The 239652-nt window shown below is 40.6% G+C and overlaps 5 protein-coding genes across 10 annotated transcripts; 4 read left to right on the top strand and 1 right to left on the bottom strand.

Annotated features, from left to right (window-relative positions):
• Window positions 1-5375: 5375 nt before the first annotated feature.
• melk (maternal embryonic leucine zipper kinase) lies at window positions 5376-16134 on the top strand. Its single transcript, XM_086156261.1, has 17 exons — window positions 5376-5608; window positions 5683-5768; window positions 7263-7379; window positions 8133-8276; window positions 8385-8453; window positions 8742-8834; window positions 9480-9578; window positions 9857-9925; window positions 10212-10310; window positions 10556-10642; window positions 10740-10865; window positions 11066-11230; window positions 11366-11615; window positions 14208-14304; window positions 14910-15066; window positions 15264-15367; window positions 15454-16134. The coding sequence occupies exons 1-17, from the start codon at window positions 5530-5532 to the stop codon at window positions 15629-15631; spliced, it is 2019 nt and encodes a 672-aa protein (XP_086012387.1). The 5' UTR covers window positions 5376-5529; the 3' UTR covers window positions 15632-16134.
• A 20376-nt stretch (window positions 16135-36510) lies between these two features.
• pax5 (paired box 5) lies at window positions 36511-79140 on the bottom strand. 2 transcript variants are annotated; one of them, XM_086156892.1, is made up of 11 exons: window positions 78241-79140; window positions 71475-71640; window positions 68383-68580; window positions 67598-67662; window positions 64934-65059; window positions 55060-55244; window positions 46774-46906; window positions 43417-43518; window positions 40791-40877; window positions 39187-39273; window positions 36511-37360 (listed from the first exon to the last, which is right to left on the bottom strand). In XM_086156892.1, exons 1-11 carry the CDS (start codon window positions 78281-78283, stop codon window positions 37278-37280), a joined length of 1275 nt encoding a protein of 424 aa, XP_086013018.1. In that variant the 5' UTR covers window positions 78284-79140; the 3' UTR covers window positions 36511-37277. The 2 variants fall into 2 exon arrangements, with proteins under 2 accessions (XP_086013018.1, XP_086013019.1); XM_086156893.1 differs by having other exon boundaries at window positions 55144-55244.
• Window positions 79141-92982: 13842 nt separating this feature from the next.
• zcchc7 (zinc finger, CCHC domain containing 7) lies at window positions 92983-148641 on the top strand. 3 transcript variants are annotated; one of them, XM_086156889.1, is made up of 10 exons: window positions 92983-93077; window positions 97997-98602; window positions 99880-100102; window positions 122224-122273; window positions 122462-122599; window positions 122716-122886; window positions 127149-127184; window positions 141827-141922; window positions 143192-143309; window positions 146940-148641. In XM_086156889.1, the coding sequence occupies exons 2-10, from the start codon at window positions 98099-98101 to the stop codon at window positions 147527-147529; spliced, it is 1926 nt and encodes a 641-aa protein (XP_086013015.1). In that variant the 5' UTR covers window positions 92983-93077; window positions 97997-98098; the 3' UTR covers window positions 147530-148641. The 3 variants fall into 3 exon arrangements, with proteins under 3 accessions (XP_086013015.1, XP_086013017.1, XP_086013016.1); XM_086156891.1 differs by lacking the exon at window positions 92983-93077 and adding an exon at window positions 93292-93306; XM_086156890.1 differs by lacking the exon at window positions 92983-93077 and adding an exon at window positions 93321-93342.
• A 786-nt stretch (window positions 148642-149427) lies between these two features.
• pgm2 (phosphoglucomutase 2) lies at window positions 149428-162049 on the top strand. The gene is made up of 13 exons (XM_086156888.1): window positions 149428-149603; window positions 150905-151072; window positions 153194-153385; window positions 153725-153808; window positions 155875-156068; window positions 156203-156392; window positions 156478-156575; window positions 156734-156914; window positions 158275-158368; window positions 159223-159352; window positions 160219-160411; window positions 161267-161400; window positions 161507-162049. Exons 1-13 carry the CDS (start codon window positions 149529-149531, stop codon window positions 161607-161609), a joined length of 1836 nt encoding a protein of 611 aa, XP_086013014.1. The 5' UTR covers window positions 149428-149528; the 3' UTR covers window positions 161610-162049.
• Window positions 162050-162954: 905 nt separating this feature from the next.
• On the top strand, window positions 162955-219508 carry tbc1d1 (TBC1 (tre-2/USP6, BUB2, cdc16) domain family, member 1). 3 transcript variants are annotated; one of them, XM_086156885.1, is made up of 23 exons: window positions 162955-163097; window positions 164076-164616; window positions 183347-183946; window positions 185621-185710; window positions 185796-185900; window positions 186542-186674; window positions 191573-191664; window positions 193450-193566; window positions 193790-193912; window positions 194108-194256; window positions 196417-196680; window positions 197428-197544; window positions 197964-198077; window positions 198213-198346; window positions 205494-205694; window positions 208486-208647; window positions 209371-209529; window positions 211197-211297; window positions 211431-211574; window positions 212195-212354; window positions 213119-213288; window positions 215892-216068; window positions 216154-219508. In XM_086156885.1, exons 2-23 carry the CDS (start codon window positions 164101-164103, stop codon window positions 216454-216456), a joined length of 4131 nt encoding a protein of 1376 aa, XP_086013011.1. In that variant the 5' UTR covers window positions 162955-163097; window positions 164076-164100; the 3' UTR covers window positions 216457-219508. The 3 variants fall into 3 exon arrangements, with proteins under 3 accessions (XP_086013011.1, XP_086013012.1, XP_086013013.1); XM_086156887.1 differs by lacking the exons at window positions 162955-163097; window positions 164076-164616 and adding an exon at window positions 171612-171777; XM_086156886.1 differs by lacking the exons at window positions 197428-197544; window positions 197964-198077.
• The last annotated feature ends 20144 nt before the right edge of the window (window positions 219509-239652 follow it).

Genomic DNA, 239652 nt, shown 5'->3' with positions numbered 1-239652 from the left:
GTTTTGTCAAATACATTTATGATATGCTTTATTAAATGTTACATTTTTTTCTTTGTAAAGGGAATGAATCTTTCTGACATAAAACATGACTTGTGCTGATATCAAAATTTGTTTTCTTATTGACAGACTCAAATATCATCATTACATCTTTATGTAGGCGATTGCCCATCTTCAATTATGTTGCTTATAACCACAACGTTTTGTTAGCAACAGCTTACTTACCAGTAAAAATATAACGTTTAGAGGTTCCCAATCACTTTTTATAATAAATGGTGACTTTTTTTTCTTACTTATAACACATCAGTATTGAGTCAGTCAAATATCTCCATCTTTTTCTTACTTAACCTCATCCTCCTGTTCTCTTTCACTCCCTAATAGTCTTCAACTCAATTTCATGTCATTCATGTTCATTTATCTTTATCTCTTTGGTATTTTTTTATTATTCTTAACCCTCAACCCAAAGAAACGTTTTTTTCACATTAGTTTTTTTTTTTTTTTTACGAATGAATGATTAATGTTTGAAGGCAAGAGCCATTTTAGATGGCTTCTCCAATCAATGAGACATCACCATGACAATATATATCCCTTTTGTAAGATATATATCTTACCTCCAGAGAGCACAGACTGGCTTTGGTACTCCAGGGTAGAGCGCCTGATGTTGGTAAAAGAAGGCTGATTAGTAAGAGAGATAAACCCTGGCCAAGCCATAGGGAAAACAGCTGCTGCCACAATCCAGCCATGGAGAGACTGAAGGGGTACAATACTTTTCTCTCTCGCCCTCTCTTGCTCTCTCTCTCAGACACACACACACACACACACACACACACACACACGCAGGAGCTTGAGCATGTTAACAATAATAAGGGGGTGTGCATTCTAGTGTAATGGGGTTGGCTTGCACCTTGAAGGGGAAAAAAGATAAATTGAATGAAAGATCTGAGAAAAAGTATTTTAAATTATTGGCATATTTTAGAACTCGTGGGAAGATTAGGTGACACCCATCCTACACCACACAAGTGTTGTGACTGTATTAATGAGGGTGTGTGGTGTTAATATGGACTCGCTTATTATATCTTATGGCTACTTCAAACCAATTTACCTCTATGAGAATAGTCATGCAACATCAAGAAGAAATCTTTATGGTTATGAACTGGCTCTTCTTGTTTTTCACTTTTCAAACTGATTTTTTTTTCAACCTACTATGTATTCCTTCACCCATTTCCTTTGGAATAACAGGGACTGGATGCACACACATATTTGTATGTGTGTATGCGTGTAGGTGTGTGTGTGTGTGTGTGCGTGTGATATGTGTAAGGGATTTTCATTTTACAAAGATTCAGTTAAGTCACCATAACATGCTGGGGTGCAATCATATTAATTTAGAAATCCCTGTAAATTCAACAGAACCAAAACCCTGCGATGCTTCACACCAGGCTGTCATGACAATATTCGACTTAACTTACTGTACATCCTATGGGAATACACAATCTTGCAAAAGCACTATGCATTGATTTCCTTGCTCCTTATGTTTTCAATATCTTTGCGTTGGAGAATGGATCGAGAGCCTTGTATAGTTCACTGTGGCGTTTTGCAGTGTGAGAAGAAATCACAGAATATCCAGCAGAGATAATTTAATTTTCCTATAATTGTTTTACGGAAGTAATATAAAGAGAACTATGGTGTTTATGCCTAAAAGGCATTTCAGGATTCAGATTGCCTCTTGACCAGCACCACAGCTGTTCAGAACAAGTGTGTGAAATTGCCATCGTTGAGAATTTCACAACATCTCTGAGAATTCTGTATATTTGTGTGTGAACTCCGAAAGGATATAAAAGTCACATATGTGTGGCTAAAGAACAATGCGATTACAGCAGCAATGCAATTACATTGGAGACACGGTGCATTAATTTCCTGACTGCGAAAGCATGAATGAGACAAAGAGGCAGACTGTGACCCTGCAAAGTTTAGCCGTGCTCCATGAAGATACTGTCAAGAGACATGACACAACTGTATTATTTAATTTGCTTTTCTGTACTGTTGGATGCTGTCAGATCTCTGGAAGAGTGAAAATTGCGGAATTAATAACATACTGCTACATCAGCGTACGGCAAGAAAAAATATTATATCCTTATTATATCCTTGCATATATTTTTCTGTTTTGGTCCTTAACTGGGGCACAGTCAGATCGAAGACGTCACTCCCTCCTGTCATGGAGCTGTAACACAGCCATTCTGGGAACTACAAAGATCTTTTAAGGGAATAATAACAATTCTGTCCAAGACATTCACTCTCCTTAATCCATTTGTTTGTGTGTAACACACACACACACACACACACACACACACACACACACACACACAAACTCAGTCTTTAAACAGAGGTCAACAAGTGCAGGTCCAATTAGAAAGCAAAAAGCTGGCTAAACAAAGACAAAATTATGTTTTGTTAAAGGCCATTTTGCTATTCTGTTTTGTACCTGGAAATACATGGTTATAGGGCTGAGGAAACAGCGTGTGCATGAAGCTTACCGGCCCACAAATGAAAGCTTGCGATGGCCATAAAAGGGCTTGCATAGCCTATTAAACACGTGTACTGAAGCTGAAGCCTTCCTTCGAATTATTACAACCATTTACTCCTGCCAGATGAAAAAAAAATTGTATCAACATCATTGTATTACAAGGTCCAGAGGGGGAACACCCTCTGGTTTGTAGTATTTTGCAGAGAAATTGAAATAAACTGTGAGCTCATACTGATTATTGAAACCCGTATAGATAGACAAGTACTTAAATGAAGGGTTTGTGCTTTCCCTTCTTCGAAATTACCCATTTTTGACTGTTCATTCATTTCAAAATCATTTAAAAAAAGGTTTATTCATTAATTCCATATACCTTAAATAATGGCATCAGCATGCATGTATCTTTGGATATCCTTTCTCTTCTCACATTCTCCTACCTCTTTCTTTTTTTATTCTCCAGCTGTGGGTTGTTTGATGTACCTCCGTACAGCCCTGACCAGCTGCCTCACAAACAAAATATAGGGTTCTGTCATCTCACTGACACCTGGACATCAACTAACCACAGGTTACCTCCGGTACGGCTGTGAGAAACACAGCTCAACCCCCAATCAATCACTGAAAGTCTCCTCACACATTCTGTTAATGTTGGTTACTGTGTCAGCTTGGAGTTTTTTCTCTCACTGAAAACGTAGGTGAATTTTACAGGCTCATTGCACGACCGGTGAACTGTTGCCAGCTGTCTTGTTTCATATGAAGGACTTTTGTTCTGCCTGTCAAAATCAAGTGAATTATTGTGTTGAGATGCTTTTTGACGCCAGACAATAAACAAAAGGGGAATCTCATAACACTTCCGATCGGGGGGCGGCGTGGCACAGAGGGTTAGAGCGGTTGTCCATGGAAATAAACATTCCTGGTTTGACTCCTGGTTCTTGTCAAAGTGTTGTTGAGCAAGATACTGAACCCTTAGCTGCCTCCCATCCATGATGGGTTAAATGCAGTGGATATTTTTGCTGATGTTGTGCTCTATGTATAACTGTATACGGCAATAAAAGGCATTTCTTCTCTTAAGCTAGTGAGTGAGGGTGGTGTGGCGTTATTACAAAAGAATGACAGAGGTTGCTGTTGTCACTCTCACCTTTTACTAATTGCAGGGTTGAAACTTCTGCAGGTAAAGGCACACATGCTCCCTTTGACACCATAAATACACTTGCCTGGTCGACCTCTGCAAGCACATTCCTGTAGGGTCATGCGGAACTGTACACTTACAAATTGCAATACATGGAATACCTCTCATCCAACAGTTTGTGCATCAGCCTAAGAATAAACATCCAGGTGTAGTGATGATACGTTTCATAGCCACTTAACACCAATCATAACAGAATTGAACCCCAAAAATGTGGGCGAGAGACGGGCTCCACCCTGGACTGTCAATCGCAAGGCCTCTCATACAGACAGGCGACCATTCACTCCCTCATTCACACGTCTGTGTGAATTTTTGTAGTTTTTGCCGCTGATGTCCTGCAGCAAATGTGGTGATTTGCATTTCAATTGTCCAACAGTGTAATAGAGCTCTTAACATGACCAACAAATATTTAATCAGCTGCCATATTTAAACTTCTCTGTGCATAATGACAGGTAGAACAAGACACTTACTTACAGCGTGTTTGCATCATATCTGGCTCCATATTATTGAATCTTGATTTAAGGTGGAGTCCGATCTCAGGGGGATTGGGTAAAAATCAAATCTAAGCTAACATTAAAAAAAAATCATGGACCAACTATGACAGTTAAAGGTTTTTTTGAAGAAAAAAAAACAAACAAAAACAATAAAAAAAAACCACATAATTTTCTCCCTTTTTTATCATGGAGGTTGAGTGGGGTATTATACAACAATTTTTAACAAAATAAATAAATATCATCCGTCACTAATATCAAAAATTATTTTTTTCTATATTTTATAGCATATAAATTGAAATCTGTGAGTACAGAGATGTTGACCTTAAACCAGTATTACATTCTCACATTTTTCTGTACAGTGAAGCTTAAAGGAGGAGAGAGGAAATATGTAGTTCCTCCAAGTGGGGGGCAGGATGAAAATCCAGATATTCCATTTAAAATTAATAGATTTAACAAGTATAATGAAGTAATTTGTTTTTCAAACGCTCTTTGTTTTAATGCTTTTTTTCACATGAACTACCGAATAACATTTGATGTATTCTTACTGCTGAGAACTCAACAAAGTAATTTATGACATACATATTTCTGGCTGTATGAGACTCATGCTGTCTGTTGAGGTTATTTCAACCTTTTGAGTAAATATCATCATAAATTTCAATGTCCCTTTTATTTATTGTGATAATCCTGAATTTTCTAAATACCTGCAACGTTTAATAAGAAGTTGCCAATGTTTTTCTCCCACACACAACACCATTGAAATATATGCTCGTAATCCCCCGCCTTATTATAATTATTATTATTATTATTATTATTATTATTATTATTATTATTATTTTCAGTAGACGTAGCATGCAATCCCACTCTTCGCCGGTGCATAGTGGGGGCGCTCCAAACGGAAGCAGGATATGTAGTCAACGAGCGAAATTCAAACTTCTGGAACAAAACATCCAGAGACTGGGTGTCCGATATTCATGTGCCGTTTTTCTGCCTGCTGTATTCAATTTTCTTCCAATTCTTATTCAAATTTCGTTTGGTGGTTTTTCTTCCCGTGGGCGTTTTTTTTTAACTTATGTTAATTTACGTGCTTGTCTCAAGGATATATTTTAGTAGGAGGCATCGTGAGTTAATCGCACAGCTGATACTTGTGTAGAGTGTTAGCCGGTTAGCTACTGTCAGTGAATCAATTTTCAAGTTAAAGTCTACGTTTTAAAGTTAAGCTTAGTTAGACGTAAACCATAAACATTTTTTTTTACGTTTTTATTTTGAATTTCGGCAATTTAATAATTTTTTCCCCGTCGTAGGCGGGTTTGTGGACGTGGTGAAAAAGGGTCGGGGGGATGCCGGTGGAAAGGACGGAGCCCCGCGGGGCCGAAGACTTCCTCAAATGCTATGAGATATATGAAACTATTGGCTCAGGTAACGTATTTGCATTTATATCATATTTAATAGCTGTCCTCTTAAATATCTGACCCACTCGCTTTATTTTCCAGGGGGGTTTGCTAAGGTTAAGCTGGGTCGGCACATTCCAACTGGGGAGAAGGTGGCCATTAAGATAATGAGCAAGAAGGACCTTGGGGTGAGTCCAAAACCGATGTTTATGTACATATCACAGACAAAGATTGAAGATCTCTTAAGTTCTAGTATTAATCGGTTTGATTTTTTTTTTTTACTGAAACAGCGTTTATTTTGATTTGTAATGTTGATAATGATGACTTGTTTAGCCATACATTACTTGTGCTCATCCAAGTTTCATCAGGTCAAGAATTGCATGACCCCAATTAGAAGTATGTTTTATATAAATATATATATATATATGTATATATATATATATATATATATATACCTTCTATATAATTTCCTATATATACCCCCCTACTTACCCCTACTCCTTTAAGAATATTTCTTCTTGCTGATTATATATATATATATATATATATATATATATATATCAGCCACGGTGCGGCATGGCTCAGGATGTAAAAGTGGTTGCAACCGAACATTCTTGGTTCGATTGCTGCGCTCCTTCTTGGTTGTTGAAGTGTTGTTGAGTGTTGAGCAAGACACTGAACTCCTATCTGCTCCCATGGCCGCTGCTCAGTAGCTGCCTTCTGCTCATGATTCATCCATGATCAGTTAAATGCAGTGGTTGAATTTTGCTGATGTTCTGCTATGTGCATACTGTACTGAATGTGACAATATAGGTCTTTCTTTCTAGTGTTGTCACCTTGATTGGTGACATTCCTGCTATGTGCTATGGGAGTGTTTTGTGCACTTTCAAATATTTGTGTTCTATCAGCGTCCCTGCAAACCCACTACCTGTGGTCATCCAGTGAACCGAACATAGAAGTGAGGAAAACCCAATGTTCCTGATTCTGCCCAATTTACTATATGCAGGCTTGCCATATTGGTGTAAAGATTGGAATGAGCTGTGGTGTTATTTTCAGAATGGAGGGAGAGGGAGAGGAATTAGAGCAAAGCACAAGCTGCCTATGATTTAACCATGTACCAGTCTTAGTCACGGTGACCGCTTTACAAGTTTATTAAACACAAGATAGTTCAGGTCAAACTAACAAATACATTAACACGCATACTAACACGCATACATTATAGATAGTAAGAACAGTTGTGGAACATACATATTTGAGTTAGAAGATGACATTTTCTTGAGCATTTTCAGCTGTGTCACTGCATCACTGCGTCTTAGTACACTACATCTACACATCACCCCGTAACCTTGTACGTTTGGGAATATTAGATGTGCACTCTTACTATCCAGTTCCTTCCACGTCCACTATCCTGCCATTTTTTTGATTTGCTTGGATTTTTAATGTATTGAATGGGTTATATGTTTGGATTTTATCACAACAACTAAGTCATAAATGAACACCTTTTGACTGTTATCGAATGATGATTAGTCTCTGCCTTAATGCTTGCTTGGGCAGGCTTGTTCTCGTCAGATTATGAAATCATTAGAACAACTTTATTGTTTCTCTGTAGCAGCTGATTAACATATTTAAGAGAGAAGAAAATATGAAACCCAAGATAAAAACAACTTCATTGATTTGTTCAGGATGACCTGCCCCGTGTGAAGGTGGAGATAGATGCCATGAAGAACCTGAGCCATCAGCATGTCTGTCGTCTTTACCAAGTAATAGAAACCTCCACCCAGATCTTCATGATCCTGGAGGTAAGTATGAGTTGGGTTGTATATTTTATCATCATCCCACTATTGAGATGAATACATTATGCAATGACCAAGGTCTGATCAATCACAACTGTTTACCCTAAAAAAGGGAGATCTTGTAATTTAAGCAGTCCCATCTTTCTGTTTTCTCAATCTGTTTTTATTTGGAAAGATATATTACAAACATTCGTATGTAAACTACATTTCTGTTCAAAAAAATAATTGATATAATTTTGGGTTTTACCCTTTTAAATCACTAACTAAATGTTTAACAACTGATTGAAGTAAGCATACTCTTCCCCCTATTCTAACATTAAAATTTGATTGACTTTATATTACATTACATTTTTGCCGCATCATAGAGCTGTAAATTCACAAAGTTCCTTGTGGCAGCTTAGTTTTGTGACACAAAACTATAGTTATGTTTTTTAGGTAAACTTGTGTGTATGAGTGTATTTTCAGTTTCACATCCTTAGTGATGGTTCTAGTATTCCCACACATGCTTCTCTTTCACTTTTCTTTTCATTATGCAAATAAAAAACATATAAAAACACATCACACTGAAAGATAGCCTCAGGACCTCCGTTTTCCTTCTCAGCATGTTGAACCCAGATGGGAAGAACTCAGTACTTGAGGATCATTGACAGATTTTTGTTTTGGGGCGTGTATATGTATGTGTATTTGTGTGTATGTGTAACATATACATATATATATATATTAGTTATGTGAATCTATTTTATTCTTTGTTTGCCACAGTACTGTCCAGGAGGGGAGTTGTTTGATTATATCATAGCAAAGGACCGTCTGTCAGAGGAGGAGACAAGGGTGTTTTTCAGGCAGATTGTGTCTGCGATGGCCTACGTCCACAGCCAGGGCTATGCACACAGGGATCTGAAACCGGTAAAAACAGTCACAGATTAAATGAGAGTGACTGAAACAGCTCACAGTGGATGAGAAATCCTACATTTTTCTAATATGTGCCTCAACATTTCTCGGTCTGAACATCAGGAAAACTTGTTGATAGATGAAGACCACAACCTGAAGCTCATCGACTTTGGCTTGTGCGCCAAACCTAAGGTATCACAATGTTTATAGTGAAGCTGCATGTGAATTTAAATTGTAGCTCCCTAAAGTTGTTTGGTGAAGGTAATGTTTAAATGCAAGATAATACATTACATCCTCAACAAAAGTTTGGAGACAATAGCATTTGAATGTATACATGCACTGTATTAGATGCTTAAGTCTTATCAACATCTGACTTTTCACAAGTAATTTCTTGCAATCCTCAGAATTAAACTGACAGAAGCTGATAACTATCCACAACCATGTAGCACTGATGTTTTATTTGGGCTGTCTGTCTCCTAGGGAGGTCTCAGTTATGAACTGATGACATGTTGTGGTAGCCCTGCTTATGCTGCCCCTGAACTCATCCAGGGAAAAGCATACATTGGTTCAGAGGTAAGACTACTTGTTACTTAAGAGTTGCAATCCTACCCAAGATTAAATGGAAACATTGTCCAAGGGCTGGATGATGTGAGGGGTGGGGATGGGGGATAATTCCACAATACTCAGATGCTAATTTTTTCAAAATGAACTCCATTTGAATATAATGTTGCGTGTGCAAAATCAGATAGGGACCACATTAGCCGAGTTTGTCCGCATCATGACATTGTAGTTTATCTTGTGTTCAGAAGTCTTAAAGAAGAACTTTAAAAAACAAAATCTTTGACTTTTTTTAACTTAAGGTTATGCTTTGCGGATATACAACGGTGACATCTTGCTCATTTACTCATGACATTTTCTCCTGAATTTTGGAAAATATGAAGTCAATTCATTATTGAAAAACAAAAACTAATAAATGATCACAATCTTTTAGCAAAAAAGTACTACGACGTCTTCAGAGCCTAATAATCCAGATCATTATGAAATCTATTACCCGTTTTCACAGCTAAACTGTATTTATTGTACATGTCATTATTCTAAAGTATTACCCAGTGTTAGTCCTCATTTGAGCTTAATATATTTTCATTAAGACCATGATTACTGATCAACTGCCTCACTGAAATCAGGGCTGTAATTTTGTCATTGGATGTGTTACTTCAGGCTGATGTTTGGAGTATGGGAGTGCTGTTGTTCGCTCTGCTGTGTGGATACCTTCCCTTTGATGATGAGAACTGCATGGTCCTCTACAGGAAAATCACTGTAAGAGCACTGTTGTCTTTAGTAAATCCAAAACTGCCACTATGTCAAGGAAAAAATCTGAAAAAAATCAGTTTAGTCACTGATAAACAAAAGAATTATCTTGCACTACAAATCCCTAGATTCAAGATTTGAATATTTGTTGAGCTTCTAATAATCAATGGAAACTGCTTACATATTTAAACAGTCATGCATGCGAAAACCAGAAATGCTGAACTTGTCGTTTATCCCTAGTATCTAACTGTTGTGTTGTTGTGTACCTTTTTTTTGCTGTCCTCCAGAGAGGTAAATATGACAACCCCAGATGGCTCTCTCCCGGTAGCATTCTCCTCCTCAACCAAATGATGCAGGTATTAATTCAGTTATTTTCATTTCCCTCTTATTTCCTATTTTGCGTAGACGCCAAAATACTTACTCAGTGAGTCAGGATTTAGTTACTCTTCTTAAATCTGGTTGAGACCAGGTTAAGGTGGAAAAATATTGAATTACATTTATAGAACGGGAGGAATTATGCATGATTTTTTTCATCTCATCATAAAACAATAAAAAATGAAGATAAAATGAAACTTATTTGAAATTAAGCCGATGTTAGTTTTGGTCTCTTAATCAGCTGTAGTGTCGTCATGTGTCCTGTAGGTGGATCCCAAGCGTCGTCTCACCGTTCGACAGCTGTTGGACCATCCGTGGGTGATGAAAGACTACAACAGCCCTGTGGAGTGGTACAGCAGGCAGCCGGTACACAAGCAAACAGACATTATTATCCTTAACCCACGGGTGTTCCCAAGTAGTACCTTACGTACAATAATCATTTGTTATTCTGAGTTACTAAAGCCATACAAATTTTGAGTGGTTAACAGATTTGGCATCAATTTTCTTGGAAGAAATACATCGTCTTTTAATGTCGAGATTATAGAATAGTTGTTTTTTGTGCTTGTCCATTAACAATCATGAATGGAAGTATGTTTTGGTTGATTGTCTAGCTTAATCATATCGACGAGGATTGTATCACAGAGATAGCAGTCAACATGAAGCGCTCAAGAGAAAGCACAAGAGCCCTGGTCAGAGAGGTGGGTGCAAGTGTGGATGCACATTTGGTAACATTATCTACATATATACTTTTGTGCAGTGTTGAAAATGCTGTTTAATACATTTTACTTCCCTTAGTGGAGGTACGACCACATCACGGCCACCTACCTGTTGCTGCTGTCAAAGAAGCAGAGAGGAAAACCTGTGCGCCTGCATCCTGAACCCGCTGAGGACTCCTGTTCTCTGCTACACAGAGAAATACAGGTCGGATGTGAAACTGCAAAACCCACACTGCTTTGCTTTCTGCCCTTGGCTCCTTGTCTTCTTACCTGAATGTTGTGATAAAGCTGTTTCGACTGATAATTCAGTTGGATAGACTTTGCGAAAGAAATGCTGTTTCTAAGCCAACGTATCACTCGGGTGTGCTGATTTCCAGTTTTCATCCTTCCACTCTTGATTTTTAGAGTACAGAGGCGCTTCACTTCAGTGAAGACGAAGATGCTGTGATTTTGGGATCTTTGGACTTAGGCTCTGAATACATTGATGATTGCCCATGGATATCAGCCAGGAAAAACACACCCCGTGGGGTCGGAGAGCAGCCAGATAGAGCCGCAGATGGGAAATTAAAGGTATGTGAAAACTGGAAAAATGTAGGTTTTGTCATGCCTGTGAGTTTGAGCTGTTTAGGATTTTGCCGGACGAAAAGCTTTACCGTGGCTCCACTCGCAAAGTGTACTCATAGAACATTAATCTACTGTTTGCAGAGATATGCTCAAACCCCTACGCCGGAAAGGGGCCGAACAGCAACACAGGGAAGTAGAAAGAGAGAGCAAGATCAAGTCACTGAAAACAAGGAGAATGTTGCTGCACAGGATCAAGACATTGAAATATTTGCACTGCCTCCTCCTCGAACTCCCGTCTCCAGCAAGAAGAATGCACACCCCAACAAAAATGTGCTGACCACACCCAATCGCAGTGTCAATGGCACCAAAAACCAAGCTGTTACACCTAAAGGTAGGAACAGTCTCTTCAATATGTAATTGTAGGACAAATGCGGTTATGTTTTAGTTTTTTGCACGGAAATTATTCTCTGTAGAAAAGAAAGGCTTAAAGTGCTATTTCGCCCAGATTATTAGCCAACTGCCCCTTTCCATGTTTTCCCATCCATTCCTCTTCCATTTGTTTATCTTTTTCTCCCCCTGTCTCACACCGCTCTCATAATCACAAGTGCCACAGCCACATGGCACAAATTTGCAATTAAATTGTCTTCCAGTAATAAACAGACTATTTATCCTAAAGCCACTCATAATTCTATGATTTAGTTGTCATTGTGGCACTAAAATGGATACACACACACACACACACATACGCTTATCACTGTCAACTGAAAGGTGAGGTTATTGTCAAAAGCCTAATTCTATTCACTTATCTATAAATGAAGGACACTAATATGAATGGAGAATCATTTAAGTCTTAATTATTTGTAGTGGCCCACCTGACTCAGGATAATGAGTAGTGCCCGACACAGTCGACTAAGAATCTACACTTCAGGCCAGAGCGTTGTTTCAGTAGAAAATGTTGTTTATTATTTGTTTCTTTTGTTTTAATGCTCCCAGTTGTAGGTCTCAGCTTGTGATGGTGTTAAGAATGAAATAAGACTTCACTCAAGTCAACTGGGGCTCAGTATAACCCCTTATTTTTAGATATAGATACTCTTCTACTCTAAGCGAGTGTTGACATCCTCACTGTGTGTGTCCCCGGGCATGTTCTGTGGTGGGTGTACCTGTCACTTTCCTCTGCTCGCTGTCCCAAGTGGGCTGTAGTGACATGTGTTCTTTTGCCACTGAAGACGTGTGTGTGTGTGTGTGTGTGTGTGTGTGTGTGTGCTTGTGCACGCGTTTCAACCATTTTTCCAACAGCCTCAGTGTCCACGACTGCCACTTCTTTGCTGAGCACCAAAAACATTTGTGTTAAAAAGGCACTTTTCACCTTTTATTTGCTCAAGACATCCTGCTTTTCAGAGACAGTTTGAGTAAATCTGGTAGCATTTTTCTCTTATTACATGTTACTATTATACAAAGCGCACTTCTGCAGCAAATTATGAAATCTTCACATGATGCTCCAGTGTTTAGAATCTGTGGTATCTACAGGTGAACTTGGAGATTAGAACTCTGCATTAGCTCACAGAAGTAGTTCACTTGTGACCATTTATTCAGAGTTCTCACAATTTCGCAGAATACATTTCGCATGATCACCAGGGGCATAAACTTTCCCACCAATGATTTCCTCCACTAAGTCCTTGCCGATCAGCAGAGATGAAGACCGAATGCTTGGAGAAAGAGTTGCCAGTCGTGATGCTATCTCTCCCTAGTCCATGGATGGAGTTATTTTGCCTGCCTCCTTTCCTCAGCAACTATATCTTTAATAACCATTTTCCCAGTTTCCGGCAATTGTGTTCGAAGTCACTGATAGCTCTATATACTGACTTCACCACTTTCCTCAGAAACTGCCGCTTCAGATTGTGAATTGCTTTTGATAGCCATTATTTTACTCTGTTAATTGCAATCTTGCAATATTGCAGCGCTTGCATATTTAAAAAAAAGGCTAAGTCAGCTTTATTGTCAATTCCCCCTCATGTACTGAACATACAGAGGAATCAAAAAGACATTTCACACAATCCTGGACACTTCTCACAATCCCGTGATTATGTTCTGATCTGTTATGTCTGCAAGATTATTAAAAAACAACTGCATAGAAGGTTTCAAAAGCAGAAGCAGATTAAATATGTGGATGACATGTGTATGAATGTGTTGAAAAGAACATCAAAACTGGAAGATTGGCTGTAGAGGTTTAGTGGTTTTATTTCCTGCCAAGTGTCTTTGAGCAGGATGAATGCCTAACTTCTGTTGTGCAAAAAGTTTATAAATGTATGTGCGTGTTTTTACAGATGAATGAAACAGTATTTGTGTAGTCAGAGTACAAGAGTAGCTCAATGCTGTTCTATGACATTTCCTCAAAAATTTAAATTGGCACGTCACTGAATAAAAATGTTAAAAGAGTACAACTTTCAAGGTACTGTGACATGGCCCTAGCAGTGTGGATTAGCATGTGACATGTAACTTAAATAGATGTATGCCCAAACTGTCTAGTATCAATTTTTGAAGTTTTGGTGTTACTGCATTCTCGTACAAATTCAAATTTTTGAATAATTTTCGTCACCACAGCTTAAGGTCTTCAGTTTTCATTCGCGCCAACCAAGTGATGGGATGAAGGGATGAATGACTGACTGTCTAGCAAAACGCTTCACAGGGCACGGAAGCAAATACAGAATTAAATTAAATGGGATTCCCAATTTGACTTGTCCACTCTCAGTTTATAAAGTAGGCAACACTAATCTAATAATGTGAAACGACCAAGTTGTGCAATAAAGTAACAGACCCTCCCCCCTGCCAAAAATAAAAATAACCCAAAGCTTTGGAAATGCACTCAAACAGCTGAATTCTTCTGTTACACTTGACAGTGACAGCGGGACGTAGAAGACAACCTGCCCATTTGGCCTTTGTCCAGAGTTGTAACTTGTTTGTTGTTTGTCTATTTATTATATAGTTGGAGGCAGTGGTTCCAAAGAGCCCAGCAAAAAGCGAGCAGCTGACAGCCAAGAATGCGGAAGCAACGAGCTCTTGACCTTCAGTCCTGAGAGGAGGTGAATGCATAACCATCGGGAAGCCAGAACTTCCTATTTGTGTCTGAAATGTAGGCAGGAAAACAGAAGTATAAGAGGTTTTCTAAATGAAGGTTTTTATATTGATATTAATGAAAATCACAGTCTGATGCAGATAAAGCACATATTTAAATCTAAGAAAGAACCAAAATAAAAATTAGCAGAATATCAAATTTAGAATTTCAGAAAATATTACTAGGATGAATAGGATCAGAAACGAGTCCCATCAGAGGGACAGCACATAAGATGTTTTGGAGAGAATATATATGGTAGACGGATGCTGGAAATGGAGCTGCCAGGCAGGAGTTCTAGAGGAAGACCAAAGAGAAGATTTATGGATGTAGTGAGAGAGGATGTGAAGGTAGTTGGTGTAAGAGAGGAGGATACAGGGAATAGGGTTAGATGGAGAAGGTTGATTCACTGTGGCAACTCCTGAAAGGAAAAGCTAAAAGGAAAAAAAGAAGACGACGACGACAATATCACAATTAACAACCAGTTAATATAATAATGCTCAAAACATAATCAGCGGGAAAAGTGCTCTTCTACTATCAGAGCCAGGCATAAAGGATTTTATTTTTTCTCCTCAGGTCTCGGTCGCTGGATATGGCTGGAACCATAGACAGTGGGAAGAAGAAGAGAGGAGGAAAGGTGTTTGGTTCCTTGGAGAGAGGATTGGACAAGGTGATCACCATGCTCACTCCCAGCAAGAGGCGAGGCCAGCGCGAAGGCCCACGAAAGATCAAAGTGGGTGCACACGGGCCGACACATGGACTCACCTAGTCATTATCGTGCACTGTTTCTGATTAGTGTGTATGTGTGTGTGTGTGTGTGTGTGTGTGTGTGTGTGTGTGTGTGTGTGTGTGTGTGTGTGTGTGTGTGTGTGTGTGTGTGTGTGTGTGTGTGTGTGTGTGTGTGTGTGTGTGTGTGTGTGTGTGCTTTAGGCACAGTACAATGTGACACTAACGAGCCAGACCAATCCAGACCAGGTTCTTAATCAGATCCTTTCCATCCTGCCGGAAAAAAATGTCGATTTCACACAGAAGGGGTGAGAAAGAGATCCAACATCTCCAATCCAAATATGAATTCATTAAGTATATACACACTCGCGTCATTTCTCCGCCCTTCCCTCAGGTATACCTTGAAGTGCAGGACCTATGGCGACTTTGGAAAGGTGACCATGGCGTTTGACCTTGAGGTTTGCCTGCTGCAGAGGCCAGAGGTGGTCGGGATCCGCCGACAGCGACTAAAGGGAGATGCCTGGGTCTACAAGCACCTGGTGGAAGGCATCCTCGCCACGTGCAGCATCTGAGCACTTTTCAGGAGACGACTGTTGCCCTTTCAGTCTCTGCAAAATGAAATGCCTCCCAACTTTCATGAATAAACATTAACCGATAAGTGACTCAGGCATAGTCTTAGAATTAACATTATTATTACTGATTTTTATCAAATGTCCTAAAGCTTGCCTCAAAGCATCAAAATTATGAGCAGAATTATAAGCCATCAGTCTGCACAGGAAAATATTGTTTTATGTAGAATATTTTACTTCCCCCCCCTCATAAGTACAATTTGTTGATAGTTGATTTGTTCATGAAATGCTTTTTGCTGTTTATTGTCTACCTTCCAGCTGATTATTACAATATTTATGTCACAGAGTTGTTTTTCCTCCCCTGAAAGTGCTAAACGATTCATTAACATCAGCACGAACTGTATTTACTAATTTTTCTTTGTACATGGGTTTGCAGCTCTTTTCTCAATGTGTTGCAAACTCATATGAAGCATCTTTATTTGTAACTCGCTTGTTTTTTTTTGTATGTGTCAAGTGCGTAAAACGTCTGCTGATAATATGAATGAGCAAAATAAATTTTTTCTTGTTAAGTTAAACATGAGTATTAGTTAACTATGTGTGTGTAGAGACATTATCATGGTACATTTAAATACTTCTCAAATAGCAGTTATGCAGATTGGTGTTAACTGTAAGACACAACTGGGGGAAAAACAAACTGAAGGGGGTTGAGATGATAACACAGATAGAGGTTAAGGTTGGAGTTGGAAAGGTTAAAATAGAAAGTCAGCCCATTTTCTCTGTTCCTCTACAAGTAAAGACTCCTGCTGGGCCCGAACTGCCTGTGTGCCGTGGACGACAGCTGGACTGTAGCTGCTGTCACCAGACCTGTGAACTTTCCAGAGCACCCTCAACCCTTTCGCTTTTTTTTTTCCCCCCGAGCCCTGGAACGTTTCTGTTCCGGCTCCTTTCCCAAATTTGAGTTTTACTTCACTTTCTCAGTGTCACCTGATAGTCTCCATTTATGAGTTTTCAGGTATAACACCCCCCCCCCCCCCCCCCCCCCGCCTTTTAAAGGACCATCTTCAGGGTCACCATAGCACATCATCTGCCTCCATCCTCTTCACCCCCACCAACAAACTTCATGTCTTCTTTGAATCCATCCATCAATCTCTCTGTTTGGTCTTTAGGTGTCCTGCCTTGCGGTTCCAACCCCAGTATTTATTCTTCTACTCAGATCTTCACTATCCCTCCTCTGTACATGTTCAAAACATTCCTGTCTGAATTTATCTGTGCTTCATCAATACTGTCCCTCTGATGGACTCGTTCCTTAACCTGTCCACCTCATTTCTAAAAGAACCTCAAAGGGATGCTGCCAGAAAAGTGATCTAATTTTATCTCTCTCAGCGCTGAATGTCTATTAATCGCCCTGCATTTGTTCTGATGAACGAAGGGTTCAAAAAACTGGAATGAAGTTTGTAATTATTTATTGATAAAATCTTATTGTGGTAACTGCACTTGAATTTTTTCACTTGTACTTATCCCTCCAAACAGAAAGGGAGCGCTGCACCCCCAGATCACCAAATGTTTTGAAAATCCATGTGCTTAGATCACTTTTTCAAATGCTGGACTGGACAAATGAGATTGCAGCTGACAATTGTACTCTTTCTTCTCTCCCTAATGTGAGTTACAAGTCCCTGGAACTGCTATAATTCTTACACTGTTGTACAGTTTCACTTTCTTCATCACACTTTAATTAATTAAGTAATTAATTAATATGTCTATCCTGTGTGCTCAACCGTAGCCCCAGACCTCCTCCTATAGATGTCCAGCAGAGCCCGGCAGTGAAGTCCTTGGGAAGTAAGTTGATTAAAACTGATAGATTTTTGATTTTTTTTTTTTTAGCAAGATTTGTTTTTTATTTTTATTTTGAAAAATAGAGAAAGGAAACTGGTAAACTTGAATACCATTATTACTCTTGGACTCACAAAATTACTAAAAACTCAAATGATATGCAAAAAGAAAGGTTTTGAAAGGGGCTTCACAAAGTATTTCTGCTGTGCTATGAGATGGCGTGGAATTTTGTTTTGACATACAAATGTATATATATATATATATGTGTGTGTGTATATATATAACTGTGATACATAATTGTATATTTTTTCTTCCTGTCTTGGTTCTCTGGTCAAATCCAGAGGAACTGAACAAGAGAACAGAGCTGAGCAAAGAGAATTGTGCTGCTGAAATTCAAAATCAAAGTCAGAGATTGAATATTGGATTTGTGTTCATACCTCAGCAAAATACTTTACGGCAGTAGATCTAACGATGCAGTTTCTCTAATATTCTACTTATACAAATGAAAAAAAACTTTAACATCTGACTGCAGTGTAAATGTATTGAATCTGCAATCGTTCTAGGATATGGGTAACTTACCGAATCCCATCTGAAGTACAGTATTTTGGGGATTTAATTATTGGGTTTTTTTCTGTTCTGTCAATATAAGAATTTTCTTCAGACTGCATATGCATGGGTTGGGAGCCGTCTTGTGTCCAAAATTGCTCCACCACCCATGTCAGACCAGTGCAAATCAGAATAAATGGACAGATAGATCGGCCAGGTGACAAGGCTGGTGAAAAGCTGGAGAAGTAAGCTGGTGCCCGTTTTTCAAAACAAAGGAGATAGTGCATTGTGCTAACTTTAGGGCAGGGGTGTCAAAATCATTTTGGTCCGGGGGCCACATACGGCCTAATTTGATGTCAAAGGGGCCGGACCAGTAAAATCACTACCTAAAAGTAACACTAAGTACAAATTTTTCCTTTGTTTTAGTGTAAAGGAGGTTAACAGGTAAATCATAAAAAATCTTTTTACGTAATGAACTGTTCCTCCAAAAAAAAACATGACAAACTAATAAAAAAATGAATATTAAAAAAATAATGATGAAATTATACCCTAAAAATATTGTTGAGTTAAAAGAGAAAATCTTGTCACTGTGGGAAAATTTGCCACTGGAATTTATTCAAAAATTGATTGGTAGAATTTAAGAGGTTTATAAGGCTGATGGTGGCTATTCTGGTTATTAAGTCCGTCTTTTTAATTTTGCCTTTTTTTTTATTGTGATCATTTTTGTGGTTCTTATAGAAATAAGAAAAGAAAAGATCGTCTTAAAAATGTCACTAGACGTTTTCAATCAAAAAAATCATTTAGTTTTCAAATTTTGAAGCAAAAAATGCATTGCAAAGTTACTTTTTCATTTTTTCCTTGCTTGTTTTTTTTTTTTTTTGTGAAACCCACTGAATAAAAAACCCCAGACACACATGAGAAAAAACTCACATGCAAAACACAAATATTTGATTTCAGGCAGGGGGCCACAAAATATTGCTCCAGGGGCCGAAACTGGCCCGCGGGCCACGAGTCTAAGACCCCTGCTAAAGGGGAACAAAGTTTATGAGCCACACAATGAAGTTAGGGAAAAGAGTGGTGGAAACTAGTGGTGAACATTTGCCAAGAAAGAGCACTAAAGATACAGTTTTTACAGTTAGAATGTTGATAGAGAAGTACAGAGAAGGTCAGAGGAGCTACATTGTACCCTTTGTAGATCTAGAAAATATATGGTAGGGTGCATTTGGGAATGCATCAGGGATCAACTCTGAGTCCCTTCTTCTTTGCAGGGGTGATGGACAGGGCGACAGATAAGGTTAGACAGGAATCACCATCTGATGTTTGCAGATGACACTGGGATCCATAGAGAGAGCAGGGAGCAGGTGGAGGACAAGCAAGAGAGGAGGAGGTATGCTCTGAAAAGGAGAGAAATTAATGCGTTTTTGTGTGTGTGTGTTTGTGTGTGTGTGAATGAAAAGTAACCAGGTAGACTGGTGAAGATGCAAGTAGAAGAGGTGGGGAAGGTGCAAGACTTTAAATATTAAGAGGCAACCATTCAGAATCCTTTGGCGTGTGGACAAATGCTGAAAACATACTTCTTCACCAAGAACTACTGCACTAATCCCTCGGAAAAGAGAAAAAAAAAACAGAAATTAATGTATGTATGTATTTGGTTCTGAGATGGCTATTTGGTTGAGTGGTCACTTCTGACTTCCGACTACTGGTACTTCGGATCTTCGGTGACTGAGTTGCACTTTTTGTAAGTCGCTTTGGATAAAAGCGTCTGCCAAATGACTGGAATTCAATGTAATGTAAAAGGTGATGAAATGAGTGCAGGCAGGGTGAAGTGGATGGAGAAGAGTGTCCGGGGCAGTCAGAGTGAAGGGAAAGATTTATGAAACGCAGGTGAGACCAGGTGTCGGTGGTGTACGAACGGGAGACGGCGGAAATGACCAAAAGATAGGCGGCAGAGTTGAAGATGTCGGGATTATTTTTGAGATTGACGAGCGCGGACTGGATTAGAAACTACCACTTTGGAGGGACGGCCCGGGGTCAGATTGAGATGGTTCGTACACGTTTGGAGGAAAGAGAGCGAATATGTTGGTAAAAGGATGTTGGCGCAGCCACGCAGGAGGAAGAGGGAGGAACAAAGAGGAGATCTGTGGATATTACCAGGAAGAACCTGCAGTTAGTGGGTGTGACTATACAGGAGTGTCTCAGAAAATTGGAATATTGTGATAAAGTTCTTTATCTTCTGTAATGCATTGTATTGTCTTCCCAGGACTATACATAGAAATTAGCTATGAGCTACAATCTGGTACAAACATCTCTGCCTCTGTGCTTAATGTAATTGTACACTGTCCTAATAAACTTCTAAACAAACAAACAACTGCAAAAACAAAAATGTCATACATTCTGGATTCATTACAAATCAACTGAAATATTGCAAGCCTTTTATCATTTTAATATTGCTGATTATGGTTTACATCTTAAGAAAACTCAAAAATCCTATCTCAAAATATTAGAATATCATGAACAAGTTTTTTTTTTTTTTTAATTGCATCACAGAAGATAAAGATCTTTATTACAATATTCTAATTTTTCTGAGACAGTCCTGTATAAGCCCATCTGCTATTTTGTTTGAAAACTGGAAAGCTTCTGTAATTTCGGAATGAATTACCTCTCGTCTCTAAAATCAAAATTTGAAAGTCATGGGAAAGTCATCGGGTTTCACCATCGCACTCACGACCCTCCATCAATCCCTCCAACTGTTTCTTGCCGGACCTTTTTTAGCACCCAGGTCTCCATCTCCCTGCTTTTCGCTTTTCTCCATGTCCCCCTCTCATCGGTTTGGTGGTCACTCTGCCCCTCATGTGCCAAGGAATGTGCGACCAAGGGTTGCAGCAACAGGAGAGATGCATCGCGAAAACCAGACTAAGACTGTTTGATTGTACAGATGTTCAGCTATTCTGAGCTATTAGATCTTTGAATAAAAATCATCATCAACTTCATTTGTAGACCACTTTAAAAAGCAACAACACGCCAAAACAAGAATTCTGAAATACCAGTAAAAGTGAGGTCGGGCACAAACAATAAGTAAGATGGGAAAAAAGTAAAAACCATTCAATGAAATCCCTCTGGGTTCAAGGCTATGGATTAGAAGTACGTTTTAACAACGGACAGTGAAGGTACCTGTCTTAGATACCGAAGCAAATTATTACCAGTAGACGGGGTCGGAGCCTGAGACGAAAAAGCTCTTCTCTGTCTGAGCTTCTGGGTTGACCCAGGTACCTCTAGGACAGGGGTGGGCAGTTATTTTGGCCTGCGCGCCACATTTCTTATTTAATTTTTATGTGCGGCCCAACTAGGTATTATGTAAATTGAACAAAATGAAAATTGCAATTCAAATATTTACATTTTTTGGGGCATTTTATTTCAACTTTAAAATAATTGATTATCATATAAATGCATCAACATTATTTCGTATGTAATCATCCATACAAAATTTTGAAAGAGGAAAAAATAAGGAGTCTCTAAATTAAGTTGATAAATTGAAAATATTTTGGCAGTCCGGATAAAAAAAGCTGTAAAATGCCCAGGTCTGCTCTAGGAGCAGCTGGTTAGCTGATCTGAGAGACCAAGCAGGAGTGTTGGGGTGAAGGAGCTAAGGAAGGTAAAGCGGCAATAGACTGTTTAAAGATTTAAATATAAGTAAAATAACTGTCTTATGTGAACCGGTGAAAAGCCTCCCAGAGGATTGCGGGACTCCAACATCTTCACTGTTGTCTTCTTCATTTAACATTAAGAAGTTTAGGGCTGTCCATGCTTCAGTTTTATCAAATCCTGCCAGGAGTGCCTTTTCCTTAAAAAGCATTCTTCCATTTTGAGGGGAGATACTGTACATTTGACAGTTTTCAGCATGGAAATGAAAGGAAATGCTGTGTTTTCTAAAGATGGACTCTGGTGGGAGCAGTGACGTGCGGTGATGATCATGGCTGGTGAGGCACTGACTTCATTACAATAAGATTAGCAAACATATGAACCCTTCAGAGTAGCTTATTCACAATTTGATTGACAGCAGTTAAAATCTGTTTAAACAATGTTTAAAATCTATTATCACCTTTCTTCCCCTACCATGAGGCAGGAGAACTGCGTGCCTCACTTAGTGGCTGTTGGCAGCTGTTTAATGAGCGCTCGGCACAATAAAGTAGTAGTTGTTGACAAAAAAAAAACACTGTACATTGGAAATCAAGTTCATATATCAAAAGCATTTCAACATTTTAATAGTGACACACAGAGAGACAGCAATCCGGTCTTACTGCAGAGCATGCCAGCAGTCAGCCGTCATTGCGCAATCTACGTTGAGGCTCAACAGTCCGCTGCCTCACCACACGTCTCTTCTCAGTATTTGAACAGTAAATGTGAAAATCTGGGGGTTTGGATAAAAAACAATCTATAACTGTTGACGTCAAATGAGAATTACCTTTATAGTACAAATCACTGATAAATAGAACCATTTAATTCTGTTTTTCTGTCCCAGATTGGCAAGTGAGGCACGGCCTCTCCTGCCTCCCCTAACTGCACATCACTGAGTGGAGAATATATAATGAGAATAGAATTGACCCCTTCCGAACGTCACGAGGGAGGATACAAATCCCGAGAGGCTAACTCTAGAACGTCCTCCTGGAGGAGGGGACCTGAACCAGCCCAGGGCAGTGGCAGAAATGTCCATTAGATACTCCAGGCAGGAAATTAAAACATGGCGGTTCAGAGTATGGAAAGCTGCAATTGGGTCAAAGGGATGACGGACAACGTAGACCTTGATTCCTGCATCGCGAGGACGCCATTAAACACTCTCAGTCTTTGCCAGTTCAGTTACGGACAGACCTGCTTTTAATTGTAAAATGAACAGACTCGTGGATCAGTTATTTATTTTTATTCATACATTCTGTGCTCAAATTGGGTTTTGGACATTTTGCCGGAAAGCAACTAAGAAAAAAAAAGAACCACTGATTAGCGAGCATCCTCGGGACCTAAATGAGGGTGAAAATATTAACCGTCTCCCGCTTCAACAAACAGTCTGCCGTCATCTCTCTCTTTCATTTTTCCTTTTTTAAATGTGCACTCCCAATTATTTGCGGATTGTTGTACTGTTTTCTTCCCCATCAACAAATGTTATCATTAGACATGTCTGTCAAATGGAGATGAACATACAGGGCAGAGAGAAACAGCAATGGCGGTCCTCGCGTCCATTAAATGTTTTTGTGTTTATGCGGCGCCACGCAATGGGGAGATGTGCTAAACCATACGCAAAATGCTAATAAAGGAAGTTAACCAAGGTGGAAATTATCCCAGACGCTCAACACTTGGCCAGCCTTGAACACCAATATTCACTGAGACATCCATGACCTCTGGGCAGCATTACAAAATGAAATAATTTTATTGAAAACCGCAAACATTTCTGTCAAATGGGTGTGGCCATGAAAAGTAATGGCTTAACTTTGTGTGTGTGTGTGCGTGTGTGTGTGAAAGAGACAGACAGAAAGACAGAGGGGAAATGAGGCTGGATCATAGAGATTTATTACATGGCTGTGGCGTCCTAATTAGCATAAAGACTGGACCGGCCCACTCAAGCAGAGAATTAAAAACCTTAATTGTGCTGTCAGGCTTCTTCTCTTTCTCACTGTTGACTCTACTTCATTCCACTCGCATTCATCTCCATCCGCTGTGAAGTAGGCCTCAGTCCATGCTGTTTAATTGTTGGTGATAAATGGGAAGCAGGTTGTTTGTAATTGTCTTTGAGATGGGAAGACGACGATGGAGATGGTCCGGGGGGCGGGAGGGAAGGGGGGGGCGTTGGGCGGCGGGTTTGGGGGGGTTTGAGGGGGCGCCAGGCAGGCAGGCGATTGCCTATTTTCAAAGTTGAGAGTGCAGAGGCCATTAATCAATTGTTGGGTTTGAAGTAGGAAAATAAGCTTGGCTAGAAAACCGGTGGGGGAATCGTTTTTGGCAGTTTGATCCTCTGGATCGGCGGTCAAAACCGATGTGACAACGTCTCCTATTGGACGGACGGTCGAGCCAGGAGATGTGTCGTGACGTCTGAAAATTCTTTTTTGTCTCGCAGCTTAAAACAGAATCAAGGACTTTGTCATAAACACAGTTTCCCCAAAAGTTTCGGAAGTGGCACATGTCGATTAGCATCGATACTTTAATTGGGCGATTGATACTCAAATGAGCAGCCAGTGAGTATCAATTTATGAATACCACAGAATCGACATTCACATCGCTACCCGCTTCGGATGGTTTTATGAACTGAGGTCGTAGTTCTTGGTTCCTCTGTCCAAAAGCATCAAGAAACAGTTCCCTGAAAAGGTACTTTGAACTGCTAAAAGCCAAACAGCGCTACCGGTCCTGTCTAAACATTGAAACATTGAGGTCTTGGCTCCTCAGTGGTGGAACAAACTCCCGAAAAAGGTCAGAACAGCGGGGTCGCTGCCCATCTTTTGCCACGAACTGAAAACATACCTCTTCACCGACTAATCGCACTTAGCCCCCAACCCTCCGCTCAAAAAAAAAAAAGGGATGAAATGTACGTATGTATATGATTCTGAGATGGCTTTTTGGTTGAGTGGTCACTTCTGATTTCTGACTACTGGTACTTTGGATCTTTGGTGACTGAATTGCACTTCTTGTAAGTTGCTTTGGATAAAAGCGTCTTCCAACAGACTGTAATGCAATGTAATGTAAAGCCATTTTTGTATTATGCCACCAGTACCTTGTGGCTGTTTGCACCGCTGTTGTTCCTAAATCCTTACACCACACTCTTGCTTTCGATCTCTGCCCTTCTCTTTCGCTCTCTCTCTTTCTACCTCAACTGGTCGAGACAGAAGGTCGCCCTCATGACCTTGGATCCCGCACCAGTAAAAGGCAGTGTTTCCTTGCATTGTTCCCAAATACTCGCTCATGGGGGTTTGTTGGGTTTCTTTAAATCACAGACGCCCACACTTTTTCGCCTTGTGAGCTACTTTTCAAATAACCGTGTGAAAATGATCTACCTCCACTAAAAATACTGAATGTAAATGCTGAGTATAATTAACACAATAAATGTTTGTGGATCTTGCATAACTGCATGAACCTTTATGACACACTACAACATAGTACTTTTTTGGTAAATAGCTTATTCTGATAACTGCTGGGATTTTAGTTCCTTCACCTTTTCTCCTCCCTCACTTTTGGGAGGGAAGTCAGCGTCGTAGTTTTTATGAACAGTCTGAAAATGCTGCTCCACATTTCCCTTTTTCGGTATAGCAAACGCACTTTAAAAATGACATAGTAAAAAAAAAAGTCCACCCTTCATTCCGTATGGAAGTGATACGTTTTAGTCTTTTTACTTGGTGCATTTTTATACCCATAAGTTCAGGAGACATAAATTGGAGGCTAACTCGCTCGCTTGATAAAACGCGCCGTTATGTGACACCTGAGTCAGAAAAGGTCAGATTGGACAGACAGACAAATTTCATTGTGAGGACGATACGCTGACGTCTACATTTTAATGCAATGCGATCTATCCACGCTACCTTTGCGATCGACCTGCAGATCGCGATCGACATATTGGACACACTTGCTTTAAATCATTTTAAAGAGCTGGTCTGAACCTGCTTTTCACGGAAAGTGTCATGACACAACTAAGTTGCTATATCACCAAAATCTGACTTCACTTGACTACTGACACAGACCGGAAAGGTTTGATGCCTGGCCTTTTTTTTTTTAATCTAGAACATTACATTACATTACATTACATTTGGCAGATGCTTTTATCCAAAGCGACTTACAATAGAGGACATAGGGACTGCAAATAACACTTGCAAATACAAGATGCACAGCAAATATACAGAACAGTAAGCTTGTTTTTTTTTTTTTTGATAAAGACACACACAAACGTACACACACCGCATAGCCTCACCGCACACACACACGCACACACACACAGGGGGGCAGGAACCTTTTTGACTACTAAAAGCAAAATATTTCTATGAATATCTATAAACATATATATATATATATATATATATATATATATATATTCATACATTTAATAAATTTCATTGAGAGCCATATAGTATTTTTAATGTATAATGAATTAAATATGTCTTACTTTTAATGTTGTTGCATGGATTTGTTCCAAGTGCCGCTTTATATTTGATCGTTTCATCAATGCAATTTTATCATTGCATATTAAACATACCGCAGATCCAAATGTTAATTCCTCTGTCCATGCAGCCTGGAATGCAAAGTAATCATCGTCTTTTTTTCTTTTCGCCATCTTTTCCGTTACGAGGGTTGACACGGATAAACTAGTTGGCTATCTGATAAAATTAATTTCTTCGCCTTTATAATGACCTGCTCGGAAGCCATCGGATCCCGACCCGACCGACCGACGGGTGACCTGTGAAGTTTATCTCCAAAACTAATTTTTGTTTCTTTTAAAATCACACAGTATTATGAAGAAATATCACAAATAAACTGATTTTTTTTTTTTTTTTTTTTTCCAACTCAAAATTGTCTGGGAGCCACATGCCCTCGCCGAAAGAGCCATAGATCTAGAAGCATCCTTGATAATGGTCGCATAACCACAGATGAGCCGGAAAAGGTACCGCAGCGAAATTCCGGACGAAGCTTCTTAAACAGACCACAGGGAAACTCGGCACGAGAGTGAGACGATAGTGAGGTGCTGGGAGTTGGAGGGGGGGGAGACGCGAGGAACGCGTGGAATGAGAAGCAACGGCGGTGAAGGGTTTCTCAGGAGGAGGAGGAAGCGTTTTGTGAGGGTCAGTCATGTTTGTGTGTCTCTGCTGTCAAAGCCTCTCCAGCAGCAGCAGCAGATGAGGTTAAGTCTTAAGAACTCACATCGCTTCTTCCTCAGCACTGACAGCTCACCGCACGCACACACACACACACACAAATGCGCAGGCAACAGTAATCCCAACATGCATTACCTTAAACTTTCCACTTTACCCTAGTCTCCTCCTTTCTTTTAAACCTATCCGCCCTTTCTCTCCGTGTCTTGTTTCTCTCGCCGTCTCTCGGTCTCCCTTTGCTCCAGTTTCCCCCCTCATTGTTTTTCTGTTTTTATATTTCTTCTTCTCCCTCCCTCTAATTGGTCTCCGCTAGGTTAGCTGAGACAGGCCTATTCATCATAGGACTATCCTCGGAGACAAACCCTCAGGGAGCGAGGGCGAGATAGACGGAGTCAGACGGGAGGGCAGGAAGGTCTGCCGCTTGTCAACTTGCTCCTCTCCTTTTTTTTCTTTTTTTTTTTTTCCTCCCCCTCTTCTCCTTCCACTCTTTTTTTTTTTTTCCTCCCTCCTCCCAGTGATCAGTTCAGAGATGGCAGTTCGGCCGAGGAAAGATGAAGGAGAGAGGGATGAGGGAGTAGAGAGGGAATGTAGACACATTAGTTAGGCTATTAGTTCAACAAGCCGCTTCAATGTCAGCGCTCCAAGACACACACACACACACACACACACACGCAGACGTGTACACGCGCTTTCGTCAGTTCTGACATTTGTTACATGTAGTATCTGTGTGAAGGAGTGATTGTGAGTGATGGGCGGTGGCAGGGGGAGGCGTTAAGAGTAATCATTTGTGTCATCGTTTCTGGTGTCCTGAGGTAGCTAATAAAGGAAACACGTCAGTGTATCATACGGGATTCACGCATCTCTGCCAGTGTGTGTGTGTGTGTGTGTGTGTGTGTGTGTGTGTGTGTGTGTGTGTGTGTGTGTGTGTGTGTGTGTGTGTGTGTGTGTGTGTGTGTGTGTGTGTGTGTGTGTGTGTGTGTGTGTGTGTGTGTGTGAAAACATGGCCACTGATGTAAAGGGCAATGGGAGGCATGTAAAGGCTCATTCTGTGAGGTCCAAGTGTCTACTTTGAAAAGGTCAGAGTAGGTTTTTTCTTTTTTTTTTTTTTACAATGTGAGTTTCGCTTCATTTGATGAGTCAACAGGACTTGTCACTGTGGTCCTGACGTAAAACCATTATTTATCTTTTTTTTTTTAAATGAAAAAGTAATACAATTAATTGGAACTAGAACTAGAACCTTCTAACTTTAGCTTGTAATCCCTCATCACAGGTTGTAAAATGAACAGGGTGGTGGCCCACTAAACTAGAATAAACCCTTTATGGCTTTTGAAATAAAAGAATTTAGAAAATCAAACCCTCGTTCACCCCATTGCCTAAAAACGACAAACTTCAATTAATTAATTTAATATCTATACCGCTTATCTTACACTCTGTGTCGCAGGGAGGCTGGAGCCGTTCCCGGATGACAGTTGCGATAGTTTAGGATTCAGGCTGGACTGCATGTTGATTCCAGCGCCGCATATGGAGACATACAACTATTTACTCTCTCATTCACCAGTTATATAGAGAAATACAACTATTAATTCTACATAGAATCATCAGTTCTATGTGTGGAAACAGGAACAGTCAGATCTGCAGTCTGAACTGAATTTGATTCCTTACATCTGTAAGGATTATGGAGAGCTGTATTTTTATTCTTCCCTTAAATCCCTGAAATATCAGTTTTGTAGTGTTTTCCTTTTTAGCTGTGATCATTTTCTGTTTGCCCTTTAATATTCAAATCTCCTGCATCCCGGGGAAGTTTTTTTTCCCCGCAGCCTTTTACTGTAAAGAGGAAACCAAGATTTAGAACAACACAGTTTGTTGAAAAAGTAAAGACACGCTTCATAAATGTCAAAGTAATAGTTTTGTCATAACAATTTTGGTGCTGGAAACGTGAAAATTTTTCACGGCGGTGGATTTCACAGTGCTTTTCTAAGCAACTTCAGGTGTCAACATATTCCTCAGATGCTCTTTCATCGTAGGTGGCTGTGACGGATGATTATAAAATATAAAAATCCGGGAAATTAACCGCTTCTTCACAGGTAGAACTGAACTACGGGTAAATGAATGAACACTAAAAAGGGCTGTGGTTGAACAACAAAATAAAATAAAAAAATGAAAATAAAATTTGAGTGACAAATACATCTCTGTGAAATGTTATCGGTTTCAAAGTTTAACTTAAGAGCTTGAAACGACAGAGTGGTCATGAATATGCATCGCCCGCATCAGTTCGATACTTGCTCTTTGCTTTGTTCTTTTCTTTTTCCCCCCTTCTCTACACATTGTCAGCTTCTCCTCTCTTTCTTTTGCTGTTTCATCTAAAGGCCCTGCTCCCTCACCTCTAATATCTCCTCAGCATCTCTCCCTCTCATCTCGCCTCCCCTCCTGTATCAGCCCCTCTTCATTAATCAGCTAAGGCCCAATTATACACAGTTGGCCCCGCACCTCCTTTATACCGGGGCTCTGGAGGGCCAAAAAATACTGATGCTGAGTGACGTTAATTTGCATGACTTCTTGCCCTCCATAAGTACCAGTGTTGTCTGTCTTCTTCTCTTGTATAAGAAGCCGGAGGAGGAGGAGAGCAAGAAAGGAGTGGGCGCAACATGTCAGTATCTGGTCATCTTATGTAATCCGGAGCAATACGAGAAAACGAAGGGCAGAGGGTGCATCGCTGCTTTCTGACCCCCCACTTTCACACCGATATTTTTCGATATTCATTTAAAAGATCACTGATCGACTTTGTATTCATCCCTCAAATTGTTCATCCGTGTCTAAAGTGTTTTTTCTGCCCCTTTTAAAAATAAAACTGTAATATACATATATCGGTGCCCTGGATTGCAGTAGCTTGTATTTCATCAGGTCAGTGATTCTGAGCAAGTGTATTAGTTTTCTCAATGTGATAATAATCATTAAACACATTTTATATTGAATTCATGGTGTGTTTGGAGAGACAAATGAAATACTAGCGGCTGCAAAAGTTCATTAGCTGTGACGTGTGATGATGGGGTCACATCAGATGGGCTTGTGAGTCGGAGACGACAAAGTATTTTGAGGGCAAAGCGGCAGTGCGTCTACGTTTTTGCCATTCAGGGCCAATAGGAAGGAGATGCATAGTAACTAACACACTGGGAGTTTCTCAGTGGCGGTGATCCATTCAAGATGGCATCTACAGACGATGAGGCGGGACAGGTGTCAATAGATTGTTGCTCAAATGCTAATTATATCAGAATTTTTTGTCTCTCAAGATGCTAAATTCAGTGGAGCTTCTGTTACGATCTCAAGCTAACTGTCTGTTAACGGCATACAACCGAAGTCAGGGAGGTATGTTTATCGTTCATCTCTCATATGCCCCAAAAACAACTTGGCCAGTGAACTGCTCGATGAGACCGACACCATCACACATACTTGGGAATGTAAAAATCTATGACGTGTACTAAATTCAAGGTTTAATGCCTAAATATGTGATGCATTCAATCACTAACATAGGGGATTATTGTCAGTTGCAGAGAAGCCAAAACAGAAAAAAGGGCTAAAACACATGCAAGTGTACACATACACGTACACACACACACACACACACACACACACACACACAGATTTTGCTGTTGTGGTTTCTTGGGCAGATACCCAAGCTGTACACCGCCTGGTCTGTGTCTCAAGCTGGGTGTGGGCTGTTTTCTGCATGTGTGGCGTGTTGTCACCATGTCATGGCTTGTGTCCTATTATCACCCCTTTCCCCCTTCGTCTGCTTCACACACACACATAAACACACGCAAATACGGGGGGGGGCTGAGGTGTGTGCATGCGTGCGTGTGTGCGTGCATGCTCGGCCAGCAGCCAAAAACTGCAGCGATGGGACCCTCTATTCAGTCCGACTGTAGGGGGCGGGGGTGTTAGCTGCCTCCAGATGCCCCGAAATGCGATGAGCGTCCCCTGGACGAACGCGGCGCCGTGGAGTCACACTGAGACAAAAACAATTACCAAGTCTGGCTGTCCAGCTCGATGCTGAGGAATGTGACATTGACACCAGCTAGAGGTTCCCCTTGTGTGTATATTGTTGGTATGCGTGCATATAGACAGCTAAGCACTCACATAGAACCTTTCACTTCCAAAAAATTATTTTTTTTATTCTGAAGGACCAATAAAATTATGGCAAATATTTACAAATAATTACTTCTTAGCTTCACATTACAAGTACATAAATGGAATAATTCACCAACAACAGTCACTCGGGTGAACGGGTGGACATGTACACAGACTGAATATGAAGAGATGCATCAAGCAAACTGCAATTTAATAGTTCACAGTAAACTATCTCAAGAAATAAAATAATAAATTTAACAATAGAAATATAAAAAATAAGCATAATATCAAATTCACAATTTATTTCTAGTTTTCTGAACAGAAGGGATCACATTTCAGGAACCAAAAAACTAAACCAAAATATATAAGGGGTGAAATCAGTGATGTAATATCTTTGGCAAATTTGCACTGCAGTAAAATACATTCAAATATTAAGACAACACACAACACACAAAGAGAAAAAACACCAAGTTTTGTTTGCAACTACTAAAAAATTGAATAAAAAACATACACATTTTCTTAAAGAAGCTCTTCTTTTACTTTTTTAAATGATCCCCTCCAGGATATTTGAAGGCATTTCTTATTTTCATTTCATGTTTTTATCTGTTAGTCTTTTCTCATATTTCATATGTTATTTTGTATAAGAATCTATCTTTTAAAACAGGCATAACAGGCTTTGGTGAATGTTACAGATATGTTTACCTTTGTCACTTTGATTTGAGAGGAGCGGGTGAATTGCTGAAAAAATCGAATTTCATTTTCATGTCTGTCTCTGCTTTCTGATGTCTTTTGTTTGTTCTTTTTTTTTCCGTTTAAACAAAGTGTCACAGATGTAAATAGCTTTTTTTAAACACCCCGGATAGGAAGCAATGAACACAAAGAAACTCCAGATTGTTACACAAAAGGCCACAGTTAGGTGAAAAATCGTTTTTTTTTTCTTTTTTCTTTTTTTAAATCCTGCTTGAAAAGCATAGTCCATTTTTGTAGGCTGCGTCTTGTTTATTTCTCCTCTTCCACAGTTGAATAATATTAAGATGTACAGAATATTGTAACTCTTCAGCATGAGATCTGTCCAGAGCCTAGTTATATCAGCGAGCATGAAACAGATTGTGGCACTAATTGCTGTCAAGAAGTGATGCTGAAATCCCCCCAGGTTTTATAAAGGCAGCAGCCATCTTCATGGATACGTATTGAGATACACCCAGGCTCTACACACTGGGTGAGAAATCATCATATAGAAAACTAATTTGCATTTATTCAGTTCCCTATTCATTTACAGGAAACCCTAGCAATGCTGGAAATGAAACACCGCTGTTGATCTGAAACTAGCAATTTTTTTTGTGGTTCCAATACTGTCGAACGTGACAAAAGAGAGGAACGTTAGAGTTGTTAGATCTCAAGGAATATTGTTGACCAACAAAGATAACGGCAGCAATATTGCCATTGAAATGACCTCGCTTTGGCACAAACACCCCACTTCATTCCTATGCAGAATTACTGACAGGACAGTGAGTATTATGTCCGGATAGTCAGAAAGAAAAAGTAAGAAAGGTGAGAAAATGGATTAATATGGCTGTCTGAGGAAAGCGGAAGGACTTTTTGAGAAGGTCACGGGCCTAAACTCAACACTGTAGTTTAATATTCCTAATCCAGATAGTGTAGCACTCGAGGGGAGATGCGGGGGTGGGGGGGTGGATGAGATATGATAAAATAAGGTGTGTTGGAGAGGGGAAATGGATGGGACAAGATGTGCTTCTGATGGCACAGCAGGTTTGGCTGCCCTCGGGGGACACAAGAGGGGTGATCAATCTGCAAAGGATAAAGGGAGGGAGTGCATGTCACTTCCTTATCTTGGTGTGTGTGTGTGTGTGCGGGAGTGATGGTGGTGGGAGGTTGGCTGGGTGGGGAGGACTGCTCAACGCACGTCCCCTCAGTACCACCCACAATGACTGTCTCCTCTCATCACTGCTGTCAATATCACGGCTGTCAGTCAAACCCACAGTGGGCCAATCAGAAACCATTATCTCCCTACATGAACCAATAGACTCAAAGTGATGGCAAGGCAAGCTGTATCACTATGGGATGCATAGTTGACAAATAATCCTGTTAATGTATCAGGGATTCTTGGCCACTCGAAAGAACAGTGTATAATTCGGCCTGCTTGGTGTGGCAGCTTCCATAACTGAGAGCAGGGGGTGCAACTAGATTCACCTCCTCAAGGAGAATGGCAGTCAATCAATATTTTTCATGTTTACAGTAGTGTATGGGTGTGTGTGTGTGTGTGTGTGTGTGTGTGTATGTGTGGGTGTGGAGGCTGGGGATGCTTGAGGGGATAAAGTATAGTATAATTCACTGATGAGACGCTTAGGTTGGATTAAAAAAAATGTAAAAACATTATAAATGAGCAGACTTATTAATATGTCTGTCGCGCACTTGGCTTTTTTTCGTGTAGAATTTGTGCCATTTAAATGTTTACTGTTTGTCAAGCTAGTCAGTTGTTTTTTAACCCTGATAGAAATATATGCCGTGTGCTACGAAATATATACCTGTACTGCATACCATAGTCCTGCATGGACATTTCAGTCCCTTTTCATACCATTGAAGTTGGTATCTAAAGAAAAATATGAAAAAGTCACTAACTGGTGGGAAATATGATGGGTGACAAGGAAAATGGAAAAAAAAACATCTTAAAGTTACAAAATAAAGGTGATGTCTGAAATCATCTATGACCATTATAGCTAACAAAATACACTGCCTTATTTGAAAGGTGATTTATCTGTTGATTCGTTCACCTTTGCAAGAAATATAGGGTAATGCCTTTTGGTACTGGCCCAAAAACTCGTCATCTTGTTTTTAATACGTGAAATTTTCAAGTGGACTATTTTTTTATCAATAGTTTTCATTTCTGTAAAAAAACGAGGTTGTCTTTATGAATGTGGCCTGCATGACAGCAAAAGTACAGATTGATGTGTACTGTTGTCATTGATGGCGAAAGATTTGTATCTTAAGTTACCTGAAGAGCTAATTCTGGTCTCAGGTTAACTTGATAAATGGACCATATAAGTTGAAGCTAATAGTCCTTGAGTACTATGTTTGCTTTTCATTCATATAAAAAAGATGTAATGTCAGATGTTTATGATGTTAAATTAACAAATGTACCCGAGTATCCAATTGGCATGCAAACAACTAACTCTGAAATATGTTGCTCGTGTTAGTGAAATTCTTCAGCTAACGTATGCTTATTCGCGCTAATACATACAACGTATGCTAATACAAACAACATTCCCGCTAGAACTTTATGATGAACAAATCTGGATGAAGGTAGGCGGTTTTGAATGTCTATACCTAAATATCACCGCAATATACCAAATGTATCATGCTAGATAATGGCAAATGTATCATGGTAGATAATGGAGGAAAATGAATTAATTTTTTTTTTTGTGAAAATCAGAGCCAAATCATTTAACGGATCCGCTACTTCCCAGATGACCTGTTGGTGGCATGAGAAGAAATATCAAGTCTCCGCATCCGCATTTACTTTTGTATTTTCTGAGAAATGTGATTGTCTGTAGAGAACTTCATCCATTTAGCTATCTATCCGAGATATTGTAAGTCGGGACCTGCGGTTGAAATACACAGAGACTGTTTTCATCGTCCCTAAAGCGATGCGGCTATCATGACTAAAGGCATTTTCAGTAGATTCATCACAGAAGCATGGCAAGCAAGATCCCCCACTGTTCATTCAGTACTACTGAGCATTGTTGTGTGCTTGAACTGACTTCAGTGACTCTGTACAAGTGTTACCAAAGAGCTGCCTGACATTTTTTCTGAACTTTCCTGTTACAAATTATGTGAGTGAATGTGAGACTGAAATGTCCATATTATAGCAGAAAATCCAAACAGGCTCATCACACGCAGTAAACTACATTATGGAAATCGCCGTCTATTTCTGATTAGTGGAAATCTTAATATATGGTACCGCCATGTCTTGCAACATCATGTTTTTTGGGGATTTTTGTAAGAAGTTGCAGGTTAGGGCACTGAATCTTGTTTTAGTGACATGTGGTCAGTCAGGGCAAATGTTGACATATAAAACAAAGGCACTGTCCTTGTTTCAGCTGGTGTGGTTCAGGTTCAATAATGCCTCAGAAAGATCAAGAGAGAAAGACAGAAATAACAAAGGGCTCCTGCTGCGGTGCATGATGCCAGCACAACAAGAGAGCCGCCAAAAGAATCTTCTTTAGAGTTGTGAACACACAACTTTTAAGGTCTACAAATGCAAAAGGATCCACTCTATCACTACTTCCAAACCCAGGAAAGACAAAGACTGAGAAACTAACAATTTTGTTCGGTGTTCATATAACTATATTTTATCTCTCACGCTGCAGATTTGGTGCCTCCGATTTGTTTGCTATTAAAACTATACAGTAGCAATGAAGCACTATGGACAGCCACACATACCTGAAACAAAAAACAAAACAAAACAAAAGATATGTAATCACTTGCAAGAGATGGCTAAAACAACAGCATTAACATTTTAGTCTTTTTTTTATCGTAAAGAAAGCTCCATCACTAAAATCTAAATTCAAATGTGAATTATTGAAATTGCTATTGACAATGTGACGTTTCTCATCTTTCACTAATTACTGTACAAATTTAATGTGGATCAATGTAAGACAGGAAGCTATGTACATACAGGTATAGGAAGATCCTGCCCCTTAACACAGACCAGTATGGTGGGCCCGCCAACATGGAAGCAGGATAACGCACTGATTTTCGATCCGTAATGAAGGGCAAATCTGTCTTACTCTGTCTGTACATGGAATGGCTAAGGCCTCGACCCTGGTGTCATGCATTGTCAGAGCGCAGAACTGATGTAGGAGACAAACAACAACAAAAAAAAAAAACAGTTTAACTTGTTTTCACAAAAACAATGCTTTTATAGAAACAATTTCCAGATGTCAAACAGCACAAGGACAAGCACTCAAAAAGGGGAGGAGAGGAAGAAGAAGTACTTCATGGATCTAAAAGTAGTCGAAAAAGTAACTCGGCGCCTCTAAGTGATGATTGAGTCTCTTTGTGCTTTTGTAGTTAGTAAGCCGATCCACTAGGGGGGGCCATCTTTGGGGATTTTAAAGATAGAAATAGAAAGAGAGCAAGATAGAGAGAAATGGGGTGCCCCCCGCTTCCTGATTCTTCTTTTGAATATTCAGGAAGCAGATAAAAATGGCGTCTTATTCAACGGCACCTCTGTCAACTGATAAACAGGAAAATCTGTCAGATCACATTTCATAAACAAAGAATTCTTCTCATATTGAAAGATTCCATATTTCACTGCATCATCATTATTCACTATTCTAGCACAACAGCTTGACACATATAAATCATTACAGGCATTCACTCTCATCGTGGAGTGCAGCGCAGAAAAGCTTCTTAATATATTACTCTGTGTCTCCTCCATTATAAATAGCTCTAGATCAGGACTAAATCTTGACTGGGGAGGTTGGATAGCACCTTCCTTTACAATAGTACTCCTCGGTTGAGTTTGTTTTGGTCTGACGTGTATACGTACACTGTTCATTATACAGTAGAGGTCTGTGCTTTATCTGAAAGGCCTGTCCGCTGGGATCTGGCTGCAAACAAGTTATCGAAGAGAACATTTTGATCAAAAAATCTAGGTATCCCATTCTATGTGAACCATAAAGAAAAGGTTGGAATGACAATGTTATGGTAGCAATTTGGTCATTTGTTATACAAGTTGGATTGTCTTTATCATAAAATGACATAGAAAATTGATTGATTGCTTGATTGATGGCAGGTCACTAATAAGATCTTCCTCTGATAAGCTCATTCTTCGACCGCTCGTGCTAACTTTGAAACACAAAAGTAAACCCAGGATATCCATTTCAGATTTTTTTTATAATCACTTAGACCCATGCATGACTTGTTAATTTGTAAACAGTTTGAAAACAAAATGGCAAACAAGCTCGGGATACCAAATTTTTATGAGAGTGCTCGCATAATTTTTTAAAAAAAGGGCTTCTTACGCCTAATGCTGAAAAAGCGATATTTATCCTTGCAGCAATGTAACACTCCAAAACGTATGTTTTACTTGCTAGCAGTGTGCTGGTTGTCATAAATGTCAATCAAAGAAAACTTCACTGACGTTAAAAATTTGAAATCTGCTCCTCATTGTCATCCATGCGCAGGACAGTCTTGTACTGAGCAGTGCTGGTGCTATCCGTCCCTCCCTCCTCCTCAAGTCTTCCTCTTTTCCCATCCTCCTCTTCCTCCTCTCTCAGTAGGAGAGGTCAGTGGCGGTCGTAGGCAGAGGCTGTTGCAGTGGCAGTAGGGCCCGCCCCCCGCGATGTTGCACTGTAATAGTATGGCGACCCTGTGGAGAAACATTCATATGGGTTTCTTATTTAACGTTTCTTGAATGCAACTTCTAAATATTCATTATACATTTTATCCCCATTTCGTTTGGTGTCTTCCCATTGGATCTAACAAAATTGTGCCCACCGAATTACATAAGTGTTGGGATTTGCTGATACCACAGTCTTTTTCTATTTTTTTGTCTGCATTTTTTCCATCAGGAAAGGTGAAGCGGCTCTAGACGTATTTTTAGGCAACTGTCATTCTGCAAATGAGCAATAACAGATCAGAGGGCCCTGTGACCGAAACTACTTGTCGTTGGAGATGATGGTTTTCATTTTCATATTTAGAAAATGGAACAGCTACACCGAGTTATATGTTTAAGCAATCAATATACACTCACATAACTCCTGATTCTACCTCCTAGAGGGACTAGCTCCTCAAAACTGTTCTTAGTTCAAGCTTAGTTGGAGCTTGCGCATACAGAAAGACAGAAAGCACAAATTTAAACCATTTTCAGGTTTTCTTTCTGACTATTTATAGATACATATATAAAGGAATTTGATTTGGGGAAAAATGTCATCCATGTATGACCAGTGCTAGAGATCTGGGTTGGAGGAGCATGTAATATGGTGAAAAATCCTTCCAATATTGGTTGATATACTTCAGAAAAAGAAAAAAATGGGTCATTGGTGTTGGGTCTAGATATAGGATCACAACGTTACATACATCTATTTGTGTGTGGTATAGTCTGAAAGAGACCACATTCAGTGAAGCTAGAACCTTTTCCCGTCACAAAAGTTCAGGACAAGTGCACGACTACTACACAAGTTCTCTCCTCATCTGAATTTCTGGTTCCAGGCCTCAGTTGAGGAGCTCAATTTTAATCAGACCGGGATAGTTAAAGGAGAAAAAATAAATTATTACAATCTGGAATCATCCTTTAACAACCTTTCTGACTTGCAGGGTACATGTAAAATGAGCGGCTTTAATTTTCTCTCAAGATGATATTTTACTCTGAATGTGAGTCATGAAATACATGGATGAGATGACATGAGCTGATGAAGGTAATGACAGACAAAATTAGACTCCCTTTCCCCAACAACCAATGAAATGAACCCTCTCTACTTCCTGACAACCTTTTCATTGTCTCCCTCCTCCTTACTCCCCAGCTACCGTCAACCCCCCACACCATCCAAGTGACAGTCTTAGCTGACACAGTGAGTACAGCTCTACTACTACTGATCCCTTCAGTCTATTCTCTCCTTAGGGAGAGGTCAATTCAATACTGTAACCTGGCAGACATGCACAAACCTACTCTCACACACAAAATAACACACAAAGGGGAAAATCCTGCAGGAAGCAAGAAGCACACACACACACACACACACACACACACACACACACACACACACACTTGTCTCTGTCTCTTCTATCAATCAGCCTTGCTGTGTGTTGACAGGTTATGTCTGTCCACAGTCCAGGTAATCTCAGGAGGTGCTTTGGGGAAGTGAGGCATTAAGCTGGCCTGACAAACTATTTAGTCTCACTCAGGACCTCAGACACCCTCTCTCCCATCTTGACTCTTATTTTTAACTCACCTTTCTTTCATTTGTCACCTTAATTCTTTCCCTCATTTCCTCAGTATAGTAGCCATGCCATCAATCTTTTGCTTTGTAGTGTCTCTCACTGTGCGTCTTGTTCTGAAATGCTCATTGTCTCTTCTCTTTATCCTGTACTGTAGCTTATCTCCCCTCATCATTCGGCCCCACCTCCCGCATACACCTACATACAGCTACACTTCTCTGTGTACAGCTACACTTCATTTGCCCTCTCTCCACCTACCTTGCATCTGTCCTGTCTGGCTGGTGAAGAGACTGGAGGAACAGCCAATTTCCGTGCCCAGGAGAGAACCATAGTCCTGCTGAAACACTGGGGACAGAGGGATGGAAAGAAGGAGGGACAGGAGATATGAGGAAAGGTGGTGGGCACGCTTACTGGGTAGCATACCCTACTGACCTTTACACTCTTGCTTCTTGATGGTATAAACTTTAAACAAAGCAACTAAAAAGACTCCTCAGACAAGGAGTTTGACATTGAATGGTTTTGGCTCAGGGTTTATTGAATGACACATGGTACATTGTTTTTTTTTTTGTCATGAAGTGATTACTGAAGTGAGCAAGCATTACCTTATAAATCAAATTAAAAGTCAAAAATTCCAGAGAATTTAGAATATTAAAACATTAAAAAAAGACAAAGAACACTAAATAAATACATTAAAGGGAAAGAAATAACTTTATTTATTGTTAACTCTTTCTATGAACCGTATTTACCTCTCAATCAGTCATTTTTAACATTTTTAACACAATCGTTTTTACTGTAGAGTATAATTTAAATGACTAAGCATGCTACTCTGTGCAGCAACAGAGCTAAAAGTTATAGTTTCATCTTCATTTTGCCATTTGACACTTTGCCATCAATGATAAGAGTTTCCAGGATTTAATGACTAATGCTAAATTTAATAACTAATAACAGAACACTATAACAAAGAAAAATAAACAACAACTTTATGAATTGGGTCCAACCGATTACGGCTGATCACAGATCGGATCACAATAATGTAGTTTTGCTCTGTTGGTTTCTGAAATACACAAATCCCTTGAACAGAAGACGAGGATAACTTAGACACTGATCACGAAATCTGTACACTTACTTCACGCAATTTTATGAATAAATAATTTATCATTTATTAATCCCCGTGGGGAAATTGCTCACTGCAATTAACCCATCACGGATGAACCATGAGCAGTAGGCATGCCGTCAACCAGCACCAGGGGAGCAGTTAGGGGTTCAGTGTCTTGCCCAACAACAGTTCAACACACTAGGAAAACCTGGGAATCGAACCTGGAATGTTCGATTCCAAAGATAATTGCTCTACCTCCTTTTTCAATTCATTTTAGTGCTATAACCCAAAGAAGACAACAATGAGCTGAAAAGGTGCAAATATAGACATCAAGAATGGTACGCTGTCTTTCACTGTCATATTTTATGAGGTATTCAGAGATGGATGGTGAATGCATAGAAAATGCATCCAGCAGAGTGACTAAATAACATTAAAATCTGAAAACACAGATGAGCTGCAGATAAATGCTTTCTAATCTCCTCACTCGTCTCTCAGTCTTTGCCTTTCCTTTCCATCAAATCCATTCACATACTGAACAACCTTTTATTTGTACAACTCCTCTCACAAATCATATTTTCCTGTGCTAAACAGTACAGCAAGAAATGCAATGTAATGACAAGAGGGACATGAGAGAAACAGCATTACAGTTACAAGAGAACATAAGGATGATGGAAGCTGGGTTGAGTGATAGAGTGATATGAAATTCATTGATGCAATTATTGATCCGTTTTTTCCTGACCAGAGCCAAAATATAAGCAACACCTACCTAATAAACTTGGGTTGGGAAATCTCCATGATTCATTGTATGTGGAATACTGAGGATGGGAATATGGACTTCCGGAGAAATCTCCCCCTGAAAGTCACAAAAGGAAGCATACTGAAATTACAAATGTCACCTTATTATCATTATTTGCGACTTTTTCTTGTATATTATTGATTATTATTTCGGTTACTCAGTGCAGTGAGGCTGTAGGGAAATTATGTGTTAAGACAATTTTCAAGAAATGCAATACTGTGTGGTGGTGCGCGGGCTTTTTTAAAAATTTTAGTCTTCATTTTTTTAGGACTCTTTACAGTACCCAGGCGAGCGATGGTTGATCTGGTTGGTTGACAGGTCTTAAGCATGCCCACATCCAACCATAAAAATAGTATCTATACATGTTGAAGAAACAAGTAACTCTGCCTAATGGAAATTATTTTTTTTTTGCATTTCTTCATTTGAAGGACTTGTTAGCATTATCATTATCATTGTAGCACACCCACATGACCCTTATATATATTCAACCCAAATACCCTATCCAAATATTTAACCTTATCATCGCAGCTTGACATTGCATCATTAATTCCCATTTCCTAAGAATGCGAATAGAAATGTTAATCATAGTGGTCACAGATAAGAAAATGATCGTGTGCTTCATTTTTGAAATGGCAAGCATATTTTGTTTTGTTTCCTCACAACAGACAGTTAAGGGCAACTGAGCTGGAAAGCTCAGTAAGACTCTTGTGGTCTTGCCATACAGCGGATGATAGCGTAGCTTTTCTCCCTCATTTACTACCTACTGTCTGGGGTTTACTCTCTCTTATGTCTTCCACTACCTCGCTTCTTTTCACCCCTGCTCTCTATTTTTCTCCCTTGTCCTCGAGCCCACCTCAATCCAGCCCGCCCATCACCCCTCACATCAAAACAACATTCTTCCCCACTTCTTCTCTTCTTTTTCTCATCCCTCTGCTGACTTGCTTTTTTTTTTTTTACTCTTTTTCTCCTCCTTTCTTCTCTCCTGAACCTTCACTCCTCCCGGGGGATCCCTCTCCCATAGCTGACAGTCACAGACCCTGATGCCCCCCATTCCTCCTCTCTCCCTCTCGTTCTGTCGGTTCTGCCTCACTGCTCTTCTACACCCCCTCTGAGTGTCAGCCCCCCTGCTGTAGGGAGAGACAGAGGGAGAAGAACAGCAGAAGAGAGTTGCTTGCTTAATGAAGGTATGATATTAGACAGAGCGGACAAAAAGGAGGATAATTTGCCCGAGAAGTGCTGAGATAAAACAGAGAAGTAAAGTTCGGGGATTATCTCTTCTGCTCATTCTAGCCAGCTTGTGAATCTGACAGCCTGGAATATTTGCAAAGAAGAATCTCGATATTAGGATGGTTTGTTTGTGCTATTCACATTTCATTGAGCAATGAGTACGTGTGTGTGTGTGTGTGTGTGTGTGTGTGTGTGTTCAGTTGCATCTGTCAGGTGGGGTCGAGATATGGTCTCCTTGGCATCCCTGGGTGTGAACATCCTACCCTTGTCATCACCGTAGTGACGGCAACGTGTCAGGTTGTTTAGGAGACAGGGAGGGAGGGGGTTGAGGGAAGAGAAAAGAGGCTCGGGGGTCTCCCATGTGCATCTCAGTGTCAAGGTCGCACAATAACACACATTGTCAAAAACAAAAAAACACACAAACACATTGCAGCACACATAAACATACACTGACTGAAACACACACAAATATGCTGTCAAACCTTAGGACAGGCCGGGTGAGCACAAGGGGATGGGGTGACAGGGTTACCCATTTCTCGATGTCCTGTTGCTACATGTCCACCGAGACAGTGTGTGTATTTGAGTGCCTCTATATCTCACAAACTGAATAATTGGTAATACAAAAGAACAAGAACTTGTAAAATAAAAAAATAAAAAACATTGTTATGACTTTGTTTTTTTGGCCCGTGTTGCTTTCATCTCTGCTACGCGTGTTATACTGACCATGACCACCTCTGCAAATCTGAGAGTACGCATGAGATAGGGAGCGAGAGAGGAAGGGAGAGAGACGAGGAGGTAGAGAACAAGAATGGCAGTCCAGGATTGAAACACAAAAGCAGCGGAGAAGGCAGAGTGGAAGGGAATGAATGAATTAGTCGTGGGTCACTGGTGATTCTCATTAAAAACAAATTACTAATGTTGAGGAGGGACAGCTGTGCTACTGTGGCTGCCTTCTAATGATACACACACACGCAAACATACAGACACACAAACACATAGCCACACATATACAGATAGACACACACATGCCAGCCCCCCTGGGAGCACTGTCAGCTAGTGCATAGTCAGACAAGAAAGAGGAAGTGGCAAAGCGAGGTACGCCCGCTAAAAAGACACACACACATGCACACATTCATTGCTAACACTCGCATGGCCATGGATCCTGATCAAATTGAAACAGCCAACAGTTTCACCTTTACAAGACAACTACTGTTGTGTAAAGGGGAAAATAGTATTTTTGGTACTGAAGTAAGTTGAAACTACACGGCGGTTAGTATATATGAGTGTGTGTGTGTGTGTGTGTGTGTGTGTGTGTGTGTGTGTGTGTGTGTGTGTGTGTGTGTGTGTGTGTGCGTGCGTGCGCACTCACCTGGTACCATACCAGTGAGGGAGGGGGTGGAGTAGCTGCCCTGTCCAGTGGGAGGAACATGGGGAGGATACCCTGGCAGAGTAGTGCTGGCCAGGTCTCGACCTAAAATCATACACAGACCATCAAAGACTGACAGCTGTCATCATTGTCTACGAACATATTCTTTCTACAGTATCTTTCAATTGTACTTTTATCCTCCATTATCACCGTAATCAGTCAAAGGATTACAACCTTATAATTTGCTACAATGCTTTTGTGCAAAGATATTTAACTATCCTGTTCAAAACAATTCATATTCACTTGAGCTAATATTAGATTTTAAAAGATAATTACATACAGACCAATCAACACCCTTTCCATAGTTTTCACAGTCCAGGACTACCTCCTTAAAGGTGTTCCATTAGTCGTCCAAAATCTTGACCGGGTCAGTTTCAAGGTAAAGACAAATCTAAAATATTATGTCTATGATTTTAAAGCTAGTAAATTTTGTGCATCAACATTTTGAAATGCCTTCAACATTTGTTTAATTTTCACAGTTTGACCCTTGCTTTTGACACAATCGCATGACTTTTCCAATCATCTGATTTTCAATCATCCAAATAATCAAGTATGCCCCAAAAAAAATTAAAATGTGGCCTCCTTTTAATAGATTTCAGAATCACCATACTTTGCATCAAGAAAAAAAAATCAAGAACATTTGTTAATATTCACCACCAAGTAATTACATGAATGATTAAAAATGTCGGCTTTGATTTATACATGTACACAAGTAAAAAGTAACATTATACATCAAGCAGGGTCTTTATTGATAAAGTCATGCCAGAAACCATTCAAGTCATCCTTCTTTCTTTTGTTTCTTCATCCTTGTTTTCTTTTGACATCTATTAATTTGCAGATCCCCCTCCTTCCATTCCCCCTCCCTTCCTGTCCGTCACTTGCAGGATAGGATATATAACTGCATTAGACCACTTGACAGTGCGTCGTCCCGAATCATTTCTCTATGTTTGCACGCAGAAGACATTGGAAGTGCGTGGAGACATAGCCCTCCATTCATCATCATCATATACACACACATATACACACGTGCAGTGGCACCCTCCTTTTCCCTCTTGCACACACACATTTATCATCATCATAAACAGCTCAGATGGTAACACCATCAATCCCATTCACTTCCCCTCCACTTAACCACTGCTAACTGAAAGAGAGGAGGGGAGGGGCAGGGGGCGTTGTTAGATAAAGAGGAGAACTTGAAGAACGACAAGATTACAATGGTGTGTAACAAAATATGGCAAGAGGAAAAGAAGAAATGGTGACCGTTTAAAAGTGGAGGGATCCAAAATGTCAAAATGTCTACTATGGATTATTGATTTTAAGTGGGGAATATTTGAGATTCTGTTAAAAAATGTAACGGATTTACTTCTCTGTGGCACAAGTACTGAAAAACTACCTAATCAGTATCTTGAACAAAAACAGAAACTGAATGTAATTTGATCAATTGGACTGATGCCTATTTTGGCCTGTAATATCAATATATATGAATTGTGGGAAGCAAAGGGAATTAGGGCAAAGGGAAGGAACACTATTGTGCTAACCTAAAGAATTTCCTCTATGGGGATCAATAAATTATATCTTATCTAAGGGAGAAAATCTGTCATCCAACAATTATAATGAAAAACACCAATCCTTATTTTTCCTCTCACATAGCTCATTTATTCTTTAGCCTACCCTGTCCCTCGCCACCCCTCTCTTCCCGCTCCTTACGGTAAAGTTTTACACGACGCCTGATGTGACAGAGAAGCAATAGTGCAGGGGGGCTGCACATCCAATCAAGGTCAGTGCACAGGGCAAAGGAAGTGCAAGGAGTGCAAGGAAATGGTTAAAGAGAGGAGAGATTAAATTCTCCACAGCCCCAGAAAAGGTAGACAGGGGTGCATCCTCTGAGGAGTGTGTAGGTGTGTGTCTATGCTTATACATGTCAGTGATGTTGTATCTGCTATGTACTTCTTTGCTATGGAGGTCAGTCAAGTAACAGTCTCCTTTGTGTGCAGTTTCAGATGTAAACACCATCCTTGCCTTGAGGTCAACATTTCTGACACCCTATCTAACTCTTATCATGTCAGCACAAAAACCATCAGAACAACAAACGTCAAATATGGAAAGAATAGATGGCGGTGAGTGTGTCCCTGTGCATATGCACTTGAGGAGGAGGATGAAAAGGCCTCTGCAGATTCAGGGAGATGCCACAGAAACAGGATTGAGTGTATGAATAAATGTTACTCTTCAGCACGAGTCCCATGTATCAACACTCTAAGGATACAATAATACTATGTCAAACACACCGACATTTGATCCCCTAGAGGGAGCTCTATTGTGGGGGAAAAGATAGGCAAGGAACTGCATGCTTAATATTGAAGTTTCCTGTGTGAATATGAATGTGTGTTTGTATGCATGAACAGGAATGGAAATTTCTCCCTCTTCCTCTCTACCTCTGCAGGTAATATTCCTCAGTGGCTTCAGAGGGCAAAAAAGAGCCCTTTCCCAGATATCCCAAATTCCCAGCTCAATGATTCTCCTCATTACAGATGGAATCACTGAAGACGTGTCAAGGTTCTCCCTAGTTTAGTCTTAATTAACCACTGCTTGTCCCTGTGCCCCTAAATGGAGAAAATATGAGTAACAAGGTTTGAGTATTCCTCTATCCTTCCGCTTTTCTTTACATCCATCCTCTGGGCTCTTGCCCCTCAGGAGATCTATCTTTAAACAGCAGAAATCCCTTTTAGCTTAGCCCACTTCACAGCTCATGAAGCTGTTACAACTCATTTGGTTGGTATTTTTGTGCTGAAGAGCAATGTTCGCTTGTTGACCTGAACCTGATACGACCTCATTGAAAAATGCAGTTTGTTTCACTTTTAATTCACGTTCAAATCGGATTCTCCTTCTTGTTCTCACAAAGCTACAGAAGAGGTAGCATGAGTTTAAGTTAACAACACTGGGATACATTCACTTGGTGTACGCCTGCATTTCTTGAATGGTTTCACGGATTTTGTTTACTTTCACAATTGAGCGTATTGTCTAGTTCCTTTGAATAATCATTTTTGAAATAAATATTTAATTTATGAGTATCAGTGAAAGTGCATCACATGTCATATTTCATAAAAGGACTGTCACTGAGGAACATTTTTTTCCAACTGGATTTAACTTCATAGGCTTCTAAATGAGAAATAATGACCTTTAATTATGTTGTGAACAGTTTCATCAGAAATTTACTTTCAGAGCACAGTCTAAATCCCAATATTGTACCAGTTACATAAGACATAAAAAGGAAAGCAGTTATGACATGATAACAGTTCTTACCTGGAACTATCGAATAGGACTGTGGGCCAGAAACACTGGCTCCTAAGTCAGCCCCTGTACCAGTATTGGCCAAACTGTTCTTCATCTCATCCAGTCCCCCAGCTAGTGACGCCATAGAGGAATAATCTGATGTCTGGGTAAAGGCAAAAACACAAAGACATACCATTTCAAACTTCATAGCATTATATATTGAGCAAATATGAACATACAGTGGCATGTTGTTAACAGAGGTCCATTTTACATTTATGTCATCCCTTCGTTGCAGTGAGGAGAAAAGTATGACGTGCATACACACACTCACACACACACACACACACACACACACACACACACACACAAACACACACAAACACACACACACACACACAAACACACACACACTCACACCTACAGGAAAGTTTATTGATCTGTTTACAAAGATGGGGATTTACTGAACAAATGAGTCCAACAGTCTATAACCACAGGATCAACTTGCTTTTTCTCTTCATCTCTTGCTCTCTTACTCACCCTCCCTCTCTTTCAAACACACATACACACCAATATAAAGAATAGGGAAGCATCTACACAAAGACACAGTGGTATCACATACACCACAGCTAACACAAAGCCTCTTGTCTCCCTTGATACCAGCAACAATAAGAACTGTGATCATCTCAGCACAAGTACACAGTTGCTCAATGTCCTAAACCTATTGACTACACACACACACACACACACACACACACACTGCATAAGTTAAAAAAGAAAAGAGGAAACCAGGCTGACATATTTGTTTTACTTGAGTGCCTTGGTCACTACAAGAAAAACATCAGTGTACACCTACACTACCATGTAAATTTGCAAATATTTGCTATAGTTTTTTGGGGGTTTACTGGCAATCGGGATAGGTGCTTTTGTCTGAATATGATTATAAATGCTTTGACTTAAAATATAAAAAAAACATCTCTGTAGGAGAGTTCAAAAATCAACAAAAGATAAGACAAAAAAAAATTTAAAATTGTGGAATTTTGCAGTACATTCACTGAGGAGATGATACAATTAAAACAGCAAAAAAAGGCAAAAAAAAGCATACATATGACAGCATTTGTACTGACCCATATAAATGTTGTTCATATGTTTTGTTAAAGGTTGTCTTCATCATGAACTTTTATGCTGGAAACTATTTGTCACAGCAACTATCTCCCAAACTACAGCAATATTGATTAAATGTGATGTAACTTATGTGTGAGCTTACAACATGACCATTCATTCTCAGGTCTTTGCCAAGTCCAACTGTTGTTGTGAGTGACTGAATTGACAGCTGTGTGTAGATGGAGGCAAATCACCATCAGAAAAAATAAAATATTTGAATTAAAAAACATGTTACTATATTTGTGGCCTTTTTAAAATTAATTGATTAATTATCCAAACAAAAGGAAAAAAAAACATTCGCTGGTTAAAAGTGATGAACACAGGAAATAAACCATGACATGGGAATGGACAAATAACAACAGAAAGTGACTGACATCTCTGCTGTGTGTAGGTGGAGGCAAATCACCATCACCAAAAAAAAAAAAAGAGTATGAACAAATAAGAAACATGTTCCCATATTTGTGGTCTTTTTTAATGAAAAACTCCAACATCATCAGCCCAAAATGTTCTTCGAAATAAAAATCAAAAACGCAAACCTACATGCCAGGACCTATCAAAATCTTGAAGTGATGAACACAGGAAATGACTGTCAGGTTTTTACAGTTTTTTTTAGATGGATTGACATGGATCTGTGATGACATTCTGGACTGTCCACTCAAGTTCATGGTGCAAACTGAATGTTAAGACTTGGTTTTATGGTTGAGGTTTGCGAGACAGAGTGAATCAGCTGCCAAATGAACAAGCCCAACTTTTTTACTTTACATCACATTTGCAGGTGCTGCACATTTGCTGTCAAAACCAGGACAGCTTATATTGTAGCCATTGGAGGTGTGCCCACTGTGTGAGCCAAATCAGGTTCGACTGACCCCGGTGACCCTTGAGAAGGGGTGGTGGTAATGGAGGGCTGCCAATACAATTGAGTATGACTGCTTTAATGACAGACTTTGACTTAGTGTTGAGTGATTGCGCTGTCTGTTCTGTTAAAATGTTAAAATTAGGTTTAGATTGTATTGATATCATGGTCAGGGCTTGGAACTAACTGTGGTCAAGGTAAGCTTGAGTCAAGAAAAAGGAGAATAACTCCCTTAAAATAAAACAGTCAGACAGGCAGACTGAGAAGATGTTATAGAATACATTTAAGAGCAATGGATAATTGAGGTGTTTAAAATTACTTTTAACCTAAAAGCACACAATGAACAAAACAGCTTTTAAAATCCAGATGAAATCAATTTATCAACCAATTGCCAGAGAGCATTTAGAAAAACATGACATGAGTGTTTTAGCATTCGAGAACAGGCTACACCTTGTTAAATTAAATTACTTAAGTTTAATTCTGTGCATTGAAACATGATTCAAACCAGAATAGCTGTCTGAAAAACTTTCAATGTATCTAAATACATGACCAGTTTCCTTCTCCTTTCTTCTACTTGTTACTCCTGACCTGTGTGTGTGTGTGTGCACACACACCAATGTCAGCAATCAGAATTTCCTTTAGGTGATGAGGTGAACATTTTGCACTGACCCTTTTAATACCTCTGAATCTGTGAAGGTGTAAGTGTAGGCCTGTGTTGTGCTCACTGACCTCTTAAACACCCCTGTGCTCGTCAACACACAACACAACCACTGGACTGTGACCTGCCAAATAAGAGCTTACCCTGTACACCACACACGTTTCTCTCTCTCTCTCTCTCTCTCTCTCTCTCTCTCCCTTTAGACTTAAAACACATTTTCAAGCCGTCTTTTCTCTCTAAACGACTCTCCCCTCATCCTCTCTTGTACATCACACCTGTACTTTTTTATTAACCAATCATACATGCAATCCCACCCCACACCTCCCTCTCTTGGCTGCCGTGATTCTTATTATAATGGTGTCTAATGTGTCCATGTATCCATGTAGATGTGGGCCAGGAGGCAGCAGCAGCGCAGGAGAAGGGGTCTGTTGTGGTAATTGGCCATGATGAAGTTTGGCCAGTGGGGTGACAGGCCTGCTAAGGAAGATGGATCATTTTCATTCGCCCCCGTAAATGTTGTCAATTCTACCGCTCATACAGCACCATCAGCCCTCATCAAAGAAAAGGGACGCAGCTGCGGGGGCCATGAAGGGTTTTGGGGGGGTGGGGGGGGTGATGGGAAGGGGGAGGTTATATGGGGCACAATGGAGGGTTATGAGCAATAGTGGCAGGGTGAGCCAGATCTGGATAGAAAATCATTGCAAAGGAGTAGGATGACAGGGGATAGGTAGGAAAAAATTGACATTGATGGGAGAAGCAAGTTGTAGAAAGGAGTGACTGAAACAGATGTGCAGGCCATAACAAAAACTAAACTTAAAAGAAAGCGAACATTCTTTTAACATGCTCCTGGAGGAAAACAACTGGAGGGGATGACTTGGTTGTGTTTAGACCCATACTGAGCGTCAAGAATTGTAGACGTCTTTTGGATTTTAATGTAATAACTGAGGCGACAACATAATTGATCAAAGAAAAGTGGTAAACACAGTAAGAATATGTCAGTTGCAATGGCCCATGGTCGTATAACTTTCCAGATATTACAAAAGAAATATTTACTATCTTGAAATGGCTATCCCAAGTTTGTTTTTTTTTAATCTAAACTGAAATATACTTGATACATTACAAAAGTAAATTGTGAACTAGCTTTCTAACTGTTTTGTTTCCAGAACCAGACCTTTGATACCTTTGAATCTTTGATACTAAAGATTTTCCAGGTACCATTTGTTTATTATCAGATCAATTAGTTGTAATGTAATCCAAAGCTTTTGGCCCAATGTCAACTTTAAAAACATTGTTACTGCAAGTAGACAGTCTTATCTTTGCACAGTTTAAAGAAATTCACGGCAAATTACATCCCATATGAATTGCTTCACATATGAACACATAAGATTTGGTATTTTTGTCTTACTAGTGAATGTTTATTTTTTATCTCTCTCTAACCCACTCACTCCCTTACTTAGACACAGCAGGTTGGTCCACTGACTCAGATATTGGGAGAGTAATGGTTTGGTCCAAATCTCACATCAGTAACAGATGAGCCCTAATCGGCCCTCTGACACATACACACACACATGAAACCTGACCATGTTGGCTTACATCATTTGCATAATAGTATTTCCCACCTTCTCCATACCCCAAATAGCACCAGATTTCTCCTTTTCTGTCTCACTCCCCACATTGTTGTGAATCCCTGATGGAAAAAGGCTGGGCTATGAACAAATACAATTCCCTCAAGAGGCTCACAAACAGAGACAGGAATTGTGGGGAAGAAATTCATCTGCGCTTAAACCGAGCGTAGCAAAGTTGGGGAAGGATATTTATTTCCAAACCCACAAGATAGAGCTCAACTCTCTGGAAAACCAATAAAAAATCAGGACTGTCCACAGTTTGACTATGCAGCTGACTCACACCTAGCATTTAATGATAGGTCAGGAATTGATGAGTCATTAATTCAAATCTGAAAAGGGACGTTAATGGATAAATGAAAGTAACTTTGGGGATAGTAACATCCTGAAGCCACAGAACAGAAATGGTTACGGAAGCGCAAACCCAACAAAAAAATTAGACTTATCAGCAGATGGTGCCTATACAGCCGAAGTAAGATCCAGATTACTCCTCTGCCTGAAATTGCATTACTTTTGCTCAAAATACTCATAAACCACGTACTAGAAATGTTTTTACTGTCCCCTCTTATCACTAATTTACAGAAGAGATTAAATAATTGCCACATATGCTTAAGTCTGTAAAGTGTAATCATTTAGACACTTATCATTGTCATGTGTTGACCATGAAGTAAATATTGGCCCATGACTCAAGATATAAGCTGAATGCTTATATATTAGCTGGTTTTCAGTATAGTTATTTCAATATTATACATGTTTCAAATTTTGGTCTTTTTAAACATTCTTTGACCACCAGAAAGGTATGCAACAAAGGTTGTGACAGGGGTATTTATCTAGTTAAGTGGTTGTCTATTAAGTAGTCCAAGAGTTGACAAAAATATCCTATTTATAAGGTAGTTACATTAAACAACTACTATTTGTTATGATTCCGTTGGCCTCCTTTTGTTCTTTTTTCTCAACTTTGACCCCTTTGCCAATTTAAAAGTTTTAAAGATGATCAGAATAACAAGTAGAGTGGAAACAGTGATACTAGTCCCTTTATCTTTTTTAATAACAGTGTAGCCATGGTAGCCAATGGGATGGGCTTTTGGACCCAGAGTGGCATGGCTGGGTGGGGGTGCTGTCAGTGGAGCTGATTTATCACCTGAGTAATAGGAAGTGATTGAGGGGAAATTCAAATGAACTCTCTCTGACAGGCACACATGCAGACACACATACAGGCACACACACACACACAAACACACACACGCACACACACACACGCACACAAATTAATACTGGGACTTAATGGACTACCGTGAGAGTGAGTACAAGAGGAAAGATTAACAAAAGGTCTGAGACAAACAGGATAGAAGAGTAACTACTGGTGACAGATAAAATAAGATTTGCTCGTGAGGAACGTGAGCAATTTTATTTTTTATCTCAGCGTTGAAAGAAGAAGAAATAATGAATGAGGCTCATGTTTCAGTGTAAGAAAGCTATAAGATAATGAGGCACTGAAAATAACCACTTAAACTACAATAAATTGTACTTTTATAATATACAGTGGGCACCTGAAATTGATCCATTAGCACTGATGCTTCTCACATTCTTTGTATCCTTGACTTTAATTTTCTTTCGTATACATTTCTGTGCTTACGTTCTTGTGAGGACACTCACAGACATCACAAATTACCTGGATATACAACCAAACCATGTAAATTTAACACCTAAGCCTAATCTTTGGAAGAAACTTAACTGAAAGGGAACAAGTCAGACAAAAAAAAATACAGATAATGACCAATGTACTGAATTTAAACCAAAAGGGCCATTTGAAAACTGTTAAAAATCCCAACCTAAAAATGTTACTCAGTAACAAGCTGTTCTACATGCAAAGAGGTACTCACATTGATATGTGTATAATTATTTAAAAAAAATACTCAAAGGCACCTCTACACAACATCAACAGCAGATCCAAGTCTATGAGGTACCTTTTTGTCAGTCACAGCACAGAATGACCCTCCTTGGCCATAACCTCACCAGCACGCTCTCATACACACAGTCAAACACACACACACACACACGCACATAAAGACCACATACCAAAGAGGCTGAGCTGCTGCTGTCAGTGTGTCAGTGTTAAGCGTATGACTGTCAATCATCCCCTCTGGGAAATTCAGGCTGGGAAAAAAGGGGGTGGTTGACTAGACAGGATGATAGAAGGGAACAGAGGTAGAAAGACAGATAGTGATGTAGATGTGTGTGTGAGAGTGTGTGTGTGTGTGTGTGTGTGTGTGTGTGTGTGTGTGTGTGTGTGTGTGTGTGTGTGTTCTCGCACCTCTTTGTAATCACAATTCAGTGTCTAAAGCCATGGTGACCCCAGGGCGACCCAGGGTTTAATGCCCCTATCTTCAACCTGACCTCACTGGCTTGACTGGGCTCAGAGAGGACACTGACCTATGAATCATGGGTATTATAGTCTTGGGTCTCAGTCTATAGAGCTACTATAGCCAATCCCTATCGACCTCTCGCCCTGTGCCACTTCACCCTCCATGTCGGTCAGAGAAAAATGAATAGGCGAAAACGCAAAACTCTGCCCTTTTGGTCTTAGCTTGTACCCTATCTGTGTTTCCATATACTAGTCCTCCAGTTTGTTTGTCCTCTTGCCCTTGACATTGATCAAATAGATAATATGAATGCATACTTATGTGCTGAGGTGGTAGAAAAAAAGTGTCATTTTGAGACACTGGCAAATTTATTCCCCTAATATTGTACTCAGGGCTGTGTATTGGAAGACATCTGAGAGAATACAAATAGTATCCTGTTTGTATTTTGTTATTACACCCGTCCATTCCATTCAGACTTACATTAACATGCAGGAAAAGGGCAGGGGGTTGATTAAATGCAACATTAAGACAACCTTTCTTGATATATTTTTGTGTGTAAACAGTATACTTTTATGCGCCACAGTCCCAAGACACATCAGCATGCAAACAGCTCCATCACTTTCAACAAGCAGCAGGAAGTGATGTCATAATGAATGCTAGGTCAATATGATCATTAACCCCTGCAGTGGGTTTAGATTATGAGAATGTCAATAGCCCAGGCCTGACTGGGTCTAAGCTATCACACAGTCACAGAGCATAGAAACTGTTGTTTTTTAAGGCGAACAAGGAAAGGTTAACTTAAGGCTATCAATGACAGATAGAATAGTGAACAACTAACATTAAATAACTATAATTATGACTGCCATTTCTATGCCTGACAATCCATCCACACTTTGAGGTTTAGAACAGTCAGAAGAACCCATCCTGTATTTGAGAATGCATGCAGTTCAGGCTTGGGGGTTAGAGGGAGCTTTTATGCTACAAGATGGATTAAATGACACTTTTAGGCAACTTATTACATCATGATGCCACAATTGGTTGTCTAAGCAAGGAATGGACATTCTAGTAATTCACAAATTTTCTGATGTTTATTTGTGAAAAAAAAAATTGTTATACACTGTGTTGTGTGAATTTTTAAAAACAAATTGAGCCCAACCATTCACTGGCAAGGCCAGAGACTTTTGCCAATTAAAATAATTGTGTCTCCATTATGACATATGTATTGTGACAAAGCATGCTGTTGTTGAGCTAACCCAGTGTAATTACATTTTAAATCATATTATCTTTGGGCTGCTGTGCCAAAAACCAAATCGTAGAATATATCACTATGATATTTTTCTCTGCCCAGAAATGTACTTTCTTTGAAACTAAAAGTTCAAGGTCATGCGTCCATTTGCAGAGTCAAACAAATGTCAAAGGGAGTGGCCGGGCTGAGACTATCTATTCATTTTGAGGTGGCAAAGCAATCAATTGATTTCTGTTTAATAGTGACAACACTGGATTTACTTGAGGACAGATTGGTTGACTTGAATTATGAATGGTTATGAACAACTTTTCTTCTATGAGCATTGAATCAGTCCAGTCCTACAGTTTTATTGACCCTTAACCTGCCCCCAAAGTCAGCCTCAGCCCAGATTCTGTACCGTGCCACACCCTTACCTTGCCTGGGTCAGGGCTCACATAGAGGTCAGAGCTGGATTGGATTGGACAGGATGGTTGTCTTTCAAACAGGCGGTCCAGTACCTCGATCTGCTGCGGCGAGAACAGCTCCCCTCTCATCTGCTTCCGGAGGAAGTCCCGCCCACTATGGCTGTGCCCATTGGCCAGCGGTGACTCCTGCAAACCTACAGTAGGGCAACAGTGTGGTTAGTGGGCTTTTGGAGGGAGGATGTTAATGTGGAAGCGAATGGCAAAAAGAGAGAATTTAAACACGTATATGAATGGCGTGTTAAATGTTGTTTAGGACACATGTGAGGTGAAAATGGTTGGGTAGAACGCACAAAAAGTGGAGACAAGAAAGAAGTGGTGAAAAAGGCAGAGTGCACAAATGGGGCCGATTAGAAATAAATCAGCGAAGAAAAAAGTTAAATTACAGACTCAAATGGACCTCAATGGACTGATTTAAAACTCAGTTGCTTCATAGATTGTGGAGACTCGAAGAAAATGCTATACAAATGCAATCCATTACTGAGCATATGCTGTCTCTCTCTCTAGATCTCACAAAAGTATTCGCTCACACTTTTCCATCACTCCTGTCGTATCACCCATACACACACACAGACACACAAATATATATTACTGTGGTATCAGTATTAGACCGTGAGCTCTCGTATCCTACAGTTATTGCAAGGCTGAGGGACTGAACGAGACAATTATAAGAACTCTGAAAAGTCGCGGCCCACAAATGATTAGAAAGGAGAGAGCGAGAGAAATAGATAAAGAGAAAAAGGGGGATGAGGTTGAAAATCCCCCACTATAGAGTCAATTCATTGCTCCAAACCACTCCTGAGAACCTATTTTAGTCCTGGGGGTTCACAGTGTGTTTGTGTGTGATGAGCATCAGGGAGAGTGATATGACAGGATGACAGGTAGTGAGGATATACAGAATGTGTGCGTATGTGTATATATACGTATACACATACATCTATACATATATAAATACATGCATACATGCTTACAAACATACATACCCACATACATACAGTACAAACAACCACACACACACACACAGACACACACACACACACACACACATATACAGTAAGTATAGTGTACAGTAAGTATGGTGTAAATGCATGAATCTGAAGACTAATAGCATTACCAACAAGTCAAAAGGTGCAAAGAAAATACACAAACTGAACCACCAATATCCAAAATGTATTCAATTACAACCATCATGGGACATTGAGTGGTTGCAATCGGTGTCTTAGGAAATGCATTACAGTTTGAAGCCAATTGCGGCTAATTCCAAATTAGAATTATGGTCTCCTAGTGATGGAGATTGACCCTTTCCAAAAGGATCATGTCATGAACTTGAACTGCTGTGCACAATTTTTTGAACATCCCCAAATGTATTACAAACTTAACCATAAGACCTGCAAGATTAAATGACAATTTGCTTATTCAAGTCAGCTGTGATCGTACTGCAAGCTTCCAGTTTTTTTAGGCTGGAGGTTGGAAGGGAATGGGGGATTGGGATGGGCGTAAAAATCTCTTTTGTTTGTTCACGGCAACTATTCAAAATACTTTGGCTTGAGAGTTTGACTATATTTCGGCTAATACATGATAAAAAGAAAACTCATCTGGAGTATGGCCAATGAAGATGAACAATCTCAACAGTGTTAGAGAATATATAATCTGGCCAGCTATTTCATTGGGCAAAAAAAAATGGGTCGGTTTTCATTACTCGGGTAACCTACCAAAAAAACAGCTGTAGAGTTAAGCATTAGGATACCTCGTCTTTTTCCATTTGCCTTCATATCACCTCACCCTGTTACCCTAAGCTGTTACACTGGTTGCTTGCAACAGGTTTTGCTGTGCTCTCCCATTTACATAATACTACTATTTTTCCTTTAGTGCACTGCGTTTCACACCTCTCCTTTAGTAACAACCTAGCACGAGGAATGTTAGCTAGTCTTGGTAGAGAGTCAAGTAGCAAATTTGAGGAAAGGTTTCCTTGATTGCCAAATGTAACAAAAATAACAAGAACATATCACTGTGATTAACATGCACCTTTTTGTACATTGACTGAATTAGTTACTTATCTTGAAATCAAGAGATACATGTAAAACCTGATATAATACAGCGGGCAGATCATCAAAACTTGAATTTACTCCCCAAGCATTTTATACATATTTCTCCAAAAATCTGGGGAAATATTACTGCAATGACATCTGACAAATCCGTGTGCTTACTAAACTGTAGAATGCAGCATTAGATTTACAGAGGTCAAGGTTAGGTCAAATATTTCCTTTTTTTTAATACATCTCTGTAAGCTGTCTCCTATTATGCATTGTCACATTGTTTCATGTTATCGTCAGTTGTTGTCTCTATTGCTATCCATCTGGTGTCAAAGGGAGTGTACAAAGTAAGAATTTCATTGCATTGTCTGAATAACCATACTCTTACGTCCTATATGACAATAAAGGTCTTGAATCTACAATTCAAGGAGGATGAAAGGACCTTCTCTGGGTAGGGGTAGCAAACTGTTCTTGCAGATCCCAGGTAGCACTGTTGAACATGTCATTACAAGCTTTTGGGGAAAAAAAGAGGTCGGTTTCCCTGTAAATTTCACATTCCCCATTTAAAACAAACTTTTTTATGGGGAATAACGTGATCTGTCCGGTGGCCTTTTGTGTTGATTCAACACAGAAGTATGAATAGTGCTTTACACTATTGTTAACTGAGTGATTACATTTATGTCCTCTTCTTGGTGTGATTGTTCAAACCCCAATTTGAAAAACAGACTTCACAACATTACTCAATATGGCTCAACTTGTTTCTCAGTCCCTTTCAGATCAAACCCATGATCACGAGATAGTTTTTAGGTGATGGAGAAAGCAATCCCCACTCTCAAACTGTACTACATAGTCCCAAAACCCACACCATACCTTCTCAGTACACAAGGACCCTTTCAGCTACTTTTCCTTTGACAAACACAGTTCTTGATCATAATCTGTCCCCCTCCGAGATGCCCCCCCTCACACACACAAGCATACACACAAACACACATGCTAGCTGCAGTGTGAGTATATCTATAGCCCAAGTCTCTGGTGACAGAACAATCAGGTAGGAGATAAAACCAGTTTGATGCTTAGCTTGGTAACCCACGGCGACCCATTTAATCCTACTGGCCAGTCCCTATGATGGAATTCAATTGATCAATCATGTAGCTCTGATGGCACCATTTCAGTTGGCTTATTGCTTTCTGCTTTCTCTCTCTCTCTTTCTCTCTCACAGATATATACACACACACACACACATACACATGTACACAGAGTGATTGACCAAAGTCCGCTGTGACAGAGCAACCACAAAGAAGCAGACAAAGATGGAGGACAAGGGTAACAACACAAACTACTGCAATCAAACATTAAGAGAAACACTTTTGTTTATGATTACACTATTGTCCATTAATTCTTTGAAAGTGTGTAGGAGTGTCTTTTCTGGTGGGTGTTGTTGAGACTGGGTGGGTAGCTTGATATCCGGCTGGTCTCATTGTATCCATGGATGGGTAAAGAAACTCATTGCCGTGACGGGTTAAATCCTATTCACTGTTGGACACACACTAACAAAAACACACACACATGCTCGCAGCTGCCTCTATCTCTGTGAGTCAGTCTCAGAAGGGAAGCGCTTCTCTTCCCTCTTTTTCAGAGCAGAACAAAACAAACAATGAGCCCTTATTGTTCTCTTCTTTCTGCCTTTTTTCAGTCTTTTCCACCTTCTCTTTCTCTAATTCTTTCTTTCTTTCTTTCTCTCTCTCTCTCTCTCTCTCTCTCCCTCTCTCTCTCCTTCCTCCCCTATCTCCTTCTTACTTAGCCTACTGTTGCCATTTTTCAACAACCCAATTACAGATGACTTATTAAATCCAAATACCTCAAGAGGTTGATGGGTTGTCACCTGTTAGTGGATTTCAGTCCCTTCTGTGTGTGTGTGTGTGTGTGTGTGTGTGTGTGTGTGTGTGTGTGTGTGTGTGTGTGTGTGTGTGTGTGTGTGAGTGAGTGGCTGAGGTTTCTATTTACTTGTCTGCATATGCATGCGCTTGTGTTTTGCAGGGTTCACAGCACCTCTACTGTGCATCTTATTTCACTGGTTATAGGTTATTGTTCTTGGCCACACAGATCCAGTGCTTATGTGTGTGTGTGTGTGTGTGTGTGTGTGTGTGTGTCTGTGTGTGTGTGTGTGAGTGTGTGTCTTCCCCAGCACCACTATCAAGATTTTTCATAATACAGAGTAAACAACAAACAAAACACATCAAAATACAGATAAAAGTTAATCCAAGGGAAAAGCACATGAGCAACTCGTTTTACATGTTTTATTTTTTTCCATTGAGGTCATTTAAGGTACAGCGTGTACCCTTCATCCTAAATCCCTCCAGTGTCTGTAAAAGATAAATCATATTTTCATCATATGATAAATAAATGTGAGCTCAGGTAACTTACTCTTGAAATTAAACACTGTCTGACATTGCGATCAATTACTATTAAATTCCTCATATCAATAAGGAATTTAATAGTAATTGATCATGAGGTGATCAATTGTTGATTTGCAAATACTGTGCTTAACAAAACACTGGTATGAACACAATGTCTTTGCTTATGTAGAAGAAGGTGAATGCAAATCCCCTTTAATTGATACTTGATATCTAAAGACCACAAGAAAAGCCTGGTCATGTTGTTCCTCATCATCTTCTATACTGACAGGGGACATGCAATATAATCCACTTCTTAGATCCTCCTAGAAAAAAGGGAAATGAGGCAAACAATTTATGTGGCCATAATAACTGATGTATAATTACTGGGAAAAATCAGTTGTAGGGGGGGAAGAACTCTTTTAACCGAGTAAATAAGGCTAATTCATTTATTTTCAATACCACTTAACCAGCACACCGGGTCGAGGGAGGATAGCAGTTTATCCCAAAAGACACTGGGAGAGAGATGGAGTATAACTTGAACCATTCAACCACTGACCACATAGAGACATACAACCATCCACCATAACGTTACATGGTTTTGGACTGTGAGAGAAAACCAGGGAACATGGAGAAAACCCACTCAGGCATGGGAAGAACATGCAAACTCCCTCGTTGGAATGAAACCGGAAACCGTCTTGCCTGTGAGGGGGGAGTGCTATAACCGCTGCACCACCATGTTGCCCTAAGTGATTTCTAATTGCTTGTTAGACATCTTTCAAACTACTAATCGCTTTTAGCCTCCAGCCGTCAAGGATGCATCACAGTGACATGAAGAGAGCGTCTGGTTTCCAGAAACTGAAGCCTGAATGAAGGTCTCATCTTTTTATTTTCATGCAACTTGTTAATTCTTGCAGAAAAAAAATGAAGTACTGGCAGGCAGCTATTTTAACATCTCTTTTTCATCAACCACCAATGAAAAGTGTTTTATATAAATGTGTATTTTTTTTTCTTTTTTTTATTTTATTTCCAAAAAATAATGATAGTTTCCTTTGCTGCCAAGTAATAATGTCAGACACACAGCAGTCTGAATACGCCCACATTTCTCTTTGTCTCTGTAAATGTCTTTTTTGATATTCAATGAGCTTTGAAACCATAGATAAAGGACATTATCATTGACTTTGATGATGTGATTAAAATTTGTCAAACTGATGGAAAATGTCTATTTTTAAGAAAAGGCAGATTTTTTGAAAGTGGCATAACCTACTGAAGAAATAATTTTCTTCTATTCTTCGCAGAGAGAAAAAGCCCTCTTTGCAAAAACGCCCAATTTTTCGGATATTTTCGAGGAATTTCACCCAAAATAATGGGAACGAAATGTCTGGTGTCAAATCTGCTTCAAGCTATTTCAGTTTTACTGTAATTTTGAAATAGAGATTATGCAGCCGGTGGCATGAAATCACTTTTCTTCCAATTCTGTATCCTAAACACATCTCCAAAAATTTCAGTATAATGGACTGCTCACTCTGTAAAAGGAAGATAACAATGTCACTCATATAAAGAAGTGTAATCTATGCTCCCTAGTCAGATAAGTTCAATAGATGTGCAAACCCTCTCACAGATGGCAAGTGGCTCAGTGGCAAAGAGAAATGAGCTAAGGGAGCAGCTATGACCTGTCCTGGGATGATACACAAAAAGCACTGTTTGGTACTATGTTTGATTGAATGCCTTCCCTGTATCAGGTGAAAAGAACAGTCAGCTCTTTGCACTAATTGTGGATTACATTCATTAGACCTCATTAAAAAAATTTTTTACAACGGACGATTAACACGGTTGTAATACATTCGTTTGAAAAAGGCTGAGTTCAATAATGCAATAGGTCAATAAGAGTTAGAGGCAATCTCATGCTCACAATGTCTTCACAAAGTGAAAATGTAGCTCACAGTGTTCGAGGCACTTACTGATTTTATAGGAAGCATCATCCGAAAAAGAGGAGCCACACTCCCATATGCAATGGTTTTGTTATAGGGGAATGATTTTATAGCTTTCAAAAATTTGACATAAATGTTTATTGAATCAGATGAAGAGATTTGCCTTTCCTGGCAATTAGAAATGTCAGCATCTAGGTCTGACTTATATACATTTTCAATTATTTTATAAAAAAAATGGATAGGGATAAGAGGAGATCCAGGTGGAGGGTGGAGCAAGTACTGCTCCTTTGATTCAGCCTTCAGTCCTTGCCTCACCGTTTCTTGTTCATTCCCAATGCATTTTATCTGGCAAGCTGTGCATGTTAGAGTGGATACACAAAGAGGTTTTTAGGTCCATTTGGGCAGCTAAATGATACTGCTAATGAGATTCTGTATTTATCTTTTTTGGTAAAAAAAAAAAAAAAAAAGAGAAAAAACATTATCATGTTTCAGTCAACATTCCCTACTCACACACACACACACACACACACACACACACACGTCTCTGTGTGTTACTGAGTAGGTCAGGACACAATAGCCCACATTTGCCCCCACAAGTCAAGTTGTTCTATTCAATCCCATTATCTGCATTCTGCCCCGGTCATCCCCCACTTCCCATCTCTTTGGCTGAGGGCACAGGTCACCACAGGGCTGTACCCCCACACACACTCCCCCTTCACTTACACACTTTTGTTTTACCAAAGCTTGTGAAGACCCTTATTGACATAATGCATTCCATCCTTCTGCTCAGCTTTGAATATCGGTGCTAAAATGGCAATTTCAATTAATACAACGAGCTTCACACTGCCAAATTGTTCTCACTATCACATTTTCCAATCTTTCAGTGCATCACATAGGCTGGCTTATAATCATGATTTCTTTGTTCCTGCTGAGCTGCCATTTACACCTGCCATATGACGCAAATATATTTTACCATTATATAATTACAATACAAAGTGATACAATATGATATTTCACAAAAAATAATAGCCAGTCATATCAGAAACAACAATTAGAAACAATATTTGAAGATTTTTTTCTGTTTTTTTCTTGTCTTCAAATTGGGCTGTTGGCAAACATTGTATTTTTGTCTGTCATAAGAAAAATGAAAATTAAGCAAAAATTAATATGATCTAAACTGTAATTATGGGAGATCAGTAAATACTGGGCTTAGGGAACAAACAAAATCTCATCCATTTCAGCCAGAACGGCAGTTGTGAACTATGCTTTTTCCATTATGACATTTCATAATGTTCATAAGGTCTATTAATTGAAATATTGCTTCTGTCTCCATTCACATCCAGGAAAAGGCTCATTGCAAGATACAGGGCCCCTTACTTACTGTCTTATTATACAAAGATATTCACTTGTTCACAAGAGAGATTGTGTGACTGAAGACCTCTAAGAATGTGAGAGACCGGCATGTGTAACATACGGGTATGGATTGTCCCGAGGTATTATTGTGTGTTTGTGTATGTGTTTGTCTCTGTCAAGGAATGCTGTTCCTCCTGTCACCCCTTGCTGCGTGTGTGTGTCATTATCCAGCGGGGGTTGCTCTAATGGAAGTTGTGATTAGCAATGCTGTTAATTAGACCACCGAGCCAACCACAGACCTCTGTCACAGAAAGACAGAGGATAAAGCCCAAGCAAACATGACACGAGCAACACAAAGCTCAAATTAGGCTTTCTGAATGCTTCAGTGAAGTGATTCAGCATTGTTGAGCTGAAATTAAAACACAAAGTCCAGCCTCAGTGCAGCACATCACGAACATACAGAGCAAAGTGAAATGATAATGATCCTAATTAGATTACGGACCTCTTAGTGCTGCACATTAAGTTTTCGCCACAGGAAAGGAGCACAAATAATAGCAAGAGTAACATACACAGAATTTAATTGCTTATTATTCATGTTAAAGTAATGTTGCTAATAATTAAAAACAGGACCCTTTTCATTGAAGCCATTTGAAATTGTCACACTGGGAACAGCCTTACTAAAGCTGATACCACTGCTCAGCTATACTGAACATGCATATAATTCTGAAATCATTTTCATTTCACTGATATCATTGTGTAGTGTACTGTGTTTGTACAGTTGTGTAAACCTTGGAATTTACCGTTAGAATTAGAATCAGCAATGACAAGCATTCTGACTCCTACATTAGAGTGACAAGTAGGGTTTCTGACTGACAAATTGGTATGTTTATATGCAGGAAAAAAATAGTTTAGAATATAGATTATACAGCAAATGAATATTCATGAATTCCTATTCAATAGTTGTCATTACATAGTATGAAATGAAAAGCAGTCTTAAAATTACATCAAATGTTGAGCAGAGGGGTAGATAAACCTCATCCAAGTTTTGAAATCCTTGAAATCCTAACTTGAAGCACCCTTTTGTTTAGTTGGGGAGGGAAGGAGGTAGGGATTTAATATCTCTGAGATAGAACTTGGCAGTGCTGAATATCATGATAGCTGACAGGCTGAAATCATATAAATATTATGGGTCAATATTCTGCCAAGTTTGATAATGCACTTATACAGCTGGCATATTTCACAAAACACACTTATGAAGTCATGGAGGAAGCTGATGTCTGCAGAAGAGACATCATGATAGGTTTTGTTCTCTGCTGGCAGGTAAGTGGGCCACATCAGGATGTCTGAGGTGCACAGGGATTCATCCAGAATTCTGCTGGAATATTTGGGTAATTTATCTGCAGTGGGGAACAGCATGAAGGTGTGTATGTGAGGTAGGGAGAGAAAAAAGATTGTCCTTAACACACACACACACCGCACACCCCCACTACGACATCTGGTCCTGTCTCATTTACCGTAGGAAACTGTCTGTGTGATGGCTTTTTAATGCCACCGAAACGACTACCTACGGACTCACAAAACCATGCACTTTCACAAATATACAAATGCATACACAATACACGTCAGAACATTCTCATGTGTGTTCAAACACCTCTTTTAACATGCATGGAACATTGATCCAGGATGACAGCAGGTATGATCAATAGTGTATGCATAAACTTCCTCTCAGGTAGCTCTCAAGTGAAGAACATTTTTTTTTGAATGAAGATGTTTGGTTTTGAACACCCATACTGAATGCACGCTCGCACACGCGTGCACACACGTATGCACGCGCACACAGACAAACACACACACACACACACACATCTGTCATTGATCCTCAAGTGCTGAGTTCTTCCCATCTGGGCTCTCCATGCTGAGAAGGAAAACAGGGGGTCCTGAGGCTATCTATCAGTGTGATGTGTTTATATATGTTGTTTATTTGTATATGAAAACAGAAAAGTGTGAGCATGTGTGTGTGTGTGTGTGTAGCGCATGTGGGAATACTAGAAAAACACCAAGAATGCAAAACTGGAAATACACTCAGAAACACGAGAAATATACTCTTATTGCTCACCTTCATCCCTCTTCCTCTTTCCCACATCAGCAGCTGAACTGATACCTAGAATGCCACTGATGGAGTACGACGAGCCAGCGGAGTCACTGGTTACTGCTGAGACCTGTGTTGCAGCCACCGATGTTGCTGAAGACAGATCACAATGATGATTTGTTGTGAATGTTTCATTTTAGAAATAAGTAAAAAAGCTGCCATTGCTCTGACAGGCAGAGGTAAAAAAAAATATCTCTCAAAACATCCCAAGCAGTAGTACAATTCTCAAAATAAAACCAGAGTTCTGATGTAAATAAGAGCATTGACCCACTAGACCGTATCAGCTTCATTTGTCTGGGGTGATTTTGTGGATTATACACAATTACTCTTTCCATCAAGCATGTTTGCAGGGGGCTCATAATGGATATTCAAAGGTGGAGAATTTTCAAGAATGGTCATAATGTTGGCATGCATGACAGAGCCTAAAACAGAATGAATATACGAAATTTGGATGCAAATATTTTAGTTGAATAATTTAGCATCCTCCTGATTATGCTCTTTGTGGACATTTAAATGTAAAAAATGAGGAAAAGTAATGCGGCGTTTTCTTTAATCCAATCCTAGTTTCTTCTTTCTTAAAGCACTGGAGATGCGGTTTGATGTAACAACCGTAACTTGGCTGTGCAACTCAAGTAAAGCCAGCAAAAGACACAAAGGGCAGGAGTCTGTCATGTTTGTCTCCCTCTAATCTCGCCCCTGGAGGAGACAAGTTCCTCGCTGGGCGACACAGCGACATACTTGTCACCCCTTCAGACACACGCACACAAAAACACACACACAAATATGCGGCAAACTCCAAAAACACACACACACACACACACACACACAAACACAACATACAGTCACTTAGTCCTTGGTCCCTTATCTGTGCCCCACTAAGCAGACATGGGTCTGAGTGACAGTATGGTATCCCAGGAGGGACAGAAAGGTGTGGAGACAGACATCCTAATCCTCTCTCCCAGCAGACCCCCAACACAGAGAGACAAGACCAAAAAGGGAGTTAAAAAAAAAAACACACCAGAGGATCAAGGTCCCTTCCAGCAGTAACTCTTTCACTAACGACAAGGAGATTATAATGAATGCATATCCCTCGTTCTCCCATCACTTGATTTAGCACTTCAATTATCTGATTTTCCTTTCTCTTTCTTTTCGCTCTGTTTTTATCAGAACGTAATGCTTTTATTCTGCAAATCCAAATGTTCAATTTTCCGCCTGGGAGTGGGACCCATTTATCTGTATAATCTGCAAGCGTGTGCGAGTGTGTTTTGGTGCGTCTAAAAGGGTGTGTGTATGTGTATGTGTGTGTGTGTGTGTGTGTGTGTCAGTGCGCGTGCGGCAGCTGAATGTGTACTAAAGGCAGGAAACGGGGAGCGGTGTGTGTGAAATTAATTTAGATTAATAGACAAAGTGTGATTATGAAGATATGAAAGACACTGAAATGATCCACTGGGGGCAAGAAAGAGAGAGAGAGGGGGACAAAGATAGAGAGAGTGAGAGTGAAAGAATGGGGGGCCTCATAATATCATAATCTGAGATCTTCTTCAAATAAAAGGAGATGATATTGCTTTAGTCTATGACCTGATAATATTACAAACCTTTTTATTCTTTCATTTATTCAGATTTAGATTTGGAATTTTTCAATAAATAGAACAATGATGATGACATTTTGGTGGTGTCTTTCAAAAGGAAATTCATGTCTTCACAGATTTTAAAGTTTGGGATTCATTATGAATATTTCTCAAAACTGATGAAATCCAGCTTTGTAAACATAGGCAAAAGTATCATTTGTCCTTGGGCGGGTTCATATACCAAACTACCTTCATTGCTTATTAGCAGAAAGTCACGATTGGACAAAGAATAAATCATGCTGATTTTATCAAATAAAAGGCAAAAATAATTGTGAGCTCCTGTTTGTGGCGAACACAAATGCATTGATATGAAGCCCCGTGGAGAGGCTGGCACGGAGCCGATCTAGAGGGCAGCTTGATGAGACCGGAAATGTTGCAGCATATGCTCTAAAGACCTTATACTTTGGGCGAATTTCCCAAACAAATTTGCATTAATTGACTTACCAGTGACTGGTAATGATAATCCACCTTGCTGTTAACTGGGATTTTTCTGAATAAATAGTCTTGTATTCATTCCACATAACCACAGTGTTGTCAGTTTCATTCCAGTCACAGACTTCACAGATCTTAATGCCTCTCTGCTTATCTTTTAAGTCAAGATAAAGCTAAAGCCTCACTATCTTTATTAACAGCGCCATCATTTTCTTAATGTCTAAACTGTTTCATTCGTTTGTCATTGCTTCCCTTGGTCTTTCCATATTTAAGGAATAAAGAACCCTCAAATGCTCTGGTGACTTGTTAAAGAAAGATAAAAGTGGACAAAAAAAGTAAGTTATTCGAATGTTTGGTTAATCTGTTTGCAAGCTTTCAAGCAATGAGCTTAATGGTTATGCCACGTATTTCTCATGGGTCCACCGGATGCGCTGTTGTTTTCTGAATTTCAACATTTTTTTCTGTTTCCAAACACGGCCCACAAGGTCTACTCCTGAAATACAGATGAAAACCGTCCTGCTATAAAATACGCCTTGACATTTCAAAACAGGATTTCATAGTGGCGACATACCTAAATTGTGAGCCGACACTGAGCCTGTTTGGCCAGGCTGCTGCTGAACCTTAGTCCGAATGATCCTAAAGGAGGAAAGGAGAAACATTAGTGTGTGTGAAGTGGTCATTTGTGTGTGTATATGTGAAAAAGAGGATTCTGAGTGACGGAGAGAACATGACCATCGTGGGAGTGTGTGTGTGTGTGTGTGTGTGTGTGTGTGTGTGTGTGTATGTGTGTGTGTGTGTGTGTGTGTGAGAGAGAGAGAGAGGGAGAGAGAGAAGTGGCTGAGGTAGGCTGACATGGCAGAGGGGCCTCACACTTCCTGCTTGGCTGCTCATGCAAGCCCTTTCTTCCTCTTTCCTTCCCTTTCTTTTACTTCCCTCCCCTTTTCCTCTCCTACACTCTGCTCTTTCCTTCTCTTCCTCTCCCTTTCTTTCCTTTCCTTTTGTGTCAATTTCTTTCCTTACCCTTGTGCACCTTCCCTCCCTTTTGTCTGCATCTTTTGCTCACTCCTTCTCTCTCTTATTTCACTATCCCTCCCTCTCTCTGCCTCTATGCTCAGGGGAAAGGGTTGTCATTGTACCATCGTGTTGAACCACTGAGCTGCAGCCACTTCATACATATGGAGACTGGGGCCTCTTTGCTATTCTCCTTTTCCACTTCCAGACCCACACACACAGACACTCACACACTTATAAAACACAGTATTATATTGATCTCTGTTCTATCTTCAATCTATACCTGTTGCTATAAGTTAATTCTGAATCATACAAATCCACACACACATACATATAGCATAGTACCTGTTGATAGAGCTGACACTGGGGACGCTGTCGTTGTCACACACTCTCTCTGCCAGGAGCCTGTCCCGGATCTCCCAGGCAAACATGGTTGGGTTTTGGCGTTTGTAATCGGCAATCTTGTCGACCACTTTGGGTGTAGCAACCTTTGGTTTGGATCCCCCGATTACACCGGGACGGATACTACCTGTTTCGTAGTACCTGCCACCCAGTGGAAAGAAAGAAAATCATGTTTTTCTCATTGCTGGCAGGCCGAAGAAAATAAATGTTGAAATCCAGAAACTAAAATTGAAAATACAACACTAATTTTTAATGCAACAGCATATAAAAGCAGATCCTCATATATATTTTATATAACAACGTGCTTAAAATGTTGGTGCTCTTATTATGACAATATTAGCAATAGTGGCAGAAAACAGAATAAACTATATTGTTCTGGATTTGGTTAGATAATAAAATAGCTGAAAAAAAGAGGAGAATGTAAAAGATTTTTCTTCCAATTCATGAGCCCAGCAAGGAGAGTTTTGTCTTTGAAGGATTCTTCCTTGTTACCGCTCGAAATTCTGAAAACACGTGATCGCCGACAGATCGTTTCAGTGGTTGTCACAAAAGTGTGACATCATCAGGCTGGAGTTCTGCTTGACTGCTGAAAAGATTCATACTGGGCTGAAGACAGCTGCTGTGTTAAACATCCTTCTGTTGTTTCACAGCTCCTTTAGGTCTTTCCTCCTTGGGATAATTTAAAAATCATTCAGCCACTCAGCCTTGTCACTTTCCCTTTCTGGCCAACCAGAATGACCTCCTCACTGCAGTCACGACTGAAGAAAAAAAAAAAGAAAGAGAAAAAAAAAACTATATGGTTTGTCCCTTTTTCCCCACTTGTCCTGAAAATCTCACACAGTGTCACTGTCTTGATAATGATCAGTAGGTCATGAAGTCCAAATTTTCTATCCTTCGCTGCTTATTTACATTTAAGAAGACCACCATTTTCTTTACATCTGACGTAACCACTTGGCCAAGCTGAAACCCTGTTTGACTTTGGGTTTTCAGGAGGTTTTGCAAAGCTTAAAATCTCTGCAAACTACAAATCGCTGCATTTCTAATCAAATTTTATTTCCTTTTTAAACTGTTGCTGTTCTTCATGCTTCTTTGTAGCTAGGTAACTTCTCCTAGAGGGGTCTCCCACCTCACTGCGTGTCAGCAGGTGGATATTAATTCAGTATAGATACCGACACCAACTGAATTTATGTAAGCAAAAAATGTAGAAAAAAAAAATATACACCTCATCATAAGTATTTCTTAGACTCTAAGAAATACCTGCTTAATACTGGAAACAATAGACATTTTCAATTCCTCTAGAGGAATTGAAAATGTCTATCGTTTCCAGTAGTCCTTTCGCACCATCACAGAGACACAAGAAGAGGGTAGTGATGACAGATACACAGATGCAAAAGTAAATCAACAAGCAGATAAAAAGAGTCAGGCATTTCGTGTCCACTACGGCTATTTCATTTATGTATTTGCATGCAGAAGGGCCATTGGGGCAGGGGGTTGGGGTGAGGGGGGTGAAGGAGGGGGGGGGACAGCAAATGCGCTACACAGCTTGCAGAAAAGGGGGGATGCAGTGTGTGGATGCAAGCTGTCAGTCAGTCTTAAACGTGCTTCTCTCTCACTCCCTCCCTCTCTCTCTTCTCTCCCTCAACTGCTGTATGGACGAGAAATCCCTTCTGTGAAGATGTTTGTTCCTTTAAATGTGCAGTTCCTTGCTTGTCTTTCCACGTGTCTTTGGTGCATGTGTGTGTGTCAGTGTGCATACCTGTGACTGTGCAGGTGTGTGTGTGTGTGTGTGTGTGTGTGTGTGTGTATGTGTGTGTGTGTGTGCACGCACATGCACGCGCGCGCGTGTGTGTGTGTGTGTGTGTGTGTGTGTGTGTGTGTGTGTGTGTGTGTTTTACACATTTCCACTATAACGAGTATAAACACACCAACAGCAAAAACAATCTATTTTCAAATGAAAACTATTTAAATTATTCACAGGCGAATCATTGGTGAGTAAACGAGCATGGTTATTGATATCCGCAGTGATGAGCCAATACACAATACACAATACACACACACACACACACATACACACACACACACAGGGTGGTAGAGTTGGTGTTTTTGTTCTCCTGGCACCAGAGAGACAGAGAGAATAGGATAAAACAACCCTCCCTCCTTCCATCCCTCGATCCCTTCTCCTCCCCCTCACGGTAACGCTTCAGTGAGTTGAACGGCCAGGACAGGGGGGAGAGAGAGAGAAAGAGAGATTGGGAGAGTAAGAGAGAAGGAGGGAGAGAGAAAAAGGCAAGGGAGAACAATGAGCAACACATTTTTTGATATAGCTGAGGGTCGCTGTGGCTAATCCTTCCCCTCCATCCCCACAAATGGTCTCTCTGTCTCTTATTCATTTTTTTTCTCTTCCTCTCACATCTTTAACATGCCTTTTTCTTTTTGATTATGCTCCCTGTTCTTGTGTTTCTCCTATTCTCCATCACCCTTTGCCTTTTTTTGGGACAGAAATATGGTGCCACTTTCATTTTGATGCTAATTCCAAAAAGTGATGAATCTTTTTCCTTTTGTCCCTCTTTCTTCTCCAGGGGACGGAATGAGCAAGGATTTACTTTTGAATTTAGCTTTGAAAAGGGAGAAGAAGAGCGAGAGACAGACAGAGACTGAAGGGGAGTGAGAGAAGACACTGACATTTTAAGACTGACTGGATGAGAATTACAGTACATAGTGAGGGAGAGGAAAGTGAACAGTAAAAAAAAAAAATGTTGTGTAAAAATAAAAGAATACAAGGTCAAAGGGAGATTCTCCTGAAACTATAATGGGAAAGAAGAATGGAAAAGAAGAGCTAAACTGCTTAGGAATGAGTGTGCGTTGTCTGTTATAGATGAATGATTCAAAAACTGCATCAAGTCCATTTCATTAAATGCACCTCAAAAGTTGATATTATTTAAAAGAATATTTAAATCACATCGAACCAGCAGGCCAGCATTTCGTCTCTGCTGGCACAGCAGTGAATTCTGACCGCTGAAGTGTGCATTTATTACCTGCCCAGTATCTTGCTGACGCACCCATGGCTGACTCGTAACTGGCGTGAGATGTCGCAGGGACGAACCCCTTGATGGGCGAGTTCTACGATCCTCTGTCGCACTACATCTGGGAGCGGCCTGCCATTTACAAACACACCTCCAAGCTGGTTCACTCCACCATGTCCTGCAAGAGACAATGACACAGTTGGAGGTTAAAAAAAAAAAAAAAAAAAAGAGGGCGAGTGGGAGCTGGCGAAACTGAGAAATATGAGCTCGTGAACTGAAGTGAGAGTCTAATTTGAGTGACAATGTAAATAACAGAAGTAAATAAGAAACACACTTCTGAATTTCTGTCACAAAATTTGAACATAACCTTCATTTTTGACATGGACATTTTCCAGGGGAAGGAATCATAAAGGTTACACACGAGCACAGAGTAAACTGATTTTCAGACGCATATTAGGGGGCAGTGACATGCCCAAAACCACATATTAAAATTCGTCATCCTTGAGCACTCTGTCCTTTACTGCGTCACGGCTACATTAAAGTAAATTTTTTGAAAAAAGAAAAAAAAAGTTTTGCTGTGGAGTTGTCAGGACAAAATCTGTGTCAAACATTAGGAAAGCACCAGTGGACAAAGTAAAGCAAAAAAAGCTGTTCCCTAAATGTGTGCTCTACCTTCTGTCGGCTACTTGCACTACTGAGCATGTGAATGTGCCGGATCAACAGTAATCATGATAACTCACAGTTTAGTTGATAAATTCTGCCCAAACTTCAGCAGATCCCCACCTGCGGGGCATCGGCTCTCACTCTGCCCAACAATATTTTTCCTTGTCTGGCACGCTTGCTCCTCGACCGTCTCAAAGTGTAAACTTGGCCCATTTATAAACCACAAGAAGATTAAGCTAAGATCCAAGTAAATGAAGGGATTTCAATTAATTATTGACCAGAACCTGAATTATACCACTAATATTACCCCTGAGGGATGAAAGGGTGAGAGTGAAACACTGGGATAGAATGGAATCGACTGGGATAGTCTGTACTATATTAGAATAGAATAGAATAGACTAGAATAGAATAGAATAGAATAGAATAGAATATGAATCTGGATTGCTCAGCATTGGGTCACAGCAGACTGCCAAATATGCTCTCGCACCGTTTTTGAACCCCACACTGAAAAACGTCAGCTAGCTAAACCGGGTCAGCTCCTTCACCTACACATGTCGACCCTGACATCAGTCCCTCAAAGTCACACTGAGTCAAATACAGTACACCTGTGTGATGAAAAACGACGAAAAAAAGGATGTAGGGAGGACTATTTCGGCGATGCTGACACTCCATCTCCACGCCACTATTTGTATATATACTGTATATATCCCACCAAAGGCAAAGCAGCATATAAATCAACCAGCATTTCTGTAATCCATTGGCTTTTGTATTTCCATAATGATAATGTCTTTAGGGGAAACACAAACACACACATACACACACATACTAATCCTAGCTGAAGGGGTAATAGATTTTAAACACATTACCCCAGCAGGGATACCCCCTTAAACACAAAGCTCTCCCCTGAACCTGTCCCCCATTCTCTTCTTTTCTCCATCAGCATAAAATAAAGAAATACGCAGAGAGCCTCCTCCAGCCAAAATACAAATAGGTCTGCACATCAGGGATAAAAACAACAGTGTCAAGTCTAGAGTCTCATTCTGTGAACTCAACGCTATTTCAAAATGGATGTGAACGGTCACTCTTTGAGATAAAAGACAGGTCATTATGCAGATGCCTGCCGCCGACAGCAACATTTGAAAAGCAATCACTCTCGGTAAAAGACAGCAATATTTAGGCAGTCGTATCCGTTCGGCAGAGCACACGAGTGCTCACCATGTGCAACGTTTCACTGGTGTCAAATATAACGGTATGATCAGTTTAATTACCTTGTAAAAAAAAAAGAGAAAAACAGTAGCGTTTGTCAGGTGCGCCGATGCCAACAAACAGTTCGCTTTACATGCAGTAGAAATATGTCACATTTCCAAACGGACCGGATCTAATGCAGATATTATAATCTTTTATTTTAGAGGCTTGATCATAAAAAGCAGAGCAACTCAAAGTTTGTTTAGTGTGACCCAACTACCACTAGCTCTGGATACGAATACCCCTATGGTATCCCTGAAGTGAGGGTAATTCTTGAACGGAAATATTTTTGTATCATCAGTTTTTTTCACAATGATTCGATTCTTTTTCATTGGATATTTATTTCTGATTTTCGCTGGGTTTCTTACAGATATATTGTTGAGTTTTTAGGTAACTTTTTTTTTTATCGAATTCTTGCAAAATCAAATTCTGAGATTCGAAATAGGTAAATAAATAAATAATATGAGGTTGCTGAAGGGGAATCATAAGCATATTTTTCTCATTTATATCGTGTATCATTTATATTCAATGTTATGTTCTTGACTCTGGGGCTGTCTATCTAGAGAGAAGGGGTTTAGGGGTTAGAAATAACTAATTGGCATTTTTCGGCTCAACATGAGGGAACTGTGTGGGAGTTTTTGATCGAAATGGGACATTTGAGTCTATTCGCTCTCAAAATTCTTCGAAAAAAAAAATCACGAAGGCGGAATCTCAGAGACGAAACTTGCATTCTCAGATGTTTCTCAAGTCAAAAGAGCCGGGTGACCTACATGGGCAAATTCAGGATTTAAACGCTCGCTCCCTCCCTCTTTGTGGTGAAAGCTTTGTATAATTCCTGTGTAAAAGCATCCCCCACTCCCCCCTTACTTTATTGTTATTTCCTAAACCCCTTTGCCGCATAAAAACACAGTTTTTCCAAGAGGTGGTTTATAGAAACCTACTGTGCTCCGTCCTTCTCACCACAGGTATCTGCGGCGACGACTGCCTCAGCCGCTCTCGCTCCCCGCTTCCAAGATAAGAGTAAATGAAATGGTTCCTTTCACCTTTCCTATCTGGGCCAGGGCTTGAAATACGCCTTGCTTTGTAAAGAGATGGAGAGGAATGACTTGTGACCTACAAAAAAAAAAACGCCAGATAACTATTTATTCACTTATCTGTGTATTTACTGTTGGCATTAGACGTTCGGGCCCTCGCCGCTCTTGGAGTAGGCGATGGGGATTATGTGTTTAAAATTTATTTTCGAGGCTTATAAATACTGAAAAACTGCTCAAACCTACACATCCCATGAAAGCATTTGTTTATCTGTAGTATAGTTCTCTAAAAAAAGAGATGCACTCTCGTTTTTAGAGCGAAACTGAACTTAATCTTGTTATTTTCGCCACGTTTCCGAATGAGAAAGGCCGAAAAATGCACGGAAATTGTTTTTTTGTTATTTTGTTGTTTTTTTTGGTGAATATCCACATCTCCCGTGCATTAAAATAAATTATGATTAACTCAACCTTCGAGCTCTGCTGCTGCTGCTGCTGCTGCTTCTTCACAAGTTATGAGAGTTTGGTGAAAGAGGTCCAGTGATTCATCACACTGACCAAACAAATTAACCACTTGCTCTCACAAATTCAATCAACACTCGCTCGCTGGGGAGGGTTGGTTGCAAATTGGATACAAAGATTTTGCCAAATTAGGCATCTTGGCTTTACAAATGTGCCGCTCTAAACCTGGAACCTACAATCTCAAGAGGGCAGAGTTGGCAGAGGAAGCAGTTGCATTTTTAGAATCAGACAGGGACAGTCAGCGAAGGGAGCAGGGGGTCATTATTCACACTTCTTGTATTTTATTTATTTACCCTTTATAGGAGCCGACTTTTGAGCCAAGCATCTCCTTAAATGTTTGATTGATTCACTGTTTCCAGGAGGAAAAAGAGACAGAGATAAAGCAGAATACATTCAAGCTCCCCCATCCAGAAAATAAGGTCCATTAGGCTCTCTCTCCCCTCTACATTCCTGTGTCTCTCTCCCATCTCTCATCTGCCCCGTCACGGCCTGAAGACTCAAAAATCAAGCAAAAAGGGGAAAAAACGGCAACAAACATTCCTGCCTCTGTCTCTTTCTCTCTTGTAGAAATTACTTTTGACTGAAAACCTGAGCAGAAAGTTGCCACTGAGAATACAGATGAAGCACATTTCCTTGAACAAACAGACTATAGATCTGTGAGATGCGCCGGGCTGGCGGGCCAATGTTGTTCTCTGACTCTCTTTTTTCTCCATTATGACAAATAATAATTGGTTTTTGACACTTTACTGGGTTTTGTTATTTGGCATCTGTACGTTTAAAAGAAGAGAAGAGAAGAGAAGAGAAGAGAAGAGAAGAGAAGAGAAGAGAAGAGAAGAGAAGAGAAGAGAAGAGAAGAGAAGAGAAGAGAAGAGAAATGCTGTTTCTCTTGTGCTGCTATTGTGAAAATTAAGTTTTTTTTCCTTTCAGTCTTAAAAGATATTCTAATTTTTTCATACAAAACACGACTTCAGGAAACCACGTTCCCTGTTTTCCTTTTAGATTTCACCCCCCTCCCATTCTTTGGGGTAACTCATGAGTCAAGGTAGGCCACAGCCTCGCTTAACATTCAGTTTGGTTGCATTAACATCACAATGCGTGTTTATGAAATTCACCTCATTATCATCACAATTATCAGGAATATTTCTTGTCTTTTTGTTTAAACTTACATACATCGTTGTTCAGGATTTTATTTTTTAAGGATTTATTTTCTCGCCAGCAGCGATGATCTACTGCAAATAAGAAAAATTAATGAAAAAGAAAACACGATCAGAGGCCAAACCTCGGTTATACACCGAAATACCGCGTGTGAGACGTCATCGAGAAAGCAAAACAAAGTTGGCATTGAACTTTAACACACACACACACACGCGCGGACACACACTTGCGCAGCAGCATTTCCACGCGTCACAGTCGATTCATCCCAGTCTCTCTCTCTCTCTTTCTCGCTCTCTCTCTCTGTCTCTGACATTTTTCAGCTGTAATCGTTTTAAAGCGTTTCCCCAACTTTTGACCGGAGCCCAACAGCTACCGGCGGCACCGCGGATCACTGGCCCCGTAGAGAAGGTGCGCGATTCGTTATAGCTTGTGTGTGTGTGTGTGTGTGTGTGTGTGTGTGTGTGTGTGTGTGTGTGTGTGTGTGTGTGTGTGTGCGTGGGATTGTCCATCACTCGAGTGATCGTGGCCCAACTTGAAGTTGAGGAAAAAGTGAAACGTGTGTTATTTATAATCTTTATAATCTGATGATAAAGTGGATGTTTTAAACAAGTTACACTGTTCTGTTTTTAATGGGGTTAATTCAGGTGATACTGTATGTATTTTTTATTTTTGTCCCACCGGACTAAAAAAGCGCGGCAACTCACTTCCGTTTCTGCTTCTATTGCGAACCTTGCGCCATAATAACCAATTAATAGCCGGGGGAAACGATTTTACTGTCAAACACAAGACGCCATTTCTCAGCCATCAATTCATCGCATGTAAAAAATGTATCATCCACCTCTTCTCATGTCAACCACCAGGATTTGCGATGCTTTTACAATGTTAATAATTCGTTATTACAAAGTAAGATCTCTCTGTGACTGGACAATTTCTGTGCTTTTTGACGTGAAGCAAAAATTTCGGGCGTTTTTTCGCACTGGTTTGACTTTTATCAACTTCGTGGAGACGCGCTATTCTATGTAATGAGTATTTTGGTGCACCTGCTATTTCATTGGAAAGAACAGTCTATGAGGAGAGATGGGGAGTTAGGGGGCGGGTTGGGACCGGGAGGAAGACGAGGGCGAAGCCGGTTTTCTGCAAAAATGTCCTCAGGCAACGTGAGGGTGAGGCCGTGTCATGTGACCTGCCGGACAGGCGGAGAGGAGGTTCCCCCGCGGGGGGGCTGGAGCGCCTTGGTATTATTTTGGTATTATTATAAGGGGCGATCAGGACCGGCACCAGGACAGAGTAGGACCGTGAATGGAGCAGGAGTGGGAGCAGAAACAGGCTGATGTGAGGAAACACTAACGCTGTGGATCAAGTTCAGCTTTTAGTCATGCTTTGTTACCCCGATTTTTCTCCCTCCCTCCCTCTCTCTTTCTCTCTCTCTCTCTCTCTCTCACATATACACACTCTCTCCCTTTCTCTCTCTCACTTTCTTATCTCCGGCTTTCTCTCTCCTTCCCTGACCCCTGCGCCCCCTCTTCCCCCTCTAAAAAGGGGAGGTGCGACCAACCAGTACAACACAATGTAGGCCCGCGTTTCAAAGTCATGATACATGTAATTACAATTTCACGACACACTAAGGCACCTCAGCTTCTCGTCACACAGTATAGAATTTTTTTTTTCCAAGACCGGATTGATGTTTAAATTGATGAAAACAATTGCGATTCAATTAACACGTCGCTAATCCACGGAGCGGCTCTTTTTTTGACCAAGAAAACATTAACGCATTGCAGATTAAAAAGAAACAACATGAGAAGTGTCATAAATCCTCTGTTAAAGGAAAAAAAAAGATAATTCACATGACAGCTGGTTTCCAAAGCAACCTTAAAAAAAAACATAAACTATTATAAATCCGTAACACCTTGTTTGACATAAATTATATATATATATATATATATATATATATATATATATATATATATATATATATACATAAAGAGAGAGAGAAAGAGAGAGAGGGAGAAAGAGAGACGAAGAGGGTTTATTAAAGAATTTCCAATTCTCGGGGGTAATTAAATCGTGGAAACGCGAGATTTCTTTTTTTCGGTGGCGGACGGCGTTTACAGCAGAGGACATGAGGATGATCTCGGTTAAGTGATGAGAAAACGGCATAAACTTACGGTGCATAGCCGCGAAGGGGTCGTGCTTACAGTGAATCTCCATCGGTAAGGAGGGGCTGGTGACCCCCGGACGATGCGAGGGGTCTCACTCCACGGCCCGTCACCTCCAGTGAAAGAAATCAGAGGCAGTTCCCTTCAAAAACTGTCAACTTTTTTTTTTAAGCTCGATGAATCGAAAAAAAAAAAAAAACTTTAACCGAATTTAGCTTTCGAATTTTAAAAAAAAGTGGATGTTTCTACGGGGCAGAGAAGGAAAGATACGGTTTCTCCCCCCCCGAAAAATGAATGAACGCCAGGGTTCCTCATGAGGAAGAGGCGCCGGGTCGGGTGTGATGAAGGTTCCGGAGGAGACGATCGGTGACGGCGGATCTCATTCCCTCGGCTTCCCCCCCCCCTCTTCACCCGCAGCTTCACTCGGCGGGAGCAGACATGTCAAAGTTTATGCGAAATTCAAAATAAAGTATGGGATAGCGGGGGGGCGGACGCCGCCGTCCTCCCTCCTCTTCTTGTCTTCGGTTTTCCGCCCGTTGTGACCGCTCAACTTTCCCTCGTCAGTCTGCCGATAGGGGCAGTTCAGTTCTCCGTACAGATCCTCTGTCGTGATTTTTTTTTGTTTTGTTGTATATTTTTTGTTTGTTTTTGCTCTTTTTTGCTCTTCCGGGTTTATTGTCCGCTACAAGCTCCCGTCGAGAAGGCGAGTGAGCGCGCGCGGCGACTCACATCCTGACGTCTCATATCCAACAAACAGACGAAAAGTAGACGGGAAATGCGGAGGGTCGTTTTTTTTTTTAATGAAAAAAATGTAAAAAAAAACAAAAAACTGGACCCTCTCGATGAAGTTGTAAAAGAGCTCTGGCTGACGGGAGAGTTGTTATCCTGAAACGCGGGGTCTTCTGCTTCTGAATCACCGGGACGTTCAAGACGGTGGCTTTCGACCCTCGCTATTGAGAGTTGAGTGAGTGGAAAAAAAAAAAAAAAAAAAAACGCGTCCAATTTTCTGGTTTAGCTCTGTTTTAAGCGCTAAGCCAGACCACGTCGAGGGGAAAATAGGAAAGAAAGTTTAAAAAAAAAAAGGTAGAGGAACGTGGCTGATTCGCCTGCGCAGAGAGAGTCCGCACTGGCGCAGCCCGCGTTTCAGGACCAGCTCTCGTGCGGACAGCGCTCGCGCTCCACACCCCCTCCAACTGTAACCTCCACGCGCCGGCCAGCCGCCACGTCACTCACGGCGCCTCCAGCCAATCGCGACGCGAGTGGCCACGCCTACGTCATCGCCCGGCGTTGGAGAGCGTAGAGGGGGCGGAGTCGGTCGTTGATTGGCCGATGCAAATCCCGTGGGCCAATGGGGCCCCGCGCGAGTTCCCCGCCGACCAATAGAAACGACCCGGAGAAGCGACGGGTCTCAGGGAGGAGATCATATGTTTAATTTCAATTAACGAAGTAAAAATCCTAATGCCTTTATAGCCATTTATTCATGTCAATATTAAACGGCTAATTAATGAGGTATTACTAAAAACGAGGCTTAGTTGTGGCGACATTTCATAAATGAGTCCAGAAAGCCTCAGACAAATGTCCATCTTTACTGAAGGTGCACTGCAACAAATAAGGGCCTGAATGAACTGCCCCCTCTCTATTTTTAGGCCTGAGCGTGAGATTCGTGTTTTATTAAAAATACCCCCCCCCCCCACACACACACACACACACATATGCACACCTAACACAATGTTATAAATCTTTAGCTGGGGGGATAATCGAGAAAAAAAGGAAATATATGAGACACATACCCCCTCCCCTTCCTTCCCCCCAAACGTTACCTAATTGATTGCAGATCCAAACGGATGTTGTTTTTTTCTACTTCTTCTTCTTATCCTTCTTTTTAATAAAATTCAATTGGTGAGCTCCGCGTTCAAACTCCGAACTGAGCAGAGGAAGGGTGGGGGTGTTGGGAGGAGGAAGCGAAGGAGGAGGTGGGGTTCAATAGATATTCGTCCCACCTGATTTGAGAGGGCATATCTGAGCCTCGCCCTTGTAATATTAACCACACAAATAGCCTTAAGCATGAGCCAAATTAAAAAAAAAAACACACACACACACTCACATACTGTTATTTCCCCTTTCTTCTTGTTTCTAGACATTTAATCATTTCAGTTTTATCCGACTGTTTTTTTTTTCCTGCAGAAATTAGACGCGTTCAGAGCAACAGGACGAAATGGGAGCATCAGACTCGTGTTATTTCAAGTGAGTATTTGGTGTGTTAGGTCATCGCAAGGGGACACTATTTGCACGACATTGGAGACAACAATAACAGCGTTTATCAAACTACATATAATCCTCCAAAGACACGCAGACTTGATGTACCTCAAGGCAAAATATCATATCCTGAAAAGGTCAATGTATGATATATGTATGAGTTTCTTTAATGTATGAATTTGTATTTCTAACACTAGCTTATTCGCCTCATTTTTTTAACAGTTCTGTTTAACTGCCTCGCAATGAAAACACCTGCAAATCTGAATGCAGCGGGGACTTTTTAATAGTCTGTCATTTTAGAATATCAATATATTTATTTATTCAGGCTTTTTGTACCCTTGAATTTTGGTTTAGATTCAAATTTGGACATTTTGGAGGGGGTGCTCGGGGTGGGATCCTTGGGTTTGGTCGTTGGCCAGATGATCCACGAGGGGGCGTTGAACATTGTGCCACCATTCACGCACATGCGCGTACACGCAACTACCACGTACACGGGAACTTTACCATTAAAACAGGGGTGTGAAGCCAGTGGGCCGATATGAAGGTTATACGGGATATATGATGAGGATTTGTTGCATATTTTCCTGTTAAATAACACAATACTGATCTTCCTCACATGCAACCCTCGTCTTCAACATTAAAAATGACTTCATGAATCTTGATTGATTCCATGTTACCGCACTTTAATCCACTGCTGTCAGGAAACAAACACCAAACATTCTCACTAATCCTCATTTATATTTCACGTGTCTTTTTTTCTTCTTCTTCTCCGGGATCCATGAATTATAGGGTTTCATACGAAATCTGACAGGCAGCGAACCTCAGTTAAATTCCTCTCCTTTCTATTTATTTATTTATTTATTTATTTATTTACTTACTTATTTATGCCAACGACTTAGTTAAAATAATACAGAAGAAATTTGATAAATTCACAATCGGGCCATTAACTGGTGGTTCACAAATCGGGGACGCGGGCCTTCAGTCAGGCCCCATTTTTTCAAGAGGAGTGAGCCCAGAACCCCAAAACCAATCCGCTCGCCAGAAACATGGTTTCTAATTCCATGGTTTTATGTCTATATACATATATGTTTATGTGACAGATAATATAATACCACGGACATGAAAATCCTCATATTCTTGGTGCTTATTTTCTCCTTTGTAAAATCAATAGATAGATCCCTTTGGTCTGGCTGAGCTCAGACAATGGCTCTCTTGGTGTCATAAAGCAGCCTCTACAAAAAACAATTCATATATATAAACATATTTATATACATATATATTTATATGTGTGTGTCTATATAGGCATGTTTATTCATTTATAAATATATAGGGGAATATATGTGTTTGTGCTTGTGTGTTCGTGCGTAGTATTTTTTCTTTTGCCCGTATTCATTATACCGTCCTTCTCCTGCACCCAGGGTCTGCTGTTTAGTTTCTCTTTCTTTCCTTTGACTTTTAATTTTTTTTTTCGTTTCAAATCCGAGATATAGACACCCCACCCCCTCCCTCCTCTTCATCTTCCTCCACCTCCTCCTCCTCCAACAGAAGTAAATTGCAACCGTCGCCCTTGTCTCTCCGATTTGCAAATTAAATACATAAGCAATTAAAACATTCAAACACAATCAATCATGTATACAAATTGTTGTTGCTTTAGGGGTCGGAAATTTGGGGAAAACTTCCATCAGGGTGGGACGACTTTAATCCTGCGTCCAAATACATTACCATATTTCATTACCTCTCCAGTGCTGGAAATGGGAGGATGGGTGGGTTGATGGGAGGAGGAGGAGGAGGAGGAGGAGAAGGAGGGTGTATACTTTTTTAAACATTAGTACGAATGTGGTGGCGATAATCATTCGCAGGCAAATTGGGGGGAGATGTCGCAAGTGTTCCCTCTCTCTCTTTCTCTCTCTCTTCCTCCCCCCCCCCACCTTCTTCCCTTACCCTCCATCCACCGTGAAGGCTTTGGATGTTTTCGTTTTTTTTTGCGCCCTAGCCTCGAAACGGAGAAAAAAAAAAAGGCAATGAAAAATTAATAGCGCATGTTATAACTCCACCAGTTCGTTTATTACACGCCCGCTGACTGTAAACATAATGAGAAAGCTCATTCGCACAGTTCTTACATTTAAAGAAATGTATATGCGTGGACCGGATGGATGGAGAGGAGTGCGCTTCTTCCGGTTAAAGGGGCGCACCGGTCGTCATTGGACGCGGTGATAAAGAGCGCCAGGTTTTTTACGCGGCCCTGCTTGAGGGAGTAGGAGGAGGGGGGGGGGGACTTGAGGTCAAAACGAAAGCAGGCCATATGCCATACGAGGTCACCCACCCACCCACCCCTCCTTCCCCTCTTTCTCACTCTCCCTCCGTCTTAAGATCATACACAGGAGGAAGGCTTCAGTGTATCTATCCGAAAATATCCAAAAAGCCTAAAGCCATTATCAGCAGCGGGGGTGATTTCTGGCCTCTGCATCCAATGTGGAACAATATGTGGCGTGACCGTTTTATCCTTTTTTTTTTGCTTTTTGAACTTGTCAGTCGGCACACAACGGCACATGATGGTGAAACATGATCAGATATTAAGCCTTTAAGCACAAAAGTGCTCTCTTCTGTCATTCACGAAATCATCATCTGGTGACAGTAAGGATTGGAGGAAGCGCTCGGTCTCATGTTGGACCCCACATATGATCACCACAGCTTCTCTTTTGTGCCCCTCCACCCCCTGAGCTCACATTTTCAAGTGAAGGGAATGAGTAAAACCGAGGGCGGAGGCCTCAGGCCCTGAGGACTTGACACGTCAACCAAGTCGTGGGCCTCCCTTGAAGGTCTGCTTTCTTCGCGGTTTGTCCCGAACCCCCACCCACCTCCAACGCGAGTACTACTTGATAACACATCTGTAAATATGGCGGCTTTTTTTTTTTAAATACTTTGACTGCCAAATGCAGATTCCTCGCTGCGGCACCTTGAATATGAATATTGAAAAAGCCTTCGGCGACAAAATAAAATTCTAAAGCTTGAAGTCCACAACATAATGCAGGCTTTTTTTTTCTTCTCTTCTCCACCGAGCAGATTACCCTTTCAGATATGAGCTGATCACCTGCCTGCGGTTTCTTAACGACAAACGACGTTTTTATCAATGTAGGCGCAGCAGGCAGCAATATGAAATGATGGGAAATCCATTGGGCGCCACAAGGTCGATGGCCTGATCTATTGCTCTACCGAACCCCGCTGTTTTTATGAATAGTCCTATAGGGGATGAACCTGTTGAACAGTGGAGGCAGGAAGCAACTACCCCAGCTCGGATCCGGTGAATTGAATAATTTCACGGTGGGGAAGTTATTCTTATCATCATTTATATCACTTAAAAAAAAAAACGGGACAATCCAAAATCACCACTCAACTTATGACAATCACAAGTGGTGGAGTGTGTCCTGCAAACACACCAAACAACTACAATGAAGGCCAAACCAAACAGGCAGATCCAACCAAAGGTTATAAAATAAATAGTCAACTGTTCATATCTTAAGACTCACTAAATCCGAAAAAAACAAGCACAGAATTCTTGCACGCTGGGTTTTCTTTGACAAGACAAAACTTTTCCACAAGTCGACCCTACACATATAATGAAAACTGCGTGGAAAAAGTTATTAAAAAAGGAAGTTAAGGGTTCCTTTTTTTTTTTGTTTGTTTTTTTTTTTTTTAGAAAATCCATCTTAATCAGTAACACTGGTGGTAACAGCAAAGTCAAGAAACTCAACTGTGTGAGTCATGACAGGAAAAGCAATGAGTTCAAGATATTTTTTGGGGGGAAAAAGTTTAAAAGAAAAGAAGAAGAGGTGGGGTTGATGAAGCCCGGTGTGAGGCGGTGCGCTCCTACCTGCTCTCCCGAGCCGCAGTGCCGGACTCCTGGGGCCCTGGTCCATGGTGCCCGCTTAGAGACAGGGGGAGGCGATGGAGGGGATGAGAGCGAAGAACAAAAACTTTTTCCAGTGTCCCCCTCACACGCTTTTCCTCTCTCTCTCTCTCTCTCTCTCTCTCTCTTTCTCTCTCTCTTTCTCTCTCTCTTTCTCTTTCTCTCCCTCCGGCACTGCTCTCCCTCCCCTCCCTCTCTTACTCCCTCCTTCGTTTTACTGTACCTTTGGTGCTGGTGGGTGTGTGTGTGTGTGTGGGGGGGGGGGGTAGTAAGTTGAAATAATTCGACCCTTCCGCTCCCTATTGCACTCCCTGCAAGTGCTCAGTCAGCTGCAACTAAACGCTTTAGGTGGAAAGAGGGCTTCGGGGGGAGGCGTGAAATGATCACGCCGCGTAAAAAAAAAAAAAAAAAAGCCGCTCACTCAATGTGCGCTCATGTCTTGTCCCTTTTTTTTGTCACGCAAAAAACACCCCCGATGCGGTCAACACGCGCTCGCACACGCACGTACCCCGGACCGCGTCCCCCCTTTTTTTACGCGCATCTGTTACCAAAGTTTGGCAAAGTCCCCCTCCCTTCTTTCCCCCGCTTTTCTTTTCCCTCCCCCTTTCTTTTCATCCAGTTGTAGGTTCATTTCCGGTCCAATTGTTTGTTTTCATTTATTCACAAACACCTTACCCCCCATCCCACCCCGTGTTTTTTTTTTTTTTGTGCTCAGCGTCCCGTCCACGCGCAATTTTTCCACCCCAAACTTTTCCCCTCCGTCTGTCGGGATGCACCTGTTACCCACAGTAATGTGGAATAAGCGCGTAAAGCACAGTTTGAGAAAAACGTGTGTGTGAAAGAGAGAGAGCGTGGATACGTGCACATTTAGTTTAACTTCCGTGACTCACTGAGTGAAAGGTTGTTCTCGTCGTGACACCCGTGGGTTTTGCGTTCCTATCGCGGTCCAAAACGAGATTTCCTAATAGGGAGGTTTTCAGTCACCCCGGGCGAAACGCGGGCCCGTATTTATTTAACATATACATATATTTATCTATTCGTGCATTTATTTATTTACTGTGTAAAGACGAGTTTAGTTTAAAGACATCTACATTTCTTAAACGATTAGCTTCGATCTGAACGTGTGGAAAATTCTCATTTTTTGTCTCTCCATTATGCGCAGGCGGGGAAACCAATGGAGGTTGTTGTAGGTTTACGTTTAAAAAAAAAACACTTTTACCGATCAAGTAGAGGACTATTTCACGCTATTACATGGTTTAAACATGATTAGCACAGGTTATAGTAGATTTATTACAGCACTTATGTAACCCAGACTATTTTAGATTGAATTTCTTGATCAGAACAATACATGCGAGTAAATGTTCAGTTTTTTTGTTTGTTTGTTTTTTTTTTTCATTTTCCAGACTTGTTTTGCGCAACTCCAGTGTTTGTTTGTTTTTTTTACAGCCACGCCACTTGATGCAGAATAAATAAATACATCAAAAAGTTAGTGATTTGCGCATGGTAAGGCAATATTTGCAGGTTCGGGTGGGCGGGTCCACCCTAACTGAGAATATACGACATTGCTTCCTTGGTTCTCGTAAAACTCGGGATTCTCCCCCCTCGATCTTCCTCCCTTCCCACCCCCGCCGGCGGTGGTCTTCCTCCAGACAGCCGCGGGTCTCAGGGTTCACGCACGGCCCCCGCAGACAATTGAGTGCGGGAACAAAGCGCGAGACGGCGACCCTTTCTGCCCCCGCATGTAGCCTCGCGCTGCGACACCGCGACCCTGACCCCCCGGCTCACGCACGTCCCCGCCATTCCCCGATAGGTAGATTGATCGATTGGTGATCAGTGAAGTCGTTGTTTCTGGCTATTTTTTTTAATATTTGTAAAAAAAAAAAAAAAAACAGGGGGCTAAAACATAACGCGGTTGCAGTTAATCGGATTGTTCTGTTGTTGTCAAATATGAATAATGGCACGCTTTCGGGTGTGAATTAACCTTATTTCGAAAAAAAAGCTTTATTGATCTATTAATATCCCCCCACTGCAAACGTCACTGCTCGTCTTTTTTCTTTTTTTATGGCCCCAAAAGTTGAACGTTTACGCACGCCAAGTTGTGGACTCCTCAGTGCGGTTTCTCCAGACTGTATACGATTATCTGTTCTAAGGTTTTCAGCGCGGTTATTACAGGGTTACACACGTATAAAGGTCGCTATAGCGGGCCTCGATACAGAAGTTTACAGTTTAATATTCCCAAAAAGGTCACCGAGCTGTGCCAAATAAGCACAGATTCTTTTACACCACTTCTCCAGTAATATGCTATTATTGTTTTGTAGTAAGAGCAGTTCAGACGATAGAGCAAACATTTTATTTATTCTATATTTAACACGTTTAATTTATACTAATGCTATTTCTTTTTAGTCATTTGGATTGGATTTTTATTTATTTACTATTTTATTCCCCCCCCCAGGCGTCGCCTGCAGGATCCCTGTCTCCAAAGAAGTCACCACACACAGTCCAGATATTTAATCCTCTCCTCTGTTTGTATGTTTGGCATTATTGTTGTTTCCTCCCTCCCTGCGTTAATTAATGTAATTAATATTGTGGGGTGGGAGGGTTGGTGGGGGTGGGATGGGAGGTTGGTGAGGGGCAGGATCGCTGACCGAGCGGAACCGGAAAGAATCGCGTTAAAGAGGAAAGGGGAGGGGGTAGAGGGACGTCTAAAACAATAAGTAAACAACATCGACACGAGAGGAAGTGCTCTCAGTCTCCTCCAGGACATCATTTTATTTATTTATTTATGTATATATTTATTTACTTGCTTCCTTAGTTATTTTAGTTTATTTTTTAAACTTTCTGCAGACTGTTTAAGAGGAGTGTAAGAGTGAAAGTCTGAAAACGCACTTCTTTTTTTTTTACAGGCCTTGCTTCCAATTGAGGCGAGTGTGTGTGTGTGTGTGTGTGTGTGTGTGTGTGTGTGTGTGTGTGTGTGTGTGTGTGTGTGTGTGTGTGTGTGTGAGGAGAGGGTGCTGCAGACACTGGACAGACACACGTACACACACACACACACGCAAAGGGAGCTCACCTCAATAGTACGGATGTGGAGATTCATGTCGTTTTACCATTTCAGTGTGATTCAGACGCAGTGTCGAAATAAAATAGTAAAAATTAATATAATGCGTTCCCTTCACTGGAGATGCAGTAAAGAAAGGTCCAGTTTAGGCATTTTACAGATATGTGTATTTTATTTAATCTCTTTTAACCCCCCCCGGAAGATTCTGTAAACTTCTCCAGCTGTTTATCTCCATCTTATTTATGTATTGGTCACTAAGATTAAATAAAGGTTTGTGAAAAGAGACTCTTATGCTACATACGTCTTTTTTTAAAGACATATGTAACTGGCAGGTAACTAGATCTTCCCTTTTTTCGTTTGCTGCTTTAATTTAGAAGTAGTTTATAATTTCTTTATGAAAATAATACATACATATATATGTGTTTGCATATATGCATATGTATATATGTGTTTTTTTCAGTGTTGATATATTGCCCTCAAAGTCCATTGAAATAGGAACAATGACCCTTTTTGAGTGAGTCCCAATTTTAAATTTATTTATCTATCTATATATTTATTTATTTTGGTGTTTATCTATTTTTCTTATTTAATTTTACATCAGAAATTTGTGTAACCTGCCTTATGTGTTTAACTCTGAGTCATAGTGCTGATTGAGCTTTGCTCTATCCCCAGGATATAATTCAGAGTGGCACTTCTCTGTGGCAGCACAGGCGTCCCTTTTTGCAGCCAGTTGTCGCTGTTACTATAGAAGGGTAGGGCTGTGAGGGGGCTTAAGGGCTGCAGGGCGGATTGAGAAATGGGATACATTATTTGTCCATGAAACATTATGTGACACAACATGACACCAGGCCATTTGTATGTAAAGGTAAACATTTCAGCGTGACGATCCAACAAGAGCGAACAAGGCTCCTGTCAATGTGGTTTTATATTTGCCGTTGAGAAAAGAGGTGTCGTGGCATCGGGTGGTGATGGAGTATATAGGACTTTATGTGTCTTTCTGTGTGTGCGTGTGTGTGTGTGGGTTGGTGTGCGGTTGTATAGACCCTCTGTTCACAAATTTAATCCCCATAGACACAAATCATTTCCATTGCTCTAAAAAGGTGTTGTTAGGCTTGTTCTCGTGTTCTGGTCTTTTCCCACTGAAAGCAGGGACAGCCTGCTGCTCACAAAAGGGCTGCAGGGAAAAAAGTACACTAAAGTGTGTTTATGTGTAAATCTCACCCGTAAACACAGGTTTTCTTTTAATTGAGATGAGTGGACTGTCACGCAGGTGTGCAAAACATGCATCAGAATGGGTCATCAGAGAGTCAGCGGCACCCTGCCTTTCAGGCTTGTGATTAACTTTAAGTCATTTTATATGACTTCTCTTCACCAATGGAAGAAGCCTAAATGTAGACAGGGCAGTTTGTTACAAACCAGAAGTTAAATGTTTTGCTCTCTTTCAGATCGCTCGAGCTGACTCTTCAAGAATAAGTAATTGAGCACCATAAGACAACTTAAATTCCCTTCATCCATAACAATATTCAGCTTACATAGCATTCCATTGTTGCATTTTATCCATTAGTCCCAACCACCACCTAATTCTCCTTATTGTTTTGTACAGTTAGAGGGCTCTCAAAACAAAATACCATACTGCAACATGCAAAAATTCAACTATTGTCATTATGTATATTCAATTTCAAGTGTGGCTTGCATGTATATTTTTGGGATGCCCATGTTATCCACTGTTTGAAAGAAGAAACATGTCATAGAAAAATAAACAATTACCACATATGACATTTTTCTTTTTGGTCTGAAAAATTGTGGCCCAAAATCCCAGCATGGACGCAAGTAGGCTGAGAAACAGACCATCTGACTGAAATACCTATTTTAGCTACATATCTGACAAAGGCTAAAATTATTAAAAAAACAAACAAACAAAAACACCAACAGAAGCACTTGAATAGTTGAACACAGCTATTCTTTCATAAACTACAGGTGTGAGGCTGATAATCTTTCTTGGAGATATGTCTGAATATAAAAGTGCAATTCAGATGGATGAAAAATACAAGAAATACTATTCACAGTGGTACAGGACTGTATGATTACTTATCTTCCGAATAAATGTGTAGCTGTTGATCTTTTTGAAATAAATCCAATCTAGCACTTCGGTGTGTCCGGTTGAAAAGGTGATGTTTTGTTGTCAATGACACAACAGAGTTGGAGAGATGCTACTTTAAGGTTACCAATGATGTTGTACACCCAGCAAGTGAGAGTGTCTGCAGCAGAGAGGGCCCCACATGGGTGACGCATGGAAGCCATTTTTGTTCAGAAGCGCTGATCCAGGGCGAGTCCTTTTTTTTTTTTTTTGTTACAGGGAATTCCTCCTGACCGTCTGCTTCAATACAGGAAGTCAGTTTGTATTTACATACATACAGTAACAAGGAAGCCTGCAGTAAGAAAGAAAAAAAAGGAAGCAGGTCTTTGTTTTTCTCTTCAAACAGAACCCCTGTGACAGAACTGAAACAAGCTGGAGCAACTATCTCTGCCTCAGCTGGGGCTAAATGAGTTTTTTGAAAAGGAACTATTTATACATTTCAGACATGTTACACACTATGATTTGTAAGATAATTGTTTGTGGATGGATGACTTTTTTGGTTAAAACAATTTTATAATGCAGCAAATTGTTATTTAAACTTATGAAATTGACCTGTTTTAAAAAATATAGACACTTCCCAAACCTCAGGGCAACCAGGAAAAAAAATAATCATATTTGAATAATTTAAACCAGCTTGTACATTTAGAAATGTTCTTAATCAACCATTTGTATTTAACATTAGTTGACATTATAATCCACTCAGGGCAAAATATGGAAATATGAAAAGTTCAAGTCAGTATTTACCTGAGAGTACAATTTCTGTCAACAACAATTCATTCTACTGTATAAACGCAAGAACTGGTGTTGTTTGAGGACACAGTTGGGTCTTTTGTAGCCGGAGTCTGAAAACAAATAACCATCAGTTTCAGAATTTTGCCAATAAAATACTCGGTCGGACACGAGTGCTGCTTTATGAAACACACCAATGAGTGTTGACTGCAGCGACTGGTGCCAAATGACAGCGGGATTGACAATGGCCCATAAAAACACCATCATGTTGAAAGCAATGACATGCTTCTTTTAACTTCTTTTCTTCAATAAAGATCATTCATCAGGCAGAACCATCCCTCTGGAATTTATGATTGGATAACGAGGGACCTTAAAAGCACTTGCATTCGACACTCCATCCATTCTCAATGTACCGCTGGTCTGTACACTTGAAGATGAACTGTTGGACCAGATGCCTCCATTTAGACCGGCTGCTCTGCCTTTTTAAAAACAATAATGGTAAATAATAGCCAATGCATGAAACCGAAATCAGGCAGCCACATCACAATTTCACTGAGCCACTGAGGCATCCCGTCACTTCATCCAATTTAGGGAGATATGTGGAGCAGAGGATGCAGGAGAACCACCCCCTCCCCTACCTATAAGTACTTCCAAAAAACAAAACAGAAGCAGGATATCAACTCTATGCATATATGTGTGTACTCAATGTACACATGGACTGAAAAGAGATGACAGTGTTGAGACATGAAGTGGAGACTAACCTTTGGAGGGAAACAATCCAGCTCAGTGATGGCCTTTCCTCTGTTGACACGCATGGGGAATCCTTCGAAATCAGATGGCATTCACTCGCTGATTCTCTATTATAACACCATCCGCGCACTATTATTTTGATAGTGATGTCTACCCTTGGATTTCCAGAGTTCACCATTATTCTTTTGATATGGAAGGGAGGAAAGGCTGGATGTTAATGCTACACACGCTGCATGAAAGTCAAGGGAGCATAATTTTGCTGTATTCAACCTGTAATAAATATGACTGATGGCGATAGCTACTCAGTAGAATTACATTTACATATAGATTTACATTCCCATCAACATGTAATAATAGCACAAGTCTGAAGGTCCAATAGTGACTCAGACACACATGCACACACCCGGTGTCACAAATACGTACTCTGACATTTCGCAGAGGAATTTGTGCTTTATTTATGGAGGAGAAAACATTTTGATGATGGATTCTGTTAAATATGCAGAAAAGCAAGCGAGCAGACAATTCAAGATCAATTTTATAAATAAGTTTTTCTAAGTACAACATCTCACAGTTCAGTGGTGTTTAAGGGAGAGAACAGATATGTGCAGCTGTAAAATACGACTAAATTTGCAGGTTGTTAGTGCTAAATTAGCACTCTTATGGACACTTAATAAAAACATTTAGCTGCTATATCATTTTAGCATAGGTATGTGCTTTTGCAAATGAATGGTCTGTGTATTTGGTGTGTATCACATCAAATAGTATATGCCTATTTTCGTATGATGATAGAAGCATAAATGAGCAAGTTTTTTGTATGGGTTGGGAATGTATCCAATACAGTTAACATATTTATGTGCATTTAATATTCAACTCCAATGTAGAATGCTTTTACTTGCCTCCCTCTCAGATTGGGATTTTCTTCTCATTTTGACACTGCGGTGCATTTTGTTTGCATTAAATCTGACATTACAGAGCTGTTTCACATTAATGGATCCAAATTCGTATAAAATCAGCGCATACTAGAAATCTTGTGTAAGAAAAGTCTATTTATATGACATTTTTAAATGAACAAAGGCCTTATTCAGCATATAATCAGAAGAAATTAGTAGTTTGCAAACTTGGCCTTTCGGTCTCAAAGACAGAATACACTGAATGGCTGCGACTTATGAGATGATAAAATATCATATACACATTGTTTAATTCAGTTTTGTTACATTCACACAGAAGTGACTTGGTATCTTCATACAAAAGCAAAAGCAGAGAGGATTTCTTTAAAATCTCACAAAGGAAGGTGCAAGAACTTTGTGTATATACATATATATGTATGCATGTACTGCAACACTTCCGCAACAAGGCTTTCCTTCCAAATGTTGCAGCTTTATTCTCCACACTTCACTGATACACTCGTACTTGAAGCTGTGCCCCGCAACACTCCCTCTGGTCACTTCCCCAAACTTCCCGGCTCCTCACCCACATCGATCCCTTGCCGTCCAGTGATCAGCGAAGTGACAGCCTGTTGTTTTTATGTCGGGATCGCTACAGTACCTGTTCATATAACTAATAATCATGGTTCATCCATTATAATCATTAAATGCAGAGAGGAATTAAGGATTAATAAAGTACAATAAGAAAATAAATTAAAGAAAACGCACACACACACACACACACACACACACACACACACACACACACACACACACACACACACACACACACACACACCTATAAATATATAAAACAGGTTTTTTTTGCATTAAAGATAAACCGCTTTTGATAAATAATTATTCAACTTTTAACTAGTCTCCGATATTCAGTCATGAATGCATATTGCGTCTTATTTTAGTGCCTTGGCCTGGTAGCGTGAAACGTTTCGGTCGGCCAACCAATTTCCAACTCGCAAACCCGGAAGTGCATCGTCCGTCTCCTGCCGGCTCTAAGCGAGGCAACGTCGTCCTCAGTCATCTGAAGCAATTTCAGTTGGGTTTGTTTTGGTTTGTTTTTTTTGTATTGAGGTAAGAGCCTGGATATTTACTACAAACACAAGTCGTTGTCTCCTTGATGCGTAGCTTATGTAATCGTCGGTTATTTTTTTTCTATGCACGCGTGTTTGTAACAAAGCGCTGCATTGTTTACATCCTACGGTGTTTTCTGTTAACACGTGGACTGAAAGGAGGAACACATGCTAGCCAGGGAGCGACTTTATTTGGATATCAGCCCTCTGATTTAAGAAGTTAGTCTCCAGTAAGTCGAGGCGAGATACATTTCACTAATTCAACCGTAAGTGAGTTTCAATCCGTGTTTATTTGTGCCTCAATTGACCTTCTAGCTAGTAGGTTAGCATGTAGCTATCCGTTCCACACCTGGGTGAACTATGCAATTCTGAGATTGCAAATTTGTTAATCTTTTTTCTTTTATTGCATTGATAAGGCGTGATACATACTTCACATGCACATTATTGTTTTCTCTGGGTTTATTTGACATAGTCCGTTCGGTCCAATATCTTGTTAAATCTTAAGATTCAGGTGTTAACATTGATTTTGTTTCCCTTCTCAGCAACAGCAATTCAGCTACACATAATTTTATTTTTGTACACATCAAATACCCCTGGTAACCATAAATTACAGAGAACATACATTTATTCTGGTTAAAGACTATTGCAGTTTCAAAATATGTTACCTCACATGACTTGATGAAAAATTGCGTTGAAGTGCTTATGTCAGTGTTTGTATATCACTATACCACTACATTTACCTCCGTATGGTAAGAATTCTCAATTTCTTTTATCTTTTTTACATGAATGTGATTTTATTATGTTAAATGATAATCACACAAAGCTATTGAATAACTATTTACAGTTTTTACTATTTCCTATGTTCACTGTCAAATGGGAATTTCACCTTAACTTGCAGTGGTAAGCAGACCATTCTTTCATATACAGACACTCTTAGCTTTGTCCATCTTGAATTTCAACCAAAGTTTCTCCATTCCAGATTTGAATAAATGTACCGGTACTATGCTATTTATGCTAGAATGTAATGACCAAATCACTGTGTAGACCTTGTCGAAACCTTTTCGTGGCAACTGGACTAGAATTTCTTTACATGAAGATGTTTGACCCTCAACTCATATCTTGTGAAAGGTATGGGGGGCTCATTTAAATATATATATAAAATCAGCCCACACTGTGCGGAGGTGTCAAGTACATGTGAAGAACAGTGTTTTCATTGAAGTATTAGAATAGAAAAGAAAAGCTTTATCATCATTGTAAAGTGCAATGAGATGAAATGATGTCACATCTCAGGTCAATGTTGATAGCAGACAAGTTCACACACAGGACACACACAGTTCACTGTTGCACATACACGCACACACGCCGCACAGATAACTTGGATATAATAAGCTACACAGTGAATCAAATATGGCAGTAAGTCACAGTGAAATATTGTCTATCGCAGTGCGGAGGTGCAGTGGCTTTTTGCTCTCCCAGCTCTTGGTGTTTCTGGGATTTGAATTGTTCAAAGTCAAGGGGGCTCATGTTCCCAGCGGCATTTTAGTGTCATTTGAAAATCTCTCTCAAATCGTCTCTCTCTCTCGCACTCTCTGATTTACCTGCCATTTTTCCCATTTATCTACATGTGAAAGAAGTGTGGCGTTAATGACACCCAGCAGAAAAAGAAAGTACAATGAAATGTTTGTGCTTAAGTATCTGTGAGTACTCTCACATGATTCTCCACTGATATCACACTATCTAATGGCTGATTTGACAGATTGAATTGAGAAATATTCGAATTTAGCTCTTCCGGGTTGTTCACTAATCGGCCTGCATGATCCCACAGATAAATGAGAAGGCGTACGGTCCACCTAACAAACTCAAACACAGATTTTTTTCCCCAAACTGTTGATTATTTACATTTTAGTTACATCATTTCACTGAAGACACAGCCTCGTTTTAGGTTTGTCGTTCGCTTTCTTTGTCTTTTTTTTTTAAAGGTCTATGATTTGCCAAACTTTTCACCCTTTGTTGACAGCCTCCCTCAGCTGCTGGTAGGACTCTGTCCATTTTAATCCCTGGTGGGCTGCTTGTGACTGTCTAGTGTAGCATTTCTGCAGTGTGTGCGGTCTGAGAGCCAATCATCTTTAGCCATCATGGCACAGACACGCAGGACTGGGCAGAGCAATGGCCCAGTGCCATTGCTCTGCCCAGTGTGAGTGAAAGAGAGAAAGAAAGAAAGACATTTGGGGGAAAATTAGATGGTGTGTTTTATCAGTCCTTGCAAGTAGATATTCTCATGGCTTCAAGCATAATCATTCAAAGTAGGCATCAAATGGGAGCCCGTGAGTAGTAGCATTCGCCAGACAGGTGTTACAAACTTGGATCGAATTTTTTTCCCAGCAAAAACACTCTGATGGAACATTCTTGAGGTTGAAAAAAATATATCGACATCGGACCGTTATCTCCCTCAGCTTTGTTAACAAGCCCTTATGGGTTTCCGAGCAAGATCAAAGTCTGTGCCTTCCCTTTAGTTGATTTTTGCTTGTGACCACTTTTTCTTTTCTGCAGATAATGGCTCTAATATTGGTGATTCAAAAGCCTTAATTTTGACTGGGTGGGAATGTGGGATTTAAATTCTAACAACAGGGCAACAGGGCTGGGTGGCATCACCCCAAATTTCAATCTCAATTTTTTTTTTTTATTCTGCTAATTTCATGCTATGTCAAGGAATTTTTTTGATATGTTGATAAATAATTACTAAAATTAAGTTCTGTTTTCATCAAGCCTTTTAAATGGTTTAAAGTTACTCAGCCTCCAGCAGAACATAGATTATTTTGCATAAGCTCATGGTGTCGTTTAAAAAGGCTTTATAATCAGACCACGCAAACTATTTTTACGGTGGAGTCTGGGATGTATTAAAAAGTGAAATTCACCACCAACATCCAAGTAACACACTCTATGCATCTCGTGTTCAAGTCATTGCTCTGAAGTATCTCTCTCAGTCACTCCATTGTCTTTTCCTTGTCAAATGCAGTGTCAGTGGTCTGAAGCTACTGGTTGATGGCTTCAAACTGGTGAAATCATGTATGCGTTTTCCACAGAGGCGATAAAGTAAAATATTAGTGTTTCTAGTAACACCAGAGGCTTTGCAAACTTTTGTTCCACATGACCATTTTTAAATATGAGACAAAATTGTCCGTTTGGCCAACACAGCTTGCCGGCATATTTTTCTTCAGGTGTATCTCGGCTTATCTTTTCTTTCTCCTCTCACAGATTTCTGAATGTTGTTGTCCACAGCGGTCTCCCTGTCCCTGGCAGAATGATGATTAGCTAGTCATCGTTTTAGGGGAGATACAAATATTTTTTGTTACAAATTGTGTGCCACACTTTTTGCCAAATTTAAGCTAGGGGTAGACTATCAGTTAGTGTGTTATAAAGTTAAAACAGCCAGTAGGACACCATGGCAGTTCATATTCCCTCTTTACGAGCCTAAACCTGTTCTTAGAGCTTAGAAGATTTAAAAAGATTTTCAAAAGATTTGGAAAAGACTTATAAAACTATCATCTTCTACCTGCTCATATCAAAAGACTAGTTTTTAGCGTTTTCAGTCTCAGACAAGGCTGAGACTGAGATTTTACAAAGACTGTGACTAACAGGATCATTATTTACAAGACTACAACAGCAATTTTTTGCCCAACCATGCAGTGTTTTCACTGGATATCTGCAGAGCCTCTGCTATTATGGTCTATCGCTTTTCCTTCTACATGCGGTCAAGAAACGCTGGACAGTGACATCGTACAAGCTGGGCTATTCTGGCCACAGCTCAACCATCCACTCTTCTTTCTGGGCAGTCCATACTGATCAGGACGTCCTTCGCCATTCCTGTTCATCCATACTGCCAACAGATGCCATTTCTACAGCAAATACCCAACTGGTGATTGTTTGTCCACCAGATCTCAAATTCTGGAGCTTTTAATAAGAGCTCATCCATTGATAGTTGATTTGGGTTACGTCACTGTAAGGACTGAAAGACTTGCGATAATATCAAACACGTTTGATATTGTTGTAAGTCCAAGACTGATCAAAAACTGCTCAGAATGCACTGTCCTAAAATGTCCGTCCATCTTTTACGGAACCGTGAAAATCATTAGGTTTAAGGCAAGCAATAGACAGCTTCACTACTTCTCGGATATCAACACTGGTGCCCCCTTTGCAACTGATTCATTGTCAGACTCCTGTGTCTTATATTTACTTATTTATTATGAACTTCAGAACAAATATCGCTAATTAACTCAAGTTATCAGGGGTTATACAGTGTTTACAATGTGTGCTACATTTTTACAAGAACTAATTCTGTAAATAGTTTGAACTGGAGGAGGAACCAAGTGGACTAACTTGCGGAGTTGAAACACTATTGGTTGAATCCTTTGAAAAAATAAAAAGGGCGGGACATAGTCATAGCTTTTATAATCATTCTGCGGCTTCACTTTTGACTTTTCCAAAAGTGTGATTGCTGTTACTTGCTTGTTACTTGGCGGAATTTGTGTGTGTTGAAAATTGGATAAACATGGTTATAGAGATGCACCATTTTTAATTGAAAAGAAGATAGTCGGAGATTTCTCGTCTGTCTGGGATTTTCTTTTCGATGAAGTGAGAAAGATCTGAAAAGTTCTCTGCGTTTCTTGGATTGAGGCCCTGTACTGGTCTCTCGCTTACGTTGAAATCAGCCGGTCCTTTTATCGACCTGTTGAGCACTTGACAATGACATGTAGTTAGATGATCTAAATGCATTCAACATCAGTATCTGCAAAAAAAGAAGTACCCTTATTAATGAATTAAGCAGTATACACATTTGTTGTTTGAACTGAGTCAGTTTAATACAGAATGGCAATTGATAACTGTAATGATTTTTTCTTTCTTTTCCATCCCTGTCCTCAGATCGAACCACCGGGGTCACGGCCTCCCGAGGTATAAGTGTTGAGAGAGCTGTTTGCATGTGCGCGTGCATGTGTGAGCGTATGTTGGGATTGCCTTGCGGCCATGTACAGTAGTTACCAGGACAGGCAGGAGTTGGAAGATGACCTCTACAAGGAGGATGGAAGGGACTCCGAGGACTCAGAGGACAGCAGCGAGCTGGAGTTCCGCCTCTACAGTCAGCTCCACTACTCCGCCAATGCGGAAGAGATCGAGGAGCAAGATGGAGAGACCGAAGATGGACAGCCGCCAGCAGAGACAGCGAAAGAACTCGCTCATGATGGGGAGCTAGAGAGCGTCCCTGAAGCAGGGCTGCCGCCACAATCGACCTCCGTACAGAAGCAGCAGCCACGGACCGGGAAGGCGAAACCTGACAAACGGAAGAGGAGCAAATGCGGCACCAAAGGGCAGACGTCGCCGTTTTCGACGTTTGAGGAGGTCATCGTGATCGACTCCAGCCCCGAGGTCATTTCCCTCTCAGAGGAGGACAGCACCAACGATGACATCGGAGTTTGCACCCTGAAGGGGCGGGTGTCCAGCAGGCTGCAGCCGCCTTCCCAGGCCCACCAGGTAGAAGAAATATGTGTGATTTATACCATGAATCAATATTTTCCACCACCGTCCTCATCATAATCACCAGGAAATCTGTTGATGAATACAGGACTGTCTCAGAAAATTAGAATACTGTGATAAAGTTCTTTATCTTCTGTAATGCAATTTAAAAAAAAACAAAAATGACTTTTTCATGATATCCTGATATTTAAGGATAGGATATTTGAGTTTGCTTAAGATGTAAGCCATAATCAGCAATATTAGAATTATAAAAGGCTTGCAATATTTCAGTTGATTCGTAATGAATCCAGAATGTATGACATTTTTGTTTTTGTAATCGGATTACAGAAGAAAAAGAACTTCATCACAATATTTTAATTTTCTGAGACAGTCCTGTATAAGCAATGGGTATCGTTTTGTCCTGTTTTTTGAATGTTTGGATAATGAAGGCCCCTTTAACATTTTTTTTTCATCTTTAGTAACCCTGGCTCGATATTCTATTTGATGTTTTAAAAACAAGCTTTCTATTCTTTTTGTGTTGTGTTTTCAGTTTTATCATTTTAACTAATTTGCTTGTCATTTTCTTCTGAATAGTAGATTATATCCTGTTGATAACGTCATTAGTTGCTCAATTTTCACTAATTTCATGGTTAATTTTGGATAATTTCTTGCTAATTTAGCAGGAAATCGTTTTTGTTGAATAAGCAACTTTCGAGTACTGTGATATAAATTTCCTTCAGTGACATCCAGCCGAAGGCCCAAATATTCATTTCCATACAATCGGGTATCACAGAAACATGGCCTAAAAAGCCCTAATACACCGTTAAAGTCATCTTGAAGTCAGTTAAGCCTAATTTGCCTGTGGCTGTTGCTGAATATTTAATTTACGTATTCCCAAATATAGCTCAACAAGAGTGATCTATTTTAGAAACAATCTGGCTTAATCTTTTGGTATAATTAATTCATTTCATTGTAAGGTTTTATTTGAACCAGTCAAGAAAAATATATATATGTATAAACTAGATGCGTTGAATGCAAATGTCTTGTTTCTTTCTTTTTTTTTTATTTATTTTTTTTAATTAAATTCAGACTTTTTTTTTCCCATGTCACACTGCCATAATGAAAGGATCAAGAATCCTGGTGTTTTCTGTTGCATTAACCCGTGTAGGACAAATCTCGACACGAAGAGCTCCCCTATTGCGGTTTTTAAGTTCAAGTGATGTTGCACAAAAAAAGGGTGGGATTGCCCCAACATTTGGTTGACATTTTCTGACTTCTGCCTATTTGTCATTCAGGCAAAGGATCTCGTCTCATCGCCTGAAACCGTGAACATAAGCAGCTCTGAATCCGAAGGGTCGGAGTCCAAATCTGAGTCAGAGTCATCTGAGTCATCATCGGAGCTCTCCACATCCTCTGATTCGGACGGCCTTGAGAACTGGATGCTCCTGGGTCCGGGAAAGCAAGACGGAGACCAGTCGATTTCACTCAACCTGGAAGGCGGGTCTGACAGTAATGCAGGTACGTTCCTCCTGAGTGAAATGACCTCTATGCTCCTGTGCGACTTGGTGAATGGAAGTGCGAAGGAAATCTATTTTTGTGTGGCCCAGCTCATTCTGAACACTTAACCCACCTGCAGCATCCTGCCAAAAGGCGGGCCTTTGCAATGGATGTGCGTACATATGCAGCATCCGCGCCCGCATTTTTATAAATCTGAAAAGCTGTTAGCATTCCCGACACCGCCTGCCCAGTCCACCGCTCCTCCAATGCATCTTTAAATAAGTTTGCGTGCATTATGTATTGATATGTGCATGTCGGTGAATATTTGTGTTTCTAAGATATTCCGGCCCTAATCAGCATGCATGTGTACACGCGCGCACATACCAACAGTCATAACGCTAATGCCAAAAACAAACAAACTGAGACAACAGCGCCGGCTGAGAGGGGAGGGCGGGAGTAATCAGAAAATGAATAAAAATGTTCCCCTGCAAATCTCTTCAGATCAACACATTATCTTAACCTGCAGCCTCAGCAACCTCCTCAGCTTCTGCCCTGACCCCCGACCCCCACCCCCCCCCCACCCCCAACCCGTCCCTACCCCTCCACTGCTCACCCATCTCATTCTTTTATCCTATTTTCTCACTATTGTGCCCCCCCCTCGCACCCCAACCCCCCCATCTGTTTCTCCCTCTCTTACCATTTCTTTCTCATTTGAATTTCCCTGGGCTGATGTTTCTGCAAGAGTGCCCACTGACTCCTCTCTACACACAACTGGGCTAAAGGAGGGGGTCTGAAGCTGATGGGAAGGCTTTAGATTTTTGGCCTGGTTTTGGGAGGAAAGGAGGATTTGGGTCTCTCTCTGGCTCTCTCTCTCTTTCTCTCTCTCTCTGTCTCTTGTCTGGTTCCTCTGTGATCTTTGGAGCTTGACCTCATGTCTGCACATGGGGGTCATGGGTGTGGTATGAATGGGGTCTTAAAGTGAGAGAAATGCAGGGGGGGGGTTCGCCCCCCCACCACCACCCCCCCAAAAAAAGGAAATGAAGGTTAGGAAATTTGAGGGATAAGCCTCAATAGACCTTTTTCCGGTTTTCCAAAAATTCTAAGCCGGTTTTGAGAAAATTCGCCACACTAATGCAGGAAGCGGTGCGGATTCCATTTCTTGTTTTGTTAACATGTCCTATAAAAAGCCCTAAAGTAGCAAGGAGGTTTGTGCCTTATTGTTGTTGTTGTCATTGCTTCGTTGACAGATATTATATATTTTTCTTCTTCTTCTTTTTCTTCTTTCGGCTTTTCCCGTCAGGGGTCGCCACAGCGAGTCAACTTTCGCCATGATATATTTTTCAATATAAGAAAATTATACTGATATCATATTGATCCACTACTTTGAACTCAAATCTCAAACTAAATTTTATTTTTATTTTTTTTCCTGCAATGTGTCATATGAATGTTTTAAAAAATAGAATTGAACAAGCTTTTTTTTTGCCAGTTGAAGCATACTGAGCTCTGACAGCCACGGTAGTTAATAATGGCTAAAGTAACATTTGGTTACAGGGGTTGAAGTCAGAAATATATTTGGAGGCACGATGAGAGTTGGGAAGCGTCAAGCCGGTTTCATCTGAAGCGCATCTTAGACCTTCAGTTTTGCTTGCTGAAGCCGGCTGGTAAAAATAACTTTGTAGAAAGAAAATGCTGCTGTATAACGTGTTTCAGTTCCCAATGGGCAAAATAATGGTGCCAGTTGTAACGCCTGTAAAAGGATAATATCCTCCCATCTAAGAGTTTCAACTGTGAGCCTCATATCTGATATTATATGATCATGGAGCAGCTAGTCCAGTCCAATATTCAACTCTTCATCCATAAAAGCTTATCATTTCCAAATACTACAATGTCGAACAAGGCTTTTAGTCTTCATCTGCCATGTTGACAGTGGGAAAGTTAAATATGTTGGCACGGGTCTCCTATTGTGGTTGTATCAGAGACGTGGGACGGAGACGACATGCAGGAAAGTGAATAATAGATGTGCATCTGAAACAGCAACTGACCAAAATCCAAAAGGTCAAAAGTACCATTTCACACAGCAATGAGTATCTGAATAACATTGGTCAAACACCCATGCATGGATTTATACTGTACCTCAATGCCGCTTCCTGCATTGTAATAGAAAGACCTAAACAGATTGATGGGTCCAAAGGATTTAAAATAAAGCACTTTAAGGATGATTGTGAGAAAATCAGGTGCAGCACAAACAGTATCCTGAGAGGAGTCTGAGTCTGTGAGGTGCTGTTGAGATGCTACAATGAGTAATTGCTGAATATCACGCCTTCTAGGCCATTATTTTCTTTTGCTTTTCTTTTCTGAGCAAATAATAGTTCCTTAAAGGAACACAAAGTGGGGGAAATTACTTTAAAAAGGTAACTCAATAGGGATTTTCACAAAAAATATGTTGACTAATAGCATGGTTTTAGTTGATGTGAGAGAAGAGGATACAGAGAGCATGGTTTGATCGAGGAAGGTGATTGGCTGTGGCGACCCCTGAAGGGAGCAGCTGAAAGAAGAAGAGCTTATATGTGTATGTTGTCATCAAATTTTGATATAGAAAACAAGCTTGATTTTTTTTTTCCATCCCCTTTCTCTGTATTTGGACCGAAATAGTGTAATTGACATTCCGGATGATTTTTTTTTAAATTTATTTGTTATCCTTTATATTATTCACGTTATTTAATTTTTTTTTTTTTTACCTTTCTTTCACATGCCGTGTTCATCTCATGAAATTTGATCCTCCGATTTGACTCCGAATTTTTATTCCTACGACTACTCCGTACTGGCCGGCACGTTTATACCCCGTGGCTGTCGACTCGATTCTATGTAAGCCACGGTGTGAGTGTGCTTGTGTGTGTGTTTGAATCATGGAGTCTGGGAGCCTTGCTCGCGGTGTGTGTGTCTGTGTGTGTGTGTGCGCACAAATGTACAGAGTAACAGGTTTGCACAGGAGTGACTAATGGTATTTGTACGCCTAAACCCCTTCTCAGCATCCCCATCAAATCACATTCACTACACTTAGTGGCTCCCTCTCACCTACAGAAATTGAATCCTTTCATCCTCCTTCTCCGTCTCCTTCTTCCTTTTCGCTGCCACTTGTTCCCATGCTTTTGGAATCCAATCTTGCTTCTTCAAGTAAATTTTTTTAAAATGTTTGTTTATTTATTTTTCTCTCCCAAATCAAACGCACGAACGCGCAAGCACTCCGCCCAAGCGTCTATCTGTCACCTGGCCGTACGGGGGGGTGGTGGACGGGAAGGCGCGCAGTTTTTGCGGGCCGACGTGCCGGCACATCCGGCGAGTGTGAGAGAAAAGGAAAAAAAAAAAAAAAAACGTGGACGGGCGAAGGCCATCTGCTTGTCGTGCAGCCAGAAGGAACCAGAGAGAAAAAAGCAGGGCTTTCCAAAAATCCAGCTCAGTACCCCCCCCTCTGCCCCCCCTCCACCCCAACCTGGAGAGGTGTGTGTGCGCCTCTAAATGGATCCGGGGTGTAGGCTGGGTGTACTGAAGCTAAACTTGAATGGTAAGTGGTTAAAGTTCACTCCGTGATCATACTTTGTTCTCTCTCTCCTTTGCGCTCCTCCTGTGCCCTCACTTGCTCTTCTCTCACTCTCTCTCTTCGCTCTCTCTTTTTTTTTTTTTTTTTTCTCCTCCCGGTTGTAGTCATTGCACACCAAACTTTGTTTGAGGCTTAGAGACTCGGCTCCGGCTCACTATCGGGGTGGCCGATCACATCAGTGTGTATCTGAGTGTGTCTGTTTGTGCTTTGCTGAATGTCTAGGTGAATAAGAGATGGGAGTGTGTTCTTTTTTTTTTTTTTCCCGTTTGTACCCAAAGGTCAGCTCTCTGTCTGACAAGAGGAGGAAGGTAAGCTCCCCTCTCTTCTCTCCTCTCCCCTCCTCTCCTAACTTCCCTTCACCTCTGCTCCAATTAATTTTTATTACATAGGACTTTACGATTACTCTAAGTTTGCCAAGGTATTAACATTTCTAACACCTCCAATTCTGAACAGTTTGTTTTTACTGAGTCGAAGCCATATGAGGCCTTAAGCGTTTCTTCGGGCCTAAGGGACTCTCATTCAGCTTCTTCAGTCTGAAACCTTCATTTTTTTTTTTTTTTTTTTTATTTTTCTTTTTTCCCCCTCTGCATTTTGAGGTTTTTGACCAGGGACTTTCCATGCCAGGCTCCGGTGTCAGTGGATGCGGAGCAATATGGATTGTGTTCTGGCCATCATCACGAGTGCGAGTTTTTGATTATGCTCAGGACGTTGGTATTGCAAAACGAGATTACAGTAGCGCTGGGGTACCGTGTGTGTGTGTGTGTGTGTGTGCGTGCGTGTGTGCGTGCGTGTGTGTGTGCGTGTGTGTGTGTGTGTGTGTGTGTGTGTGTGTGTGTGTGGGCGGGCATGGGCTGCAGAAGGGAGGCATGGATAGGATCAGCTCTTATCTTGGCTGCCCAGTGCCACGTGAGGTGTAACGCCACACCCACGCTACACACAGTGTGTTTGAACAGGCTCTCTCTCTCACACACACACACACACACATACACACATACATGCACACACCATGAAATTTTGGAGCTTCAGTTTGATTTGTATTATCCAGTTTTACAGAGGATACGCAAATTATATTAGATTACTGGAATAAGCCTTATATTAGAGAATTCAAAACTGAATGGATAAAATTCAGATTTTTTCTTGGCATTTTTTCAACGCTCGTCAATGAATAATTGTTTGTCTCAGACAAAGCGCTGGATCCTAAAGATAAAAGTCATCTGTTATCTGATACGTTAAGCGTCAGATTTGGGGCGATAGTGTCACATCGCATTAAATTGAACCTTTGCGGCCAACATGTTTTTATGTATTTATTATTGAATTCATGCCCAGGAGGACCATGCAGAAAAATTTGAAGCATTTTGGTGTCAATCTTGGTTTTGGGTGTGTATCTAACTCCAGTGTACTTTGCTGAAATTCAAAAGAACTAGCTAACTACAATCATCGTACAGACCCCCCACAACACACACACACACACACACACACACACACACACAAACACAAAAGAATCCAGAGTCTTATCTGTCTTCTCTTTATGTGATGAGTACCCACTTCAAATTAGAAACATTCAGCATTTCAGCATGTACACGAACACACACATTAAAAAAAACAAGGTTAGCAAATGAAAACCCGTAAGCAAATCAAAATGCACGTGATACATCTTTAAGTTGTAAATCAGGAGACGTCTGGGCAGAGAGCGCTCAGCGTCAGTCCGAAGAGGAGAGAGAAAGAGACACAAAGTGGGCAAAACTAAAGTGATTGAGACAGGGCTTGAGAACAATCAGCCAAAGTGATGCAGTGGCTCAGGGCCGGTTTGTCTCCAGGCAAAGATCTCGAAGTGTCTCAAAACACCCTCGAGCTTCCTGTCCACATGTAGACAGTGTAGCGTTTTTCTTTATTTGGGTTAAGATAAAGTGCAAGGTTTGTTTGAGACGTTACACTCAGTTACCAGTTAGTGGGAGTCAGACTGGCTGCTTGACTCCTTATTCTACTGCTTTTAGCGAAGTAAAAAAAGAAATTAAAAAGAATTGTTTTAAGCAATGACGTAGACTTAACATTTGAGTTAAAAGATTTATTTCTTGTGTATGTTGCAGTGGGTTACTCCACTGTATTGCATCACATTGCCTTTACCAGCAGCGCACAGGGGTTTTGATTACAGGCCTTTTGTCATTACAGCTTCGATGCTGAATGTTTCTTTCTGTTTACGCTTTACGAAACCCTAACTGAAAGCACTAAGCCACCCTGTCTGAAAATCATTTTGGTCAAAATAATATATGAAAATTTCTGACTCTTTCTCTCTGTCTGTCTCTCTTCTTTTTTTTTTTTTTCCCTGGAAACTTTGACTAAAAACATCCACAGACATCTGTGGTTGTGGCTGCAGGTGCTCATTTGTATTAATGTGTGTGTGTGTGTGTGTGTGTGTGCGTGTGTGTGTGTGCACGCAGCAACATTTAAATACAATGTCTCTGAAATGTGTTTGGGTGACTTTGACACAAGTGTGTTTGTAGCCCAGCTGTGTTGAAACTGTCATTTGTCAAATTTTGGACGTTGAAATTTCTCTTTTTGTTTTTAAATGAAAATATCATGATTGATATGAAATGTCTAGTCATGGTAAATGAGAAAACATGTTGGTTTTACCAGCAATGTGGTTGTGCGCACACATTCGCCAATCTAAAAACAAAAGTGAGTGAGTTGATGTCATCCTCACGCCTGAGGTGAGCCCAATAACCGTGCACTCCTACACCAAACATCATGGTTTTTAGTTTTAAAAAATAACGTGGCGCTGGATGAAACCGTTTTAACAGCATGCGTAAATTTTTATATTACTCAGAATTTTACACATTAACAGGATTTTTAAAAAAAAATTTTTTTTTTATGAAGGCAAAAACACAGACAGCCTCCTGTCACCTGGAGGAATGAGGCGTATAGAGAGCAGGGAGTCCCCGCTGTAGTTAAAAACATGTGCCGGTCCTACTGTCAGGTGGGAGATACAGCAGGAAATCGCCTTCTTTAACCCTTGTTTAACCAGATCTGCCCCTTTGAGATAAAGAGACACGAAGCAGTCATTATAACCCGAAGCAACAGAGACATCTGGCCGACACACACATGCACACAAGCACACACAAGCATGTATGGTTAACTTATAAACCACTCCTGTAATCCCATATTGTACGTTGTTCTTGGACAGGATGGTCAGTTTAAACTGATGTTCGACACCAAACCAGTACTGCTATCTTCGTTATTTGGCCCCACCTTTCTCTGCAGGGGCAAACAAACAATCACTGCTGTAAATGAAATAAAATAAAAACGATGATCTTGGACTCTTTCGGCACAAATGCAATGATACAAATTTTTTTTTTTGCAGTAACCTGTTTAGTTTATATATTGCATCAACAAATACACATTTGCTGCCGCCATCTGCATTTACTTCCTTACATGACGGGTACATCATAATTTTCTTTTGTTTGCAAAGTTATTTTCTGTGTGCTAGAATATTAATCCCAGTACAAACATTATTTCTTCTCTACACCTCATGGACATTGTTTTTTTTTTTATCACTGGTCTTTGCACTCAGGAGGACTTGAAGAAATGGACGGGAGGGAAGGGACAGGCAAACTCAGCGGAAATTACAATTACCAATAATAATCATTTTAATTAAGCAATCACTTAATAGAAAATCAAATTATTGAGGGGTGGGGGGTGTGACAGTGGGACAGAAGCAAGTCCCGTGGGACTGTTATTAATTTCGGTTCTTTCGTTTTGGCTGGAGAACTTTCCCGTCATTGTCTCTCTGTGGTTTTCGGGGCTGGGAGGGGTCTTTGAGAGGGCTTGATTAACTGGTAGCCTAGGGTGGTGATATTTTTTCGGGGGGCCGAGGGGCCGATGGGGAAGGGGTTTGTGGGATTTGAATTAATATTAATATGTTTTCGGGATGAGGAACAGGAGGAAGAGGGGTGAAGCGGGGGGGAGGGGGAGCGCGGGGTGGGGAGGCAAAGGCAGTCATGGATCCACAAAATTACCCTTCTCTCCACGCATCATTCCTCTTCTCCTTTTTCCTTTGTTGCAGTTCTCTGCGACCATCACCATTAGCTGAGAGAGTCGAGCTGTTTTGGAAGCAAACGTTCAGTTTAACAGTCAACCGGACAAGAGGGAGAACTCCAAATGTGCACCCACACACACACACAAATATTTTAGGTTTTCGCGCGATTGTTCTGGTATGCAAAGAGTCACCTAATAATAGCCAGGCCAATGTTTTTCACAAGGTCCCTGAGGATGTGCGCGTACGCACGTGTGGTGTGTGTGTGTGGGAAGATTCTTCATGTGTATTTGTATGCACGGCTCTTGGCAGTGTACCCCACAGACGACGCGTGGTTGTCTGTTTAGCGGTTTCCTCTCCGGAGGCTCCTGGCAGTGTGCATGTGGCCATTCCAAGGCTTCTCCTCACGTCTCTTAATTAAGGCTCTCATCAGACAGAGACCAGCTGGGCCTGGTCTGGCCTCTCTGGCACTCACTTTAATTTCATTCTCGCCCTCCTCCTGTTCCATGTTTGCTTTCTGCACAGGTTTTTTTTACTTTTTTTTTTTTTTTTTTTTTTTAATCCTCGTCTTCATTTAGCAATACTATCTCTCTCGTGTCATTTTTACTGTTATCTGATTTGTTTTTGTTTTTTTTTCGTAATATTTGTTTTTTGTCAAATGCATAGCTTAACCCCGTTCACCCCACCTAATTGCGGTAATTGACTTATTTCTACGCATATAAGGGTGAAAAGGCCGTCAAAAAGAGCATGGTCTGTGTATTTGGTGAAACGTGCCAAAGGGGTTTTTTCCCGGGTGAACAAATGGGAACTCAAAAGGGATGAAATGCAAATTTGTCTTCTTTTTCTGTCCTGAAGTATCCGGCTATACGGACTTGTTTTCCCTTTTTGAATTTTTTTTCATTTCCAGACATTGTGATTAAGAATCAGGAAAAACATATTGACTCAGCATTACATCACACTATCCTGCAGTGCAGTATTTCATCGATAGATGCTTAGCATCAGCTTTATTACAACTACAGTCTGCCAACTTCTTTAATCTTCAAGAAGTAAACCTATTTGCTACTGTATTACAACTAGATGATAATATTAATTATAATAGTCACACTGCACATGGTTGAAATAATATACGTTTAATTTAGAATGAGGCTTTTTGGGGGCGTGAGTTCACGATGACAGGTCTTTATGACAGCATTGTCTATCCGTCTGCTTTAAAAGTTAATTTTTTTTTCAGCAGGGAATGTGAAAGAGAAATTCACACTGAGAAATTCATCTTGACAGATGTCGTCAGAGGTTTTTCCATGGGGAAACTTGAAAAAAAATTAAAGAAAAGCTAATCCCGCACATGTAGTATGGCAGTATGGCAACTGAAGAGGGGCTTTTAGTAATTGAATGATAAAAACAAAAGATCCTCACAGGATGACAAGTTAGATGGTCTTGTCTGTTGGATGTCAAATTGGCCTTATCTTTATAGACTTCAACCATTTTGACTTCCTACATAAAGCACTTTATTCTCAAATGCCAATATTTTCCCTCTATTTACAGGAGTTTCCTAATTCTAAACAAAATACATTGGTGTGGTTGTCGTGCATTGGATTTCAATGTGTGCCATGTGTTCTCTCTTAAACGCCTCCAAAGCAGGCCCGAGGTTCAGGTATCTCTAAAATTTAACATCCGGCTATGTCCATATTCACCCCCCACCTTCTTTCCCTCTCAGCTCCACCCCCTCCCACCATCGTAACATCTTCCCAGCTCTCCGCTCTCATTCCGAAACATCTTTCCGTACACCAAGACCAAGCCCCGGTTACGTGAGTGTTGCTATGCCGGGCAAATATGCTTGACATCCATAGCTGACAGTAAACATTATAGTAAACATTATAACCCTGTTCTTTCAGAATCCACTTCATGTGACAATCTGGTAAATTAATGATTATCAGAAAGCCACCCTTCCTTCGTATTGTCCTGTCTTGTTTTAAAAAACATATGGCGTGCCCACGAATGAAGTTAAATTCCTCGCTTGTAACGCATTTCCCCACGTGCACGCATGGCAGAGCATTAGCACACCCAGATCGCACGTTTATCGCAGCGTTGGTTGGATGGAGTGCTCAGATTCTGGCGAGCGACCGATAAAGTTGAATTTGACGCTTCGAAAATAAAATTAATTATTGGGGATAAAATCGGGGTGGAGGAGATAGCTGCAACCTGCCCGGGACTCTCGTCATTGATATTTCTGTGCCGGCTTCCATGCAACACAGTTCACCACAATGTTAATGGGAGACATGCATTGTGTGTCATGCAGCTGGAAAAGAAAAACTCTGTAAATGTTTGGTTCAGCATCATCAATTTGAAATGCATTGAAGGATTAGAAATTTTATTTTATTATTTGAGTGAGTGGAAATATTTCCTGCAACCCAAAGTCTTACTTTTTCTGTTAAATAGCAAGTGTTTTTGCTTGGTTTTATTTTTTGCATGTACTATGCAAAAGAGCATTTACATTTAAGTAATTCATTTTTTCAGTTAATTTTTGTGTCCAATTTAGTTTGGTGGGCACAATGCATTATTACATTTTTATCACTATGATATTTATGCTGATATTTTTTTGATAATTGTACACGAAAGAGGCAAAATTAGTTAACATAAAAACATGCACTAGTTGTTCTTTGTTTTGAAAGACAATTTTACATTGTACATTAAATTAATATAGTAACACCGTTAATGTGTATAATAGAGCTTTTTAAGCAGCTGTTGGCTTAAGATAATGTAGTAATACATTTATTAGAAATAGGAGTGTTTGTAGGTTAGGTAAGATGTCAACAACATGTATGGCTTTATTTTTGTTCTTTTTTACCTATTGCTGACATTATAGAATATGTACAAACAATGTCTCTTTCTATTTAAAAAAAAAATTAAATGAAAAAAACAACATAGATTTATACACATATGTAGGCAGCCTCAATTCCATTTGCATCTATCTTTTGGATGATGCTAAATTAAAACAAAATTCTTCAATTGACCCCTACCCTGTCTGCAGCTACCTAGTGTGATGATGTAACAATAATAAAAAAATGGACAAACTGTTCACCCACCGACACTTTCATCACAATTATTTGGTCACAGAACGCAGACTTCGAAAAGGTGCACTGTAAAATCTCAAGATGATTTTTCTTTTTTTTTTTTTTAAAAAAAAAAAAACAACAAAAAAAAAAACAACAAAACAGAGTCCTGTTGTCACGGTCAGAAATGACCAAATAGTTGTTTCTGACCTCAGTCTTTCTGCACGGGGATGGATTTCCCATCTGCGCAGACGGGGCCAAGCGACTGTGCCAATGTGTTTCTGTCCTCCGAGTGCAGACTGATCGATAGTAATTGGTTGGAATATCTCGGGCCGGTTTTGTCCTCTGCAACATTGGCCTTTTTAGTAGGCCGACACGACGCCAGACTGGAGGGGGAGAGAAAGGAACGGGGCTGGGGCGGGCGGCGGAGAGAAAATGGAGGATGTTTGCAAGTCCACGAGCATGACCGACTTCCTCAACCAAATCTCCGGATATTTATTCAGCATTACGCACTAATCTGAAAAAAATCTTCCTCCCCTTCTCTCTGGCCTCCAGCTCCCCCCCCACCCCCCAACCCTTTCACTTCAACACCACACTGGAGGGTTGAGGTGCGTGCATGTGTGTCCGTACACGGGCGACTTTTCCGTTGATGAGACACTACAGGATGATCTTAAGAGAAGTGCGATAAAACAGAGATAACTTGTTGTAAGGTGTATTATCGTGGCTTCCAGGGTCCTTCCTCTCCACCCATCCCCGTGTGAAAACATAAGCATATCGCTTCTTTCCTCCCTCGCTCTCCCGTACCTTTTTATGACTCATATAAAAGCGTTGTGCGCTGAGCGAGCGAGGGAGGCAGCCGCGAACGGTATTAGCAAGTAGGCATTAGGCATAAACTCTAAGGTATATTAAAGCAACGGCCCTGTTGTTCATATAAACACGCCAATTCAATTTAGCCTGCCCCACGGGGAATGGGATTTCAGCAGCTACCCGGAGAAGGGAGGGGGGGGGGTGGGCGAAGGTGGGAGGGGAGTTAAGGACGGATGGAGGGAGGGGTTGCAGGCAGTGGATGAGGGAAGGCAAAAAAAAAAAAAAAAAAAGGGGGGGGTTGGATGAATGAATCCCGGATTGTAAAGAGGGAGAAGGTGAAGATGGGTCCGTGATTGGCACGGGAGCGGCGCGGCGGCTAGTTGCAGGAATTTATTATTTTTGCATGACGCAAGCACCCGTGCAGGCATTAGGGGGTGGGGGGGGGGGGGGGGGGTCTTGCATGCTTGGACAGCGCATTTTCTGGGAAAAACCCTACAGTTGTATTATTCAATCCAAATTCAAATGGGCTTGTCAGGAAAGCGCCGGCTTTTTATTACCTGTCAGAAAAGCCAAGGGATGGATGGAGCAGAGGGGAAGCAAATTAAACGTCAGTAATAAGAAGCCCCCCCCCCCCCCCAACCCCCACCCCAATCTCTCTCTCTCTCTCTACTCTCTCTTGCCATTCCTTGCTGCGCTGAGTTTTGGAGATCAACACAAATACACGCACACACACACACACACACAGACACACTAAGCACATTTATAGATTTGACAGCATGTCGTCAGTTTATCTTTACCAGGCCTTATCAGTCAATCAGGCACAAGAAGAGCACATTATTCTGCTCATCGGCGAGGACGATCGACAGTCACGCAATCGTTTGAACCCGAAAGCTAGACCTCTTCGAGTCGACGCGTTTATTGAAATTAATGTGACGTACTTTAGTAAGAGGACAAGAGAAGTGGTCAGTTCTGTACGATGAGCTGTGTTGCCACCAGAGTGAAAACACACACACACACACACACAGACAGACATGCACACCGCCCTCCTCCGACTCAAGTCTTGCCCCTTTCAGTCAGGCATAACCTCTGCCATCTGTCCTTCTTCCCCTCTTCCTCCCATTTAAATCCACGCTCTTCCTCTGCCGTCCCCTCAACTGTAAATGCATTTTGCCTGCTTTGGCCGGCCGGAGACGAGCTGTGGCCGGTTCTCTGAAAACATGTTCTAATCATTCCTGTCGTCCGGGAGACCTGGATTAGAAGGGTGTATTTTTATGTTCGATTTCGTCAAGACACCCCAGAATGATCGTCATTTAGCCTGTCCATATCTGCACATCATATTTTCTTCATGGAAAGAAATAATGAAAAATGATTCCTGCTGATGTTTATATTGTTTTACATTTTTAATTTTTTTGTTTCAGCACTGGTCTGATGAAAGGACCAAAACCTTACGTACGGGTATATATGTATCTATCTATATCTATATCTATATCTATATCTATATAGATATAGATATAGATGTCTATATCTATATATCTATATATCTTTATATATATATATATAGATAGATATCATCTCTCTCTCTATATATATATATGTGTATATATGTTTGTGTATGTATATGTATATAGAGATACATATATATATATACACACACACACACATACACACACACACACATATATATATATACACACATACATACATACACGTGTGTGTGTGTGTGTGTGTGTGTGTGTGTGTGTGTCATATAGTTTAAGATAAAAAGACAAGTGAACAAAGTGAAGAGAAGACAAATTCTGGTCCCCCACATCTCTAGCGGGATACAAAACAGTGTAACACAACTTCTAACGTGAAGCTTTCCTTTTCGATGCCAGTGTGTTGGTCTTTCTGACATGTTGCGCGGTGACATCCTGCAATGCCTCACTCAGATGTGCTCCCAGGTACAGCTATAGCGCTCTGAGTGAGGTGAGTTGGTGTTGTTTTTTTTTTTTTCTCCCCACAGGAAGCAGTGAAGTTATTCGTTCTCCAATATTGGAAGTCCCTGTCACATTATTATTACTATTATCAAACAAACTATTTGTAGAGTGGGAACAATGAGGTGTTTAGGAATGAAAGAGATCATTGTTTCCACACCTCCCCATTTCCCTAAATCTTCCTGCTAGTTCCAACTTTGTGAGATGAAAAGGACAGCTGGATACATTTTTTTAAACTGTATCTGAATGAAGCAATAACAGAGCCATATTAGAGCTCCTCTTCTAATCCTCCATTGTTCTCCGTCTGTCCCGTCCCACAGAGGGACTGCTCTAATTAAAGACTAATAATTGTATTGTTTTTTTTTAAAGCCCACAGAGACAGAGCTTTTGCTTTTCAATCACACACACACTCTCCAGTGTATCCTGTCAATCGAGGGCTATCTCGCTGGATGAAGTTGAACACATTGGGACCCGGCGCGTGTCGGGCCGCGGCCGCGTTCAAGTTTTGTGCGGGAATACAGTAGGAGGGTGGAAAAAAGCTGGATCTAAATTAAAACTTTAAAGAACCGTTATTTAATTATCCCAAAGGCAGTGGATTTGAAGGATTGAAGGGGGGGGGGGGTGGGCACGTGTGTATGCTCAGGCAAATGTGTGGCGCTGTCCAGGATTATTTCAGTTTTTCAATTTGCTCTTCCTGTGCCTGCGTGCGTGTGTTTCCAAAAGTGCGCATAAGATTTCATATGTGTGTGCACACAAGTGTATTCTGATGTGCCTGTTAATAAAATGTGACCTCTTATTGGTTGCCCTCTTCATTTGCCCCTCCACTTCCACTCTGCACACACACACACACACACATATGCACGCACGGATGCGCGCATGCATGAATCGCCGGTAGATAAAAAGGCATTATGGTAAATTCCACTTAATGACAAATTTTTAATTTGGGGAACAGGGTCTTGTGAATGGAGCTTAATTACTGGGGCCAAAGATCCCTCAGAAAAATAACCCCCTCAATGTGCCCAACCTGGGTGATAATGGAGCGCTTCGCGAAATGCCTCTGATTAACCAGCGCCGTTTATCTACCCTTTGTCCCCTTTTCTCCCTCTGTATAATAACAAAAATAACAATCATGAAAATTCTATCTGCCTCCCAGCCCCCATCACCCCGCTTCCCCACTCCCTCTCCCTTCCTTTCCACCCTCCTGCGCGCTGCCTGGCTCACTCCCGCAGGAGGAAATTCATCAAAATGAAATTGAGGTTGCAACTCACTGGTTTTATTAAAATATATTTGCCCCTTACAGACATTGTGTGCTACCGTGTTTGTGCGCTTTGTTGCAGAAGTCGAAAAACACCAGCCCTGAATAAATTGGTCAGTTTTACAAGCCTTAATGTCACGTGTTTATGTCTGGGTCTCTGTCTTTAGTAATTTAAGGTATTTCAACACTTGTTGACTATTGAATGGCTGTGTCATTGCTCTGCATTAAGTCAAACTGGCCCTCCATTGAAAAGTTTAAATAAAATATGCAGTAACGTAAGGAGAGTAACAAAGAATGTTGTATCATACAATGCCCCGATTTTGTATGTTTGAAAACACATTTGAACCAAATTCACATATTTTGGTCACTTTGATTTTCTATTATTTTTTCAATTTGCAGTATCTTCAAATGACAATTTACTCAAAATGGTTGGCTTTGACTTTTTCTACTCTTTGTTAAATAACCATTCACTTTCAGTTAATGTATGTTTTGTTGTGTAGGTGAGAGGCAAGCTAACATTTAGCATGAAATAAAATTATCTTCAGCGGGAGAAATACTTGAGCGCAGAGTAATACATGTGTACAGCTTTAGAGAATTATTTAATGTTTTTGGTCCAAACAATTCAAGCAAATTTGGGACATTAAATTAAGCTGATATCGTTCTTTCTTTTCTTTTTTCCTTTTTTTTTTTTTAAAACCTTTGATGGATAGTGAAATTTGCCTGATTGTCAAAAAAAATGATGAAGAAAGACTATGCTCCAATCCATTGGGAAATGTTTTCCTAATAGACTGTTAGAGATATTAAAAAGATACAGTGACTACCTGGCTCCTGATGAAACTGCAGACGGAGATTGGGTGTGTTTTGGATTATTCAAACATGGTTCCTCCACGGTAACACACACACACACACACACACACACACACACACACACACACACACACACACACACACACACACACACACACACACAAACACAAACATACACACACTTTTCTTGGCCTTCTCTGGTCCCTGTTGTTGTGCACGCTGATTGGACCATGTGGTTGCCATGCGGTTGCCAGACCGCACCCCTGCTGTGTGGTAATTGGTGTCTATGGTGTTGCCACGTGGCGACTGTACTTTGACTGGCAGGTTTGGCCACCTGCCCTGCCCCGGCTGCCAACATGGTATGGAAGGGGGGCAAGGAGGACAGGAAGAGGTGGCACTCGCTGGCAGCGGGTGAGCACTCGGCATGTCAAAAGCATTGGGGAGGGGTGGATAATTAGAGATGGGCCGCACTGAAATATGTGATGGCCGCCCACAACATAGATTTAACGGAGATCTGGTTGATGGCATCCGCTTGATTTTAATTTTCCCCCCAACCGAGATGCAGTTAATGCGCTGGTTGCAACACTTATCATGAAAACATTACATGTCTGTCCATTTCATTGAGGCAATGGTTGATAAAGGCTGACTGAATTCGTAGCCGAGGCATCAGCTTCGTCAGAATGTAAGTTTCCACTACCCAAATTCAAGGTCTGGTCAGGTTTTCTAATTTTTTTTCTGTGACTTGTACTTTCCGAGCCGAGTAGAGGGAATCTTATTCTTAGTCGATTTTGTTGTTCTTCAAAATGGACAAGTATAGTGAAAGATAAAGAACACATCATCCCGATGTCTTTAGATGTAAGAAGGTTGTTAGAATTACCACGTAGATGCTCCTTTGTGCCCACAGCCATCAGACTATAACAGCAGTCTGGATGGCACACAACTCTGATCAGCCTCAATACCTCACGCATTCACACGTCATGCCCTAACGCTGTTGTCTCAGCCCATTCAAATCCTGCTTATTTTGGTTTATTTTATCACTACTATGGTCATTCTGTTTACATTCCTATCCCTGTCATTTTGGTTGTCTATTTTCACCCTTAGTGTCTTTTTTTTCCATTCTCACCCATGATGAGTGTTGTGCTCTGCTGTCTATTTATTTGTGGATGTCTTTTGCTATCTTCTAATTGTCTCTCTATTTATTTTCATATTTATTGACATTATAATTGTTACTCTGCTGTGACAAAAGAATTTCCCCAACGGGTATCAATAAAGTTTATCTTCTCTTGGACGATTTAACTCAAGGCATGTGTCAAGTAATCAGAGTGTTTGATTTCGGGGCAACTACAAGTTTTAGCACAATGCAAAAATGAAAGAAGGGATTCTAGTTCTGTGAGTGTCTGAAGATGCTGTTTGTATTGTATTTGGAATTTGTTTTTCACACAGGTTGATGTTATTTCCATCTGTACCTTTTCTTGGTCCATTGAAGACTTGGGAACTAACTGATCTGGTTAGCTATCATAACCTTAAGGAGGAATTCAGGATACCAGAGCCTTAAATAGCAGTTTACAAAGCACACAAAAATAAATAAAAACAATAATAATTATGATTCAACCAAGAAAGATTGGATTAAGTTCCTTTAGTCCACAAAACCCAACTGGAGCTCTACAAAGAAACCATAATACTGCTTTTACAGTACCGAAGTAAACAGTGATAGAAAGTGTTGACACCCCCTGTTTTGTTTTTATGGGACAAGAAAATTCACATTACCTTCCTTTGGCAGGTGAATGAATTGAGAATGAATGAATCTTCATTTGTGGTTGAACTGAGATAGAGATATTGTGGCAAATCGGTTTGGTAATTTCCTTTGTGTATGTTGTATTGCTTTTTTCCCCCCTCATTTTCGCTGATATCAATATAACTGATTTCTTTGCATGAAAGAATGGAGTTTGTGTCGCCCAAATTGCAATGCGTTTTTTCCTCACTGTCCATGACCTGGTAGCTTTACCCCGGTTGTGTCCGAGAATTTCTGTCTGAACGGCTGAACACTGAGTATGTTTGATATTGAAACTGGAACTCCTCCACCCCTTAGTAAAGTTGCCGCTGACTGTTGTTGCGCACAGACAGCAAAACTGGTTTGTGATCAAATGGATTTTAAATTCACAAAACACTCATAGTGATGAACAAGGCTGGGCAAATGGAGATGCTCTTCTATCTGAAACCCCTCACAAGTACTTATGCACAGAGAAGTTGCCTTTACTGTTAACAGCGAGAAAGTTTTTAAGCCGCAAGATGATGCCTTGTTCACTACCAGACAATTTTTTTTTGTCTCTGTGATCGAGGTGATACTTCCAAACCTTCATGTAATCCAAGTGCAAAAAAACATCAATAAATAGAAAATCTTGTTAAGCATCTCTCTGCTGATGGTCCCTCTCAGCAAGAGTGTGTTCGGTTTCAGCACGGAACAGAGCATGACAACTAAATTAAGCAACACAGAAGTTTGTTCCAAAAAAAAAAAAAAAAAAAAGCACCAATATAATAAAAAATGCATATTCTTAAAAGCTTACCTGAGGTCCAAAGTATGGTAGCCCATCTAGAGCTCCCATTCACAGGATTTTGCTTCGGACGGCAATGATGTTGCTCATTGGCTTCCTGTTGATGTGCCATATTGGCTGCCGCCACTGGCTTTCTGTGGGTTTCAAGATCTTCGAAAGTTTGGTTTTGTGAAATCATCCTGAGATCAGCCCACAGAGGCAGCGGGAGCATAGAATGACCTGGACCTTCTGCACGAGAAATCTGTGTGAGCAGCACCAAATCTCAAATGTGGGCATATATTTTCAGCATGAGCAGAGAAAATGAAGTCCAACCAAGGACTCTTTGAGTGTGGGGGGCTGGATTTTGCAGGAGAGAATCTCAGTATTTTAAAGTGAAACCTGAAATAATGCTAGAAAAAATGTTTCTATATGTTTTTTTTTTGTGTGTACATTTTGTAGATTCTTCCTCTTGTCCTTAGTAGAAAAATCTCCAAAATTAATTTCTAAATTAATCAAAACATATCATTGACTGTGAGAAGATGTCTGTTGACTTGCGGTTCTTTCACATTACCCAAATGTAATTCTTTTTTTTTTTTTTTCCCTCTCTGTCAAAGTCCAACAGAGAGATCAGGGGAGATGAGAAAGGAGAGCATGAAATTAAACAAAATGAAATCTGCTGCCTTAATCTATAATCGGCCTGTGCAGCTTGATCTTTCTCCCCTGCATTGCAAACATCCACCCACACTTGCAGACACACTCCTAACTCCTTGTTTCGCCGCATGTCATTCCATCTTCCCCGCTAATCCCATCCCTCCATTTTTGTTCGGTGAAAGAGGCTAAAACACTTGCCCTCCTCTACCTGGAAGCCACTCGCCGTCTGGCAGGCTGGATACTTGGCCGGCTCCCTTTTGTTGTGCTGCAATGTGTTCTGCAGCCCATACCCATACATTTTCATTCTCATTTCCTACCTCCTCCCTCCCCTTCTGCTTGTTCTCTCCCTGCCCTTGTTCATCTTGATTGTTCCCCGGCTTTCTTTGCCATTGTGTTTTACATCCTCGGCCAGACTTTTCCGTCGCACAATGGAATCGGAGGTGAACTATGTGTGTCCGTGTGCGTTTTCACTTGACCAACCTTTTGGTCAGTTAAACCTTGCAGAGGGCAACACTGGAGGGCATGGTGATGTCACAAAGAAAGCACTTTTTTTTTTGCACACACACACACACACACACACACACCAAGCCTTGCTATTGTCATGTATAGTGTTGCTAATTCAGCTCTGTCGTTTCAGTATCAAACATAACCTCCATTTGGGGGGCAAGGCCCTTCTTTTACTTTCGCTCCCATTTTGTGTGTGCGTGCGTGTGCATGTGTGTGTTAATGGGGCCAGTCAACAGTGTTGTTCAATGGGCGGGCTGGCTTGGGATGTCTGTTTAAGTGTAGGTTTAGGGAAAAAGGGATAGGGACAAGGGCTAATATAATATTTTGATGTTTCTGGAGTAGAGACATGGATACACACATGGGATGTCTCTCATTAAGAGCGATAGTTTCAAAGATTTTTGCACAAATGGCTGTGTGGCTTGCCATTTTTCGCTGCCATTTTATTCATTTGGATATTAGGCTTAAAACCATCCTGTCTGGACAACTTCCCTGGAGGACGGTCTACTAGAATTCCTACCGATGCAATTTTCCCGCGTGTCACCCCTGGAGAGCTGGGTGTTCATGGTTCATTAGCCACACGTACACTTCCGTTCTGTTCTCACTGGTAAAGGGACAGATTTGAGGAACACACACACACACACACATGCACTTTCTGTGTGCTGCCAGCTCTGATGAACTGGCACACAGCCTCCTCCCCTCTCCTCATCTTCTAGTAATCAGAGTACCTATGAGACAGACAGGTAGCATCTGTCGCCTTTTCTTCCCCTGATCCTCCCCTCCTTTGGTTTCAGTAACAACCCCCCCCCCCCCCTCCCACCCCTCCGCTCTTTGGCGCCATTGTGCTGAATTTCCCAAAACGGACGAGGAAGCTGTCCGGTAATATTTAAATCTGTAAGACCTCAATGGCCTAAGATAGATTTCCTCCGATTTCCAGACGGAGGCAAGCGATTCCGCATGGCAGACTCAAGACGCCCACGATTCTGCCACTAACAGCGATATTACTTTCAGCCCTCGTGTTTTCTGCTGGTTCTTTGGACTTGAACCTCCAAGATGGCCGTGAGGATAGATCTGGCATTAGCCGCGTTAAATGTGAACAGTTGCACCAGGATGCGGTGGGGGGAATCTCCCGAGTCTGTTTAGTTGCTCGGTGAAGCCGCTGCCATCTGCTTATTCAGCTCCAGACACCTTCAGATCTGTTGGGCTATGATAGAACAAGCAGCTCTGATCGTTTGGTTTTGAAAAGTGCCTTGAGGTTGATTAGCATATTTTAACCCAGTGTGCAGACAGCAGCCCCCCCCACCCACCCACTCCCCCCTTTTTTCCTCCTCCATCCTCTCCCGCTGCACACCGCCCCATCCACCCACCCATGTGTTTGATTCTTCGGCCGTGACAAAGCGCTTCACACTTTATCCGTTTGTGTGTTGGTGAGATGGGGGGCCCTTAGATTAAGGGAAAGCTTCCTGCTCTTTATTTTGGGAGTCCCCCCGGGAGACGCTTTGGGAATGACTTTCGTTGAGTCACTAACGCCCACTCACACAAATACGCACACACACACACACTGGCGCACGCACATGCACACCTATTCCCCCCCAATTGTTTTGAACTTTGAGACTGGTCGCTGGGTGTTACGAAATTTCAACTGTGCGTTCTGGCAACACACTTCTAAAGCTTGCCAACCCGTATGTTAATTAAAGATGAGCGCCACTATGGCTTCCAGTAAACCTATTTTTTTACATCTTTAAACATCAGCTACTATTCGTATTACGGCATGAAAGACCACATGGAGGGCTTTTTGCAATATATTTTTACGTCACTTTTTTTTTCCAAAAATTGAACTTTTCCCTAAACAACTAAAATCAGCATCGATCAAATATGTTTGGAAGAGTGCCGTGAGCGAGAGCACACAAAGAGAGAAGGACTGGAGGGAATAGTGATCACAGCGTGCATCGAAAAGTCAGCGTTATGTCTGATGATAGTCCAAGGTTGGGTGTTTGTCCAATGGTTTAATACCATTAGCCAGCTAATCGCGGAGGAAGATAATGTTGTGTGTTTTATGTTTGTAAAAGCATGCAAGCCTGTACTGGTCATTAGTGTCAAAATATAATTGTTGCTAAGTATGCATGTCTGTGTGTGTGTGTGTGTGTGTCTGAATGTGTGTTACAATCTCTAGATGTCAGTTACACAGTTGTAGGCCTGAGCAGAATACATACGTGTCCCTCAGGGCGCTGTTAGTGACACTCTAGTACATACGTGCTCAGTACTCGATTGTGAATACTTTGTCTTTTTTTTTATAAACAAAAACAACTGTGTGTTCTGTTGTTGCTTTATTTTGTCCTGTGGGCTTTCATTATGATTTGATGCTCGTTTTGTTTATATTGTATCTGTCAACCTGTCTGATAGCTTGCTTTCAAAAGCTGCAATATACGTTGTTAACATATTTATTTATCAGCTTTGAATCAGATGTAGTTTCTCTAATCCTTGTTCCGCTTTTTTTTTATATTGTTTAAAAAAAGAAATGGTTGAATGAAAGTAATTTATCATGTTTTCCTGGAGAATTTGTGTTTGTTTTATGGATCTTTTATTTCTGACATATTGCAAAAATAAGACACCCAGGTTGTAAAAAATACTGTTATACTGAAAATAGGACAGCATGTATTTGCAGTCAATAATTGTTTTTCCTGACCTTCATCAAAAGGTACAAACTAACTATATTAGAATTTAATTTACTAAAACATTGAGGACTCTAAGAAGGAAGTTTTTTTCTGTCCTTCATCTGGTTAGAATACATGAATATTAACATTAGGATCTTAGTTTTTCATTTCTTTTTCTTTATATTGTCAATGTATTACATCACAAGCATTATTTTTATGGAAATCTTTGTTTTGTCAACCACATCAAATTAAAACCGATGACTTTCTTCTCTGTTCTGACAGATCCAGATGAAGAGGATATCTCTTGGTTGGTGTCTGATAAGGACAAAGATGTCAGTATTCACACTGAGCTTTTGAATTTAGTTTAGTTCCCATTTCTGGCTTATTGACGATTTGTCTTATGTCACAATAAAAGTCCATTTAAAAATTTGTATTTTTTAATGACCGATAGATAATGTTACAATGCTCAGATTTCTCCCTGTGAACGTTATGGTATTGATATAACTTTTTCTTTATGTAGGCTCAGATCTTTAACAAAGACAAGGGTGCCAGGGTGGCTGTGCAGCGATTTTCAAACAGATACTACACCACCAAGAATGTCCAGTGTAGAAACTGCAACAGAACCGGTCACCTGTCCAAAAACTGCCCCGAGCCCAAGGTCAGTTCCAGTCAATCAGTGCTACCATATCGTGCTTCTACGTTCATGTTTTGCGAAACTCGTGTAATTTGTATGTGCATTTGATTGTGTTAAATTCCTTGTCCGTCTGTCTTCAGAGGCTGACTCCCTGCTATCTCTGTGGCACTCCAGGGCACCAGGTCATTGCATGTCCCAATAAACACTGCAATAACTGCGGCCTGCCCGGTCACCTGTATGATTCGTGCACTGAAAGGGCGTACTGGCACAAACAGTGCCGTCGCTGTAGCATGACAGGACACTTCTTTGATGTGAGTACTGCTTTGTTTACCTCTGCCCTTAACAAGGTTAAATAAAAAAATGCACTCGTGCTGGGTATTTACAAGAAACTCACATTATGCTATACATTGTATAGGACATGTTAACATTTTTTAGGATAAAATGCAGTCCCAGATCTCCCAAATTTTCTTTGTTTCTTGAAATCACTTTACTGTGCTTATCCAAACAATAAAGCATTTATTGGTCAACATTATTAAACAAAGGTGCTACTTTGAATATACTTTGCATCGTCTACTTCATATCTTCCTGCTTGAAATCTCTAGTTCTCAATACTAGAATATGGAGTAATTTGGGTAAGTAATGCAGACAAACATTTTTGCAGATGACACACGATGTTATTTCTAGTATTGTAGGATAAACCCATGTAGATTATGGGATACACTGATCTTGACTGTGGACTCTGCTGACAAAACTGCCTCCTCAAAGACTGCAAAGTACAATAAGTCTATGATTGTTAACTATATCTTTGTGTGAAGTGATGTCTTCTGTGCCAGAAATATTTTTCATTATATCAGTTATTGTTCACTTGGGTACAGATGACCTGATTTGTTGACCATCACTCAAACTATGTTAGTGTAACGAAGTCATCAAGAGCCCTGAATACCTGTTTTTTTGGGGGGGTTTAAGTAGACACTTTCTGTTTTGGTTGTGCCATCAATTACCAAATCGGTACTATTGGGTAGCTCATTTGTCCGCCAGTTCACTGACAACAGCTGCTCAAGCTCTCTTGGCTATCTTCATTTGCTGCCTATGAAGACCACTACCCCTGCCACTACACTATTGACAAAAGTATTTTAAATAGAACCAAAAAAAAAAAAAATGGATGTGTATAGCATTGTCTGAAACGGTTCTCCTCCCTCTGCAGCAGGGGCTGTTCAGTCTCAGCCCGCATTTTGTGTCTAACACAGTGCTCGTTTCCTGTGGTGTCCCACAGAGTCCCGTTCTGGCTCCTCTGTTGTTTCTTTAGTTGTTTTTGGTAGTGGCCAAAGTCAAAGATATTTGTTCTGGTTTTATTCGCTTTTTACCTGCCTGACTCAATTTATCCGGCCAGTTTGCAAGCCGCTCACATTGCATCTGCTCATACCTTTTATCAGAAACAACAGATCAGATATCTTGCTAATTTTTATCAGAGCGGCACTCGCTCCCCATTAAATCCAATATCCATATAAAAAACCTGGTTGTAAACTCTAATAACTGAGCATGTGAAGCACCCGAGTATATTACAGACTCTCCTCCCGCACACCTCTAATTGGCCTCTTGGGTCTTCTGAGTAAAAACGACTGTATTTTCCCATTACCTATTTCCACCTTGCCGTGGATTTTCACACCATTGCTCCCAATCTCAGGAATCCTCCTCCCTTGCTCTTGTCAACCTCATATTTTGTTGGTGCTTTCAAAAAGCTGCTGAAATAAAATTTTATTCAAATGAGTATTGGGTTAGTTAATCTAAACTACCTGTAGTTGTTCTGTACTGACTTTTAAAAAAATGTATTTCTATTGTCAGAACTTCATATATTTGTAGTTTATTTTATTGTAGCATGTCAGGTCTCTTTTTTTTTCGTTGCAAATTTAATAAAGCTTTTTAATTATGTATTTGGTCTTCATGTAAAACACTTTTTAAATTTCATATCTGTGAAAGGTCACCTAACGGGTAATGTTATGTTGCACACATACTCATGTATTAAATGTCAGTTGAAGATAGGGGGACATTCATTTAAATTACAATATCAGCCAGAGAACAACACAGCGTGAAGTAAACACTCACAAACTTAACTCACCACCCCATTGCAGATTTGTATTTCCCTAGTTTAAAAAACGCAGCAGTGATACGAACTCTAGACTGGATTGTAAACAATGGAATCAGACTACACTCTGCTGGACAAACTATCTATCTGCACTATTTTTAAGTTACTAATGTGTCTAGTTTTCATCATAATCAGTTCTAAATGTGCATTTTGACATCAGCGCAGATCGACAGCCATGTATCCCTCTTTGATACAACTACAAAAAAACAAAATCTACCAATATAACTGTTGATTAATTGGTTTGTTGTTCCAACACAGCTGAAAAAAACCCATCTGTAGCTAAATGCGCAGGCGAAAGCTGAAAGTTAATCTCTTACAAGAAGAATACACACAAAGTATTGCTCTGAAAATATGTTTTTAAACTTACACCAGCAAATCATCGATACTGTAAAAATGTGACTAGAGTAAAAAAAACAACAAAATACTTTTTTAAAAAGAAATCCTTGACATCACGCCTTTCCCCTCTTTCCCTCTCCCATCCCACATTTTCTGTTGGAGTAATAATGGGTGACCAGGGGTCAGCACACGCCGCTGTTCACATTAATAGATACACTTCAGTAATTACAGCTCAGTTATGTCTCTGCCATGCTGCATAATACAGCTGTGCGTGTGTGCGCGCGCGTGTGTGTGTGCACGTGTGTGTGCTTGTGTGCACACCAGCAAGCAAGAGTGACTCTAATGACCATCAATGACAATTACCCCACCGCATCGTTCATTACCCTGGCCATTTACGCCAGTGCCATAGAATGGAAAACCCTGTGCGTATGTAACATCCCACCTGTGTCTCCCCATCTCGATGTGCCTCACTCTATCTCTTGCACTCTGTCAGTCAGTCATGTACTGTGCTCTGGGTAATGGATGAGTAACCAGGTGAACACCAGAGGGAGAGGGGAGACCAGGGCACGCACAACCCATTCTCTTTCTCTCTTACACACATCCGTTTTTTTTTTCCTCATCTTCTCCATTTTTAGTGCATTCCTCCCCTCTTGTGCATATGATTTCCAGAAGCAAACACAGTAGTTGGATACGGTAGTTAATGTGTTCTTGAAAAACAAAAGTTTTTTTTTTCTTTTTTTTATCTTTTATTACTACGGACTTAAATTATTTGTGTGTCTTTGTGTGTGCAAGAAGGAAAATGAGAGTCAGGTCTCTGTCCCCTGGGCCTTTCTGTGTCTCTCATTAAAGACAGACGGTTGACGGAGCGCGAGTGTGTCGCTTGCCTCGCCTGTCGCCCTCGACAACAACACACTACCCCGGCGGTCTGGAGGGAGAGAAAAAAATGGGGGGTGGGGTGGAGTTGTTTTCTTTTTTTTTTTCTTCTTTTTTTTTTTTTTTTTTTTTTTTTTTGAAAGAAGTAAGCTAGATGAAACGTAGAGGAAGACGCAGCTGTCGAAATTCATTTTTATCCATTCCTGTATTCAAATCTTGACACACCAGGTTAAGCAAAAAGAAGCTTTTTTTTTTGATTACATACTTCTTTGAAAGTCCTGGCTGATTAAAAAAAAAAAAAAGAAAGAAAGAAAGAGAAAAATTCTAGCCAAAGATGCCTAAGGAAAAAAAAACAGAATACGTAACCCTCTTAACCTGCTTTATATCTTCTTTTTCTTTCTGCTCATTCCTCCAGTGTGTCTCTCACTCAGTAGGTGTGTAAGTAGATAAATCTTGTTGCCCGCGGCGACTGTGGCATGTTTAATGTCCCTGTGGGAAGTGGTGGCTGTTGAGAAAGGATGTTGGAATGCTTAAGGAACTGCGTGGAAAAGCCCCATAGATAATGCTTTCATATCCCCAAGACAAACCACTGACCATCTTATTTACTGACTGTTTTAAGTTACTTACTGCGGGGAGACACGTGGCGGCGAGGGGATATTATTATGGGGGCTGGTTATCCCAAAAATAGAAAAATGTACTAGGAGTTACCGATTTATTTTTCTATTTTTTTTTTTTTTGTTGAAGCTATCTGCTGTACAGATGTCTGCCGTGTTTTAAAAATTCAATAGAGCTGGCTGAAGTTTTTCCTCGAGGTGCTCTTGCACTACAACCTAATTACATTCTGAGAATCTCAAGACAAGAAACCTGTTCTCGGAAATCCACAGGCCAGTTTCTGTGTACACAATACCCTGAAACTTGCAAAGAGGTCTCGCAAAGACCTGCAAATAAGTTTGTTTTTCTTTCCGACCCTTTCTGCACAAATTTTCTGTTCCCCCGCTGTTTAAACCCCACACTTATAACATATAAATCCTAAAAGTATTCATATGTTAATTTCCACAGCATTTTTTTTTTTTTTTTTTTTTTTGCACAGCTTCAGTTTTGTAAAGATGTGCGTCTGTGAGATGCCTCACAGTCACCAGAGATTTTTTTTCCCCACAAAGCAGCCAAGGCTATGTGCTGACTTAAGTGTCTTATTGTTGTTTTTTTTTTTTTCTTTTTCAGGCTTGTCCGGAGATCTGGAGGCAGTACCATCTCACGGTGAGTAACATTTCATGAAATACAAATGAATGTTAAAATCCGCTGAAAAAAACATCCAACCCCAAAAGCTGACAGTGAACAATTTTTTAAAAAAATGTGCCAAACCTCGGATGGTCAACATTTCAGTCAATGCAGTTTGGATCCAAACATCATCTTTTAAGTTATTCACTACAAATTAAAGCTGGGCTCTTCATATTTTCAGCGAAAAAAACTGTTAGTGGCTGTTTCTTACCATTTTTATTGGGACTGCTGTCATACAAGTGTTGAGACTAATTCTTTTTTTTTTTTTTTTTTTTTTCGCAATACACATTTTAAGCGCATTTAATATGTCATGTTTCATAAAATCACAAGCATTGCCTGACACACATGATGATGGAGTTAAAGTGGTACTAGGAAATATTTACTGTGGCCCACCGTTTCATGATGTATATCATTACCCGGCCACGTCGTGCGCCTTCACCATGTTTCATGATCATCCATTTTTTGTGTAATTTTAGCAGACGGAAGAATTTCGGCACGCACAGATCTTCCTCGGGCTTTGCAATCCACGCTTTCATGGGTTCTTCATTTCAGTATCATGAGCCCAGTGACAACAAACTTCCCTGTCTTGCTCGGAAAAATAAAGCGTAATCTTTGCCCAGTTCTATACGGATACGGACAAACCTGCAGAAACCAATAGAGTTGTAAGGTGTTTGAGACACAGGATATGATAGTGATCTCAGAAATCGTATATGGTGCATGTACTATTTATAGTTTTCTTATTGACATGATAACTTTAAGTGTACATTTTAATCCAACAGTATACTCAATACTGTAGACACAAGTGGAAAACATGAAAACAGGAAAACGATACACTCCTTTGGATTCCAAAGTATCTGAATATCGCAATGATAAAATTGTTTGCATTCTAATGTAATGGTATGTTATGGTGTGTTATGTGTGTGAAATTTGCACAAATTCACATGTTTAGGAACTGGTTGTTGGATATTGGGAGGCAGTAACAACGGCACACCACTGGTTCAAATCGCTCCTTTTTATCCAGCAGGTTCTCTCTTGAATACTCATTATGAGTTGGTGTTGTTTCTCTCATCAAACATTTACTCTAATTTGTCTTCATTTTGGTTTTTTTTTTTTTAAATATCCTGCCTACCAACATCCTCATTCGCAATGTTCCCCAAGTTGTCTGGCAGCTGTTTTCCGAGCAGATTTTGTATGTTGTTTTTCAAACAAACAAACCATCCTCAACTTTAAATCTGATTAAAGCTGCAGGAAGAAGTGATTCACTGCAGATCGTTTGTCGTCATTTAATAAATGAAGAAAAAAACTATTACAGATCAATTAATGCAACTTTAAACACATTTGAAGATAATTATTCACAATATATTATACGTTATTGACATTGCCTGTGTCAAATTTGCATGCGTTTCCCTTGATATTATAGTCTTCCAATTATAATTTGGGTACATGGGAGGCGGGGATTATGAGAAGGAGGGGGGGGGGCAAAACCAACAGAACAACCCTGTGTTATAGATGGCATCACTCATCCGAAAGGGTTTTCGCCATAAATATCACATCTTGCACAGTAAAGGTGTGATAACAAAGGTCTTTTGGGATTAGCTATGTGTTTTGTTTTGTTTTAACTTGTAGCAATGAATGACAGAGGTTTTTAGAAAGCCCAAGAATAAGACGTAAAATGAATCTGCTGCAGTGGGGAGTCTGCGCAGTTGTGTGTATAATGTGCATTCATCAAAACAAAAGTGGAACTTTGGATGACAACGCCCCAGGCACTTGTTGCTCCTCATCGTTATATCTACCCGTTACATTCAAAATCCATCCCTATGGTTACCACAGTGTAATCGCTATGTCAAAAACCGGGTCATGTCAGGTGTGGTTCAGTGCAAAATCTGTTTAAAAAGAAAAAAAAAAAAAAAGCATTTCTAGCATTGTAGTCACGATCGCTGGAATCGATAAGTCAGTTGTGATTGGTATTGACCTTGCCCTGTAGCAAATGAATGAACCATGACGAAAAAACAGAAAAATATTAAAGATATGCCAGGAGTGATGGGAACTTTGCTCTTTTCTTCCTCCCTCTCATTTTCAACCCAAGTGCCCATATGACGTGTGTGTGTGTGCTTGTTTGAACCATGTGTCAAAACATAGAAAACTGCAGGACCGACATATAGGCCATACATCAATGGTGTGTCATTTTATTGTTTTTGCTTGTATATCATTTACTCGAAATATGAAAAGATCACAAATTTTCTGCGCGTGTCTGCATGTTTGCGTGTGTGGGTGCGCACAAGGATCTAGGCATGAGTGTGATATAGACCTCAGCCTAAGAGAAAAAGAGCAGCTTGTTTGTCAATTAAAAGACGTGATAAAGCATGAAATGGGCTGCCAACGCCAAGCGGGACGAGGGAGTGAGAGAGAGGAAAGAAGAGTGTGTGTTTGCATATATCTCGCCGTGCACTGTGTGTATGTGTTTGTTCGTGGAGGTCTGTCACTCTTCTCTTAGGAGATTAATTAGCAGGGGCTGTCTAATGAAAAGGCAGCATCGTTAGTGTCGGGGTAGCACGGCAGGAGAGATGGAGGCAGGAGGAGGAGGGAGCGGGACAGAAGTTCCAGTGGAGAGAAAATGGGAACCGACTTTAATTGTTGCTTATGTGTTTGTGCATGATCCCCCCCCCCCCCCCCCCCCCCCTGCACCCCCCATTCCATTTTTTTTTCAAGGGGTAGATTTCAACTTTAAAACCCACAAGCAATAGGAAAAGACAGCCACGAAAAAATTTCCAGTGGCCTTGCAGGGAGACGGGAGGATTTTTTTTTTTTTTTTTTTTTTCCCCCTTTGCGTGGGTGTTCATGTGAAATTGCATGCTTTAACGGGTGGTGGATTGTGACCCAGGTTTAATTGAAGTATTTAAGCCATTTAAGCACTGAGAACAGAAGGTCGTTACAGATCCAAACTAGCATGGGGTTTCGGGGCCCCGCATAGACAGGAACAATCCCCCCCTCCATCCCCGCACACCTACACACATGCATACACAAGGCTCCTTCTGTTTAAGACAGCCTCATTTTATTCATGATGCTGCTTATGACCCTGAACTCCCCAATGTGAGAAGGTGTGTGTGTGTTCGCTTTGGGAGATGTGACTCTGTCACCTTCCGCTGGGCTCAGCCAGGTGTGAAAAGGCATTCTGTCAGACCTCCCTGCTACTGGGTCCATTTATCCTTTGTGCGTGCGCGCGCGCGTGTGTGTGTGCATGCCTGTGTTTGTGTGTGTGCAAACCTCCTTGCGTGTACGCGCATCTGTGTGTGCACGCTTTGGTCCGTTTATCTTCCATGAGTGTATGTGTTGTCTGGCTGCACCTGGCCCCCAACTAACAAACTCCTCCAAACCACACAGTATAGACCACAAATCCCAGGGGTATTTACTGAGAAAGTGAGATACTGACACACATGGACACACACACGCGTGCGGACACACACACACCACAAATATATAGAGCGGTAAATTCAGTAAAAAAAAAAAAAAAAAAAAATCTGATTTTCCAACATGTCTGCCTTGATTCATTTTGAAGTCCTTCTTAAGACAAGAGTAATATTTACATATTTTCCTCGGTATCAAACAAGAAGTTCCCATCATTTACCGTTGCCCCCTCTGACTCACTCAGCCATGCACACACCCCAACCGAGAGGTTTTACTTCCATCTTTTGCTCGCGGCCTGAGGTCACTCCTCCCACGGACCAGCCCCGTCCTTCCTGTCCATCGACTTACTTCCATCTTAAACGTATTTCCGGCACACACACAAATTCCGACGTCATCAATAAGAAGTTATGTTCTACTGACGCCGAGGGGTGCCTTGCTTTTTTCATTTCAAGTCTAAAAAAAGGGACATTTGAGTGATTGCACACTTAACACACATTTCCCATTCAGCGACTTGACCCTTTGAAATCCTGATTTTAAAATTACATCATTATGACATTTGAACCATCATAGATTACATCGATTGTCTGCTCACAAGTTTTTCACCGGGTAAGACCTTCTTTCATTACCGATAGATCAGGTTGCTCATCTGTGTGAGCGAATTCACCACGATATTGATAGACAGTCCTCTCATACTGAAAGCGGTGATTGATAAACATGGTTAATCGATAACTGGATTAAAACCAGTCATCTTTGTCTCAGCCGGATGATGTTCATTTATTATTTTTTTCCAACGTCATGTTGCATGCCATGTGTTAAAAGTGATTTCAGGTGAAGTATATTGAAAACAGAAGAATTGTCGATACCAGGCAGGCGGGAAAAGACAGGCAAAGAAAAACTGAAGATACGGGGTATTTGGAAACAGGAAAGTAGAGGATGGAGAGGATTCAAAAAAAGGTCACGGTGCAAGTGGAATGACCTGATGTTTGTACAAAGGCTGGTTTAATACATGTAAAGATCATGCATAAATATGTGCATGCATGAATGCATGCAACACACGCAAGTGACTCAATTTCTCCCTCCACTTCATAATGTGTCTGCCTTAAGACCAGAGCGCCATCCCGTGGTTGGTGCGCAGTGTCCCGGCCGATCTCTCTGTTTTTTTTTTTTTTGTTTTTTTTTCTGGCATTTTTGAAACCATGAACCCGTCTCAAATAAATTTGTTTTGGCGCCTCCCCTGTGGTTTTTAAAAGTCACCTTCTGTTCAGCTCACAGCAGAAATACATTCGTACGAAACCAGAGGGGGGGTTTGACGGATCAAGGTAGGTTGGTGCTAAAAGTGTTGGGGGAAAAGTATGAATTAGACGGAAGAGTCAAGGTGTTTGTGTGTCCAGAGATGGTGGAGATAGAAGAGAGCTGGAGGGGGACTGTATCTAAATCCCAAGCTGTTGATTGGTGCAGGCATATCAGTGTATAAGGATTGATTGGTCCGCACTCAGTTAGCAGAGGTAACACGTGTACATGTGTGTTTATTGATCAATAACTCCTGCCCACGGTAGTGTGCACCTATATTGGGTGGATTCTGTCATCACAGAGATATCAGTGTGTGTATTGAGTTCTTCCCCGGGGACAGGGGTGTGTGTAAGGGAATCTGTAGAGGAAAAAAAAAATGCTTTGACCTTTTTGTTCGAGACAGAAATGAAGCTGTTTTAACTTCTCTGCTTCAACTCCATTTGCTACCACCACCTTCTCACCTGACTGCGTTTCTTCTGTGTTTTTTTTTAGGGGGCGCCTTTTTTTTGGGTCCTCGTTTCTGCAGAACGTTCTTATGGGTGTCTTTGTTTGCCCAAGGTTAAACACATTTTGTCCCGTTAAACCTCCTCTTTGCACATAATGAACATTTCCTAATGCGTCTTAGTTAAAAAGAGTGTAGTGGATATTTTACTTAACCTTTCAGCAACCTTGAAAATTATTAAAAAGGCCGGAGCAGATTCTTGCAATTTAGTGGAACTCATTCAAAGTAAGCCACTAGATTTGAAAACTCCAAATGCATTTGAAACTCCAAATGCAAACAAGTAATTTGACTGACTTATTTAGTTATGTTTGTTAATCTGATTTAGGGGTAAGTCAGGGTTGCGTGAAAAGTTGCAATAGGTTATATTTTTTCTTGTGTATTTTTTTTTTCCTTTAACAACTCCTTAAAAATACCTTTTGCACAGCGCTGTTGCTCTGCAGCACTGGGACTCTCCTTAAAAGGGCTTATAACAATAACAATGAAGAAAGATAGTCTTTTCTAAATATGTCGTCTCAAATGGCGAAGCTCAAATGTGGGTCATTTTGGAACATGTTCCCCTGCAGAGATGTGTGAATAGGATATAATTCCCCCTAAACCATGCTTTTATTTTAATGAAGACAACTATTTCAATGACTATTTCCCTCTGCATTCAACATACTATACTTACCAAAGCTGCCAAACCTGTGTTGACAGAGCGCCACTCAATGGCAAAACTAAGAATTGCAAATGCCTGTGAAGACTGTCAAAAGCTTTTTTTAAGAAAGCGTTGAGGAATTTGCCATGCAAATTTGTTGATTTTGGATTTGTGTTATAGTACAGCATCCCACCAACAGGCATGAAAACCATTTTGTTACATCTTTGTTCTAATTATTAATATAATTCATGCAAAACTTACAACATGAACCCATGAAAAAGAGACAAGTTTGAAAAAGGGCCAGTTTGTGCCAGTTTTCTAATTAAAGCACAATAGGTGACAGCCATAAGTCTTGAAAGAACTTGAAATTATGGGTTGTTAAGCTGTGACCTTTTTTTCTTCTTTGCCCTTTCTTTCTTTCATCCTGCCTATTTTAGGTTAGATTCAGTCATCGCTCGAGGAAAAAAAAAGTCCTTTAAATCCACATCTATTCAGTGGGCAGTTTCTGCTTTCTCATCATTGCACGGTGCACACGTCTGTGTACGCCATTTCTTCAAAGGGGCTTTCGCTCTCTCTGTTCTCCTTCGATGGCAGAGAGGACGAGGATACAGTTTTCCAACCTCCGAACCAGACGGAAAGCATTTGGGTGAAGAAAGTAAAAGAGACGCGCAGTGCAGAGTACGATTTGTTAAGAAAATAAACTAATTCAAGCTCTATGGAAGCTGGGCATTTTTTTTTTTAAATGTCAAAATCAATATTATGCAAATGACAACAGTTAATTTTCCACAAGATTTTAAACAGTTCTCTGCTCAAGCTGGGCATCATTAGTATACGGGGCAGATTACCAGACCCCCATTAAAATTGCGCTTGCTTTAGTTATTATTGTCCCCAAAGGGGACATGTACAGTTTATACTGTGGAACAAGAGCTTGTATTCCAGCCCTGGGAAACACATGTCAATAAACATTTTAACATTGAACAGTGGCTGGTAAAACGGATTTAACATTGAGCTTTAGAACGCCAAGCTGTTCGGCATTTCTCCTCGGTTATCCTTTTTTGCAAAACTCTCCCTGTGTGTACAAGACAGTGGTGACAGTGGAATTGAGGAAAAGGCAGGAAGCAGAGCTGCAGGTAGCAGGGATGAAGATGTTGAGGTGAAGGTGTCTCTTTGGAAGTGAGGAGAATCAGGAATGAGTCCATCAGAGGGACAGCAAATGTTGGATGTTTTGGAGATGAAGTCAGACTGAGATGGTCTGGATGAGGGATAGTGACTATATTGGTAAGAGGATGCTAAGGTTAGAATGAATGTTGGGAAAGAGCAGATAAAGTCAGTTTGTGTGTGAGAAGACAATACACAGAATAAGTTAGATGGAAGAAGGTGAGTCATTCCTGCCATCCATCCATTTCTTACATTCATTCATTCATTCAGAATCTAAACTCAGGGTTGCAGGAAAGCTGGAGCTTTTCCCAGTGGTCATTTGGTGAGAAGCAGGGTTCACCCTGGACTGGTTGCTTATCGATCACAGGATCCCATATAGAGACACAACCATTCACTCTCATTTATACGTCTGCTTGTTTTTGGATTTTGTGAGGAAAGCAATTCAAACTCCACACAAAAATAACACCCCCTGGCAGAATCGATCCAGGGACCTTCTCGCTGCGAGGTGGAAGTGCGAACCTCTACGCCAACGTTATGCCCTCAGTCTGTTCATTGAATGTATAACGCTCCTGCTATTTTGAGATTGTTCTCTTTTCTGTTAGCTCTGCTTAAGACCCATGTCAACTTTCTGTTTAAAGAAATGGTATGGATAAGTAAACAATTTATTGAGGAATACAGTAAGGAAAAGTGTAACATTATGCTTTTTATTTTTATTTTTTTATTTTGAAGTACATCAGACCCAAGGTAAAATGCAGGTCTCTTAAGACACAAGATATGAACATGAATAGTGATGATCCTGTACACTGACTTTGACCAGTTTATTTCACCCCCCATCAGACTTCCCACCTTTTTTACTTTAAGTATTATTTGGATTTTTATGTGTTGTGAGAATGAGTTTTGAAGTTTTACATATCAATCTATATATTGAAAATATTTTTTTGGCCTTTGAATGAAAATAGACGTATTCTACTTGGACAGTTTAAACCGTATAATGTAGAGATTTGTCAAAGCCTGATGCTTTAAACACATAACTTTATGAAACAATATTCATCATTATTTTTCAAAATAGCCGTCAGACCTGCATTATTATGTGGACTCACAACAGAATCACAACACAAATGTGAATGTAGTCTTCTGAGCTGAACTAATAAGTCCTTGAAATATCTGAATTTGTATTTTCTGCTTTGTTTCCTATTGTCACCAAGAAAATAGGATTCATTAAGATAATCACCAGGCACTTTAAAATTATGGGTCAGGGACATTTGTGTTCAACTCGACAGTTGATGTTGAGAAAACGACATTCATTGTTTTTGTGCAGAGCTGAAAAAAACATCATTTAAGTCTCTGCTGAAGCTCTCTTTTAGTATTTTTAACATCTGTGATCTGCCATCCGTGCTTAGAGTGTACACAATCAAAGATCAAGCTGGACAGTTTAGACAATGAGAGTATCGATTGATCATTGAAAACAAAATTTTTGTACATTTTTATTTGTGAAAATATATCAGATGGGCGAGCACTGGCATGCATAATCAAATTTACATATAATAATCAGATGTATTTGATCTTGGCCCTCAGCAGCCAGTGTATAGTGCCTCAGCCAATGGGGTGAAATAATAATCCGTTGCAAAAATAATTCACCCCCATTCATTAAAAATAAAGTGTGCTGTATCACATGAACGCTAGCATAGCATTACGGACACTGGATTAGATGTTTGTGGATCGCAACCATTGTCTTGCACTGGATGCTCCATCAGAACCATAGGAATGCGCCCAATCACTTGCATATTCATTCACACACACAGGTGCGGTGTTATCAGAGGTCTTGCAGGCTCCGCAGTTCTTTGTGCCTTTCCGCTTAGCTGGGTGATTTTGATTCATTTATTTATTTTTTGTTACAGTCTAGAGCCTTGTTGTTGTGTGAATAATTGGAAGGGATGTGGAAACGGGGTTTAACTTTCTGACCACAGCGTATGAGACTAAATCCTTCTCCCATGTCCACTCGACTTCTCCATGATTTCGGGAAATGAAGTGGGTATTTGTCTATAAAAGCGAGGCCCACCAGTTTTTTTTTTCCCCCAGAACACAAGCGTCTGAAACGTGATGAAACTGAATATATGGACATGTAGATTAAGTAATCCCTTAGATTTTAATTTGCCAAGAATTGTCCTGAATGTAAAGTTTGTGTTTCTGTTTCTGACAATTCTGGCGCTTTTTTTTTCCAGCTTTAAGCGGTTCAACTTTTGGATTACCTCTGAGTTCGTTGGTGTCCTTAAAACCTCTTTCACACTGCCAGCCCAATCCTGCCCAGCCCAGATTGCTGTTAAAATGTGTGTGTGTACGTTTTCCCACACCTACAGAGAACATACAAGGGTCATTTTGGATTCGAAACATTCTACAGATGTTCCTCACTCTGGACAATCTATGAGACCTAAATCGGCCTCACTGTATCACTTGCAATTCAACGTGCGCTGGTGTAACATCAAGCATACCGACGGATGAGAATTCACACCACCTTTGGCCCGGTTGCTATCAAAATGCCATCTGTATCACGGCCGCCTCCATTGTTTGAAGTGCCCGCTCCCACTGCTACAGATGGATTTATTTTGTTTGGCTGTTGACACATGAACGCTATCTACGTATGGGAAAACCTTCTTTCAAATGAAATAATCCATTCATAACCAAATCCTATGAAACTCCGGATCTCCGCGCTTATGTATAAACTCAGGCCGAGCCACAGTGCCAGACACACACACACACACACACACACACACACACACACCCAAACACAGGGATTTATGTGAAGCCATGCTCACTTTCTCACTTGTCTGTTCACATGCACTTTTTGTGTATGATTAACTAAAAAGATATGCACATGTAAATATAATAAAGTAGAAGCAATTTGTTGTTATATATTCATCAGGAATATGTCACACTACTCCTCGTGGAATTTCAGGTTATGATATTTGTTGCTTTGTACATCTTGACACAGGGATGGCGATTTCCCCCAAGCAACCAGGGCAGATCCGAGGGCACCGTGTCCGGCACTTAATGACTTGTTTGTTTTTTCTAAATAGTTTAAGAGCGGAAAAGCAGAAGTGGATGCAGACTTTTTATTCCAGCGTCACATTGTCATTATATTCCAGGGGCACTTTTTTTATCTCTCCCTTTCGCTGAGAGAAAATCGAGACCCCTACTGATTGCCTTCTCCACTGATTGAGTGACAGGCGCAGATAGGAAGAGCCTCGGGGAATAGGAATGTGAGTGCGCACAGGACAAGGGCCCAGGCATTCGATCTGAGTGATTGGTAGATACAAAGGCGCCAGGAATCAGATTCTCCTCCGTAGCCCGTATTCCCTAACGCACACCTTCACCTCCAAGGGTCTCGGGCGCTCATTGATTCCTTCCTGTTGATGAACGAGACGAATCATTTGTTTAATTTAGGAAATTGCAAAGTAAAAAAAAAAAAAAAAACACATGCCAGTAAGAGGATTATCCTCAGATTTACGCTTTTTTTTTTTTATTTTTTATTTTTTATAAACGATGTTCACCTTCTGTAGCCATCTCATGTCAGTGATTCACAACTGTTCAATTAACCCTCCATGTTAACCTAATATGTACACACTGTCATATTGCACTCACAGACACACACACACACACACACACACACACCACAAGGGTCTGTTTGTTTATGTAAGAGCCCAGTGGTCTTGTGCGGTGTTGTAAGGCTGTTCTCAGTGATAAAGCATACAGAGTTTTGTCCCCTGTGGCTCCTGTAACATATGCAAACCTCTCCCCATCGCTGCAATAATACATGCAAAACAGTGCTGATGGCCCCAGCCCCCTTGTTCCCAACACACACATACACGCACATGCAGTTATCAAACAAAATCCGAGAAGCAAACAGGCTTGTGTGTGTGTGTGTGTGTGTGTGTGTGTGTGTGTGTGTGTGTGTGTGTGTGTGTGTGTGTGTGTGTGTGTGTGTGTGTGTGTGTTCCTTCAGATTGTAGTCTGTAACAGTCTAAGCTTTGTGTTGGCCGAAGGATTATCACAGCTTTGCCACCAGCAGCAAAGCAAGGAGCAGCAGAGAGCAGGGCTTAGAGAGAGACAGAGTGCAAGTGTTGGGACAACTGTGTGAAAGTGTGCGTGCATGCGCACGCACGCATGTGTGCGTATGCATGTCTATGTGTGTTTCTGTTTGTGTCGGTGACATAGAGAGTGCTTATGTTTCTGTGTGTGCATGCATGAGAGGCCATGGATGGCTGGTTGTCCGTGTCCACATCATGTATACAGACAGACAGACACACAAACATATACACACACACACACACACACACACACAGAGGAAATCTTCAGTTCTCTTCTTCTCAAGGTCTTTACATCATATCTGCAAGTGAAGGATCAGACTGAGATCTATCCTGGTTTCTGTTATTCACTAACAATTTGGATTCACGTGCTCTCTCCACTGACTCCAGTTATCAATTTCAGTCATTAACAGCTAGTAGATAAACAGACAGGAGAGACAAGAGGTGTGAGGTTCCTTTTTGGGTTCCTGGTTGGGCTTTGTGCCTTTCAAAAGCCTTACTGTCTGGTAAACTCAAATGCAATGTTATATGATTGCTATAAGATGGTAATTAATATATCTGGCAGTAAAGGTGAATGGATATTATTTTGCCCTTTATAATTGTCTCTTTGCAAAAATGTCACAAAAGTCACTGAAGGACAAGTATGTAGGATCTAGCTCTGTAAACTGATCATTGAGGTCTCCAACTTCACCTCTTTGGAAAAAAAGAGGAGAGGTTGGAGAGGCATATATATATATGTGTGCGTGTGTGTGTGTGTGTGTGTGTGTGTGTATATATAGATATGTGAGTGTGTGTGTGTATATAATATTTTTAGGCTTGAAATCAATTGCAAATTGTCAGTCAGCCCCAGCACCCAGTCATTTAACAGGAGCTGAAAATGTCATATAAAGCAATTACATTGAAAAACTACATGGGGTGCTCACGTCACGATTAAAAGCATATCTGCAAAAGCAAGATTGGGAAGTTGCAATGTGATAACAGACCGGCTCACATCACACTCAGTAACCGGGAGATAATGAGGCTCGATTATTCACCTTCTTGTCTGGCAAATTAGAAACTAGCGGAGACTCAAATCCATGTAGATACATAAGGTATATTAATTGGTTCAGAAAAATATGAGTTACTCTGAGAGTTAAAGGGATACGGGACCTCTCAAATTGTCTGAAAGTCAAAATAGATGTCAAACTGCAGTTTCTTCTGAAGATGTATGTAAGATATGGTCCGTCTGGGTACATTTAGCACCTATGCAGTTATGTGAAGACAATGAACACCATGCTGAAAATCCTATAGAGAAAAAAAAAACAGGTTTAAACCTCCTCAACTCACAAGTTTTTTTGTTTGGTTTTTTTTAATAAAAATGCAAAGATTCAATAAAATGCAAACCTCCTATTTTGCAGATGGCTACAGTGCAACGCTATGGGTCTTTAGAATGCAACAGGCTCTCACTGTAGCTGTTGGACTAATTTTAAAAAGATAAAAACACAAAATGTGCTTAACTTTAGGTGATTGCACAGCCTGAATACAGTGTCTGCAGTCTCTTGACATTTTTACTACTGAAACTGAATGGTGACAATAAATGAATAAATAAAAGGTGTAACTGCTTTGCTCGTTGTGCTGCAGGCCTGAATTGGATCTAAGCTACAATTTTGAAAATTATGTGAAAAATGAATTATCTAGTCTCCATGTTGTCTGCAATCTCATGATTGGAGAAGAAATCTGTTTGTCCGCCTGCTTTTTTTAAGTTATTTGCATTTTGGGAGGCTCTTACCAACATTTCCTGATTTCACTCAAGAATTGCACACCAAAATTTACCCACCAAACCATTCATGGCCAAATAAGATCAACATATACAAAGACACCTATGGATCTTCAGTTCAAAATCCTTAGCAGTTGAGAGATTGATAAAAAAGTTATTGATTTATATAATAATTACACAATTCACAATAAGATCCACAAGCAACCCTCGGAGGATAGACTTTGTATTTATGTGTTGTGTTAAGCAACACACACACACATTTTATGACCTATCAAACAAAGGTTATTTTAGTTTTGCCACTTTTGGCAGTTTACTGAATGTCGTTTTCAGCTCCACTCCACCATAAATGCATGCTGCATCGGTTTGATTTTCTTGTCCGAAACAATTTCCATCCAAGTGAGGGCTGCTACCTATAAAACGGTCAACTTGGACTTGCAGTACACAGCCGAGCTCCACAGTACTACCTTCAACGATACGAGTCAACACAAGAGAGTCGTGATCGAACCCCTCAGCCCCCCTTGCTCTGTTTGCTATTTATATTTATATATCCCTGTTAGGATCACTGAGATGGGGACGGAATTAATTAATTTTCCTTATAACACACAGCCTCTCAGGCAAACGCACTCTCTCGACTTCAATCGGGAATCACAGGTGTGTTGTCCCCCCCCTCTCCGTGTACGTTCATTCATCCAATCTGTGCGCCAGATCCAAGCAGGATGAGATAACACGAGCCCAAGGTCAGAGAGGTAGACCTAAAGCTAATTTACATGAAAAATGAATGGAGAGAACGGCAGGAAGAGTGGAGGTCAGGGGCTTGTGACAGGAACTGTGATCTCCTTAGCGTGCGCACGTGTGTGTGTGTGTGTGTGTGTGTGTGTGTGTGTGTGTGTGTGTGTGTGTGTGTGTGTGTGTGTGTGTGTGTGTGTGTGTGTGTGTGCGTGCACGGTTGCAAGAAGTCTGTGATTTTCTGGCCTTTGTGATGGAGATGGGCCGGCCGGTCTTACCTGATAATGACGCGACGCTCTAATAGCATTCATCCTTTCTGCCACAAAACTACTCAAGCGGAAAAGAGAGGGGAAGTGTGGGCAGGGATAGAGGGGTGTGTTTGGAGGTGAGAGGAAGGCAGGATGAGGGGAGCTGAGGAGAAAAAAGAAGGCTAGCTAAGCTATGTTTAAGAAATGACGTTAGGCTCAAATCATTTGTAATCTCTGAATCAGGGGGAATAGGGGAGGGGGGGGCTTAGATGGAAGTGAAGGTGTGTGTGTGTGTGTGTGTGTGTGTGTGTGTGTGTGTGTGTGTGTGTGTGTGTGTGTGTGTGTGTGTGTGTGTGTGTGTGTGACATTAGCAGTAAATGCACTGCGCTTGTGTCTCCTCTCTCAGTCATTATCAGTGTATATTTGCTGTGGGCACTGAAGCATGGAAGGCTTTTAGAACACTGGCCCATAGGGGACGGGACCCCGTGTCCCATTCTCTTACACACGTACAAGAAAACACACATACACACTCACACACACACACACATACACACACACTGTTACTTATCATACAGGGTCATTACAGGCCTCTAACTAAAGCCCTAGTAATCACTGGTTTATATCGGCGCCCATATTCACCAGACAATGCACAGCAGCTGGTATCAATAGAGAGCATGGGAATGATTTGAGAGAAGTGAAAGATTAAACCGCAGCGTTTTATTCTGTTCAGCAGGCTTATAGGGTCGCAGACAGATTGTGAATTTTAACGCCGCCGTTGTCTCGTAACAATCTTTTAATTTTTGCCCCCCCGCATGCTCAGACGAACACCGGCCCTCCTGTGAAGCAGCAAGAGGAGGATAACGGTCGAAACCCAGCCTTCTGCTACAACTGTTCCAGGAAAGGACACTTTGGCCATGTATGTTTTTTTTTCGTTTGTTTTTTTCTACTATCAAAATTTCAGGGATATCCGCATTTTGAATTTCCCCTCACAGTGCGGAACTCCTGGTTTCGCATCCCAGTCAGGTACTTCTGCTGCCGTTGGTATGATCTCACCATGTGCAATTGGGTTTCACCATTAAAGGTGGAAGCAGTTTTAATTCATTCAATCCCTTTTGGTGTCCCTAACAAAAGCACAATTTAAAATCCTACATTTGGACTCCTATCTTAAGTTCAGCTTGGGAGGAAAATCAAAACTTATCCAGTAAGAACATATCCTGTGAGGTGATCATACAGAGTATTGATAATGCATAGGTGCGGACAATATTGAAAAGCAAAATTTAAAGGAATGCACAACCACCAAGATTTTTTTTCCATATATTAGCACAACTTGATATGATTGGTTTAACACAGGGCCACATGATTAAAGCTGGTGTAATGTTTTTATTTTAATTTAATGGGATGTGTAAAGGCCAGTGGTCAAATAACAACTGGTGATAATAGCTCCTGGTAATGCAATATTTTTTATGATTTAAAAGTCACAACTGGCGCACATTTCAATATTTCACTATATATTTCATATTCCTATTATATGTCATATTCCTTTTTTAACTTGGGGAAAGGAAAATAGGCAAATAATGTAATTATATATTAACATAACTTTATTTCTGATTTTATTTTGGTGCTGAATGGGCTTCTTAGGTCCGCATTCTAACTTGCTCCCCTTCCAACGTACAACATTGTATCAACCAGATAGTAGTACTTATTTATTATATATGAAATGGCTGTATATTATATGATTATTTATTGGTGTTTGAATTTCAAGACATTATTCTACTCTTGCCTCTTTCATGTCACATGGAAATCTACCATGATACCTTGTAAAGAGTATCAACTGTGGTTATTTTTAGTTCATTTTTACATTTGTTATTCATTATCATGCAACCCCCAATTATGCTGAATTAACTGCTTAAAATATCACCTTTCATTATAATATCACACTCTACATTTTCAAATTTTATGCTATTTGGGATGGGGAAAAGGTCCATGTTATTGCAGCTTATTCCAATAGCGGAGTTTTAAATGTATGATCTACTAAAAGTCCAAGTCTATTCGAACATGAGCTGTCCTTAACCTCAGTCTTACTGTGTTTAGAATGTCTCTGATTGCATATTGTTAATGTGATGCCACTTGTTGATTTAAAGCATGTTTTAATGATTATTTTGATTATATTGTTTGTTTCTTCCAGTCATGTACAAGGCAGAGGATGTTCAATGGAACTTATGCCAGCACGCCATTCATTAACTACTATGACACTGTTGTGGACATCAGGCGACGACAGCACAGGTTAAAGCTGAAGGTTAAGGGTAGGTCGGAAATATTGGTTGTTTTATAATCTTGCAGCCATGGTTTTTCTCAGTGTCTTTTTTGGGCATGATCAGGCACTGGTTGTCACATAACTGGTTGTTACGTGAAAGTCCATGAACATTGTGTGAAAAGTGGACTTCAACTACAGAAGTCAAAGTTCTAATCATGCAAAATAGTTCAGTTAAAGTGTTGGACGAGTAAAATAAAACCAGAAAGTTTTATTTTACTTTTTTTGACTTGTTTTTTCTCAAGTTTTAAAAAGCAAAACTAGAAACTAAAAATTTAATCAGATTTTTGTTCATCATTTCTTATTTTTAAATGTAACCTCAAAGCAATTTATTAAGACAATGCAGTTTGATAAAGTGTAATATATAGATCACCCAACTCTATTCACAGTCTTGCAATTGTCTTGTCAAATAGCCAGTTTCTAACAGGACATTATTCAGTATCTACTGAAAAACAATGACATTTTTTGATATTGGTGCATGAATACTTATTCAATTAATCAGCAAGAGTCTAATGTCAGCTGGCTTGGACCAAACCACACAATTACATTTAAACCGACTCATCCTTTTTGTTCAAATTGTTGAATTTGGGGAATTAGCTCTCGAAATAAAACACAAACAGATGGCAGTGTCTTTATTACCTCAAGTTAGCAGTAATTATACTTTGCTAATGATTTAAATCCTCTTCAAGAGCATATGGTCAACACTCCCGAAGCATTGTGGGTATGCATAATTTATCATTTTTGTTTTGGACATGTTGCATCACTGGACATGGATTGCTTATCCTTGCTTTTTCCATTTTCTCAATTACATATTCATTTTTAAATTCTTTTTTTTTTTCCTTTGTTATCATCAGTGTGGATTACATTGCACAGCAAACAGGTGAACCGGGACATGACATTGCATTACATAGTTTCAATTGCTTTGAATTACCAGTGGCGCACAAAGTATTTTTGTTTTTGTACCTATAAAAAAAAACGATAATCCATCCATCCATCCATCCATCTTCCCCTACTTATCCAGAGTCGGGTCCCGGGGGCAGCAGCCGGAGCACTGAGGCTCAGACCTCCCTCTCCCCCCGCCACATGGTCCAGCTCCTCTGAGATAACCCAGTGCGTTCCCAGGCCAGTCTGGAGATATTGTCTCTCCAGCGTGTCCTGGGTCTTCCCTGTGGTCTCCTCCCAGATGGACATGCCTGGGATACCTTTCCCCGGGAGGTGTCCAGGCATCCTGACCAAATGCCCGCACCGCCTCATCTGAATCCTCTCTAAGCGGAGGAGCAGTGGCTCTACTCCGAGCTCCTCCCGGATGACTGAACTTCTCACCCTATCTCTAAGGGAGAGTCCGGCCACCCTGTGGAGGAAACTCACTTTGGCCGCTTGTATCTGCAATCTCGTTCTTTCGGTCACTACCCGCAGCTCGTGACCAGAGGTGAGGGTGGGAACATAGATCGACCGGTAAATTGAGAGCTTTTGGCTCAGCTCCCTCTTAACCACGACAGACCGGAACAGAATCTGCATCACTGCAGATGCCGCACTGATCCACCTGTCGATCTCCCGCTCCATCATCCCTCAATCGTCAACAAGACCCCGAGATACTTGAATTCCTCCACTTGGGGCAGGACCTCTTCCCCGACCCGGTGTGGGTATTCCACACGTTTCCGGTTGAACAGCATTGTCTTGGATTTGGAGGTGCCGATCCTCATCCCGGCCGCTTCACACTTGTCTGCGAACAGTTCTAGTGAGAGCTGGAGATCATGGCCTGATGAAACCAACAGAACCACATAATTTGCTAAAAGCAGAGACTCCATCCTGCGGCCACCAAACCGGATCCCCTCGATGCCCTGGCTGCTCCTAGAAATTCTGTCCTTAAAAGTTACAAACAGAATCGGTGACAAAGGACAGCCCTGGTGGAGTCCAACTCTCTCCGGAAACGGTTCCGACTTACAACCGGCAATGCTGACCAAGCTCCGACACCGACCATACAGAAAAAGAGATAATCGTAACAGGAATATGACATGTGATGTGTGTGCATGAGTTTTCCCTACAAAGTGGCTAGTTTTTGAAGCATACATCGCATTAAATCTCACAAACTTTTAGAGATGAACACAACACAAAAGAAACAACAATAAGATTCTTGACCGACTGTCTTCCAATTTCTTATAGCCTCTTGTATCCAATGTAGACTCTTGTTCTGCATGAGGTGTCAGAAGCCCCATCAAGGGATATCCAACTCTTTGCAATGAGAAGCGCCCTTGGAAATGGCTGCCTAGTTCTCACAGTCATGGATTTGTGTGTCGTAACCATTTTTACTTTGCTTTAAAGCTCCATAGGAGTCTTTCAACTCAATGTTGAATCAGGGTGAACTCTATAAGGCCTCAGACAAAATGGAAAATAATATCAACCTAAGAAATTAGTCTTCAAATCTCAAATGAAATTAAGATTGTGCATCCTAGTTTGTAAGTATAATAAAACAAGATATAGTCCAGCTGAGATACATCTGTATTCCTTACACATTAAGGTGGTCGCTCATCTCTCACTCTTGGTGGGGATTCCGTTTGAACTCCTGTAGCTTCTCTTTGTAAACATCTGGGAGGCTTTTTTTTCTCCTGCGATATTCCATCAGCCGCTTTCAGGATCCCATTACGACAGCGCCCAATCACTTGCCATGTTGAAAGGAGCTCCGTCTCTGTCCTCTGGTACAGACAGGTGCCGTCGTTGTAGAAGACCAGTAATCTTGCTGTATAGAAGGTCTCGGAACTTGATTTTCTTTTCCGTCAGTATTTTCTTTGCATCAGTTAATTCCATACATCTTCTGAAGGACCTCAGATAGGTAGTCGTGGTCTGCCTAGAAGCAGGAAAACTCCTCTTTTCTGGCAGGCTTTACGGATCACAAACTTGGCCACGATGGGCCAGGGCTTTGCCCTTGAATCCGTATGTTTAGGCACTGTAGCCCTGTATGCTCTCCCAATTTTAAGCTCCGACTGGTGGAAAATCCAATGACTCTTTTATGGGTTCTCCAGAAAGGCGTAGATGTTGCCACCCTCCGAGTCCTCGGGTATACCGTAGATTCAGATAAGGACAGGCTTGTAGATATCTCTGTGTCATTCTTGATCTACCAGTTCAGCCTCCATAGTAGCCTGGCGCTGCGAGAGCTGCTGCACGAGTGTTGTCATTGCCTGCATCACCGTTTCTGCTTCATCAATTCGGGTCTCAGCTTCCTCTAGTCTGTTATTTGTCCTGTGTAGCTCTTGCTTCACCTCTGCAAATTGCTGTCTTTTCTGTAGCCTTGCAGTTTGCTCAATATGCTACGTAGGCTAGCCTCATCTTGATGTTGCATGTTGGGGAGCCACTTCGGCTAGCATCACTTTGCGGTGTCCGTTCGTCAATGTTTCCTGTTGTAGCCATACTCTTTGTTACTCCTTGTGTTGACCCTGTTTTACATCTCATATAAATACACCCTCTTGGAAATCATACGTGTAATTATCGCTGTTCGACTCAAGCTTGTTAATCTCTACCGTGACCCGGAAGTCCCATCTCTCAGGTACATATTGTAATGGTTTTCAAAGATAAAAATGTATCTTCACAAACCTCTTTATTTTCCTTTTTTTTTTTTAAATTCTAGATCTCAAGAAAAATGGCCTTTTCTCAAGCACCTTGCAGACCCCTCTCACTCCAGGGCCACCGAGGAAAAGGCAAAAAGTAAGCCATGATAGAACTAACCAACATACGCACCGCAACAACTACAAATCCAGCCCCAGTCATATCTTTTTCAGCGAAGACAATGACTCCAGGGCTGTGAAACCCCATCTAAATAAGTACAAGAAACAGGGAAACTTGACTGCAGCGCAACAATGGAAACCCAAGAGGCCGGTGCCAGCCTCGCGTGAGCAGCCCCCCCCTCCAAAACTCATTCTGGATGAAGCGGATGATTTTCCCCGAGGGGGGAGCAGAGAAGGCAGCGCTGACAAGAAGACCAAGAGGAGGAGGAGAAAGAAATTGAAGCACCTTTCCTCCGAGGAACACCAAGATGGCAGACCAGATGGGCCCTGCTGGGCCAAATCAGCGGGAAACAAGGAAACGAAGAGTGAGATAGGAGAGAAAAGGAGGAGGATAAGACCCTGCCGTAGGATCCCAGGCAAAAAACTTGATGCTGAGATGTACCCGGCCGATGAAAACTTGTTTATCATAAAACAACGAAAAAGAAAAAGATAGCAATTTCGGAGAAATCACCTTACATAATGATGTGCCGAACATTGTTTCCATCTCAGTGCTCCCTGCAGAAGACTTGATGTTACCATTGCTGCTCAAAGGACACATCGTGTTTCACGCCGTCTTTGCATCAGTGTGTATTGATGGTTTGCATCGTTGCGTATTATTTCAATTCCTTGAGATGTAAGCGTTACCTCTTCATCTCTGTAATGAACAGTAGATAACATAAGTTCACCATGTTATGTAATCCTCATTTTCAGTCGATCCGTTCATATTATTAATCACCGGACATTTTGATGGTTACATCATGAGACCACCTCTGCTCATTTTGGAGTGCTGTTAACAATGCCTCCACTCTGAACGCCTCTGAACTTGTTGCTGCTGTTGAACATTGGAACCAAAGTGAAGTGATGTATTTTTTTCCCCCGAAAATACTTAGTTTGGTACTAATTTATATTTTGTTTAAATATATGATTGTATTGTAAAAGACATTCACACACTTGATACGCATCTTACTTTTTTTTTTCCTTTTGGTGTGATTTGTAAAAAAAACACATGGCTAAAGAGTATCAAGTTTTAGAGTAAAGATGTAGAGTAAAGCTACACGTGGTATTTATATTGCAAATAGAAAATAAGATGAAATCTAATGTCAATTATGAGCACAGAATACTCTGGTGTCCAATGTGAATCTACTCCTCAGTTCTTTTAGTTATTTTGTTTGGATGAAGAGTCACATGGGTTATCTAGTTGTCTAGTTTTACAGAACAATTCTAAATTTGAATTCAAAATTTAATGATCACACACCAAATTGCATTGACAGCTCTCTCATTTTTGTTGCGGGATCATTAAAATAAATTTGGATCAGTAGGCGTTTTTTTTTAATTTTTTTTATTTGTCATGGATGATATTCAATGTATGCTCCACAATTATGGAAACATCAGCCTCATATCATATGTTTAAAAAAAAATATGCCTCTCAGATGTGTCAAAATAATCACTGCTCAAGAACTGCAAAACTGTTATATGTACCGAACACGGTTGAACCCTATCGGTGAAATTAAATGAGCAAACTGGAAGAAACGGCTGTAACTAAAGAAAATAAAACATTAAAATACACCTGATTTGATTCCCTTTGGTTGCCTAGCAGCGACAGGATTAGAATAAACCAGCGCTAAGGGGATGAAATACAGTGTTTGTATATAAACATGAAATTAATCGGTGTGATAAAAGAGAATACAGTGAATTAGATTGGATGGAAGAGGTTGATTTGCTGTGGCGACCCCTGAAGGGAGCAGTCAAAAGGAAAAGAATGTATGAATTTGTGTGTGTGTGTGAGGGTGTGTGCGTATATATATATATATATATATATATATATATACATACGTATATACATACATACATACATAAATGCATGCATGCATACAGACATACATACAGACAGACATACATACATACATACATACATACATATATATATATAAATATATATATATATTGTGTGTGCGTTTTATATTTTACTTCATTTTTCAAGAAAGCAGAAATTACTAGACAAGTTTTTAAGCACTGGGCACTGAGGAACATGAAGACATGAAGTCCTTAAATGCATCTCCATGGATGGCTACCACATCATTGTCGCTGTGATAAAGGGTTTCCACTTTGCTGTCACAAAGTGGAAACACTATCTGAGATTTGTTAAATATCCCCTATTTGTTAAATATCTACGATCTATGGACTGTTGAACTGTGATTTAAACTGTTAACGTTTAATTAATTTAAAAAAAAAAAGGAAGGCGAAAAACCTCGGTCATCCTCGGAATAACCACTCATTATTCCCACATTTTGTGGGGACACTTGAACGCATCTCGTGACTCAACCTCGCGATACGTCACAAGGCCCCGCCTTGTCCGTGAGCAGGGAAATGTCCACTCATTCCCACCCAGCGTCAACCGCGTTTCATCCCGGACTTTCCACGCAGCAGCTCCCGAACCCGCACGGAGACCTGACATGGACGACGGTTCGTCCACGACCGGTGACGCCGAGTTGGACCAGGCTATCAGGCTGTGGCTTCGAGATGATAAGGTGGGATGACAACTACCCGCCTAGCTTCTTCCTCCAGCTCTACCGTGTTAGGACTGCGAGGGAATGTCAGTGCACTGTTATTACGGTTATTTAAAACGCCATTACAATATCACACATTTTTTTGTGTTTTCGGAAAAAAAGTCACAAATGACTGTATGACGTGACCCACTCGTCTCTCTTATTAAATATTGCGTTTATTAAAACACATTATTAAATGTGTGACATAAAAAAATGAAATTGCGCATTGTTTAATATGAAAAAATGCAACTTTTCATTTCCAGTGGTCATACTTAGCAGGTTGATTAGCGGAGCCATGTACGCAGGCGTACACGAACAAGAATTCAATTCAACACTTATTGAAGATAAGTTTTTTTTTTAAAATCCGTGATCTATTACATGTGGTTGAAGGGAAGCAGTCGAGCACGGAAAAGTACTTTATCACCACTTAGCCATGTTGTTTCCCCTTTGCCGTTTTTTTTGGAGCTCATCTGGTGGCAGTTTCTGTCACCTTATCTAAGTGAGTGGAGTGAGTGAAGGCCCAGACCACAAGATATTGTAAGTTTTTATTGTCAGACAAACATCAGGATCTTTTTAAATCATTTAGAGAGAAAGCGAAAGAGAGTGGCTTTTGAACAAGAGACCAAAATCCAACTTCCCCTTACTCAAGAATTGCATGGCACGAATTGCATGGACAGTGAAAGTTAGTTGAGACAGCTCTTTTAGCAAGACATGAAATAGTTGCCGTTACTCTTTATGTTATATTTATGATGGCTGTAACTGCCAGTAAACTGTTGCAACTTAACGTGACATCTCTGTGTAAGATTATTGTTCATGCTGTTTGACATCAACTGGAAAATGTAGATACTAATCAGTCGGTATTTGAAATAGGAAATCTTCTTAAAACGTACACACACTCAAATGACATTAACATGCGTTGAACCACCTGACTGGCATAAAGGGAGTCATTCATGACACTAAATAGACATGGGATGTCAGTTATCAGGTCACAATGGAAGACGTGTCCGGATTTATTATTCTTTATTAGTCTTAAGACCAGCTCCTAACTCCCTCGCGCCCCCTCATTTTTTTCTCCAACAATTGAGTAGTAATGAACGTGAGCATTTGTTGCTATAACTGCAATAACTATAGTGTTTTATGATGCGTTTTCTCTAACTTACATGTGGATGTTTTTCTGTAAGGACATTATGATTTTCTTCTCAACTATGCTGTTTAAGTAGGATTTATGTTTTCGTATTTTATAATGTGCACATGTACATTTATTTATTTTTCGCCTCTCTCAGAACCCAAAGACAGTGTCCATGGTGCAGAAGCTGGTGAAGGACGGCGCTGTGGATGCTCTGAAGAAATGTTTCTCCTCCAGGATGGAGTTTGGTACAGCTGGTCTGAGGGCAGCCATGGGCCCCGGCACATCCTGCATGAATGACCTCACTATCATCCAGACCACACAGGTGTGTAAATCGATAAGATTACCGCAAACACATCAAGTAACCTGGATGCAAAGGTTGCACTTCATTGGTGTTGTGTGAAGCAGCAGAGAGGCTCAAACCGATTATAACCGGCTGAATAGTTAACATGCCACCATCTTGTTTCCCAGCCTTTTGTCACTTGCATGTTATCAATGTTATGTGTTGAAAGACCTCATGGCAATTTTGGAGAAGCAAAGCAAAGCTTTCTTAGTTTGCTGCATGGAGGCAAATGAAATGAGCATTTCATTTTCTTTTGGTTATTAGTCACTGTCAAAGTATTTCTGGAAAGCTGTTATATAAGACTTAACCAGTGCACCGTGACACAGTAAGTCAAAAAGGATGACCAAATGCACTATTACTGAAAAGCATTCCGTAGTATGAAATCAATTGATTTGTGATCACAAAACGTGACAGTGTTTGGTCAGTTATGTCCAACCGACTTATAAATGACTATGGTTCATTCGTCTGCATTCAGGAGAAAAAAAGATTAAAGGTTTATTAAAATAATTGCCAAAACTTACATGTAATTTAACAAAAGCAATTGTTTTGATAATTTTTGATGGTTTTTTTTAAACAGATACTTTGGCAATCGGTAAAAAAAAAAAACAGAGTTAAATGATATCTATTTTACCGCTGACCTTTGCTGGGCTGCATTAATTATGGCATAGAACCTGACGTAGTGTTTTGTCCTGTAATACAGACAACAACAAAAAAGATGTACATATGTTAAGAAAGCAAAGAACTTGCTTCACTTGTCAAGAGCAAAAAAACAAAACATTTAACTTTAGTTTTCTGTGATATATTCATCAAGTGAATCAAACCGAATCAGGAGTTGGACATATCCGAATCCAAGTATTTCATTTATACAAAATACTACTTTTAACTCTTGCTTAATCAGAGAAAATCCTATATATTTCAATTTCTGATTATTTTAGTCCAAGGGCTTGTCTGGTCATCAAGATGCCTGGCCACACTGCTTTTTAATGTTAAGGAATACTATGTTCTCTGGCCTGTAACTGCCAATGGTTGCAGTTTAACTATATTTTATCAAACAACTATTTTCCAAAACACAAAGAGCTCTAACGTGTATAGATGGGATTTTCTGATAATGTGATAAGTTATAGTGTCCCTAGTGAAATATATTGTGAGGCTGCCAAAGCAACCTTAAGCTGCACATGATGTTGGTAGGCTGGCTGAGTTTAGTTTTAAATTATGTTGTTTTTTTTTTATACATACTATATTTTGGCAGCACTTACTTTGAACGAGGAATGTCAGTACTTAAGAGAATATTTTAATAACCCAGATACTAGAGAGAATAACTACTGTAATTGATTTATCTATGAGTTTACAGAAGTTGTGCTAAAAATATTGTGTTATACTTAGCGGTATTTCCATAAACGTTTTTTGATATTCAAATCCAGTGCTCCAGCGCAGCCCTTTTGTCCAAATTCAGTATTCAACGATGTAGATTCTATTTCCACTACTGAGGCCAAAACTAGGACAGCTTGTTAACCGGTCACTTTCCTGCAGCCATTCCTCTAATTCAGAACAACAAAAGGTCTTTTCACAATTGGGAATACTTTCCAGCAGCCGATTTCCGTATGTAAATATGGCCCTTTATTGGGGTTGGATCTACTCACGCTGAGGCGGAAATACCAGTTCTAAAATGAGGTGCAATCAAATGCCTTGAATCTGAAATAGACTTTTCTTGGTACCTATCGCAAGAACCTTATATTAAAAATATTGACAGTATTGGCAAATTGGGCACTTTGTAAGGACAAAAACAGGAACAGAAAACAATGGATGTTATAGTTTAACTTGCAGACCCTTATTTATAGTTTTATTCCTCAGAGGCCCTTTTTAAGATGAGCAATAACAAGTAATGTTTTTTTTAAAAAAGAGCGAGCTGTTATGCAATCGGTCATAACGCGCATTTCCAACTGCCTAGGTTATCTCATAGATTATTTGTCACACACATTGAAAAACACACACTGTGATTTTATCCGAGAAGTTTTGGTAATGAGCATATTTCTGTGTTAAGATCAGCAATGTCCTGAAATTTAGCATTTGTCATCAAACTTTATATTCTTACCTAACTAACAGGGTTTCTGCTGCTACTTGGAAAAGAGCTTTGGCGACCTGAAGGAACGAGGGGTAGTGATCGGATACGATGCAAGAGCACATCCTCCCAGCGGGGGCAGCAGCAAGGGCTTCGCTCAGCTGGCTGCAGCTGTTTTTATCAGCAGAGGAGTGCCTGTCCACCTCTTCTCAGACATCACTCCAACTCCCTTTGTGGTAATAACCCAGACATCTGCTGTTTCCTGTAAATGCTTTGGTGAACACACAAAAAACTGAAACTTTTTTCATAATTGATCTATGACAAGATTCCAAGTCCTGTCATTGCAGGGCACCATTTCAGGTACGAGGGCAGAAACCAGAGGGCGAATTCCATTCAAAGAGCACACTTATCAACTACATGTCGCCTATTTCACTTACTGTTTATATATTACATGGACAGATCCATAGGAATTTTTGTCTGTACAACACTGTCAAAAACAATCAAAAGTTCTTTTAAATATGACAGTACCTTTGTTCCAGTCTATTTCAAATACGATTGGCATCTCTCTCTTGTAGCCTTTTGCTGTTTCCCACCTGGGCCTGTGTGCTGGTATTATGGTGACGGCTTCTCATAACCCCAAACAGGACAATGGATATAAGGTAACTACTTAACATTTTAAATATGTCAAATGTGTGATCATTCAGTTTTCCTTAGACAGTTCACAGGGTTCCTGTGCATCCTGTGAAACAGGTGAACATTTTTGCTTTGGTGGAAAACAAATGGAAAATACTTCCCTTGCAAACTCATAATAACAGTTACAGTTAGGCACAGAAATGTTGTGGACAGTGACAAATTTTTGTTAATTTAGCTGTTCACAAAAACATATTCAGGATACAATTATTTAATCTATATGGGCTTAAAGTACAGACTCTCAGCTGTAATTTGAGAGCATTCACATCCACATTCGAGCAAAGGTATAGGAATTACAGCTCTTTGATATGAAGCCACCTCTTTTTCAAGGGACCAAAAGTAATTGGACAATTGACTCAGAAGGCTGCAAAATAATAAGGCTGCATAGGCTCTTCCCTCTGTATCATGTCATCAATACGCAGTTAAAAGGTCTGGAGCTGATTCCAGGTTTGGCATTTGCATTTGGAAGTTGTTGCTGTACACACACAACATCCTGTCAAAGGAGATCTCAATGTTGAAACAGACCATCCTGAGGCTGATAAAAAAGGAAATCCATCAGAGAGGTAGCAGAAATGTTAGGAGTTGTCAAATCAACAGTTTGGTACATTCTGACAAAAAAAGAGTGCACTGGTGAGCTTTGGAACTCAAAAAGGCCTGGATGTCCACGGAAGACAACAGGGGTGGATGATCACAGAATCCTTTCCATGGTGAAGGAAAACCCCTTCACAACATCCACACAAGCGGAGAACACTCTCCTGGAAGTAGGTGAGAAGACTTTTTGAGAGTAAATACAAAGGATTCACCACAAGGTGCAAACAGTTAATTAGCCTCAAAAATAGAAAGGCCAGGATTGACTTCGCCAAAAAAAAACACCTGAAGAAGCCAGCCCAGGTCTGGAACAGTATTCTTTGGACAGATGAGACTAAGATCAACCTGTACCAGAATGATGGGAAGAAGAAAGTTTGGAGAAGAATTGGAACAGCTCATGATCCAAAGCACACCACATCTTCTGTAAAGCATGGTGGAGACAGTGTGATGGCATGGGCATGCATTACTTCCAATGCCAATTGGTCACTTGTGTTTATTGATGATGTGACAAAAGACAGAAGCAGCCGGGTGAATTCTGAAGTGTATAGGGATATACTTTCTGCTCAGATTTAGCCAAATGCAGCGAAGTTGATTGGACGGCTCTTCACAGTACAGATGGACAATGTCCCTAAACATACTGCAAAAGCAACCCAGGAGTTTTTTAAAGCAGAGGAGTGGAATATCAATAACCAGATCTCAACCCAATTGAGCATGCATTTCACTTGCTCAAGACAAAACTTAAGCCAGAAAGACCCACCAATAAGCAACACCCAATGACAGCTGCAGTAAAGGCCTGGCAAAGCATCACAAAGGAGGAAATCCCCTGTTTGGTGACGTCTATGAGTTCCAGACTTCAGCCGTCATTGCCTGCAAAGGATTCTCAAAAAAGATTGAAAAGCAACATTTTACTTTGGGTTATGTTTATTTGTCCAAATACTTTTGAGCCCCCTGAAATGAAGAGTGTTTGTATAAAAATAGCTACAATTCCTATGTGTTTAATCATATATTTTTGTTTAACCCTTTGAATTAATCCTTAAAGTCTGCACTTCAATTTCATTGTAGTTGTGTCATTTCAAATCCAACGTGATGTCATACAGTTCTCAAATCATGAAGATTCTGTTACTGTCCAAATGTTTCTGGGCCTAACTGTATCTGAGCATTTTATTAAGGATCAAAATAGCATCTATATGCCAATAATGCTAAATTATACCAGCTGGCTTTCATCCTGAAGACATTTCTCAAAGTTTCTGCCTTGTATATTTACAAATTCTCTTCAATAAAGACAAACTCCAGGTTCTTGATTTGCTTTGGGAATAATTATAGACTGTACAAAAATAATCGATGGCTTCATCCTCAGTTAAGATCGACCTGTCAGCCATTCCAGTGAATCCTCTTGGCAGTTGAAGTTCAATCCACGGCAGTAGGTCTGTCTCCGTCTGTGTTTCAGGTCTACTGGGAGAACGGGGCCCAAATAGTGCCCCCTCATGACAAAGGCATCTCCATGGCCATCGAGGAAAATCTGGGGCCTTGGGCCAAATCCTGGAACACAGAGGAGGCCATGAAGAGCCCTCTGCTCAAAAACCCCTACAAGGACATCCACACAGAATACTTCAAGGCAATCCAAAAACACTGTCATCACCGGTACGACATAGAGAAACTACCTTTTGAGCAGTGCATGCAACTTAGCACTAGTAGGTTTTAATACAGTTACGCATATACTTAAAAAAAGAGAACAATTGTGTGATATGTGTGTTTCTTTATTTCTGCCATTGCAGGGAAATTAACAGCAGTTCAGATGTAAAAATTGTACATACATCTGTGCACGGTGTCGGCCACACATTCGTCCAGTCTGCCTTCAGGGCCTTTGGCCTTCACCCTCCATATGCTGTCGAGGAACAGAAAGATCCAGATCCCGAATTTCCCACCGTCAAATATCCCAATCCTGAGGAGGGGGAAGGAGTCCTGGTACACTCTGAATAGAAACGCAACAAATGTGCCGACATAATGAATTTAATACAAACAATGTAACGTGTTGGTGTATGTGTTGCAGACATTGTCCTTTGCCCTGGCAGATGTTGAGGGGGCCACTGTGGTTTTGGCAAACGATCCAGATGCTGATCGTTTGGCCATTGCTGAGAAGCAGGAGAGGTGTGTCTTTGCATACATTTAATATATAAGGTCAAGAATACCAGTACCAAACCCCATTGTACCTGCAAAGAGGCTAATAGCCATCTTAAAAATGACTGTTTAATTTGACATAAACTCTTTGGCTCTTCCTTCCGCTCTCTCTCTTTCTTGATGGTCAGTGGATGTTGGCGAGTGTTTAGTGGCAATGAGCTGGGAGCTTTGCTGGGCTGGTGGATGTTCTACTGCTGGAAACAGAAGAACACTGATGCCACAGACGTGAAAAACCTCTACATGCTGTCCAGCACCGTTTCTTCAAAGATTCTGCGAGCCATTGCACTCAAGGAAGGCTTCCACTTTGAGGTAACACAAACTGGGACAGGGCTGAGGTTTATCGCTGCAAGATGAAAATTGTGAGCCGTAAAGAATTAAAACCACATTGTACAGAAGAGACAAAAACAATGAAATTCTTTAATTTCCTGGCTAGTCTGACAGATGGTACAATTAACCATCTGAGCCCAGATTTTATAGAGGATTAAAAGGATTCAAGTATTCAAAGCACTTATTGTCATATGCACAGGTAGGAAACTGGTCTCCATGTACAATGAAATTCTTACTTTGCTGTCCGCAGTGAATACAGGATAGTGTAATATGGTTGTGTAACGTCAGCAACAAGTGTGGGGTGGGTGTGGGTGTGGTTCCTTGAGGGTAGCGGCAGCTCTCCTCGGGGACTCTGCTGTGGGCATTTTAGGGTGATTGACTCCTGGTGATCTTCACCCCGGTCTTCACCACTTGCCTCAGGCGGTCGCATCTAAAGCATTGGCGCTGCAGTACCATGCTATGATGCGGCTGGTTAAGATGCTCTCAGCAATGCAGCTCTTAGGCTCTTAGGGAAAAGGCCACACTTCCTTTAGCCTCCTCAGAACATTCAGCCACTGTAGAGCCTTCTCAACAGGCTGCATGGTGTTTAGTGACCAGGTGAGGCCCTCACTGATATGGAGGCCCAGGTATTTTTACCCTCTCTACTTTAAGCTCCTGGATGAACAGTGGCCAATGAGATCTCTTCTCCATCCTCATATCCACTATCATCTCATTGTCCTGTTCATATTGAAGGTCAACTTGGCTGTTTTTGCCTCCCCCAATAATTCCTCCTACCACTGCAATGTCGTCAGCACACTTTAGGATGATAAAATGATTAAATGAATTGATTTATACTTCTTTCAGTCCACATGTTTTCTGTACGTTGTCATTATTGACTCAAGTAACGCGTTAAAATTCGATTTGGAAAGGGTTTAATCCTTGCTAATATGAGGCTTTTAACTAATATTACAACTAAGATTTGCAGCTTTGCTGGTTTTGCATCTCTGCAGGATGTCAGTCATTTTTTCACCTTGAAGCTAAAATGAAGAGAGTAGGCCACTCAGTGCCTGTCACATACATTATTCATATCGAACATACTGCAAATTCATGGAAAGGAGAATAGGTCCCAAGGAGCTGCAGTAGCACATTCCTGGATCTAGATCCAAATCCTAAATTGTATCCATTTCAATTTTATCCATTTCTACTGCTGGGGATACTGGTGTCCTCTACTTTAAAAAAGTGACTGTCTCACCACATAGGTTTCCCTAACTACATGACCGCAAGTTAGGTACACAATAAGAGGTCAAATAATTTGGCCTTTTTCCTCTTTTAAAAAAAGGTCTGCCATTTCTGTTTTGGATAGGAAACACTGACAGGATTCAAGTGGATGGGGAACAGAGCAAGAGAGCTTTTGGATCAGAGCAAGACTGTTCTGTTTGCCTTTGAGGAGGCCATAGGTACGCACACACACTGGCAGACACAGGAAAACACACATGCACACACACACACACACACACACATTCACACATACACTGATGTTCTCTACTCACAGGGTCAACATATAGCTGTCCTGATAAATTTCTTTTTGGCATTGCATCATGAGGGTTTTAATGGCATCCATCATGATCCAACTTAGCTCCATGTCAGGAGCTAAGTTGTTTTGACCTGGCTTGAGGTATTCCTGTGATGTAAATTTGTCTGGGATCAGCTGACGGTCAGGGTCAAATTCCTTTCAAAGAGTTGGCTAAATTATTACCCATGCTTGGAATATCTTACGAGTTGAAATGTATTCATCGAAATGCAATTTGGCTTAGATTGACCATACTACTTATAGATATTTTTATTAGTCAATTTCGACATGCACATGACTTATTGAATCCGATGGAGAGGTATTTCAGTCCAAGTTAAACATGTTTACTGGCATACAATACTGAAGCTTCCCCTGAAATGAAATGAAATGGGATTCATCCTCACTAACAGTTTAATTTTTCTTCGGAAATAAACTATACATAGTTTGCTCAAATAGTCATTGTAATGGATCCCGCATCCATTCTTTTGTTTTGGCCCCACTGTGAACTTTTAACTAGTCATCTTTATGGCCTTAATAATGCATTTATAACCCATCATCATTTAATATTTCCATGGTCAAACGAGGGCAACAGATCATAAGAAACAGGCCATAAAAATAACCGACGAAGGTGTACTTGTGTCATTACTGAAGCTGGTTCTTAAGTCCATAAGTGCATGTGTTTGCGGGGGGGGGGATGTTTTTGCGCACGTGTGTGTGCATGTGTGTGCATTGTGTTTGCAGGCTACATGTGTAGTCCCTCTGTACTGGACAAGGATGGTGTGAGCGCTGCAGCCATTGCAGGAGAAATGATTTCCTATCTGAACACCAAAAATACAAGCCTTTCTCAGCAGCTCGTGTCCATCTTTGATGAGTAAGACCAACTTTTATCTGCAAACACAGACACAACTCTTACTCTTACTTACATAGACACACACTCATACACACAGTATATCTCCATTTCGTAATCCAATAAGTTTAGCTTTCAAACATCTTTAGACACACTTCGGCAAATATGTTTGGCTCCGCTTACATAGTAATGTAAGGTGCAGAAATAATGCTGTACTATTAAAAAGATAAAAAATATTGTTTTTGCTTTCATCAATGAAGCGACTGCAGATGGATGTTTGCCTGTATAGCTAATGACATTCGATATTTGCAACTGAAATCCCTTACTTGGAACAAAATGCCTATGATGAAAAAAAGAAAAGAAAAATGGCGAAAAATTAGCTTATTTATTGATTCGTCGTCTGTACCATGTTTTTGTTGTCTGAATATGAATTCAGTAACAAAATGCAAACTTAATCATAAAAATGAAAAAATCATCCCTTGTTAAATCTACTCTAAGCATTAGCAGGCAGCAGTAGCTACTAGTTTCTACTCACCCCGGCTCGTCCTAAAACGCAAACAGATACTTGCAGGGTTCATTATCAAGCTGTACAATTAATGCATGTGCAATTGAAACCTGCTTCTCTATATCGATAAGAAATACAGATTTATAATATGGTAGATTTTTTGATAAATTGTGGATGTGGAATGAAAGCGTACTGTCCAGTGTTACACATTTATGAGACTTTGAAATAAACCTTTGAAAGTCTTGTCTTTGCTCGTGTTGAATCTGATGCGTTTACATGACGTGGATCTCAGGGTCTCCTAAGAACTGACGTGTATCATCCCTCCTCAAGAAGTAAGTTAATTTTTCAGTTGTAGACGGTAATATCCTCCCCTCTACATTCCCAGATACGGCTACCACATCAGCAAGAACTCGTACTTCATCTGCCACGACCAGGAGGTGATCCGCAGCCTCTTTGAACGTTTGCGCAACTACAGTGGCAAGAAGGACTCATACCCAACGGAATGCGGCCGCTTCTCCATCTCTGCTGTCCGTGACCTGACCACCGGTTATGACAGCAATCAGCCAAATAAGAAGGCTGTATGTATCAACAGATGCACCAAGACATTGTCTTTAATGCATTTTATATGCACATCATGAACTATATTTGCTGCTCTAGATATCAGCTGCATATAAGAAATCTTTATTGCAAATAGAGAGGTACAGAAACATCCTAGGCTGCAATAGGAAACATCTATAATCTTTTTAAACTGATAAATGGCCATCTGCATCATGTTGTTATTGAAGAATTTGTCATAGTGAACAGAGACGTAAGCTATAATAACATTTTGACTAAATTATGTAGTAAATGAAAAAGACCCAAGTGCGGTACAGGGATGCAGTGGTTAGCGCTTGCACCTCAAGGTTGCTAGTTTGATTCTGACGGGAGGCCTTTCAGTGTGGGGTTTGCGTGTTTTCCCCATGTCTGCGTGGGTTTCCTCTTGTCTAGGTTCTCCAGTTTCCTCCCACAGTCCAAAAACTTACATTAGATTCATTCAAGACACTCAATTGCTCAGGCATGTGAATGTGTGCATGTCTCTATATGTGGCCCTGGGATCAGCTGGCGAACCCCGCCTCGTGCCCGATGACAGCTGAACTATCTTAGTGCAGGATAAGCAATGTAGATGAATGAATGAATGAATGAATTAGTAAACTGAACATCCAATTAAATCTCCCAATAATCAAAACTACTGGAGCAATCTAGCTAAACCTTGATATTAAATTTCCTGTTTAATTTTGAAAAAATAAAAATACTGATGTATTTTAGTTATTATGTCAAGATTAACCAAAATATGAAAATAAGTAATGAAACACAATATTTTGCAATATGTTGTCCTTAACAGGATTCAAATGTTACATTTTTACATCCATACATCTCCCTGTCCTTGTACTCAGATTCTTCCCACGTCCAGTTCCAGTCAGATGATCACCTTCACCTTCTCCAACGGGGGCGTGGCCACCATGAGGACCAGTGGAACCGAACCAAAGATAAAATACTACACCGAGTTATGCGCCGCTCCCGGTAACAGGTAGATCACCATCACCTGACGTGCTTCTGACGAGCCAAAAAGAACAAGTCGCGGTCATGTTAATGTAATTTCTTCAGTAACTCATTGAGTTTTCCTCTCTTAACAGTGATCTGACGCACCTGAAGAGCGAACTGGATGGCCTGGTCGATGCCATAGTTGAAAATTTCTTCGAACCACAGAAAAACAAGCTGCAGCCCAAGCCGGAGTAGAACCAATGCATTCGGGCACAAAACCCTGGGCAGGAATTTTTCAGACCAGCTTTTCAAATTATGTCTTACTTTTCAGAGAAGTCTTCATCAACCACAGCTTACATTATATTTTCTGATTTTTTTTGGCAGTTAAACAGCTGTCAGATTACTACACCACACCTTTACACATCTATGAATGTGTGAAATGTGTTTTGGGTTGGTTTTTTTTTGGCTTCAGTGCCAAATCTACACCCTGGAGTTACAGAGCATCATGCCACATGTTCTGGGGTCAGTTTACATCCAAACCAGAGATCTTAAGGTGAACACTGAGATGAGTGAGAAGAATGTCACCTTATATGAATCAGGCAGGACAATTTCACATTTCACACATTTCACACTGCAAAGCCAACTACATGAAGAGCTGCTTTACATTGTTAATAAAAAAAAATTGCTGAAACCGATGTCAGTACTAACATATAATGGATTTTCTGTATAGCTGTTATACTTTGGTTGTATAAAAAAACAGCCTTTTTTTAATAATCGTGTTTAACATTTAAAATGACAGCAGGATCTGGAGTTTTAAGATAGTTTCACATCAGCAACTGCCATCAGTCTGTCCGTCTGTGTCCATCTGCTGATGTTTGGGATTATTCGATGAATCAGGTTAAAGTTTTGATCCAGGACAGTGTGCTTAAAATGTTATAACGCTTATATTTAGAGAATAAATGTTACACTGGCACAAAAGTATGAGTAAATGATAACAAAGAGTGAAAAAATAATCATATTCTGCCAGTCAAATTGAAAATCAAAATTTGTTTTTCAACTTGAAATTTAACTTATCAACATGCACAAACAAAAATGGCATCAATGATATCTAGACTACATAACGGAATATAAAAGAATCTAGTTTTGCAGTATAATCAATTGCAAGCGTAATAATAAGTAAAACATAGAGGAAAACAAATGTGCTATTTAAGATGCCAATAAAAATAAATTCAAAAATGAAAATATAAATATAGTGTTAAAAAAATAGCACGGTAACAGCACCCCCTAGTGGGCAAACGATGAAATGCTACTTTGGACATCCGGTGAACAAACCCGAGACCAACTCTCACACCGGAAAATGCAGTGTTTCTCACATCGCGATTTTTCTTACAGAATCCGCATCTCAGGTATATAGGTATATAGTCTCTTTCACATCCTCCCTCACAAAAAGGAACCCAAAATAAGAGAACACACACGTAGATTACATGTGAGTGCATAAGGACCGCCGCGTCGTTTGGTCTCCGCATCCTCCCGGGGAGTGTGCAGGCACCGTGCACTTGTCGTGCTCCATCTCGGTAGTCGAGGAAGAGGAGGAGGAGGAGGAGGAGAAGAGGGAGGAAGTCGAAGATGTCACACTCTATATTTAACTGTCTACAACAGCCGGCGTCCTTCTTCCTTGCGTGGTGCGCTGCAGCCGCGGCGGATCAGTGCCGTCTGTCCTCCGCCCACTCCGGCAGAAAACAAGTAAGGAACCCGCTTTTATAAGTTTATAATCAATATTTGTTCATTTCTTTCCGATCGGTTGTGTTGTATTTTATTGCGAGCTTTTTTTTTCAGTTTATTTTCGCTGTATCTCCGGTGAAAATTAATGTGCGATTAAAAAAAAAAAAAGATATAGGATGTAGAGTAAAAGCGTTTATTTTTTTCATACTTCCGGTTTGAACCCATCAAGGAAATAAACTCAAAGGGGTTAAGTTTCTTTTTCAGCGCTATCGCTTTCCATCTTCTGACGTTTGTCTCTTCAAACGTTTCTTCAGTCACCTCGATTCTGCTGGTCTTTTTATTTTTTATTTTATTTTTTTCTAGATTTCCCAAATATACCGCGTAGGCTGGAATGGGGTGCGTCTGAGACCCCCTCCCTTCCCTGTGAGGGAACAAATATGATCCTCTTATTCAAGCTCAAATGTGCCTGTTTGACCTTGACACTGAACAAGTTGGAGTCAGCAGTTAAGCTGCGTGTGTTTTGATGTGTAAACAACACCAGGTGGTAATTTCTTCATTTTCATACCCTTTAAATGACCCCTCCCCTGACTGACTGACCCATTCCCCCACACAACCCCGGTTAACCTTAATATATTTTCTTGCCTTCTCTTGACTGATGTTTAACATTGTCCAAAGCTGTGATTTTCTTTTTAACCCTTGTGTTGTCTTGTGGGTCAAAAGTGACCCACTACCATGTTTAGTGGTAGAAAAAACACCTTAACCTCTTTTTTTCCAACTTGAAATTTTATGACTTTTCCTAAAGAGACCCCATGATTGAAAAAAAAGTGATACTTCTTTTTTGTTTATCTTTCCACGTGGGCTGTACACCACTAGGATACAAAGATTGTCTTACGGGTCATTTTTGACCCGTAAGACAAGGGGGGTAAACACAATGTTAAGATCGCACGAGGGTTAAACATTTTTTAACGGCTTCTGTTTTTTTGAACTGATGTTTTTCAGGTGACTGCCACCGTTCCCCCGAACCATGGAGGGTCTCTACTTTGAAGTGAAGCCGGCGAGAAACGACGGTCCCCGCCCTTGTTTGACTCCCAACCCCAGGTCGTGTCCGTCACTTTCCCGTCTCACTTACGCCGAAAAACTACCCTCGACAAGGGAGACGACCGCTAACTGCGGGGAAGAAGCGGAGGTGGAGGAGGTGCGATACAAACTGACCTTGATCGGTTCTCTGTTGGTTCACCACATGACGACCATGGCCATGCTGCCCTGGGTGGTGGCGGAGATAACCAGGTCACGGCGTAAAGGACCCGGGGATTCGTCGACAGTTTTCCTCTGCGTGTCGGCATCATGGGTGCGATGTGTGAGCGTGTGGGCAGAGGGGCTGGTCTGGGACCCTTTGACGCACACCGTGCTGTTTGAATGCCGCCCTCATCAGGTGGCCAAACTGATCCACAACAGTCAGGAGCCGGGCAGTTTCGCTTGCTTGGTCAGAGATGCACCGAACTGCGCCTGCTACGTCTTCAGGTGCCAGGATTGCACCAAGGTAGGAGTGGATGCACGCCATCCAGTTATGACACCAGTGACCCGGCTTAGGCACACGGCTTGTTTGTAAAATTAAATATCAATTGACTTGGGATCGGGAAAGGATGTACTTTATTTATCCGACGACAGGGAAATTCATTTGCCACAAGGGCATTACAGTGCAAATAGTAATAATAGAAAGAATATGCAGATAAAAGATATAGATGAAAAAATGAAAACAATAAAAAAAAAAGGGAAAAAAGACTGTACATTATTTACAATAGAATACAAACATATAAAGAGAAATAAATACAATTCCTTGTGCAGTTACTGGTTATAGAAGTAACAAGTGATGCTAATAAGCGAGGTGTCCTGGAGAATGTATAGATACAATATAAATATAAATACCGCACCGATGAAACTGATAAGTAGAGGTAGTGGAATATTGCAGAAAAATATGTTGGTGATGCCTGTAAACAGCATTAACACCGCGCAAGCAACATGCAAAGAAATGCTTGTGTATTCGTGTTTTCAGAGAAAACTGCATCATAGTTTGACTATAACACAATTAGTGCATTAAAAGTACTATGTGTGAATTGTTCGAGGCTCTGGTTGACCTATTTTTCGGGCGATGTGTAAACTCGGTCGCTGTAACATACACGGTGGTAAGTGTTAAACAAATGGTGGGTTGGAACAAAAGGTTTCATAAGCAAACACGAATATATCATTATATTAGGTTATATACAAAGTAACTAAGGGCATTGCTGGAACAGACAAATCAACTTAAATATTATTTACTTAGTCTAAAAGCAGAGCCCAGAACATTGGAAGATAATCACCGTAAGAGCAGTGTTTTTGTGTTGTTTTTTTTTTTTTTTTTTTCAAATCTAAGTAAAACACAAGCCTTCAGCCATGCACTCCGGAAGTGAATCACTTAAAATAGCAACTTACATGATGTACAGCGCCAATCAGTTAGAGTGCTCGACCCAAAGCTAAAACAGACGACTAAATCCTTCCTCTGATTAATGACTACGCCATTGAAATGTTTAATAGGAACAAATGTCTTGTGGATCTACAGAGAATTTACATATTTCACATTGAAAAACTGAGATGAAGATGCGAAACAGATAATAGCCTCACAACGATGCGCTCACCAGTTGTGACAAACAGATATCTGAATATTCGGCCGTACTCGGTCGGAATTCATTATGATGTCTCTGACCTACAGAGAGTTACATCTGGCTTTCGGAATATTGCAGGCCGGTTTTCTTAAGACTCTTTAAAACACTGACTGCTGGCAAAAAAGCGAAAAAAGCGGAGCCCCGAAGTCTGAAATTAATACTGGATGAATGTGTTGTAGGATGAATCAGAGTACGTGTTACTTCTGTCCCAGCATGATCTTGATATAGCATAGTTTTTATCCCGAGCATGCCCCTCAGGTCATGGATCACGTAACAAACACGAGCAGCCCGCATGTTCAGTGTTCTGTAGTGTAAATATATCTGAGTGTGCACCAGTGAAAAGAAAACATCTAGTCGAAGAGAAGCTGTGCCTCAATTGAAAACTATTTTCCATATTTGTAGTCAATGCAGAAAACAAAGTCTATATCCAATAAGCCCGCTAAGAGCAATTTGCGACAGAGGCAATGTATTAATAGAGTACAATGAAAATATCTCCATCGGTGATTATCATGTCCTTTGGCTTGGTCAGGGGAATCTTATTTCCTACCACTGCTTCAATGTTTCAATCGCTTTTCTATATCAGATCCTGAGAGTTGAGATCGCTTTATGGGTTTACCCCTGCCCTTTTCGAGTAGGTGAACTCCTGGGATTCAGGATTCAGCTGTCTCTTTAATTCCCAATACAAATTGTGCAGAGCAGCGCGTTCAAGAAATGCATGGGGCAAAATGTACACATCATCAATCTCGAGTCACACTGGAAATAGTTTTCTGTCTCGCAATTACATAAACCTGTCATTAAACACACACACACACACACACACACACACACATATGAAAATGCATTAAAAAACAACATTTTTAGGATAAGGCTAATTCTTTTAAAATCACCATGATGTTGTGTTATTTGGTTTTGCTTTGAAATTTGTTTTCTGGTTGCACTGTAGCAGCAAAGCAACCTTTACTCTCACGTAAACTGGGATTTCCTGTTTGGCTCTGTGTGACTATTTTTTATTATCTACATCATTCTGTGTGTATACACTGTCATGTTAAAAAAAAAGGGCTGCCGCATTTTTACATATTAAAGAGAGAGTGTCAAAATTGGTGTCAGAATACTAAGTAGAATTACCAACATACCAGGAATGAGCTGGTTGAGTCTCTATTAACTCTTCGCAATGTAACACTGTCCTGAGAATTGTCTCCAAATTATTCCAAAAAACAAAGAAACACATCTAACCTGTGGTCAGGATATTTCGAGATGTTTTTGGTGTTGCCCTCACATCACATAGGTTTCTGGTATATTTATTGGGCTGGAACAACAAGTTCCTAAACTTCTCCACTCAGTTTTCTGTAATTTTCCTGGCTGTCCAGCATCTTTTATTCAGATTGGGAAACAATAAGCCTTAAATCAGGGGAGTCAAACTCATTTTGGTCCCGGGGTCACATACGGCCTAATTTGATTTCAAGGGGGCCGGACTGGTGAAATCATTAGCTTGAAATAACGCTAAGTCCAAAGTTTTCCTTTGTTTTAGTGTTAAGACAGGTAAATTATAAAAAACTTTATATGTAATGAACTATTCCTATAGAAGGAACATGATGAATTAATATTAAAAATGAATATTAAAAAAGAACTGATGAAATTACACCCTAAAAATATTGTTGAGTTAAAAGAGAAAATCTTGTCACTGTAGGAAAATTTGCCACTAGAACTGATTAGGAAATTGATTGGGAGCATGTATAAGAGGAGGTATTATGTTTACATGGCTGATGGTGGCTATTCTGGTTTTTAAATCAATCTTTAGAATTTTCCCTTTCTTTTGCTATCATTTTTGTGTTTTTTATAGAAATAAGAAAAGAAAAGATTGTTTTAACAATGTCACTAGATGTTTTTTCATCAAAACATCATTTGGTTTTCAAATTTTGAAGCAAAAAATACATTGCAAAGTTACTTTTAATTTTTTCCTTGCCCGTTTTTTTTTTGAACCCACTGTATAAAACTCCCAAATGCATATGACAAAAAACGCGCGGTCCGCACTAATGCAAAGATTTGATATCAGGCAGGGGGCCTCAAAATATTGTTCCAAGGGCCGCGAGTCTGAGACCCCTGCCTTAAATTGAACGTAAGATCCAGTTTGTTTATGTACTGCAAATTCTGTGCTGCATTTAAGCATCCCAAAAGTACATTCCAAAAGCAGGTATGGCTCATCACCTAAAAATGTACATTTTTTAGTAAAATTCTTTATACTATTCAAGGCAGCAAAGTCAGCAGACTTCATATAATAATGCTGTGACTCCATGAATATCCTGCTTGCAAACAGAGATGATTTCGGCTGTGCATGCTAACAGGGATAGACAGGTCCCCCCGTTACCAAGAGCTATTTTGGTCTACAATTTCTGAAATATACTTATTTATGCTTGCATGTCCCCAACAGTACACTGGACATTTATGCTGCCAGTAGTTTTTTGAGTTGTGTTTTGGCCACCCATTGGCTTAGAATTCCATTGTCTAGGATTCAAAGATCTAAGTATGCGCTTGTAATTTGCAGGCTTCCAAATACACACGTATGCCATTACACTGAGTTTAATCATCAATTCAAAACTTAGGTAAATGTTTGTAGGTGATGCAGCTGTCCCTGCACTCTGCTTTCATTATTCTAATGTATTTTATATTATTTAAAGATATTTTATATCTTGAAATTGCAGAACTAGATTGTCCTTTAACGTAGCAGTTTAAGCAAGGAGGGTTGCTTTTTCCATAGCTGTTTTTTAAATTCAGAATAGACCGAGGACTTTGTCTTGTATTCTTTTCATTTGTCAGAACTGCTGTTGTCGACCTTGCAATTTTTTCTTCTTCTTATGCTTATAATTGTTGGTATTTTTTATTATATGTTTTATTGTATTTCTATACCAGTAAATTTACCGCCACCTCCTTTTGGTAACAGCCACAATCGGACATCATTTGAATTATGGACAGTTTTATTAACTACTTATAAATCTCCATAGATGTGATCAATGTTTCCACTAAATTGCTCTGTTTCTCACTCCTATGCAAATACCACATTGTATGATATGGTATATATTTAAATATATATTTAAGTATGATTTTAAAAATACCAAGATTTGAGGAATGATGAAGTTGTATATGTATAAAAAAGTGTTGGCAAGGTATCCTCAGTGAAAATCATGGGAGCAGAGGCAGACGCCAAACCCCAGGCCAGAGCAAAGCATACGTAAAACGGTTAGTCAATATTCATGTTTGGGAAAAAAAAACAAAAAAAAAAACACTTTAACCAACACAATGCAAAATTATTGTAAAGTCACAATATTTTAAAATGAAGCCCTGTGATCTTAACAAATGTAAATATACTTGACAGAGACCTGAAAAGCCACTATTTACCAAGGTGAATTCTATACAATAGAGATGTTACAATGGAAACACCCTCTTGTGTTCAAGTGCCTTTCATGATATATTTGTTGTGGAGTTTAGTGTGTGAGTTGGGGGTGGTAATGATAATGACCACCTGTTGCTCCAGCTCTGTCAAACTGACATTTGGGCATTATGCATGCAATGCTGTGTAACAGCTGTGGGTCTGAGCTCCTCTTTTATTTAAGACTGCTTTAACTGTATTAGATGATCAGGCAGCTATGCTCGCTCAATAAGGGCTTGTCAAAAATATCTTTGATCCAGAAACGATTACCCCGCCATCCCCAAACATACACTGGCGCGCCAATGAATGTGTTCTCCAGCAAACAAAAGAGCACTATCATCCGCAAAGTAACACTGTGACAGTGCAATGAAAGGTTTCATTCTTAAATGAATTATGCATTAACTAGTATTTTGACTGATCACTTGTAGCATGTTGAGTTGGATACAGTACCAGATATATTATTGTCCAGGTATGATTGCACAGGGTTTATTATGGTGTAATAGGAATATTAACATGTTTTATTCAGTGCTGCCAGAGGTACTGTGGGTAGTTTAGGAATCACAGCTGGTAAATATGATGGAAAATGTTTTTTTTTGTAATTTTTTTAAGTTTTTCTCCTGAACTGATCATTAACTTCCACTGGGTGTCACTACTGAATAAGATTGTGAATAAGATTCAGAAAACAGTTTCGTTGCCAAGTAAATTTCACTTACAGAAATTTTTCATTACCTGTTGGTATCAAACAAAAGATACCATTTTAAGAGGAGGCTTTATATAGGTTTGGGGGAAATAAGCAACACGCAAGAAGGCAGTATCAAAGGGCGTCATGGACCTTATTGGTGAGGATAGTTGCCGATGGAAGGAACCAGTTCTTGTGGCGTGAGATTTTAGTCTTGATGGGCCGCAGCCTCCTGACAGATGGGGGGGCTCTCAAGAGGTTGGCCACAATCTTGAATGTGCACCTTAAGGTCATGGAAGTGTATAGGTCCTGCAAGGATGGCAGGTTTCAAACAATCACCCTCTCGGCAGAGTGAATGACGCGTTGCAGTCTGCAATCCCTTGGCAGCGTCAGCAGTGTACCAGGTGGCGTTGGAGGAGGGGAGGATGGACTTCATGATGGCTATGTAGAAGTGCGCCATCATCCTCTCAGACAGGCTGAATTTCTTCAGCTGCGGCAAGAAGCACATACAACAATGTTTTTTGTTTTTTTGGGATCAAGGAGGGGATTTTCAGATCCAGCTTCAGATCCTGGGTTATGATAGTGCAGAGGAAGCCGAGTGACTCCATGGTGACGACTGGGATGTCACGCAGGGTGATGGGTGTTGGTGTCATAGTTAGATCGTTGTACTCCAAATTGTTCTCGACGCACCACGTTTCCCGACGTTCAATCGATCTCCCACCTGTCAGCCGACCCATCCCCACAAGCGTTCCGTTTTCTCCAGATTTTACACAGAATGATGAGGAAAATGTAATTTCAGACTTCTATTATCCATCCCATTGTATTGATATTCTAATTCCATTTTATATTCTGTAAAGATGTTACATGTTTTGCTGCGGCATCTAACTACTCTCCTGCTACAAGTGCACTCGTAGCTATCTCATTTTAGCACGTGATCAGGAAATCTGTCCACTTTGATGGATTTAATACCACTCTTCATTAGGACAGTAGGAATGATCCATTTATGTAAATTACATTTAAAAATCTGAAACTCTAAACTCCAAACAGCAGTAGGTGAGCGAGTATAACGCTGTATTTTCCACAACTAGTGTCAATCAGTGTCTTATTTGGTACACATTGAATCCCCCTTTAACATTCTGTCAAGTGATTTACAGAAATATTTGTGCATTGATGGCTATTGCAGATAACGACTTGTTACAGACTATGTGAAAGTGGCGTAAACATTCTTTATATCCTCTTGGTCAGTTGGAGTGCATCACAAGGGAATTACATTCCCTCCATAAACGGTCCGCCCTATCTGTTGACAGGAAATGCTGTTTATGGTCTCCCACACTGGGACAGATCATGTGTGGAGATTTAGAACACAACTAAACAATTTTAAGATTAAATAAAGACTATATTCAAACTTTTAAGGACAAACACAATCGTAACTGATGTGTCGTGTAAACGACACACCCAAAATCTGCCGCCCACCGTTTGACTGGCCCGGGACAGGAACTGTAACGTTTAATTCTCTCAATGTATTGGCCCGTTCAACTGTATCAAGTATACTTGAGTAAGCAAAAATGAAATAAAAAGTAGTTTATGATTTTTCAAAATAAAAGGACAAACGTCCTAATATGATAGGAAAATCCTAGACAAGCAGAAAGGACTTTCTTACTTTGAAAATGCCAAGCCGGATGTGCAACAGTTGTACGATGTTTAACTTTATATCAAACCGTAGGTACCTCGCCTTCATGGAGCAAAATTAACTTTCCAATGAAAATATATCAGTCGCAACAATTTCTGAAACTTGTAAAGGAAAAGTAATCTGTTTTTTTTGTAAAATTTATGGTGGATGGGATGAAAGCGCGATTCCAGCGATTCAACCTGTTCAACTCCAAACAAGAACAGAAAGATGTAAGTGAAGCCGAAATGCTGCGTGTTTTTGTTGAAGTTTGTCAATGCTAAGTGGACAGCTAGCTAACAATACCAGAAGTAGCGAGCACAGACGAAGTGCTAGTTTCCCTCAACTTTGTCATCCATAAACTTTATTTTAATTAATATTTTAATTTAATGTCATTTTCTATATGTTTTATGTTTTTACGTGTACTGTACAAGGAATGTGATGTTTGTTCACTCTTTGACAACATATGACCGTTTTAACAGAGTAACCTACATATTAGCAGACCACTCCATGATATATACTCATTAATGTCTGTGTCTACATAATGTATAATTGTTTGAATTGTTGGTTAACAAGAATGCTCATCATCTAGAGTTGTGAGTTATTAAGGCGATTGTTGACACTGGCTTTATGTCAACTAAGGTGCACTTGAAGTAGAAATAATTTAACGTTTCTAATGATACATTTATGTTGGATTAAGAATAAAAGTTGTCAAGTTATTCGAGCTGGAGGATTTGTGCATCAGTACGGCGATTGGTTGATCTTCATGGTCATGCATTGTAAATTGATTATTATTATGATCCATCATATTGTGAATGTCAAAACCATGGCTGTAAACATTTTCAGTGCTATTGGTCTTGTGCTGGCAAAGTTAATGTTTTTTCGTTTCCTCCACTCGGAAAATGTTGTTTATTTTGTAGTGGTAGTTTGAAAAGGGCACCACATAAGGGAGGGACTTTTTCCTCCTTCATAGCTCACAGTGCTGATAAATAAACAGCCGGACTCCTGGAAAGAAACATAGATATTATTTTCACTTGACAGTGTTTGAGGTTTACACTGGCATATTGACATGAAAATCCAGTTTGCTTAAATGTGTGAGCAGGTGAAACACACAGTGTGTATGAATGATCCTTATGTGTGAGTCAGGACATTGTCACCGTCTGAGCCTTTGTCCCAATCTTAGGACTTTGTTCCTGGTGGTAAAGGCCAGTTTCGTCCTTTCTATCTTTCTGTCATTCTGTTTTCTTTCTTTTTTCCTTTTTCCATACTTTACAAGGCACATGTGAGCTGTAATGGACCCAGCATTGCTGATTAACTGTTTAAAAGGTGCATTATTGTCTTTTTTTTCAATGTGATTTAGATGGGAATGGATACTGTTGTAAAGCTAAACAGAGATTTACCAAGTTTCACGACTTGGTAAATAACACATGGATCAATGTCAACTAAGATTATAAACAAACAAACAAACAAATAAAACATTTTATTTAGACATCAAATCTCATCTGTCCCCTAATTGTTTAGTGCCTAGTGGCCCTCATCCCCTTATTTGGCTTCCCCTTGGCCTCATGCGACTAAAACCTCTTTGCGGTTTTAATTAAAAAATCTTTCATGACAATCCCTTTTACAGTTGTACCAAGCTTTCCTCTTGGCTTTGCCTGTCTTTTGAGATGAGAAGATTGGGGTTATCTGGGCTTTTCTGATCTAATTTACTCTTGGTCAGGAGTTCATTCTGACTTAACCACCAAATTGTATCTGTTGTCACTCTAAAATGTATTCATTATCTCAGCCTTGCTTGGCCTTTTACCTCAATGCTCTACCTTAATATAAATGCTTTAAGTGATGTGTCCTGAGTTAAGCATTTCCTGAACTTTGAACTCCTTTGAGCTTCAGCTATGCTTCACAAGGCGCCAGACCTAGGCACATGATCATGAGAGATACAGGGACTTTTTCTGGTGTGTCATTCTTTTTGATTTTCATAGATGGCTGCTATGTCACTATTTTCAATTCCACAGCGGCGTCGTATTATTGCTGCTTTTTTTTCATCATTCTTGTACAAATTGCGTACATACATTTTGGCTGCTTTGATAATTTTGAAACAAATTAAATACATCAGTACTTTTCAAAATAAATCGGATTGAGTGAGATTAATTTTTACTCAGGATAGTACCCAGAAATTTGACTAACTGTGTATTTTGTGTGTGTTTTCTTAATGATGTGTGTATATATGTGCATATATATATGTATATCTAATATACATATATATGTGTATATATATATATACACACACTTCTTGAGGAGTTTATCTCTTCATGTCAGTACACTACTTTTAGCAATGTGGCACATATAAGAAAAATTGGAAGCAGTACATTTCTGCAAATGTTTTATTTTTTTTATCAAATATGCTCACTTGAATGTATAGCATTAGCTTTTTCACTCATTTTTAAAAACAACACTTACACATGTATTTTTTTTTTAGCCTAACCTGCAAGTTCTCTTTCATCAGTGCTTCTTGTGTAATTTCCTCCTTTAATACTGCAGAACAGCTGTCTTATTCAGGCAAAGTAAAAGATACCTTGTTTTTTTTGTGTTGTGAGAGGTCACTGGTTATATCCAACTACATGAATATTAGCATCATGTTAATTTTTCTTGAACAAAGTATGAAATGCACATTGACAAGTCAATTCCCTCTGTACTCCTCTTCAATAAATGATGAATAGTTTTCATTTATATAGCATGCCCTTCAATTTAATTGATTACTGCCAAAACCCCTTTGTATCTTCAATGCTAAAGTACGTCAGATCAGTAATAGGAGATTCAACAGCTAACAATTTTAATAGCCTGTAACAAGAATGCCTCTTTCTGTTGATGTTGTGAAAGATCAACAAAAGCCTACTAGTGACCACAGCCACGTGTGGAAAATAGAGCCAAGAGCTCAACAATGGAAGTAAAAGTTCAGTCCCTCCTTTCCATTAGGATTTTCATTATAAGCCACAAAGTACTTTAATTATCAAAGACTCTCAATGAGATACCTGCAGTGAAACAATGGTGTCTGCTCCTTTCTGATCAAAATTTTTTGCTATCATTTTTTATTCAAATAATTACTTCAGAATGTCATTTGGGGGCAGCGTGGCCCAGAAGGTAAACCAAACATTCCCAATGTGGCGAAGTGTTGTTGCGCAAGACATGGAACCCCTATCTGCTCCCCTGGCGCTGATAGACAACAGCCAACTGAATCATACTCAGGGAAAAAAACCTTTATTTGAGGAGGTGGCCAGTTATTTTGGAGCAGAAAAAGGTGGTGCGCTCCAGGTGATTCCTGTCGTGTTGGGTGAAGGAATGGAACCAACAGGTGAAGGAGAAGCTCATTATGTTCACAATGAAGGCTCAATGGTTCATCCATGATGGGTTAAATGCAGAGGGAATTTCCCCAAATTATTTATAATTATTATTATTAATAGAGATACTTCATCATCCACAAAAATCAGTGGATTAAGCATGAGTGTCTGTCTGACCAAGTATGGGATTGTGTACAGCTTTTTGTTTTATTTTAGATAATATTTTGTCATAGCTGGATTATTAGAAGAGTTCAATCTTCATGAAGCACACAGGAAAAATTAAATGATAAATTTAGTCTGATGAGTATTGTAGGTTAACCAAAACTATGCATCCACCATTAAATGCATGATTAATTTTGACTTGATTTTGCTCGAGCTTCACAGTTTCACATGTAATGTTAAGATAAGATAAGATAAGATAAGATAAGATAACATAAATGTTATTGATCCTCCTGCAGGAAATTCTTTTGTCACAGCAGCATCACAGATTGTAAATGTCAAATAAATATAAATATAGATATAAATAGAGAGACAATTAGAAAAACCAAAAGAAATCAATAAATAGACAGCAGAGAGAACAACAACAGCAACAACATCGAGGAAGACAGTAAGGGTGAAAGTAGACAAACAAAACTAAACGACAACATAAACAGTGACAATAGCAATTATAAGAATAAAATCAATTAGCAAAAATAGGCAGGAAGCAAGTGGGCTGAGACCAACAGGATAAAAAAGGCAACAGAGTTGGGGCATGACACATGACTGAATGGATGAGGTAGTGAATGGGGTGAGGTAGTGAGGTTGTGGGAGCCCAGATGTACCTCCGGCCGGTCGGAGTTGTGTGGCGTCCAGACTGCTGTGATACAGTCTGATGGCTTTGGGCATAAAGTAGCGTCTAAAGCAGGGGTGTCAAACTCTAGGCCCGTGGGCCGGATTAGGACTGTGAGCAGGTGTAATCCGGCTCGCAAAGCTAAAAAATACCAGGTTTTAGGAGTGAATTGAACAATAGGTACGTAAGAGTAATTCATATGTCATGATTTTACCCATCCGGCCCACCTTAGAATAGATTTTCCCCTGTGTTGCCCCTGAGCTAAAATGAGTTTGACACCCCTGGTCTAAAGCATACAGTTCTGCCTCGGGTGGGATGAACTGTTGACTGAACAAGCTGCCCATCAGCCGCAGCTCGTCGTGCTGAGGGTGGGAAAGATTGTCCAGGATAGCTTTTCAGTTTGTCTTTCACCCTCCCCACTGCCACCGATTTGGGATGGTCCAGGTTCAGTCCCACCACCGAGTGAGCTTTCCTCTTTAGGTTGTTGAACTTGTTGACCTCACCAGCCCTGGCACCGCCAGAAAGTGAAATTTGGTCCCATAGATATTATTTGTTCAGAGTTAATACCCTTTTCAGATTAATTAGTAAAGCATCCATAATGTCACAATGTTTTATGTTTAACATAATCCCTTTTTACATGTTTGTAATAATCAATGTATTTGCTTAAAGCTGCCATTTTGCAGTTTGCATAGTACAAATTATATTGAAAAAGACCTCCAGTTTTGCTTTAGTATTATTTTGAAAAGAGAAGTGAGCACATCTCATGTTTAGGCAAGATACAGCAGGTCTGTGCATGAGAAAAAAAACCTTTCTGAGACAGCAATTTTAGGAGCCTCTCACAACAGTGATATCACTGATGTGACTCACCCTCTGCTTCTGCTTTGCTCATCTACTTCCGCCTTTCTGTTCCTTTGTTTGATTCTGTGCTAGTATTGTGTAGCAAAGTGGATCCAAAAAGTGGCTCGTGTGTAATTTGATCACAAAAGGATTTTTTTCTGATTATGTTGTTGTTGACAGTTTCTTTGTACTTAGGGTGAAAGGGGGAGAAGTCCTCAAAAGACCCATAACTGTTAAGCCAACTCACAATTCTACATATACTCGCTTTGAATAATTGGTTTATATTGTTCATGGCATTGAGCTGTAAAGATGAAATGTGTTCTTATTTTCTTCCTACCTGACCAACATCATGATAAGGAGTCAATAAAGCCTCCAAAACCTACTGTTCAGATGGATAAAGGGTCACCAGAAAACATTTCATAACTATTCTGTGTTTTGTGAAATCAGCTTAGTTTTTCCTCCCATCACAGTGGTAGTTCCACTAGGTTGACCAAATTAATCATACAGATATAGTCACTTTAAATATCTATGTAAACTGTTGTATTGTGTTGGGGATTTCATGTGGTACTATATTATAAAATCCCCCATATCCAAAATATCAGCCAATGCTTTTGCTCTCAAGATCTCAACATGATGTAAAAAATGCAAGGAACTTACTTACATCACATGTGAATTAGGTAAACATTTCTTTTCTAACTGACAATATACAGCAGCCTTATAGCAATGGTTTTGGAAAAAGGTCTTGCCATAACATCATTACTAGAACATCGTTCAGATTGGTGGTGTTTAAAGAAATAGCAATGGCTATTTAAGCAGTTAATTTATGTTGATTCATTGTTTCATCCTTGACAGGCGACTTAGTTTCAGAAAGGACAATGGCCTTGTTATGAACTCTTCAGGCCTTTTCATGGAAAACAATTCTGTTCACGTCCCTAGGAGTCACAATAAAAGAGTAATAAAGACTATTTGTGCACCAATGTAGTTTTAAAGAGCGTGATCTGTGGGAAGGACTGGCAAAAGGTCACTCTTTGACCCATAAGTCCATCTAGTTAGAGAAACTTGCAAATGTTATAAATCAAACTAACCGTAACCTTCCATTGAAACTGAAAATGTCAAATTGAACAGGCTTTGAGCTTTGAATTTTTTTAGATATACTCTATTTTGGATGGTTCAATAGGAGACAATTGTCATGATAAAGACCACTGAAAAAATTTAAGTACCTTGTCATATATTACTAAGCTCCAGATTAATTGTTGTTTTTATTCCTCTGTAATTTTCACGATATTTTTCAAGATAATTGGCTGTTTGTTTTCATATTTGACAGGGCTCTCTGCAATGATCACAGACATAGAAGTGAACATTAACTTTCTCCACATCATTTCATGGCCATCTGTTCATGCAAGAAGTTTTACACTCTTGAATATGCGTACAATTCTTAGACATATGTAGTGTCATTATCTTTATCAAACAAAGTTTAAGATCATAATTCTTGGTACTTTAATGATCCGTTCAACTGATATGATACTAAGTTGATACCGGATTGAACAGAAACATAATGTCCTCAAAACTCCATTAAAGAACATTTTATTTTCATATATTTCCCCATAAAGTCCTAGATGTTTTTATTTATACTTATTGGATCACTTAAAATACAGTCCAAGATCTGCTCAGTATATTGATAATAACATTACACAAGCGCTTTGCTGGAAGAGCTCTGCTTAGACCAAACCGTAACTGGTCTCTGTCATAGCAATTAGTACTCAGTCTACATTAGACCACGTGTGAGTGGTTGCAAAATTAGAAATTGTGATTGAAATTAGAAACTTATTATATTGGAATATAAAGCACACCACCGTATCTTCATTGATTTACAGTATTAAAAACTCAGCACCAATGATGTGCCAAAAAAGCTATTTATATGTTCAGTGGTCGTCATGGAGAGGGTGGATATAAAGATTTTTGTATGATTGAGAGCTTAGGCATTTGCTCCACTTTTCCCAGAATGTCATCAGCCAAACCCTCAATGTCTCTTTGGTCAAAATCAATCAAGGTAAATTAAAAAAGGAAATCATGATAGTATTTGAATAAAAAAAAAGACATTACTAAAAGAAATTCTGACAAACAGTTCCAATCGTTACGATATATTTTCTTGGTGGTGAGTTTCCTCATGAAACATTGTGGTGAGAACTAATTTTTCCAGTAAATGCTATTTTCCCTACAAGAGTGCCATGCTAGATTATAACTGCGAGTCTAATTAGTAACAATTTTGTGTTGAATTGTCTTTTAGTCATTTCATCTGACTCAGTTGTTCTCCTCAGGGATCACCACGGCCAATCAGCTTCCTCCGTCTAACCCTATTCTCTGTATCCTGTTCTTCCACACCAGCTAACTTCATGTCCTCTTTCACTACATCCATAAATCTTCTCTTTGGTCTTCCTCTCGGCCCCTTGCCTGGCAGTTTCAACCTCTACATACTTCTATCCAGATATTCACCATCATTCCTATGTCCATGTCAAAATCATTTTAGTCTGGCATCTCTGACTCCATAACATGTGCTGTCCCTCTGATGGAGTCATTTCTAATCCTATCCATCCTAGCCACTCCCAAAAAGAACATTAACATTTTCATCTCTGCCAGCTCCAGCTCTGCTTCCTGTCTTTTCCTCAATGCTGCTCTCTCTAAATCACACAGCATTGCTGGTCACATCGCTGTCTCGCATACCTTTCGTTTGAATCTTGCTGATACGCTTTTATCACACATTACCCCCAACATTTTTCTCCAACCATTCCGATCTGCTTGAATCAATTCCTTCACCTCTTTTCCACACTCTCCATTGCCCTGGACTGTTGACCCGAATTACTTAGAATTCTCCACCCTCTTTATCTCTATTCCCTGTAGCCTCATGGCTCCATTTGAGTCCCTCTCATTCACACACATGTGTTCTTTCTTGCTGTAGCTTACAGATCACAAAGGTATACACTAATGGGGAAAAATGTATGCTTTTAATTGTAGAAAGTATGAGTATATTCATTAAAAGATATTGAGATGATGGTGTTAATAGTTTTATGTTTGTAGTAATTCTTCTATTTTGTGATTAAAGAGTGAATTGTTCCAAATCCCTCATTTCTTCCCTGGAGGAAAATTGTTTTTTTTTAAAATAGAATTTCAATGATATTTGCACACAATTGTTGGCACACTATTCATCCTTCCCACTGTTCAAAAAGCATTAGACTTTTCCTGATATAAAGTGTGGGTGTGCAGCGCACAGGTCATTGTTGCTTGTGCAAAATTTAGTTACAGGGCTTTTAGTAAAAGTTCCTGTCGTTCTCTTTGGATCAATAAATCCTGTGACTTTTAATTTATCCACCCAGTATCGATACCACTTATCCTAGTCACAGGTTCACTGGAGCATCCGTCTGTCACAGACGCATTACATTTATTTTTAGTCATGATGAATTCCAAATGTTTATACCGTAATTTCCAACTATAAGCTGCTTCTTTTTTGCACGCTTTGAACACTGCAGTTTAAACAATAATGCAGATCATGAATGGATTTTTTGATTTTTTGGGGGGCTAACGAGCTTCATGCCACCAAAACATTTAGCCTTGTCACATTGAACAAATTAAATGATTGTGAAATTCTGAGGCTGTTCAATTCTGACACTGAAGATGACTTTAATGGTATTAGTGCGCAGACACTTAGACAAAGGTAGCAATCAGCTGGAGTAGGACAAAATGGGGATAGAAAGTGAATGGATGGATGGACTTTTTATTGTGTTATTATTCATCTTTTTCATCAGCCGTGTTACAGGAACTGTTCAAAAAAAGCATTTCCAGTAGGTATTTGTGGATGTTACCGTTATGTATTTAATTAAAATTAAAAAAAAAAGGTTTCTGTGTAACATTTTTCTGTGTATCTCATGTTACAACATGGACACCTGCGGCTTATAGACAAGTGTGGCCTCTGTATGTACACATATTGTATATTTATTTATTCGTCTTTTGCCGGTGTGGCTTATATTCAGGTGCGCTCAATAGTCCAGAAATTACAGTAATCTGCTATAGCCTGCACTTGAACCTTTGAAAGACCACATTTTCAAAAATGGTGTTTGAGATTTGAAAATAATTTGATTGCTGGATTCTTTATTTTCAATTGTTACAATCAGTAGTATATCAGTAGTATTACAATCGGTAAGTCTGTTAAAGAGTCTGTAAGTCTGTAAAAAAAAAAAAAAAAAAAAATCAACCTATCCATCCATCCATCCATCTTCCCCCACTTATCCGAAGTCGAGTAGCGGGGGCAGCAGCTGGAGTAGTGAGACCAAGACCTCCCCCTCCCCCACCACTTGGCCCAGCTCCTCTGGAGGGACCCCAAGGCATTCCCTTGCCAGCCTGGAGACATAGTCTCTCCAGCGTGTCCTGGGTCTTCCCTGTGGTCTCTTCCTGATGGACATTCCTGGATTACCTCCCCTGGGAGGCATCCAGGAGGCATCCTGATCAGATGCCCAAGCCACCTTATCTGACTCCTCTCTATGCGAAGGAGCAGTGGCTCTACTCTGAGCTCCTTCTGGTGACCGAACTTCTCACCCTATGTCTAAGGGAGAGTCTGGCCACCCTATGGAGAAAACTCATTTCGGCTGCTTGTATCCGCAGCTTGTTCTGTCGGTTACTACCCACAGCTCGTGAGCGTAATTTAAAGTGGAAACATAGAATGACTGGTAAATTGAGAGCTTCGCCTTCTGGCTCAGCTCCCTCTCATCATGACAGACCGGTACAGAGTCCACATCACTGCAGATCTGCCTGTTGATCTCCTGCCCCATCATCCCCTCAATCGTGAACAAGACCCAGAGATACTTGAACTCCTCCATTTGGGGCAGGACCTCTTCCCCAACCCGGAGTGGGTATTCCACCCGTTTGTAGTTGAGCGCCATGGTCTCGGATTTGGAGGTGCTGATCCTCATCCCGGCCGCTTCACACTCGGCTGCCAACTGCTCCATTGAGAGCTGGAGATGAAGCCAACAGAGCCACACCATCTGCAAAAAGCAGAGACACGATCCTGCAGCCACCAAACCAGATACCTTCAATGCCCTGGCTGCGCCTAGAAATTCTGTCCATAAAAGTTATGAACAGAATCGGTAACAAAAGGTGTCCAACTCTCATCAGAAATGGGTGCAGACCAAGCTTCAACACCAATCATACACTGACCCTCTTCTCCAGCACCGCTGACTAGACCTTACCAGGGAGGCTGAGGAGTGTGATCCTCCTATAGTTAGAACACACCCTGCGATTCGGCTTTTTAAAAAGGGGGATCACCACCCCGGTCTACCAGTCCAGCAGCACTATCCCCAACATCTACAGTATGCAATGCTGCACAGGTGTGTCAGCCAGGTCAGCCCTACAGCATCCAGAGCCTTGAGGAACCCAGGGTGGACCTCATCCATCCCTGGGGCCCTGCTACTTAAGAGCTTTTTGACTGCTTCAGCAACTTCAGCGCCGAAAATAGATGTGTCTGCTCCAAATTCCCCCAGCTCTGCTTCTTCATGGGAAGGTGTTTCAATGGAGTTGAGGATGACGCCCACTGGAAGTCGTTCTCCATGATCTCTCTGAACTCCTCCCACGCCAAAATTTTTGCCTCGGCAACCACCGAAGCCGCATGCCGCATGGACTGCTTGTACCTGTTTGCTGCCTCCGGAGCCTCACAGGCTGGAAAGGCCCGATAGGCCTACTTCTTTAGTTCTGTTTGCCAGCATCCCTCACCGTTGGGGTCCACCAGTGGGTTTGAGGGTTGCCCCCCTGTCAGGCATTGATCACCTTAACGGCAGCAGCTCCCGTCTGCCACCTCGACAATGGAAGCACAGAACATGGCCCATTCGGACTCAATGTCCCCCACCTCCATCAGGACTTGGTTATAGCTCTGCCGGAGGTGGGAGCTGAAACTTCTTCTGACAGGGGACTCTGACAGACGTTCCCAGCCGACCCTCATGTTACATTTGGGTCTGCCAGGTCTGACCAGCATCCTCTCCCTATCCGGAGGGGGGCCCCAGTGGCAGACACACATGTGGGCAAGGAAAGACTAGATCCAATGTTTTTCTTCTTCATAAGGGTAAAAAATTGCAAGAAGAATAACAGGTCAACAGTTCATGGTGTGAGGAGAAAAAAAAGATGAAGAACAAAGACTCCTTTGAAATGAAAGGTCACAATCCAGTTTATTTTCAACACAGTGTGGCAGAAGGGCTCCTTTGTTTCAGGGAGTCACAACATGTTACACCATTTGGCATATATTTTTGTTTCCTCAGGTTCCTCTGTTTCTGGATATTTTCCTGAGGCAATAAAAGAAACCACTCATACCATATCATATTAATTGACCTGTATTTATTTGTAGTTTTTTGGTTAACCAGTTATGGAATTAATCAATTTATTTTATTTTACTGTTACTGTTGATTGAGATCATTTCAAGACTGAGCCAGAAATAAAGATTGTATTAAATACTCAGAGCTGGGAGTGCTCGTGCGCGCGCACATGTGCGTGTGCGTGTGTTGTTGTGAGATGCACGTGCAGGCAAATGTCCATAATATGACCATAATACTTATCATTCCCTAATCATCACACTGTTGCATCATATTCAATTTAAGCATTATATCTGTAATTTTAGGTCAGGTGTCTTGTTATGCTTCTTATGCAGTCTCAGTAAACTCCAGAGGGAATTTATTTAAATCCGGTGCAATATACTGGGAGTCAAATCTTAGCGTTATTTGTCTTATCCTTACCATTTCCTTTATTTCTTATCTTATTATCCTCAAGGTCCCTGAGATCATCAGTACGCTGAGGCAAGCTGGCAAAAGTTCAGCACGCAACAATGATATTACCAGCATTTCCAACAAAGCTTCAACAGCCTCTGGGAGCTTTGAAACTCCTGAGACACACCTCAGTTTTTCTTCTCTCTCCTCAACAAGTTGTGCAGCACCAGCCTCTGATGTGTCCCCAACAGCCTTTGCCAAGAAGTTTGAGGTGCTGTTTTGTGGCCGTGTGAGCGTTGCTCACAAGAAAGCCCCACCTGCGCTAATCGATGAATGCATCGAGAAGTTTAGCCAGCTGCATGGCTCAGTGCTGACTAAGACGGGAGGAAATAGTGGAGGGCTGGTTAGTGGGCTGAGGAGAGCGTTGGCTTTTCAATCCAATGGAGTGGGGAGTGCTGCCGTAGGTAATGGTGCCTCGGGGAGCCCCACCAGCGGGAAATGGCCTGTTCTCCTCCATCGAGACCCCAGCTTCCCTTCCCTGCAGGCCCTGGATGAGAATGGCCTCTCACCAGAGATCTCCCACGCCAACAATACTGAAGCACACATACATTCACCTGGAGTACAGCCGACCAGCCTGGAAGAGAACAGGACCATGCTGTTTATGGTAATTTTCTCAGTGATATCCACGTTAAAGTTACTCATCAAAAGCAATTTTTAATACACTAATATATTCTGCATATTTTCTGAAAATATATGGCAAAAATAATGACAAAAATAAGGAATCAAAGTGCAAACCGCCAACAGAAAGGCCTGCTGTTGGTACTGAACCAAGAGCCTTTGCTGTGAGGCAGAAGTGTTAACCACTGTGCCACATCCTTCAAAAAAGGCTGTTAAACCAAAAGATAAAACAACCAGAATATATAAAATATATAAAAAAGAATATGTAAAAAAATATTGATACAAATACTAATGTTGCCACTTATTATCCAACCTAAAGAATCTGTATATGTTGGGCTGAAAATGATTTAGCTACTGTTTGTAGTAATTGTTGATTCCCTGAAGTGCATACACTGACTACCAGGTTTTACTAGACTCCAAGTGAAACACAAAAATAAAAATATTCTGGAAGATTCTCAAGGTACACAACCGTAACAAAATCCAATACGGTCACAGCACATGCAGGTCCACTAACAGGACTCGACGGATTACTGGAAATATAAAAATGCTGAGAATCTGTTGACCGCAACACTTTTGTTGGTGTAGTATTTGTGAGTGCTGCTGAAAAAGTCAGTGTGTATGTGATAGTTAGTCATGGCACTTATTTCTGTTCTCGAGCTCCAGTGGACACATGTAAGTACAGAAATGTACCATTTTAGACATCCAAGATCAAAAGGTTCTTATAGAGTCCCCCCTTGGGGTTTTTAAGAAATACTAAGATCCCGAATCACTCAGCATGAGCAAATGCTGACTGGTGCTTAACATGAGCTTAGTCAACTCTTTTAATTGGCATTTATTTCACCCCAGTGACATCTCCTGACAAGAGGCTTCCTGTTTGTCTTTTAAACAAGAAATAGCCATATGAGCTCAGGAAACACCGGGTTCAGTCACTGCCTCCCTCAGCAGTTCCAGACATAGTTCTTAAAAGACATAATTCTGCTGCTAGTGTCCGCAGTTACGTCATCCCTGTGACATCATTACCTTTTAAATGATTTTCTGAACATTGGAAATACCAACATCCCTATCAAGTGCAACAGAGTGATGTGGTTCATATCACATAGATTGCAGCAGTGGGGAAATTTGGTAATAAAAATCCAGTCATTCCCCTTTTAAGACTGAGGAGTGATATTGACTCATGTCCTAAGTATGCTTCCAGTGGGGGAAGCCCCGAAACAAAACTGTCTCAAAAAAGAAGAAGAGTAACTCCTCATTAAAAAAAATGTGGTGCTTTAAACAGGACCAGAAAACATTTCTGTTTTGATTTTATTTTCTGTCATCCCTAATCAAACCAAGTGGGTTGAAACCACATGAGAACACCTTGGTTTGTCTTTTTAGGAGGGAACTGAAATGTGTCCATTAACTGATTTGTTTGATTTTGTGTTTGTTACAGCAAACTAGTAGTTCACTTGGTACAGGGTCTGCCACAGTATACATCAAGGCTTTCTAAGCCTTGTAAGTAAGAAAGTAAGTCTTTACTGTAATGGCCTATTGGCCTTTATTGACACTGTCTTGTTTCAGGAGCAAGGTACACTATGGTACCTATACCACTGTTCAGTCAGTCACTCCAAAGCACTCCAAAGTATTCAAAGTAAAGTTTAAAAATAACTGAATTGTCTCTTAGGTTGGCAGGTTTCAGATCTTCCTGGTGAGCCCAGACACCAAGAAAGTTGCAATTGAGAAGAGTTTCAGGGAAATCTCTTTCTGTTCACAGGTATGTATGTTCCTTCATGCAAAAAGGGGTTGTGCATAGTTTTGACATGTCTTCAGTCCGTAATAAGCTGATCCCCTCTGTCCAGGGTATTCGCCATGTGGATCACTTTGGCTTCATTTGCAGGGAGACAGTGGAAGGAGGAATATGCCACTTTGTTTGCTATGTCTTCCAGTGTGCAGATGAGTCATTGGTGAGAAGTGGTTGATGGGCCTCATTTTATCTGTCATTTTCCTACCATCTTTAAATATATTTCGTTTATCAAGGTTTTAAAGCTAGATCAGCTCACTATAGAACACTCTGAAATAGTTCCAGTACTTATTTAGCAGATCTTTCTCACAAACTTTATTTTATCAATTCAATTTCATGCAACACTGTTTTCTTATACCTATGCCAGTAACAGATAAGTGCCCCATTGAGTCAAGGTTAGCTGAACATACTGCTAGTTGGATAAAAAGCATTGGTCGCATGGTGAACAGAACATACTGTATACAAGTCAACAAGTAAATGTAACTGTCACAGACGCCACTGCATGTCAGTCTTAATGCATTGTATCTCATCTCAATGTATTTTATCTCTATTTGATCTTTTTTTTTCCCCAGACAGACCATATTGTATAGTATTTTTTCAAAATCCTTGTGTATCAAAGTTTCAGGATTCTCACAGAGAAATATGTGCAATTCATTGGCGACAAAAAAAACTCCCCCAAGATTATGCATTGGATTAAGTCCCTTGTTTGAGTAGTGGGGAAAGGAAAATCTGAGATAAACGCTGAAATTGTTTGATGTGAAAAAGAAAAAAATGCAAGAACTTTTTTTTTTTCCTTTTCTGTAGGTGGATGAAATCATGCTAACTTTGAAGCAGGCCTTCTCAGTAGCTGCCCTGCAGCAAAATGCAAAGACCCAGAACCAGCAGTGTGACAGCTGCCCAATGCAGCAGCTCCACAAACTGTGTGAGAGGATAGAAGGTAGGAAAGCTTCCTCAGTTAGTGTTTGCACTTGAAAAACCAAGCAAATTTATCATCATTAGTATGATATTAACAGTGGACCTTGGCAAGTGGCCAGGTATAAATCAGATATCAACAATACATTTATAAACAGGATATCATGCCACAGTAGAGCTCTTGTAAGATGATATGAAGCTATGCGCCTTATTTGGACTCAGACAAGTTTTTTGTCATTTGATAGATGTCTCAAAAAGTATAAATTGAAAAATGACTGCTGAATGCCATACTTCCTTTCATGCTGTAAAAGCAGAGGCCTTATCTCACAGTAAGCTATAAATCTTGGACTTGAAGATGGCAGTAATGTTCTACATGAAAGCTACCTGCTGTAAATGCTCTGAGGAGAAATTCTAGGGAAAGCTATCATTTCATAATGGGGTTGAAATGATACCCCATACTCCCGGAGCAGCCCCACAGGATTCCCCATGGGACACGGTTGAATGCCTTCTCTAGATCCACAAAACACATGTTGACTGGTTGGACAAACTCCCATGCCCCCTTGAGGACCCTGCTGAGTGTATAGAGCTGGTCCACTGATCCACAACCAGTATGAAAACCACACTGCTCCTCCTGGATTCGAGGTTCAGCGACCTGGCGGACCGTCCTTTCTAACACCGCTGAATAGACCTTACCTGGTAGGCTGAGGAGTGTGATCCCCCTATAGTTGGAGCACATCTTCTGATCCCCCTTTTTAATCAGGGGGATCATCAACCAGGTCTGCCAGTCCAGCAGCACTGTCCCCGACATCCACGCAATGCTGGAGAGGTGTGTCAGCCAGGACAGCCCTACAGCTTCTAGAGACTTGAGGAACCCAGGGTGGACCTCATCCACCCCCGGGGCCCCGCTACTGAAGAGCTTTTTGACTGCTTCAGCAACTTCAGCCCCGAAAATAGATGCGTCTGTTCCAGAGTGCCCTGGCCCTGCTTCCTATCGAAGGTGTTTCGACAGAATTGTTTAAGTTGAGGGCAGCAATGCCCCACGCCCACTGTACATAGTGTTGATGGAGCACTCATTCCCCCTTCTGAGCAGCTGGGTGGTGGACCTGAATCTCTATAAAGTCTTACTCCATCGTGTCCCCAAACTCCTCCCAAGCTTGGGTTTTTGCTTTGACGATCACCGAAGCCTGTCATTTGGCATGCCAATAACCGTCAGCTGGCTCGAGAGCCCCACAAGCCAAAAAAGCCCGATAGGATTCCCTCCTCAGTTTGATGACATCCCTCACTGTTGTGGTCCACCAGCAAGTTCGAGAGTTGCTGCCTTGACAGGCCCCGACATGGCCCATTTGGACTCAGTGTCCCCCACATCCTTCAGGACTTGGTTGTAGTTTGGCTGAAGGTGGGAGTTGAAACTCCCTCTGACAGGAGAGTCTGCCAGATGTTCCCAGTAGACCCTCATGTTACATTTGGGTCTGCCTGGTCTGACCGCATCCTCTCCCACCGTTGGAGCCAGCTCCAACAGTGTGCCCGGTTGAGCCCCATGACAATTGCGTCAGACCTGCAATGGATTTGCGGTTGTTGGCAGGAGTGTGGTGTCCTCTGGGGGCACCACCGGGGAGAGACGAGAGACGGCTGGTGATCTGGAGACGCGATTGGCTCTTGGAGATCTTGGGGTGCAGTTGGCAGGTCCGGTAGTTGGGTTGGGACGTTGAACTTGGAACCATGGTTCGGATAGTCAGGAAAAAAAAAAGTTTTTGCGACTATATTCAGCGACCTCTTGTGCACTGGAGTGTAGCTGTTGGAGCATCGTTTCAGTTCGAAACGTGCGGTTAAAAACGGGTTGATGATGTCACAGTGTGTGCCTCGCTGTGGTCCAATGGGTGAGGGTGCTTGGATGGGCCCTCTCCGTAGAAGGCGGCCTCCCCTCTCATCACCCACCTCCGGAATGTGTACTAGAGTTAGTGGGAAGGTGAGAATTAGTTTATTGCAGCATGGGGGTCGATCATTAAAACAAAGGATTCAACCCCTCTTGTTCTACACATGGTGGTTGAATACAGAAATAAATTTGGTTAACAGAAATAAGTTTCCGTTTTAGTCTGTACTTGAGGCACAACAACTCTCCATAAGCATCCTCTATATGTAACCTCTCACTATTCTTTTTAAGTCTGTCATGATTTTTGTGCTATTTTTCAACATCTTTTGAGCCAAGCAACATTTTTTACACTGAAAAAATCCTGCGGCAGACCAACAACCCAAAATGTTAGAAAATGACACTCTGTAGCCTAATACAGTATGTATAATGACAATATAGTCTTTCACTTCATTTGTACTCAGTGTAAAACCTGGGCCTGTTTATATGAACACAATCCTGATATCTTGGCAGCCATTGAAGGACATGGACGCTCTTTCTCAGCTGTTCTCAGTCTCTCTGTTTTTAGTCTTCATAGCAGTAATGCTTGAGAAGCTCAGCTCACATAGATATGTTGTGGAAAATTGGAGCAGTATTGTCCTTGTTCTCCTTGTTCAATATAATCTGATGTGATGTGAAAATGTCCTCACCTATTGTTTTTTAGAAAGTTTTCATAATGGCTTCTCCATCCACAACACACACATTGGCCAAGAGCTGAGCATGTCCATTAATATTTGTTGGCTCATTGACTCACAATGCAAATTTCCCTCTGATGCATATCTTTTCCAAAACAACACTTTCGAGGTTTGCAGACATGTCATCAATACATCTCGCAATCATGTTACTGGCCTCATCTGTGCATCTTTGTACTGTTGGACTTTTTAGGCATGAAGCCATTCTGCTGTTCACAAATGCTGACATCTGCTCTCAGTCTAGTTTCCATTACTTTTTCCCATAACTTCATTGTATGGCTCATCAACTTTATCCTTCTATCTTTGCCACAATTCTGCACATCCCCCTTATTCTTAAAAATGGGCACCATCACACTTCTCCATTCTTCCGGCATTTTCTCACTCTCTAAGATCCTGTTGAATCATCTAGTCAGAAACTCTACTGCTGCCTCTCCTAGACACTTCCACACCTCCACAGGTACACCATCAGGACCAACTGCCTTTCCACTCTTCATCCTCTCCAATGCCTTCCTCACTTCACTTTTACTAATCTCTCCCACTTTGTATTGTACAATAGTCACCTCTTCTACCCTTGCCTCTCTTTCATTTTCCACATTCATCAGCTCTTCAAAGTACTCTTTCCATCTTCCCATCACTCTTCTAGCATCTGTCAATACATTTCCCTCTATCCTTCATCACCCGGACTTGTTGTACATCCTTTACATCTTTATATCTCTGTTTTGCGAACTTGTATAGATTATTCTCTCCCTCCTTACTGTCAAACCGAGCATACAAGTCATCATATGCCCTTTGTTTTGCCTTTGCTACCTCTACCTTTAAGTTATACTGTATCTCCCTGTACTCCTGTCTGTTCTCTTCAGTCCTCTGTGTCCCAATTCTTCTTTGCTAACTGCTTTCTCTATATACTCCAGCACTTCCTTATTCCACCAACAAGTCTCCTTATCCACTTTCCTTCCAGATGACAAACCAAGTACTCTCCTACCTGTCTCCCTGATAACACTAGCTGTAGTTATCCAATCATCTGGAAACTCTCACTGACCACCCAGAGCCTTTTTTAACTCATCCCTGAAAACCATATAACACTCCTCCCTTTTCAGCTTCCACTGTGTTGTCCTCTGCTCTGCCTTTGTCCTCTTGATATTTCTTGTCACCAGAGTCATCCTCCTAACCACCTATGTTGTCTGGCTACGCTCTCACCTACAACTACTTTGCAGTCACTGATCTCTTTCAGGTTACCTCGTCTATACAAGATGTAGTCTACCTGCATGCTCTTACCTCTGTTCTTATAAGTTACCCGATGTTCCTGTCTTTTCTGGAAAAAAAGTGTTCACTATAGCCATTTCCATCCTTTTTGCAAAATCTACCATCAGCTGTTCCTCTGCGTTCCTATCCTGCATACCAAATCTGCCCATCACTTCTTCATCCCTCTATTGCCTGCACCAACATGGCCATTGAAGTCTGCACTCTGCACTCTGTCATCTCTGGAGATATTCTGCATCACTTCATCTAGCTCAAGACCTCTTGCCTGGCAGCTCCAATTCCAGCATCCGTCTACCAATATATTCTCTATCCCTCCTCTGTACATGACCGAACCATATCAGTCTGGCTTCTCTGACCTTCTCTCCAAAACATCTAACATGTGCCGTCCCTCTGATAGACTCATTCCTGATCCTATCCATCCTGATCACTAACAAAGTCCTCCTTCAAAATTACTCCTACTCCTCTTCTTGTCAGTACCATGATAGTACAACTTAATACCTGCTCCTAAGTTTCTAGACATACTACCTTTCCACCTGGTCTCCTGGACCCACAGTACATCCACTTTCCTTCTCTGCATCATGTCGACCAACTCTCTACCTTTTGCTGTCATAGTCCCGATATTCAAAGTCCCTGCTCTTAGTCCTAGACTCTCGCCTTTCTTCTTCTCTCTCTGCTTCAGAACATGGCTTCCTCCTCTCCTTCTTTGACCTACAGTAGCCCAGTTTCCATTGGTTCCCTGTTGGTCATCGGTACCAATGGCAGTCACTGTTAACCGGGGCCTCTGATATCGTCTGGTTATTAGGTTTAATTTGCATGTTTGGTTTTTGGCAAAAGTTTTACTCTGGATGCCCTTCCTGGTGCAGACCTCTGGATTTATCCGGGCTTCGGACCAGCTCAGAGGGACACTGACCCTTGACCCCCGAGGCTAGCTCAGGGAAGCACCGGCCCGTGCCGCCCTGAGGCTGCATTATGTTGTCAGTTCCATAACTCGTGTAAAAAAAATCCAAAAACTGATAGTTGACTTTGCAATGTCTATTGTTCATTTTTTTCTGGCTCTTTTTTCAGGTCTGAATTCATCTAAAACTAAGCTGGAGCTTCAGAGGTACTTAGCCACTTTAGACAACCAGGAGCAAGCATCAGTCTTTGAAAATACTATGGTAAGATCCAAATTTTTTATTGCAATGTCTACAGTCAGGAAATGTGTTTCCCTGTGCAATTAAATTCTTACTTTGCTATCTACAGTGAAGCCACATAGTTTGTTGACAAAACAATAGATAATAACGAAAGTATGACAGTATTGGGTGTGCATGTTGGGAAAGTGCAAATTGAAACATAGACAGTTATAGTCACAGTATGTGCAAGTTAAAAAGAGTAGATTGACACTTTTAACAGCTGTATTTATTTTGGCTACTGATTACAAATTCTCTCTCTTGCTAGAGAAGAATCCAATAAGTCTGTACTTTTAAAGTTTGTGTTGAATGAATTCAAACAGGATGTTTTCCCAGAATTCCTGCCACCCATGTGTATTTTCTATTTCTGATATGATACACACATGAGCGGTTAGTTCTATTACCTGTGCATGTGCAAACATTTTGATTTGTGTTTAGGGGATTCAAATTCAAATTCAAAAAAATGTATTTGTCCCCTAGGGGCAATTACGAAGGAGGCCTTTAAATAGCTGTCAGTGATTCAGGTGGCATCTGCTTATAAAGTAAATGAAATGCGAAACTACATTGCTGAACGGTCCTGCTAATTTGATGGCCAAAGTTTGATGTCATCAAGGTACTGATTTTGTAACTTTACTTGAAATAGTATGAAATAAAACTTTACTTTCTGTGTAGACTACTCTACTACTCTGGTTAATTAGGTTGACCTTATATGCACAACTAGGCATTGATTTTCTTGTGTAGTCATCTAATTAAGTTATAAATTGCATTTTAGCCTGTTAGTAGTGAAAAATATTCCTTTGCTTTTCCTCCTAGGGTTACATGTTTGTGCTTTGGTCTTGACTGTAACATCCCCCAATGAGTTTATCTTACTAAAAAGATCCTGCTTTGGCAACTTGAGCAATGTGGTGTTATTCTCTTCTCAGCATTAGTCATGTTTCTGTAATTCGCTACATTTTTTACCTCATAATTCATGCAATTTACATTGCAATCCTTCATCCCAATATTCCGATCTCCACACTAAACTTCACTTTTCACTTCAGTTAATTGATACTACAGAGTCCATGTCTTGATAAAAATTTCATTACATTTGGCACCAACCTGTTTTTTTTTAACAGTAGCTGACATTTTTTAAGTCCAAGGATTAACAGCCATCTCCTATTTACATCAGCATTCACTTTACAACAATGAGAATAGACCTCACACTGAACTTGTTGATGCCTGTGAAGTAGTTTAAACTTTAAAGGGGAAAAGGAGTCGGTTGTGCTAATTTTTTTTCAATTTGTTATCTATATAACATTTGTAAATGTAAAACACGTCAGAAGCACATTACAATGTTTTAGGGATTTCTTCTAATGGAAATAATAGTGGGTAGAGATTCAAGATTTAAAGTGTTTATTGTCACATGCACAGTGTAGAAACGTTTTTCCCTGTACATTGAAATTCCTACTTTACTGTCTGAGTGCATTTGGATATGTGCTGATAGTAAGAGTATAAACATTATTAAATCCATGATTACAGATATGAATATGAACAGTTGAACAGTGTCTGTGTAATAAGACATTTGTGTGCAGCTCACAAAGTGCAGGTGCAAGGATGAGTGCAATTTAAGTGGGCAGTAGACTTTGCATGTGCTAATAGGGGTGGTTAATTGTCCATGCAAACAAAGATAATCAATCCAGATCTTGTTATATTCTACTGAATATATTCTACCAATTTATACCTCAAAAATTGTCAAGCAAATAGGTGTTGTTTAAAACATGCCTGTTCTTGTAGAGGGCTCGTCCCAAGAGTGACCAAGAAGAGAATGAGTTGATCATGGCGTCTTTGAGGAATCTTTATGAGGAGAGACAGAAGAGCCATCAGCACACACTGCCTGGAGACGGCAAACAGGTAGGTTTTTTATTTATTTCTTTATTTTATGTTCGTGCAGTCACTACTTCAACTAATTTTACAATTTATTTGTTTTATGTTCTTATTAAATCACTTGATGGACATTATTGTTTTACAGTTTTACAGACAAATGCAGCTCCCTTATACGTGTAAGAGAGCTGTTTCTCTCACTGGTGGTCTATATTTGTCTCTTCTTTTGCTATCTCTGTCCATGTGCATGTAGGGGGAGGAGGCAGCTCCTAGCCAAGTGGAGGCACCACAGCAGAGTAGCAGCCGGCAGCGTCTGGAACAGTTTAAGTCTCGAGCCAAGCGCTCACTGACAGAGTCACTGGAGGGCATCTGGAAGGTTAATTGAGCATTTTGTCTTGATGGTATAAAAGTGACTTTGCATAATACATTACATGAGAAAGTATTTGTTAATTCGTAAAAAGAGTTGGAGTGTGTATAATAAATGTCAGTTTCATTGGGTGCCCGTGTTCTTTTTTTTTTTTTTTTGGTAACTTTTAGAATTCATGTGTCTATATTTTTCCTATTTGATCAGGGAAGCAATAAGGCCAGAATTCAGAGGGAAACCAGTGAAGGGGGCGACAGTGTGTCTTCCATTTGTAGTGTCAACAGCAGCCAGGACCCACCCTGCTTAGATGACTCCCTTCCGGCCTCCTCCCAGTTGCAACCCACCAGCCCGCTTAGGTAAAGACTCAATAGACTAACAAGCCTGCCAAATGATGACTTTTATAATTTGATTGGAGACTTGGTGCTAAAAATACAAATTTGAATCAATAGTACAAGGTCAGAAAATAGCAAATAGATGGTAAAGGCTTAGCTTAAAAAGCATCTCATTTCTGTTTTTAAAATGAGGAACAGCCAGTAATAAATCATCCAATGACCCGAGAGCCCAGTTGGATGTTGAATAAAGGCACTTCAAAACAAAGATGCGGTATGGATGTCAAAGCCACAAGATAAAAGTATAATTATGTACAGTAGTTGAGAAAAGTCCTCTTGGGAATTAGGGGGAAGGCATTTAAACTTATGGGGGAGGAGATATATATGGTTTAAGGTTTTAATAATGGAAAGATACTACATCATCTACCAAACATTAAAGAACATTGCAAAAGTCATTGGTAGTAAGCCAGGCACTTCTTTATGTTGGGCATAGAACTGAAAATCTGCGGTGACATTATTTTGTACGTAATTCAAAGAAAAAGCTCAACAGGGATTACCTCCAGTTCACTGGCTTTAAAAAGCATTCAGTATTACAGAGTTTCTTAAGCTTCATTGACATTTTACTCTGATAATGAGTCTTTTTTGTTTTTCTTTTTGAGGTGTGTTTTGATGTCCTAAACCTATTTCCCAGTCAACGAAATAAAGCAGCTCCTTAGGTTTTGATGCTTGCATCTTCATTTGCAAAGAACAAAAGTGATGTTTTGGCTACATTGTTTTGTTTTTATTGATACAGTTTAAATCCTTAACTTCTCCAAAAAAATGAACTCAAAATATCTTATCTTGACAATGTTAGCTAAAAGAAATGAAGGTGACGAATAAATTTGTAATCAAAATCAAAACACTTAATCTGAAAGCTCAAGAAATGCACATGACGTAATATTGTTTTACAAAAAAACTCACATATAAAATTGAAAACCCCAAATTAAACTCTTTGATACTCTGAATCCGCTCTTTATCATTTATCAGTTAACTGTCAGTCTTTTAATTTTTCAGTTACATATATTGCATTTTCAGTTGTCATTGCACTTTTCCTTTTAGCATTTGAATTTGCCTTTTCTAGCTGTGTGTTGATCAGAGGGCATGGCCCATGAGATGATAGGAATACCTGAAAAGGCTGGGATCTAGAGGCACCTGGACATGTTATTTTTAAAGTCACCACAGAACAAGGCCTCAGCTGACCCCAATCATTCTGCTGGAGAGTAAGCTGACATGTCAGGCAGCAGCCAAGAGTGCAACATTAGTAACTGGTTATAGCCTCTGTTTGCTTTGATGCATGGCTATGCCACTTGTTTGCTATTTGAACAAAACAAGCCTTTGTTAAAAAGAAATATTATATTATTTTATTTTTTTAAATATATATATTTGTTTTTATTTTGTTTTATTTTTTTGGCTGAGGCCTTGTATATATATATATGTGTGTGTGTGTGTGTGTGTGTGTGTGTGTGTGTGTGTGTGTGTGTGTGTGTGTGTGTGTGTGTGTGTGTGTGTGGTCATCAGATTGTGGAGTTCCAGTGATGTCATAGTTTCTCTCTTTTTATTGTGCAGTACAATTGTTAATAGTTCTTGTTATACCAGGGTTAGATAGACGTGGAACCGTGGGAGGTTAGGAGTATCATCACTACTCCAATGTAAATTCCAAAATGATGTTTGCATAATCATTGTTAGATTAGAGGCCAGCAAAGCAGCTTTGTTATAAACTGAAAACAAATACCTTTATGAATATAGCTGGAAGTTCACTATAGAGGTGTGAATCGACAAAAAAATGAATCTTCCCTCTTAAATCACATCTTTTGATTAAAATCACACACATCTCAGCACATTAAATCTCAGCATTGATAATGGTATGCATGGTAATATAAGTACACATAGTAAAAAGGTTTCCCAACTGTAACTTAAATACAAAATGATTGGAAACAGGGACACTGTATTACATCATGTTGTAAATATTTTGACTGTGGATATATTAATCACAAGCTGCTTATAAATACTTCAAACTGGTAGAGGGTCAGGTATGTGTCTGACAGCTTGTGTATTGGCTGCTAAGCTATTATATTAGGCAAAACATTTCTGGATTTCTGGAAGTTTATATTTGACTCCATCTTACCTTTTTTCCTCTCCAATTTTTAGGTGTCACAACTCGACAGGAGACCTGAAGCGTCTTGATGGTTCTTTCTCTCTGTCTGCTTCCTCCTCATCTTCACCCAGTGATGGTCAGCTGCAGGGCTTCCGTAAACGTGCCAGCACCTTCAGCCACCCTCCAACACCCTCCTCTGCAGAGGATTCCCCAGTTCACGCACTAATTCATACAGCACAGCAAGAACTAACAGCTGCTTCAAAGCCTAAGCTCGTACGGCACTACTCTGTCAGCACTGACAGTCCACACCAGAGCAAGTAAGGGATAAACAATATGTCACATGGATATAAAGATATCTTACAGTGTCTGAGTAAAAGGCTGGCTTGAAGTACTAATAATTTAGCCATCGGGTTGGGGACACATGGGTTTCCAGAAGTTGTTTAAATAACGTTCTAGCCCTTCATTTATATGTTCACTAGTTCCCTTGATCACATATTGTGGCGAATTACAAATATCACATATCACAAAAAAGCAGAAATTAAAAAAATACTGATACTTAGTATATCTGCGGATGTTCCCAGTCATCCAGGCCAAGGTTAATTCTTGTCAAAATCTTCTGCTTGTAGCAACCAGACTTGATGTTCTTCCTTTGAAGATGCTTCACTTCTGATCTGAGAGGCTTCTTCAGTTCGAACAACTAAACTAACTTGAACATTTTGACAAGAATAGACACTTACAATGGTACATGTATGCAGTGGCAGAATGGCTACATAGTGTCCTAAAACTTGCATTTGGATATCATTTAGTTGATTAACAATCTCGCTCAGTCTTTTCTATGGTTTTATCCTCAGTTGCATATGAAGAAATTAACAAAACTACCAGGATTGTTATTTATGCCTAAATCTAACCAAAATAAACATAAAACGATGTTCACGTTTATGAATGAAGTCCCAGCTCTTCTCCCACGTTCCTGTCTTATTCTTACTCATTAACAATCAATATACTTTAATTCAGTTCTGTCTTGATTTCCATTGCTTTCTCTCCATATTCACACTTATTGTCAGGAATGACCCAGCCGACTCCACCCTTCCTCCTGTTCCTATCTGCTCTTCATCCCCCTCTCCTCTGCTACCTCATCATCCTTCTTCCCCTTCTTCCGGAAGTAGGCTTAGTAAAAGAGGGTGAGAATTCCACATTGGTTTCAGTTCGACTACTGTAGTTGTACTTTCTCTGTAATAGGTACTTCTTTTTTTTTTTTTAATGCACTTATTTTCAAACCAGGGCCCAGTTTAGATAGAGAACTGTGGGGGTTTAAACAATGGGATAAGGAGACAAAGGACTTGCATCAGAGTGCAATGAATAAATTTATCGAAGTGTTGATATGTTTTGCTAGACAGATTGTCTCTCATTTTTGGACAGACTCTAATCAAATGAGCCACTACTTTTTAACTTTTCTCCTCAGTGTTATGAAACCAAAATGCAGCTCAGTGCATTACAGTATAGTTTTCTTATGGTAAAAAGAGCGTCTTTTGTTTGTACAGGGCCTGTCTTTTACCACTTCACTTCTTTAGTCTTTCTCACTTCCATCTTTTTGTGTCAGCCCTTTGGGTGTTCTTCGTGCTCGCCTTCACTCCTCATCCTCAGTCCCCAATTTTCTGAAATTTCAATTTCTGGCCCCTGTCCAAGAGAATGACTGCCATGAAACAAAGCGCAGGTACAAACGTTTACACAAAATGGTCCTAGCTGTGTCAAGCATAGCTTTTTAGTTTAATTTGTTTACCTGGTTATATGCAAGCATACAAGGAATGAAGGTCTGGTTGTAAACTTTCCCGTGTGCTTGTTTTTTCAGTGATGTAGCTGCTCTCTGTCCACCAAACACAGCATATACAGAAGGGGAAAGCCCAATGCGCAGCCACCGCCACTCTTGGAGACAGCAGATCTTCTTGCGTGTTGCGACACCTCAGAAGAACACAGAAACCAATGGTAAGACTTCAGGGGCTAAATTGCTAAATGAGGCCTCATGAGACGCTAACAATACAAGAATATGATTATGAAATTAATTAGAATAAACGCAAACTTATGTCAGTGGGGAATAAAATCTGGTAATGATATCCAGCATTTTTTTAAGATCTAGAACTAGCCCTGAACCATCCCCTGTAGAATTTACATTTCTACCAGGGCTGGGACTTTTAATTGTTCATTTTGTTTAACTAATTACTGAAATTATATAACATGTTAAGAAAATTTGCATTTTAGTAGCACTTCAATTTGTACCTCGGAACATTTCTCAGTGCTCGAGTTCCAGGGGGACAGATAACACCGACGCACAGTGTAATAGCATGATGGACAAGTCAGATGACACAATGCTGGCCAGAGAGATATTTAGTTAAAAAAAAAATTCAGATGGAAGTGAAGGAAAATGCTGTTTTTTGCACTTAATGTGGGGAAAAACTTTGCATATCCCAGGAGCACCTTTTACCTGAGTTGAACACTTTGGAGCTTGCATGCAGGTCAGTAATATCAGTTTCAGTATGAGTGCACAGGTTGGTTATGTTATGCGAGTGAGCTGTGTTGCCAGTCCACAGTCAACCAGATATTGAGGATCAAATTTAGAAACAAAATGTCCAAGTTCACGGTGAATAAATTAACCACTTCACTGGCAAGATGGATCATTGTGGTCTGTACAGGCTGCTCTCTTTGTGGTAAAAGATAAGTGATTACAGGAGACGCTGTAGATTGTCTTTCTGAACAGCAGATTGTAATTCTCTTCAGATGAATCAATGTCGAAACAAATCCAGCAGCTGGATGAGGATAGAAGGGAAGTAAAACAGGTACAAATGTGTTTTTTCTGTTACCACCTATTTTTTTTGGCTTTGTGGTAGAGTGAATTGAACACAAACAGGATTCTGAGGTTTAAGGTCAGGTATATTGATTAATTAATCTAGTTAACTAAAATATATTTCTTGTGTTAAATATTCTGATTAAATTTGATACATTTCATTAATTCCATTTAATTTTCCTTAAATTCAATTTTATTTATTTATGTTTTAGTCCCAACCCTATTTTTATCCACATTTATTGTTTTATTGTACTTTTAAAAAGGTGTGCTAATGAAGCCGGGCATCGTCTCACCAATTCGCCAAGTATCTCAATGATTTCAGATATCTCGGAGGCCAAATCAGTTGATGCACTCCAACAGATATATTTCCAAAGAGTACCACAAAACAGGCAGGGTGTACACCAGGACAATACTTAGAAAATTGGTAGGCAAGACAAATTGCTGAGATTTGGGAAAATAAATATCTGGGAATATCTGCTACCCACCAAATAACCTTGGAAGTACAACTAACACATTTATTCTCAGCAAAAGTAAGCGCAATTTTTTTTTTCCATCTCTCAAATTGAAAAAAAATCAGGGTATAAAAAAGAAAAAAAAACATAGTATTTCTTGTACTTCTCAGTGACCATAAGTTTGTCCTTGTATAAAATCCACCCAGTCTGGGGTAACTGGTTTTGACTGGCACGGCTTCAAGGGATGGAAGATGAATGATTGTCTAATGAATCCAGCCAATGAAAAGAAACTTGAGCTGGACAGATTTGTCTGGTTCATGGCCCAGTGTTAAATTGCCTTGAGAAAGATACTGAATCCACACTTGCTTCCTATGGCTGCACAATTAAGTTGTGAACGTTTGTGAATATGGCAGGGATGTTATATTTTCGCCTCTGCCAGCATTGTATGAATGTGTCATATATATATGGTTTTGTAAAAGAATTTGTATGTTGGACTGTAAAAGCATTTTACTCTGACATAATAGTATCTATATATATATGAATGCTTTGCTATGAACGTAAGTATTTCTGCTTTTCAGCAAATTAAGCATGTAACATCATTGAAAAAACCCTTAAAACACGCAACCATCGTTGATTTCACCTAAACGAATAGGACATAAGCATGACCACAAACCCTTACCTCGTCATTAGCATGTTTTCAAAGAAGCACAGGATTATTTGTTGTTGAGGTGTAGGGACAAAGACTCTCCGCTTGGTGTCACCCTTTCATTCAGTATCATTTTTTAAATATGCGCTCATTAAAGTGGCGAGTGAGAACATATGGGTCAGTCCTGGTTTCAGTGATTCGGTTTGAACATGAACCAACTATTGCAACTGCAAGCTCTTCTTTGCAGATATTTCTCTCTGCTTCCTGCTCACCGTTGGTTTCCATGTGTAAATTCTTACTAAAAATTCACTACTGTTCGGTCTCACTTTAGTTATAATTCACTATATTGGAGCTGCGAGTTTACAGCACTGGGTTCTCTTTCTAAGCTCACTAGTTGAATTTTATCCATGTCTACTTCAGAGGGAATTTGCAAAACATAAAAAAATTAAAAATGTAGTTTTGGCAGTTAACACTAATCAAATTTTATCCTTCATCAGACTGACGGACGTGTTTGATATTCTAAAGTAGCTTGGAATAATAATAAACCATGGCATATTAGTCTGTCTTCATGAAATCTTGAACCGTCAGCATTCAAGAGTCTGGTTTAATTCCGATTAGGGGACCATTCTGTGTAGAGTTTGCATGTTCTCTCAGTGTCTGTTTGGGCTTCCCCCAGGTTCTCAGTTTTTCTTCCAAAATCATTCAGCAGGTCAATTGGAAAAAAAAATTGGGAAACATTGCCCCCAACGAGCAAGTGACTGAATGTTGTGATTGACTCGCGACCAGTCCAGGGTGTACCCCACCAGTGTACCCCGCCTCTCGCCCTATAGCAGCTTGGATAGCAGCTCCAGCATCCCCCGTGACCCTGAGTGCAGGATAAGCAGCAGAAGATGGATGGATGGATTGATGACTTGTCACAGTCAACCTCATGTTTGAGCTTACAGGTCTTCAGATTCCAAATTTTAGTAATTATGGAGTGTGTGCCTTTATGACTCTCCATAACAGACTAAGTGTTGACAGTTAGAATAGTCGTTTTGGCACATTATAACTCTTTGTGAAAACCTGGTGTTATTAGACTTGTTTGAAAACACAATATTGGTTTTGTGCGAAAACACAATAGTGGTTTTGGGTTAGCACATATGTATGTCTGGTAAGGAGACCAGGGTGTACACCACCTCTCATCCATAGACAGATTGGTTTGACTCCAGCCCCACTGCAACACTGAGTGCAAAAGAATAATTAGTTTTCACATAAATTGAATTAATATTCCATTATATGTATTTCGATCCCTGCTCACAGATTTGCCAATGAATGTTTTATGATAACAGCAGTGCTAATGCATAGGTCTCCTGACGTGTCATTTTGCTACATTTAATAGCAATATAATAAATTATGGTCTAATATGCAATGTAAAAAGGTTTTAGAAATTATCTACCAATACTTCAGTTTTTGCCATTTATGATGCAGACCAATCTTTATCATAAAAGCAAACACAAAAGAATCCTCTTTTTTTCTGTCTGCTGTTGAAATCATTATCTTTAGTCGCCATCTTTCTCAGCTCACCTGCCTGTTATATGTTTTGACAGCCAACCCCTATTGATACTTTAGTGACCTTTAATATTACTTACCTGGATCTCAAGGTTTCTTTTACGGTAGTGTGATGGGCTCTGTTGGATAAACATAATGCTAACTTGAGATTGGTATGCAATTTATATGTGTGCATGCATACATAATGAGGTAATGGGTGTGTTGAATATATTTGTGTTCAGGGGTGGGCGGTGGTGTGTCCCAAGGTCATGTTGACTGTCCACACACAGACAGCGCCACAAGAAAGCGCCAGTCTTGTTGACCTACTTTGTGTGTGTGCGCACGCACACACACACACACACACACACACACCAGCACCCAAGAACTTCATTCTGGCCAAATTTGAATGTTTACTCAGGGAGTGGATTGTGCCACTTTCTGTAAAAGGTTATGTGTGACTGTGTATGCAATGGTATTTTCATGTCAAGATAAAGTTTTAGGATTTAGGTCAAGCATGCATTATAATTGTTTGAATTGAGGTGATGTTAAGGTGAATGCTTAAGAATTTTCAGGTGTCACTTGTTTGTTTTTTTCCATAAATGTGGACATATCAGCACACTTTTCTCCTCACCTAAATTCTAACTTTATAGACTTTCGTTAAAGAAAGGTCAGTAGGTTAATATGACATTTACCCCACCGTGTCCCTGGCTACATGATTGGTGGATGAAAAGTATTTAGTATTATTATACTAATACTAATGTATTAGTATTGATTGTGCAGTGTGGAAGCTTGATTATCTAAAACACCTGCATATTGCAGTTATGGCGCCACCATTTGCTTCTGATATTAAGGTTCGAATAAGTTTTATTATTACTCTCTGGTAAATGTTGAAGTTCTTATTTTTATAGTGTGTGTGTGTTGTTTTATTGGGTATAATCTCATGGTGGCATAGTTGGCTGCTGATTTCAGCTGCCCATTGAATGTAAACCCAGATAACTGACTGAAGGTGCACATAAATATACCCCTATTCTAAAAACAAATGCACTATTGTCATTGTGAGTGTAACGGGTTTACCATCAGTATGTATGTGCAATCTGAATACTTGCTGTGTCCTTCCACCAAACAACACTCGGTATTTTGAGGTCTGGGATCCACCCTGTACTTTAGGGTGGAGTCTCACAAACACATTTTTACTCTGTGTGTGTTGCACCCGACTGTGTCAATATATCTATGTTTAGCTTTTTGTGTGTGTCTGTGTGTGTGTGTCCACTGGATGGACAGAGAGAAAGGATTAGGCTGCCTATTTCCATTTTTAACCAAATTATTATTTTCTTGCGTGTTCCAGCAATCTGAATTTTGGTCCTTGTGTGAGTGGGCTGTAAATTGAATAAAATGAAATAATGAAAGTAAAGGGACAGCTGAAAATATTAAGGAATAGACCAGTTGTTTGACTACAGTTTTCATGTTGTTAACCCTCTTTCTTTTCACATCAGTAATTCTGCCTGTAGTTACCTTGTTACAACACACAAATGATAGTGCTTTAAAGTTTTCGGTTTTGCTTGCATTTGCTATGTAAGGATTAATATAAATCATCATAAAATGTGTGATAGCTTGCATCGCTGGATAAAAATCAATGAAACTTGAATCCTTGCACATGGTCTACTGCCACTTAATTTGCACTCCAAATTGCACTCATCCGTGCACCCGCACATTGTGAGTCGTACACCAAGCAGCACCCAAACATCTTATTGCAATGCCACTGATCTATTGCACTGATCGGCACATATCCCAATGCACGGTGGACAGCAAAGTAGGAATTTCACTGTACAGGGAAACTCGTTTCTACACTGTCCATGTGACAATATACACTTTGAATCTTGAATCTTCTGTTGAGGATAATGTGCGTAGTAGAAGAATGATACATCAAGGGGAGCAGTTTGCATTAATATTTGATTTGACTTGTGATAAAGTCGCGATCTTGTACTAAATCTGCGTTTTGACGGCGGGGAAACACCCAGATTCGGGTGTATTGTGAAGCCCTGGCAGCAAAATATGCTGCCTTTGTTTTCCAACGTGCTCAGTCATTGCTCATTGTTTGCCAGGCACTGTGATCACTCATGCCTGACAGTGGTCATTTCATGACATAGGTTGGCTAGAAGAGAGGGTCTGGGTCTGGTTAACTGCGAAAAGCTGATTGGCTCCTTAAGCACCTCCAACCTGACGCTAGATGCTGTAATATTATGAATAGGCAAACAGCTCAAAATGTGGTTACTCAAGTGCTGCCTTTGCATAAAATGGGTGCAATTGAGACTTAACTGTAGCCAAGGTGTCTAAAAGAATCAATTTTATTGGAACACAGTGATTTTAATGTGACTTGTGCATGGCATTGTATTGCAAAGAGAAGGTAATTCCAAGGCTCCTTAGTGTGTTTTCTCTTGTGAATTACTAATCTTTTATACCCTAATCGCGGGGCTCCTGCAACATCACAGCACGCAATGGAGGTACAAAAAAAAAAGGCTCTACTCTGACACCAAGAGGGGGGGATGTATCTTGTGGCCTTTTGCTGGGCTCACTGTCTTCTCGACTTCAATACTCCAACCCATCATGTTTATAAGGATCCTGCTTAAAGCCACACTGCAAATTGAAATTACCCATACTTTCATAAACAAGACGTGATTAACTTAGCAGAATTTGATATACAAGACAGCACTAATGATGATGATGGTGATGGCAAAGGTGAATAGAAGTAAGGCTTATGTTTATGAAGACATCAGTTTTTCAAATTTTCAGCGGGTGCCATTTTCCTGGATTGAATACGAAACAACTTTGACATATTCTCTTCAGTACTTCATAAGGCAAGCTTTTCAGAACTGCCGATGGATACTGAAATAGACATTAGTGAGTCATAATTTTGCTCACTTTAATTGAATCAAAATAGGAAATCATGTGTGAACTCTGTGTTTTTATTTATTTTCTTCATTTTAGCGTAAATGGGATTGCCATTTTGATTTAAATTTAGATGATGAATGGATAGCAGTTTGATAGCACTTTTCAAAGCCGAGTGAAAATTCAAGTTGTTTTTTTAACACTTTCAGATCCTCCCCTTCACATCATTAAACTGTCAGCAAAGGTGGCTGTAGTTTGTGCCAACTTGCTAATAAATTCAAACATTCATACACACAGTTGTTAAGCTTAAAGCATCATAAGCTGTTATGGTTATAGTATTAAGCTGATTGTATTTGGTGGAGCCACAGATCACTCCTGCAGCTCTCAGATGTTCAACCGGCCCCCCTAGAACCCCTCTAGATTCAAGAGCTCTGATAAATGTATCAGAATACTAGGACTTTGGCTCTTAATCAATGTGTTCAGTTTAATTTTTGAATAGTTTATACTGTGTTTATGTGTTATAAATTAATGTTTACAGTTAATATAAGGAATTTCTGACTTGCTACTTTCCTTGGCACAATCATTTTTGCAACTTTTAATGGAGATTGTGATTTAACAGAAATCTGATTTAAGTTAACATTCACTAACATTAAGTTTAACTAACATTTTTCATTAATTTAATTTGTTGTTTTTTTTTGGTTTGTTTAGTTTTTTTGCTGCTGTGCCTCGTAACAACATGTTATTCTGATCCAGTGCAATGTTATTGGATACATCTTTCAGATCGGGGTGATTCCTGCCTTGAAGTTGGTCGTGTGTGTGTCGGCCAAGTGATAGGTGGAGGAAATGGGGATTCATCCATGAGGGCAGTGCCTGAAGAGAGACGACAGAAAAGCAAGGAAGAACTGAGGGAGCTTTGGAGAAAGGCTATCCTTCAGCAGATCCTCCTCCAGAGGATGGAGAGAGAGAACCAGAAACTGCAGGGTAAGTCAGATGGATGAAAATTTGTACATTTATGTCTGCACACATTTTAATATAACGCTGCATTATAGGTGTTGAGCTGGAGGTTTTATTTTATTTCTTTTCCCTAGCCACCCAACTTTATTGAAATTTATGAGTGCCAGTTTTACAGACTACTTTAAGAAAATTAACAACATAAAGAGTTTCTCTTGGAAATGACTTGCATTCCAAAGCATTTCCTATGTATCCCTGTACCTTGCCTGTCTAAAAATTTGGTAAAACATGTTCAGTTGTCATTAGATACTTACTTCTACCACAAATAATTGCGTGACATAATACACTGGTGTGTGCCTTTGTATTTGTAAGTGGGTTGCCACGGGTGCCAGGAGAACATCAACATACAGCCAAGTATGCACCACACCTCTAGCTACCTGCAGTGTATACAAACCAATTATACCCCACACGCAAGGAAATGTAGGTCAGTGCTTATGTAAGAAATTTCACACCCTCTTTCTTCCATCACTGTGATTACACACTGGTGATAGACCCATGTTTTCTAGAAAATACATATTAGTGTCCAGAAGTATTGAAATGTTCGAACTCTAATTTTACTATTTATTATTCCTCTGCCAGAGTGTCCCAACCATTTCATTCATATTTTGTGTGGGAGTTTTGTAACGTGGCATTATTGATTAATTTTTCTTGGTATGCTGCCGCAAACTTTAATCAATAGGCATACATTCAAGCAAAAATTGATCATGGTGTGGTCTTGTGATTAGTCATTTAACTTATTAGAGTTTGAGGAATAGCCACAATAGTGGCTGAGTGTATTGCAACCCATTATGACAATTTCTGATAGTTTTCTGATAGCAAAGTGCTCTCTTTCTAATTCCAACTTTCATTATTGCTTATCTCATATGGAACGTTGATGAAGTTGATAGACAAGAGTAACATGTTTATTTTTTATTTTTTTTGTGATGTGTGTGCGTGTGCGTGCGTGCAAGCGCGTGTGTGTGAGTGAAAGAGAGAATGTGAGTGAAAGAGCGTGCTCCAGGGTGGAGTATCCTCTCCTGTTTTGTGCTATCAAGGGTGGAGCTCTCCTGCAATAGAACAGAGGTGAAACAGCGAGAGCTCAATTGCGAGTTGGCCTGCAGCCAGAGAACAAGCCCTGATGGACTCGATGCTTCCTGTACCAGACAGTTGATAAGAAAGCTTGTGGGCCAAGCATCTTCATTAATGTCAATTCTTTCTGTGCACATATTAGTCATTCTAAATCCATTTTCTTTATTGCCTTTAATACTCATTCCAGAAATTTTGTCTTTTTGACTGATGAAGCCTTCGTCATTCTGTTTTTGATTTTCTTCGTAAAACTCTTCTGCACCTTCCCTGCACATATGGACTATAGAAGTGAATCTCAACAGTCATCATTATTGACACTTTAACTTGTGTTCATTACAGCTGTGGTGGTATAACAATTACCTCAGCTGTTTTTTTTGTTTTTTTTTGTATCTTTTACACACGCTTACCGCTAAATCCCATACAGCTAATTCCCCCCACGGTTTCCTGGAAGGTATGAGCACATTTTGGAAGAGGAAGTCACTGGCTGTCTCCCCTGTCCTTTAATGATGAGGTCATTCTCTACAGGTCTGCCAAGTTGCAGCTGGCCATTGGGTGGACACAAGACATGAATGGAAAGGGTGGGGAAGTCTGCAGGGGAAGAAGAGAGAAAGGGAGAGTGTGGTTTACAGACAAGACCATTGACGCCAAAAAAAAAAACCAGAAAACAAAGTTTTCCAATAGAGGGAAAGAGAAAGGACGGGTACTAAATAAGGGGCGTGAGAGAGAAAGGGTGTTGTCCGAACAGGGAGAACAGATCAGGTGTGCTTGTTATGTCTTCATTCTCTTTGATCGGTGCTGTTGGTATGTTGCTATGGAAATCTGTCTGATTTTTGTTAAATGTGTATATTTCATTGCTTATAGTCCAGGGCCAGGATTCTCAAACTGAAAGTGCGTTGCACCCAATAAAAGCCATTGAAATAGGATTTATTCATCAGATTAAAAATTGTCTCAGACATTCCTTGATGTTTAAATGGTGGCAGCGTGGCGCAGGAGGTAGAGCAATTGTCTTTGGAACCGAACATTCCTTATTAAATAAGGAATTAAATAAGGCTTATTTGATTCCCAGCTCCTCTTAGTGTGTTGAAGACAATGGACTCCTAACTGCGCCGTTGGCGCTGATGGGTGGCAGCCTCACGCTCATGGTTGATCCATGATGGGTTAATTGCAGTGAATGAATTTCCCCACGATGGATTAATAAAGGATAAAATTATATATTACTATTATAAAATCTTGCAAACTGTGCTTCTGGTTCTATGCCCCATTGCAAATTCCTTCTGAAGGATATTGAGGGAATGGATTTCATGTTACTTTTAATATATTTGACAGTATGAATAGTTTATTAGCCACATTGTTTTATCAGCAGACTGTTAAAAACATCTGTTGATATGAGACAAGATGTTTTTTTTAAGTTATCAAATGTCTGACCAATCCCTCTAACATCCTCTGATCAGTTCACTCAACATTGATGATGAAGACACTTTAACACATTAAATAATCAGCCCTGGTCTTTTTAAATGCCCTTTTAATTCCAAGGAAAAAGATTCAAAGCAGCCTGTCTCAAGGCAAACCACTTCCACCAAACAAGGGACCTGTACCAATCACACACATTCACAATATTGGACCAAAACAAATGGTACTGTGGCTTTAGGTAAAGAAACTAAACATATCTATTGTCTTTTTTTGCGTGTGTCTCCAGCCTCAGAGAGTGACCTGCAGAACAAACGTCTGAAATTGGACTATGAGGAAATCACACCATGCCTAAAAGAAGTCACTCTGGTGTGGGAGAAGATGCTAGGAACGCCTGGGAGGTCAAAGGTTAAATTTGATGCCGAAACTATACATGCTGCAGTTGCACAAGGTACGATTGGCTCCACAAAGTGTATCAGTCTTTTTTTAAATCCCCAGGTATGTAGTATGCAAATATTGACTGAAGCTTAACATGTAAAGATTCAAAACTGGAACTGTGAATTCACACTTTGTATTTTATCATTACTCATTGACCTCCTTACAAATACAATAACTGAAAAAGCTTAAAGTCCCTGAACCTTGTTGTCCAATAAATTTTTTTGTTGTTTTTTTTTTTGTTTCATTTTATTGTATGCCAATGTTCTGCATGAAGAACAAGAAGGGAGATGTAACAACAGACTTTTTCAGTTAAACTTCTTTGATGAGAGATAAAACATCCTCAAAACATGATGCAAGTTCAGTTGCAATAGTATAATTACAGTAGCATGGCCTGGATGACTGAGAATATTCATGAGCATTTAAATTTATTAATGTATTAATTTGTTGTATTTCTAGGAACTAGGTCCCATTCATTAATGTATTTATTACATGAGACTTTGAATCATGTCTTCATCCAACTTTATATGCAGTTAAGCTATGAGGCAAAACCTTGCTTCATCAGAAACTCTAGCCCACTAAAATTCACTGCATCTTAATATCCTTACACAAACATGCACTTTCTCACTTGAAATTGGAGAAATCTTTCTGACAAATTCTCAAACAGCTTTAGTTGTCAGTTTTTGTTGTACCACCAATCCCACTCTGACCCACCCTTATCTTTGTCATCTCCTTTAAGGTGTCCCAAGGCAGCATCGAGGCGAGATCTGGAAGTTCCTCTCGGAACAGTACAAGCTCAAGCAGACGGTCCCATGTCGACCACCTGCCAATGACATTCCGTACAAAGAGCTGCTCAAGCAACTTACCTCGCAGCAGCATGCTATCCTCATCGATCTGGGTAACACTCTTACACAGCTGAGGGGCTTTGCTCTACTTTAAAAAGAATAGTAAAAATTAGATTAAACAGTATCCCATATATTTTGATCATTCAGGTGTCAAAGATCCATTCAGTTTGTGTTTTAATTGTTCATAAATCGAGATACATACATACATATATATATATATATATATATATATATATATATATATATATATATATATATATATATATATATATATATGTATGTATCTCGATTTATATATATATATTTATATACATATATATAAAGATAGAGATAGATTGGGTTCAATCACAAAAGAAATCTGCCATCTGTCTTCTTATTATTATAAAATAGATAGAAAGCAAATTCTGTACAAATACAATAATAAAGTCTAAAACTAATTGATTTTTTTCTGCAAAATCTCATATAAATAGTATTAGAAAAACACCAAGCTATTCCATTCTACTTTATTTACCATGTGCTCACACACTCATTCTAACTTTGGTCTCTTTCCCACCCCTAAGCTCTAAGTTCACATTGAGTACATTGTGGTATGTTAAACCTAACACCTAGCATTATTACCAACACCTTCGTACCAACATACCCCGCCACCCACCCACCCACACACACACACACACACACACACACACACACACACACACACACACACACAAACAGACAGTATGTACACCCCACCCATTATTCACTCAAGTACTGTTCATGTACCGGTAATTTTTCTTCTTCTACCTTTTGTAATACTGCTTTTTGGTGTCTTTATCTATCGATCATGTCATTCATTCATCTCAAAAGTTGGAACAACCAACAGCCAAAACCTACTTATTTTTCCATTAGCCGGGATGGAAATGATTAAATTAATGCACCCTGGATTCTCGATTTTGAGAAATCTACCTGAGGCTTGTAAGTATTTAATCACTGATATGAGAAAGGCCATAAGATGATGGGCTAGAATTTAGGATTGTAATGTTTAGCACCTCCACACCCAACATTCAGCAAGCAGAATGGACATGTACACACACAGTTTCCCTGAGGAAGGGGAGGGTGTCATTGCATTATGTCCACAAACATAAGCCCCCAAAGCAAATTCCACTGAAACACTCATACGGTCGTCATTGTCTTTTCCAAAGCTTTACTGTCACCTGCTGTAAAGTCAAGAAGTCTTCGGTCCCAAAACACACACACACACACACACACCTGCCTGTTATCAGCACATCTGAGTTAGGGCTGTACTTTTGCAAATCTCAGGTCATCATTATGTTGTCATTTTTGAAAGGTAAACATCCCACCTGACGATGCATGTTAAGCTCTTGAAGGAGGCTATGTAGGCTTTGAATAAAGACACATTCATGTGTGTGTTTCCTGGAACATGGTTGTATGTATGGTAGCCTGGAATGTGTTTGCACATGCTCATGCACTTTTTGACAGTAACAGCTAAGTGTGAACTCTATCCTCCTGAGGCAAAGTTTAGCTGAACTCATGCATGTACCCCTTAAAAGAGCCTTTGGTATATGACAGATAATTCTGCTTGACTTGCATTCTTTCCAATGCCAAAATCTAACATGTTTCTTTGTACATCCTTTGGATCTCAGGTCTCAGGCAGTTTTCTCCTAAAATGTATCAGTGTTTTACAGCAAAGGTTATTTTTCTGTGTTGCTCTTCATTCCAGGTCGTACTTTTCCCACTCATCCATATTTTCAAGCCCAGTTAGGATCTGGACAGCTGTCACTGTATAATTTACTGAAAGCCTACTCACTGCTGGACCCAGAGGTATCATTCATATTGTCTTTCTGAATTCCTTTCACTTGTCTTTCCTTTATGCTTCTTTTAAGTTGTGTCTAAATTATAACCAAAATTGGGTTTGATATTCTTGCACAATGTCATCTTCACTGTTGTTTTAAAGGTGGGGTATTGCCAGGGCCTGTCATTCATCGCGGGCGTGTTGCTGTTACACATGGGGGAAGAGGATGCCTTCAGCATGCTCAAATTTCTAATGTATGATGTTGGGCTCCGTAAACAGTACAGACCTGACATGATTATCCTGCAGGTACAATGCAAACACTTTGATTTATACACAAACACAGGCACACAATCTGCAAGTCGTCATTCATTTCTATCTTTATGTTGAACCTTCTAAAACATGATGAATCAATGTCCCTCGCTGCTGTCAAAATTACTTTCGATGAAACTGTCTCACAATTTCTTGGCAAAACACACCAAAAAATCAGTATCTTTTTTTCGGGGTTATAGTATGTTTCACTCTACAAACACATTAGATACAACCGTATTGTTTTGATTTCAAACATTCATTCCAGAATTTAGCTGGATTTTAGCTCTCGTTGAATTAATGAGAGTCTCGCTATAAATGCCACTTGCTTTCATTCGTAGTTTAGTGTCGGGGTTTGGTTTAGTGTTTGGTTTCTTCATCCTGAAGGAACCAAAGGAACACTGCGGTTACACATTTACCAAGATTACATCCCTGTCCTTCTTTAAATGGAGAGAAGGATCTGCTGTGAGGTTTGCAGGGGCTATCCCTGAAGTACACTTCTGAGAAGGAGTAATTCTGTGCAAGTTGATGGACAACCAACGTTAACATTCATTATATATGGGTGCTGTGTATGTTCTCTCTCTCAGACCAGTAAAAAACTATTGTGTTCTTTATGTCAGATTCAGATGTACCAGTTGTCACGACTGCTTCATGACTACCACAGGGATCTGTACAGCCATCTTGAGCAGCAGGAGATCGGGCCCAGTTTATATGCCACCCCCTGGTTCCTCACCGCTTTCGCCTCACATTTCCCTCTGGGCTTTGTTGCAAGAGTCTTCGGTAAGTGGTAGACTTAAAATATCGGCCTTTGTTGGATACATTCTTACTGCTGTCGTCTAAGAAACCTTGGCAGGGTTTTCCACAGAGTTGAGCTCATCACTATTCCCAAGTTTCCAATTTAGATCTTGAACACAAAAAGATGGAAGTGGAAATTAAAATTCTCAAAACAATGATCGAGGAACTGCAGACAGAGGAAGTAGATGATTTACGAGGCAACGTTCAAATAAATGAAGCAACTTTTTATCTTTTGTGCAAAGCACATCACACCCACAGCTGTATGTTTTCTTTTCTCTCCCTCATTCCTGGCCTTCCCTTCATTTGTTTTTATTTCATGCCCAATTTCTTACATCATGCTACGGTGTTCAGTGAATTGCACTGGCTCCTGATGCTCTTCTGAGTGTGTAACGATAGCTCAATACAGTCTTTGATGCCGTACGTGGGGCTCCCCCTCCCCCCCTCGGTTATGATCCTTAATCTGCTGTGTGATCTCATGTAACTCTACCTTATCCCAACTCCTCCCTCATGTATTCAGAGCGTGCACACAAGTGCACTCCCCTATTCTGTTTGTTCTTGTTCACCCTGGATTATATTCACATTTGCCTCAACTGAAAGTTAGTACCATCACAGTATTCCTGGTACCAGTCAATGAAGAGAACTGCCCTTCCTATGTTTTTTTATCATTGCTGTGTCCAGTCTTTTTTAATTTTTCCATATATGCATTCATGAAAATATGCCTTGTCTCTCTCTTTGCCTCATTCCATCAGATGTGTTATTCCTGCAAGGGTCAGAGGTCATTTTCAAGGTGGCCTTAAGTCTGCTGGGAAGCCACAAGCCTCTGATCCTGCAGCATGACAGCCTGGAGTCCATAGTGGACTTCATCAAGACCACGTTGCCGAACCTGGGCCTGGTGCAGATGGAGAAAACCATCAACCAGGTTAGAAATGGATTCAGTCAGTTAATCTTGCACGTCGGAGGTCAGAACAGGGGAAAGGAGCAAATAGGGAGGGATGACATTGGAGAAGGAAAAAGACAGAATGGTGAGAGATGGTGTGTGTGACAGAGGGAAGTTTGCAAATAGCCCAGCAACCAGGGGGGACTCACTGCTCCGGCTTTTACGCCTTCACTGATTGATTGTAACCGGGGCCAACCGTCTGCTCGCAATGCACGGCAATCTGCGGCAGGTGTGCACTGACCAAGCGCCCGCCTGCTGTGAGCCCAATACTGACATTTAATGTTGAGGTGGCTGCGATGCCGATAAGAGTTTAAATTTAAGGCAATAAGTGTATTAATATTTACCAAACATAATCACTGTCTGGCTGCCCTCAAATGTGCTTTTCTTTTATGAACTTGCTAACTGATATGTAGAATTGGTTTTGATGGACATTGTTGGAACAAACATCTTCACTAAAAATCATCCTCCACATCAGTATGAGTATGGATTTTAGTGCTGTGTGATTTGGATTTAAATATTTAATATACTTCCCTCAAGATAATCCTTTATTACATATCAGCTGGGGAATTTCATATACCAGAGAACGTGTATGTATGTATAACCTAATAATTGCAATTTCTTATATTGAAATATACAATGAATCTTGAAAATATACTGATGCAGTATATACTGATGCATTGTAATACAATATACTTGTGCAGAACATAATCCAGAACCCAAGATTGAAGTGAATGTGCCATTTCAACGCATTTTACCTTTAACAAAAAATGCGCTTTCTGTGATTTAAAAATTCATATTTTTATGATTATATGTGTAGCTCTATGCAAAACTTAACTTCACTGAAGAAATCTCAGGTCATTTTGTTTTTTATATATATATGGCTATTTCTTATGAAGGGAACCCCAACTGGAAGGACTAATTGGCATAAATATGCTTTGGCATATTTGTGTTTGTCTCATACTGGAGTGTGTTTTTAAAAAGAGCGTGAAGAATTATATCTTTTAAAATCACAATTTATGACACATATTGTAACCTTTGAGCACAGCCATTATTTTCTTACACGCTAAGATATGATGAGTGAGGGGTGGCATGGTTTTGCAGTGCTTCGGCCTCACAGCGCAAAGTACCCAGATTCGATTTCGACAGGAGACCTTTCTTTGTGGCGTTTGCATGTTCTCCCCTTGTCTGCATGGCTTTCCTCCGGTTTCCTCCCACGGTCCAAAAACATGCAGCAGGTTTATTTGGAATTGACTGGTGGCCAGTCCATGGTGTAACCTACCTCTTGCCTGATGGCAGCTGGGATAGGCTCCAGCATCCCCTGCGACCCTAAGTCGGATAAGTGGTAGACAATGGATGGGTGGATACGTTGAGAGATTTTAGTATCCTTTTTATGTAGCAGGTACAATTATTGATCAAATTGGACAATAACATCTTGGTAACCAGGGATTCCTTATATACAAATAGTACAAGTGACCTCATTAAACAGAGAATTTGCTGGACAAAACTAATGACAGGCTGCATGACCACAATATACAAACATGTTAAAACTCAAATGTCCTGTCAGCATCTAGAGAATAGATTTTTGACTTATCGCAACTGATCTTTTGGTCGTATCAGCCCAAATCACATCATCGTTGTTGAGTAAAGTAGAAAATAAAAAGATGACAGCTAATTTTATCCTGTTTTTTATATATTTGTTGGCATGTGGACATTTGGAGGAAACGGATAAAAGTCAGTAACTATAACAACAGAAAGAAGAATTACAGGTGACATAAATCTCACCCTTGTAATCTTAGTGTCAATGAGTTCAAGCCACAATCGCACAAGTTTTTTTTTCAAAACTGGTTAGGGTTCGCAAACAAATCATTTCACTTCCCTCCGTACTCAACAGATGTGTCTAATTATAAGATGTAATTTTGTAATTGTTTTCTTAGGAACAATTCAACAATTGACACATGACTAAACAGGACAGTGGAGATGACATGCCAGTGAACGCCAGAGGCACCAATGTCAGCCACACCCAGTTATTAGAACTTGAGGCACAACAGCGGAATGATGATTGTCATTAGGCCACCATTTGGCACTGTTTGCGGTTAATTAAAAGAACAGAAATAAGAAAACATGTTGTAATATTATGTACCTCATAACCTCACCCCATAGCTGTATTTCCTGTACCCTGTGAAATGTTCTGAGTCATACTTGAAAACTGATGTAAAGGTTTTCCGTCAGTAGGTATAGTAGCAAAGGGTGTCTCCTACACTACTATCTCAGGGAGGAGCTGGGATGATTCAGATGATTTTGATCAAGCAAACAAAAGTCAATAATTATGATTTCAGATTGCAAAGGGGTTTGAGTCATGTACCAGCTTGCTGGGTTTTTTTTTTCCCCTCTACTGCCTTCTTTTTTTTGACTCACAGATTGATCAACCACAAAATTAACTCCTGGTTTGGTGAAGAAACCAGAGGAGACCCACATTTAAAAAAAGAAAAAAAAAAAAAAAGACTGCCTTTTACCTTCAAACGCTAAGAATCAAAAATCCAGACTGTCATTAACATTAACAACTTGTCAATTTCCCTTCGGATTAGGTCTGTGAGATGGATGTGTCCAAACAGCTCCAGGCCTATGAGGTGGAGTACCACGTCTTACAGGATGAGCTTCTGGACACACCTCCTACCCTTAACCAAAACCAGCGAGCTGCACAGCTGGAGCGGACCAATCAGAGCCTCCGACAGCAGAACCTCGACCTGCTGGAGGAGTTGCAGGTACACACACGCGCACAAATATATAACCCTACAAATTCGCTTTACCGCGAACACCTGCACTCACCTGCCGCCGCCGCCCCTCCAGGTGTCTCACGCTCGCGTGTGCAGCCTAGAAAGCCGAGTGGAAGCCTTGGTTCAGTCTGAGAGCAAGTTAAAGGAGGAGGTATCTACTCTGGAAGAGGAGAAGCAGCAGCTGCTAGCCACCACCACACGCCTCCAGGACCTTCTGGCCAGCCTGGGTATAGAGATGACCCCCGATGGAAACAAACCCCCCACAGCCGCTGAAAAACATGTCACAAGTGCAGCGAGGGTGGAGCGCGGAGAGAGGCCGGGGAACAGGACTGTTGGCTCCTTGCATCTCGCCACGGCTCCGCCAGAGTGCTCATAACTGCACCCAATAATCTTCCAAATGATAAGGTTGGCCTGAGGAGGGGCCGTTCTTGGAAAATGGCCCAGGAGGAGGAGGTCAACGGACCGAGGGGAAACATAAAAATAAGTCTGTACCTCGACTTTTGTCCTTTTCCCAGTTCCATCATTATGGAAAGGAAAAGAGTCAAGGCAGAGGATTCACAGAAGCGAAACGACTGGGGGATGTGACAGTATAAAGGTTAAAACAAACACACACTTTAGTATTGCCCTAAATAAGTTCAGCAACAGTAAGCACTAATATGTGCTTTTAGACATGCTCCTTTATTATAACAAATGTAAATTAGTCTTTAAATTGATATCTCCCAGTTTATAGCACTGCTCCACCAGACTTCTACTGTAAATCAAATCAGTATCCATTTGCACCTGTATTTATTTGTCTGAATGTCAAGGTATGACCTCTGTAATGTGTTTTTTTGCCCCTTGGAATGGGTATATGGGGCTGAAATAGCCAAAGAATGTCCTTATTAAGGAAAAACAAGCTCGAACAAAGACTTCCAAAAAGAACAAGCTTCCTGAAAGAAAACGTTATTGATGGTATTTTCACATCGCCGGTAACAAATACAATTTATTTTGTTTCCCCCAAAGAGAAAAAGTACAGGAAATGGGGAACGTGTAATCAAATGACGGGTGAAGATTTGGACTTCATGACAAAGCGCCGATAACGGATGTCTCCTGGACTTCCGGGTTTAGTCTGCAAGTCCGTTTGAACCTCATCAGGTCACAGCGGCTCTCAGGACTGAATCCACAAAAGACAGATTCAGCAGATCGCTTTTAATCACTCATTGTGCCTTTGCATAGTCAGCTGACTCACCAAGTTTTTTGGGGGTCCAGTCTGATGAGTTCTTTGAAGTTGTGATAACTCGGATAGGTACCCTGCCATTTCCTGTCAACTAATCATGTACTGTATCTTACACACTGAATTCCTTCAACCTGACCAGCAGCCTGCGGTGTTTGTACATTAGTGTTTTGCGCACTGATTCAACAAAGCTATTGATTTACACTGTAGACATTTTGCTTTTACTCCTTGCACAAGCTTTTTTTGGTTTTAGTTGATTATTCTACTATTCTTACTATGTCACTTAAAAAACACATACACGCACACACACACACACACACACACATACACACGAAGTATATTTTATAGCCTCTCCAGACATGTGAATGCACCAGTCAGGTGTCATATTGTTAAACATATACCTAGATTGTGTCACCTCCTGTCTAAACATGCCAGTCACTTAAAAGGCATAATATGATGATTCAGACCCTATGGAAATATACTGCGCACTGTATTTACGCCACAGACCTGCATTTGTTTCCGACTCCCCCTTAAGTCGAAGAGGAAGCATGTAGGGGCACGTTCAGATTGTAAGCATGCATCACATCTTATACACAAAGGTAACCTCAGCCTAAAGGGAAAGACCAAACAAGTATAAAGTTTCTTTTGATTTTACATGCAGACATAGTTATTGCATTAACTGTCAGGTGGAAAGTTACTCTCTTAGAACTTGGGTTTAAAGTTGAAAGCAGCTTCTTATTTTTTGAAAGTGCACAAAAACACCATCAAGCAGCTTTTCAGAGTCTGATTTGTTCTTTCATTAATCCAATTAGTCACTAACAGGCAGGGTACAGCGTTCCAATCAAAAAATGAAAACAGCTCTTGCTGTGATAAATCTTCTTTTTAAATCATAATTATTATGTTGAGTGGCATGTACATGGGCACCTCCCCCGCTGCTAAACATATTCTTTGCCCTGTGATTATGTACTGCACTGTCTGTTACCATTACACATTTCCTCAAAAGTTTTTCTCTTGAGTATCATAATTATATGATCACACTGAGTTTGAACAGTGGTATGTTAACAGTGGCTTTTGGTGGTGTCATATAAATCCATCTGATCTTCATGTCTTTGTCAAAATATTCGTGACAAATTTGAATTTCCAAAACTTAAAAAAAAAACGTTTATCTCCATGTCACTATGATCAATGACAAAATATATTAGCAGTGATGCAAGTCCTATCTACAACTTCATCAAATTGTAGCTGACACAATGAGGACCGCACCAATTTTCACCATAACACTGTAAACGGGGCATGCAGGTTAGCCAGGATGAAGCAAAAGTTTAGAAGACAGTGGTGAAAACAGTGAAGGTTTATGGTTTAGAGACCGTGGCATTGAGAAAAAGACGGGAGGCAGAGCTGGAGGTAGCAGAGATGAAGACATCTCTTTGGGAGCGAGGATGGATAGAATCAGGAATTAGTCTATCAGAGGAACAGCACATCAGGTGTTTCGGATATAACGTCAGAGAAACCAGACCGATTTGGCTCGGTCATGTGCAGTGAAGGAAAAGTGGATATATCGGTAGAAAGATGCTAGGGTTGGAACTGCCAGGCAAGAGGCTTAGAGGAAGACCAATGAGAAGATTTATGGATGTAGTGAAAGAGGACATGAAGTTAGCTGGTGTCGGAGAAGAGGATACAGAGAATAGGGTTGGATGGAAGAGGTTGATTCGATGTGGTGTCTCCTGAAGGAAAAAGACGGAGGCGACTAAATGAAGCGTGCAAACGTGCACTATTTTACAGTATTATGGTCCACGGATCCTCATGTAAAATCCACTCATTTCACCTAAATTCAAATGGTACTTAGTTCAAAAACCTACAAATTTTGCATATAGTTACCTTCTGTCTATTAGTATTATTCCATTACTTGATGTCTTTTACACTATATACAGTCATGTTTTATTCCAAGTACACCAGCATTCTGATTCTGGCACACAGTAGTATCAATTGGATCTTCCAATTACGAGACGATTACAGGGTTTTCTTAGAGGCACTGTAGTTTTGTACCTGTTTGCACTAAAGAATTTGAATACACCACAGGAAAAATGCTGTTGGCGTAATCGTAATAACTTAATGACCTGTTGGCTGTAACTTGCAAAATGTCAGCAATATGGCAATACTTTACTCTTCCTCATGTCAATACAAAAGGTGCAACCCGAGACGGGTCATAAAACAATGATTCAGTCACATTGCTTCTATAAAGGGGTTGCGATACATGCTGGTGTGAAGAAACTAACATTAACACACTTGTTATAAGATATGCACTGCAACACAAGTTCAACTATTGATGTGTTTCTTTGCTCCTCTTCCTCTGGCTCTGAACTGAATTGTAGCCAGTGTTACAAGCACAATTTACAGAATGACTCTAGCCATGAACCAGACCTTTGACCTCTCCCTGGAGGACAACAGGGATGAGTTTCTCTACGGGGATCATCAAAACATTCAACATTGTTATTAATGTAAGTCACTCGCTGAATTATGACTCTGCTTGAAAGACATAGGTTGTGTCTCGATCCAAAACAAACATTCATTGGCTCCACATATTTCCAGGAAGCTGCAACAAACTGAGTCATGCACTTTATATAACACACAGACACGCCTGCGTGTGATAATGAAATTGATCAACAGGTAAACTGCTGTTTCGCCACGGCACCCGACAGGCAACCTTAAATGCCCGATACGGCTCACGTATGAAGGTCTTCTGGAAGCTTAACAGATTTTTTTTCTTAAGCCACAATAACCCCTGACTACCCAGCCCTGCCCATCTCCTGTGTTTGCCTTCTTATACGTCCAGCTGTCTGTTGGACAGGTTCCTGCTGTGTCACAGCACTTGGTTTGCTGAAAGGCCCACGAAACTCCGCATCTATTCAAGAGCCTCTGGCGTGACTGCGGTGGAAACTCAGCATCTGTTTGCACTTTTTTTTTTTTTTCCCCCCCCTTCTTTTTTGGTTCTCCATTTCGGGCACTGCCTACGCCGTGTGTAAACAGACTGTCCTTATACTGAGCATTGAAATGTCACAAGTTCACAATTTTTTATATATGTATGTATGTATGTATGTGTGTGTGTGTGTGTGTGTGGTGTGTAAAACAAATGATATGAATATAATCATTAGTCATACCCCTCCTGAGATAATAGAGCACAGATCAGTACAAAAGGTCTAACAGCGTTGGTATCAGCTCATAAAGCCGTGGCCCCTGATCTTGATAAGAACCTCTTGTACCCGAAGCACCAGGATAATTCAGCGTGATGGAAACCATAAAGCAGAAACCCTTTGAAGCCCAATTCTCTTAATTCCACTTTGATCCTGGAAATGTTACAGGAGGAGATGCCTTTCTTCTGCCTTCTTTCTGCCTCCATGTCACTACATTAAGGGGATCCAGCAACACGCCTCAGTCTCATCAGCTTCCCGAGCGCTTTGGCGCAGCTGATGCACACGGCATATCTCTAGTCAGAAGGTCGACGGTTCGATTCCCGACTCCGTTTACAGAATTTACTCCATTTACAACTCACCTGCAAGATAATGGCGTCGGTTCAGAGGGGAGTCGATTGATCGATCCGAAATCTGTAAATTGGGTTATTGGATGATGGTTTCAAAAAACCCAAAAGGTTGAAGGTCCCTGGCTGCGTGTCGATATGCGCAAACAGAGGCAACGAAAACATAATGTCAACGAATTACCGTAAAATCGAAATTTGAACGCCGCCTCATCCAGAAGCGAGTCCTCGCATTCTAACAGTGTTGCGTTCAGGAAACCGGTTGGTGAGAAAAATTCCCCTTACCAGGAAGGTGCCTCGTAGTACTGACTCAACTCGAGTTTAGATCGATGACGTCAGATAATAACTTGAATATTGTCTTTTATTTTGGAATTTTGAGGTTGGCTTCTCAGCCAAAAAAAAAAAAAAAAACTCAAAACAAAAGTAACAAACTCGAGATTTACCACCTTATCTCATTCTCATTCGACAGGTATTTTCTGTTTATTTCCTTCTTCTTTCCCATTCCAATATGAATATAATTTCAATATTAACTAATAATGTTTAATATTTTTTGTTTCTTTTACTCCAATGTGCTTTTGTAAGGCATTTTTGATCATCCACCAAACACAATTTCATTCAATTTATTGAAAAAAAAAAGATCCTTTTCATTACAGAACAAACCTATAGATGTGTTTGATCACACCTTCCTGTAGTAAAGATCTATGTGGGCAAATAAAAAGACAGAACGTGCAAGATCCAGATGTCGCACTTCAAACACTGATATGTAAAGACTAACAAAGCACTGCGAAGGGAATGTAAACATTTGTGCAATTCTATAGTGTAAGATAGGGGTTCAATTCAGAGGGTCACAGAGGTTGAGTTTGGGTTCAGGCTGTTCTTTAGTGTGTTACCATGGGTCTAAAGTGTCTGACAAGCAGGTCTGTTTTACAAACACACACACACACATACACACACACACACATGCAAAGTGCAATGTGACTGGCTTCATTTTACAGAAATGTGAAACATCAAGTGTTGTCAGTCTGTGACACTCGAATGACAAAATGCAATAGAATCAGATGAACTCGGCCCGTAGCTTTTTGATTTGATTATTGTGCTGATGGGATTATAAAAGAGCTTTTACATCTATCGTGGGTTTTCATGTGAACTCTTGCAGAATTCATGATGAAATCGTTCTCTGAATACCGTTTCCTCTCTTTTTTTTATTCGCCGCCCCGAGGATGGCGTTGATGAGATGGGTGGAGACGCAGAAAGTGTTGACGAGTGGATGAAGCCAGTGTGTGTGTGTGTGTGTGTGTGTGTGTGTGTGCATGTTGGGGGGGGGTCACTTGTTTCTTTGTCATGAGCCCTGTTTTATATGTTGGATTAATTTATATCTGTAATTTATGACGCGTAACGACAAATAGGATGCAGTGACATTTTTTAAAAGCCACTTTAATTTTTGTTCTTCCTTATACTTGTGTACTGTGTATTGCATTTAACCGCGTTTCTCTTTGAGCTGATCTATTTCTCTCAAATTATTGTTGTATTCCCTCAAGTTTTACGGTATAATAATATCTTGAATCATTTCCGTTGCTCTAATTAGGTTTCATTATAATGCAATACAGATTTTCTTTACGTCAGGCTAGCTTTTGCACAGTTGAATGACATTGATGTGACGCAAAGGATATCTTTTGTCAAACGCGACAGCTAAAACACATTGCATTTTACAAGGGCTGCCCTAAATGTCACTGACATGCCCAACATTGTGATGGAATTCCTAGAGAGGGTGGTGAAATTCACTCAGCCGCCTCCCTGCTCCTCAGGAACATGTTATTAACCCAGATACAATGGCCTTTGGCTTCTCGTCGTGTCGGGGACTTCCACGCCGAGTATCGTGCCGGTTATCTCAGTCGTGGCTGATGCGGAAAAAAAAAAGGTGTTGTGTTGAAACATAGATGGATACTAACATTTTAGTGGCAGAACGTCATCATGGTGTTCCTGCCTCGCCCCGCAGACAGAAACCTTTGAATTTCTTTATGGCTCTACATATGAGGCACCTGCAGGTTTACGGGAAGCCAGCCAGAAATTCAGAGTTAAGCCAGAATAACCCTGACTTTATAATAGACCGCACAATTACCGATTCTCGTCCAAGAAGGGCGGGGCCAGACTCTGAAAACTAATTCTGGCTCAAAAGCCAACATGTGTTTAGTTTAGGGACAGCCATCTTTTCGTTTTTCAGCGGTAGAAACGAGCAAATTCTGCCTTCAAAGAGCAGAAGGTCCTGACAAAGAACAATGCGCGAATGTGTTTTTCGGTGTGTGTGTGTGTGTGTGTGTGTGTGTGTTGGGTGGGGGCTCTATGAACCATCTCCCCACCCTGCAGGGAGTCGTGCTTCCTCTCCAGGGTTCAGAAATAACCAACAGACAGCTTTATTGTTCAAGAAACCTGCCTGCAGTCGAACACACTTCACACACACACACACACACACACACACACACACACACACACTCACAGATGCACACGCAGACACTCATTTACAAAGACCCCCACACCCCAGCACTCCCCTCCTCTTTTACAGATCAGAGTAACTGACAAGTGGAGTCTTGGTTACACCCTGGCTCTGAGGGAGGGAGGAAGAAAGAGAGAGGGAGAGCAGGGGATAAGGAGGGAGATTCTGTGGACGTTGACAGATGTGCTGACAGGACACTGGCGGTCACACCCAAACTGTGGCGCCTGACCTTCTACAACAAAAAGCAAAACCCTCACACACTTAAATTGACCCACGCTGTCGCAAACACAGTAACATCACCCCTCCCAAAGTTTCCACTCACCCTCTATTTCATGTTAGCGGTGTGTGACTCAATTGCACCGCCGCGAATATTGGTCTCCGAGCATCTCTCTGAGGTCACTTATTTACCCCCCCCCGGTCCAACGCGGGGATTGAGTCTGGTCGTAAATATGAAATATAAAATGTGTGTATGAACGTGCTGCTCGAAGGAGAGAAGAACAATTTGTTTTAATATTTAGCATCTACGAGCAGAAACGGTTCTTGAACGTCCATCCTGCACTGAAAGGACGATTGGCAGCTACTGCAACTTCATATCCTGTCCACATTCTAGATTCCAAATTTTAAAAAAAGCATTTCAGAGGGAGGAAGAGATATTTGTAGCTGAGACTGTTTTTTTTTTTTGTTTGTTTCTTCCTGTTTTAATTTGAATTTTAGCCTTTCATTCTGTCTGGCGTGCTGCTCTCATGGAATTCACCCGTGCAGATACAGGTGACTGCAGGTGTTGTCTTTTCAGATCATCCGGTAAACCCTGATATCTCCAGAACGCCTTGAGGCGTTCTTCAATCATACAACCACACTTCTTCTTTCGGCTTTTCCCTTCATGGGTCGCCACAGCAAATAAACCTTCTCCATTTAACCCTATTCTCTGTATCCTCCTCTCGCACCAACTACCTTCACATCCACTCTCACTACGTCCATAAATCTTCTCCTTGGTCTTTCTCTAGACCTCTTGCCTGGCGGCTCCAATTCCAGCATCCGTCTACAAATATATTCACTCTCCCTCCTCTGTACATGACCGAACCATCTCAGTCTGGCTTCTCAGACCTTCTCTCTAAAACATCTAACATGAGCCGTCCCTCTGATAGACTCATTCCTGAGCCTATCCATCCTGGTCACTCTCAGAGAGAATCTTAGCATTTTCATCTCTGCGACCTCTAGCTCTGCCTCCTGTCTTTTTGTCCTACTAGCAGTACCTTTTGCTCGCTCTAAGCGATCTCAGGCAAAACTGTTCTCAGTTCTACTAACTCAGTGGTGGAACAAATTTCCAGAAGCAACAAGACTAGCATCATCTATCTCAACCTTCAAGAAACAGGTAAAAACTGCTCTCTTTCAGGACTTTTTACTGCGCTGATGCCCCAGATCAGGTTAGGCAGCAAGTTAGGCTATGCAGTGTGTGTGTGTGTGTGTGTACGTTTGTGTATGTCTTTGTCAAAAAAAAAATCACTAACCCAAGCTTACTGTTCTGTATATTTCCTGTGCATCGTGTATTTGCAAGTGTATTTGCAGTCCCTATGTCCTCTATTGTAAGTCGCTTTGGATAAAAGCGTCTGCCCAATGCAATGTAATGTAATGTAAAATGTAATGTCATTGTAACTCTTTCTAGGCCATACAGCATCGCTGGTTTCACCACTGTCTTGTACACCTTTCCTTTCATTCTGGCTGATAGTCTTCTTTCTATCACATAGTACCCCTGACACTTTTCTCCACCCATCCCAACCTGCTGGAACCTGTCTCTTCGCCTCTTTTCCACACTCTCTGTTGCTCTGGATCGTTGACCCCAAGTACCTGAAATCCTCCAACTTCTCAATCTCCACTCCCTGTAGCCTCAACGTTCCACCCAGGTTCCTCTCATTCTCACATATACTCTGTCTTGCTGCGACTAACTTTCATTCTTCTCCTTTCCAGCGCATACCTCAACCTCTCTAGATTTCCCTCAACCTGTTCTCTGCTCTCACTACAGATCACAATGTCATCTGCAAACATCATGATCCATGGAAACTCCTGTCTAACCTCATCTGTCAGCCTGTCCATCACTACTGCAAACAAGAAGGGGCTCAGAGCTGATCCCTGATGGAGTCCCACCTCTGCCTTGAACTTCTCTGTTACACCTACACCACACCGCACCACTGTCTCACAACTAGCATACATGTCCTGCACCAGACTTCTCTGCCATTCAAGATTTCCTCAAACCAATCCAGAGCTCCTCTCTTGCCACCCTGTCGTATGCTTTTTCTGGGTCTACAAAAACACAATGGGGCTCCCTCTGTATTTCTCTGTTAGCATTCTCAAAGCAAATACTTTATCTGTAGTACTCTTTCTAGGCAATGTAACCACACTACATAGAGAGCAATAAATTATTATTTGGTTCTCAAAGGTCAAAGTTCAATGTCACCAGCCTCACATCCTTCCTAATCTCCTCGACCTTAGTGTGTGAGGATGACATTGAGGGAATTTCTGTGAAATCTGGCACAGACGTCCACTTGGATTCTCGGCTAAAAACGCAGGTGTGGAAGGGGAAAAGGTCAAGGTCGCTGTCAAGTCATACCTTTTCAATTCTTAAGAACGCTTTGAGAGAATCCTGCAAAGTTTGTAGTTGGATGAAGGGATTAGAAGGTCGACCTTGTGCAACGCACACTGGAAGAGGAAAATGTTGACTGTCCAAAGTAAAGCGTACACATCCTGAGTCCTCACCTCATGTACAACTGTGGAGCTTCCCGTGTTTCCTTTCAGTAACGACCGTGACGTGATCAACTAATGGCAATAGACATGGCATATAAGGCCAATCTTCTGTTTATTGACATATATATGCACAATAACTAAATGATCAACATAGTTCATGCAGATAACCATCTGCGCTGTCTCTTCCTCTTAATTTGTGGTTTAACTTATGAAATTGATTTGTTTCTATAAAATAAACATTTATTTAACACCTACTGCTTCGGGTGTCAAAGGGATGGAAGATTAATTAAGTTGTTTTTTTATGCCATTATCTTTTAGCAGCTGGAGCTGGATTCAAAAATTTCTCTGTGACAGACATTTAAGCCTTTATTTCACAGTTACCAAATAACTAATGCTGAATATCTGCGGGAGAAGATTTAAATCTCTCCTCGTCGAGCTCAGTGAATCACAATCTTGGATGTTTAGCTGACATTTAATGACCAAATCAGAAAAACATGCAGCTTAAAATAGTAACATTAAGGAAGATCTGTTTGCATTTCACGTTGGTCTGTGACTAAAAAAAAAAAAAATCACCCAGAGGACATTGATCTAGATAAGTTAGGAAAATTATGATAATAAGATAATATTTTATTGTATGATTCTATTAGTTATAATGTGTCACTCTTTCTCTATTTTAAGCATGCGCACACACTCACTCACACACACACGCAGACACACACTTACAAATTTTCTCAAAGGAAAAAAAGTTGAGAAACAGGAAGAAACATCCCTGAATAATTTGTCAGAGTACAATGCCATGTGTGTGTGTGTGTGTGTGTGTGTGCATCATTAGTCATTACTGGCGGTTGACAGTCAATCAAAAGTACGGACACGTGGAACTCAAATGTCTGGAGGGTACGGTGACACACACATCTGTATGTATAGGGATTTCGAAATACTTTGGGTGATATATTTGTCCATTTTCTTTGCCAAGATTTCGTAATTTCTTTAACATTCCGAATTGCATAGTGGTGGTATCAGTGTGTGTTTTTAAATAAATACTTTTCTTCGATGACAAGTTGAGAGAATGAGAATGAGAACAACTTTATTTATCCCGAAGGAAATTGTTGTGCCAGAGTTTCAAGCAAAAACATAACAGTAATAGATAATAGTAGGAAGGAGGAAGAATAAGAAATACAATGAAAATATAAATTGTCTTAACTGTTTTAAGGTCTTAGATTTAAGTGATACCGGTGGGATTTGTTAAGTTACCGACAATCTAGTATGGTGTCAAAAAAAGAATACAAATCCACAAAAGATGAATGTTTGAATTAATCAGATTTTATTGATTCTGCTTTTGATTTTTTTTTATTTTATTTTTTCTAGTTTAGCCGCATATTTTGAAAATACTGTAATTGTTATTCTTTGCTCGCATCTGAAGGTCCGCTCAAGGTTGCTCTTGAGTAGCGCACTGTGAATTTCTGTTGTTATTGTCAGTCTTTACGTGACACCACACGTGGCGGGTGAGAAACCGCGGGTGTATGCAAAGCAGATGTTTCAGTGTAATAAGCAGGGGTGGAGCTGATGATAACAGGTGTGGGTCGGTGTGTACATGTTATCAACATTTTTGAAGTCTTGTTTGTTCCAAGAAAGCCAGACGGCATCTGGCTTAAGGGTGACAATCATGCTGTTTAAACAGCTTGCTTATCAGATCGGCGGGAGTGGCATCAGACACACCCAGCCAGATAGGATTCCTGGAGCTTTTTTTTTTTTTATGTAACGTAACTCACAAAATACGTCAAGCCGGAGAAATTACTTTCAAATTATTAACTTTGGAAATGTTTTGTTTAACCCTCATATTATGTTAAGGGTCGATTTGACCCATTGGGTCAATGGGTGAAATGGGTCACATTGACCCTTAACATAATATGAGGGTTAAATCATATCATCAAGATAGGGATGTGTGTGACTGTCTTCAAATTGCCAGCAGTTTGATAAGTTTTTGGCTCCTTCGTCGCGACGAACGTCAACAGGAAGTCTGTAGAATCGTCGGGTTTGATGGGACTCGTGTACGGCACAGCTTTTAGCGGCACGATGGCGTTTGAATCTCACACCTCTGAACCTCAGTTGTCCTCGGAGGAGCAAATTACATTCTGTTATGTCTTTGGAGGTTCTCAGTCATCCAGGTCATGGTGAATTCTTGTCAAAATCTTAATGTCTTGACAACCGGATTTTAATATCGTCACTTGAAGATTTTTTTTACCCCTCATCCAAAAGGCTTCATCAGTTCATTCAATTAGTCAGACAGAATAATATAAATTTAGATCCCAGAAGAATCTTGGATCTAAGAGAGAGAGAGAGAGAGAGGGGAAAAAAAAAACAACAAAAACAGAAAAAGATGAATTAGCTGACACCTTTTGTTCCAGGATGTTACATTTGCAATTATGCCAAATATGCATGTCACACCGTGATAAATTATTAAAAAAAAAAAAAACAGATCAGATTAAGTCAAGTTGGATTATTATTTTTTATGACATCGAATTACAACACACTTGTCCTCCATCCAGAGCAGGTCTGGAGAACAAATTGACAGAAACCCAACATCCCCCCCTTGAGCAATCACTCACGACAGCGGCGAAAATACATCCCGCCCTCAACCGGACAAAAACCTGGAACTCGATGTCGGCAGCCTTCTGCTTCGACCGGTCGAGGTACAACGACAGACAGAAGAAGAGCAATTATACTGTGTAATTAAGCTGAAAATCATCGACAGAAATCTTAAATGTCACCGCAAAGTCAGAGTGCGTTAATGCGAATGTAGACTTTAGTAAGAGCACTCCACTGTGTTTCTGTTTTTGAACTACTTCTTAACGGTTTCCCATTTTGTCCTCGCGCGTCTCCCGGACTGAAACGGTCGTTCGCGCATTCCTTTCGTGTTTCTGCCAAACCGCGATTGCTCTTATCTCTCGCGACTGAGAAGGAACAATGAAGAAAGCTGAGAAGGTACAAGGTGTGTCTGTGGCTTTTTTGATGCCCAAAACGTGGCATCTTTGACGTGGAGGAATTACCGCACACAATTTATCTTCCAGTGACAAAATACATTTTTGCCGCCATTTTTGGTGAAACTTCATTTCTTATGTCATGTTGCGACAGGTAGACGGGTAATTATTACGACAAGATGAACAATGCCGCAAACTTCCCCTTAAGCGGGCAATGGGACGGTGCACCAGTCGTCTGTGTGGGATTGGCAAGCCTGAGATCTAATTTAATATGCGCAAACAAAATATGTGCAATAAAAAAACAACTTGGGAAATAATGTATATATAGAATTCAATGTTTATCTGAATGTGTAGCTTTTAGTTCAATTTCCAAAGATGACTTGTCACGCTGGTAACCCCATATAATCCTGCAGCAGGTTGTTGCGGACACAAGCATCCTGCAGGGGGTTTTCGCTTGCGTAAAGAAGTTATCTTCCTGTATCTTTCTGCCATCTTGGCTCAACCCGCAACCGAGGTGACACGGAGACTCCAGTTGATATCGAGGCCTGAAAACACGCCATTGTTTTGTTCAGCATGAGCAGGTGTTTTGCTGTTGGGATGCGGAGCCAGAAAGTCTGCAGAGAAATCTTTGGATGGTTGTGTCACGCTGAGGACGAGAGGAGGGCGTCCGCATGGCTATGAAAAACCTGCTTTTTTGCTTCTGTGTGTGTGTGTGTGTGTGTGTGTGTGTGTGTGTTTCATCAGGAATATAGGAAATTTAAAAAATTGTGAATTATTATGAGAACTAAATGAAATAACCTCACGTGAGCTGATGACAACCATGAGCAGAATCATTTATTGAAGTCGTCGAACATTCATTCATTCATTATCTGGAGTTCTTATTCATTACGTTACATCACATTAGTCATTTGGCAGACGCTTTTATCCAAAGCGACTTACAAAGAGTGCAATTTAGTCACCGAAGATCCGAAATACCGGTAGTCTGAAGTCAGAAGTGACAATGCTACCTGTATTTTCTTTTAAATTCACTCAGAGACTCTTCTGGTGACTCATTATTGGCTTTTTTACCCTTTTCAAATAAGCTCTGTAGTCATATTTGTTTGTGGGCCATTTTAGCAAGGATTAGTTTGCTGACTTAAGCTACCCATGCATCTGAAGACTGGAGAAAATGATCATCTCACGTCTAAAGACAAGTTTTTGGAGTTTTATGTCTCAGCCTAGTCTCAGACTGAGATTTTTCAAAGACTGTGAATTTTACACGGCCACAATTTTCAAGACTACAACTAGATTCTTTCAGCAGTTTTTTCTTACCATGCTATGTTTTCACTGGGTATTTGTTCTATATCATTCCATCGCTTTTCCTTCTCCACCTGGTCGTGATATGTTGGGGAATCGACTTCATACAAGCTGTGTTGTTATGCCCAAAGCTCCACCATCTGCTCATATTTCTGAACAGTCCATACTGATCGGGACGTCCTTCGGCGTTCCCATTCATACTGTCAACAAATACTGTCTCCGCCGCTTGTACAGATCTGGTGATTGTTTGGCGTTTTTTTTTTTCTTTTTCTGGTTTTGTTAGAGCTCATCCGTCGGTTGTTGATCGTGTTATATCACCATAAAGACTGAAAGACTTGCGATAATGTCATACATGTTTGATAATGTTGTAAGCCAAAGAATTGGCAAAGATTTACCCAAAACTGCTCAGATTACCACCTTATACTTAACCTTCTTATTATGTTAAGGGTCAATTTGACCCGTTGGGTCAATGGGTGAAATGGGTCAAATTGACCCTTAACATAATAAGAGGGTTAACAATCCAAAGCCCAACATTACTTGCCGAAAAACCCTTTGACGGACTCAAATGCAGGAGTGAGGTGCAGGCTGAAGTGACAATTTTTCAAACTAGAAAATAAGAGTTTTGAAAATAGTCCATCCATCCATCTTCTTCCGCTTCTCCTGCACTCAGGGTCACTGGAGCCTTTCCCAGCTGTCATCAGGCCAGGACTTAGAATACTGTACATAGATAATCAACCATTCGGGGCAGTTTTCCCAATTTTTTCCAATTAACCTGTTTTTGGACTGTGGGAGGAAATCGATGAACCCTGCGAGGAAACCCAGGCAGACACGGGGGAGAACATGCAAACTCCACACAGAAAGGTCCCCTTGTCGGAATCAAACCAGGGTCCTTCGTGCTGTGAGCCTGGATGGGATTAGCCTAAAAGCTAAGCTAAAAGCAGAACGGTGTGGTTAGCACTTTGGCCTCACAGCACGAAGGACACCGGTTTGATTCCGACAAGGGGACCTCTCTTTGTTGAATTTGCATGTTCATGGGTTTCCTCGCAGGGTTCTCCGGTTTCCTCCCACAGTCCAAAAATATGCCGCAGGTTAATTGGAAGAAAATTGGGAAAAATTGTCCTGTCAGGTTGTCTGTCAGTAAATGTGGCGCTTAGATTGACTGGTGACCATTGGCGTACAGGGTGTACACCCTTTATACACTCTCGCCGATGACAGCTGGTTCGCTGGAGAAGAGCAAATCATAAAATCACAAATTTATCAAGAAAGGAAAGGGATTATAATCCATGATAAAAATATTTAAAAAAAAACACTTTACTGGATCTTGATCCACTCAACATGAATGTCAATAACATTAACCCTCATTTTTCCAGAAAAAACAGGAACATAGGGTAACTTATAAGAGCGGAGGTAGGAGCACGCAGGTAGACTACATCTTGTATAGACGAGGTAACCTGAAAGAGATTAGTGACTGCAAAGTAGTTGTAGGTGAGAGTGTAGCCAGACAGCATAGGATGGTGGTTTGTAGGATGACTCTGGTGACAAGGAAGATGAAGAGGACAAAGGCAGAGCAGAGGACAAAATGGTGGAAGCTGAAAAGGGAGGAGTGTTGCATGGTTTTCAGGGAGGAGTTGAGAAAGGGTCTGGGTGGTCAGGGTGAGCTTCCAGATGATTGGACAACTACAGCTAGTGTTATCAGGGAGACAGGTAAAAGAGTACTTGGTGTGTCATCTGGAAGGAAAGTAGATAAGGAGACTTGGTGGTGGAATGAGGAAGTGCAGGAGTGTATACAGAGAAAGCGGTTAGCGAAGAAGAAGTGGGATACTGAGAGGACTGAAGAGAACAGACAGGAGTTCAGGGAGGTGCGGCGAAAGGTAAAGATAGAGGTAGCAAAGGCAAAACAAAGGGCTTATGATGACTTGTATGCTCGGTTGGATAGTAAGGAGGGTGAGAATGATCTATACAGGTTGGCGAAACAGAGAGATAAAGATGCAAAGGATGTACAACAGGTCCGGGTGATAAAGGACAGAGAGGGAAATGTATTGACAGATGCTAGAAGAGTGATGGGAAGATGGAAAGAGTACTTTGAAGAACTGATGAATGTGGAAAATGAAAGAGAGGCAAGGGTAGAAGAGGTGACTATTGTAGACCACAAAGTAGCAAAAATTAGTAAAAGTGAAGTGAGGAAGGCATTGAAGAGGATGAAGAGTGGAAAAGCAGTTGGTCCTGATGATATACCTGTGGAGGTGTGGAAGTGTCTAGGAGAGGCAGCGGTAGATTTTCTGACTAGATTATTCAACAGGATCTTAGAGAGTGAGAAGATGCCTGAAGAATGGAGACAAAGTGTGATGGTGCCTATTTTTAAGAATAAAGGGGATGTGCAGAATTGTGGCAACTACAGAGGGATAAAGTTGATGAGCCATACAATGAAGTTATGGGAAAGAGTAGTGGAAACTAGACTGAGAGCAGAAGTCAGCATTTGTGAACAGCAGTATGGCTTCATACCTAGGAAGAGTACTACAGATGCAGTATTTGCGTTGAGAATGCTAATAGAAAAGTACAGAGAAGGCCAGAGGGAGTTGCACTGCGTTTTTGTAGACCTAGAAAAAGCATATGACAGGGTGCCAAGAGAGGAGCTCTGGTATTGTATGAGGAAGTCTGGAGTGGCAGAGAAGTATGTTGGACTGGTGCAGGACATGTATGCTAGCTGTGAGACACTGGTACGGTGTGCTGTAGGGGTAACAGAGAAGTTCAAGGTGGAGGTGGGACTCCATCAGGGATCAGCACTGAGCCCCTTCTTGTTCGCAATGGTGATGGATAGGCTGACAGATGAGGTTAGACAGGAATCCCCATGGACCATGATGTTTGCGGATGACATTGTGATCTGTAGTGAGAGCAGACAACAGGTAGAGGAAAATCTAGAGAGGTGGAGGTATGCTCTGGAAAGGAGAGGAATGAAAGTTAGTCGCAGCAAGACAGAATATATGTGTGTGAATGAGAGGAACTCGGGTGGAGCGGTGAGGCTACAGGGAATGGAGATCAAGAAGCTGGAGGATTTCAGGTACTTAGGGTCAACAGTCCAGAGCAACGGAGAGTGCGGAAAAGAGGTGAAGAGACGGGTCCAAGCAGGTTGGAATGGGTGGAGAAAAGTGTCAGGGGTACTATGTGATAGAAGACTATCGGCCAGAATAAAAGGAAAGGTGTACAAGACAGTGGTGAGACCAGCGATGATGTATGGACTAGAAACTGTTACAATGACCAAAAGACAGCAGGCAGAACTAGAGGTTGCAGAGATGAAGATGTTGAGGTTCTCTTTGGGAGTGACCAGGATGGATAGGATCAGGAATGAATCTATCAGAGGGACGGCACATGTTCGATGTTTTGGAGAGAAGGTCAGAGAAGCCAGACTGAGATGGTTCGGTCATGTACAGAGAAGAGATAGTGAATATATTGGTAGACGGATGCTGGAATTGGAGCTGCCAGGCAAGAGGTCTCGAGGAAGACCAAAGAGAAGATTTATGGACGTAGTGAGAGAGGATATGAAAGTAGCTGGTGTGAGAGAGGAAGATACAGAGAATAGGGTTAGATGGAGAAAGTTGACTCGCTGTGTGGCGACCCCTAACGGGAAAAGCCGAAAGAAGAAGAAGAATTAACCCTCATATTATGTTAAGGGTCAATTTCACTCATTGGGTCAATGGGTGAAATGGGTCAAATTGACCCTTAACATAATATGAGGGTTAAACATTGAGAGGTCATGTTTATTTTGTTAGGGCCTAATCATCAAGTGCACTCTTTAAATTGATGCAGGAACCCAACGTTCCCCCCACGAGTGAGCACTTTTCCACAATGATGAGAAAAAACAGGACAGAAACCCTGGACCCCATCAATACCCCATTAATATTCTAAACAGACTTCTGGGGAAGCACAATCTGACAGAAATAAATGACAATGCAGACAATCACTCCAAACAATGTGAAGAAAAAAAGTTTGTGGAACTCAAGGTCTTTAGGTAAAAAATCATTTTCCGACATTATCTGACTCTTCTCTGTGGTCAAGAATAAAAACAAATTAAAGAAAGCATGTTTTCAGCTGCTGCGTGATGTCAACCTGTGTTTTGAAGTGGTGAGATCGAAGGTGGTAAAGGGGATTTTTATGTCCACAAACAACCTTCAAACAGGAAAAAACATCTGGAAGATGTAATTCTGTGCAAACACGGTGTATTTGAAGTATGCGGGGTGTGTGATACTGATGAAGGGCGGCAACTCACCCCCGGGGGCGGGAGGTTGAGCGGCTGCTGCTCCATCACCCTCTCGGTATGCCTGTGTGAAAAAATCAAATCTTTCACGAGGGATGTAACAAGGTATCCTATGAACCAGTGTTGGTCATAACATCGGTCAACTAAGCAAACTGGATAATAAGATATAAAAAAAATAATCAAAACCTAAGACTTAGGAGAAATGTAGGTTTTAATAGCCATTAGTGTGGGAAGTCAAGTCAGAATTTATTCATATGGTTCCAAATCACAAATTTGTCACTTTCCATGTAGCGGAGGCCTGGATCATACTCTTACATCAGCAAGTACAGGGTGACAGCAGTGAGGAAAAACTGCCTTTTACCGGTGCAAAAGTCTTGGACAGATCAATGAGGCGGCTTTTGCCTCGACCAGTCGGGATAGGAAGAGAACGAGAGATAGAAGGACAGAGAGATAGAAGCAAGACAGAGATGGTGGGTATGAGAGTTGTGAGAGACAGGCACAAATGACCTGTTACTACTTATATCAATAGCGCTGACAGTTACATGACGTGATGAAATAATAATAGCTCAAATATTCATAAAAGAAATAATGGCAGGTGCCTGGCAGAACCACTGCAGTAGATCAAGCCATGCCTCCTGAGACGCTGCCAAATAAGAAACCCAAAGGATGCAAGAAGAGACATGAGGTTACGACTGTACTGTGCATCGATGCAGGGACTTACTGTATGTGCAGAAATGATTAAGAAGAATGGGAGTGTTGAGTGAAGTGAATCATGTGATAACCCTCAGGTTAAGCCTAGGACAGCATAACCACGTCAGCCCCCCAAGATCAACCCAGATCTTCTAAGCCAAAGTGTCTCATAACAGGCCACAAATTTTAATAAAAGAGTTAGGGTTGATTCAAATTTGAATTTTCTAATGGAAAAAGGCTAGATGATGGATCTGTGCCCCTCTTTGTACTGTCACCTTACCATGGTGGAAGTGTTTGTGCTTCCCAGTGATCCTGGGAGCTATGTTGAAGGGCGCTTTGTGCCTCTGGAAGGATCACTCAAGGAAAACGGGTACCAGGTGAGGGACCAGACAAAAATGGTCTAAGGAGACCACCCATGAGGACTAAAGATTTTGGACCCAGTTTTCCCTTGGGCAGCCCCTGGCCCCGGAGCAAGGCCCAGGGGCTGGACTTAATGCCGAGTGCCTGATGGCCGGGCTCCCCTGCCCCCTCAAGGACCCTGCCGAGGGTACAGATCTGGTCCACTGTTCCATGACCCGGATGAAAACCGCATTGCTCCTCCTGGATCCCAGGTTCAACGACCCGGCAGACCCTCTTTTCCAGCACCAATGAATAGACCTTACAAGGGAGGCTGAGGAGTGTGATCCCCATGTAGTTGGAGCATACCCTCCTATCCCCTTTTTTAAAAAGGGGGATCACCACCCCAGTCAACCAGTCCAATGGCACTGTCCCCGACATCCACGCAATGCGGCAGAGGCGTTTCAGCCAGGACAGCCCTACAGCATCCAGAGCCTTAAGGAACCCAGGACAGATCTCATCAACCTTCAGCGCCCTGCTAGTGCTTTTGGACTGCTTCAGTAACTTTAGCCCTGGAAAGAGATGCTTCTGCCCCAGAGTCCCTCAGCTCTGTTTCCTCATTGGACGGTGTTTCAACAGGGTTGAGGAGGTCTCTGAAGTATTCCTGCCACTGATCTACAACGTCTGAGTTGGAGTCAGCAGCGCCCAGCTCCCACTGTACACAATGTTGACAGAGCAGTTCTTCCCCCTCGTGAGCTGCCTGATGGTGGACCAGAATCACCTTGACGCTGACTTGAAGTCGTTCTCCATGGTCTCCCTGAACTCCTCCGAAGCCCAAGTTTTTGGCTTGGCAACCCCCAAAGCCGCATGCCATTTGGCCTGCCAGTACCTGTCAGCTGCCTCTGGAGCCCCAAAGGCCAGACAGGCCTGATCAGACTCCTTCAGTTTGACCGCATCCCTCACGGCTGGGGTCCACCAGTGGGTTCGAGGGTTGCCGACCCAACAAGCACTGACCGCCTTACAGCCACAGCTCCCATCTTAACAGTGGAAGCACAAACATTCTCCCATTCTTGTTGGAGTTCTGCTGGAGGTGGGAGTTGAAACTCCTTCTGACAGGGGACTCCTCTGCTTGACATTCCTGGCAGACCCTTACATTACGTTTTGGTCCGCCAGGTCTGACCGACATCCTTCCCCATGGACAAAGGTGTATGGACACCTTTATGCCTGAACATGGTGTTTGTTAAGAACAATCCTTGAAGAGCACAGAAGTCCAATAACAAAACAGCGCTTGGGTTAAGATCAGGGGGGCCGTTCCTTCCAATTATGCCCTTCCAAGTCGCACTAACGTTGCCCACGTGAGTGTTGAAGTCTCCCAGTAGAACGAGGGAGTCCCCACGCTCTTTAGCAGCCCCTCGAGGGACCCTAAGAAGGGGTGGGTAAAATGAACTATTGTTGGGTGCATAGCCACACACAACAGTCAGAAGTCGTCCCCCCAGCTGAAAGCGGAGGGAGGCTACCCTCTCATGCACCGGGTGAACCCCAGCGTAGGCACCGAGACAGGGGGCAATCAGTATGCCCACAACTGCTAGGGTCCTCTCACCAGGAGCAACTCCAGAATAAAAATGAGTCCAGCCCCTCTTGAGAGGCCTGGTTCCAGACCCCACACTGTGCGTCGAGATGAGTCCGACTTTATCGAGTCGGACTCTCTCAGACTTGCGCACCAGCACAAGTCTGAGAGATGACATTGCATGTTCCAAGAGCCAGCTTCTGTAGCTGAGGATCGGACCGCCACCCCGCTCCGGCTACCACGCGACTCGCACTGCACCCAACCCCCTTGGCCCTTCCTGTGGGTGGTGGGGCCAGGGAAGGAGGAACCTATGTCCATGCCAAGATGAGTCCCATGGGTGAAGGCCTTGGGTGACCCTTCCAGTGTCATAAAGCTCCCGAAAACATAGCTCCCAGGATCACTGGGACACGCAAACCCCACGCATACCCACATTCCCTGGAACTCATGGAGCTGCTGGAGCCAATTCAGCAGCTGCCATAAAGTGAGAGGCAGGGTCTAACCTGGACCCGTCACCAGATGATCACAGGGCCACACACAGAGACAAACAACCATTTACTCACTCATTCCCACCTCTGGGCAATTTCGGGTGTCCTATGAACCTTCTAAATTTTAAGACTGTGAACGGAAAGTGGAGAATCTAGAAGAACCCAAAGCAGCATGAAGAGAACATGCAACTCCGCACAGAGAGGCAGAATTCAACCAGGAACCACGATGCCGCCAGTAGCTTATCTTACTTTATCTTCAATAGCTTATTGTATCCCACCAGCATTTTACATCCCATTCCCAGACTGGAGTCTGGAGTCTGATACAGCATTATTTTAATCCAGACTGGGATCAAATGCTGCCAAAAGAAAGGAGGAACTCAAATTTTAATTTTTCAAACATTTCTGATTTCTTTCAGCAGTTTTTTTTTTTTTTTTCTTTTTTTTTTAGAAGACTTCCTATCATACTTTGTTTTATTGTCTTTTGTGTGTGAGAGGTACTAGCAAAACTCATCCTTTCATTTGAATTTAGAATAGAAAAAAAATAGAACTAGAAATTAATTTATTTATTCATTATCTACACAGCATACCCGGCACTGGTGCTGCAGCCTGTCCCAGCTGTGAGTGGGCAAGAGGCGGCTTTCACCCTGGACCAGTCAATCACAGGTACATATTTAAAGTATATAAATATATCTGGTCAGTAGGAAAAGGAGTCATTGGTTGCACCTGTCAGCTCTCGCTCTCTCGCTCTCATTTTTCCCTTTTTCAGTACTAAAGTGCACAATCAAACAGAAAAAAAAGTTTTGCGTTTGCAAAACAGTTTCATTCTCACAAAGGTTTGCATTTGGCTTGCATGAATTCATACACACATATATTTATAGTTTGCATCTTTTGTGCACAATGTGGTGACTGGATGTTGTTTCGGCGCTGTACACAAATGTAGATAGTGAATTAAGGAAATGTAGTCATTTTAATGTGGCATAATTGTATTCTTCTGCTGACTCCATTTTGAGCATGTAAGGAGAATGAAAATACCAAAAGTAAAATGCGATTTCTCTTTGTAAATCATTAAATAAAAAAATAAAAAAATAAAAATAAATATACAAAATAATAAATATATACTGGAAATATAAATGCACATATATATATATATGTGTATGTCTGTTTGCATGTGTGTATATATGTATATATATGTGTGTAATTATTATTATCATTGTTATTATTATTATTATCATCATTATTATTATTATTATCATTATCATTATAAGTCAATAGCTTTAAAAAAATATTTGACTGAATCATTATACTTTGGCACTCACATATACAGTATGTATGTATATGTATATATATTTATATATAAATATATGCCATACTTGGAGCTAGACATTCCCGGTTCGATTCCTGGCTGCTCTTAGTGTGTCAAAGTGTTGTTAAGCAAGACACTGAACCTCTTAGAAAGAGAGAGAGACCTGATTTGCCCGGTCAAGATGGGACTGCTGATTCCTGCAGCGAACATGTGATGAGTATTAAGAGTTGGATAGCAGATCAGCTGATAGAGACACGTTCGCCTCTCCCCGAATCCTCATTGGTTCAGAGCCTACACTAACCTATATATACTAACATATATAAACTGGCTGCAGCTTGAATCTTTTCAAAATTAAAATAAATAGGTAATTAAAAAACAGTAAAAAAAAAAAAACAAAAAAAAACGGTTAGCCTATCAGAAATAAGCTACGTGAGATTCATTATCACACCAGATCTTTATCTGTCCATTTAGAGTGAACTGTTGTGTCAGGTCTTCATCTCCCTGAGTCAGTTCTGACACCAAAACACAGTAACAGTGGCATATCCTGCACAACCATCTCGCTCTGCTGACGTCTCGCCCCATGCCTACAGTCGTCGGCATATCTCACACTCCACTTCTCATGCACACAGGGCCTGGAGAAGAGGCCCCTGCGGCGGTGGTGGCGCCAGCATGTTCGCACTTAAAAGGCTC

The sequence above is a fragment of the Fistularia commersonii genome, chromosome 12, assembly GCF_037954325.1.
Source record: "Fistularia commersonii isolate RoL2024-O1a breed Wild chromosome 12, RoL_Fcom_v1.0, whole genome shotgun sequence".
In the NCBI taxonomy this organism is placed as follows: Eukaryota; Metazoa; Chordata; class Actinopteri; order Syngnathiformes; family Fistulariidae; genus Fistularia; species Fistularia commersonii.
The sequence above is the reverse complement of the archived record's forward strand: the minus strand, read 5'-3'. Positions and strand labels throughout refer to the sequence as shown.

What these genes read in the sequence shown, in the direction of transcription:
- melk (XM_086156261.1), top strand. Translation starts at nt 5,530, where the DNA reads ATGCCGGTGGAAAGGACGGAGCCCCGCGGGGCCGAAGACTTCCTCAAA. An exon ending in ACCTTCAGTCCTGAGAGGAG is followed by an intron (nt 14,305 to 14,909) that starts GTGAATGCATAA and finishes TTTTCTCCTCAG; the next exon opens with GTCTCGGTCGCTGGATATGG. An exon ending in GTCGATTTCACACAGAAGGG is followed by an intron (nt 15,368 to 15,453) that starts GTGAGAAAGAGA and finishes CCCTTCCCTCAG; the next exon opens with GTATACCTTGAAGTGCAGGA.
- pax5 (XM_086156892.1), bottom strand. Translation starts at nt 78,283, where the DNA reads ATGGAGATTCACTGTAAGCACGACCCCTTCGCGGCTATGCACC. An exon ending in TCCCAACCCAAGTTTATTAG is followed by an intron (nt 39,274 to 40,790) that starts GTAGGTGTTGCT and finishes CTCTGTCCCCAG; the next exon opens with TGTTTCAGCAGGACTATGGT. An exon ending in CCAGACAGGACAGATGCAAG is followed by an intron (nt 37,361 to 39,186) that starts GTAGGTGGAGAG and finishes GTTTCTCCACAG; the next exon opens with GGTCGCCATACTATTACAGT.
- zcchc7 (XM_086156889.1), top strand. Translation starts at nt 98,099, where the DNA reads ATGTACAGTAGTTACCAGGACAGGCAGGAGTTGGAAGATGACCTCTAC. An exon ending in CGCCTTCCCAGGCCCACCAG is followed by an intron (nt 98,603 to 99,879) that starts GTAGAAGAAATA and finishes TTTGTCATTCAG; the next exon opens with GCAAAGGATCTCGTCTCATC. An exon ending in AAAACTGCCCCGAGCCCAAG is followed by an intron (nt 122,600 to 122,715) that starts GTCAGTTCCAGT and finishes GTCTGTCTTCAG; the next exon opens with AGGCTGACTCCCTGCTATCT.
- pgm2 (XM_086156888.1), top strand. Translation starts at nt 149,529, where the DNA reads ATGGACGACGGTTCGTCCACGACCGGTGACGCCGAGTTGGACCAGGCT. An exon ending in TGCCTTTGAGGAGGCCATAG is followed by an intron (nt 158,369 to 159,222) that starts GTACGCACACAC and finishes TTGTGTTTGCAG; the next exon opens with GCTACATGTGTAGTCCCTCT. An exon ending in TGCGCCGCTCCCGGTAACAG is followed by an intron (nt 161,401 to 161,506) that starts GTAGATCACCAT and finishes CTCTCTTAACAG; the next exon opens with TGATCTGACGCACCTGAAGA.
- tbc1d1 (XM_086156885.1), top strand. Translation starts at nt 164,101, where the DNA reads ATGGAGGGTCTCTACTTTGAAGTGAAGCCGGCGAGAAACGACGGTCCC. An exon ending in AAATCTCTTTCTGTTCACAG is followed by an intron (nt 185,711 to 185,795) that starts GTATGTATGTTC and finishes CCCTCTGTCCAG; the next exon opens with GGTATTCGCCATGTGGATCA. An exon ending in AGTGTGCAGATGAGTCATTG is followed by an intron (nt 185,901 to 186,541) that starts GTGAGAAGTGGT and finishes CCTTTTCTGTAG; the next exon opens with GTGGATGAAATCATGCTAAC.